Below are 288,358 nucleotides of genomic sequence, written 5' to 3' on the forward strand. Positions count from 1 at the left end.
CATATTCAGCCACCTCCAGGAAAGCAGGGCTCCATCACCTGTAATGGTTAAGTGGCAAAACAAATGCCATCACTCTGAACATCTTCCCCTCCTTTTTTCTTCCCCCAGCTTTATATGCTGAGCATGACATCATATGGTATGGAATATCCCTCTGGTCAACTGGGGTCAGCTGTCCCAGTTGTGTCCCCTCTGAACTCCTTGTGCACTCCCAGCCTACTTGCTGGTGGAGTGAGGAGCAGAAAAGGCCTTGTCTCTGTGTGAGCACTGCTCAGCAAGAACAAAAACATTCCTATGTTATGAATACTGTTTTCAGCACAAATTCGACACAGGCTCATAGTAGCTATTGTGGGGAAAACTAGATCTATCCCAGCCAAAACCAGCACAAAACCTTATCCAAAACATTTTTTCTTTTAAGAATGACAGACATTTGTTCTCCCAGAGAAATACAGTAGTTCTTCTCACTAATGGACTTAAACTTGCTTTGAATTTCATCCACACTGCAATTCAAGGCTGTGTGGTACAGGGAGGAGGAAAGTTACTGGCCTTGGGTGAAAGATTCATGTTCAGGGGAGAAGGAAACAACCTTGATTTTCAGATTTCAGATGTCATGGATAGCTATCATGGTTTTTCAATCAAAGTTGAGACATCAGAATAGCTTTATCCTTCACAGGATATTCAGTTAATATACAGCTCTCTAGGAGCCACACTTTCATGATCGTGAAAGCAGCAGATATTAATGCAATGTAATGTAAGGAAACATTATCCTGAACATGGCAGTAGAATATCTTCAAGTTTTTTTCATCTGTACAAGAAGCAAAGTGTGCTACAGAGCCCATCTGGCTACTAAAATCAAGACAGTTATTTATCTGACCAGTCTTACACAAATGAAGGGCATGGTAACTCTATAAATAAAGTTACAAAACATTCAAGAAAACAAAGTTGTAAGCACAGTGTAGATTTCCTATTCAGAGATTTAGTTTAGCACTCTTCATTTGTTCTTATTCCATTAGAAGGGAACCGTATTTCTCCTTCAGCATCTTGACAAATATGTTTTTCCTCAGATTATAGAAGAATACAATCAGACTGATTTGGAATGGAAAGGACCTTACAGATTACTTACTTTCAAACCTCCTGCCATGGGCAGGGACGTGTTCCACTAGACGAGGTTGCTCAAAGCCCTGTCTAACCTGACCTTGAATATTTCTAGGGATAGGACATCCACAACTTCTCTGGGCAACACATTCCAGTGCCTCACCTCCCTCATAATAAAGAATTTATTCCTTATATCTAATCTAAATCTACCCTTTTTCACTTTAAAGCCATTCCCCCTTCATGGAATTATTCATTAAAATATATTAAATAATACTGACCAACAAAGAAAAGCTAAGCAAGCCTTCAGAAATTCTTCCTCCCAGTGTACATGTTCACCAGTAAAGATGAAACATTTACAGTAGTCAGGTTTATCATGTTCAGTATGCCCAGATTTTATCCGTTTCTTATCCCTGTGGCTTTATAGACATAGGCCACTAGAGCAGATTCCATTAATCCTTTGAAACTAAGTATCTTTTACATTGTTGCTTGTAGTTGTGACACTTTTCTACAGTACCTGCATAGATCTATTCAAATTCATATCCATTTCCATTCAATCACCAATTCAGACAATGAAAGAAATGAAACTATCGGAAGTATGAAAGTCAGCAAAACTATGAAGAGAAATAAATGGAAAATTCTTCAGGATTTGAATTTTTCAGAAATTAGAATCATAGAATCACAGAATAGTTAGAGTTGGAAAGGACCTTAAGATCATTTAGTTCCAACCCCGCTGCCACGGGCAGGGACACCTTACACTAAACCATGTCACTCAAGGCTCTGTCCAACCTGGCCCTGAACACCTCCAGGGATTGAGCACTCACAGCTTCCCTGGGCAACCCATTCCAGTGCCTCACCACCCTTACAGTAAAGAACTTCTTCCTTATATCAAATCTAAACTTCCCCTGTTTAAGTTTTAACCCATTACCCCTTGTCCTATCACTGCAGTCCCTAATGAAGAGTCCCTCCCCAGCATTCCTGTAAGCCCCCTTCAGATCATGGAAGGCTGCTATGAGGTCTCCACACAGCCTTCTCCTCTTCTCTTTGTTACTTAGTTGACAACTCTCACACACTGTTGCCATGAATCTGATTTACAGATATAAAGGTCAAATGATTCAAATTCCAGCTTTCTTATTTTAGAGATTCTTACTAAGTTGCAGAAAAAGTCTGAGTGTGTGATTTCTAAAATAATCAAAAGCAGATAGTAAAAGATCTTCAAATGTATTTAAAATATTTCATAACTTACTAATATTCTTTTTATTTTGCTAGTATATTTTAAGTATTTAAATTTACAAATAATGAAATTTAAGCTTTTCAAACCATGCCACATATCTTGTTCTATCTGAGTAGTCCTCTTCACAGTGATGTTCTAACTTTAGTCAAGACTTCAAGACATTTAATTTAGTAATTGAAAAAGGTGCTGCCTAAAATCAGGGCTACTCTTTCTTAAGGAAACAATATATGAATGTCCTTTTCAATCTAGCACACCCTCAAGTTGTGTTTATCTGTAGCTAAGTCAAAGCTAGATATATTAAAAAAAAGCATATTTTATTGTCATTGATCTATTTTAAAGTAAAAAGATTTTTTTTAGTATCCTTGCAATTTATACATATCCATTGAAATATTCCTAAGCAATCACTCAGTTCATGTTCACCAAGCTTTCTACATTTTCTTTTATTATTATTTTAAAATTATTCATTAATATTAAAAATAAAAAATAATTCCAATTATGCCATGGATATGATTGGCTGCTATTCAAAGCTATTTAGCAATAATTAGGGCACCAAGACAGGTGTTAACATTGGAAAAGGACAGTTGCAGTTAGTGTTAATTCAATAAAACTTGATTGATAGAAATGAGCTCTTGGCCTCAAATCTGTTAGGGAAAAAGAGCTTCACACTAACATAGAAGCTAATACTATAGTAACTATAAGCATGTAACTATAACTCCAGTATCATTTTTTCCTCTGATTCTTAATACTTCAGATGTTTCCACTCTTACACTGTAGTAGATGAGAAGTAATGTCACAAGCATCAGAACTAGAACACATGTGCTCCTGAGATAGTAATTTTCTGTGTTAATACAAAGAGTTACATAGTGTATGGATATTCACACAAAATAAAATGGCCTTGAACATGCTGGAAGTTATCTGCACTTACCGTCATGTAATTGTCATGATTATAGTCAAAGTATAAGAACTGTCAAGGAAAACAGTCAAAACAATACTAAAAAGACAAAGATTGATAATGTTGAAGGTTATCATTGTATTGATTATTGTATTTTGAGCAGCTATTTAACATCCAGAGAGCTTTGCAACCTTGGACACTTGATGAAGTACAGGATATAAACATTGAAATGGTGCTTGTACAAAGTAACTGGTAACAGAGATTTTATGTAGTTAATGTCTCACTTTTATACCATTAGTGTTGAACTGTTGGCAGATAGGGAGTATCAGGGAAGTTTATTCTGGAGAGGCAGGAGTCTTTCCTATCTCTTTTTATTCTAAGCAAGAGATTGCTAACCCATCTTTAAACAGCTTCCTCCTTTTATTCATTTTGAAGAGAATCAAATACACTGCTTTCCAGTGACACTGAAAAATAGGCAAGGAGAAGGACTGTAAGTCTATTTTACCTTCATTAAAAAGGAGCACTTTAGTTATAACACTACTTAGAAACTTTGTTAAAGTCCCTTTACAGTCTCAGGGAACTCCCAGATCGAAATAATGTCACAAAGGGAGCAAAGACTGAACATAGCAGTAGTTTAGTATCTGCTATGTCCTCTGCTGGGCAAATGTATGCTGCCCTGGCAAGAGAATGGAATTTTATGATCTACTAACAGGCGTTTTCCATCTCTAATTACAACCTCACAGGGGCACTGTGAAGACTATGTAGTTAACGTTTGCGCAGCTCTCTGACCATGTAAAGTACTGTTAAAGTGCTAAGCATTATCATCCAATTATAAAATCAATCCAAATTTGACTAGCACTAAAGTAAGTTCCAGTTCCAATTATGCTAATGAAACTGCAGAGATTGTACATCTGAAAGTTCCTACAATATCCAGTCCTGCTTCAGTACCTTTGAGAATCCTCATTACAGTGACCTTCCCCAACATTCATTAAACACACATTTACTTGGGGGCTAACTGTGAACTTCAGGTATTCCCCTGTTGAGGGACAACCTGTATAGCCCTGAAAGACAGCTAATATATGTGAGCAGCTCCACAGAGGACACCTTCAACAGCAGAGCAAACGCACACCCCGTCCAAAAGCCTCAGTCCAGAGCTGCAAGAGCCACCGAGGCAGACCCAAGGGCCCACCAAGCCACGCCCAGGAGCCGGCAGCTCCGCTGAAGCGAGCAGGGACTCACAGCGGGCGGTGCCAGGAGGGACAGCACCGCCTGAACGGGGAAACCCGCCCCAGGGCGCACGGGAACAGGGCGTGTCACATCCGTCAGGACGTGGCGCGGCAGGTGGAGCCAGCAGGGTGTGCGGTGTGAGCGCCCTCCTCAGGGTCGGGGCCCGGTCTGCGAGCTCTGCGCTGGCTGCCCCGTCTGTGGCAGCTTCGGCACCAGGCAGAACCGATGAGATGGGGGCTGCAGCGCAGACCTCGCAGTGTAGATAGAAAGTGCCTCGACTGGTCTCTTAAGGCAAGCGCGCACAATGGGCAGGGCTGCACTCATGATGTTCGACCAAGCCAAGTGCAAGGTCCTGGGTCGAGGCAATCCCGGGCACGGCTACATGTTGGGCAGAGAAGCGATTCAGAGCAGCCCTGTGGAGAAGGACTTGGGGGTGTTGGCTGATGATGTGGAAAATGTAGGAATGATTCGTGTCAACAATTGGAAACTCCTTGTGACCATTGTACTTTGTGTGAGATACATAGAAATCATCCTGATGTTTGTTTATGTCAGTACAATGATGAAAGGGAAGAAGAAACAAAGGAATAATCCATTTACTCAACTGCTTAAGTGCTAGCATGGTTGGGTGACCAAGAGACACATCCTGTTACAGGATGTTGTGAAACTTAAGTACTGAGCAAATAGACATACAAGGTGTGGAACAAATAAAGCTAAGACTGTGGTTAAGCTTGTAACAAAGGTCTCCCTGTTAATACATTACGAAGAAGGCTGGCAACCTCCTCTAATAAGTTTCTTCACCAAAAGGAAGACCTCAGCATCAAGAGAAGAACAATGAAAAGAAGCCACGTCGATATCCGGGTGAAGAAGACAAGGAGATTGGTTGAGACCCAGGACCGAGAAGTATAAAAGGCTAAACCCCAAAGATCCCAGTGTGCATTGTTGGCGGAGCGGAGGCTCCCTGGCGCACCCAGTGCTGCTTGCTTATTGCCTCTTGATATTAATCAATTGTAATAAAAAGATTAAAACCAATTATGGCTAAATTGGGATATATATAACAATGAGAAACTGAACATGAGCCGGCAGTGTGCGCTCACAGCCCAGAAAGCCAACGGTACCCTGGGCTGCATCAAAAGGAGCGTGACCAGCAGGTTGAAGGTGATCCTGCCCCTCTGCTCTCATGAGACCTCACTTGGAGTACTGCGTACAGTTCTGGTGTCCTCAACATAAGCAAGCAGTCCAGCTCCCCTGTCATCTTTTAGCCTACTGACAGCGTCCTGCAACGCAGCCCACTGCTGCAAGAGAACCTCCAGGAGGGCGCCCCAGGTGCAGCTCTGTGCACCCTTGCCTCAAGAGACCAGTCGAGGCACTTTCTATGCCCTGAGCTCTTGTCTGCAGCCTCCTCTCTCATCGGCTCTGTCTGGTGCTGGCGCTGCCACTGTTGAGGCAGCCAGAGCAGAGCTCCCAGACCCTGGCCCTAAGGCAGGCCCTCACCACCCAGCTCCCCGCATGCCCTGCCGGCACCAACTGCTGCGCCACGCCCTAACTGACATGACGCACCCTGTGCCCGCAGTCCCTGGGGTGGGTTTTCCCTTTTCAGGGCGGTGCCGTCCCTCCTGGCGCAGTCTCCTGTGAGTCCCTGCTCACCTCAGCGGTGCTGTGGTTTCTGGGTAAGGCCTGGCGGGGGCTTGGGACTCCCTCGGTGGCTCTTGCTGCTTCCAGCTGGGGTTCCTGACGCATTGTTTCTCCTTGCTCCCATGTTGAAGGTTCTTCTCTGGAGATACCTCGGCAAGCGAGTAAGGTAAAGTTGCTTGCTTATTTCTGTGCACAAACTTCACAATAAGTAAACCGAATTTGTTTTGGATGTTATTGGAGAGAAAAAATCATTCATAGAAAAAATCAACACACAACATTTTAACAATTCCAAGCACAATTCCAATTAGGAAAATAATTTAAGGAAGTGTTTTCCTGTCCATAATTTCCATTGAGACGAGCTATCATTTTCCAGTATTTGTCAGAAAATGTCTGGCAGTGTGATTGTCATTATTATCGCTGCCTGCTAGAATAATGTCTACATCCCTAACTAGAAAGTTTGCTGAAGGCATACCATTTGCTTTAAAAAAAAAACAAAACATATTTTCCCCTTAAATTTGACATTTTTGTATCTTTAATATTCTGTAAACTTAAAAAAGTTAATCTTTGAGATAATTAAATTTAGGAAGTGCAACTACTCTTCAAGTTTCACTTTTATTGAACCAAAATCACATGCATTAATTTAAATATGTATTAATATAATGAGACGATCAAATGTCATTACTTTTGCGATGGCACTAGGTTGTCCCAAGAGCATATTACCTTCGTGGATGTTCCCTGAAGAAAAGCTACAGGATACATTGAGTCTGTACTTCATTGCTTATATTTCTGCAATATTCCAGTGTTGTTTAAAATAGTTTCTTCTTATTTTAGTCTATATGTGTATACCCTTATGTATATTTATCTATTCTGTTTGGTTTGGGGAAGAGAAGAACTTTGTTCTGGTTTACTTTTTTTTTCAATTTCAAAAGAAAACCACATAGATGTGCTGTTTTGTACAGCCTGATATAGTGCAAATTTCTATGTGAAAAAGTGCAACACAAATGTCTCAATTATTTCAATTACAGAATTTACTACTACCAACTACTACTACAAAATCTGCATCTATGTCTTGACTAGAAAGGTTATATGTGCTGTTGAAGGACATAATAACTAGATTCATTCCAGATCAAATCAGAATGATATGTTTTATCTTGTGATGGGTTGACCTTGGTTGGCTGCCAGAAGCCCACACAACTGCTCTCTCACTCATCCACTTCAACAGGACAGGAGAGAGAAATAGCATGAAAAGCACTTCCATACACTTCACCCCAAGCACCTCTCCTACCCACCTTAATATCACCACAGGTTGCTTTCAGTCCCTCCAGTGCAGGAAGAGGGTTGCAGTCAGTACAAAGTCATCTCTCGCTGATGCTCCTTTCATCTCACTTGTTTCTTCCACTCCACCATGGTCCCCAAGGCTGCCAGGGATTTTTGCTTGGGTGCCTGGATCGCCTCCTCCCCTTCTCCCCTTTGTGCTTGCAGGGCTGTTTCTCACACTTTACTCTCTCCCCTCACAGTCAAGCAACATTTTGCCCTTCCTTACTTAGGCTTTCCCCAGGTGCTGCCATCTTGCCTGAGGGGCTCAGCTGTGCCCTACAGTGAGTCTGTCTTGGTTTCCAGCACAAGAAAAGTCTACAGCATAAGATTGCTTCTTATTACAAATCGGGGACCTCCCCTTTAGGACATGTTGAGTTCTTAGGGTGTTCCTAGGACAGGAAGTCCCAGGACACCCCTGTTCTACCACAGACATCTTAGATAATCCATGACCTCTGACAGGAGAAACCAGACAGTTGTTTAGAATAGCTGTTATAAAGGATCATTGCATTTGCACTGTCTCTGGCCACTGAAGATGAATTTGTAGAGGTGAAGCCTTCATGTTGAGCTAGGTCAGTGGTGGTTAGCTGAATGAGAGACACCACGGAGAAGATTACACGAGTTGGGGCTATGCTATTGCATCTATGTATATTTGATTAGAAGGGAGTCTTGTGTTTTCTCACCCATAACAAATTCTGTCTCCAGCTGAGATGGCTGCAACTTCAATTCGCTCTTGCAGACCTAAAACTTCAGGATAAACATTGAGAAAAGTAGAGAATTATACCAAACAGGTTCCTGCATCTCTTATGGTGTCATGAAACTAATGCATAAGAGAGTCTCTCCATACACAGTTTGCGTGTGTTTGTGAGGAGAAAAACACAGATCAGGACAAAGTTTCTGATCAGTCTGTCCTTTCTTTGTCTAACTTGTCAGTTTTTCTTTTCCTGCCTCCTAATGTATCCTCACATTAGAGCTACAGCTCATGGCAGGAAGTGTCAGTCAACAGTACTGGCAAGCAGAGTGCTCTGAGGCAATGTAAATCAACAGGAACGCAGCTTTGTCCCACGGCAGATGTTAGGAATAAACTGAAAGGTCTGGGGATGTAACAGAAATGAGTAAAAACCATTCAATATGTAAGGTCCAGTGCCATGTTTTCAGCTGTCATTTATTGCCCCTAGGTCTGCCAACATCTGATAAAAAATACTGATTTAAGGAGTTACATTTTCTCAGCTGCTTATTTTCTTTCTGTTTTTAACAAGATTATGCCTTCTGTTTCAGGTAACTGATGTATTTAAAAAAATCCACTAGAGAAAAGATTTCTGACAATCTTTCATACACTCTCCAGCTAAAAAATCAGATTGATTCTAGATTTCACATTTTTATTTCTTTCAAATGAATTTGAAAAGAATTCTGTTTCTCTTACTAACTAAAAAGTTTTTGCCACACTCAAATCTCAATTAATTAATACAATTTTGTCAAGATGTCGTGTTATCTTGTTTTAATATTCACAAACCAATCTTATTCTTAGACAGTTTGTCATCTAACAAACTGAGATGGCAGTCATCCCCAATCAGGCATTGTCAGAACTTACTGATTACTGCAAAGTCATAAACAATGGATTGATGGATCAATAAAAAATTTTTGTAAACAAAATGACAGTTTTCTACTTCTGTGCATTTTATGTTTTACTAAGCGATTATACTCAATGAAAGAAAGAATTCTAAAAGTATTATTGTAACAACATATTATTTAAAGATTTCCAAGCCCTTTGCAAATTTATGGAGGATTTTTTATTTCATATATGTTTGTACATTATGGTTACTACATGGAGTAGTAAAACAACATGTATTTAAGCTGACTGGTATAGTGATTTAAACATATGTGTCATGGTTTAAGCGCAAGCCATAAGTCAGCCACGCAGCCCCCTCACTCACTGCCCCCCTCTTTCTACCCCTCTCCCCACTCCTGAAGGGCCGGGGGGGGGAATCGAAAGAATGTAACTCCCACAGGTTGAGATAACAACAGCCCAGTAACTAAGGTATAACACAAACCCACTACTGCTACCACCAATAATAATAATGATAAGGGAAATAACAAGGGAAGAGAATACAATACCACCTATCAACACGCAGCCCCACTGAGCAGTGAGCCAGCCCTTCCAGGTAATTCCCAGTTACATCCTGGGCATGATGTGCTGTGGTATGGAATACCTGTTTGGCTAGTTTGGGTCAGGTGTCCTGTCTCTGCTTCTTCCCAGCTTCCCCTTCGCCCTGGCAGAGCATGAGACTTGGAAAGTCCTTGGTCAGACTAAACATTTGAGCAGTAACTAAAAACATTGGTGTTATCAGTACTGTTCCCAGGCTGAAAGTGAAAAACACAGTGCTGCACCAGCTACTAAGAAGGAGAAAAAATGACTGCTACTGCTGAACCCTGGACAATATGCAAAATATACGTCAAGCTCTGTATGTATACTAAGGTTTAGGGGATCATTTGAGGCAGGACAGCGAGACCTCTTTTCAAAAAAGGGGAAATGAATCCTTGTGTATATATATTAGAGGAATGCTAATCAAACTGACATTTGTCAAGTATTGTTTTTAAACCATCTAAGACTACCTCTCTCTGTGTGTATATATATATATTTACAGTTTATAGAAAAATTTTCAATGTGAATTAAGGACATTCATGACTTACCCACCTTTATGGACAGCAACAGCTACATATACAAATATATGACTTCATGAAGTACTAATAAGCCCTCTCTCCTCCAAAATAAACCAAAGAGTGCTTCGCAGAAACAGAACAAAATTAAGTTGCATTTTGTCTGTGCCAAAGTTTACCTGCAGTACTAATAAATTTACATTATTTTTTACCTTTTTGGCAAAATTGCTTTGAATCTTGTATCTCACAAATCAAGGGCTTGTCTTTCAATTTCCAGGCTACTATCGACTGAAGCTAAAGCCTCCTTTGAAACTTAATTTCATTTCCAGGCATACTTGAGAAAAACACACAGTCAGAAGCATTTCTTGGACTTTGCATTAAGTCAATGGCTAGAACAAAGTCAAGGGGCCACAGTCGTACTGTGTATCACAGTATCACAGTATGTTAGAGATTGGAAGGGACCTCAAAAGATCATCTAGTCCAATCCCCCTGCCAGAGCAGGAATACCTAGATAAGGTTACACAGGAATGTGTCCAGGCGGGTTTTGAATGTCTCCAGAGAAGGAGACTCCACAACCTCCCTGGGCAGCCTGTTCCAGTTTGTTTTGAAAAAATGCTTGTGAGGTGGTTTAGCAATATCAGCATTCTGAAAGAACAACAAGATTTGTGACTGAGAGCTAGAAATTTTGAAAGTAATGAATGCAGAGTTCGCCCCATTCAAGATTCCAAAATCCACAGCAGAGGGAAATGAGTGGTAATACGGTGAAAGTGGGCAACTCTTCAGCTGGCATTCACAAAACCTGTTCTTTTTTAACAACTCCAGCCTAACAAAAGGCAGGTCTGAGTAACCACAAACAAATTTCATAGTTTCTCATTAATGTCAACAACTAAAAAGATACAGAAATAGAACTTCACAACTTAACAGTAAAATAAAAGAAATTAAAAAAATATTAAGTCTAAGTAGTTATACTGAAGTTAATAAATCCTGACTATTCATTGGAAAAAAAAATCACCAAAAGAAAACAAAAAGATAGTAGTATGTTCTGCTAGATTTAGAAAAGTAATGGTTGCCATTCTTGCTAGAGGAATCTCCTAAGGCTTCTTTCTTCAGATAGGCTTAAGAAAAAAATATATTAATGCAGCAGGCTTCATTAAACTCGCAAAAATATCAATATATCGTCGTCTTTAGATGAGTGAGTTTCCATTCAGTACTAATGATTGATTAAATGGAATATGTATTTATTTAAAGAAAGTAGCTTAAAAAGAAATCAGAAAATACTATCACTGTGTTCTGAAAATTTTCCCTGCAACAAAACTAAAATTCATTTAGGGGATTCCAGTGTTAAATGCTATGTGTTTTCTTTTGCTAGTTCCATAGTCCCAGTTTTCAGGTGCAGATGGTGAAATTGACTGTAACAGTGGTTTACTACTGATGCTCTCTCTAGAGTTTTAGGTTCAAATTGCACCTATAAAAAAGGGTAATTAGTCCTTTCTAGTTTATTGCTGTTAGGGGAAAGGAAGCAGTTTCAGTTAACTACCAGCTAGACACCACTCCAGATAAAATATCCTAGATTCAGTACCTTATACTGGTTTTCAAATACCAATCTGAGAGTTCAAAGAAAGTAGGAAATGTCACCTTCCCAAACATTATGGACTATTTATTATGTCTTTTTAGTGAACTTTCTTAGTGCAATTAGTCTACAGACATGAAGATCATTCTTTTGAAAGACTATGGGCTGGAACAAGGTGAATTCCAATTTAAATTGTGTTAGTAACAAGAGTTACTGCATTCAGACAGCTGAACAATTATCAGATAAGCAAAATATGTGTAATGAAGCAGATAAAATAGAGTAATTTTAAAACAAGAATGGATATGCAACAATGCATATATTTTTCTTTGCTAGTATACACACTGGTATTTTCCTACACTACCCTTAAACTAGTTATCTATGTAGAAGGAATTCATAAAAAGTCAGCCACATTCAGATACACATAAGTACAAGTAAACATGTAGCTGCATTTGATACAAATTTGACAGCAGCTTTGGAATGTGTGTGTGTCCCTTGGGGTCACTTAATAAGAAACTGCACAGAAGATTCCTGTCTGTTTGCTTTGACACCACTCTCTCTACTCATTGATAAAGCTGAGTGCCAGTTGCCCTCATGGTGAATGGCAACTGCGGGTGAGCAGAAGATCCTAGGGTGGAATTTCATGTTACAGTTTCCCTGGTGACCAATTGTATTTATAAGATTTCTGACCACTTTTTTTCCAGACCCAGTTAAACTTCATAAGGTTGGCATCAGCCCACCTCACAAGCGTGTCAAGGTCCCTCTGGATGGCATTCCTTCCCTCCAGCGTGTCAACTGAATCACACAGCTTGGTGTCATTGGCAAACTTGCTGAGGGCACACTCAATCCCACTGTCCATGTCACCGACAAAGATGTTGAACAAGATCTGTCCCAACACTGATCCCTGAGGGACACCACACCATTACTGGTTTCCAACTGGGCATTGGCCTGTTGACCACAACTCTTAGCATGTGGACATCCAGCCAGTTCTTTATCCAGCAGGTGGTCCATCCATCAAATTGATGTCTCTCCAATTTAGAGACAAGGATGCCATGTGAGACAGTGTTGAACACTTTGCACAAGTGCAGGTAGATGACGTCAACTGCTCTACCCCTGTCCATCAGTTCCGTAGCCCCATCATAGAAGGCCACCAAATTGGTCAGGCAGGATTTCCTCTTAATGAAGCCATGTTGGTTGTTACCAACCACCTTGTTGTTTTCATGTGCCTTAGCATGCTTTCCAGGAGAATCTGCTCCCAAGATTTTGCCAGGCACAGAGGTGAGACTGACTGGTCTGTAGTTCCCTACAGTGACTCATCCATTTTCCCCTTCTTGAAAATGGGGGTTATATTTCCCTTTTTCCAGTCGTCGGGAACTTCACCTGCCTGCCATTATTTTTCAAATATGATGGACAGTGGCTTAGCAACTTCATTTGCCAGCTCCTTCAGGACCTGCGGATGGATTTCATCAGGTCCCATGAACTTGTGTATGTTCAAGTTCTTAAGATGATCTCGAACCAGATCCTCTCCTACAGCGGGCCTAAGGTCTTCATTCTCACAGTCCCTCTATCTGCTTTCCAAGACTTGGGCAGTGTGGTCAGAGCATTTGCCAGTGAAGACTGAAGCAAAGAAGACATTAAGAACCTCAGCCTTCTCCGAATCCAGGGTAGCTAGTTCTCCTGACAGCTTCTGGAGGGGGCCTACGTTGTCCCTAGTCTGTCTTTTATGTGCTATGTACCTACAGAATCCCTTCCTGTTATGTTTCACATCCCTAGCCAGATTTAGTTCTAACTGGCCCTTAGCTTTCCTAACCTGGTCCCTAGCTTCCCGGACAACATCCCTGTTCTTCCCAGGCCACCTGTCCTTGCTTCCACCTTTCATAAGTTTCTTTTTACCCTCTAAATTTCCTCAGCAGCAACTTACCTATCCAAGGAGGTCTCCTGGCCCTCCTGCTGCACTTCTTTCTAGTTGGGATGCAACACTCCTGAGCTTGTAGCAGGTGATTCTTGAAAATCAACCAACAGTCTTGGGCCCCCCTGCCCTCTAGGGCTGTATTGAGGCATATCACAACAGAGACTCAGGTTGATGAGGAGACTCAAATCCAACTTTATTACAGTCAAGTCCTTTTTATCCTTCTGTTCGGTACTTTCCCAACCTGCACAAGCATGCCACGTTCAATCTCATTGGCCCCTGTAAAAATCTCTACTTAATAGTCCAATCACAATTCTGAGCACACATTGTCCACAGGGCAACAGTTTCACCCCACCATCTTGCATCCCCCACATTGTCTGGCCTCCAACTGACACTCCCCGCCACAACAACATCCCAGCCTATCACCTGAAGGCTTGCTTGCTTACCTTTCCTGTCTTTTAACATTCCCACTTATCGCCCCAGGGCTTGTTAAGCATCAAGGCCTCAGAGCTCATTCCCAGACTGTTTCTCATGCAAATCTTATCACCTTCACTACCCACTTCTCCCCCTTCTTTGTTTTGTATATCCACTATCAACACCTGCTTAAGGGCTCGGTTAATAAGAAACTGTATAATCTAATAAAAACTAACAAAACAAAAACTCCTAATACAATCAATTTTTTCACTTGTGCTCCTAGCCTAGCAAATAAACAGCTAAAGAAGAGTTAACATTCTACACTAACGATTGGTTTTGAGCTATATAATGAAAACACATATATATATATATCCATTTTTGCAGATCTTAACAAATCAATATCTTGTGGCTGTAAAAAAGCTACTGGTTGTTATACCACCCAGCCATCCCACCTGTCCACAGGATTCGAGGCTACCATTGCTTGGGCTGCTGAGGGGATGACATCCACCATCCAGTTGTCCAACAGCAGTCTGAAAGGACTCGTAGGTGTGGCAACCAATAGGCACAGGGTGTCTTGTCCTGTCGCATTGGCTAATGTTACCCAGATGTTCTCTTTTGGCTGGGCGGGAAGCCACGGTAGGGTCAGTCTTCCTGTGATGAAGAGACAGAAGACAAGGCCGGATGAACCCATAGTGCAGGGACCCAACAAGGTCTTTTATTGTGGAAACACAAGCATACCCTTGTCCCCAGGTTATGAAAGGGAACAGCCTTCACATTCATGAATTGCAAGATTAGGTACTTTAACATGAGCTTTCCCCTGTTCAAAGTTCTTAGAACCCTTAGAACTCTTATAGGAGGTCCATCCTCTATCCAGTGATTTAAAAAATTCAAAACATAACAAGCTTTCACTATCCATTCTTGTGGGGTTAACCCTGAACTCCCGCTTTTTTGGTTCTGCAACATGGTTTCAAGAGTGCTGTGTGTGCGTTCAATAATGGCTTGGCCTGTGAGAGAATGTGGAATAACTGTGACATGTGGAATTCCCCACTGTTGAAAAAATGCTTGTGTTTTGTGTGCTATATATAACAGGCCATTGTCTGTTTTTATGGTTTTTGGAACTCCCTGGGTAGAAAAAGCTGTAATAAAACGTCAACAAAACATCTTTGGCCTTTTCACCTGAGTGTAGCAATGCATAAATACATGATGAAAAAGTGTCAACAGAAACGTGGGCATATTTGTGTTTGCCAAATTCTGGTACGTGAGTAACATCTGTCTGCCAAATTTCAAGTGACAAAAGACCGCGAGGATTAGTTCCAGTCACTGGTGTGGGCAAAACTTGTTGACAATCAGGACACGATGGTATGATTTGCCTTGCCTGGTCCTGAGTCACCTGAAAAGCACATTGAAGAGCTTTTGCACTTTGATGATAAAATTCATGGAATAAACGAGCTTGTGCAAAACAGTCAGGTAAGACCGTAATACTTGCAAGCCTATCAGTGTGTGTATTTCCCTCTCTTATAGGTCCAGGTAGGGAAGTATGTGAGCATATATGTTGTATAAAGTATGGGTGTACCCATCGATCCAGGAGCCACTTGAGCTCTCAGAGAAGGGCAAATAATGTTCCGTTGGAAACTTCCTTCAGAAAAGCATGTTCTAGCCTAGAAACAAGGCCTGCCACATAGGCAGAATCTGTGATAATATTTATTGAAGTAATCCATAATTTGAAAACATGGACTACAGCAGAGTGTTCTGCTACCTGAGGTGATCCTCTGACAATGTGTATAGCATTTTTCCAGTGTCCTTCAGTATCTTTCCAAACTATTACTGCTCGGCCTGTCTTGCCAGACCCATCAGTGAATACTGTGAGGGCCTCAGTTATTGATGTAATAGCTAATTGTGAAGCAGGTAAAAGGGGAAGAAAGTGTATGGATTGTATAATTTTGTGTCCTGGGAAATGAATACTAATTTGCCCTGTAAAATCTGCTAGAGCACACTGAAAAGCTAAAGATTGGTGAGTTAAAAAGGTTAGTTGTTTTGTATCAAGAGACAGATAATATTAGGTTCAACACCATCTAAAGTCAATAACCACTCTCTTCCTTTCTGAGTGACCATAGCTATCTTTTCAATGGCTATTGTAACTGTTTTTCCAAAATTATGTGATAAAAATATGCATTCCAAAATAATCAATGGATCTACATCTTGTGGAACCCACTGTGCTAAGAGTCCACAGGGTTGAAAAGATGAATAAAAAATTAAAAGGCTAATAGGGTGGTCCATTTTTTGCCTATGAGCAAATTGACTGGTTAATTTTACAACCACTTTATCAAGGGCGGTTCGCACAGAGGGGGTGAATGTTTGAGGAGAAGTCAAACACGGATCCCCCTCCACTAATTTGAAAAGGGGATGGAGTTTTTCTGTAGATATTCCCAAGAGAAGATGGGTTCACTCTATAGTTCCTAAGAGCTTTTGTAAATCATTCAGAGTCTTTATTCCTGTCTGAAGGGTGATTTTCTGATGTTGAAGTTGAATGTTTTGTTTGGATATTTTCCATCCTAACTATTTCCAAGGTGGAGTTTCTTGAACTTTTTCTTCTGCAATTTGGAGTCCTGCTGTTGAGACTGCTTGGATCACTTGCCATTTCACTTTTTTGAGCTGTTTGTTCCAATTCTGCAGCAATTAAAATGTCATCCATATAATAGTAGATTAAAACATTCTCAAAGCACTCTCGTATAGGGCTCAAAACTGCTGCTACGAATTGCTGGTATAATGTAGGACTGACTGTTTTTCATGCCTTGTGGAAGCACTTTCCAATGATATCTTTTATGCGGCTCCACAGCATTGATCAAAGGCACAGAAAAGGGAAATTGCAGTGCATTTTGTGGAGCAAGAGGCATGAAAAAACAGCTTTCTAAGTCAATGACTATGAGAGTCCACGTTTGTGGTAACATTGTTGGTGAGGGGAGCCCAGGTTGCAAAGCTCCCATATCCTCCATGACCTCATTTATCTTTCTTAGGTCATGTAAAAGCCTCCAAGAACTATTTTTCTTCTGAATCACAAAGACAGGTGTGTTCCATAGGCTGGTCGTGGGGACTATGTGACCAGCTGTTTATCCACCAATTTGTGTAATTGCAGCAGTTTTTCTTTTGGGAGGGGCCACTGGTCTACCCACATGGGCTCATCTGATTTCCAGGTTAAAGGTGAGACCTGCTGCAAAATAGTGGCCCCTAGAAAAAATCCACACTTAAATGTACTCCCCATTGGCTTAAACAGTCTCTGCCCCATAGGGTAGGAGATCCAGGTAACACATAAGGCCTAATCGAGGCAAATCTCCCTTCTGGTCCAAAAATAACAACAAGCTCTTTACTCTGATCTGGAGAGGTTTGACTACCAATTCCCGATAAGGAAGCATGAGAGTCCATATAAAGGCCAGTGATCGGGCCACTGTGATGTAGAAATGACTGTAACATCTGCTCTACTATCAACAATTCCTTGAAAGTAATGTTTGTCCCCCCTGATTTTAAAATACAGGACAGTTGGCGTTGGTCCATAGTTAATTGTTGAATCCAATAAATTTCAGATATCCCTGTAGATCCAAAACATCCTGAGCCCTGCACGGTGTGGACAGCACCTGGTGCCTGGGGTGAAAAATATATTAATCGCGTGATTCGGCTTCCTGCTGATATAGTACATGGTGGCATTGGAGTCCACTCCATTATTTCATTTTCTCCTTCAAAGTCAGCATCTATGACCCCTGGCAGCACAAAAAGGCCCCTTATCATTGTAGAGGATCATCCAATTAACAGTGCTGCCTTTCCATGCCTGAGTGGGCCATATGTGCCTGTTGGAATAAGCACAACTGATGTGTCTTGAATTACTGTCTCTCCCAAGGTGGCCAGGTCTACTCCACTGCTGCTGCTTGTGCTGGCGCGCAAAATGCGGCAGCTACACAAGGGGGCCGTTTGGAGGGGTAATTTGCTGTCAGAGCGCAGCCCCTCACCATGCTCCGCTTGGGGTTTCTTGGTAAAATTAAAGGCTGGCCATCCCGGTCAAATTTCGATCGGCATTAATTTGCATAATGACGCCCTTTATGACGGCATGAGCAGATTCCAGGTGTTCCCCTTCTATTATTTGCTTTTACTTTTGGACAGTCCCTTCTCAAATGGCAGTACTGACCACACAAAAAGCACTGCTGTGACTTAACCGACAATGCCGCAAATGCCTCTGCAATCAGAGACAGATCGTGTTGTCTAGACCCGACATTCTTACAAGCATTTAAGATACCATCTTTGCTCGGATCTCGTAAAGGCCGCAATACTTTCTGACAGTCAGGGTTAGCATTCTCAATAGCAAGTTGTCTGGAAATATATCCACGTGCTTGCTCATTATCGATCTGTTTTTCCAGAGCCTCATTAATTCGGTCTAAAAATTTCATAAATGGCTCGTTTGCCTCTTGTTTGATTCGGACAAAAGGCTGTCTCTGTTTACCAGATGCAGGGACAGTTTTCAAAGCCTGAAGTGCCAATTGTTTAACTTTCTGCAAGCCCGCCTGGCAAATCCTAGCTTTCGCAGCATTGGTGTTAAAATCAGCTTGACCCAGTAATGCGTCAGCAGTAACCGCTCGCAGCGGATCACGCACCCCCAACCTTAAGTTTTCAGCAGCCTGGATGCCTGCGAGCTGCCTCATTTTCGACTCCCACGTAGTATAGTGTATGTACATCATTATCAAATGAAACAATGTTTTGAAATCATTTGGGATAAATATATGAGTATCACAGAGGGACTGTATCAAATGAGTTGTATAAGAGGCCCCAAGTCTATGGTCCGTCACCATTCGCCTGATATCTTTGATAAGAGCATACGAGAGACCTTCCCACCACAGGTCTTGATCTGGCAGATACACCACAGGGAAAGCACACAACACATCTGCGTCCCCTGCCCATCTGGCTTCTCCCTTTACGGCTGCCTGTTTGTCATAAGGATCTGGGGGATATAAATCAGGCTCCCTTTTCAGATAAATAAGCCCCAGTCAGAAAGACTATCCAGGTCAGCATCAGAATTATCAGGTGGCAGAATCACAGGAGCAACAACAGCAGACTGATTTTTTGATCTCACAGCAGAGTCTGGCAAAGAGTGTGGTGGTAAGGGAGCCAAAGGTGCCGCTTCTTCCCCCTGTGCTTGTGAGCCAACATGAACTTCTAAAGTTTCAGAAATAGTTTGCCAAGAGCTCAATAAAGTAGCGGCAACTTTATCATTTTTTGTAGCACAGTCCCACAAATTAATACTAATTTTGTCCCCAATCTCCGAGGTATAAATATTAGTAGTATTAATAGATGGATCGACTTCTGATGCCCAGAGAAGGATATATTTCAATTCTTCCTCATCAACTTTTTTCCCATACTGCTTAAGAATTATAGCAAAAACTTCTAGATCATTTCTTTGCTCTTTTGTTAAGGTAGTGCTCGTAGTTCTCAGCCTCTTACCCCTATCCTGCGAGAGGTAACCCATGCAGTTTGAATTCACTTCCTTTCAGTGCACACCCTTGGTTACTTTCAGCATGTAGTTCGGCTGAGCCACGCCACCGGATCAATGACTAGCTGCTTTTTGAGCCCCATGTTGGGTGCCATTTGTGGTGCATCATGACATAGACTCAAGTTGATGAGGAGACTCAAATCCAACTTTATTACACTCAAGCCCTTTTTATCCTTCTGTTTGGTACTTTCCCAACCTGCGCAAGCATGCCACGTTCAATCTCATTGGCCCCTGTAAAAATCCCAACATAAATAGTCCAATCACAATGCTGAGCACATGTTATCCACACAGCGACAGTTTCACCCCGCCATCTCAGACCCTCTTGCACCCATTGTCCAGCCTCCAACTGAGACTCCCTGCCACAACAACATCCTAGCCTATCCCCCGAAGGCTTGCTTGCTTACCTTTCATGTCTTTCAACATTCCCACTTCCTGCCCCAGGGCTTGTTAAGCATCAAGGCCTCAGAGCTCATTGCCAGACTGTTTTTCATGCAAATCTTATCACCTTCACTCCCCACACTATACCCCATGGAACCTTAGTAAGCAGGCTGCTGAAGAAGCCAAAGTCTGCTCTCTTGAAGTGCAGGGCAGTGAGCTTGCTCTGTGCTCTTCCCACTGTCCTGAGGATCTCAAACTCGACCACCTCATGATTGCTACAGCCAAGGCTGCCCTGGAGCATCAGTTTTCCAACCAGCCTCTCCCTGTTGGTGAGCAAAAGGTCAAGCATGGCACCTCTTCTTGTTTGCTCCTCTGTTACTTGCAAGAGGAAGTTGTCTTCACACGGTCGAGGAACCTCCTGGATTGCTTGTACTGGGCTGTACCATCACTCCAACAGATACCAGGATGGTTGAAGTCCCCTATGAGGACAAGGGCCTGCAAGCATGAGACTGCTCCTATCTGTCTATAAAGTGCTTCATGCAGAGTCCTCCTGATCAGGAGGACTAGTAACAGATCCCCACAGTAATGTTCCCCATAGCTGTTCTCCCTTTGACCCTGACCCAGAAACTCTCTATTGAGTGCTCACCTGTCCCCAGAGTTCTATACTTTCCAGCCTATCCCTAACATAAACAGCAACTCCTTTTCCCCATCTGCCAGGCCTGTCTTTTCTAAAGAGCCTGTAACCTTCCATTCCAACACTCCCATCATAGGAGCCATCCCACCATGTTTCTGTGATACCAGTGATATCATAACCCTGTAGTCATGCATACATCTCTAATTCCTCTTGTTTGTTCCCCATACTACATGCATTTGTATAGAGGCATCTGAGCTGAGCTCCAAATGAAGCCGGCTCATTGGCTGGAGTGGGTGAAATATTTCTACATCGCTCCAAGCATTTTATTATAGGTGCTGGCAACTGACTGAGTGTGTTGGGATGGAATGATGCCCCCTCCCCCAACACATCTAGTTTAAACTTTTCTTGACCTGCCTGGCAAGACTCCTACCAAAACTGCTCTTCCCCTTGTCAGACCAGCTCCACCAGCCCCTAGTAGACCTGGCCTCCCAAATTGAGTCCCATGTTTTAAATACCCAAACTCCTGACCATGGCACCTCTGTTCTTACCATTTATTAACCTGGCAAATCCACCTAGCCTTTTTAATGTCCTCCTCTTTATCCTGGAGAATTGATGAAAAAGCTGTCTGAGCTCCAGAGCCCCTAACCACCTCTCTCAGGGCTCTCTAGTCCTTCTTAATGTTCTTCAGGCTACTGCTATCTATATTGCTAGCACTCACATGGACCACTAGAAGTGGGTAATAGTCAGTGGGCTTACTAGACCAGGCAGCCTCTCTGCAACATCCCTGATCCGAGCCCCTGGTAGGCAATACCCCTCCCTTGAGACTGGGTCAGGCCAACAGATGAGTGCTTCTGTTCCTTTCAAAGTAGAGTCCCCTACCACTATGACCCACTGCTTTTTCCTGGCAGCACCAGTAGTGATCTTCTCTATTGGTGCATCAGCTGGCTGTTCATTTGGTGTGGTGTGTGTTTCTTCATTAGCCCCCTGCAGAACTGCAAAGTGGTTCTGGGTGGGGACATCAGACTTAGAAGGAAGCCCCTTGCTTTTAATTGTCCTCTTCCTCCTTTTGTTGTTTTTTTTTTTTTCTGTTACTAGTTCCCAGCTTCCTGGGTTAATGCCCTCCTTCTTTGCTGTATGAGCTATGATGGACGCTTGTGGCCCCTGAATTGTTTAGGCCTGGGGAAAGCCGTTCAGCTCCCTCTCAGCTTCCCTGTCATCTTTTAGCCTACTGACAGTGTCCCGCAGCTCAGCCACCTGATGCGAGAGAACCTCCACGAGGGCGCTCGTAGTGCAGCCCTGCCCATTGCGCACCCCCGCCTCAAGAAATGAGTGCAAGCACTTTTACACCCCGAGCTGCAGCCTCCCTTCTCATCGGCTCTGTCTGATGCCGACGCTGTCACCGCCGGGGCAGCCGGAGCAGAGCTCCCAGGCCACCCCCTGGCCCTGGGGCGAGCGCTCACCATCCTGCTCGCTGCTCCCCCGCGCCGCGCTCCTGCTCCGCTCAGGGCGGTACCGTCCCTCCTGGCACCGCCCTCTGTGAGTCCCTGCTCTCTTTTCAGCGGAGCTGCCGGCTCCTGGACAAGGCTTGATGGGGGCTTGGGGCTCCCTCGGAGGCTCGCGCTGCTCAAAACTGAGGCTCCTGGACTCTGAGCTTCCCCTTGCTCCGGGGCTGCAGGCTTCGTCTCTGGAGATACCTCGCAATTGCAAACGTGCTTCTTCATGGTCTCCTTTCCACAGGCCACAGTTCCTGCCAGGAGCCTGTGCCAGTGTGGACTCTTCACAAGCTGCTGCTGCCTTCAGATGATATCTACGTGATCTGGCATGGGATCCTCCACAGGATGCAGCTGCTGTATGATGAGCTGCAGGTGGGCAGTCTGTGTCACTATGGTCTTCACCATGGACTGCAGGTGAATCTCTGCTCTGGTGCCTGGGGCACCTTCTCCCCTCCATCTGCACTGACTTTGATGTCTGCAGGGTTGTTTCTCTCACATTTTTTCACTTGTCTCTCAGCTGATGTCAATGCAGCATTTCTTACCCTTTCTTAAATATCTCATCACACAGGCACTACCAACACTACTGGTGGGCTCAGCTTTGACCAGTGGCAGGTCTGTCTTGGAGCTGACTGAAACTGGCTCTGTTGGGCATGGGGATAGCTTCTGGTGCCTTCTTACAGAAGCCACTCCAGCAGCCCTCTGGCTACCACAGTCTTGCCACATAAATCTAATAAAGCCTTCATAAATTTTGTGGAAAGGACAAAAAAATCTGAAAAGCAAATATAGATATATTATTGTTAATAAAGATAGTTTATCTCACATGGAGACAGCTGCATTTGTGCTCCTTGCAAACATAAATGGACTTGGCAGTGGAGTTGGAAGTGGATGATCTTAAGGTCTTTTCCAACCATAACTATCCTTTATGGACATGAAGTTGTATTTCTATTGCATTGCAAATTTTTTTATTGCATTTCTATTGCAAAATCTAGATAGAGTTTTTTGTTGACAAAGTGTGTTGGACAATAACCATTTAAGATTTAGGACATAATGGTGACAACTGTGTCTCTACTAACAGTCCTTTCCATGAACACAGGTAAGAGGCAGGACAACAAAGATAGCAAAATTCGCTGAATTATCATCTTCAAAGAAAATGTAAGAGTATGATTTAAAGGTTACTATTCCTCTTAACCTTTTTGCTCCCTTTTCACCAAACTTTTAATCTTTCCCTTTTGATTTTCAAACTTGCCTGGCTTCCCTTTGAAATCTTCTTGTACATTCTAATCTTTTGTTTATAAATTTCAGTTTGTTATCAAGTTCTCTATTCTACATGATAAATCAGAATGTTCCTTATCTGATCATCACTATTAGGTTTGCATATATACAGCTGGGACCAGCTTCCTGGGGAGAGGAGTTCGTGCTGTCTCACTGAGCTTCCCTATGCCCATGCAGGTGGATGTTCTTCCATGGGCTACAGGGGCACAGCCTGCCTCACCATGGTCTCCACCAGGAACTGAAGGATATTCTCCGCTCCAGCACCTGGAACACCTCCTTCCTCCTTCTGTACTGGCACTGGTGTCTGCAGAGTTGTTCCTCTCACATGTTCTCACTCTTTCCTCTGGCTGCAGTTGCTCATATGCAGTAATTTTTTTACCACTTCTTAAATATGTTGTCCCAGAGGCACTACCACCATTGCTGATGGGCTTGGCCTTGGCCAGCGGCAGGTCCATCTTGGAGCTGGCTAGCATTGGTTGTACTGGATGTGGGGGAAGCTGCTAGCAGTTTCTCACAGGAGCTAGCCCTGTAGTTCACCTGCTACCAAAACCTTGCTATGCAAACCCAGTGTACTTATGAATCCACCTATGATAGGTTTGATTTATTTAGTATTTTATTTACTCTATTTGTTCTTCTGTCTTCAGACATTTCATGCCTATAAACAGCATGACATTTATGAGCATGTTTCTAGTAAATCTGTGAATAATTTCTGTGCAATGGGATCATGATCCATTTGTATTATGCAAATGAACTGAAAAATGAGCTGAACTTTAAACTGACTGAATGGCCCATGACACAGAAATTAGGAGAAAAAAAAAGCAATTGCACAGCCATGCTTCACAAAAAATATTGCGCTTTGTCTTTTTCATTCCATTTCACACATCTCAGTAAGCAGGACCCTTGTTGATTAGTTTTTCTATATATTTTGTGAGTCATGACTTCTAGTGAAGCCCAGGCAGACGCAGGCACCAGTCACTACTTGCCCGTTGAGACAAGGAGGCACAAAAGCACAAAATGGAATATAAACCTTAGTAAATAAGTGGAATCAGTTTTAAGTAACATTAAGTTTGATGGGTTTGTAACAGTAGCAGTGGAAAATAACTGAGGTGCATGAAGATAAACCGTTGTCATAAGGACCTAAAACTATGTCAACTACCTTGGTACAAAAAGTGTAAGAAAAACAGAGTAGAAAAACAGGACCTGGGGATGGGGAGTATCTGGGACTAGCAGATGTCCAGGATGGGTGCAGTTAAACTAACTGATAAGTAGAAGGACAGGATGATTCCTCTGTCTGTAATGTTAATTAAGCTGGTATAAACATCTACTGCGCGTGCTTCAAAGGCTGCCAGAAGTTATGAAGATTGTTGGGAGAAGTAAACGACCCTCAGAGACCACCACCACATTTTTTTGCGCATGCAGGAAACTTTCTGGAAAATGATGTAATTCATACGTAGCCTCATGAATATATATGTATGCCCAGTGACTATATAAGGACAGCTTGTGTAGCAATACGGTGACCCACGTTAGGAGGAGCTATCCCCTGTGTCTCCTGGCACCACAATAAAGAATACCTGCTTGTCAACTTTAACTTTGTTGGTGAGTTTGTTCCTGGAGTTGTACTGCTGCCCGAGTTGGCCCAAATATTTCCCTAGTTATTGTGGATGGGATTGTTTTTCCTCCTGTGTGATAGTTCTGTTGCAGATGTTTACTCCTCTGCAGTTTAGAACCCTCACACGTACATTGTTCTTGCTTTATAACTAAGCCTCAAAAAAGAATTGCCTCACTGCCATGGAACTACAGAATGAAAATACTGGTAAGGACAGGATTTGTGAATCTTAGTAATACATCTGCACATTTCTAATTCCTATTTAAACAATGTGTTCCTAATCCTTAATTTCAATCCACTATTTTGTAGTGCAGAGGAATGCTAATATGTATTGGTGAAATTTATGAGACAGTCTTGGTTGGAGTCTTTTCTCATCTGAGTGAAGGGAAATTCAAAGGAGTATCACACTGGATTCCTTCCCTGGTCTAACTGTTTCAGCCGGTAAGCAATAGTTTTCCTATCTGTCAGCTAGTTATCTACTAATGCAGTGTCCAATTTTCATTGTGACTGATCTCCTCATTCTTCAGTACTGAGGTTAGAGGTCAGTGTCATTTTTATCTGCAGTAGAAATAAAGAAATGCAACCAAGAGAAATTATGCAAACAAAGCCCTGTATTAAAGGATTATTAAAGTTGAACAGCAAAAGGCTATGCAACAAGAAAAAGTCACATTACTGTATTCTTATGAACCTTAACACCCACATGCAGAGGCAATGATGTGTTTTGGTTAACTACACAGTCCCTGCACTATCCTGCCTTTGCTTCATATACTGAAGATCATCCACTTCGGGCCTGTAGCTGAGATTTTTTTTTTCCTGTCACTTCATCTGAAGTCCCAGGATGCATGTGTAGTGCCCTGGTTAGATCTTGTTTTGATTGCTTCCCTCACAACAGAAAAGCCTGTGCCTATATAGCCAGTGGCTGCTTTCTGTACCCCCAGGAATGCTGCAGCAGAGCGATTAATCATGCTTGTGGGCAGCTACATCTGTACTTTTGCCACCACAGCTCCCACAGGGAGCTCCCTGCAGAAGGTATATTTGGTATTTCTTATAGCAATTGCGGCCCTGCTAGTGCAAGTGACGAATTTTGTTTCCTGATTGCCCTGTGTGGACATCACGACAACAGGTAAGCCCTGCTTTTGGGGGGCTGGTCTCTATGGTCAGACCGTGTGCAGAGTACTTACTTCATTAGCCACCTAAAATGAATTTCACTCTTTTCCTCCCTGAAGTGTTTCTACTCCAGCTGAGCAAGCCAAATTGTATTGCATGGTCTCATTTCTATCGTCTGCACTTACAGTTGGCTTGTTTCCTCTACCATCACTTCAGTGCTTAGCCACATTGTGTTAGATGTAAGTTTTGAATCCTTTTGATACAAATGGACCCTCATTATCACTCAATGATATCACTCAATCACTAAAGACTTCTAGAAGTTTCTGTGTTGTAAATACATGTTTATTGCAGCCCTGACTGCTGTATCCCTGGCAGTCAGCAATGTGTCTGCAGTTTTTTTGTTGTGGTGTTTATAGCGTGATATGAATTCTGCCCTGACCTTGTTAAAATTTATTTTTCTCCTGCATGTCTCTAAGCAGTTATTTAGTTTTCCTTGTTTCCTGTCAGTTTCTAGGAAGGTTTCATTCTTTGTGCCATAATGAAAACATTTTGTCCCTGTAAAGACAGATTTACTTGTTATTCACAACATTGAGAGGTGATATTTCTGTCATTTTCAAAAAGCTTGTTAATAAATTTGGTATCACAGTGCTCCTGTAAATGCTGACTCCAGATGATACTCTGCTGCTTTTTGAAGTTAGCTTTCCCTTTCGTATTTCCCCTCTTTGATACATGACACTTGCCCTATGTCTTGGATATTAACTTAGTACTCGTATCACAGCTGATGCTCTAGAAGTGTGTTATCTATAGTTAGTATCTGAGATTTAAACTACTCTCTTTCTAACATTTTTATTTTATAAATACATCTCATTAAAATAATCCTAAATCACAAAAATGCTGATTTTTCATCTTGCACAAAATGTTGTGCTAAAACTCAGTAAAATAGGATGCAAATTACACAAGCAAAATGCATCACACTATAGCTGTCTTTATAATATTTACAAAACACATACTCTACACATGCTTATTAAAACTGAACTGAAAATGGAACATATTTTTCTCCACAAAAAGCACAAACTTTCTGCTAAGTCTATTACAGAAACAACCCTGTGTATCACTTCTACATTGCTGCTGCTGCATCAGTGACATATTCAGAAAGCAGATGGCTACCCTTCTGAATGACATTATTCATGTTTCCATAATAACATTCTAAAGACCATAACGCTGCACCTGTTCTAAATTCTTCCTTCTTAAGGACAGAGTACTGTCAACTTTCAAATGTGCAGCTCTAAATGCAGGATGAACTGAAAATCATAGTTAGTGGAAGAACAGTGTTGGATCATGTATTAACAATTTTTATATTCTTTTAATGCAATTTTCAGGTCTGGAATAGTCATTTATTACAGTTAAATTTTCTATTTCTTCTTCTCCCAGTCACCTCTGTGGTTGCAGAACAGCCTCTGACCAGCCTAATGACTGGAGTTACTTTTCCCTAGAGCAGGTCTCTCGACTATTCTGTCATGGTTCTGCAATCTGAACATGAAAAAAAGATGCTTGTTACATTGCAGTAATCTCATTAATTTTATAGGATGCTTTTAGACCAGGATATAATCTACCAGTGAGTCTGACTCACTATAAGGGTCACAGTAAGCCACCTTGATTCCTTAGGGAAGAGTTAGAAATATGTAATTGCTGTACTGCATCAAAGTCAGGGTTCACTGAACCTTGTATCCTGTGTCTGATGCTGAGAGTAGCTCAAGTGCTTCAGAAGTCTGTATACGACCCCAATGGGAAAAATGGATTAGGCTTCTAGCTTAAATTTTCAAGTGAAATGACAGCCTGAATACCCATATAAATTTCCAGTTTCTTTTAGAACCTTGTTAAAGTCTTGGCTTCAAAAATTAAGCCTGTGACATGAGGACTGGTATGTCCTACCCCTTGAGGTGATGGGTGTCATAACAGCCCAAACCAGAGGTCAAACTGCAGCTGGCAGGGAAAGAAAGATGAATGGGTCCCAGTGCAATTGATCTGCTCCCAGCTGTCTGTACAAACTGCAGCCATAGGATGCCTAGCAGGGCTGTCCCCTCTACAGTACAAAGTCTGTGATTCTCTCAGCTTCAGGGTCATTCAAATGTTCTGCTGTAAGAAAAGGCCTGACCACTTTATTTTTTTCTTTTTTTAAATGCCATTTTACTTTGCAAAGTATAATTTCACTTGAAAATATTTTATTTAGTATTTTTCCCAGCCGTACAGCTGCCATCCCTGTAGCCAAAGTGGTGGATCCAAACCACATGGAGGACTACGGAAGGTTTCACCACCTGCAATCTGCTTTTGGTATTCCTTGGAATGTTTTTTCTCTCATTCTTTGGCTATGTGGGTTCAGTGGCTTGGTTCTGTCTTGAGTCCACCCTGAGACAGCAGCAAAATAGTGGGTCCAAAGGTGAACTTAAATCTTACACTAGGTTGTCAGATAAGAGCTGAAAGTTTTAATGGACTTACCTAGATGGCCTTAAAGTTACTGGGGAATTTAATAATTTGCTTGTGTAGCTAAAAAAAAAATAATCAAGGAGGATTGCAGCGAAAATAGATAAAATCAACTGTTCATTATCTAATCTTCTATTTACTATATTATTTAATTTTTATAGGTTGCTTGAAATTTCATGTTAACCTCTATAGGTAAGATACAGTTGTGTATCATAAACATAAAAAGCATGACTGTATGGAAAACATCACTTAAAGAACGTAGTATCTTGTAAGGATAAAAATAAATAGGGCAGAACACATCCTTGAGTCTTCCTAAACTGTCTCATGAGATGTTTTCTAATTACGTTATATGCTGTTAATAATTACTCTGGTAAGTGCTAGACTTAAAAGTCAATCTCCTAACTAGGCCGTGTTTAGTAAAGTCAGCCTAAATCAGAACTGTATGTTATCTAAATTTTATGCAATTATGAGCTAATACGTTGTAGGTACAGGGAGTGAATCTGCCTAACAAACATATGGGTTTGAGTGTAATCAGTCAGACAAGACTGAGCTCATACCTTATTTCTGTAACACGAAGGGAGATAGTTTTCTTCAATTTAAAACTTTCTGCTCCCTTGGATGCTTATATGTGCACTGGAAAATAAGTATCACATCAGAGTCAGCATGAATTATCGTATCTTGGCCCTCCAAAGAGGAACGGAAGAAAGGCTATCAGTTATTTTCACTAGCCCAGCATCATTTGGAGGTTCAACTATGGTCTGCATCCTGAGAAAACTTAGCAATTTTGCTAGTGAGAGCTAGGTAGAAAAGAGGTAGAAAAGATTTTGATGTATGTTTTTTAATAAAGCTGGGAAGCCTAATGCAAGTCAAAGTAGAACTGCATCATTATTTCAGAAAAATAATGGTTTTAAAATTAAATACATATATATAAACCACATTGTTCAACAATCTTACTGTAGTGGTTTAAGCCCAGCCGGCAACCCAGAACCACGCAGCCGCTCGCTTACTCCTCCCCCTTCCTCCCCCCTGCTCCTGAAGGGATGGGGAGGAGAATCAAAAGAATGTAACTCCCATAGGTTGAGATAAGAGCAGTCCAGTAACTAAGGTATAACACAAAACCACTACTGCTACCACCAATAATAATAATGATAAGGGAAATAACAAGGGAAGAGAATACAACCGCTCACCACCCACCGACTGATACCCAGCCTGACCCGAGCAGTGATCTATCCCTTCTGGGTAACTGCCCCCAGATTATATATTGGGCATGACATGTTGTGGCATTGAATACCTCTTTGGCTAGTTTGGGTCAGGTGTCCTGTCTCTGCTTCCTCCTGGCTTCTACTCCTCCAAGACACCCTGGCAGAGCATGAGACTCAGAAAGTCCTTGGTCAGACTAAACATTACTGAGCAACAACTAAAAACATCAGTGTTATCAGCATTGTTCCCAGGCTGAAAGTCAAAAACACGGCACTGCACCAGGTACTAAGAAGGAGAAAAAACGACTGCTACTGCTGAACCCAGGACACTTGCACATGCAAACAACCACTTAATGAACACTTTTTTATGTAAAGGTAAATGGAAAACTGTTGTTAGTCAATAATAGAGAGCCATAAGAAAAGAAGTTTACATGAAGAGGTGACTGTGTAACCAGAAGTACCGTCTCCTGGTTATTCTGTGGGTGACATGACAGCATCTGACCTCCAAAGTCATTCAGTATGTGTGACATTAGAGTGAAAAAAAATCAGCTTTGCAAAGTATGAAAAATTAGCATTCTGCGATATGTTATCCTTTTCATATTTTTTCTTTTACAATTTTGCTCTGTTGTTCATATAGATATAATAATAGGTGCCTTTACTACCATGAGACCTTCACACAAGTGTTGGATTTTTTTGTTTGCTTTACCTTTTAAAGTTATTAAATGAAAATGCTATGATAGGCTCAAAAGTGTGTTTGTGATTAGGGAATATGAATCAAGATTCACAAAATATTGGTTACTTTGAAAACTGTGTGGTGTGCATGCTCCTGCTTTGTAGAGGTTTTATCTTCAAATGATAAACAGAATGACTAGGAGTCCATTCCTGAGATTAAACCAGGTTATATTTTTGGTTTTTACTTTGTTCATACATCTAGTCTATTTTTCTTTCATTCTTCTCTAAAAAATCAGCTTTTCCTTGCATGCTTTCAGTAATAATGAGAACATGTCTTTACATACAAGTGTATTTTGCTCAGAAATGTTGCTGTCTTATTAATAATTTAGTAGTAAATACTGCCAGTGTTCAGACTCTTTTAGAGGAAATCCAAATTGATGGAAATCCTGAGCACTCCCAAGGGGAATGGGAGAAATCTGACTTCTTTCATAATCAAAATTTTCTATTTCCCACAACACTAGTTCATCAATTTATGAACATGTCTAATTTTCCAAATCAGCAAAAGGAATACAATTAGGTATCTAACTGCTTGACCGCATGTATTTGCAAACAGAATATGTTATTTGGAGTTCTTATCTGGCAAGTACTGCATTGTGAGGTTAATTTAGGTTCACTGATAGGAAACTCATCTGCACACAAAGAAAGCACAGAGCAACAACAGCAAGAGGAGCAACTTCGTTAATAACTTGCCTCAGCTGCTCCGAGGCCCATCACAGAAGCAACACGAGCTCATCAAATGCCCATCACTCCAAACCCAGAAAAGCACAGAGGCACAATGGCAAGTGGGTACTCAAAACTGCAGATTCTGGAGGAACCAACACCTCATCTGGGCCCCTCTGAGGCCTGTCCTAGCAGAAACCCATCACCCTGATGGAATGCAGGGGAAGAGCATTTTGAGATTGCACATGACTTATGGAATGTTTCAGGGAGGAACCAAAGTGAGGAAAGGGATGAACTTAGATGATGTGAGGAGGTACAAGTGTGGGAAAACAAGAGGGGTAAGAGGATAAAAAGAGTGGTCATGTATAAATATTTTGCTGGTTAGTATGCATGTCTCATTGCATACTATTGATCATTGCAATCTGTCCTATTTCCTTACTAAACTCCACCTTCAGTTATTTTCCAGTGAGGGGATCTCTGTTTCATGTGCATCTGTGTGTATGGGAGTCTGTGGTACCAATAAATGGGATGAGTATGGCTGTACAAGTGAGAGTGTGATGACTAGCAAAGGTCAAGTCAGATGAGCTGGCAAGCAGGTGTAGTGGTCTGGGAGCTAAGAGGATGTATGGGCCAGCTCCAAGTCATGAAAGCCCTGTGAATCTCTACAGACAAGAGCACAGGCAGTCAGATACTGGGACTTAGGGGAGTCCTGGGAGGTGGGGTGAAGGGTGTGTGTTGTCAGGATGTCTGTACCAGCAACTGCAGTGGGGCTGTGGCTGCAAGGGTTTGTATGTCCAGGTGCTGGTAAATGGAGACACAGGGATCCAGAGGCCAGTGGTAGGGCAGACTGAGTGTCTAAGCCTTACTGCTGGAAAGATCCCCCTTCTACATATATGCACATAGATATTTACTTTTATTAGTGCAAATCTATCCTGACCAGTCAGTGTAGCATGAGGAGAAAATTGGTGCTGTCACTGTTTCTGGGAGTGCTTTGTGTGTCCTAATTTGTGTAGCCATCCATATATGTATGTTGCACATAGCATAAACTCTCTATCAGGAGTATGTGCTTAGCCTTGTTTTTGGGGAAACCAGGGACTGAGCTGGACCAGGAAGAACCTGGGCCCCAGAGACCACCATAGGAGGTCCAGGAGCTGAGGGAGAAGGGATCTGCTAGGTTCCCAAGCTTACCTGATAGGGTGATATCCACAATTACAATGAAAGGGATGATGAGCATGACCAAAAAAACTACAAAGGCCATTCACTACATCACAACCATATGAGATGAAAGAGAGGATGTGACTGAGTCACAGTGCCTATAAACAAAAAGTTTTCATCAGTAATCTTTAGAGATTCCAGAGGCTGCTCTACATTGTGTCATAAATCAAAACTGGATGCCCACTGATATCCCTGAGGATAAACTGATAAAGGAAATGTTTCTCTTGAGATGAGAAGACGATGGAAATAGGTCAGGTTAAAGTAGCAACCTAGTCAATCATTATCTCTAGTCTAGATTTATCCCAGTTAAGTTGAAAGCTAGTTGTTCTGGTTTTACTCTCTATGGAGAAAAAAAAGCATCTCCAGAGAATGATTTAGCTGATCAGAATTATTTATTTTCCTTTTTTTACTTTGAGGGTGCAATGGTACAAGTTATACAAGTTAAGTCTGGATAAGAGCTTTAACTTCTAGGCCCAGACTCTTCAAATGGTTAAAACACTAAATTAATTTCAAAATAGTTGGAGGGGAAATGTGATTTTTAACTTTAGCATGATCTGAAATAGAAGTGCAAGGCTCTTGCTTTTTTCCTGTTTGTGTCAACACTAGGAATGTACAATGGACAGTCAGATGTGCATCTCCATCACCAAGACATACAGAGTTGTAGTCATACTTTACATTTCAAGGTTGAATTTGGCATAAGACAACTTTGTCTGTCTCTAAAATCTGATCTGTTCAGGTGGTAGTATGAAGCATGCATCTCAAGGGTTAGGGCATGACTTAGGAATCCCTGCCAGCATTCTTCTTAATGAAAGAAATTCTAAAGTGCATAGCTAAGCATAAGCCACAGCTGACTGCACAACTGCTGATACATTTACTTACACATTTAGTGCACTATCAGTATTTAATTTACAGCTTTATGAAGTGCTCTGTAATACTTTAAAGATAAAAGGTGAGGTATCAAGGTAAAATATTCCATATTCAATTCAAGCAGTCAGCCACATCTAAAGTAGAAAGGTCAGGAAAAATTAATTTCAAAAGCATAACATGAATTTTCAAAGGCTTTTGCTATCTCCTTAGGAGTTGAGAAGATTTTTACCCTGTATGGAGATCTCAAAAAATATACTGTTTGTTGAGCTTTCCCTGAAGACACCTCTTCAGTTTATCACCATGGTTCCATACCTCTTAAGGGTCACTGAAAAAGAGCGTAAGGTGCTGCCTTGATTTTTGTGGCTCTAAATCACAACAAAGTCAGATTCCCTTGTAAAAAACCCAAACTAAGCAAAACAAAACCTCTAATTTTTCTGTTTCTGAACCACTTCTGCCCATAAAAGGGCAGAATCTTTAAGATTCTCTAAAGATTTAAGAGGAATGGACCAATATCTTCAATATCGGAAAAGCACGATAAACAGAGATGACAAAATAGAATAAAGAAAATCACATTCTAGATAGTTGTGTTAGGGGAAAAGCCACTGACTGAGCATTCACACACCACCCAAGACTTTAATAGGACTAGAGTCCCTTCACAGCAGCTGGCTCCAGTGAGCAGACTGGTGCCCTTTTCAACTCCTCATTCACACACACACTCATTCTAGTGCACACTTCCTCTGCCTTCAAGCTTGACCCTAGGTTTCCTGCAGCAGAGTCTCAGACATCTGATTCCAGAAGAAACGAATTTAATAATTGAGTGGTATAGCAAATGGGACAGCTCAAGATGGGTGCTCCAGAGAGGGACCCTGAACCCTGAGCAAAGAAATCTCTGGGAAATTATACCCTTACAATGTATGCACTCGCCCCTCATGTCCGTTTTTTGTCCAATGGTGATTTTTGGTTTGGGGTCTTCTAACACCTTATCAGATTTTTACTTTGTCTCCATACAGACAGACTGTTAGAACTGTTACCTTGTTGAGCTGCAGCTTCTGCTCACAGTTGTAACCTCCTTAGCTTCCAGTTTGTGTTTTTGGTGCACCTGCTCGTCATGGGACACTAAAAAAGTCCTAGATCTAGGATAAACATTATTTAACAACAACTAAAACATCAGTGTGTTATCAACATTCTTTTCATACTAAAGACAGCACTGTACCAGCTACTAGGAAAAATACTAAGAAAATTAGCTCTATTCCAGCTGAAGGCATATCTAGGTGAAAGTCCGCAGCTTACGGCACAAGGCTTCAACAAATCTAGCTATCCATGCTAAGCAAGCAAAGCTAAGCAAACAGCATACTAAACCGCACAACATTATGACTCTGGCTCGTTATATTTAAAACTTATTTAAGCTAAACAACTAATATCTCTCGACAGTTGAGTGTTTTTAGAAAGTCAGTCAATAAGGAACCAACAACACCCTGGTACTGTGTTTACCTGACTGAGTGAGAACTAAGGCAGAAGGAAAAATCTGCTAATGCAACCATCCGCTTGCTAAAGGTAACTATCATAGGAGTTTGTACACAGCTGCTGTTTTCAAATAACATACATACAGAACAATTTAGGTTGGAAGGGTTCTTTGCTAGGCCTCTATTCCATCTTTCTGTTTAAGTCAGGGACACCTTTGAATTAAGACCAGGTTGCTCAGTGCTTTCTCAGGCTCAGTCTTGAAAGTTTCCGTTCTGCACCTCTCTGGTGCAGCGTCCTCCAGCATTTTTCCTCATGGGGAAAAGTTTTCCTCTTGTATCTATTCTGATTCTTCCCTGTTTTATTTTATACCATGCTTCCTCCCACCATGCACTGCTGTATGGAGCTTGGCTCCGTCTTCTCCATGAGCATAATATGGGCAGGCAGCTATTATGTTGTACTCACATGTGCACACACATGCATATACACTTGCATATCCAACCAAGCCTCTCAATCAAGCCCTGACCCTGCTCCAGCTTACTGATGCATGTCTTGTATTGGGGGATGGGGGAGGAAAACTGGACTTAGTAATACTGATACAGTTTAAGAAAAACTAAATAAGGGAAATATCTTCCTTCAATCTAGCATCTATGCCCTGTTGATACAGCCCAGGATACTGTTAAGAGTACACTACCAGTTCCTGCTCAGCTGACGATCCACCAGGACCTCCAGGCTTCAGCTTTTAGCTAGAGCAGTTGCCCAGCCAGTCCTGTTCCCAGCTTATCTCACTGGAGCGATTAGGCCACTCTGGGATGCAGAAATCAGCCTTTGCCACATATAGAACATACTATGCAGGAAAAATCCTAAGCACATTTGTTTGATAGATTTCAAAGTTGAAAAAGGATAGCTTTAAACGTTAAATGGAAGAGTTGAGAAGTTGCTAACCTGGTATACCTTGCACTTGCACAGCCTTCTTGGGCAACAGACCACACAACATGTCACTAGGTTCTATCCCAGATTTCCAAATGTTGAGTTAAATTGAAAGCTGCTTTTTTTGTTTGTTGCTTCATCAGTTCCAGACTTCTATAGTTCTGATATTACGTAGCCATGAAAGGAAAAGATATTTTTCTGATACATGCACTGTCACTGCAGGTTGCAAGTGACTTTTGGTCTACAACAACAAAACAGAAATCTTAAGAAAATAATGTTTTGAAAGATTCAGTATAATTGAGTGGTGTAGCATAAACAATAATGGATTGGTGAGGTACTTTATGTATGTAAAACCAAGCATTTAACAAGTTATATCATTAATAATGTACTAAAACTCAAGCTAGATGGATTTAAAACATGGTTCTATGTTCATTAAAGACCTTTTCCAAGAGATTTAAATAGATATGCTCACTTAGAGACTTAAGAGTGAAATACAAAAGCCTAAAAGTTAGTTTATGTAGTTCACATCATTCAGGTAGAGTTAACTGGCTTTTTGTTGCATCTGACTTACTCGGTCTTACATTTTGAGAGAAAATGCAAATTCTAGATTTCAGATATGTTATGTTCTTATACAAAAAGAAGAGGAAATACAATACACTGCATGCAACACAAAGATTCCTGACCACAATGTCAAGATGCACTGATATTAAAGCATTGGTTTTAGCTGATCTTAGCTGACACATCTCATTCAAAGCCTGCTGTTAAGACATCTGGTACTTATTATTCTCTTGCTAAACAGCCACTTGTGAGAAAAAGATGAAGAAATCTAGAAGAACCTGATTAGTCATTCAAGCACAGAATAAGCATATTTTATACTAGTAGCATTGCAATAATTTATGCTTTAGAACCAATATAATTTGATTTGAATACACGGTTTTGGAGGATAAAACCAAATAAAACAACAGTAATAGTAACAGTACCTAAAATTAACTTGGTACATTATAAGTTCAGATAATTACTGTTCTGTTAGCTCTACACAAATTACATGCAGTCAAGTTTAATCAATTTTTCCTTAGATTTACACTGTCTTGAGATCTGAACCAGGTCTATCACAACCGAATACATGTCTGCTTTGGCAAGTTGCTAAACATCGTGTAGACAATATTCAGTGCAGAAACATGCAGTAAAAATATTTATGAAGCAACTCAGGCTTTCAGTAGTAATTGTGGTGTATTTTTAATTCACATTCATTTTGTTGGAGAAAGTAAAGAAAATTATAATAGGTGCCTTAGAAAGGTGTGCATAAACATTTTATGCACAAAGCAGCTCAGACTGGCTTGCTTGTTTCTGGGAAGAAGTCAAACTGATAAAACAAGTTCACAATTAGTACAGAGAAAGCAAAAAATTGTCTGTGAAGACTGATGTGTCTGATCAGTTTTCAGTTGCTGTAGACACTCTTGGGGCAAACTATTGTCCATCATGAGTGAGGTTTGAGTCAATTGAAATTGATAGAGTGATATACAGAAATAAAAGATAAGTAGATGCCTTAAGTTTACCCAGAGCTCAATGTAACATTGTGAAATATGAAAATCAAACAGCAAAGTTGCCATGAGGCTCTATGCAGTTCTTTTTAAATAATAGATACAATGAAAGTATTTAAGCTTTTCTGGATCCCATCTCTGTCTGCCATACTTCAAACAGGTGGATTATTCATTCTGCTCAGTCTTTGACATGACTGATTGTAATATAGATGTGAGTAGTGTTCACTACTTTTGAGTTAATATCCTAATAAGCCTATATAAATGCTAGGTATACTTACCTCAGCTTTGTGCCATGCCTTTTCATCAGCTTGGATTGTGAAAAGAGTAGTCTTGTGTACAGCTAGTGGAAGTTTATGCAAATATTTTCTAAAAGAAGTTCTTAGTCAATGGTAGTCTTAGCCCAGAAAGGGAATTTAAAATCACACTAGATACACTGTGGGTTTTTTTTAGTGGGAATTGTATGTGTAACTAGATCTGTCATCAAAATGTATCACACACCTGACTAAAGTAGATTTCCTATTTGTTAAAATTAGAGAGTAAACTCAGTTTCATTGTTGTAAATCTAGAAGAAATCAACATTTAAATTTCTGTTAATCTCAGGCAATTCCCTCATCTCAGTAGGATTGTTTCAGATTTGTGTAACTACGTAAAATATCACAATCTGTCCTAAATTTTATTATTGCTATGATAGGGTGATGTACTCCCTGGAAAAGCAAAACCAAACCCAGCCTATTTTAATGTCTGAAAAAGAAAAAAAGATTAAGGCATTATGCATTACAATAGGCTGGAGTCAGTAGTTTTATAAAATTATAATAAATCCCTGTAATGTACATACCATGGCAAATCGATTTTGTATACTCCATCAAATTCCACTGTTTGTTAAAAGTGACACTTTAAGAGGGAAACTTTTCTGAAGAAAAAAGAAATTTCAGTACTCAACCCGTAATTGCAATACTTATACATTACTTACAAGACTGTTTCCAATTTAAGTTAACTTATGTAAATCAATTCCACCGAACTCAAAGATGTTACACTAGTTTTACAGAAGTCTGAAGAAACAACCATGATTACACTGTCTAGAGAATATGGAATAATTTACCAAGGTTTTAGCTGTGTGGGAACACAGTAGTTTTGGAGAAGTTAGTTAAAAAAAAAAAAAAGCTGTATTTATTTGACCCAGGTTATATATGATATTTTTCCAAATCTGTAGTCACTGATACAAAAGGTTCATCACTTTCAAATTTATTTGGTTTTTGTTTGGTTTTCTTTTTTTAATCTAGTATTGATACTCTTCCATTACTGATCATCTCCATTGAGTAAATAAATGTGTTTGGACAGAATACTCTTCCCTTTAATACTGCTGCTTGCAAAAAGCAGTGTCACAGGCATCATAATGCCTTACAGGGGAAAAAACCTTTTCCTTAAACTTTTTCATATGACCACAGAAAAGTACTGTGTATTCCAGTATAAATTCCAGATACATTATTTTAGACTTTGAAGACTTACTTTTTGTCAGAGAAATGAGACTCCTATGGGATACAGGACAATGAGCCCCTCATCTGAAGGGAATACAGTCACATGAATATTTCCAATTCTTTGTTGATTCCACAAATGCAAAAAAGAGGCAGGAGTCAGAACACACACATAAGCAACTTGTCAAGGAAACTACATGCTTAGAAAAGGCTTGTTAGCAAACTGAAACACTATTCAAGAAAATGCATGCACAAACTCTGCCAATGTGAGAACCAGTAGCCCCACAATACACACAAAACAGCTCAGCTATGAGCTCATTATTTGGAAAATTTAAATGTTTCAGGTTCAGTCACCTGTCTTGGCAGAAAACTCTGCAGCTTTGTCAGTCATTCCTCAGCTGTTTTGATTGTGACCCAGCCCCACATTCTCCTTTCCAGCAGCAGCTTAGTGCTGGAGCTCTATGGTGATTCCCCAGCCTGGCACCACGCTGCCAGCTATGGGGTGGATGGGAACACACCTATGAGAAAGCCATCTCTCAATAAGTATAGGTCAGCTTCTGGGCTGCCAGGCAGGGCAGTACTTCCGCAGCAGGAGGTGGTGCCTGGGCCAGAATGGGAGTTTCCTTTTTTGGAGTAGCAAAAGTAGTACTTTTTTGGAGTAGCAAAAAGGTTCCAGCTTTCAGATCTTGAAATGGAAGCTGCAGGTGGATGGGCAGGCAAGGAGAGGCCTTGGGGCTGGCCCCACAGGAGCCCTGCCCCTGCCCAGTTCACGGCCCCACTGAGGTGGGCACCACCCAAACCCTGACTCCATCTAATGCCACACTGTTCTGGTGGTTCCAGGACTTGTTCCAACAGACCCCAGTAGATACCAGGGGATATTTTGAATCAGATCCACCTTACTTTACAGGTTTCACTCTGCAAGACATACCCCATGCCCTAACCCCTGTCTGCTAGGGAGCTGCTAGGCTTTTCGCCTGAATGTGGGTCAGTAATTTTGAAGGGGGAGAATTAATTTAGCCTGAGCCCTAACACCCGAGATTAGATACACACTGCTAGAATGCTGTCATGCCTACAGCGTTAAAGATTCCCAGGCTTCAAACTGAGCATGATACATTTCTAATAAGTATTTGAATCCTTTCACTTCTTTACACTTATTTTCATAGCAGAAGTTGCCGGTCCCCAAGGTAAATAGAAAGATCTTATTCTGTGTATTTTTTGGTGTCAAAAATATATATCTAACCAGTATGGGATGTAATTTGTAAGCAGGTCATGTTTCCTACATGGCCGTGCTACCTGCTGATAGCTTATATAGGAAGACTTTGAATAAAAGTGAGATGATAGCAAGCAGAAGGGAAAATAAGTAAAGAAATCTGCAAACCAGGGCAAACTGCAGCTGTTGCCAAGAGTACAGAGCTTCAGGCTCCTTTTCCTTAAGAAAAATGTAAGCCTAAATCATCTTGAATACATACCAAACAACATCTGAACATTATTTCTTAAGATAAATTCCTTTACAGACTTAAATGAAATATCCCTTTACGGAAAGATATTAAGTGACCCAGCATCCAACAGTCCCTCTTCACATTGCTGTATTATTATTCGGCATTTGGAAAGGACACACATGGACAAATATATCTATCTGATGGGCAAGAACTTGGAATAACACTCAGCTGCTTCCAGCAGACAATTAAGCCTGGTGAAGTGACCAAGCTTTAGCAGCGCAAAGAACCATTAGTACCCATTTAGTAACAGATCTTGAAAAATTAATCTTGCTGTGACTGAGAACTGAAATACTTGGCTGGCTTTAACTCCTCAAATTATTGTAATTAGATCTCCAAATATATGATTTCCAAGGGTACTTATTGTACCAGTAACTCCTAGTCTAGAATACTAAGAGGGAAGAGGTGCATTCTGAGAACAAACCAATTAAGTCACACAGACTTGAAAAAGGAAAAAATTGAAAGAAACATAAAACTGTGAATTGATAAAAGGAATGCTCCTAAGCTATACCTGAGTTTTATATTTGGATTTAAAAGTGGTATCTCAGCCCTTTCTAACAATATAATGCAGTATCAATGTTGACTCTATCATCATTTTACTGAAGGCTAAAATCTTTAAAGCATAATACACTAAACATGTACACTGCTAGTTTCTCATCTGGTGTTACGGTATCCGTCAACTCAAAGATGCTGATACATGCACAATACAACAGTGCCAGACAACCTAAAGAGTCATGATCATAAACTTAGTCTCTTATGTCGCACTGAAACTGAACTTTCAGTCAGTAACTTTAGCAGTAGAGGAAATCATCCCTGAATTATGTGCAAGTAAATATTTTTAGAAAATTTGCCTGTGAGTTTTGAGGGAGAACATATGCACATGTACATAGACATACACCATTAGCTGCTGTACAGCTGAATAAAAAAGAAAATATACTCCAGTTAGCTTTCATTTGTCATATGAAAAGTTAGGAAGTTTTCTTTTTTTTTCTAGGCAGTTTCACTCCACTGAGAATGCCTTAGTTATGGCTAGCTTGCTATTAGTTCAGATGGGAGAAATAAGATTCAAGAACTGGCTCTAATATCAACTCTATGCTATGGGGAATAATCTGAGGAAGTAGACTAAAATTACTTCTAAATAAAATAAGAAGAGATATTCCAGCAAACAGATTTATTTTATCACCCAGTACATAAAACTTTTCTGCTGCTGTATAAATGTTCCAGCACTGCGACTTACACCACAGATGTTTTTTATAGTCTATTTAACATGAGTAATCCCTGGCCAACTGGAATTCATCCGGTAAGGTACACAGTACAACAGGCCATGAAACAGGCAGAAAGGCTACTATGTGCTGAATGTGAACTTAGAGATGCTTATAAGCATATATTCAAAATATCTACTTTCAAGACATGATTCAGAATCAGAAAATATTAGATGTGTCTGAGCACCTCTGCCTTCAGCCTAATCAGATCCTTCATTTGCACATAAATAAATTAGATTTGAGAGAACATATAAAGCAGCTAAGTTTGCATGGTTTTGCATAGGGTTGTTATTCTCATTTTATGATGCTGAAGCTATGAAAGATCTGTGAAATATAAAACAGAGTGTTATCCTTGCTTGACAGTATGTTTCTATTGTGAAAAATTTTAGATCTGCAAAGCATGCATGCTTTTCACTATTATAATGGGGTTTGTATACAACCTCTGAACAATACATGATTAGCCAGAATCCCTTATCCTTGAACCAAAGAAAACCTTTGAATGTCTGGAAAAAGTCCCCAAAAGAAGGCTCCACATTCCCAGATGACTAGGACTTGGACAGCAAGATGGGGCTACCTTGGTCTTAAGACAACCGAGCAAGATCATCTTTGGTAGTACATATGTGTCGTGGTTTAAGCCCAGGCCATAAATTAGAACCATGCAGTCTACTTACCCCTCCACCCTTTCTTCCCCCCGCTCCTGGAGGGACAGGGAGGAGAATCAAAAAAATGCAACTCCCACTGGTTGCGATAAGACCAGTTTAGTACACTAAGGTATAACACAAACCACTACTGCTACCACCAATAATAATAATGATAAGGGAAATAACAAGGGAAGAGAACACAACACCTCACCACCTGCCGACCGATAACTTGCCCCCACCCCGCAGTGATCCAACCCTTCTGGGTAACTCTCAATTACATCCCCGGGCATGACGTGCTGTGGTATGGAATACCTCTTTGGCTAGTTTGGGTCAGATGTCCTGTCCTGGCTTCCTCCTGGCTTCCCCTCCTCCATGGCAGAGCAAGAGACTCACAAAGTCCTTGGTCAGAGTAAACACTCTGACCAGCAACTGAAAACATCGGTTTTATCAGTACTATCCCCAGGCTGAGAGTCAAAAACACAGCTCTGCACCAGCTACTAAGAAGGAGAAAAAGTGACTGCTGCTGCTGCTGCTGAACCCAGGACAGTATCCACCCCTTATTCCATACCATTCATGTCATGCTCAGATGCCACATTTTCAATATACCCTCACTCTCATCTCAGTGCACTGTTATCTTAGTGCATGGACCAATCCCTATAAAGCTGTTGAGTCCATCTGGTCGATGATGTTGGGCTCCATTTCTTGTACCAGTCTTTCAGGGCAGGAGAGGCTGTGTGCAGTGTTGGATTGTTGCCTGCTGATGCTGATCGTTCCTTTACTGTAGAACTAGTCTGGTTCTATCAAAGTTCATTCTCTGTTGGGATGATGGTCGGAGGGAAGTCAGGGCCAGTCGCTGGTGCCCTGCAGACTTTTAGTTGATGGGCTATAAAAGTATTACATAGCAGGCAACAGCATACAATTGAGTTCATTGTCTGTTTTCCCCTAAAATCAAATCCCCTTGAGGTATACATCGGACTTCCCCATCTTCCCGCATTACCCACCAAGTATATCCAGGTCCCTGAGCAAAAGCAATCCCACGAGTGGGTTTGCCTTTACCTGAAGCAGGAATAACCCAGACTGTCTTCCCCAGCAAATTCTTCATGTGCACCACAGGAACTTTGTCCCCCTCTACAATATGTAAAAGTTCTGACTGTGCTGGGCCAGCCCTGTTGGCAGATCCTCTGGTGTTGACCAACCAGGTAGCCTTTGGTAAGTGTGTATCCCAGTGCTTGAAAGTTCCCCCAACCCATTGCTCTCAATGTAGTTTTTAACAGCCCATTGTACCGTTTGATTTTCCCAGAGGCTTGTGCATGGTAGGGGATGTGATATACCCACTCAATGCCATGCTCTTTGGCCCAAGTGTCTATAAGGTTATTCCGGAAATGGGTTTAAGCCCAGCATGGCTACGTAGAGGGGTCAGGGCAGCACTTTGCTCCTCTACGAGGAGCATCAGGGTCCTTCCACCCTCTAAGCAGCAACACCAGCCTCTGCGCTCACCCTTCACCCAGGATTCCCATCCATACTGGGGGAAGAAAGGGGTGGGGGGGGAGGTAGCCTGAGTGATTCTAATTTATGGCCTGGGCTTAAACTACGACAGTTCTTTTTGGCGCCCAACATGGGGCATGAAGGGTTGAGATAACGACAGATCTGACCGGAGTGTGTCTAATCGTATTTGTGATAAGCATTCAGTGTTTCAGATTAATAGTCACTCGTCACAATGCTAATTTATTGGCTCTCAAAGTTGTTGGTTTTGATCTCACAGTTTCAATATGCCGTAGCTTACTTAGAGCCGGTATTTGCTGTGTTAGTGTTTTTCAAGCGTGGGGCTCGGGCTAAGGTTCTTGTCTCATTGTACTTTATGGTAATGACTTGTAATACAAAAGAATCATTTATCATGAAACTGATCTGGCTTATGTTCCCAGTGTGGTCACCACCTTTATACTTTGGGAGTTACATTCTTTCGATTCTCCTCCCATCCCTTCGGGAGTGGGGGTGGTAGTAGAAACTGCGTGGCTGACTTGCCGACCGGCTTAAACCATGACAATATGTAATTCTTTGGCCAATAACTGATAACTGAGATGACAGCCCAGAAAACCTTCCACTGCAGTCCCATTGCGGGTGATGAGTTGGCACCCCAATGTAAGACTGCATTTGAATATCCTTGGAACCACAGTCTGGTGGCGGCAGAATCCAACATTAGACTAAGTTAATTAGTTTATCAGTAGTTCAAATGTGAGAAACTGCTGGTTTAATATAACTTGTACTGATATTGACTTGTGTTCTGATCATTATTCTGGTAAGATTGCAATGGAAACTGAGGCCTTAATTATAAATATATTTTTTCAGAAAAATCAAAAAAAAAGGGGCTATCCATTACTGAGACCATTAACAGCAACTGATAACATACACACTAATACAGCCATATGTTAGTGACCTTCTGTAAATTAATGGCTTCAAAGGCAATAAATAATGAATAGATCCATGCAGTGAAACTTGCTACAAGATTTTATGAGCAGGATGCATCTTTTGCAACGTTTGTTAGTATTCTGAAGTATCTCCCACGAACGTGACTGTTGGTATAACTCAAGCAGCTTCATAACATACTGCACAGATTCAAATGTCTGGAAAATGCATGAGAATGACAAACTACTACATCCAGGAATCACAAAAATAGAAATGTGGTACATTCTGTATTCCTCTTTAAACAGCAGAAACAGCCTTGGAGGAACTAAAATATTGCAAAAAAGCTATGATACATATTTTGATTCAGTTTACCCAGACTTAGAAGTTCAGAATGATTCTGAAGAAGAAATTTGCATATACAAATATCTTTCTTCTCTCTCTTATGTTTCTTTCCCCAGGATGTTTTTTAGTCCACTTAACATTTTGGTACTTTTTTTTTTTTAATAGATCTGAGAAGCAGTTATTCTCCATTTGCTTGTGCTTCTCTAAAATTAACACGTTTGTCCTAGAAATATCTGAATCAAAACTTTAATATGAAGCTTGTATTTCTTAGTTTTATAATGCCCCAGGATTGATTGAATTATTATAAACTTTTTGGGTTTTGTTTTTTTGGTTTTTTTAATTGTCTCATTGGCTGACCAATGCGTTTGTACTTTATCAGCTAAACAAAGTAAAAGAAATATTAGAAGAAACTATGGAACGTACTGACTCCGCAAATATCAAAAAAGCATACATAAAAGAAGTTTAACATGTGACCAAGGGGAAAAAAAAGTTTAACTGTGTATATCACATGCTTACATATTTACAGACACAACGCTAGATTATGTTTGCAATTTTCTCAATAATTAAAAATAATTTACTGTCCTGGTCCATCTTTAATGAAAATAATTTGACCAACTTTTTAAAGCCTAGCTATCGCAGAAGACATGACCCAGAGATTGTCCTTAGCATTTTGGATGACTACATATCTCCTAATTGAAAAGAATGATACAAAAAGCAGGTGCAATGCATCTTTGAAAATTTCATTGATTAGTAAAACAAGAAATAACTGTTTATGATAGAGAAGCTATGCAATTCATTGTAGATGTCTTGGAGCAGTGTTCTCCTGAATAATTAATAATTTCTGAATATTTTTATTTCAAGCATAATTCTTTTCTGCTATAGAGATTTTTCTTGTTCCTTTCTTCTAGCACATCACTCGTATCTATTTTCTGTAGTTCTATTCACAGAATTCTCAATCTAAATTGGAGTGTTCTATTAATAATGTAAAGATTTTAAGGTTTGCAATCTGAATATTTAAAAGTAACTAAAGTATTTCTGGGAAAATATAGGAAAAAATTAAGTTGTGTTTTCTTCCCCTAATGTTCTCATTTACATCAACAACATTCTCCAAGTTGCAAAATTTCCACACTTTCCTGTAAAAATATTTTTATTTTGAATACTTGATGTTTTCAAACTGGACGGTGTTCTACCTGAAATTTCCAGCCATCTCTCCTTCTACTGAAAAATATCAAGCCATGTGACTCAAGACTATGATTTCTTGAAATAAAAGCACAATTACACAAGCATAAATGAGTGGACAGTAAAGCATACCTTTCAAGATAAATGTTCAAAAAGATATAGCTGCATGTTTCCTCTGCTTTCATAAAGATAGCAGTAACTATTTTTACATCTTAGAAGCGGGTCTCACAGCTTAATTTTGAATAGCACACTCTTCACTGTGGACAAGGTAGAGACTAGTCAAGTTACCTATTCACTGAGTTACTGCTCCAGAAATGGAAAACAGGTGTTTCACAGAGGAACCAGAACTGTAGAGCAGATGGCAATGCAACATCAGCTTTAAATAGTCCTGACCTTTTAACAAAAGTAGTCTTCTCCTGCCTTTAATATTCGTATTTTCATCACAGTTCTGTAAGTTAACAGAGGTCATAATCTCTGTCCCTCCCAGAAGTGTTGCAAAACACTTGGATAATGTCATGACCAAAACAAAGGAGGGTTTCTGTTTCACAGCCATTAGAAAGGTTCTGCACACTAGATTTACATCAGTATGCTGATCACCTCTTCTCTTATGCTCTTGAAAGTGTAGATCTTCCTGACACATACTTTCACCGAGCAGAAAAGTCCCTACCTGACCTCAAATCAAAGACAGGTAATGGCCAGTGGGTACCATGGGAAAAACTTATTTCTCTGTCTTCATTCCACCCCCAGTGCCAGCTACCTTCAAAATCACTTTTGCATCTGCAGCTGCACAATAAAGGAGCCTCTGACTATCAAAAGAGGTGGTTAAGTCCCTAGCTACGGTAAAATAAGTAGCCAGGGCTTTTAAATGATTTGAAATCAGATTTTTTTTTTTTTTTAGACGTGTATTTTGAGAACATAGATGAAAATTTTATTATAAAAACAAATAGCTTCACAATTACAGACGATTTAAGACATGAAGATCTTAATAATTATTCTGTGTTCGTGACAACAGTAAAAATTAGTGAACACTCATAAAACATTCCTATTTCATTACTATTTTTACTTTATTAGTATGATGTATGTCTTATGTCTCCAGTAGTCACAAAGCAGCTTCCTTTGTTGTCACTAGAGTCAGAATGCCCACCAGGACAGCATTTCTCTCAGAGCTCATGCTCCCCATTTCGGTCTGCATTTAGTTAACCTGCATGTATTTTTTATTCCACCTTACACTTTATCAATATTTAATTAAACACCTAATCTCACCAGAGATCTAGAAGCGAAGCTGCTAACCAGGAGGTTTGCTGCTTTGCATTGCTTCTCTGGTCAGCTCACCAGAAGCCTTGATGGTACTGCCTCTTCTGATGGATAGAGTAAGAAAGGTTTAAACTAAAGTTAAACCCAGACTCCAGGTGTCAGGGGCTGCAGGAGTCTCCGTGAGAAGTGGCCAGGGCTGTCCCATGCTGGACACAGGTGGTTCCAGCCGGATCCAGCAGACCCACCATGGGGCTCAGCTCAGCCCCACAGACACAGTGGTGGCACCCAGGGAAAGCCTGGGGGAGGAAGGGAAAAAGCCTGCCCAAATGTGAAGGCAAAAGTGTGAGAAACACATTGTGAACATGGGGGGGACAGGGGGAAGAGGTGATCCAAGTGCCTGAGCAGGAGTCCCCTGCAGCCCCCGGAGAGAGCGCACTGGAAGAGGTTTATCCTGAAGGATTAAAGCCTGTGGAGAGGACCACTTACAGGAAAAGGGGAAAAGCATGAGGAGGAAGGAATAGCAGAGAGGAGCTGTGAGAGGTCTGACCACAGTCCTCAATGCCCCATTTAGTCTTGGGAGGGCAGAGGTAGAGGAGTCAGGCAGGAAAGACTGAAGTTCTAAGCCTGGAAAAAAAACTGGAGAAAATGGTGGGGTTTTGTTTGTTTGTTTTCAGTTTGTTTTCTGTTTTCTTTGTTTCTCACTACCCAAATCTCTCAAATTGGTAATAAATTTAATGTTTTCCATGGTGAGTCTGCTTTGCCTAGACTGGTAACTGGTTTTCCTGCCTTTATCTCAGTTCATGAGATAAATGAATGAGCTTTCCCATCCTATTTTCTCCCCTGTCCTGTTTGAGGAGGGGAAATGGGTGGCCAAGGCTAACCCACCACACCTCTATGTGTTACTAGTCTCCTCTCCACTTCCATCTCCTAATGTATTTGGTTTTGTCAGATTCAGAAGCAGTGTGACTTATGAGCATCTCTCAATATGTCAATCCATCACGTGCTTTTATTGGGGATGTTGACAGGAAGTCATTTGAACCTTTACAAAACTCTGTTTCCAATGAGCACACAGAATTTCTGTGCAAGGCACCTTAACTAGTGCATGTTCCCACACAGCTACGCATCCTACTCACACCAGGAATAATTACTCAGACATGTAAGTCAAATACATTCTTGATAAGACAGTTCTTTTCTTGCACTGTTTCTTAGGATTTATAAATTAAGATGTTTCATCAAAAAAGGGACACCAAAATACAGATTTAACAGTTTGAACCTCTCTGTTCACATCTACCCAGATTTCATTTGGTGTGCATTTCTAAATGTGTAATTTACCTGCCATCTGTTTGCCAAGTTTTCTGATATATTTTGCCTCCATTTCCTGATCTCACTTTCTTATTTTCTTCCCATTAAATTGACCTGTATATTCTGTTCTCCAATCCACCTTTATATATATCATGACACAAAAAGAAGCATGTGCTCAATTTTCTCTCCTCCTTTTGCTGATCTTTACAGTTACGTAGCTGTCCTGGGTTCAGCAGTAGCAGTCATTTTTCTCCTTCTAAGTAGCTGGTGCAGTGCTGTGTTTTTGACTTTCAGGTGGGAACAGTGCTGATAACACAGATGTTTTTAGTTGTTGCTCAGTAATGTTTAGTCTGACCAAGGACTTTCTGAGTCTCATGCTCTGCCAGGGAGGAGAGGAAGCCGGGAGGAAGCAGAGACAGGACACCTGACCCAAACTAGCCAAAGAGGTATTCCATACCACAGCACGTCATGCCCAGTATATAAACTGGGGGCAGTTACCCGGAAGGGCTGGATCACTGCTCAGTTGGGCTGGGTGTCGGTATATATAGGAGGACGAGGAGATTTTCCCCAAGGCTGGACAGTCATGAGTGGCAGGGTGTGTGGGACAGTATGGGCAAGTATCTAGTCCACTGGACCTCTCCAGTGCTTTGGAAGCATTGGAGATGGAAGGCAGCTGTATGGAGTCCCCAACAACAAGCTGCAGAAACTGCTGAAGGGGAGGGTGAATTATTTAGAGCCTTGTGGGCCCATGACACCTCAAGCCATCAAGGCAGAGACGCAACATACAGATGGACTCATGATCGAGGGGTGGACTTAGCAATGGACACTATTGCCCAGGCTATTCACAAGTGTGAAACGTGCTGCAATTAAGCAAGCCAAATGGTTAAAGCCTCTTTGGTATGGAGGACGATGGCTGAAGCACAAGTATGGGGAGGCCTGGCAGATTGACTACATCACACTGTCTCTCCTGCTCTGAAAGACTGTTACAAGAGATGGAGCCCAACATCATGGACTGGATGAATTCAGCAGCTTTATCGGGATTGGCCCATGCACTAAGGAATGATCTCTCTCTCTTTCTGTCTCTGTGTGGATGTATATGTATGTATATATATGAGATAAGAGTGATGGTATATTGAAAATGTGCAATCTGAGCATGATGTGAATGGTATGGAATAAGGAGTGGATACTGTCCTGGGTTCAGCAGTAGCAGTCATTTTTCTCCTTCTAAGTAGCTGGTGCAGTGCTGTGGTTTTGACTTTCAGCCTGGGTACAGTGCTGATAACACCGATGTTTTTGTTGTTGCTCAGTAATGTTTAGTCTGACCAAGGACTTTCTGAGTCTCATGCTCTGCCAGGGAGGAGAGGAAGCCGGGAGGAAGCAGAGACAGGACACCTGACCCAAACTAGCCAAATAGGTATTCCATACCACAGCACGTCATGCCTGGTATATAAACTGGGGGCAGTTACCCAGAAGAGTTAGATCGCTGCTTGGTTGGGCTGGGTATCGGTCGTCGGGTAGTGAGTGGTTGTATTCTCTTCTCTTGTTATTTCCCTTATCATTATTATTATTGGTGGTAGCAGTAGTGGTTCTGTGTTACACCTTAGTTACTGGACTGTTCTTATCTCAGCCCGTGGGAGTTATATTCTTTTGATTCTCCTCCCCATCCCTCCGGGAGCGGGGGGAAGAAGGTGCGGGAGTGAGCGAACAGCTATGTGGTTTCTGAGTGACAGGCTGGGCTTAAACCACAACAGTAGCACTTTCCTCTGCTGCTTTGGATGTCAGAAAGGAGTCAAGAAGAACAAAAAAAAAAAAGAGCATCTGAAAAAAACAGATTCAATTTAGCAGAATGAAACAGCCAATAAACTTTCAAGACAGACAGTCTAATAATTAGATTCTAGCAGAAAATCACAGAATTGCCACTGTTAAAAATATTCAGAGGCTACGCAGACTGGATGCGAACATCCATCACAGATGATTTAGAAATAATAAAATGAAACATCTATGGACAGAAGACAGCCCAAGTAACAGAACAGAGGATTCTCTAGTTCAATAGTAATTTTTGTGACATTCCCTGGAAAATAAGTAATCCATTGTAGTTGGCAAAAAAAATGACCTATGAAGTTTTCCTGCAAACACTAAATTTAATTCTATGTCACAGATAGCTTGAATATTATCCCTATTAGTTTTGTCAGCAACTGCCTTTTAGACTGAATCTATTAATGCAAATTTGCTCTTCTCTCTTCTGTTAGACTGGGAACAGATGAGCCTGTGTCAACTACTACCATTGTGATACTAATCTCAGAACAATGACTAAATTTCATATGCAATTTTATAGTCACATGAAAACTACACTTACAGTAGATGCGATTTTTTTAGATTAACCTTATTTCTCAATTCTTATTCCACAATGTACTGTTTTCAGTTGGGGAGAATTCAAAGATAATGTAAAACTTAATAGCAGTGATACTCAACCATCACTGATTAATGATAGGATTTTAACAAGGAAGAAATAATCCTTTGCAAAACAGGATACCAAACTACTTCTGCAAACAGTTTAAAGTTGAACATCATTTACTTTTGATTTCAACCAGAGTTTAACTTATTAAATGCCATCTGTTTTCTGAACATCAAGGAGTAGTCTGAAAATATCTCTGTAAAGGAAAAAAAAAAAGAAACAAAAACCCCAACAAAACTCTGCCAGCTTGTTTATTGTTGCTTTGTATATGGGATTTTTAACCTTGTAACAAAGAAAAAAAAAAAGTTGACCAATAAGACACTCAATGAATATGCTAAAAGGACGAGAATGCAAAAATGCAGTTTTAAATATTTTTTTAAATCTCATTCCTTTTTTTTTTCTTTTCAATGAATCTATTAATGGTATTATAAAATTCTTCTTACAAAAATACAATTTGTGGGCAAAAAGCTCAAAGCCATCAAGTTCCAGAATATTGAGTGGAACTACAGCAGTCACAGGTGTTACTCAAGCTGAACTGATTGCATTACAGGAGCCTGGGAGAGTACAGCAGTTCTTTGAAGAATGAGCTGGAGAAGTTCCCACTATAGAAACACATAAATTCATAGAATTTAAGGTCAGGTGTGACAAGTAGGTCATACAGCCTGATGTCCTGTTATTATTGCTACATTTTATGGAATCACCTGTCTAGTAAACCAAATAATGTTTGTTTAATTAGTTTATACATTGCATTTGATGAAACTGTTTCTTCAGGAAAGGCACACTGTTGTGATCTGAAAACACTGAAGAGGTGGAAAACCTGCTATTTGTCTTGGGAATTTGTTTCCGAAGTAACTATTTCCATTAATTTGTATCTAGGAAAATGATAACATTCCATCTCTTAGCAAAAATAAGACATCTTAACATTTTTTTGTTAGCTAGTGTAATCGCTGTCTTTACAATCTAATCACAGAATTAGATTTTCTGTGTAATTATTATTACACAGAAAAAGAGGTAAGAAATAAAATATCAAAATAATATTGTTAAAATTACAATACAAAAACTTCCTGCCATCTGCCCTTCCTCAGATTTTACACTTAATTTCTCCAGTGCCCCCTTGGATCCCAAAGTCAATGACTTCAGTCTATGGATGGGTGTGGTGAGATGTCAGCATCCGGGGTGAACCTTGGGAGAAATATGATGTTGAAATTGATGCTTTTATATTCCAGAGTGAGAAAGAAGCTTTTTCGGTTTTACGTTTGGTAACATGCTTTAGAGTGGTTTTACTTATGTGAAAGACTTTATTTTTGCTTTCTTTGTTCCTAAAAACTAGTTTTTCCCAGATACAACTCTGTGCTGCTGTAACTGGTCATTGGAGGGCTCTTTATAGCCATATGTTCTCCAGCCTTCCTGCCAGTCTCTGCCCCATCTCTTACTATCCCATGCCTATACTCCTTTACACTGCATCCTGTGCCTCCACTTTCGAGGCCTGTCATACCAAGCCTGTACTCCTCTACACTGTATCATTAAGTTAGAGATATGCATGGCTTTGTTAAATGTTTAATCTTCAAAGAATAGTTATATTCAGTTGGCTTCTTGGACCAGAGTTTTTGTTTGTGCTAGAGATGCATCACTTCATTAATTCTACTGCCGTTGTGAAGATCCACACAGCCTGTGAGTCTGCCTTGGGAGAAAGAAAAGAAATCATTTTGTACAATGCTTTTCCTATTTTTTTTCCTCTTCCTTTCCCTATATGTAATTTTCTTTATATGCACAGCAAAATTTAGTATCAATTTCATATCTAAAGAAGTAAGCTATCCTTTCTCCTTTATTTTGTGACCCCAGTCTACCTGATAATATTTTTAGTTTGCTGTGGGAACAGTTAGAGTAGTCTGAAGCAACACCCTTCTATGCTCTTCTGCAGCTAACTGGAAAAAAGCGATTTGTATGATTCATCTCCAATATCTATCCAATCAGAAGCTGGATAAGTGACTTCTTACAAGTGTTTCAGTTATGGAAGAGATTTGACCAAGGGAAAAAAAAAAAAAAAAAGGGGGCAATCATTTGTATGTGTGAAACTAGGAAAATCCAAGTTTCAGAAATGGTTGCAGTTACTAGGCAGTAAACTCAATTCCCTAATATTTCTTGCCATTGCATTCTAATTGTCCTGCCCTTACCTGTAGTTTTCCCCGAAAAGCAGTGTTACATTATGTCATACATAACCAGGTTGTGTTCACTGCCACATCAGTGGGGCAAATGATGTGATATCTCTGCTGATGCACAAAGAATATGCATGCATTTTATATTATTTGCTGTAGTTTAGTGAAATAACCTATTCTCTGCAATTCAGAGAAGTTAACATTTTGCTATTGACAATGCTGATTTCTACATCAGTCTGATGCTAGCTTAGTGAAATATATTTATCAAAACTTGGTGGGTAGGTACATATGGTAAAATAATACTGGAAAAGAAGTAGTCACTTGAGTATTTTAATTCACTTGCTATTTCAACTATGTGTTTTTAAGTATTTCAACTATCTGGTGTATTCATTGCTTCAAAAATCAACTGGAACTTTCTGAAACCAAGGGGAAAGCCACAGGGACAAAATGGGGGAAGCATGAGGACAGCATCTACAGAAAAAGGATGATCAGGATCCTACTGATTAGGAGGCTAAGGTAGGGTCTGGAAAACAGAAAATCAGTCAGGTGAAAGTAAAGAGTTATGTAAAACCCTAGTCACTCCATGAAGCATGAAAAAATCATTGGTAGGTGATGTCTGCAGATTGAAGAAAGCCATTTATTGAGTTACCTTAAGAGACAAACCCAATTTTTTTTCTTTGTTTGTACATTGTACAGTACCTGACACAATGTTGTCCTGTGATAGGACTCAGTGACGCCGGGGTAAGAAATCAAAAATATGGGACATGAAACCAGGGACCACCTTGCTTGTCTGTCTTCTTTAATAGACTGCAATTTGACAACAGATATGGCTCCAAGGCTTCTTCTTGGAAAACCTGGCAGAGCACTTCCTTCATATACAATCACCTTGCAGCTCAGAGATGTCAATGTGAGTTTAATGCCATTCTGTTACCAACAAGCACTATAAAAAAAACCTCAAAAAAACCCCAACAGTCACCTGGTTTTCTGCAAAAGGTGTGAAACTAGAAAAAAAATTCCCTAGAAATCCAACACAAACTCTGAAGTGCACTCTGAATTATTTGGGTTAACTGGTAAAAATGGACTTTCATGTGTATGTCTGATTCCAACCAGATATTTGGAGTGGAACATCCTATGGCACACAGACGTGGTATTAATGACATTGGGGAGCATAGCCTGATTATGGGATAGAAGCTGGATTCTGGTTTGAATTAAGTCTCTGCATTTATACCTCAAAGAATGACTCAAACACCAGAAATTAAAAAAAAATAATAAATCAAAAGCAACTACATTATTAAAACACATCTTCTCAAAATCTGAAGTCAGAAAATAAAGAGCATTAAGGGGTTTATGAGTAATTTTCAGTCAGTTCAAAATGCAAACTGTTTGACTATTCCAACTGTATTTCTGTTAAAGAACATTTTCAAAGAACATTTGTTCTTTGATTGTAGAGCAGTACAGTGTATATGTGAGTGTGCATGTGTGTGTGAACTGGTAAGTGTGAGAGCAAAAGAGAAACAGGTAGAGATTCTGAAACTTGATTTCTAATGCAAAGTCACAGAATATTAGGCTACGCTGTGATTTTTTTCAGAATCCGTGGCTTGACACAGGATATTTGCAAGTTCATTATGTAGGATAATTTTATCTGAAGTTAGAAGAGCTTTTCTCACAATAAAACATTATTTTTGAAGTTTATTTCTAATAAGATCTTATTGTGACATTTTTTCCCAGCATTAGGACTAACACACCTTGCTTGAACCCCAATAATTAGGGATTGAGAAGTGACTGGAAGAAAAGGAACTACAAAAAAATGCTCCAGTAAAAGGATATTCTATCATTTTGATACCAAATGAAAATGCTAGAAAGAAAATCAGCTAAGATACCTCTGTGAAATCAATATCTAAGTCCAAGCTGTGCTCTCAGTTTCACTGATGAGTCCTCTCTCACAATGAAAGGGAAAAAACATTGAAAATATGTGATTGATATGTATTTTTAAAGTGAAAGTGAAAAGAGATAACAGGAGGTTTCTATGCTTGCATTTTATTTTTACAGTGCAGCCCGCTTATTAAATTGGTATAGTAATGTTAAATCAGGGAACTTAGATCAGGAACATGTGAGCACTTATTTTTATATGAATTAAAAATATTAATAATTTAGAATAATCTAGGTCACTTTTCTTAATAGTCACCTGTTTTTCTTCCAAGGTGAAGTTTTAGTGAAGCATAACCTCATGTTCTGAAATATGCAGCAACTTTTCAGTCTTCAGAATTCACAACCAGCAGTGGCCTTTTGATCAGTATCCAAGGCACCAGAAACGGCTTCTCCTTTTGACTGGTCACTTGTGAGTGAGGGTGAGGAACAAGGTTTAGAATTTTCTTTAAGAGGTGTCAAAAACATTCCCACTGGACAGACTCTGAGATATAAAAAATCCTATTGAGTGATGAGTGTTCCCAGTAGAATAAAAATCAGATGGCTTCTTCAACCTGGCCAAAAGAAAGAAAATTGGTTTAGATATTGTGGGCCTTATTATGAACTAGTTCTTAATAATTTAGTTAACGCAACTCTAAATTTGAGCAAAGATCAAGCACTTGTTCTTACAAAATGCACTGAAGTCCTTCTTACATTCAACTTTGTAAAATTCATTTTTAGCAAATTTTTGTACCATACTGAAACAGACATCTGTGAACTAGTTAATGAATTAAAATGCTTGGAGAACTTCATGGAAAAAAAGTACTCTGGGCTTTGTGTATAGCCTGTCTCTTCAACCTGACTAAGCTTCATTCTTAAGGTATCATGACTGAAGTTACAGCCTGGCTTGATAGGAGTAATGAAGTGTTGCGCTGAGTGTGTATGCTGACACTAGGTGAAGCTTCTAAATTGAAACACTGATACATTTTCAAAGCTAATTTAACTAAGAGTCACATTTTCTTCACCGACTTAAAAGTCCTAGAAGTTGTAACTCAACATCTGTTTTCTCCGCTGACCTCCTTTTGTGTACAACAGCAAGGCACTCTGGGTACAGTCTGGCTTACACCTGGATTCACTACTTTGTTGTCATGTTAGAGTTTTCCACCTGTTTTCACAGTGCATCAGATGGAGACCATGTTCTTTTTCTTCTTAGTGGTTTAACATAGAAGAAAAAAAATTCTTAAGGCCATGTGATATCAAGTAAATAAATAAAGAAAAAAGCCCCACAGGAACTAGAAACACTTGGTTTAATTCATATCAAAAGTAGCTTTTACAATGACACTGACAAAATAATAGGTATAAGAAAAACTTATAAAAGCCATCAGTAATTCAATACTAATAAAAAAAATCAGTACAAGGTATAAGAAAACCTTATAAAAGGCATCAGTAATTATATTAATATTAATAAAAAATCAAATAGGTAAATAATTGTAATTTCATAAAATATTTAGTTCAATTACATAATATTGAATTTATAAGCTGATTAATATTTAAAATATTTAAAATATTAAAATATTTGGTTCAATTACATAATATTAAATTTATAAGCAATGCTGACTTTCAAGCTTTGAGTCCGAATCATTAAATATACAGGCTTTTAATCAAACAGCAGCCATATCATTTATTTAGCTTGTCCTATTCTCTCTTCCCTTCATTAGCTGTTTTTTGGCTTGGAGTTCAGCTATTCTACTGAAAAGTTTTGTAAATATTTTCCATTGATGTGCTAGTGCACACAAGCCAAAATCCAAAGCTGTTAACCTGTTCTGTGCCTCCAGAATTAAAACTAACTTTAAAATACTTGTGATAAGAGGCAAATTTCCTAATTTTATAAATATTTTAGAATAGTATTGATCTTATTAACAGAAAAATAATTGTTGTTACTTAAAATGAAATTGAATTGTCCTGTATTTACTTTCATTTTCATTTCAAGTATTCGGGCATTTGTCCAATACACCCAATAAAATAAAGCTGCTATATGTCTTTTATTCACACAAGCAATGTACATATTTTATATGCAAATTTAGCATCCACAATATTTTTATTTTCTACAGTGCTCTCTAAATTATATTTTACTGTTCCATTTTATAATTTCATTTGAACAGCAGTTAATAATAACTATGCCTCACAGATACTGATTAGGTATCGGAGTCTTACCATCAACAGTGGAAAAGTGAAAAAACTCAAGAGAGTTACATTTTTTTTCTACAAAAATTATATGGATTCTACAGGGAACTTTTTTTTTTCTCTTCTTCAATTTTTGAGGCTGTTTTTCCCCCCAGTTGCTTCTAACAGTGTATAAAGAGTGAAATAGCTTTTACCATTACTTTTAGTACCAGCAGCTAGCCCTCAGGACTTGCGGCACCCATCCCATATACAGTTCTTCACACTAGAATCGAACAAGTAGAGGAATATTTGCTTAACAATAAGCAACATAGAACTAAAAGTGCTTTCATCTCTAGGTTCTTCGGGATCTTGCCTTTCTTAAGTGTATAGGAAAATGTTTTTTAAAATTCATATTACCACTTTTTGTTTCTCATTGGAGAAGTAACAACAATTAAAATATACATTTAAATTAATCTTTAAAAAGTACAAGACTGAAACCTTTAGGTAATGCAAAGATAAAACTTCTTATCCTTTTTTTTGGCTGCAGCAGTAAAATCTTTCCAACCAAAAGTCTATAATGATTTATAATTCTGGCAAGTGTTATACTTCTTGCAAGTGTTGCAAAGTTGACCAAAAAACAAACCATAGGTGAAAAATATAAAAGACATGAAAAAAGTAATTTTCAGACTGTCTACATTATTGCATAGCTTATAAGCATTCAAGTATTCTGCTAGATATGCATTTTTGTTGATATTTATTAAATCAATAGCACAAATATGACCTACCTTCTGAGATGAAGGAAAAAGATAACGGATTTCAATGTCTTATGCAATTTGGGGATGAATTCTATTCAAATTTTCCTTCATGGCTTCCAGTTATACCTAACTTGCAATGTAATAGTAGTAAGCATATTTTGTTGTTTGTAAGAAATTATTCAATGACTAACATAACTAACTGCAACTTTCTTTGCAGTGATGTAAATAAAGTTAATATAGGCGTTGTGTCAGATAAATCCTGAATAGATGGATTTCATTACCTTTATTGTAGTGAGGCTATTACTGAAATATAGCATCTTTTTCTGGTGGATACAATACAAAACACATCACGAGGGTGCTCAGACTTTAAAAGCAATTGTATGAGTGACTTGAATTTTTAAAACTTGCCTATAGTTATGAAACTTAGCTCAATCTATGTTTAAAATATGCAAGAAAAGGTAATATAAGTTGATCTTAGCCTACAAGTATTTATACAAAGAAAAAAAATAGGTGGATTTTTACTCTAGCAGGTAAAGACAAATTAATGCTAGAAACTAGATACACTAATAATGAGGACAATTCAACTATTCCACAAGCTACAAGGGAATAGACTTTTACCCTGTGAAGTGTCGAAAGCAAGATTAGATGACTTCGAGAATGCTCCATAGCACAGGTTCCTGAAGGAGAGCAGAAGTTCAGCATCAGCAGGTCACATTTGTGCTATGCGAGACAGCCCAGCTCGATCCTTGAGCTCCATGTAATTTAAAAATAAAAGGTGAATGCTACAAAGAGCAAGAGAAAATGATTTGACACCAATCATTTTCCCCCAAATGTGGTGACTGTCACTGCCTTCCTCACAGGCTGGTGGGGGTGAAGCCCACCCATGAAGACCAGCAGTGCCTTTCTCTCTCTATGCCTATTCTTCCCCACTCCTCCTCACACACTCTGCCACTGCTGGTGCTGGACTGTGTCAGCCGTTTGCTCTGGAGACTGGCATCCTTGAAGCACTGCAAGCTGCTACTCCATGCCACTGGCAAGAGTCATGGGAAAGCATCTGAGAGACATCAGGGGTCCATTAGCTGGGACAGCAACTAGAAGAACCATGAGGGATGCAGGAAAGGCAGGCTGCTGCCTTCAGCCAGAGCTGCAAATCAGGATAGGTAAGGGGGGACAAGTCAGGTATTCAGCCCGTTTTCCATGCACCTGCAGGGGAGGCAGCTACCTGGGAGCTGGATGCCAGATAGCATCCTGAGGACTTGGTGTGGCAGGAAGCCACAAAAGAAGTAAGAAAAAATGTCTCTTGAGGAGCACACAGAGTCAAGGAACAGCTCCTTCAATAAGTTTGCTATGCTATCTTTTTCCACTTGTTTGCAAAAGCAGTGACAAAACCTTTATGCAAGTAAGGCAACCCTAGTTCCACAGTCACAATATAAATTTAACCCTATTTAATCTTTACTTCTTTTCCTTGGTTTGTTAATCTTTTTCATTTTACCCAGTTCCAAAAAGCTGCCTATTTCCCTTGCTCTCCCATAAGATGAAGAATAAAGTGGACAAAAGATAAAAAACAAAAGAGAATAAATTGTGCAATGCTGGCAAAATGTTCTTGGGAAAAATTCCCACTGGTTGCCAGAGACGAGAGTTTTCAATAGGAGCTTTGCCTGAAGAAATAACAGAGAATTAAACCCAATAAAATAATCACATAATAAAACTTCTCACTCACAAGTGGAGAAATTAAATTCTATTTCAATTCTCACATAGACATTAAAGTCTTTGTCTCACTGATGTGCTGTAGGAGTTTTGCCATTGATTTTCAATGAAGCTAAGATTTTACCTCAGGGCATTTTCTCTCATATCCTATTTATTATCTCATTACTGTAACACATCACATAAGTGTCAGCTAATACTTGCAGCCGAATGAATAAACACATATTCTAAGAGCAGATATTGCTGTCCATTTCAGGCTTGTCTATACAATGTAGTTTTTAATTCTGGAGGAATTATGGCATTTTGAATGAAAAAAAATAAAAAAAGCCAGAACACCAAAACCCAGCTGAATTCTGGCATTGAAATTAAAGGGAACATATACTGACTGTCAAATCCTTCCCAGGAAAAGAAATCACTGTATATGGTCAGCTACTGTCTGTCATTTCCTAAACTGTCCATTTTATTACATTTTGAGAGAGAATAAGTATGCAGCCAGCTGACAAATTAAAAGCGAAATTAATCCAAATAGTTTAATGCAGTATCTTATCCATATGATGCAAGTGAAAATTATACAGCTTTAGAAATATAATTGATGAATTGTAGTTTTAAAAGAAAGTGGTTTACTTCAGGGTTTATTATGGTAGTAACAAGTCAGTACTTCCTTGCTGCCTTTAAGAATACTTGTCAAAAAGCTATGCTTCTATTCAGCAACAATGTCCTCAAGAAGGCAGTAAAACTGAACATTTTTGGGAAAATATTGCTGGACTCTCAGAGGAAAGCAATTTCTGAGTAGTTTATAGTGTATTTCGCTGTACTACAGATGGCAGTTGTTAGTAAATTCTTATACTGTAAGTAGAGAGCAGCTGCAAACTTCTAGCTACAAGCTAAGATGAAATATTTTAAGATCTGCAGATGTGTTCTGAGAAACTAAGTTTCCATAACAACGATTTTTGGTGCCATCATTATGAGGCTGTCTGCACCTCTTGATTTCTGTAGCCAATAACTTGTGGTTGCCAGTATAATACTGTTATTTTAGCTGGCACTAAATATTTTACTTGTACATTTGCACAGCCAGAGTATTATTGGTGATTTTAGAAGACAAAAAGTATAGTTATTAATATAGCTTAAAACTTTGGTATAGTTATAGGAGAAGGAGGATGCTGCTTTAATATTTCACTGGTTAATAAAGTTGGAACACTCCTATGCTACTGAGATAGTATAGCAGAATAAATATTTATGTGCTTCAAATATCAAGCAACCAGGAACTAAGTATTAAATGCAGGGTTTTCTTCTACGATTATTGCTCAAACCAAGCCTAAGAATTCAGCTATTAAAGAAACAGACTTGAAATACAGAAGTGAGATATATAAGGTAATATAAAATTCTAAATTGTTCTGAGCACAAATGAAAAATCAACTTAGACTCAAAAGTTTCTCTTAGCAAGACAGACCCCAGACAGTGCCTATGACTATTTTCCTATTGAATACCAACTCCAGCAGGCAAAGGACCTTGTAGTATTTTAGGTAGAAAAATTAAGGTCTTTATAGCTGATTTTTTAGCAATACATGACCCATATGAGAATACAATACCAGTATCTTTACTACAACAAAGTGATTCATTCACATTTTTTCTCAGAGCAAAGCATACCCCACCCAAAGTGCAACTGTTAACAGATGATGTTATTTCAATTTAGAAGATATAATCTAGTCTGGCCACTTTTTTTGCCATGCTTGCTGTTAAATGTGTTCATGGCAGCTACCTGCAGCTGGTTTCTCCAACGCTTGGCTTTCATTTTACATGGCCTTTATGTATTACTTTTTTTTTTCTTTCATATTTTCTCCTGATTGGTCTGTCTTCTGCTTTTATCTTCTTCTTTAGGGAAGAAGATATTTCTACAGGGACTGTGAGAATGAAGACCCTAGGACCACTGTAGGAGAGGATCTGGTTCAAGACCATCTTAAGAACCTGAATGTATAGAAGTCCATGGGACCTGACAAAATCCATCTGTGGGTCCTGAAGGAGCTGGCAAATGAAGTTGCTAAGCCACTGGCTATCATATTTGAAAAATCTTGGCAGTCAGGTGAAGTTCCCAATGACTGGAAAAAGGGAAATATAACCCCCATTTTCAAGAAGGGGGAAATGGATGACCCAGGGAACTACAGACCAGTCAGTCTAACCTCTGTGCCTGCAAAATCTTGGAGCAGATTCTCCTGGAAGGCATGCTAAGGCACATGAAAACAACAAGGAGGTGATTGGTGACAGCCAGCATGGCTTCACTAAGGGGAAATCCTGCCTGACCAATTTGGTGGCCTTCTATGATGGGGCTACGGAACTGATGGACAGGGGCAGAGCAGTTGACGTCATCTACCTGGACTTGTGCAAAGCGTTTGACACTGTCCCACCCGACATCCTTGTCTCTAAATTGAAGAGGCATCAATTTGATGGGTGGACCACTCGGTGGATAAAGAACTGGCTGGATGACCACGCAAAGAGTTGTGGTCAATGGCACAATGTCTGGCTGGAGACCTGTAACGAGTGGTGTCCCTCAGAGATTGGTGTTGGGACCGGTCTTGTTCAACATCTTTGTCGGTGACATGGACAGTGGGACAGCAAGTTTGCCGATGACACCAAGCTGTGTGGTTCAGTTGATACGCTGGAGGGAAGGGATGCCATCCAGAGGGACCTTGACACGCTTGTGAGGTGGGCTGATGCCAACCTGATGAAGTTTAACCATGACAAGTGCAAGGTCCTACACCTGGGTCGGAGCAATCCCAGGCACAGCTACAGATTGGGCAGAGAAGAGATTCAGAGCAGCCCTGCAGAGAAGGACTTGGGGGTGTTGGTCAATGAGAAAATCAACATGAGCCGGCAGTGTGCGCTCACAGCCCAGAAAGCCAACCGTATCCTGGGCTGCATCATGAGGAGCGTGACCAGCAGGTTGAGGAGGTGATCCTGCCCCTCTACTCTGCTCTTGTGAGACCTCACTTGGACTATTGTGTACAGTTATGGTGTCCTCAACATAAAAAGGACATGGAACTGTTGGAAGAAGTCCAGAGGAGGGCCACGAGGATGATCAGGGGACTGGAGCAGCTTCCATATGAAGATAGGCTGACAGAGTTTGGGCCGTTCAGCCTGGAGAAGAGAAGTCTGCGTGGAGACCTCATAGCAGCCTTCCAGTATCTGAAGGGGGGCTACAGGGATGCTGGCGAGGGACTATTCATTAGGGACTGCAGTGACAGAACAAGGGGTAACTGGTTAAAACTTAAACAGGGGAGGTTCAGACTGGATATAAGGAAGAAGTTCTTTACTGAGGCACTGGAATGGGTTGCCCAGGGAAGTTGTGAGTGCTCCATCCTTGGTGGTGTTCAAGGCCAGGTTGGATGAGGCCTTGGGTGACATGGTTTAGTGTGAGGTGTCCCTGCTGATGGCAGGGGGTTGGAACTAGATGATCTTAAGATCCTTTCCAACCCTAACTATTCTGTGATTCTATGATTCTTCTCCTAGTATCAGGTCATTCTGTGAGTGGCTTTTTCTCCACTATTACTTCTCTTCCACTTTCATTTTTAGTTGTTAATGAATTTGCCACCTTTTCTTCTCATATATCACCTTCTTTTTCTAATACTCATGCTGTTTAATGCCTCTTTTCCTTACCGGGATAAACAGATTAATAAAAATCAAAATTTTTTACAAGACAGGTACTTCAGACTACATCAGTAGAATATTGTTTGGGACTTCCTTCCTGCAGTAGGTCTGTGTGTCTCTGATTGAGCTAAATGAGGGAACTGACCCTTGACAGCAAAAACTGGAGAACTACTTAGCTTACATTTAAAGAAAGTTGGCTTAGAGGAGAAGGAAATACAGTCAGTTTCCAGGGTAATTTAATTTCTTGACAAACTTACATTTGAGTCTTAAAGACTTAATTTTTTTTAAAAAAAGAAGGAGCTCTCTGTGGTTTCCCCCACGTGTGCAGTATTAGATGAGCTTCAGACTAGAAAAACATACATTTAGCCAAGTGTAACATTTGTATACTCTATAAAATTGCTAGCAAGCTAAATGTATTGTTGGAAAACACCTATTAAAATCAACCAATCAGAATTATGAAAAAAACAAGCACTGGATTTTAATAGAAAATGGCCTTCAGTAATGTTAGTCACATCATTTAATTCACTCTTGGGGGCCCATAGACTCTAATATAGTGTATTTGATTCAAGACTTAAAGAATAACAAAACTGAACAGAGAAAATGTAATTTTGCCAGCCTCAAACTGAGGGTAATGGAAAGGAAACAGGTGCAATGGAATAGTGAGTAGTGATGGGTGTGAGATAAAGGCTAACGATTTCTGCCATTTTTGACATCCTGCTACTCAAGTGCAAATACTTAGCTTCTGCTTTGACCCCAAATTGAAGAGAAAATGTGAACATCAGTAAACGGTTGGGAAATTCAACAGTAAAAGTAAAAACAGGTATATGTGTAGTATTTTGCATGGGAGACCATCATGTACCAAGATCATCCCCCTTTCTGAATCTGCATGCACATCCTGGGAAATACAATCTGATGTATTACTAATGTCAAAGTTATGTTTCTGAAAAGAATGAGACACTTACGGGTTTTGTGTGTATTTCCTTCACTGTCGAAGGCCTGTACAAAACTGAGGTCTGACAACTGAATTAAGAACAGCACAGAATGAACAATGTTGGTGTCTTCAAGAACACTCTTTTCATACTAGTGTATATGTGGTAGCTGAGCACACTTTGCATTCTTTGTGATAAAAAAAAGCTAATTGGTATCTCCATAGATACTGAATACAACAGAAACAATGACAAGTGCATTTTTTATTATGTGACACACTACATAAAAGGTAGATTTAGGTGAAAAGAATGAGATTCAGGCAGAGTTATTATTGCCTGTTTTCAGCTAATCGTTCAGAGGTGAAAGCACTCTGCATGCCCTTGTCAATACTTTGAGCCAATCAGTTCCCATTCAGATTCAATTTTAACAGTTAAGAAAAAAAATTAAACATATAATTAGTTTCTTAATTATTAGAGGTTTGTTTTTTTTTTTTTAGGAACTATTACTATATTAGATGCCTTCTTATTTCTGTCCCATATCATTCATTATAGTATAGTAGGATATTATTTAGAAATTTAAAAAAAAGAATTCAGAAATAAACCATAGAAAATGCAAACTGTCTTCAACAGTGCTAGAATAGAAGAAGAGCTGTTTTCAGAAGTCCTAGATAGCAGTTTGCAAATGTGCAATTAAAATTCTGACTCTTCTCTAATTATGGAACACTTAAGTTAAATGGTCTTAATAGATATATAATGATAGCTTTATAAACCTACAGTTACTTATAATCTAACGTAATTTCTACTTCACTTTAAAAAGCATTCATTAAATGCTTATTATGATCTTTATGTAATTTAGCAAGACATTTAATGAATGCTTTATAAAACTAAACCACAATTATTACCAAAGACAAGTGTTAACCATATAGATTAACATGCTATTAATGTGAATTAGTTTTTACAGACTAAATAGTAGAACATGTGCTTAAAGCCTATTGAGATGAATATAGGTTAAAATCTTATACATGTTTGTCATGGAAACTTTAGGGATGGCTAAAAGGAGAACATGAGCCAACACTGTGCCCTTGTGGCCAAGAAGGCCAATGGCATCCTGGGGTGTATTAGAAGGGGGGTGGTCAGTAGGTCGAGAGAGGTCCTCCTTCCTCTCTACTCTGCCCTGGTGAGACCGCATCTGGAATATTGTGTCCAGTTCTGGGCCCCTCAGTTCAAGAAGGACAGGGACCTGCTGGAGAGAGTCCAGCACAGGGCAACTAAGATGAATAAGGGAGTAGAGCATCTCCCTTATGAGAAAAGGCTGAGGGAGCTGGGTCTCTATGGTTTGGAGAAGAGGAGACTGAGGGGGGACCTTATTAGTGTATATAAATATATAAAGGGGGAGTGTCACGAGGATGGAGCCAGGCTCTTCTCAGTGGCAAACAATGATAGGACAAGGGGTAATGGGTACAAACTGGAACACAAGAGGTTCCACTTAAACTTGAGAAGAAACTTCTTCTCAGTGAGGGTGACGGAACACTGGAACAGGCCGCCCAGGGGCGTTGTGGAGTCTCCTTCTCTGGAGACATTCAAAACCTGCCTGGACACATTCCTGTGTAACCTCATCTAGGTGTTCCTGCTCTGGCAGGGGGATTGGACTAGATGATCTTTTGAGGTCCCTTCCAATCTCTAACATACTGTGATACTGTGAAGGTGCTTAATTCAATTTTTCATTAGGGTATCTAATCAAATTCCAGACAACTTATAAATCTAACTCTATAATAAAAATCTTTATTTTTCTGAAAATAAATCTGTCTTATTTATGAACTGCAGTCCTCAAGTCTATGAATCTTCTGGATATTTCCAGACAATTACATAATTCTGGGTTACTGAGATTTCATCAGTGCATCGTGTTTTAATTTTAGGACTATGTAACTATTTTAAAGTTAGTGTAAATATCCAGGTAAAGGGCACTTACACCACTTAATGTGAATCTATATTAACTATATCAATGACTAAAGATTAGAGAAATGAAAAAGTAGAATGCTGTATCCACATATTGTGTTGACAATTTCAGTCCAGTGTTGTGAGTGTCATCGTTTCTCCTGATTTTTGATCTGAATTATAACAAAGAAAGGAAGAGCTGATACTTCATAATTTTTAAGAATTTTTGATATATATATATTAAAAATATTATGGACACAAGCAAGGGATGGGAAATACTGGCTTACCTATTTTCAGATAAATATCATGGATTAAATTTTATGTTTGGTTTATGTCATAACCAAAGTTTTGACAGGACTGGATCTGATGCCCTGACTTTGAACATTTTGCTGCCATATATTCTGGAGAAACAGCAAAAACCAAGATGAAAAATAAATTATATGGAAAAGAGAGTACCTGCGTGTTTGAGGGGAGAAAAAAAGAGATGGAGAAACTGGGAGTGACAGATAAAAGGTAATGAATATTTAATATGAAGAATACCTTCTATAGGATGCAGTTTCTACCTATTGAGCTTCTACCAGCATATATAGCCCATCATTAACTAAAAAAAAAGAAGCTACGGAAAAGTAGATTTCTGTTCAGAGAACACTTTATAGGAAAGAAGGAAAGAAGAGCAGATCATATCCCTAAAACACAATCAGGTTCTTCTGTGGTTACAAGTTTTTTGTTTGTTTGGGGATTTTTGCCTTTTTTTTTTTTTTTTTTGTTTGAACATTAATAGAGGAGTTTTTCCTTTAACAGGGAAATTCATTAGTGACCTCAAACCAATTGAAAAAGGATATTTTGTGACCCTTCTAATTAGCTTATACATAGCTTCTAATTAGCTTATACATATGTGGACATGCATTCCATGCTCTATTCCATCTGGTAATTTGATTGTTGTAATTTTTTTTTTTAGCTAACAAAACCTAAATTGTTAAGGGAAACTATACTAATAAGATGCCATTTAAGGATAGCATAAACAATGAAGCACTTAATTATGAGGATGCCCACAATTCCTAATAAACTTAAGCCAAGGCAGAATAATTAAGATATTTTGGTAAATAAGAAATATAGATGACAAGGCTTCCAAGGCAGTCTATCAATATGCCCTTAATATAGTTGACAGTTCTGGTGTCCTGAAGGAAGAAGTCTTCAGGGCAATATTTTATCACTTACTTTAATGTTGAGCATTAGGTTTTCCTTTCCTCCACATATTCTCGGTGTTGGTAGAGAAAGGAAGGCAAAGACTAACCCAGTTCTGAACTATCTTCTAGGTTCCACAGCATCCTTTGCACCCCTTGACTAAAATGTCACTCTAATATTGACTCTTGTGTGAAGATGATTTTTTTTTTTTCTGCTTGATTTGGAGTATTTTTTTATCTTGGAAGAGGTATACGATGGCTCCTGGCTAACAGCTTCTCTGAAAAGGAGATTACATTTGGACATTCAAAGAATCTCTCCAGTTTCATTTACTTGGCACTAATGAAAAAGTTGTTTGCAGCATCTTAGTTTAATGAGGTAATTAAACAGGCATAACTAGTGCAGTTCAATTGTTCCTGCTTACTAGATAAATGTGCATAGAAGGGTGTCTTGTTAGATAAGTATTTTTTCTCATTTGTGCTATACATATATATGTATATATAATGGAATGTTGAAATGTGTCAGCTGCAGTGTCTAAACAAAGTATCAGTGCACATCCTATTTTCTGATGATGTATGTCCAACAAACCCCAATAAGAAGATATATTATATTTGGAGGAACAGGAAAGAATTGACACTCTCACTTAGCAGATTGGGAGAAACTTACAATCACCAGTTAGGTCTTCAAAATTGTTGACTAATGAAAAATAAACCCATACATTACCTTTAAGCAAAATTAAATAGTCCCCCCCAAAAAACCATGAATGATCATTTGCAAACCAACATTTCTGAAGATGCTGGCCACACCCATTAAATGTTTTGATTATCAAAATCTCCTGATTGAGTTTAATTTCATTATATATAGCATTTTGATTTTAACAGTGCCTTTTCAGTACTAATGGCTGTATTTTACCATACTTCCCTGTAAAAATTAGATTTTATTTTAGTCTGATGTATGCTAAGAATGGCTACTGAATTGAAATAAACTCTAACTGTAGTTAAAGCAATTATTTTGTGAAGACTGAAAATTAGGGATTCCTTATTCATTTATTAAAAGAAACTCAGTTCTGCATAATACATTTTGAAGGTAATGGTTTTTAAGACTTCTTTATAAGCCAATTTTATTATGTAAGGAAATATAATTTAATGAAAAAGCAGAACCAATATTATTGAGTTATATGCTAAGTACAATCTGATTCATGAAATTTACATAGCTGGGCTTCCTAGGTTTTTATCTGCAGTGAAAACCTGGTTTGGCTAAAATGTTTTTGAATACAATACTGGAATTTGTTTCACTGAAATTTATAAAATATTATGCAGTTTTAACACAAGCATCAAGCAGTTAGTAAAATATTTAGATTATTGGGTTTTTTCTTTTTTTTTTTTTTTCCCCAGCAAGATCCTTTTTCCTTAATCCTGTGAAAGAACTAATATCCCACTTATCAACACATAAAATTCTGAAACAAACAACTGATCTAAAGATGGGAAAGTGGAGAGGCAAACAAAAATGGAGATTATGAGCATGCTACTTATGCAAAAGTCGTAATAGACTCTAAATATATGCTTTGTTTGCAGTATTTTAAAAGGGTATATATTAGCAATACATATGCGATGTTGACCTTTTATTTATTAATTTTTTTAACTATTATTATTTAACTATTTAATTTTTCTTTCACTTTATTTGACCAAAAATATTTGACTAGTTTGGGTGCCTAACTATTGATGCTTCAAGTAAGAAGGTAAATTTTTTAATGTCAGGAATTAAGAATCTATTTTACATAAATAATAAATAAACATGTTCATATTAGTTGCACAGTCCTTAGAGCTCCAGGATGTGGTATAAAGCTTGCGGAAAAGCCTTATTGTCCAAGATAATATAGGTTCTGCCAAGCTTAGCACTAATTCCTTCCTTTTCTGCTCTGAAGTTAAACTTTAAAAATGGAATAGCAAAAAAAAAAAAAAACAAAACAAGCAAAAAAAAAAACCCAACAAAAAAAACAACCCCAAGAAAAAAAGCAACCAACAGTTCAAAATACGAGTGTTTACTGCTCTTTTGCAGTCATTGATCATAAAATTGTAATACATGGAAGTAGGTCTAATAGGCAGGAAAAAGGAAGAACAAAGATTCCTTCTTTTCAGCACTTAATTTGAGATTGATAAAAGTAGATAATCTGAAATTTAGACTTTCTTATCATATCTGCATCAGAATTAGTAGAGCTTTGGGAACCACTGTAAGACTTGTGACTTGCATCTTCATCCTGACCTTGAGAGATACCCTAACAGAGGTGAAAGGCGGTGAGAAATGCCCCTAGGTGCTAAGAGTGCTACAGGTTTTCAAACAAAAACTCCGGATATTCCTCAAAATAGTTGTAACTTCCATTTAAGGCTCTTCTCCTCATATACCTGTTTTTCAATCTTCTCTGCAATCTTTTTCTTCTGGTTTAATATGAACTTAGCATAGGTATCAATACTGAATTCTTTTAGAAATCTACTGATAACTTAGGGAGGAAAAAAGCATAAAGGCAATGCCTCATGTAACTGATAGCACAACTTTACCAGACATTTCCCGACTTTACTTAATTGATTGTTTTTGCTGTCTTTGGCAAAGAAAGTAATGGAAAGTATCAGAACTCACACTAGAATCCAGATTTTCCATATCAATTGTTCGTACTTTTTTCAAATCAAGGTATAGATTTTTAACACATTTGGAAGGCAAGATTAAACTCCAGCAGGAATAGTTACAACTGATATAATGCAAATTGTCTTCCCTTTTCTCTCTTCTATTGCTTGTTACTGTTCTTTCCATAAATGTGCTTCTGTGCTCTGTATGAGCTAGGCACAAGCATCTCACAGCTGGGAGAGCACCTTGTAAATGTATAAAGGGACTTAGAAGAATCAAGTATTACTGGCCCTAAGATTAAAGCAATTAAAACCTTCGTATCAAAAACTCTGGATCCTGTTTTGAGCTTTTAGTGTTCTGATACACTAATCTTTCAGATCTTGTAATTTATTTGATCTATTAATTCCAACTGAACAAAACTGGTCTCCAAGCAGCGCAGACTGCAATTATACTGCTGAAAATTCCTTCCAAGTTGTCAAGGAGACCACCCAGTCCTAGGTTTTCTACATCCCTGTGTTTAGCAGGCTTCTTTCCATCTGTCACATTCCTGAAGGAGTTTCTCAGAAAAAAAGACCATACTGATATATAAATAATAAGAGAAGAAGACTAGTTGACCTAGTCTACTAATGACCAAGTAGATGCCGCCACAACAGCTGTCTCATGGACACCTGGAACAATTTTGCTGTCCTTGCATTTAAAATGTTTCTCACTCAAACACTTGAAGGGGTCAGTACTTCTGGTAAAACCAGAAACAGCAAAAGTAGTAAGGTTAATCCATAATGCACCAAGTTGTTAACTAGGTTTCCTAACCAGGTGAAAAGGGGTTGAGTATAATTCCATACAAACTACTGATTCTTTTACTTTTCGACTGCAAGTTCTTAGACTACTATAAAAAGGTTTTAACATTTCCACAGACAAATTAATATCCCTCTTCCACATATTTTGGAAGCAAGCTATTTTTTTTTTAGTCTCTGCACCATGTGCAAAATGAAAACAAAACAACAGTTTTTAACTTTGACTTTAGAGAACAACAAAGATATTCACAAGAAAGTTCATCAATATATTGTGCTGTCATATACTAAATGTTTTTGGGCCTACCTGCATTGCTGTGGAGCACTCACAGCACTGTATGGAGACAACCATCAAAATGGCCTGAATCAGTATCTTCCCTAGAACTTGTCTGAGGACTCTTAAACACCCGTATTCTGGCAAGGAAGCCGTTTCTAACAATGTGTTTACATTTAAAAGTTCATTTATATATATTGCAAAAATGCATAAATGAATTGTTATGACACTGTAATAGATACTGACCTTAGTAAAAAAAAAAAAAACACAACAAATTCTCTGCATTAAGGAGAGAAAAGCAACAAGGGTCTGCTTCATATCCAGATGTTCTGGGAGAATAATTCACAGCTAAGGGAGCCCTGAATACATTAGTACCAGTCTTAATACATTAGTACAGATCTTTTTGTTTTATTCAACGCAGGTGTTAAAAATTGTTAGATCTACTGACAGTATAATGAGTAGTTAAAGATGCTTTCCCATTTACTTTCTCTATTCAGCTTGAGGAAAGATACAGCTTTTGGGTTATGTCTCATATGCATAAGTTTTAGCTTCTTGATTTGAAGAAGTACTAACTCTTTAAGGAGATACTACCCGAACTACAATTTTTAAAAAATATAATATAAGAAGAGTTGCTATAGAGATGCTCATCTGTAAGAAGAGATGGGAGATATGGCATGAACAAATACTTGCAGCACACAAATCAGCCTGATCATCTTAGACACTGGTAAGAGAAAAAGAATGGCCAGTCAGCGCAATAGGAAGTGCAGGCAACAGTAAAATAAGTAACCTTATATACAAAGTAAAGAAATTATACACCCCTATCATTTGCACAGTGGTGTAGAAACAATCATCTTTCAAACTTGCCTTGACACATGATGGATTTACAGTACTTTTAATAGCAATATTAATTAAATTATATATTTAATATTTCTAACTACAGCAATTTAAAACAACCCACATACAGTATGTTTCTGGGACAAGAGTGACAGGATTAACTATCAAAGCATTCAGATAGCTTCTTTTGTATCAAAAGACACACTTAAGGTGGCACAGAACAGTATCATTTATCACTTGAGGTATACCAAATTATTCTGATCTGCATAATTTAAATATAACATTAAGCAATATCTTGTGATGCTAATAACAGGAGATTGTAGCTAGTATTACCTATTCATGTATTTTCATTAAAGGTTTATTCATAATTTATAGCTTTGTTGGCTTGGGAATATGTTTAGTAAATGAAAACCATATAATGGCCCCATAGTTAACAGTTAGGTTGATAGCATTAGGATCCTTCAACAGTAGCCAAAAAAGTGTCTTAAACTTACTGAAATAAAACACAGCTTATTTTTTTACAATTTTGTTATCCTTGAACACTATTAATTCTTTGTTCTCAGCAAAGTTAGGAGCAGTAACAAAGCTCCTGTTCTAGTTAACATTAATCAGAAAACCTTTTCTCATTAATTTCTAGGAATTTGAAAGCAGTCTGGTAAACACACAGCTTCTCAGAGGAAGGGAATGAAACACCCAAATAGATCCAGTTTCTTTCTTCCAAATTCTGCTATTCCTACCTTATAAAACACAAGAAATGTACTGATGAGAGAACCACATCTCATATAGCAACTCCAGAGCCACATGAAATTTCCACAATACAAATTCTCCAAGAGGAAGTGTAAGCATCTTTAAAGAACATTTTCCCACATGGAAATTTAATTAAGGCCAGGGTCTGAATGTGCTTTCCAGAGGTAGCACAAGTGCCAGGATGAGAGGAGTCAGTCTTCCTGGAATCAGTGAAAGTGAAAACTGATGCTCACTTCTTTTCCACCAGTGATTAGGCTTTATGCAGAAAATATACCTCTTACAATTCATTTTCTCAACACTTTCTTAAATTTATCCACTATTGTAGGAGTAATGACCATGTTTAAGAACTGTGGAGTTAGCAAGCCTATCTTTCTCAGGATCACTAAACTTCTAATGTATCCTGTAGAGTGGATTTAGAAGTACATTTTCTCCCTTTGAAATTGTAGATTTTTGTCACTGTTTGACCATAGCAAGACTGCTGTGGAATCTATTCTTTAAAAAATGCATTAAGCTACTAAAGAAGAAACACTTATTAATCATATTAACTATAATTGTACATGAGGAATACAGAAAAAATATTTTCTTTAAGACAATTAAATGTAGCAAACAAATTATTTCATCTAACTTATTTTGAACAATAATGCCTAACTAACATAGGGTTATGGTTAAGTTATCAGCAAGTCATAAGTCTTATCATTAAACGTCATTATATTGCAAACGTCACTCCCTCAAGTATTTCTTCAAATCAATATCTCTCACTCACTGCTAGAGTGTCTGATAAGATACAGTCTGCATATTCAGTATTGACTCCAATTCTATTAGACGACAATAGTTCATGACATTGGAATCCTTTAGGTATCTCTTGTATAATGAAAACTCTCAATGTGAATGAACAGCAAGGTTATTTTGACAAGTCAAAGAATCATACAGAAAAAGCGTACACAATGTTTTGTGTAATTTTTTATTACCATAATCAAACGAGATTTCTTCCTAAGTACATTTCATATATGTAAAATATAAAAAAGGTTCTTTTCTCAAGATCTCAGCTGAGATTTTCAAAACACTTTTTTACTAGAGGCTATGTAGAGGAAATGAAGACACACAGTGCTTCTTGTTAAGCTTAGCAAAATACTACTTTAAGGAAGCCATTAAAAATAAACTAGATGCTTTGTTTTCTTTTTTAAGCTTTCTAATAACTATCTAATTACTTTCAGGAAAAGGTTTCCAGCATGAATTACATATTATACTGAGGAAATATTAAATATTCAATATTTCTTTGAAGCATATCATAATACATAACTGATCTGTATGAATAAAACATTTTTCCTTTAAGCATAGTTTAGTACATAAATAAAAAGAGCCAACTGTTTAAAAACCTAGAGAGATTTAGCCTCATATATAGGTTTTACTTCTATTTAGAAGTTTTAATGGCTTTAAAAGTGAATGCACTGAAGTGAGAACGTAGAGTTCAGTTTGGAATGAGAATTTCATTGAAAACAAGAAGTTTGAGATGAGAGAAATGGGCTTTAGGTAATGTATATGACAAATACGGATGTGAGGTTTAGTCACATTTTTGCTTACATTACTTCTCTTGGGCCTCCAGCAAAAGCCCCCTTTAAATCAACATGTGTTACAGCTGCACAGTGGGCAGATGCAGGCAAGTGATTAAAGATCAAATCTCCAAACACATAGCCTCAGTGCTGGCTACTACAAGTAATCTCACAGAAGAAGCTTGGTGGGAATGCACAGTAAAGCAGGTATTTATTGTTTTCATTCCAATAGCACTGAGAGCCCCCAGCTAAGAAAAAGATGAGCAGGTACTGAGCAGAGAGATAATAAAGATCTTCAGGACAGTGGCCATCACAAGAAAAGCATGAAAACAGAAGATACCTTCACTTCAGTATGGCATGAGCAATATTACTGGCCCTATTCCCCTATCCCAGTTTAATTTCCTATCTAAGGGAACAGCTTGGAAGCATTATTAGATTTCCTTTGGTAAATAAATAGTCTTAGATCTGTGTTTTCTTGGGAATTGGTCAGGATCAGGGGGAACAGCTCAAACAGAGAATGCTAGGAATTTTGAAGTTGATGTTAAGCTAAAAACTGTTTTGCACCCTTGCAAAACATCGGTCTAGTTCTGGAGAGGTATCAAGATAAAAATGGAGGAACTTGGCTAGTACAAATCTTTGAAAGTCTCCTGCCTGAATCATGCCTTGTTTCTGATTATGAAGAAGAGCATAAAAGGGACTAAGATCTGGCTCCTGAGCTGCCACTATCAATTCTGTGCCAATAGTATAGACATTCACTATCATTCTGACATGTCCTTCCTCCATTTTTAAAATCTAGCATTTTCCTGCAACTTCCTCCCACCATTAGTTTTTAAGCATTCAATGGCTGGCCCTTCCCAGATTGTCACCAATTTCCTTGCAACACTGGCAGCACAAAAAAGGAAGGATAAGAAATGTTACCAAGTTTACAGATGCTGAGAGCAAACAAAATGCCTCAGGTCAAGAGAAGCACTTTATCTAGCTGTTCAGCTATAGGAACATATGACGTTTTCTTGAACTTTGTTTATCAGTACAAACAGAAAAAAAGTGCAAAGGGAAAAGTCAAAAAGGGTCAAAACATGCACATATTCAGCAGTTAATGCACATGGTCAGCAGTTATTAGCAAAAAGTAAATAGTTGTAAATATGCTACATAGTACAGCCCAGGCATACTCAAAGACTGTGCCTCATGGGAACTACGAGAAGAAGAAGTCAAGTGACAGCACAGCAGCAGGACTGATCCAAGAGGGTAAGAAGGTCTGCAGTGTCAAAGTATGCACTAAAAATCAAGGAGAAGCAAGGCAGGGGAGTGTTTTCATGTCAGCAGTGTGTCTGTATTCTCTAGCCATGATAGAAAGAGTACCTTTTCTAGGAGAAAAAAAATGAGCCACTGGTATGCATATGCTTATCATGCTTATCAAGCAGTGATTGCAGAAGTGGTGGGGAAAAAAACACCAGGAAACCCTCAAAAATATAACATTTTTTCTGAGCATATTAAGAAACAGAAGACTGAGGTATGGTTATTAAAGGTAGTAAATAGACAACTCTACTACCCCCCAAAAAAAACCAAAGATATATATCCTTTTTCACCTTTATATGTTTTTCAATCTCAAGGCTTTTATGCAGACAATTATTTCTATTAGCTTGCTCTTCTTATACAGATACTGATGTTGGGTCAGATTGGTTCCTTGCTTTTTGTTCTTATGCAGATAAAGTGAGTTATAGAACAGCATGGGATGTTTTGTGTATAATTTTGGCACCTCTTTAATTTGTTCTGCATGTTCCCTGTTAGCACCACTAAGTACTGATCCTTATAAGTCCTGTGAGATACCATGATGTGACTTTCTGTCACTCAGGTGGAAATTTTTACTGAATTTACCCAATGCTTTTCACAAGTCACACACAGACAAATCTCATGTTGGACTGGTATTTCTGCTGTTACTGACACATCCTCCTTCCTTCCTGTAGTTAAACATTCTGCAGAGATCCTACCTAAAACTGATTTTCCTCAAGGTTTACAGGTGATTAGCTTTGGATCTGGTGCTCCTGTGGTCTTCAGAGTGCATTACATGTTGACAAGAATGGAAGTAAACTGCCTGTAAAGTAAAAGCAAGCTTTACTGCCCTGAGACCCAATTAGGTATTAGCAAGTACAAAACAGATCCAGTCAATAGGACACGGAAAAGGGCTGGTTTGCATCACTAGTTAATCAATATACCTGGCTCTACAACATGTACTGACAGGAAAAGCAACATAACAACATTTATGTGAGGTTAGTCAAGTACATTATCTTGCCATTTACAGGTAAAGACTTCACATCTCCCCTTTCCTCTAGCATTCAAAGCATGAATAGTTTTTTAAAAGTAGAGAGAAAAATGCATGATAAGATTAATGGGCAATCACTACAAATCATGTTCAAGAGAACAACAAATTTCCAAAGGACTACACAGTGTTCCTTTCTGAATAAATATCTCTGATCATTATTTGCTGTGGTAGAGCAGCTATAAAAAAACATGATTAGGTCTGATGCTCTGTTGATGTATTGCAGGCTGAAGGAAAGTTAATGGTATAGTTAGCCTGAGCCTGGCTGCCTTTCTTTTCTCATTTTCTAAGCTGCAGCGTGGCATAGCCTTTAGCCAGTATAGCAACTCCCCACTGAGAATGCATTAAACTGAACAGATGAATGGCAGCATTTTAAAGTAAATCTGATAACCTAGACATGCTTGTGGGTTTTAAAGAGTCCACATCAGAGAAAAAGAACTACTGGACACTTGAGAGCTGACATATTCTCCTAAAGAGAGAGGATACTAAAAATTCAATTGGGCCACAGAGAATATTCTAAAAAAAAAAAAAAAAAAAAAAGATCAAAAAGGGCAAATGCAGTTTTTAGATCACCAAGGAAAAAAAAAAAAAAAAAATGTACAAAATCAAGCCACTCAAGAAATAACACTTTTCAAAGCTGAAAAGACTCTTACAAACATCTGTATGGTGCTACTTAATACAGAAATAATTCATTGCAGTTTTTCCATAATTAATGACTTTTGCATAGATCTTAGAGATGTATAAGGAAATTAAGCTTCTGTCTTCTATGAGTAAAATCAGTGCATTGCAGATTTTCACTTAATTGAGGAAAATTAACTCAAATTTCATTTTTATATTGAAAGCACACACTTTTACCCCAGATTCAGAGTAAGAAGAAGGCTTTTTATGAATTTATTGCAATGTAGCAAATATTGTTACTGCTGTATCTTCATGTTACGATTTCGAAGCTAAAAAGTAGTGTTGTGCTTTAACCAGGCATTTTATCAAACCTCCCTGTTAATTGGATTCAGTGTGTCTGACCATTCGTCTTTTATACAATTAACTTAAACCCAATGTGTATTGAAAAATTTGTGGAATGCACAACAATTTGTTTTTCTAAGGTTAAACACACTGATGCCATTTAACTATTTCCACATTACAGAACAAAAAAAAAAAAAAAATCAAGGCATTCAGGAAAATTATATGGTTTGAATTTAAAGTTTGAGCCAGCTGCTACAAGCACGTGCACACACACATTTTTGTTGAAAGATATTCAACTGACATGAATGGTGTTATTCTATATTTGGTTCAGGGGCATGAGCCTTAGGCTGGATAATCCAGTTGTAAAATTAGAATCTAACAAAGGGTTGTTGTAGTATAAAAGGTACTTGAGTCAACAACATCTTCCTATTGAAAGATGCACCATCAAGGGTGACCAAAGTCTGGTAGAAAAAAATACAAATTGAAGTGCTTTCTGTATCCATAGGAATACTATACCACCACATGCCTCAGGTCAAAACCACAGACCTCATGACTAAAATCAACACAGAATTACTAGCAGCTCCAAGTACTATAAATTACAGATAGATTTGTATTCTTTTTTTCACATTTCTTACTTAACAATTAAATTTCTCTGTATACAGAGGACAAAAAAGGCTGAGAATATGCTGTGCCAAGGATGCTAAGAAGGATGTGGACCTGTTGAAGTGAGTCTAAAGGAGGGCCACAGAGATAATCAGAGGGCTGGAGCACCTCTCCTATGAAGAGAGGCTGAGAGAGTTGGGCTTGTTCAGCCTAGAGAAGAAAAGGCTCCAGGGAGACCTTATAACAGTCTCCCAGTACCTAAAGGGGACCTAACAAGAAATCTGGAGAGGGACTTTTTCCAAGGGTATGTAGTGATAGGGCAAGGAGGAATGGTTTTAAACTAAAAGATGGTAAAATTAGATTAGAAATTAGGAAAACATTCCTCACTGTGAGGGTGGTGAGTCACTGGAACAGGTTGCCCAGAGTTGTGGATGCCCTATCTCTGGAAGTGTTTAAGGCCAGGCTAGATGAGGCTTTAAGCAACCTGGTCTAGTGGAAGGTGTCCCTGCCTGTGTCAGGGGTGTTGGAACAAAGGTCCCTTCCAACCCAAACCATTCTGTGATTTTATTATGCTGCCTTCCAATTGCAGCCTTAAGGAGGTTGATAACTTCCTGTGAGACATGGAGGAACCCTGAATAAAAGCCCATTAACGCCGCTTTAAAGAAGGAAATCTCTTATGCAGGAGAAGTTTCTCATGGTTATCTTGTACAGACTGTTTCAAAGTTCATACATACCCTTTTGTTTTCCATATTCTACAGAACAGATGGAGTGTCTGTCTCTAGGGCTGGTTATCTAACTACACCAATAGTAAGAGATTTTAAACATGACTGCTTCATAGTGTATGTACTTTCATAAATGTTAATATCACTATGAAATAATGATGGGAAAGAGATAAAAAATACAGAGAAGCTCCTTTCAAAAATATTAGGTTTTAACAATTTTTATTTTATCTCATCACTTTAAAAAAAAAAAGAATTATCCAGTTGTTGATGTTAGAAAACACCAGCATAACAGACCAAGACAATGCAAGTCTCAAGAAATAGAATGGAATCTTTTCCTATTTACTTTGATTATTTTCAGTAATTTTCTTATCTGTTCCATAGTTATATATTCACAGACCTTTGTATCTATAAAGTTTGATGGCCATGATAAGTCATATTCAGAAGTTGTACATTGAGATGATAAGGTGAAGAAGAGGATGTTTGATCCATAACTGGTTTCTGTACCAGCAGCAGCCCAGCCTTTGGACTGGTAGGGCAATGAGAAAACATGAAACTCTTCTCATCTTTTCTCAGTTTAAAAAAAAATGCTATTTAGAATTTTAGCAATTTAGGTGATCTCTCTCCTAAAACATCTATTTCGACGTTCTTAAATATATTCTCAGCAAGTATGAACAAAATTTTAGAAACTGGTTTTTTAAGGAGCTGCATATTGCCACCTGATCTTAAGCAACCAGCTGGTTCAGAGGCTTGTAAGAGTGATGTTACTATGAAAGAAAGCTGGGCATTACCAACTTGAAAGTGCTGGAATAGCTTTGAAGTGTTATTACCTGGGTAATACTTACAAGTACTGACAACAGTCCCCAAATACCCATGAATAAATGCTTTCAAGGACTTTTGCCGCTGTAGTGAAATACATAATTTTTAATACTATTTGCAGAAATCCATTCCACAGTTCTTAAAATTGTTATGAAATATGACATACGAGCCTGGTAATGGAGGAATTATTTTCAGTGAAATCTCAACTTTTTTGTTCTTCTTCCCTGTTTCTCTTTAACTCTCTATTTGCATTTGTTTTTCAATTTCATTAACACAATAGTCTATTCAAAATGCTTTTAATAGATTTACTTGATTGCTGAATTTTTTGTCTTTAAGTCTTTGAGCTTTCCATTAAAACAAAAGAAAAATAAAGCCTTCCATGCTGTGATAACAATACATTCTAGTCTGTCTGTTTATTGTACCAAAGTCTTAAAGGGATACACTGTTTCAGCAGATGGGAAAGAAGACACATGTCTCAAAGAAGTTTAATGGTTGTAGAATCAGAGTTTGGTTATTCAAGATATATAATCACTACATGTTTACATACATTTCTTTTTAGTACAAAAAGTATACAGTCAATATCAAGGTACCTGGATACTGGATGTTTAATCATCTCACAAAATGAAAGGAAACAAAAATTCTTTGGGGTTAAAGAACACTGATCTCTTGGAATAGAAGGGAAAAAAAAAAAAAGTTATTTGCAGCACAAGAAGTGTATTTCAACAGTTCTGGAAAACTGCTGTCTTATACCTTTGTCATGGTATGTCATGGTACCCAACTGGTAACTAAGTACCACTCAGCTGCTTGTTCACTTGTTCACTCCCTGCTCCCCACAGTGGGATGGGGGAGGAGAATCAGAAAAACAAAAGTAAAACACGTGGGTTGAGATATAAACAGTTTAATAACTGAAGCACTAATATTCTACTGCTACTACCAATAGTAATAAAAAGGGAAATAACAAGGAGAAAGGTATAAAACTAAAAGGAAAACAACCCAAACCACCAACAAACACATGATGCATGACATCATCCAGATGTTCACCATCTGCTGACTGATAATCTTCCCTTCCAGGTAACTCCCCCCAGTTTATATACCAAGCATGACATGCTGTAGGATGGAATATACCACATACTCATATCAATTTTTCAATCCTGAAATATAAGAAACTACTTTTGCCCTCTTTTCAGAGTCCTGTGTTTGTCCAAAATATTAAGAAATTGTGCCATCATTCACCTAAGTTCTCAAAGAGAATTTTGCAATGTAATTCAGCCATGGAAAAATGTAGTCATATTAAGTTGAATAACAGTTTCTATTGCAGCCAGAAGTTTCCTCAAGCAAATTTCCAGGGTAAATTAAAGTAGGTGCGAACCCTGCTTTAAGTATAACTGCAAACAAGAAGAAGGTGAAAATTCACTTGTGCAGTTATTTGCAATGCAGTTTTTTGCAATGCAGATTTTCTGGTAAGATAACATAAGTGGAGAGAAAAGCAGAAATTCATCTTTGCATACGAAATTTCTTAATTTATATATATAAAAAACCCCTCGTGATAAGCATCAGTTTTATCCAAATACATATATTCAAACTAGGATTTTATTTAACTGGAAAAAAACCCCAAACTTAAAGTCATCTTCATGAGAGCTGTATATCGTAACTTCTGAATGGAATTTCAACTTCAGGATTCATTTCAGATCTTCATGTTCACAAAGGGACTACACTAACCAGTCTTTTCCCATAGTACAATTCTTTGTATACAAAATACTAGAAAGCTTTGAAAATAAACACGCAGAAAATACCCAAAACAAACCAAACTGCATACACCTCCAAACCCCCACCCAAAAAACCTCCAAATAAACAAAACAAACAAAAAAAAAAAACACACAAGAAAGGACCCCAAAACAAAACACAAAAAGGTTGTTTCATTACTTTAATATTCTCCTAATGGAAATTATGAGGACACTGTGAAATTTTTGTATTTGTTAGTAACACCTAAATGATCATGAAATTATCAGCTTGGTCTGCAAACATAATATATAGAAACTAAACAGCCCAAATTATACTTCTAACATACATATACATTCAAAATGGTGAAAGCACTTTTAGTCATGGCACTGAATAGCAAAGGGAGACATACTTCAATTACTTACAGAATTAGAAAAAGGTAGTTATCATGGTTTTATTAGTTGAAAAAGATGATAATAATTTTCATTTTCATGCAGATTAGTTCTACCAACAAGAATTAACCTTGCAATTTAATCAATCAACTCACTACATTCCCACATATCAAATATAATGTTTCCTGCTGACTAAAAGTTTTATTCTACCTATCCACACTTTCCAAAAGCAAATATTCTTTCAGATACATTAATCTGTATTAATGTATCTGAAATATTATGTATTAACATTCTTTTGCATGGTAATTTTGCCTTTGAAATCAAATCCTCGCAGAAATCCAAGCAAGAGCAAACCCTTGTGACTCATGCAGCTATAAGCTTTTCCAGCTCCAAAACAGCTCAACAAACCCTGTTCTTCACCTAAGCACTCATGCAATGTAATATTCCTCAAAATTGTTTTTCTCTACAAGCAGACAAACTCACTCATGTCATTAAAGCCTGTATGCTGCCCAGGTTTACTAGCCATATGCTCACCCAGATCCCAGACTAGATCTGGATTTTACATCACCAGTTTTACATATATCCTAGGACATACATTTTACTGCAGGAACTGACTGCTTATGTACCCTGCTGACTGTACTTAGTATGCTGCAGCTAGAGCAAATATGAAGCTGTCTCATCCCAATTGTTCAGATAAGTAGTTCTGTGTAACAACAGCTCCTGGAGCTATCACCTATTACTATATATGAGCTCATGCAACTAATAAATTAAGAACTCTCTTTCCTATATCCTTTAGCACAATCCTCGCTCCTTTAAATGAAAAACTTAGGAAGAAAAAAAAAAAAAAGGCCATTATTTTGGAGACTGCATAAAGTCAAGTCATATGAAGACTTAAAGCAAAGAGTTTATCAGTCATCCAAACTTCTTAGTGAAATGTGGAGTTCCTGAATGCAACAAAGGGAAGTTCTGCATTATGGATTGTTGAGGTCAAGGTGAATACAATTCTTATAGACGTTTTCTTTTAGATGTATTCATCGGAACATTTAGTGCAAACCTTGGGCTATGTTTAAATAGAAAAGACATTTTAAGATCTTCAGCAGCTGTTATGGTTAGATAGTTTTTCTGATCTATTGCTGCATTTAAACCAGGATAGTTTATTACTCTCCATTTTTCACTGACAGCTGGCATACTGCAATTTTTTTCATCTTCCTTTTTACAAGCATCAGCTTAAATGATGCAAGTGTTGAAGAGCTGAGTTTTTTCAGATAATATCACTTCTTGAGACTGCACAATGTAGATACTAGTAACAGTACAATGAAAGGGTACAATGCTGTGGTTTTCATTGTATAGTGACAGAAGTTGTGGCTTTCTTGTCAAATATTTTTACTTGGAAAGGTACAGAAGCTACAAGCTCTTCACTTAGCTGTTCTACACTGAGGTAGAATCTGGTCTAGCAGAATATGACCCAAGATAATAATGTTACAGTTTATTTTGAAAGGGCATAATCAATATGAAACTAAAAATATGTCATATATATTACATATTTAAGGTCCCTCAGCAACCTAGATCTATCAAAATTTAAACGTATAAAAAGCTGCCACTTAAAAAATATGATGTATGCGTACACTCCATGCAGTTTTGACATTTTCATATGATTCCTAACAGTTTTATTTTCAGGTCCTCTTCATTCCATAGCATAAATTCTCAAAGCATGATAATTTTAATGTGGCTTTTTTCCAGTGGAAGTTATAGGGACCTTTTGATCTGTTTTGCCTTATAACTTTACTAAAACCACCCAAAACCTCACCTCATTTCAATCACAAGTGTGAGCTGCTGAATCCTGTCTTTCTGGATTTAGTTTTTAAATACAGATGAATTAAGGAAGAAAGTACTTGTTAGAAGAAAGTGCAATGTGAGAGCAGAGGCTACTTGCAATCAATTAGATTGCAAGATCTCATCTAGTGCTATATCTGCATTGCCATTACAAGAATACAATCACTTGACAGTGAAACAAGTACACACACATTTACAACCATGTATACACAGTAGAAATAGACTCGCATTGTAAAGTTAATCACAAACCCATACTTTTTTTACTTCAATTTTTTTGTTAGTTTGCAATAGCACTTTTAGTATGATTTTATCTGAATAATTCATTCCACCGATTCAACAATAGCTTCTTTTATTATTTTGTCTCCTTCTTAAGAAGCTTTTAATTAACAACACTGACCAACTATCTCAAATTCACTCAAAAAACCCATGATAGGGAAATTAAATTTAAACATAAAAATCAGGACTCTGGGACCATTTCCTGTTTTCTTTATTTACACTAATCCTTCCATAAAGGAGAAAAATTGCTGGTAATACTTGGAAATGGTTAATAGAATACATCATTTGTGATTGAGAAATACAGGAACTGTTGACCCTAAGACTATGAGAAACATTGTAATGGTGAATAGGGGGACAAATAACTGAAAGGGGATTAGTTATATCTACAAAAAAATATTTTCTACAATAGGTTTGTAAAATACAGGAGGCTTTCCTATATTAATTCCAACTACAGATTACTAAAGCATTCATGAAACTAACAATGACTTTTTACCTCCAAGTATATGCAGAATGTTTTTACTTTTGCCCAGAACAAGATTATGATTGTGGATCATCTTTTCTGGGAATCTCAAGTAAATCCTAGCCTGAAGGGTTTAGAACTGACAAGAAATTGTAACCTCAGGTACTTGAGAACAAAACAGTGCTTTCCGTACAGATGCTGTGAAAAGAGGCCAAATTTTTTCCATTTGAATTTTGTGCTCCTTCATTACCTTTTAAATTGTCAATCTACAGTTATAAAAGTAATCGCAGAAAGAAATGGGGTTACCTGACTTTACGTGAGCAAAATAATATTTCAGCAATGATGAATGAAGTAAGTCACACAAAGTCATCTCCATACAACTTGGGGGAGCTAAACTGATTCTTTGAAGTCTTTTACAAGAAGTTGGAAGCTCTTTCAACAGCACAGAAAAATATCAACAGCCAAGGCCTTTTTTTAAAAAAGATGAAACTAATACCACAAGTTAATGCATACACCGACGTCGACATAAAGCACAGACCCATTGGGCCAGCTCTATATACACACGTGATGCTGGGGGCCTAGGAGTGACAATTCAGGCTAATTAGAGTCTGGCCCCATAGCCTTAATACCCCTTGGCAGCTGAATTGCATTAAGTGCATCTTTCTGTCCAGTTTAATCTGAAAGCTGTCCTGATCATGCATCTTGTGCATTCTACACGAGGCAAACCAAAGCACTTGCCAGAAGGGTTAGCTGGGATTTATAGGCTCACACAGGAGAACAGCATCTACAGGGTGTGCAGGACAGATACATAGGCTTCAGATTTGAAAAGAAGGTTAAAGAAATTTAAATTGGAAGTAACAAAGATCTAAATGAGAGAAGATGGGGGAGAAGAAGAGGTAGATTAAAAAACCAAACCAAACCAAAACAAAAAACCAAAACCAAACCCTCCCCCCAAAAGAAAAACCAAACAAGTAAAGCAAGCAGGAATAGAAAAGAATTCAGTCGTTTGGAACAAGGAAGAAAGTATTAAACTAGTTGCACTGATTCATGCAACTTGTGTTCAGATTATTAGACAGCATTGACATGGTGACTGCTAATAAATGTAAGAAAATTTAAAGCATTAATTCACACCACAGCTGCAAACCTAACTAAATCGTATGCCTGTGTGAGCAGGTACAGCCATACAAAAGCATTACTTCGTTCTTCCTCTTTTAAGTTTGCTAACCAATACCAGTACTTCTACGCTGAAACAGAACTGAATGTTTCAATTCTTTCTAAAACCAAAGTAATCTGTATTTTGTTGGATTACTAAGAGCAAACCACTGCAGAGAACATAGAGGATCTTAAAATGAAACACTGGGTTTCTATCGCAGAATCTCCAGTCATATCCAAGAGATGCCTGTTACACTGCCCATAAGCAATTCTTTCGGTTCCTTTTGTTTTCAGTTGGGGAGCAGTTAGGAAATGTGGGTATTACCTATTGCTTCTCAATTGCCTCAGCATTAACAGGTCATTGAGTTGCCAAAAAATAAAAATAAAAATAATAATAATAAAAAAAGCTTGCTCTTGCTTGCAGGCAGAAGAATTACTGGTTGTAGCCCAAAATAGAATGAAGATACAGACAGATCACTTGAGTTGCTCCTGTTTCTGAAGTTATCACCACCATACCTGAACTGCGTGCTGAAAGACAGTCTAACAGCCTTTCTTTTGGATTAAAGAATACCATAGAAAGGAAGATGATTACCTGAAGACACTGCTGCTGTGGAATCCAAAGTATTTTATCACGAATAATCTTTGCCCAGGTGGCACTGCCTGAGAAACCCAAAGCTTCTAAGAAAACAGTGTCAAGAGTCTCTTGTAAGGAAAAAAATAAGATGGGCATCTTTGACAGATGTGTGAGACCCTGCTGTGGCTCAGATGATCAAACCTGGTCCCTGCAGCTGCTTAGAAATTCTCCAGTGGGTCCATAAACCAGTTTTGCTTTAAGAAAGTGCAACCCTTCAAAGAAGCACCTAATACTGCACAACAAAGAAAAGAGTCAGAACGAATATACAAGCTGCTGCAAAGAAATCATCTTCTTGAAAGTAAGGAGAGGATTGTTTTGCATCAGAGAGGTTGGAAACATCTGTCAAGTTCCTTCAACCTTCAGAAACCATGTGCTGCAATTAAGCAAGCCAAGCGGTTAAAGCCTCTTTGGTATGGAGGACGATGGCTGAAGTACATATATGGGGAGGCTTGGCAGATTGATTATATCACACTCCCACCAACTCATCAAGGCAAGTGCCATGTGCTTACCATGGTGGAAGCAACCACCGGATGGCTGGAAACATACGCTGTGCCCCATGCCACTGCCCGGAACACTATCCTGGGCCTTGAGAAACAGATTTTGTGGCGACATGGCACCCCAGAGAGAATTGAGTCAGACAATGGGACTCGTTTCTGGAACAGCCCTATAGACACTTGGGCCAAAGAGCATGGCATTGAGTGGGTATATCACATCCCCTACCATGCACCAGCCTCTGGGAAAATCGAACGGTACAATGGGCTGTTAAAGACTACACTGAGAGCAATGAGTGGTGGGACTTTCAAACATTGGGATACACATTTACCAAAAGCTACCTGGTTGCTCAACACCAGAGGATCTGCCAACAGGGCTGGCCCGGCCCAGTCAGAACTTTTACACACTGTAGAAGGTGATAAAGTTCCTGTGGTGCACATGAAGAATTTGCTGGGGAAGACAGTCTGGGTTATTCCTGCTTCAGGTAAAGGCAAACCCACTCATGGGATTGCTTTTGCTCAGAGACCCAGATATACTTAGTGGGTAATGAGGGAAAATGGGGAAGTCTGATGTGTACCTCAAGGAGACTTGACTTTAGGGGAAAACAGCCAATGAGCTCAATTGTATGCTGTTGTCTGCTATGTAGCACTTTTATAGTCCACCAACTAGATGTTTTCAGGTCACCAGCAGCTGGCCCTGACTTCCCTCCAACCATCATTCCAAGAATGAACTTTGATGAAACCATACAAGCTCAGCGGTGACCAAGTGAGTTCCACGGTGTCATCAGCAGGCAACAATTTAACACTGTACACCGTCTCTCCTGCCCTGAAAGACTTACAAGAGATGGAGCCCGACATCATGGACCTGATGAACTCAGCAGCTTTATGGGGATTGGTTCATGCACTAAGGAATGATCTTTCTCTCTCTCTCTCTCTCTGTGGATGTATATATATATATATATATATATATATATGAGACAAGAGTGATGGTATATTGAAAAAATGTGGGATCTGAGCATGACGTGAATGGTATGGAATAAGGGGTGGATACTGTCCTGGGTCTAGTTGTAGCAGTCATCATTCTCCTTCTTAGTAGCTGGTGCAGTGCCATGTTTTTGACTCTCAGCCTGAGAACAACATTGATAACACCGATGTTTTTAGTTGTTGTTCAGTAATGTTTACACTGACCAAGAACTTTCTGAGTCTCATGCTCTGCCAGGGAGTAGTAGAAGCCAGGAGGAAGCAGAGACAGGACACCTGACCCAAACTAACCAAAGAGGTATTCCATACCACAGCAGGTCATGCCTGGTATATAAATCGGGGGCAGTTACCCAGAAGAGCTAGATCGCTGCTTGGGTCGGGCTGGGTATCGTTCAGCGGGTGGTAAGTGGTTGTATTCTCTTCCCTTGTTATTTCCCTTATCATTATTATTACTGGTGGTAGCAGTAGTGGTTTGTGTTATACCTTAGTTACTGGACTGTTCTTATCTCAGCCCGTTTGAGTTATATTCTTTTGATTCTCCTCCCCATCCCTCTGGGAGTGGGGGGAGGAAAAGGCTGGGGGGGGACTGAGCTAGCGGCTGCGTGGTTCTGAGTTATCGGCTGGGTTTAAACCACAACAAAGACAGTCTAACATAACCTTTCTTTTGGATTTAAGGATAACATAGAAAGGAAGATGATAACCTGAAGACACTGCTAATGTGTAATCCAAAGTATTTTGACGAGCTACTCAGAAAACTCTATCTGTGTTCATCTTTGTATGTAGCTATATGCCTGTGGATTCACTCTCTGAATCTTACCTGAAAGGAGAATGGAACAGGGAAGCGACTGCTCTCTTCTCCCAAGTAACAAGTGATAAGGCAAGAGGTAACGGCCTCAGGCTATACCAGGGAAGGTTTAGACTGAATATTAGGAAACGTTTCTTCACTGAGAGGGTGATAAGGCATTAGAACAGGCTGCCCAGAGCAGTGGTGGAATCACCATCCTTGAAAGTGTTCAAAAAACATGTAGATAAGGCCCTTAGTGATATGGTTTAGTGGTGGGCTTGGCAGTCCTGGAGTATGGTTGGACTTAATGATCTTAAAGGTCTTTTCCAATCTAGTTGATTCTATGATTCAATGGTTCTGCATGCCTGAAGTACTTTCCTTATACAGATATATGCACCTTATTTTCTAACTATTATCTGAAATGAGAGAGACATGACAGCTGAACTAATTAGGTTTCAAGAAGAATTTAATTATACTCTTGGGCTTAGCTTTGCCACAGTTTAAGCAGAATTGGTACAGCAATAGGAAAAAAAAAAAAAGGGGAGAAAAATAATTAAGGCAACTTACTAATTATATACAATATATGAATGCACTTTTTACTGTGGGCATAACTCCTTATGAGAATAATCCTACATTAGCAGATCCATGAATAAAGTCTGATGGAATGACACTGATATAAATTTAAAAGAGAAAATTAAGATCTGCTTATAAATATCTATTAATTTTGCTTTCCAGACTGTTTAATCCTTATTCATCCAATAACTGAGTTCAAATGAAGTTATAATAAAGAAAACCTATTAGAAAACCTAAAGAAACCTATTAGAGAGCAGTGAAGGGGAAAGGGACCTGGGGGTCCGAGTGGATAGGAGGATGACCATGAGCCAACACTGTGCCCTTGTGGCCAGGAAGGCCAATGGCATCCTGGGGTGTATTAGAAGGGGGGTGGTCAGTAGGTCGAGAGAGGTCCTCCTTCCTCTCTACTCTACCCTGGTGAGACCGCATCTGGAATATTGTGTCCAGTTCTGGGCCCCTCAGTTCAAGAAGGACAGGGACCAGCTGGACAGAGTCCAGTGCAGGGCAACAAAGATGATTAAGGGAGTGGAGCATCTCCCTTATGAGGAAAGGCTGAGGGAGCTGGGTCTCTACAGTTTGGAGAAGAGGAGACTGAGGGGGGACCTTGTTAGTGTATATAAATATATAAAGGGGGAGTGTCACGAGGATGGAGCCAGGCTCTTCTCAGTGGCAAACAATGATAGGACAAGGGGTAATGGGTACAAACTGGAACACAAGAGGTTCCACTTAAACTTGAGAAGAAACTTCTTCTCAGTGAGGGTGACAGAACACTGGAACAGGCTGCCCAGGGGTGTTGTGGAGTCCCCTTCTCTGGAGACATTCAAAACCCGCCTGGACACATTCCTGTATAACCTCATCTAGGTGTTCCTGCTCCGGCAGGGGGATTGGACTAGATGATCTTTTGAGGTCCCTTCCAATTCCTAATATTCTGTGATTCTGTGTGAAAAAATACAAGATTTCATCTAAATCCTTAAAAATACTGTTATTTTGTAGGAAGATATTATTTATTTTTAAAGGAAAGCTTTGCATGCATCTTTCCAGTTTCTGAATTGCTCTTAATTGAGAGATTTCTGATTTAAAGCACAAGAGAGAAATTAGAGCAAGAAGAATACAACTCAGAAGCACTGAACAGTACTGGCTAAACTCTAGCAGGACGAATACAAGGAGGACTGAATAAGCAAAATGTTTGCTTTCCTTAAGGGCAGGAGAGTAGCTCTGAAACCAAACAGTTGCCTGGCAGTTCATCCTCAGCACCTACCTCTAATACTAGACAGAATATGCATTCATTATTCAAACTCACTGTTTCCATCTTGCTGTTTACATACTACCCAAAATACATGTGCACACATATATACACACAAACCAATTTAATATATCAATGTAGTAGTATCAAGACCTCCTTAACATTTAGCCACTTTTCCAAAACAAAGTGTATAATCCAGTAAATATGATTTCACTGTTGTTAGTAAGAGGTTACAGGCTTTTAATTACTTTTATCTGGGCTGCTTTTAGCCTGAGCAGGGCTGAGCTAGGTTTACCAGGCACCTCGTGGCCAGGTGCTGAACCCCAGCTCTGAGAGTGTTGCCAGGGGAGGGTCTGATAGACCCAGACAGTGCCTGGGGGACAAACAAACCCTGGGAGTATTTGAGGGGTTGTAAAGCAGCTTTCCTTGCCTCTTAGGAGCAGGGAAAAGGGAGCAGACAGGGGTTAGAAGAAGCAATAATAAGTCTAGGGAGACTCAAAATTCAGGAGGAAGAAAGCATCACCTTCATGTTTATACTCTGAGCACAAGCATCCTCCCTGTCCTAGTGAAAACCTCAGAACACCAAAGAGCTCATTTTAACTTCCCTGTCCCTGATTTTGTCCAGGGAAGACTGCTAAAAGAGTGATAAGAACATCAGAATAAAGGGATAGGTACTTGGTATATTTTTATTTTTACAGTGATTTTAAGCATATAGTTCATGGGGCTTTTTTCATGCATATTACTCAGTTTGGATTATTAAAGTTGTAAAACTCACAGGACTAACAGTAAATGCTTTGATTCTACCCTTGCCAGTTCAGTGCAACTGGAATTCTAAAAAAATAAAAATAGTAGTTTTATAAGCTTTTCTTTCTTACACAGTGCAAACTGCAACTGTGTTATCAAGTTTAATGATGCCAAGGTGCTTACATGAAATGAGGCTTTATGAGCAGAGCTCCAGTGCAAGCTTTGAGGACTGCCTACAGCATTGGAACTACTGTAAGAATAGATGCTGTTTCTCTGTGCACAGGTTCTCTTTGGTCCATTAAAATAGGTGTGAAAATTATAGCCAGGAAAAATTACAATCAAAGCAGTATTCCAGCTACAATTATGAACCTAGAGCTTTGATGCTAAAGAAACAAGGTTAGTATTACCACAAATCAAACATATGCCATTAGTTGCTGCTTTTTATGAGGTTGCTGAGGCAAATTTTACAATACAGTTTTAAACATCATTAACTTCTTGACCTTACCGTTAATGTGTTGATATACAATTCAGATTGCATTAGTGAGTCGAGTAGCTCCTACTGTGGAAGTGTATCTTCTCTCCCCCTTCCTCCCAAGTCATTATAATGTGAACACACCAAGGCAAATAGAGTTTATGAAAACTAAGTTTACCTCTGATTTATACCACATTTTTAATGTTTCCCTTATGCCATAAAAAAGCATTTGGTACAAATTGCTTAACTCTAGTGTTTCCAAAACATAACAGTACATCTAAAGAGGAGATAATGCAGCCATGGTGAATTCCCTTTCACTTATGAGTGTAAACTCTTAAGCAAACAGGTTCTATATTCAAGTGATTCAAAGGAAAGCATTTGGTAGCAGTGTGCACTTTGATTGCAATATTCTGGCAGAAGTACTAGTTTTACAACCTAAGTGACTTGCCAAGAGCACTACAAGGAAAAATAATTATGAGAAAGAATTATTGCAATAATGATAGACATGCACCTGTTATTTTATGTTGCCAGCCAACTAGTTTCATTAAAACAAAAGTAGCACCAGCGGAGAAAGAGATGTAAATAAAGATGGTATGTTTATGGCTTGATTCTTGGTGATTCCATTTATAGGGTTACAGATTTTTAGTTTATCATGGATGGAATGAGTAATTTGGCTAATGTGTGGGGTTATTTCATCACATCACTTACAACTGTTAATGTGCTTCAAATAACTATGAGTCAAACAAATGTTGTTTCTTATTCATTTTGATCAAGTCTTGTAGTTTAGATGATTTTTTTTCCAATATTTTGAAAATGTTTTCTAGCTTCTATACAGGACTTTTCTGTTAAGAAATTAATAGCACACAGTTGGCAAATGGAAACCTCTTGCTTACCTTGGCATGTGATTTAGAGAGGTTATAAAACCCCATCAATAATCAAAAGAAGATAAATATATAAACACAATTTGAAGTCTACCCTTGTTACTTCAGTATGTAAATTGGGAAGGATGATATAGTTCATGCAAATTAGTTTTAGTCTGTTACGTTTGTTTTGGCAAGGCAGAGGACATTAAAAACTGTATTAAAGAGAGGGGGGAACAACCTCATACAAGTAGAGGATGTTTCCATTTCGTAAGAATAAAAATGAACACATTTTTATTTGTCTTCACCTCACCAATATACTAGTTTTCTCCTAAACCATTTGAGTGTATCATTAATTTTTAAAATAATTTCTAAGTTTCTTCTAGTATAAAAGAGTTTTGTAACTAAACCAGAAATATTTTAAATAATACTGTGGTAAAATTACCACAACCAGCACTGATGCAAACTGTAAACAAGTCAAAGCAAACCCCAAGTAACATGACGGAATGCACTACAGAAATGAGACTTCCAGCTACTTGGTAGCAGTTGTGGTGTGCTTTGGTGGATTATGATATTTCCTCTCCCATGTGACTACTCTTTCATTAGTAAATATTTCCTGAATTAATAATTTTACTAGCTAAAAGGAAAGGGTTGTCATGTTTATCACCAGAGATTAAATACAATCAGTGTTCAGACCCAAGGGTACTAAGAATGCCTAATACTTTTTAAAAACTTCTTTCAGTACACACTAGCTAAAACTTAATGATATGATCCTTAATATGATGGAAGCATCTAAAAGTTATGATAGTATGATTTTCGTGTTGTATAATGAGAAGAAAAAATTATGAAGACCATTAACACTTCTCCATGATCCACTGTTAAATGTTCACAAGCATACTAGTTCCCCACAGACTACTCATAGGAAACTTGTTTAAGAAAAAAGAGACTAACTGAGAAATGGTTACATTAAAAGGTGTGACTTGCTTCTGTCCTGGGTTCAGCAGTAGCAGTCAGTTTTTCTCCTTCTTAGTAGCTGTTGCAGCATTGTGTTTTTGACTTTTGGCCTGGGAACAGCGCTGATAACACCGATGTTTACTCTGACCAAGGACTTTGTGAGTCTCATGCTCTGCCAGGGAGGAGGAGAAGCCGGGAGGAAGCAGGGACAGGACACCTGACCCAAACTAGCCAAAGAGGTATTCCATACTACAGCATGTCATGCCCAGGGATGTAACTGGGAGCTACCCGGAAGGGCACGTGCTCTTTTCTGTCGGGCTCTTTTCCAACGGGCAGTGTCGTATTCTCTTCCCTTGTTATTTCTCTTATCATTATTATTATTGGTGGTAGCAGTAGTGATTTGTGTTATACCTGAGTTACTGGACTGTTTTTATCTCAACCCGTGGGAGTTACATTCTTTCGATTCTCCTCCCCATCCCTCTGGGGGGTGGGGGGGGAAGTAGACTGCGTGGTTCTAATTTACAGCCGGGGCTTAAACCATGACAGTTCCCCACTGATGAAACACTGTTATACATTACCCACTTAGCAACCTGAAATAGTTCTTAAACACAAAGTGACAACTCCACAGCCAGAGTCTCAGGATGGTTAGATTTCATGCCCTCAGTTATAGTACCTACTGCTTGATTTCCTAATCTGAAACGAACCACTTAAGCTTATAACCAAGCACTTGGCTTTTCTGAGCACTCACCACCTGAGTCTGGGATTTTGCTTCTAGCTGAGTCAAGCTATTTTATCCACTCTGCTTCACTGCCATCTGACATCCTATCATTGGAAAGTTTTCATGGCAGCCAGCATAAGGTACAATTGAGCCTTGCCATTATACTTGATGAGTTTTTTCTTTAGAACTTTGATCCAGACTGCAGTGTCATTTGTCAGGAAACTAACCAAGAGATCAAAAACAGTTTTGGACATTTGGAATAGATTTTGTGCTTTAGCTGCCCTCCTCAAGCAAAAGGAGGAACCTTATCCCCAGACAGAAAGCAAAAACCAAGCAAAACCCCAAACATACACAAAACTGTGTGCTTGTTATATGTGGTTATAAAATTTTTATTTAAAAACTAAACACCTGTATATTATAATTTTCTCAGTTTTGCCAAAAAAGTTCATCATTCAATCCTAAGGCTTGGAAGTGATAAACGTAATATGCTTAGCAATCTTTACAAGTTCAATGATGACTAAGCACAGAAGAAAAAAAGAAAGAAGAAAAAAAGGAAAAAAAGAAAAAGAAAAGAAAAACATCTGAAATATCGGAAAATATATCTGGCAAATATTGAGAGGAGGTAACTGTGCTGTGTTAAACTTCTTCTCCCCCCAGAAAGCAAAAAAACCACTCCCCTCTCCCCACCTCCCCCAATACCCAAGCTCAATTAGTCAACATCTCCTTATGCCTGGAGATATATATTTGCTTAGAATAATGAGGTACCTACCAAATAAGTAATTCATTCTACAAAAGTTTTGATACCCAAATGCTTTTGTTGTCACATTAATCTGCAGAATGCCATGCATATCATTGCACATATAAAAGAACAGACATGAGCTTATTCCCCCTCTCCCACAGAGCAGCAAAACAACAGACTTTATTTAAACCACACAATAACAGCTACAATAACAGCTAAAAAAAAAAAAACCCAACAGCCCAAAGCTTAATCTGAAAAATTGGCAAGGCAGGGAGGGACATTAAAAACTGGACTCCCTGAAAATAGCACTCACATAAAGATGAGAATTCCATCCTCATCTGTATGGATTTTTAACTCCTAGACTCATGAGAGCAGTTTGTCTGTCCGCAGACAACCCTCTATATTATTACCCGTATGAAGAGTTTTCTTATTGATCATCTTGGCAATTCACCTGTTGGGATGAATGTACCAAATTAAAATATAAGTAGTGATGAGCCGTACGCTACAGGAATTGAATTTATTCAAGAAATATATTTCCCCAAAGCAATATATGAAACTCCTATGGAATTAACCTGTGCACATTCTCCGTGAGCTACAAAGCCTACGTCAGTATTCAAGGTTTAGACTAGAGAAGAAAATTAAGCTGACACCATTGCCTTCAGCATTTTCCCTTGTTTGAATACAAATGAGTACACTCCTAGAGTCTCATTATTCCCTTGGCAGGGCTTCCACTACCATTTACACATGAGTAATTTCTTTTTATGGACCAAATATTGTTTTGTTCAAAACACATTTATCATTACAGAATGTGATACAGTAGGAGCAAACAGCAAGTGCTTCTCATCAGCACTGTCTTTGTGAAATAATTGTGCATGAAAAACAGCTAGTGTGTGAACCTGAAAATGCTTGCTTTACAACATCTTGCAGTTGCTGCAGCTTGTCCCTAATGAACTTACTTGCTCATGCAGGTGAGTATTGCATGCAGAGTCTGAAGGTTTAGGGTGAACTAAAATCTGTAACTGAGATAATTTTATCGCTAATATCAGTTTACTATGAGTAATACAACACTCAAGGTTCTATAACACTTACCTCAGAGACAAAGTATTCTCTTTCATAAATCAGTACTTTTAGGTGATTTGTAAACTATTCCCTTTATTGCATACACACACTTTTGTGGACACACACATTTATATTTTGGCAGGACTTTTTGACAAGACAAATCTGAACATGAATGAAACTCTTCAACTGCAACTAACTCTGCCTTCAGCTTTATATACGCTGGTGTAATTCCCCCAAGTAGGTAAAAGGAATATAAATAAAAACAGTAGGAATGCCACAAAGTAACAGACACCAATATTGAACACACATCTCTTCATGCAACACTGCATTCACTGTTTTCTGATGAAAAAGCCTATAAAAACCCTGTAGATGAATAGGGTAGTAATAGCCCCACTGCAGACTGTCTTATAAGCACCCTTAGAAATACTTTATCTGACAGAATAAAATAACAGAATAAATCTGCTATTTCTCAGCTGGCTTATGGCATGCAAAAGCTCAATGATTTTTTTGGCTTGGCCCCATTGTGAGTTCAGGAGATGGGTCAGTGCTGTCTCACTTGCTGAGAGCAGAAGGCAGCATTCTGCAGAAATCCTCCTCTGCTGTGTGGACTAGGAGCACAAGCTGCACCTGGCATTGCCAACAGGATTGCTACAGGCTTTTTATCCCACCCTGCCCAGTGTAAGTCTGGCTGTTGTTCAAATGCTGAACTAGAAACGCCAATTAGTTTATTCTTATATCAAAGTCCTTACATGCCAGCAAAACTTGTTTCACACCCTGCTTTTACTTCTTTAATTAGCAACCAAGATGGAGTAATCAAAGATAGTAGGAAACACAGAAACAGCAGAAGGGAGGAAAATATAAGGAAATAAATTGACAGGCCTACATGCACGAAATCAAAGGATTCAAAGAAACTCTTCTTCTCAGGGCACGATTGTCCCAGAACTCTGATTTCCTAGAAGGTAGCTACTTGTTGCTTGAGTTTACTTGGTTATCAAGAATTGTTAGTGGATAAAGGGTTTCAAACTTTTCTAGCTCTTGGCATGATGTATCAGCTCTCATACCCAGAGCTGCCATTATGCTTCCTATATTGAGCTATCCTTTCTCCACAAGTGACAAAACTTCCAATAGTGAGGCACTAATCATTGTAGAGTAACAATAGCACAAAGAAATCCCATCCAAATCCTACTAAGCCTAAACAATGTTCTAGCAATATCCAGAATGCGCAGTCCACGTCTCAGAGGAAAATAACTTGAGTGACTGCAATCCAGTCCAATACCTAAAGAAATCTGAGTCTGCAGGTTAGGCCCCTAACATAATCCAAAGAAATCCAAAAAGTATCCAAGACCAATATGGATTATAAATTGTGACATTTATATACTCTTTAGGAAATGGTGCCTATACGAAGAAAACTGGTAGTTTGGAGGGGAGAGAATAGGAAAACTTTGCCAGTTTATGTTAAGAGCATTTCCTAAAAACATATTTCTCCTTATTTCGTGTTTGTATTTCCCCTAGATGTGCACTTCATTTAGGTCATGCAGTCAAAAGCTTGTCTTTTTAAACAGCCATTTCTGCACAGCTGCTGTATACAGCATTCATACATACCAATGAGTCTTTGCAAACAGCCTTTTGGGCAGTTCAAGTCTTTACTGAAATGACGCAGACTCTCTGTGTCAGGAGTCGTACAGAAATGAACACCTAGGTTGCGAATCTTGTAAGAGTTCAGATTTACTTAAACTGGAGTGGGGTAGGGGGAGCAGCAGATCACTGCGGTTGTTCTCATACAGCTATTCAAGTTCTGGATAATAAAAGTATCTAATTTCAAAAGTTCAATAATGTATTCTCAGTACCAGTGTAATTTAACACACTATTTAAAAATCAAATCCAATTGCAATGTAGCAAAACAAGATAGCTCATAGAAATTCCATCCAAAAATTAGTTTTGAATTTCTGTCACAGTGACTCCTCCCTTCTCAGTAAGGCTGAAGCTGGTGACACTCTATGCCTTCATTGTTGAGAAAAACTAGTCCCTCACCAGTAGGTGTTTACACCTAGGATTTGAACATTTAGAGAGATTATTTCAGCACATGCTCAAATATCCAGTTTCAATTTAAGCAAACAGGTTCATAAACTATTGATAAGCCTATAATAGATATATACTTGTATCAAGTTTAGTTTTACAGACTACTATAAAAACCAAAACAGATTTCATTCCTAGTTCAGCCTACATTAACTAAAATACACACACATATGTGTTTCCATAACTACTGTGCCAGACTGAGAATGAGTCACTTCATATGATTTAGGCTGAACATTTTTTCTTGCTGGCCAGGTAATAGATTTTTAAATGTAGGATTTTAGGAAAACAAGTATGAGAATTCAGTCACAATAGTTATATTTACAGATGAAAATTTGTGTTCATTGTGTTAATTACCCATTCATCACGTTTGAAGTGCTGTTCCATACGTATTTGTCTACCCTTTATCAGCTGTTATTTGACAAAAGCTGTAAGATTCCAAATCCATTCATTATCTCAGCTATCTTGCAAAGTAGTGAACTGGTAGCTTACAATGTAATATTAGGCTAGTCCTTTAAGAATGTATAAGAATATTTGCATAGAAACATGGTTTTGAAGCCCAGACCAATTAGGGGAACCACAGCTTGATGACTTCTGCGATTAGGTAGGATGCAAGATCTGCACACAAGCTCAACTCATCATCTCTGTATCACTAAAGACTTATCTGGACTGTCCATACTGCAGATTTTCACCTGAACTTCATGATGTTATCCAATTTTCCCCCAGACTTTTCTTTCTAGCTACAGCTTTTAAACACTTGCCAAACCACTGATTTCCAGAACTGGAAAGACTGACAGACTGCAGTCTGCATCTTGCACCTACAGCTTTTCAGTGTTACCAAGTAAAACAGAGTACTCTTGATTCAATAAGTATAATTTCCTATTAGCTATGCATATTCACTTAAGAGTCACATGTAGTGCAAACAGGAGACAAGATGATTAATAAATCTTTTCTGTTAAATTGATGGCATGATGACAGCTAAAACAGGAACTGGAACCTCTCAAATATCCATAAAACATTCCCTAATGTGCCAATGAACAACAGCACACAGCACACTGAAGGAAAAAAAAAAAAAAAAAAAAAGATTATTTGACGCATTTAGCTGTTCCAAGACAATTTAATGAAAAAAAGGCCTAGATTCCATAGAATTTCCTTACGCTGAAGAAAGACCTTAATGCAAGTAATTTAAAAGATCAACAAAAATAGCACATAATTGAAGCAAAAAAAAAAAATGTAATTTCTCTTAGAAGGGTAGTAGGTGAGTGATACTAATTTTTCTTTAGAGTCATGAAATATCCTTTTTTATTATTTTTGAAAGTTTCTATTGATTATAGATATCTGTAAGAGACTCCTTTTTATGTTGAAAACAGTTACTGTAAGTCATCTTTCCTTTTACACCTAGAAGTACAAGGTTACTTCTCAAAGACTAAAGTGTTTGAAAATATTTCAGCTATGCGATGGAATGAACAAGTGCTATGTGTTACTTTAATTACCTAGAAATCACAATTCTGATCTGCAATGTTATTATGTGGTCAGCTATATTAAGTTACTTAGGAATATAAACAAACACACTGAGATGTTTATTAGATTAGCTTTAAATTGTTTCCCCTAATGAGCTAGCATTTAAGATGACATTTTTATTAGCTAATAATATGGACATTCATTACTTTCTGCAAAGAGTATGTTTTAACTGAATTGTTTTAACTGAATTTACCACATTTTGTCATTCTGATAAGTAATCATTCTTATCTTAATTTTAAATACCAACGTGATTACCTATGGTGACATCTGGCAAACTTTTTGTTGTTGTTGGTAACTTCAACCAAGAAGGAATAAACTTGAGGAACAAATAAGATTAAAACTAGATAGGCAATATATCACTAAGATTTACTTCCAAACTTTAATATTATTATTATTAAAAAAAGCTTCAACAAAACAAACACTGAATTAAGCAGTTCTTCCTTACTCCTTCTGTAGTTGTCTGTTCACAGAAAGGTGCACTTTCAGAATAATGCCATATAATTAAAACCAAAACAAGATCATAAAGGATCAGTTACAATGCATATTTTATTTCTGGAGTAAAAAACTCCAAACAAACAGCTGTAGAATAAGCCATGCCTTTAGTCTTCCAGAAATCAAGTATTTTATATTATAACAGAGTTATAATAACAGAATATTAAACCCATTCCTGTGCTGAATTGGTATTCAATTCTTCAGTGCTCAAAAATAGCCACATAACACACACAATAATGTTTTTATAGTTCTAGAAATCACTGAGTGGAAATCAGAAGAAAAATAAATAACAGTATTTCTTCTGTGATCTTTTCTGTGATCTTTTCAGTACGACATTAAGAAACAAAATGAATTTATGCAAGATAAATCCAAATCAGGGATGCCATGTGAATGGTGCCAAGTCATTTTTTTGTTCAACTATGCTCCAGGAAGCCCTGGTTTCATTAAGAATATTCTGTCTTTGCTGAATAGTTATCACAACCAGATGTTGTTAATATCAGATTAGCAATAACATTAACAGTAAAAATAATATATCACTTTCTAACAAGGAAACATACTCTGATCATATAGAAACACTGATCACCTATGGCTGATATCACTAGTTTGAGTCGCAGAAACACTGTTCCTGAGTACCAGCTTGCAATCAGGATTCCAATCTAGATCTTTCACAAATACCTACAGCAGTATCCATATTGGGCTACTTGACAAAATTAGAGCAAGTTTGCCATGACTGCTGAGGTAACACATTTAATTATGAACCTTAATAAAAAAATTAGGTCAGAATCTGTATGTCTAGTTTACATCTGAATAAGAATATTGCATTTTATCATGCTGCCATCTGTGCCAGCATTTTTGTGTCCTTACTTGCTTCATCTGATTATTTTAGTGCAGTTAAACCTGTGGTCTTTTTTAGATATCTCTCTCCCCTTTTCATGAGAAATGGCAGTGCTTCCCTGCCTCGGTGTAAAGTACATACCTCAAAAACAGAGTAGGTACCACCATAGTCAGATAAGTGAATTCTGTAGAAAATATGGTCTCTGTGTCTGAAATAAACGTAGCTTTTGTACTTTGAAGTCACATGTTTTATGAAAATTTAAAAAGACACCCAGATAACTTTGAAGGCTGCTTACTTAATATTACTGGTTATTAAGTTGGAAGTTATTATGTTTAAACTGTGCAAACTGTGAAATCACTTCAAGATGTCTTAGAAATCTTATGTTCCGTGATTAGGCAAATCATACTGCAAATATGTAAGAGTTCAGACATATAAATTTAAAAAGCATAAATCAACAGAAAGTTCAAAGTCAGTTAGTTTCTTCTATTTTGAAAGGGGACAGGGAAAGAAGGTGGAAAGGGGGACAAAAGGAAAGTAGCCACAGACCTATTAAATGTCAGAAATACCAGACTGTAGAAGGTCTGCCCATGGAACCCTGCAGGCTCCTTTTAAGTGAGGTGATAGAGCTTATTTTGTTCATATGCAAGTGGTTAACAGGCAGATTCTAAAACTTTACTGAGTCACTGAAAGGAGGAAGAATGAACTCACAAGAAAGAGATTTGGCTAGGGACAGAGAAAGAGTCTATACAGACCTCTTTTATTAAAAATTATTATTGCAGTAGCACTTGACGGCCAGAGACCAGCATGAACTCCCTTGTGTCACATACTATAAAAAACAAAATTTCTGGGGGAAAACAAACAAACAAAAAATAAAGCCCCAACAGCAAAACCTAACAGAAAAGACACAAGAAAATACCTGTGCATTTCCTTTGGTTTGCAAAGTCTTAGGGGAGAAAGAAAAAAAAAAAAAAAGAAAAAAGAAAAGAACAAACCCAGAAAACAAAAAAAAAAAAAAAAGGAAAAAAACCCCGCTGTGACTCAAGACCATCTTTAAAGATTCCTCTTACTACTTGCAATGGTGTTCTGTAACAGTTCTCTGAAAGAGCATTATCTTATTTTAAAATGCATTATTTTGCTTATTTGGTTCTCCTTTTTTCTTATGACAGTAGCTGAAAAAGCTCAGACTAATTCAGAAGGAAGATGTACAGATTCAATGCAACTAATTACTAGTCACTCCAGGCACACTGCTGCCTAGTTTCTCTATTATTTTTCATGTTTTATTACTGGGATTTTATTCTTTCAAAGACTGCTATCAATGAGCCTAGTACATACTTCAGAAGTCGTGAATAAAGCTCACCAAGAACTAATTCCATTGACACTGTAGCTATAAACACTGATGAAATCAGCTATAATATTTCCAAAGTCTTGCCACAGGGCTATTTAGGCAAACATGGGCTTGCACCTTCATATGAGCTCATGCATAGACTTCACCAGGCATTGTGTTGCTGACAGCTGTGGAGAATCTTTTGCTTATATATAATTTCTATAATATAGAAACCCTCCATAAGTATGCTATTTGGTTTTTGAAATAAAACAATTATTTATATGGAAAACACAGAACTAGGATGAGTCAGGAATTATACAGGTAGCAGAGCACTACAGAAGTCAGTAACCCACAGAAACAGCTGAACTACCCATCGAGATCCCCTACCCATGTTAGTATTCTGTAGTGCTTCACCTTGTTAATGAGGAACGAGAGCACTTGCAAAGGAGCAGAGTAGAAGGAGAACAATCAGGGCTTCCAGCTGAACTTGCACTTCACACTGAGTGAACATGCTCTGGACCAAAAAAACCACACAGTCAATTAGAGATGGCATGCTGACTAGAAACAGCTGCTTCTTACTGCTTACCAACTCTCAGCACATTGTAGCACATATCAGAAGGCCAGACACAGACACGAGTTTGGTATGTCTGCAGAAAGCCAGAATGAGTCCTAGATCAAAGGAAAAAACCAAACCAAACCACCTCATAACCACACACATGAACCTCAGCCACTTGGGAAGAAACAGATGTGGGGAGGGGTGCAGAAAGTCTTTCATCAATAAAGGAATAGCAATTGTTGTGGTCAAGTGCAGTTATATCCTCAAAGTGTGAGGGCCTTGGGGCGGATGGTTAAAGAGTCTGGGGCTCAAGTGATCTTCTCCTCACTTCTTCCATCTTCCAGTGATGATGTGGGACTGAATGGGAAAATTCAGTCCATTAACAATTGGCTACAAGACTGGTGCTGCAGGCAGGGCTTTGGGTTCTTTGATAACAGCTGGTTTTATAAGGCTCCAGTCCGGATGATGGCACGTGGGAAAGGTTTAACTCACAGAGGCAAAAGGATGCTGGGGCATGAATTAGCAGGGCTCATTTGGAGAGCTTTAAACTAGATTCAAAGGGGGATGGGGTTGTAACTGGGCTTGCCCCAGTGGGGCAGCACTCTAGAATTGATGAAGACTGGGAGGCCTCCTATAATCCTAGGGTGAAATTGGTGAGCTCAGCTCCCTCCTTGAAATGCCTGTACACCAATGCGTGCAGCATGGGAAATAAGCAGGAGGAGTTGGAGACCTGTGTTAAGTCAGGAGATTATGATCTGGTGGCAATTACAGAGACGTGGTGGGACAGCTCGCATGACTGCAATATACTCATGGAGGGCTATGTCCTTTTCAGGAAAGACAGGCCAGCCAGGCGGGGTGGTGGGGTTGCTCCTTATGTGCGAGAGCAGCTGCAATGTACTGAGTTCTGTCCAGGGGCAGGGGACGAGCGAGTTGAGAGTCTGTGGGTGAGAATTAAGGGGCAGGCTGGCAGGGGTGATACTGTTGTGGGTGTCTGTCACAGGCCACCAGATCAGGGTGAGGAAGTTGACGAGGCCTTCTACAGGCAGCTGAGAGCGGCCTCACAGTCACAGGACGTGGTCGTCGTGGGGGATTTTAACTTCCCTGATGTTTGCTGGAAGGACTACTCAGCAACCCAGCCACAGTCCAGGAGGTTCCTCCAGTGTATGGGTGATAACTTCCTCATGCAAATGGTGGATGAGCCAACCAGGAGAGGAGCGCTGCTGGACCTCATCCTCACTAACAAGGAGAGGCTGGTAGAAGCAGTAAAGGTTGAGGGCTGCCTTGGTTGCAGCGACCACGAGATGGTGGAATTCAGGATCTTGTGTGGTAGGACCAGTACAATAGCAAGTAGAATTGCAACCCTGGACTTTAGCAGGGCAAACTTTGGCCTTTTCAAGCAATTGCTAGGGGAAATCCCATGGGCAAGGCTGCTTGAAGGTAAAGGGGCCCAAGATAGTTGGTTTGCATTCAAGAATTGCTTATTCCGAGCTCAAGAGCAGAGCATCCCGACACGTAGGAAGTCAAGGAAGAGGGCCAGGAGACCTGCGTGGCTAAATAAGGAACTGCTGGGTATGCTCAAGTGGAAGAGGAGAGTTTACAGGTCATGGAAGGAGGGGCTGACCACTCGGGAGGAATATAAGGCTGCTGCTAGAGGATGTAGGAAGGCAGCTAGGATGGCTAAGGCCTCCTTAGAATTAAATCTGGCAAGAAGGGTCAAGGACTGCAGAAAGAGCTTTTTCAAATACATAGCTGATAAAACTAACACCAGAGGCAAGGTTGGCCCACTGGTGAACGGGATGGGTGCCCTGGTGACAGAATATACAGAGATGGCAGAGTTATTGAATGCCTTCTTTGTCTCTGTCTACTCTGCCGGAGGCAGTCCTGAAGAGCCCTGTACCCCTGAGACCTCAGATGAAGTCAGGTCACTGGAACAGTTTGCCTTAGTCAATGAGGAAGGGGTTAGAGACCAGTTGAGCAATCTGGACATCCATAAATCCATGGGTCCAGATGGGATGCACCCGCGGGTGTTGAGGGAACTGGTGGAAGTCATTGCTAGACCACTCTCCATCATCTTTACCAAGTCTTGGGAAACGAGAGAGGTGCCTGAGGACTGGAGGAAAGCAAATGTCACTCCAGTCTTCAAAAAGGGCAAGAAGGAGGACCCAGGTAACTATAGACCGGTCAGCCTCACCTCCATCCCTGGGAAAGTGATGGAACACCTTATCCTTGGTGCCATCTTAAGGCATATCAAGGATAAGAGGGTTATGAGGGGCAGTCAACATGGCTTTACCAAGGGGAAGTCATGCTTGACCAACCTCATAGCCTTTTATGAGGAAATAACATTGTGGATGGATGATGGCAGAGCGGTGGATGTGGTCTACCTTGACTTCAGCAAAGCATTTGATACAGTCTCCCACAGCATCCTCATAGCTAAACTGAGGAAGTGTGGCCTGGATGATCAGGTAGTGAGGTGGACTGCAAACTGGCTGAAGGAGAGAACCCAGAGAGTTGTAGTCTATGGGACGGAGTCTAGTTGGAGGCCTGTATCTAGTGGAGTGCCTCAAGGGTCAGTACTGGGAATAGTATTATTTAATATATTCATCAATGATTTAGATGAGGGAATTGAGTGTCCTATCAGCAAGTTTGCTGATGACACTAAGCTGGGAGGAGTGGCTGACACGCCAGAAGGCTGTGCTGCCATCCAGCGGGACCTGGACAGGCTGGAGAGTTGGGCAGGGAGAAACTTGATGAAATATAACAAGGGAAAGTGTAGAGTCCTGCATCTGGGCAGGAACAACCCCAGGTTCCAGTATAGGTTGGGGAACGACCTGTTAGAGAGTAGTGTAGGGGAGAGGGACCTGGGGGTCCTAGTGGACAGCAGGATGACCATGAGCCAGCACTGTGCCCTTGTGGCCAAGAAGGCCAATGGCGTCCTGGGGTGTATTAGAAGGGGGGTGGTCAGTAGGTCGAGAGAGGTCCTCCTTCCCCTCTACTCTGCCCTGGTGAGACCGCATCTGGAATATTGTGTCCAGTTCTGGGCCCCTCAGTTCAAGAAGGACAGGGACCTGCTGGACAGAGTCCAGCGCAGGGCAACTAAGATGATTAAGGGAGTGGAGCATCTCCCTTATGAGGAAAGGCTGAGGGAGCTGGGTCTCTATAGTTTGGAGAAGAGGAGACTGAGGGGTGACCTTGTTAGTGTATATAAATATATAAAGGGGGAGTGTCACAAGGATGGAGCCAGGCTCTTCTCAGTGGCAAACAATGATAGGACAAGGGGTAATGGGTACAAACTGGAACACAAGAGGTTCCACTTAAACTTGAGAAGAAACTTCTTCTCAGTGGGGGTGACGGAACACTGGAACAGGCTGCCCAGGGGCGTTGTGGAGTCCCCTTCTCTGGAGACATTCAAAACCCGCCTGGACACATTCCTGTATAACCTCATCTAGGTATCACAGTATGTTAGAGATTGGAAGGGACCTCAAGAGATCATCTAGTCCAATCCCCCTGCCAGAGCAGGAACACCTAGATAAGGTTACACAGGAATGTGTCCAGGCGGGTTTTGAATGTCTCCAAAGAAGGAGACTCCACAACCTCCCTGGGCAGCCTGTTCCAGTGTTCTGTCACCCTCACTGAGAAGAAGTTTCTTCTCAAGTTTAAGTGGAACCTCTTGTGTTCCAGTTTATACCCATTACCCCTTGTCTTATCACAGTTTGCCATTGAGAAGAGCCTGGCTCCATCCTCATGACACTCCCCCTTTATATATTTATATACACTAATAAGGTCCCCCCGCAGTCTCCTCTTCTCCAAACTATAGAGACCCAGCTCCCTCAGCCTTTCCTCATAAGGGAGATGCTCCACTCCCTTAATCATCTTTGTCGCCCTGCGCTGGACTCTCTCCAGCAGGTCCCTGTCCTTCTTGAACTGAGGGGCCCAGAACTGGACACAATACTCCAGATGCGGTCTCACCAGGGCCGAGTAGAGGGGAAGGAGGACCTCTCTCGACCTACTGACCACCCCCCTTCTAATACACCCCAGGATGCCATTGGCCTTCTTGGCCACAAGGGCACAGTGTTGGCTCATGGTCATCCTGCTGTTCACTAGGACCCCCAGGTCCCTCTCCCCTACACTACTCTCTAACAGGTCGTTCCCCAACCTATACTGGAACCTGGGGTTGTTCCTGCCCAGATGCAGGACTCTACACTTTCCCTTGTTATATTTCATCAAGTTTCTCCCTGCCCAACTCTCCAGCCTGTCCAGGTCCCGCTGGATGGCAGCACAGCCTTCTGGCGTGTCAGCCACTCCTCCCAGCTTAGTGTCATCAGCAAACTTGCTGATAGGACACTCAATTCCCTCCTCTAAATCATTGATGAATATATTAAATAATACTGGTCCCAATACTGACCCTTGAGGCACTCCACTAGATACAGGCCTCCAACTGGACTCCGCCCCATAGACTACAACTCTCTGGGTTCTCTCCTTCAGCCAGTTTGCAGTCCACCTCACTACCTGATCATCCAGGCCACACTTCCTCAATTTAGCTATGAGGATGCTGTGGGAGACTGTGTCAAATGCTTTGCTGAAGTCAAGGTAGACCACATCCACCGCTCTGCCATCATCCATCCACAATGTTATTTCCTCATAAAAGGCTATGAGGTTGGTCAAGCATGACTTCCCCTTGGTAAAGCCATGTTGACTGCCCTTCATAACCCTCTTATCCTTGACATGCCTTAAGATGGCATCAAGGATAAGGTGTTCCATCACTTTCCCAGGGATGGAGGTGAGGCTGACCGGTCTATAGTTACTCGGGTCCTCCTTCTTGCCTTTTTTGAAGACTGGAGTGACATTTGCTTTCCTCCAGTCCTCAGGCACCTCTCTCGTTTCCCAAGACTTGGTAAAGATGATGGAGAGTGGTCTAGCAATGACTTCCACCAGTTCCCTCAACACCCGCGGGTGCATCCCATCTGGACCCATGGATTTATGGATGTCCAGATTGCTCAACTGGTCCCTAACCCATTCCTCATGGACTAAGGCAAACCGCTCCAGTGACCTGACTTCATCTGAGGTCTCAGGAGTACAGGGTTCTTCAGGACTGCCTCCGGCAGAGTAGACAGAGACAAAGAAGGCATTCAATAACTCTGCCATCTCAGTATCTTCTGTCACCAGGGCACCCATCCCATTCACCAGTGGGCCAACCTTGCCTCTGGTATTAGTTTTATCAGCTATGTATTTGAAAAAGCTCTTTCTGTTGTCCTTGACCCCTCTGGCCAGATTTAATTCTAAGGAGGCCTTAGCCATCCTAGCTGCCTTCCTACATCCTCTAGCAGCAGCCTTATATTCCTCCCGAGTGGCCAGCCCCTCCTTCCATGACCTATAAACTCTGCTCTTCCACTTGAGCATACCCAGCAGTTCCTTATTCAGCCACGCAGGTCTCCTGGCCCTCTTCCTTGACTTCCTACGTGTCAGGATGCTCAGCTCTTGAGCTTGGAATAAGCAATTCTTGAATGCCAACCAACTATCTTGGGCCCCTTTACCTTCAAGCAGCCTTGCCCATGGGATTTCCCCTAGCAATTGCTTGAAAAGGCCAAAGTTTGCCCTGCTGAAGTCCAGGGTTGCAATTCTACTTGCTATTGTACTGGTCCTACCACACAAGATCCTGAATTCCACCATCTCGTGGTCGCTGCAACCAAGGCAGCCCTCAACCCTTACTGCTTCTACCAGACCCTCCTTGTTAGTGAGGATGAGATCCAGCAGCGCTCCTCTCCTGGTTGGCTCATCCACCATTTGCATGAGGAAGTTATCACCCATACACTGGAGGAACCTCCTGGACTGTGGCTGGGTTGCTGAGTAGTCCTTCCAGCAAACATCAGGGAAGTTAAAATCCCCCACGACGACCACGTCCTGTGACTGTGAGGCCGCTCTCAGCTGCTTGTAGAAGGCCTCATCAACTTCCTCACCCTGATCTGGTGGCCTGTAACAGACACCCACAACAGTATCGCCCCTGCCAGCCTGCCCCTTAATTCTCACCCACAGACTCTCAACTCGCTCATCCCCTGTTCCTGGACAGAGCTCAGTACATTGTAGCTGCTCTCGCACATAAAGAGCAACCCCACCACCCCGCCTAGCTGGCCTGTCTTTCCTGAAAAGGACATAGCCCTCCATGAGTATATTCCAGTCATGTGAGCTGTCCCACCACGTCTCTGTAATTGCCACCAGATCATAATCTCCTGACTTAACACAGGTCTCCAACTCCTCCTGCTTATTTCCCATGCTGCACGCATTGGTGTATAGGTATTTCAAGGAGGGAGCTGAGCTCACCAATTTCACCCTAGCATTATAGGAGGCCTCCCAGTCTTCATCAATCCTAGAACGCTGCCCCACTGGGGCAAGCCCAGTTACAACCCCATCCCCCTTCGAATCTAGTTTAAAGCTCTCCAAATGAGCCCTGCTAATTCATGCCCCAGCATCCTTTTGCCTCTGTGAGTTAAACCTTTCCCACATGCCATCATCCAGTCTGGAGCCTTATAAAACCAGCTGTTATCAAAGAACCCAAAGCCCTGCCTAAAGCACCAGTCTCGTAGCCAATTGTTTACGGACTGAATTTTCCCATACAATCCCACATCATCACCGGAAGATGGAAGAAGCGAGGAGAAGATCACTTGAGCCCCAGACTCTTTCACCATCCGCCCCAAGGCCCTGTAGTCTTTCTTCATCCTCCTCAGACTGCGGGAAGCAGCTTCCCCCCCGTCTGGAAAACCAGCAGCGGGTAGTAGTCTGTCGGGTGCACCAGGCTGGGGAGCACCTTGGTGATATCCCTGATCCGGGCTCCAGGCAGACTACACACTTCCCTATGATGAGGGTCAACTCTGCATATCGGGCCCTCTGTTCCTCTCAGAAGGGAATCGCCTACGACAATGACTTTTCTTTCTTTCTTGTCAGAGGCAGTCTTGAGGTGCGAAGTCGACCGCCTTTTCCTATGTGACCTTGTAGTTTGGCCTTGCACCACATCCTCACTTACCTCTCCATCAAGATCCAGGGCCTCAAACCTATTACTGAGGGGCACCTGGGGAAGCAGGGCAGGAAGGGAGGAAGGTTGCCCATGGTTCCGAACTGGAACTCACTTCCAGCCCTCATCGTCTTTTTGGTCCCTTACCTCTGCGCGACAGCTACAGAGCAGGGGCTGTCTCGGGTCATCCCCCTCTGTCTGAGAGGACAGGGGGTCCATCCCCTTGTGGGGGTATCTCCCTGGAACCGTTCCTGCTGACATGCTAGGGAGTTACTCCACCAATCGATCTCCCTTTCACAGTCCCTGATGGTCCTCAGCGTCTCGACCTCCTCCTTAAGTTCTGCCACCAATCTAAGCACATCTTCTACCTGCTCACACCTCACACAGGTGGAATGCTGGCCTCCCTCCCTCGGCAGCAGCAGGCTCTGGCACTCCCTGCAGCCAGAGACCTGAACAGCCACGGTTTGGGACGGGATCTCTGTCTGAGTTGCTACAGTCTCCTTACTGCAAGCTCTCCTTCTGGAGGCGACCATATTGGTCAGCAGTCTGGGACACCAGCAACAGGATCCACAACACGACCTGCTTGTTCCTCCCTGCGCCTGGTGGGTGTCGCCGCCCTCCCAAAGGCTCTTTCAAGGCAAGGGGCAGGGGTGCGGTCGCCGTTACCGCGGGAACGCCCCCTGCCACGTCAGCCGCTCTCTCGCAAGGGCTGCTGGGGCTTCGGGGATCGGGAGATGTCGGGAATCGCGATGTCTCTGCGCTGTCCCCTCTGATTTTCCTAATCTCTGCTGAACCTCGTGGTCTCTGCAGCGTGCCGGCTCCGGCTCTAGCTGTGCTAGCTCCGATCAGCTGACTGACTGCTAGGATCGAGTTGCAGCCGCTTTTAAATCTCCCGCCGTCACCGCGGGAACGCCCCCTGCCACGTCAGCCGCTCTCTCGCAAGGTGTTCCTGCTCCGGCAGGGGGATTGGACTAGATGATCTTTTGAGGTCCCTTCCAATCTCTAACATACTGTGATACTGTGGTTTTCTCCTAAGCATAAGCCCAAAGAGTTCAGATAATATTTCTCCTTAGCTAGGTGCATCTTCTTTCTCTACTACTCTGTGACATCAAAAAACATTTTATATGAATGATATATCTTCACTATATTAATTAGAAGTGAAGAAGCAGCTGGCAGACACCAGCAAATCCAAGGCACTGGAATAAACCCTCGAGAAAAATAACAGTTTTGCTTTGAAATGCCTGAGAAAGAAGAAATTCCATGCAGTGGGAAATCCTAACATCATATAGCTGATTAATGCCATCATCCTCAGAAAGAGCTGCTGAAGAATCAATGGAAACACATTGATATCTTTAAAGGAAGGTATAATTTCAGTCCATCAGAGCAACAATCCTTTTGTACTCCTGATTAAAAGATACAGGACAGATCCTGTCTTTTCACTTACTGGCATTTCAACTGAGCATTTCTTAACAGATTAATTAGAGTCCCGCTGGGCATGGGAAAAGAGACACATCTGTGGGAGAAGAGAAATCAGAGTGTGAATTAAATATCTTGATGATGGTAGGGCAAAGGACTCCAGAGAAAGTTAAATACCTTTTCCAAGAATGTCTATAGCTGGAACAGTTGGAGTAAGTCCTGAGAAAGGTCATGAGAATGATATGGGGGCTGGAGCACCTCCCATACAAAAACACACTAAGAAAATTGGGTCTGTTCAGTCTGGAGAAGAGAAGGCTGCATGGAGACCTAGCAGCCTTCCAAGATCTGAAGGGGGCCAGAGGGACTCTTCATCAGAGACTGTCGTGATAGGACAAGGGGTAATGGGTTTAAACTTAAAATGTGGAAGTTCAGGTTAGATATAAGGAAGAAGTTCTTTACTGTCATGGTGGTGAGGCACTGGATCAGGTTGCCCAAGGAAGCTGTGGATGCCCCGTCCCTGAAAGTGTTCAAGGCCAGGCTGGATAGGGCTTTGAGCAACCTGGTCTAGACGGAGGTGTCCCTGCCCATGGCAGGGGGGTTGAAACTAGATGATCTTAAAAGTCCTTTCCAACTCAAACCATTCTATGACACCAAGAAATATGGGTAGGGAGCAGAAAGAGGGTAAAGAGTAAAAAAAAAAAACAAACAAAACACCACAACAAAAACCACAGCACACTGCATGGTATACCACAAAGAAACATCATTTTCTTCTATTTGAAGAATTATTCCAACCATCACAAGGTGACCTGAGTGGCCAACCTCCATCAGTACTCTCAGAACAAGAAAGCTATAGCATCATTGTTCTGCTGAGTTACTAAAGCCATCCTTACTTAAAAAAAAAAAAAAAGAAAAGAAAAGTGATAAGCAGGTTGAGGAAAAATAAAAGTGCTTGAGTCTGTGCATTAAAGCACATTTTAGTGAATGACACAGTGCTGCTGCTGGCAATGGGCATTCAGTCATTCACTGATCAATATCAAATAGCTGTTAGAGTCTTTCAATCAAACATTTAAAGAGCTTGAGGAAAAAAAAAAGTGTCAGCTTTTAGAGACAAATGATGTCGATATCACTATGGCAACCAAAGTCATCTTTCATGCTTGATGCTGAGTGAGGATCCTTACCGACTGTCACATGAAGGCTATTGTGACTGTATTAGATCACAGTTTTGATCTTTATTTGTCAAAGAATAGTCAGATGCACACGAAGGGTGCACCTAAATAGTACAATACGGCTTAGAATGACAACAGTGAGCAGTAACTACTTACATCAGCACAGTGGCAACCGCTCCTTAGTTGGAAGTGTTAACAAGAAGTCACTAATTCTACATTAAGTAATGGTGTCCACAATGCTATTAACTATATCAGCACCAATGCAGCATACCTGTCAACAGCAAACCTTTAGATGCAAGGGGTGGGTGTGGGGAAGTTGTTTCCAGGCTCGCTGTTTGCTGTGGCAATATTTATCACGGGTCTTATGAAGATCATTTAAACTTTCTGCAAGTTTTTCCAATAAAATTATGACAAGAGGCAAATACTTCTTCAAGTACACTGTCTGCCACTGCACCTCCTTAAACAGCAAGGACAATTCCTCCTCCAAAACTACTTTTTTACCTGTAGTGTAATAAAATGGCATATAAACAAAGAACAGTAGCTGCGCAGGTCACAAATAGAAGCTGTAAGGACTACCTACTTGCAACAGAGTGTTTGGCTGCTGGCTTTCAGCAGCCTGCAGTTTTAAGAAGTAGAAGTTATAATTACCTTAAGAGAAATTACACTGGAAGTATAATTTAAGGGAGAGAAATATGTCCAACTGTGACAACGTATTCCCTCATATATTGAAACTTCTAACTAAATTTATTGCCCAGTGTAAATTAAACATGTCAGTCGTACCACAGATAGACATTATATTTATTTATTTTTGAGTTGTCTGGCTGAACACACTTGGTGCATCTAAGATACATACCTACTAAGACACTGGAAGCTATCTGTTTTGAAGTAGGTGCCTGCCTAGACGCCTCAAAAAGAGCTGAACAGCTGATTTTCAAGCAGATTTTTACATTTTTTTATTTTTTGTCCAAGCTGTGACATTACTAATATTACATAAACTGCCAGTAGATTTGCACCATAAAACTACGTATTTAAATTTATCATATCACAACATGTTGGGTGAAATAAGCTAACACTTATAACTCCAACCTTGGAGAACGTAAATCTGCTTAAGCATTCAGTTCTTCCCCAAGATATTTCTTCCACGCCCCCTAAACAGCAAAAGCAAATCCTCTTGGTTCCTTTGTTAAGTTAAAAAACAAACAAACAAAACACTAAAAAATATTAAGAAACCCCACAAAACACACAACAAACAAAACAAAAAAAGTAATTTTAAACCCAGGCTTCTCAGAGGCTGATTTGTCACATGCTGGTGCAACAATTAAGAGACACACTTCAAGTGTGTCTTCAGTTCTGGGTGACGTCGAAGCACAAAAAGCCCTTCAGGCAGCTTTTCCAGTAGTTATCTCACTTTCTTATCATACCAGTATCTCTTCTATCACACAAATGCTCCTTTTCCTCTCTATAGTGGATTAAAAACTTATCTCTGTTGAGCAATGGTATAAGATCACTTAAACAACTGAACATCTCTTCCCACTCTCCATCCCTGGGAATCCCTTCTCGCTCCCGACCAAAAAGACAGAAAAAAAACCATTTGTTGCTATGGATTTAGAGGGAACAAGTAGAGATTTAAGTGATCATTTCCTAACCCAGAAAATGAGCATAAAGTTTGAGCTCTAAGGTAAACAGGAAAAAATAAAAGCAAGTGTATCATGTGGCTGACACTATGGACATTTTAGAGACAGAGAGAAAAGGCAGCTGAAGATCAGTATGCAGTGCCAACAAGTAGATGAAAAAGAGAATACTTTGCTTTAGTCTTCCATTGTTACTAAGTTTCCGGTCAGCCTCTGAAATATGTCCTTGAGGTCCTTATTTTCTTTAACATTTGTATAACATGAAAAAAAATCAGTTTTCCACTATGATTACCTTCAAACGCAATCAATCAACCTGCTTTCTCACTATTTTGAGATTTTAAACTTAGAAATTACACAATACACCTTCAAAGAACAAAAAGAATATCCTTTCAGCTTCATGAGGGGACAGGTTTTTAAAACAAAATACAGAGCTGAAAGAACTGAACTTTTTTTTTCCTCAGGCATTTTAATAAAAAAAGTTTCAAATCACATTTGGTCTAAGAAAAATCAAACCTTTGCATACCACAGACGTTTTAGGACTAACATGAAAAAAAAGCTTGCTGCCATTTGCACTTTCCTATAAAGATACACAAAAGATCTATCTACCTTTTCTGTTTTCACATTAGGAAAAATAAATACAGTATCTTTTCCTAATTTAGATCCCATCACAAAGAGAATCCTAGTCTTTTATGTGACAGCTGAGATGCTTGGCATCTCATAGGATGAGCTTCTTTACTTTTTTTTTTCACTATTTACTTTATCATGATACTGCCTGTGGAAAAACAGTAGCCAGAAACATAATTCCATCAAACTGGAAATAAACACCTATTCTGAAACTCCCTTCACCACAACTTCTAAAAGGACAAGTTCAGCATTAAACAATGTACCTAGCAGTAAACCATAGATCTAATTCAAACACTTTCACTATAAAAGATAGAGCAAAACCAGGATTAGCAAAGCAAAGCTAAAAATCCAGTTGCTTATACATGAAAGGATAACCTGAAAGTCACTGAGATCTTAACATCCTTCATACCTGCATACCCCTCATACTTTGGTCATTCTCCAGTTACACTGCAAACCAAAGATGAAAACAGTTAACAAGCACAAGCTTATCTGCCTCCTAAGGCAGAGTCTTATTAGCACACCAGGATGACTTAACCCCCAATTCCTCTGCACAGGGAGATACACTCAACTGCAGTCACATTCAGGGTAGGCTAACGAGTCAAACCGGCCAAAGCCCTCAGTGTGAATCAATTAACATCTGCCTCTAGATTTGCAGCACCTGCTAACAGGCTGGATTACTGAAGGAAGCCAGGTCTGCTTTCCCAGGGAACTCAAAAGTGTCAGAATACATTAGAGTTTTAAAGCTAGTTTCAGCAGCAGGTGCAGGTGGAGAAGTGGTTTGTGAAGCCCCCTCCTGGCAAGCATGTGAGAATGTACATTATTTTCTGTAATAAGATATCATGACAGAAGAAAAAGGAGCCAATTAATGTGCTTCTCTTTTCATCCAACAGTAGGATAACTGGCACTATTGCTCTCACCTATCTGTCTATAACCTTTTGGATGCTCTGTGGAAGCTGAACTATTTTTTGAGGCTTTACAAAAACAGTCAGAGGCAGTGGACTTCCTCTAGTTTTGTAAATGTATACATTTTAGCAGAGGTGCTAAAAATATGGGAGTTTCTGTTCAGCTATTGATCAGCCTACTGGTCAGTATCATAAAGCACTGTTTCGCCAGACTTGTTATCATTTGGAGCAGGATGAAATGGGCATGTATACAATGGAATAAGCATATCAGACATGAAGTAGATTATCATGAAGATCAAGTGATCTACAAGCTGACCCGGTGCAAGTGGAGGACACAGCATTATTTCTTTCTAAGCTTGTTGCATCTCCTCTCTGCTAAATACAGCCTATATAATTCTACAGATATATATAAAATACTATCCTGTGTAATTTCTTTCCTTACTAATTCATTCTTAAAAATGATTGTGCTTGTACACTTCAAAGTTTCCCCTTATTTTGAAGTTTCTTTTTATTTTTAACTCTCTTTTATATCAAAGTTTCATGTGGCTGGTGCACCAATGTGAGACTACTGATCAGTCTAGAGTAGTTCTGTCAAGCTTTTCTTCTAGCTATCACTGAAATCTGATCACCTGCTGCTCTTGGGAAGTTTTGTAGTTCCCCATACCCCAAAACTCAGACACACTGAAATCACATATGATATATTAGTTGTAAATTCTGGGGCTTAACTCCAAGCAATACTTTTGCTAAGATTGCTACTGACACAGTGAAAGTGAAAACGGCTTAAAATTAATGGGTATATTATGCAAGGTCAAATGTACATGTTGAAATAAATTGGCAATGTAAAAGTTTTTTATCAGATTTCCTCTGATGTTTCTTTGTCAATATCATCAGGAGTCACAAATCTTTCTGAACTGATGCCCTTGGACAAGTATATTCCCTCAGACAAAAAGTAAACTTCCTCTTGGCATTTTTCTTTATATATATGTATTTGTGTATTTGTGCGCAATGTGAGAACTATGAGAACAAATAAAATTCATTTTATTTGTTTAAGAGATTAATTCCTAGTCTCACGCTTGAGGACTGTGGCTTCTGAATTATACAGTCATTCCTACGATTTTCCTATCTCTAAACTATATCTCTTTAAAGGGGGTACATAGAATTTAGAGGAAGAATAATGGCTTGAAGTCATTAAATCAGTCATGTAGTATTCCTGTAACATTAAATTTATGAATTTATTAGGAAGGAGAAAAATAAAAATCTAAGTAAGTTCTTTTTTTTATCTGTATATTGCTTTTTAAAAAGTTTATATGGGATATCACATCCACAAAGGCAAGTCTTGAGGCAATGGCAGTAAGTTACAAGGTTTTTAAGTTGTTTAAGGTGAAAATACCAGCTCTCACCTTTACTGAGTCTCCATATCAATAAGAAAGCCTTGATGCAGTTTCTTCAGCTATGGAAGGTATAATTTTGCTGCCATCTGTACAGATGACAGATTGCCTTTTACCACAAATCATGAAGTGTTCTCCCAACTACACAGAAAATAAATGGGGTACTTGTGCTCGACATCGCAGTATAGGACCAGCTGCTGCTTAGAAACTGAGCAGGAGAAGAAATGGAAGTCTTTGCCTCTGTCTGTGAGAGTGAAAAGAATACTCTGCCTCTACACACATTTGATTTTCTCCTGTAGTTGTTTGTAGGGTTTGTTTGTCATCTACTGGAGACAGCAACCTGCGCTGCATGAAGGGATATGCCACAGGATGCATATTTACTCTGCCTTCTGAGACACAGTTTTAAATTATTTTGTTAATGGTTGTGACTTTCTGTAATCCTAACAGAACTGAATGATGTGAATACATAATATGGTTGCAGTTTGTCTAACAAATCTAGGTGTTTCATTCAGAAGAAATGAACCATTTTAATTATTCTGGGTGTCAAACCTATCAGCAATGAATTATTTATATAAGTCCCAAACAAACTGAGGTACTTACACTGAAATTAACTTTAAAAAATCCATACATTAAACACATTGCTTAAAGAAGATAAGAAAAAACGTATTTTAAAAAATAGATTCCATAGAATCATAGAATGGTTGGAGTCGGAAGGGACCTTAAAGGTCATCTGGTTCCAGCCCCCCACTGCTATGGGCAGGGACACCTTCCACTTGACCAGGTTGCTCAAAGCCCCAGCCAGCCTGGCGTTAAACACTTCCAGGGATGGGTCATCCACAACTTCTCTGGGCAACCTGTGCCAGCATCTCACCAACCTCATAGTGAAGAATTTCTTCCTAATGCCTAATCTGAATCTCCTCTCTTTCAGTTTAAAGCCATTTGTACTTGTTCTGTCACTACATGTTCCAGTAAAAGGTCCCTCTCCAGATTTCTTGTAGGCCCCTTAAAGTATTGGAAGGTATAAGGTCTCCCCTGAGCCTTCTCTTCTCCAGCCTGAACAAGCCCAACTCTCTCTGCCTGTCTTCACAGGAGTAGTGCTCCAGTCCTCTGGTCATCTTCAGAGCCCTAAACCTTCAGATTTGGCATTTAATCTCTGAATTATTTCCAACAATTTATAAACATACAGCTGTTTCTCCATTCTTTGCCATTTTTGATGTCTCAGTGACACATGAAAATTGTAAGTTTTAATTTAATTTCTGAAGACATGTTTATGTTCAAGAGTTTTGTTTTTATGTCAAATGTTTGGTGGCAGAACTTAAGGAGGAGGTCGAGACGCTGAGGACCATCAGGGAGTGTGAAAGGGAGATCGACTGGTGGAGTAACTCCCTGGCATGCCAGCAGGAACGGTTCCAGGGAGATACCTCCCAAAAGGGGATGGACCCCCTGCCCTCTCAGACAGAGGGGGGTGGCCTGAGACAGCCCCTGCTCTGTAGCTGTCGCGCAGAGGTAAGGGATCAAAAAGACGATGAGGGCTGGAAGCGAGTTCCAGTTCGGAACCGTGGGCAACCTTCCTCCCTTCCTGCCCTGATTCCCCAGGTGCCCCTCAGTAATAGGTTTCAGGCCCTGGATCTTGATGGAGAGGTAAGTGAGGATGTGGTGCAAGGCCAGACTACAAGATCACATAGGAAAAGGCCGTCGACTTCACGCCTCAAGACTGCCTCTGACAAGAAAGAAAGAAAGGTCATTGTTGTAGGCGATTCCCTTCTGAGAGGAACAGAGGGCCCGATATGCAGAGTTGACCCTCATCATAGGGAAGTGTGTAGTCTGCCTGGAGCCCGGATCAGGGATATCACCAGGGCTCTCCCAAGCCTGGTGCACCCGACAGACTACTACCCGCTGCTGGTCTTCCAGACAGGTGGGGGGGAAGCTGCTTCCCGCAGTCTGAGGAGGATGAAGAAAGACTACAGGGCCTTGGGGTGGATGGTGAAAGAGTCTGGGGCTCAAGTGATCTTCTCCTCACTTCTTCCATCTTCCAGTGATGATGTGGGACTGAATGGGAAAATTCAGTCCGTAAACAATTGGCTACGAGACTGGTGCTTTAGGCAGGGCTTTGGGTTCTTTGATAACAGCTGGTTTTATAAGGCTCCAGTCCGGATGATGGCACATGGGGAAGGTTTAACTCACAGAGGCAAAAGGATGCTGGGGCATGAATTAGCAGGGCTCATTTGGAGAGCTTTAAACTAGATTCGAAGGGGGATGGGGTTGTAACTGGGCTTGCCCCAGTGGGGCAGCGTTCTAGGATTGATGAAGACTGGGAGGCCTCCTATAATGCTAGGGTGAATTTGGTGAGCTCAGCTCCCTCCTTGAAATGCCTGTACACCAATGCGTGCAGCATGGGAAATAAGCAGGAGGAGTTGGAGACCTGTGTTAAGTCAGGAGATTATGATCTGGTGGCAATTACAGAGACGTGGTGGGACAGCTCGCATGACTGCAATATACTCATGGAGGGCTATGTCCTTTTCAGGAAAGACAGGCCAGCCAGGCGGGGTGGTGGGGTTGCTCTTTATGTGCGAGAGCAGCTGCAATGTACTGAGTTCTGTCCAGGGGCAGGGGACGAGCGAGTTGAGAGTCTGTGGGTGAGAATTAAGGGGCAGGCTGGCAGGGGTGATACTGTTGTGGGTGTCTGTCACAGGCCACCAGATCAGGGTGAGGAAGTTGACGAGGCGTTCTACAGGCAGCTGAGAGCGGCCTCACAGTCACAGGCCATGGTCGTCGTGGGGGATTTTAACTTCCCTGATGTTTGCTGGAAGGACTACTCAGCAACCCAGCCACAGTCCAGGAGGTTCCTCCAGTGTATGGGTGATAACTTCCTCATGCAAATGGTGGATGAGCCAACCAGGAGAGGAGCGCTGCTGGATCTCATCCTCACTAACAAGGAGGGTCTGGTCGAAGCAGTAAAGGTTGAGGGCTGCCTTGGTTGCAGCGACCACGAGATGGTGGAATTCAGGATCTTGTGTGGTAGGATCAGTACAATAGCAAGTAGAATTGCAACCCTGGACTTTAGCAGGGCAAACTTTGGCCTTTTCAAGCAATTGCTAGGGGAAATCCCATGGGCAAGGCTGCTTGAAGGTAAAGGGGCCCAAGATAGTTGGTTTGCATTCAAGAATTGCTTATTCCGAGCTCAAGAGCAGAGCATCCCGACACGTAGGAAGTCGAGGAAGAGGGCCAGGAGACCTGCGTGGCTAAATAAGGAACTGCTGGGTATGCTCAAGTGGAAGAGGAGAGTTTACAGGTCATGGAGGGAGGGGCTGACCACTCGGGAGGAATATAAGGCTGCTGCTAGAGGATGTAGGAAGGCAGCTAGGATGGCTAAGGCCTCCTTAGAATTAAATCTGGCCAGAGGGGTCAAGGACAACAGAAAGAGCTTTTTCAAATACATAGCTGATAAAACTAACACCAGAGGCAAGGTTGGCCCACTGGTGAACGGGATGGGTGCCCTGGTGACAGAAGATACAGAGATGGCAGAGTTATTGAATGCCTTCTTTGTCTCTGTCTACTCTGCCGGAGGCAGTCCTGAAGAGCCCTGTACCCCTGAGACCTCAGATGAAGTCAGGTCACTGGAGCAGTTTGCCTTAGTCGATGAGGAATGGATTAGGGACCAGTTGAGCAATCTGGACATCCATAAATCCATGGGTCCAGATGGGATGCACCCGCGGGTGTTGAGGGAACTGGTGGAAGTCATTGCTAGACCACTCTCCATCATCTTTACCAAGTCTTGGGAAACGGGAGAGGTGCCTGAGGACTGGAGGAAAGCAAATGTCACTCCAGTCTTCAAAAAGGGCAAGAAGGAGGACCCGGGTAACTATAGACCGGTCAGCCTCACCTCCATCCCTGGGAAAGTGATGGAACACCTTATCCTTGATGCCATCTTAAGGCATGTCAAGGATAAGAGGGTTATGAGGGGCAGTCAACATGGCTTTACCAAGGGGAAGTCATGCTTGACCAACCTGTCCTGGGTTCAGCAGTAGCAGTCAGTTTTTCTCCTTCTTAGTAGCTGTTGCAGCACTGTGTTTTTGACTTTTGGCCTGGGAACAGAGCTGATAACATTGATGTTTAGACTGACCAAGGACTTTGTGAGTCTCATGCTCTGCCAGGGAGGAGGAGGGGCCGGGAGGAAGCAGGGACAGGACGCCTGACCCAAACTAGCCAAAGAGGTATTCCATACCACAGCACGTCATGCCCGGGGATGTAACTGGGAGCTACCCGGAAGGGCACGTCCTCTTTTCGGTCGGGCTCTTTTCCGGCGAGCGGTATCATATTTTCTTCCCTTGTTATTTCTCTTATCATTATTATTATTGGTGGCAGCAGTAGTGATTTGTGTTATACCTGAGTTACTGGACTGTTTTTATCTCAACCCGTGGGAGTTACATTCTTTCGATTCTCCTCCCCATCCCTCTGTGGAGTGGGGGGGGAAGTAGACTGCGTGGTTCTAATTTACAGCCGGGGCTTAAACCACGACACAACCTCATAGCCTTTTATGAGGAAATAACATTGTGGATGGATGATGGCAGAGCGGTGGATGTGGTCTACCTTGACTTCAGCAAAGCATTTGACACAGTCTCCCACAGCATCCTCATAGCTAAATTGAGGAAGTGTGGCCTGGATGATCAGGTAGTGAGGTGGACTGCAAACTGGCTGAAGGAGAGAACCCAGAGAGTTGTAGTCTATGGGACGGAGTCTAGTTGGAGGCCTGTATCTAGTGGAGTGCCTCAAGGGTCAGTACTGGGAATAGTATTATTTAATATATTCATCAATGATTTAGATGAGGGAATTGAGTGTCCTATCAGCAAGTTTGCTGATGACACTAAGCTGGGAGGAGTGGCTGACACGCCAGAAGGCTGTGCTGCCATCCAGCGGGACCTGGACAGGCTGGAGAGTTGGGCAGGGAGAAACTTGATGAAATATAACAAGGGAAAGTGTAGAGTCCTGCATCTGGGCAGGAACAACCCCAGGTTCCAATATAGGTTGGGGAACGACCTGTTAGAGAGTAGTGTAGGGGAGAGGGACCTGGGGGTCCTAGTGGATGGCAGGATGACCATGAGCCAACACTGTGCCCTTGTGGCCAAGAAGGCCAATGGCATCCTGGGGTGTATTAGAAGGGGGGTGGTCAGTAGGTCGAGAGAGGTCCTCCTTCCCCTCTACTCTGCCCTGGTGAGACCGCATCTGGAATATTGTGTCCAGTTCTGGGCCCCTCAGTTCAAGAAGGACAGGGACCTGCTGGACAGAGTCCAGCACAGGGCAACTAAGATGATTAAGGGAGTGGAGCATCTCCCTTATGAGGAAAGGCTGAGGGAGCTGGGTCTCTATAGTTTGGAGAAGAGGAGACTGCGGGGGGACCTTATTAGTGTATATAAATATATAAAGGGGGAGTGTCACAAGGATGGAGCCAGGCTCTTCTCAGTGGCAAACAATGATAGGACAAGGGGTAATGGGTATAAACTGGAACACAAGAGGTTCCACTTAAACTTGAGAAGAAACTTCTTCTCAGTGAGGGTGACAGAACACTGGAACAGGCTGCCCAGGGAGGTTGTGGAGTCTCCTTCTCTGGAGGCATTCAAAACCCGCCTGGACACATTCCTGTGTAACCTTATCTAGGTGTTCCTGCTCTGGCAGGGGGATTGGACTAGATGATCTTTTGAGGTCCCTTCCAATCTCTAGCATACTGTGATACTGTGTGTGTGATGTTTATCACATGCTCTCGGCTGTGCATTCCTTCCAGGCTTTCTCTCCCATGACTTAAAATGCATTAATAAAAACGGGACTTAGATAAATAATGTTTGCCTGTATCTTACATTAACCTTCCAAGGAGTGCCTTAGCACAAAAAACGATCCTTGATCTCTCATCAGCCAGGTTTGGGACACATTAGAGCTACTGTCCTTCCTATTCAGCCTACATGCCTATTTTCCTCCTCTGAAAACTAGATTTTGGAAACAAATGTCAGAACTGAGCATTACCCGGGTTTTGTCCCTTATGAGGACTTGGAAGCATATTTTGGATCCAGAATTTGGCATAATTAACTGATCTGGTAGCACAAACTTGATTTTTATTACTCTTTAAAATTCATGCTTCAGTGCTGATCATAAGTGCTAGCGATTCCAGAGTTTGGTGTATCGGTATTAAGGGCCAAGTTCTACAACCACTATTGCACTTTACCCACACAACAGAAAAGTTTTACTGCAGTGGAACAAGCAGCACCTCCTCCCTCCCTGTGCACAGGAAGGCTGTATTAGGGTAGTCTCCCCTTATTTCAAAATCAGATGAGGTCAAGAGGAGAGAAAAACAAGTATTAACAAGGTCATTGCAGCTTTCTGGTTTTGTGCCGTGTAGAAGCAATTTTTTTGTGTCTAGGTTTTGCTTGTTACTAGTGGGTTTTCTACCCTCCCTCCTTGTAGGCACTGCATTCCCCTATATACAGCCCTTGATTGCTCCACTCTTTGGCTGCAAACACTTGAAGTCTTTGATGTCAAGGCAGCCAAGAAAACTAATGCCTAACTGAATCAATTGCTCAGCTGCAAAATGAAAAGCATACTAGATTAGAATGGAAAATAAGAGTAGAGATAACTTTAGAACCATTTTTTTTTTTTTGTCTGATTTTGTCAGTGAGAAAACTATAATTTCCCTTTATGTTCTCCAATGACGAAACATGATTTATGGCTATTTTTTTTTAAGTGTATTTATAGTTGTGTTCACGGAAGGTGCCACACTGACAGCTTGCTAGGCTCCACTATTCTATTAAAATACAGTTAGAGCAGAGGCAATGGTGAGAGACTTTTTATTTTCTTTTTTATTGTTTTTCTTTCTGTTTGCTTCCTCACTCTGCTCCAATACCTGTTCAGCGCTGCACAATGGCCCGTCATTCCAGGCTAGATAGATACTTAATAGAGGAAAAGGATTTTCAGGAAGAGACTATCATTGTAATCCTGCTGTCATTGCAAGGTTTCTCTACATGAATGTTCATGTTTTATTGTTAACCATATCTACAGAATAGAGGCAATGGTCCCTTATGGGAGAAAACTGCTAAATTTTCTAAGTGCAGGGAGAAATAGTTAAGTTATGCAGCATTTACCCTAAACCAAAAAACCCACATACAAAGAAGTCCATTTCATAATTTTGAAGATATGGGAACAAAAAAGTTTCTGCTGTTCCAACCATGGGAAAGTCTAGTATTTTCCTTCAATTTAGCTAAATTTTGAAATGGTAAGAATAAACCAGACAGCCTGATTTGGTATTGCTATACCACTGGCAAAAGTATAAAAACTTTTGAAAATATGCAACACTAAAATCAGATGCGTTTAGAGAAAAAAAAGGAAGAAATCTCACAGTTTTAGAGCTTATTTGAATGGATTTCAAGATAAAATCCTACAAGTTTCATATGATGTACCTACCTCTCAAAGTAGACAACAGGATGCTATTTGTGGTCCTGGACTTCAGCCATGTGAAACACATCATAAGTGGCACAGTCTTCAGAAGAATGAATTCATGTTGTGAATTATATAAATAATGAATACTGATATTGCTCATGAATTCCAATTTCTATGTGAGAAGTCTAAAGGTGTGAAAAACATAAATATCCCATATTGTCAGTTAGAAAGTGTCCTGCTCGTCTTATTTTCTCCAACCAGCCCCTTTATTTTTCTCAAAAAAATTGAACGACAAAAGAAGGTGATGCAATTTATACAATATAGGAAATAAATGATTTGCGAATTGATATTTAGAATTAAAAAAAAAAAAAAAAACAACAAACCTATAGAGACTATAATAACTAAGATGACATTTTTTTTCAGTGCTGTATAAAAGTACACTTTTAACAGTCCTGGATAGTAGTCTGTGAATAACAGACTGTACCCCAAAACCTGTATTCATAATCATGCAGAGACATGATTTCTGATACTTACAGGGTGAGTTGCAAAGGTCTGAGTATCTCTACCTCTGCAGAGCACACTGAAATACACAGATTCTTTTACCTTCTGCTCTTGTAAGAGCAGAAGGGACAGCTAAGCTGTGCCCCAAGGAACCTGGCTCAGGTTAAACATGTGTGTATAATAGCTGTTAAATGCAACTATTTTGAAGTTTTTATGCAATATAATACGCTGAAAACATTCGTGAAATATTCTATATCAGAAGTGGTATACTTAATGAAAGTACTGGAGTGGCTTAAAGTCACAGGCCATCAATGGAGAAAGACATAGAGAGCAATTTTATAAAATTTTAATTACCGTAGATGGATTAAAGTGTAAGATATTCATGTACCTAGCTGACTTTTAATATTAATGATGATGGTTAACAAGAAAGATATCTCTGCAATATTTTCAAGGAATATGGAAAAGTGGTTTCAGTTACAACTGTTTCATCACTAAAGATGAATGCCATTTTACTTATAAGGAATAAAGTGTCAGGAACACATTAAGGTAATAGTGTAGCAGTCATTTGGCCAATAATTACTATCAACATATTTGTTACTTGATTGAAAAGAAGCTTAAAAAGCACAACAGAGAAGAGATAAATGTAACAATATAAAGACCATATATGTATTGCTGAAGTTTCTACACAGAGAAGTAACAACTTCAATGAAACACATTCTTCTGTTAAATACCAATTCTGCTCTTATATTGCTAAATATTAACTGAGCAGAATTCAGCTCAGTGACAAATAATAAAGGTGAAAAAGTCAGAACTATTTCCCTGTTTGATGCTAGCATATGATCTGAACTTGAAGAGAACAAGGTCTAATTAACTACAAAGTGATAATAAAGGGCAACTAAGATGATTAAGGGAGTGGAGCATCTCCCTTATGAGGAAAGGCTGAGGGAGCTGGGTCTCTACAGTTTGGAGAAGAGGAGACTGAGGGGGGACCTTATTAGTGTATATAAATATATAAAGGGGGAGTGTCACGAGGATGGAGCCAGGCTCTTCTCAGTGGCAAACAATGATAGGACAAGGGGTAATGGGTACAAACTGGAACACAAGAGGTTCCACTTAAACTTGAGAAGAAACTTCTTCTCAGTGAGGGTGACAGAACACTGGAACAGGCTGCCCAGGGGTGTTGTGGAGTCCCCTTCTCTGGAGACATTCAAAACCCGCCTGGACACATTCCTGTATAACCTCATCTAGGTGTTCCTGCTCCGGCAGGGGGATTGGACTAGATGATCTTTTGAGGTCCCTTCCAATCTCTAGCATACTGTGATACTGTGATTAGTGGCAGGAATACCAATATATCGGAAATGCATAGGTTGGCATATAAAGGCTGATATTGTTTGCATGGTACTGGCCACTCAGCCATGTGCATGCTCTCCAGGGGATAGCACTGTAGATGTAGGTTTGATGGAAAGCTGTAGAAAGTCTTGGGTCTGTCTGACTTTTGATTGTCACCCAAAAGACCATGAAAAATCAGGAAAGTTAACATACATGCAGCTTTCCAGACCAATTATTCTTAAAACTATAAGTTACAGCTGACTCCCAGTTACAGTACCCTGTTATTTTTGTCCTACAAAGGATAAAAGGCTTATGGTGCATTAGAGACAGGGAAAGAATCACATGAAAAATTCTGTGTTTCTCTGGGTTTAGCAGAAAAATTCAGCGTCAGATGTAACATGCTGCAGCTTACAGAAGGAATAGTATGCTACCCACATTTTAGTGGTTTTGGACATTATAGTTAATCCTTTGGCCCAACTGCAATATGTCATAAAAATATGGAGAACAAAGTCACCCAACCAAATGAGCCTATTATTGTGCAATCATTTTTCCCTACAATACCACCTGAAATTAAATCTCACATGAAGCCATAAGGGCAAAGATAATATTAGCAAAAATGCTGTAAGAAGCATACAGGCTGACAGATATCAGGCCTTCCCTGAAGCTACTTTTTCTGATTATGGATTCAGGTAGTGATACTATTGGCCAATTCACAAATCATTCCTCCTTTTGGTAGGATTTATTCATAGTCAACATAAAAAATAAGTATATCTTCCTTATATAGCACCTCATAATACTAAAATATTCAAAAATATTTAGCCTATGTTTTGTCAGAGCTTAATTATTAAGAATTCAGCAGGATTTATTCTTTTCTAAAAACCATAGCAAATATAAGAACATTTCAGTATCTGAAAAAAAAACCAAACAACCCACAAGCAAAAAATGTCCGAAACAAAATAATTCATTAAATTCAGTCTGTGTGGCAATAACATTGTTAGGATCTTTCAAAAAATGTCTTTTATTTGTCACTCAAGAGGGAAGACGACTGCTGCAAACTGAGGGCCTGATTCACATCATGTAATTAATAATTGAGATTTTCAGCAATCAGTATGTGCTATACTGCCACATGGTCAAAAGACCATTCAAACACTGCAGTTATCTAATCAGTGACACTGTTGACGAATACCGCAGTCAAATTCTGACTCTTATTTAAGCTTTGCAAAAGATTTTATATAATTAAACTATCTGAATAACTAAAAATATTTCTCTGGACTCTCATGATTACCTTTTATCCATCTTCATTATGTCTTCTAGCATGATACACCTGTGTTCAAAGTTACAATTAAAAGCAAAATTAAAAGGATCCCGAATGCAGGCAAAGAAAAGGGATGGTAAAAAAATAATGTGGAAAAATATGATGTGGGCAGACCATGGTCAATAAAAGTAAAGATAGTGCCAGTAACTGTGTTGCTGTTTTATTTAAAAAGGGAACATAACTGATTTACAATCAAGTAGCTCAACCATCTGTATGAAACTGAATTGATGCTACATCAGTTCTCATTTCAAAGCCCTAATGCCACTGTCACTAGTACAATCAAGCTTCATATTTGCTTAAAATAAAATCTAGTAGAAAGAGGCCCAAAAGGCAATCAGCCATGAGTGGACAATAAGTTGTCCACAGTATGAAAGAATTTGAGAGTTACTTCCATGAACAATTTTTTAGAATGGTTTAGCTATGACGAAATGTTACTTTGTTAAGGCTTTTTCTGTGGTTGTTCCTTGTGTTAGGAGGATATGCTAATCTCTGGGATACTTCCCAAGCAACTGATCAGATTTCGCAGAGTTTCAAAGATGAAAAAAAAACCCCAGTAAGTGATACAAGGATCATCCTAGTCCAGTCTTCTGTGTGACAGAGAAGGTAGAACTGCTCTGAACTTGTACATTCCAAATCACATTTCTTTAACGTAAATTATACCCCTAAATGTAAAAAGAATATGCCTGGAGTACATGGGTGCTAGTGAAATAAGAGACATTCAAGAAGATGGTGCCAGAACAGCAAAAGTTTCCTTATTCCTTCCCATAGTGGAAGATGAAAGCATCGTATTGTCATGAAGTCATAAAGACCAATTTCTTTCTTAGAAGTAAGATATCATCGTTATACAACTTTGGTAACTGAATTTTTATTCTGAGGTTGTTTGGGAATTTCTGTTGGTCATTGTAGAAAACAGATCAGCTATCAAAAAAACGGAAGGGATTTTACTCCTAATTTTACTTACCTAATACCTCACTCGGTAACTCCAAGGGAAAGACTTGAGGATCTCATGGAAGAATTATTGCAGTCCTTGATGAAAACGTCACAGACATTGCAGTTTTGTAAACTGATTGAGTCTGCTAAGGGAATAGTTCTCTCTTTGTTCCATACTAACAAGTACTTAGTCTTGGGTTTGTTTTGCTTTCCACACTTATCTATTAATTTTGTATTGTTTGAACATTTACATATTACTGATAAACAATTTTGCTTTAACTTGTATATTTAAAATATAAAGATAATAGTCTTTTTTCTCTTTTCAAGTCAAGATTACTTGATGAGCCTCATTTGATTTGAATGGTTTTATAAGTTAGAGTAATCAGTATGGGTAGTCTCTTATTTATTACACCACGTTATTTTTTATGTTATGGAGTACAATTTCTCTGTTAGGACTGGAGGCTTGGGAAGGCAGTGCTTTTGTCAGTCAAATATGCTCATTGATTTCTTTATGTTTTTGTCTACAGTACAGGAAAGATTATGTTATTTTAAATTTCACAGAAAGGTCTTATCTACATGAAGACTTGGATCAGTCTAAAGGCAGCACTTTCAGAAATGCTTTGGCATTGGCAACTGATTTAGCAAATAAGTGTTTTACTTTCTTTTTGTGCTTGCTGGAAACTTGGGCTAATTTTGTCAGAAAAGTAAGCTTATTGGTAGTTCCTGCCACCACATATGCTAATTTTGGTTTATTTATTCTTAAAAAATAGATTAATCAATCCATATAGTTATTAATGCATAGCAGCTTTCCTGAATAACAACTTTTATTGATACTTGTTCTGAAATAAATACTACGCACAGATGTAATATAATCCGCCCGTATTAAACTGAGCTGTGGGATGATATCCACATTCTGACCAAAATAGTTCATTAAGAATCACTAATCTTGTCTTACCTACTGATAGAAAACAATTACCTCAAATGATCATAAATTCCCTAAGGAAACCTGGTAAAATGGATTAGGTAGAATCTTTTGGTTCACTGACTGGAAAAGCTCATGCATTTTAATGAGGTCACCCGTATGAATATGCATGACAATAACTGAATTTACAGTTACCAATAATTTCACATTGTACTTTTTTATGACATACCTGTCAAAAAAACTAATTCATAACAATTTTCATAAAAATGCATACAACATGAGTGTTGCTCTCCATAAATGCAAAACTTATAAGCAAATTTGTAAATTATTTTGTTAAATGCACAGGTAAGAGTACAGATATATGCTCCAATCACCCTTAAGGTAAGAAGCAACATGAACACTTAACATGAAAAACCTACAATTAAGGTTTTAAAGTTAATATCTTATTATATTTTTTTGTTACCCTGTAAATATATGATTATGGAGTTTACAATTCTGTTTAACAATGTGATGCATCATATATTTACAGTTCATATATATAAGTATATTCATATATTTACATTTAAATTTCTAGGGAATTATGTGACTTTAAAGAGGCAATTTTTTAAAACAAAAACAAAAATAATGATAATCCAGTTATCTATTGTGGACCAAGTGGGAAATTTATGCTTAGAGATAGGTTAGCAAAGCTATTAAATCAAAAGATAATTTTTGACATTCAAATAAAAGATAATGATCAAAGCTTCTTTTCTTTAGGCTAATATGAAAATACACGTGAAGGACAAGGTGATGTTTTATGTTATGTATGGATAAGAGCATAGAAAGTGCTCTTGTTTAGAGTGATATCTCACAGCTATTGAGTACTATACAGTTTCTACATTTTTTTCTAATAAGAAGAATTGTCAACACTACATTTACAATCTCTAATATCTGCAGCACCTCTTTCATTTGGAAAAAAAAATTTCAATTATTCACAACAGAATCACTATATTATCCTCCTCAGTAAGAATAAAAGACATCTTGCAGTCCTCAGTGGTAAAATGTCCTCTATTACTGATACTCCTGATGGTTTTTTAGCTTCTCTAAAGTGAAAAAAACCTTATATAGTGGAGCTGTTGACAAATTAGTTATCATCACAGCAAAGTCCCTGTTGTATAACAGCAACAATTTACTTTGAAAAAGAATAAAGAACTAAAGTAAGAGATTCAGATTTTGATATTTGAAAATCAACATATAAATGACATAAATCTTTCCAAAACATGGAAAAGAGAAAAGGGCTTGTATATAAGACACATGATACATACACTTAAGCCAACAGAGGCTAATAAACAGGCTTTTGTATTTGCTTTTGAAGTTCTGCAGCTCCACAGTGATAAAAGAAATAAGGACATCAGCAATGCCCCAGGGCAGACCAATTTCCCAACGTCATGCACATGCTCTCTCTGATGGTGGCAGAAGAAGTTAAATCTGGAGATTACAGGAGCCTTGCCAATATGGTATTAGAATGTTTGCTAGTTTCCACATGTGTTAGTGTGAAGCTGCTGCTTATGAACATCTCTAAACCCTTTCTGACTCTGCTGCTACAGCTCCCTTCACAATATCCTGTATCAGCAAGTCCCAAGAATTTGCAACCTGCTGTGTAATGTACTTTCTTGTATGAAAGGCGACTGCTTTAATATAGGTGAAGTCTCCCTACAACACAGGAAGTGGTATTAGTAAAGTCATTTTCTTTAGAGACATCAGCCAAACACAGCATTAAAAAGGAGAAGATCTTAATGTTCCCTGGAGGTAAAAAAAATAAGATGGAAAATTTCCAAGAAGTATCAGACAAACACTTGCTTAAACATATGCCACTGGACTACAGCTCCTGCTTTCATGGGACACATTTTTCTCAGAATTTGCTCTTTGTTGTCTGCAACAGGGAGACATCCAATAAGGATAAAGCCTTAGCAAACATCAGTAAATCTAAGGTTATGGACAGTCAAGGAAATGCCTGTGCTAATTCTCACCTTGGCTGGTACGTCTATTTCTGAAAAGCCATACAGAAATGTTACCTTGTGTCCTAGGGCAGAATAGCCACATTAGCATAGTGATATGCATGTACTAAATAGGCTCACCTGTCAACAGGACTTATTTCAAGCATAGAACTACTACACTTAACACAGTAATCCTGCTTTTTGTTCCAGCTAGCTCTAGCCTGGCTGCTGCTGCTAGAACTCAGCCAACCACTTGCCAATTCTCACACAGCCCTACCAATTTCAGAGGGGCCAAGATTTCACACCCTGCCTGACAATGAAGCACAGATAATTGCACTGAGTGTTCACATTGCTACTCTATCAGCAAGTCAGTACATACAGAGGATTTTGAATGGAGAATCAAATACTGAAGTATTCATTACAAGAAATGACTATGCCAAGTAATCTGAGAAATAAAAATACAACTGCTTACATGTATCAAGTGCTTACATAAAATAATCTAATTGTTATTGATCTGATAATATATAAGTATGAATACTGCTCTGAAATAATTTATGATAATATAGGATTTTAAAATTTCTTGACATGCAAATAACAACATTTATTTCATAAAATCATAGAATAGTTAGGGTTGGAAAGGATCTTGAGATCATCTAGTTCCAACCCCCCTGCCATGGGCAGGGACACCTCACACTAAACCATGCCACCCAAGGCCTCATCCAACCTGGCCTTGAACACTGCCAAGGATGAAGCATTCACAACCTCCCTGGGCAACCCATTCCAGTGCCTCACCACTCTCTCAGTAAAGATTTTTTTCCTTATATCCAATCTAAACATCCCCTGTTTAAGTTTGAACCCGGTACCCCTTGTCCTGTCACTACAGTCCCTGATGAATAGTCCCTCCCCAGCATCCTTGTAGGCCCCCTTCAGATACAGGAAGGCTGCTATGAGGTCTCCACACAGCCTTCCCTTCTCCAGGCTGAACAGCCCCAACTTTCTCAGCCTTTCTCCATACGGGAGGTATTTATTTATTTGTATTTCTTTATTCCAGTTTTCATAGAGCTCTTTTATTCTGCCTCTCTTTCTGCCTTTTTTTCTCAGAAATTTTTCCTCTTTTTCCATTCCTTTTTCTTTCTGTGTTATCTTTTTTTCTTTTTTCGGGGATGGGGCTGTGTTTTGGCTTGTTCTTTTGTTTGGTTTGGGTTTTTTTTCCAGCATATGTTTTATCCAAATCCATTTAACTTTTCTTTTCTTGCTATCATTCCCAGCCCATTCACTATCTAATGACAACAGATAATAAAAAATCACAAAGGTTGTTCGGAAGTGTAAAGAAACAGCAGAGAACAGAGCATGTAGTGAATATGACAGAAAGAGGGACACCAAAGGGAAATACCTTCTTGTTTCTGGGAGCGCTCAGAGGAACTGTGACCCAGGCTTTATACAGGAAAGTTCTGCCTCCTTCCTTTTTCATGTGCTGTTCTGAAATCTGTGTTTCTCATTTAAATCAGAAATCCTCACATTTAGGGTAACAGTGCTGATCGAAATTCCATTGAAGTTTTCAGTGAAAGTATCAAGTTTTGTTGAACTTTCTGCAATAAAAGCTGCTAGTTAAAAATTCCTTAGCAGCTTGACTGCAAATGTACAAGTTGTTACACTTCATGTTTGATAAAGAACGTAGCAAATTATTTAGGAGAAAGAATGGAGGACAAAAAGGTTAATGACAGAATTGCTTTTGAAGATGAACTATGAATTAATGGATTCAGTTCAGATAATGTTGGTCATGGTCCAATGATAATTCATTTATAAAGACAGTTATCCCATCAGCAGCTTTAAACATGAGAAGATCAGGAGATAGCTTCTTTAAATTAAAACTTGGGAGCATTGCATTAAGATTAAATTATTGTTTAAAAGGCATCATAAACTTAATAGAAGTATGACAGAAGACATCGTAATTTATGCAAATGCAGACTACCACAAGCAAAGACTATAGCATGCTTTCTGATGCTTTCATTTTTTATATTTTACATTAGTCAAAGAAGCCACTTTTATATCGTGTTGGTCACGAAGCCTAATCACAGAGGAGAAGAAGGACAGTTTATCAGCAGTAGATAAAATTACCCAAACAAACCCCAAATAGCAGATTTGTGCTATACTTAGCACTTGGTTAACATGTTGAGTGCAGATATTCATATCCAGACTACTACTCACAGTAAGTTTCCCATTTATGTCTCTATTTTATTGTATCACAGTGAAACAAAAGGAGATAAATTGGGAGAGGGGGACAGGGAGGAGAGGGGGAGGAGACGAGGGAATAATGTGTGAGACTGTGTGTGAAAGGCAAACATGAGTTTTCTGAAACCAGCTTACAGGTTCTGTAACATATTCATCTCTTTTTCTAATTGCCCTGATGACAGCAAGAAGTAGAATCATAGAATCATAGAATCATAGAATAGTTAGGGTTGGAAAGGACCTTAAGATCATCTAGTTCCCACCCCCCTGTCATGGGCAGGGACACCTCACACTAAACCATGTCACCCAAGGCTCTGTCCAACCTGGCCTTGAACACCGCCAAGGATGGAGCATTCACAACTTCCCTGGGCAACCCATTCCAGTGCCTCACCACCCTCACAGTAAAGAATTTCTTCCTTAGATCCAATCTAAACTTCCCCTGTTGAAGTTTGAACCCGTTACCCCTTGTTCTATCACTAGACCTTAATGAATAGTCCATCCCCAGCATTCCTATAGCCCCCCTTCAGATACTGGAAGGCTGCTATGAGGTCTCCACGCAGCCTTCCCTTCTCAAGGCTGAACGGCCCAAACTCTGTCAGCCTATCTTCATACGGGAGGTGCTCCAGTCCCCTGATCATCCTCGTGGCCCTCCTCTGGACTTCTTCCAACAGTTCCATGTCCTTTCTATGTTGAGGGCACCAGAACTGCACACAATACTCCAAGTGAGGTCTCAAGAGAGCAGAGGGCCAGGATCACCTCCTTTGACCTGCTGGTCACGCTCCTCTTGATGCAGCCCAGGATACGGTTGGCTTTCTGGGCTGCGAGCATACACTGCTGGCTCATGTTCATTTTCTCATCAACCAGCACTCCCAAGTCCTTCTCTGCAGGGCTGCTCTGAACCTCTTCTCTGCCCAACCTGTAGCTGTGCCTGGGATTGCTCCGACCCAGGTGTGGTACCTTGCACTTGGCATGGTTAAACTTCATAAGGTTGGCATCAGCCCACCTCACAAGCGTGTCAAGGTCCCTCTGGATGGCATCCCTTCCCTCCAGCGTATCAACTGAACCACACAGCTTGGTGTCATCGGCAAACTTGTTGAGGGCGCACTCAATCCCACTGTCCATGTCACCAACAAAGATGTTGAACAAGACCGGTCCCAACACCAATCCCTGAGGGACACCACTTGTTACTGGTCTCCAGCTGGACATTGTGCCATTGACCACAACTCTTTGTGTGTGGCCATCCAGTACTTCCCATTCCCAATAACTCACTTCTGGTGGATGGTTTCTCAGGATGAGGTATCACCCAGTACCACATGTCACAGCCTGCCACACTCCTGGCAATACGTTTTTTTTGTGGCCGGGTAGTCCTTGGGAAGACGGACATGTGCTGTGTCGAGCATGGTTCCTGATGAGAGGTTATTTCCACCACCAGTTCCTCCTCCTCCTGGTGAGTGGAAACTATTTGTGGACAAGAGAAATACGTGCGAGGAGCCAGGCTTCTCGTCCTCAGCTGCTGTTTTTGAGCTTCTACACAAACTCCAGCTGAGCCTGTTGCACAGCTGACATGTTCACTGAGTAAGATATAAATTTGGGAGAAATACTAGTATTTCTCTGATTTTGTAATTAAAGTACATGTGTTAATGATTACACAGGAAATTCAGCTTTTTAAAAATTCTCCATACAAGGCTTTGCAAATGAAAGAATGGTCTTTCACTTGGAGTTATGTAATTTGATTTACGGGTCTAATTGCAAGAATGTATCAGGTTTGTTGTCTCGGGGAACACATGGGCAAAGGCAGGCAGGGCTGACAGTGTCCTCAGGGCCCTGATAAAGGAGGAAAGAAGGTGCCAAAATGTGATTGGAGGTAGAAAGGGATAACCTGGTAAAAGCACCTTCCTCTTGCACTCGTCAAGTCTTGTCCTATGCCTTTAGGCATAATTATAATAAGGCAAAAGTCTGCTTCCCCTGGCACTCTGCAGACACACATTTTTCCTGGTGGTGGCAGTCTGGTCCTCTCGTCTTAGCTGTTCTTTAGGCAGGATGTCACAGCTTCCTTGGAGAAGAAAAGTGTGTAAAAGAAGCAGCAGCATTTAGGGGAGCATGTGCCAGCAGCCCCTGCATGCAGTGGGGCAGGAGGCAACACAGCATTTCTGCAGCAAGAGACCAAGCAGCCTGTGAATGTCAACTGAGGCTGCAAATAATGAAGATGTCACTGAAAGAATTATTCTGCCCAAGAAAAGGTTACAGGAATCTTTCATAATACAAACTGATAGGTAATTTGCTAATGATATCTTTCAAGTTTTACTTCATACTTTTCCTGATGACGGTGTCAGTGACAGAACTTCTGTAACTGCAGCACCATATACCAGTTATGGTTGCATAATTTCTTTTCTTAAATGCCAGTGAACTGAGCTGCCCTAGTCTGACAACAGGTTTACAGCATGGGATCCATGTAAAATTAGCAGCAACAGAAAACATATTTGGATTGGTAAAAATCCTGAAAAACTAATGACTTTTTTTTTTAATGCAGTTTTGCTAAGCAATTTTCAACAACTCATGCCTGAGGTATTTCCTCAAAATATCAGCATAGCTAATCTGCTACATATTAATCTTGAAACAAGTGCATTACCTAATGCTTAAACACTGTAAATTAAGATTCAATTCAGTTGATATAAAACTATCACTCTACCCCAAAAATGTAAGTAGTTATTTGCTTTTGGAAATTTAAACTTTCTTAATTATCTGGAATGATGTATACTGACTACTATAATTAACAGAATTGAATTAAATAAGAAATCCGTCTATTGACAGAGAGCTACAAAACCTGCCTGGAGCCTGTGATAAACATTTAGAGTCAATCTCTGATTTGCCTCTTGGGGAAAATGCACAAGCAATAAAACTAGATTCAAATGCAAGTTGTTATAGCAACCTAATACTGTGGCCAAATTCTGTATATGCTAAAAGAAATGCCTGAGTTTGGTGGCACACTTACAGTTACTAAAGTTGCAACAACTTATACTGTCCTTGGTAACTAGAAACTTCAGTCAAAACTTTAATTAATAAACCCAACATTGTTTAAACGTTCCTAGAACTGTAAACACATGTAAGTGTAGGTCTTTTACAGCTTTCCAATCAGGTTGCTAAGCAGAAAGAGATACAGCAGTATAGATCAGGACTGTATATGAAGGGGTGATAAACTTGTGAGTAAAAGACCCCAGGGATTCTTCACACATGGCAATAATCTACTTCAGGACAGAAAACATTGACAATGCTCTACCCACGTAGGTGTAGTATTAGTTGTGTCTCACTAGATTTCAAAGGGCCAAGGAAAACCCAAGGATGCACCAATCATGATTTTTCACTTTAGTGTAAGAAATGGGACTAACCACTGTAAACAATTATATTAGTCATCTACAAACAAATTAGGAAATGTGTTTCATATGCTGAAACATAGGTGTTTAAGAACATTTTGGGCACTGTGGGGAATCTGCTTTGGAATTCATCCCACATCCTGTTTTATAAGGACATATTCCTTTTTATAAGGAAATGCACCTTGTAAAACCAATCCAATGTTGTATTTTTCTGCTTCTTACAGAAGCAGAAAGACACACTAAGTACTTATATTTACATAACTGAATGCTGCCCTAGTTGTCATTTCCTGACTAAATCAATCAAAACCAACAAACATTTATATGTCATTATTTCTTACCCAAGAGCAAATACCAGAATAACCCTATAGTTTAGAAATGCCAGATTTTCTGTGTGGACTATGAAGATATGAAAACAAATTTCTTGCAGAGTTAAAGGCTAAATCCTATCCTAGGCAATGATATAAATTTTACCCCAAAGAGCCAGCAGTGTTTTCCTGATTACTTTGAATCCCTCTATCATCTATTCAACAGTGCCCTTCTCCAGGACTAAAATTTTACAGGAAAAACTGCAAGATGTTTACCCATACTTCATTCAGCAAACAACTGATCAAACAGATCCAAACACTCCAGCTCTCTTCCCCTTTTACCATCCACTTTCAATAAATCAAGAACACTTGCTTAAACAGAGATCCCCTTGAAAGATGTTGCAGAGTGTAAATATGATTGCAACACGCTGAGAGACCTATCTGTGTCTGGTTGTTCTCACCAAGCTGTGGTTTGGAGTCACATCCCATAGCAGAAGAGCAGGTTTTCCCAATGTGTGATCTCTGACAGGGAGGAAGCCACAAATGTAACATCTGTGACATTCAGCTTTTATACCCACTGTCAGCTCCTGCAAAGTGCCAGAGCCACTACACAGTGCTCCAGTGTCATCAGACCCTAGACATCAGGCTGTTTGAGGTATGTTACTGTCCTGGGTTCAGCAGCAACAGTTATTTTTCTCCTTCCTAGTAGCTGGTGCAGTGCTGTGTTTCGGTTTTAGTCTGAGAACACTGCTGATAACACACTGATGTCTTAGTTGTTGCTCAGTAGCGCTTACTCCAATGAAGAATTTTTCAGTCTCTCATGCTCAGCCAGTGAGGATGGGCACAAGAAGCTGGAAGGGAGCAGAGACAGGACAACTGACCCAAACTAGCCAAAGGGGTATTCCATACCACAGCACCTAGCGTATAAACTGAGGAGAGTTATCCAGAAGGCCCGGATAGCTGCTCGGGTCAGGCTGGGTATTGGTTGGTGGCTAGTGAGCAATTGTATTGTGCATCGCTGGTGTTTATTGGATTGTGGGTTTTTTTTTCCTTCCCTTTCATGTTCTCTCCCCTTGTTACTTCCCTTACCATTATCACTGTCAGCAGTAGTAGATTTGCATTATACATTAGTTATTGGATGTCATCGCGCACGGAGGGAACACATGCACAATCAATATGATTGATAAAAGTGATCCGTTTATTGTGCTCAAATAATGGGTATATATAGTGTCAAACTGCCACGTACACACAGCTTCCCGTAGTGATTGGTTGATATACACAGCATTGGGTACATTCCAGGTGCATTTTGGTGATTTCCCCTGCTCATATACACATCCTCCCCTCAAGGTCTCTGCTCCTAGTTCACAGACAATTTTTAGCTACAAGGTAGGCCGGCTGGTCTTCTATCTCTATTGGTTAACTTCCAGGGTTTTTCCACTGCTGTCAACTGTACACAACTGGTGTTTTTTCTCACTTTCACAGAATCTGTGCTTAATTAAGCTCAGACATGGGAACATGACCTTTGCTTACTAACCATGCCTCCACAATTGGACTGTTCTTATCTCAATCTGTGCGATTTACATGCATTTGGTTCTCCTCCCCAACCCCACTCTGGGGGGGGCAGGGAAGGGTGGAGTGAGCAAGTGGTTGTGTGGCTCTGAGTTACCATGACAGTTACCTGCACCCAGGTTGAGGGCCCTGTGGTGCAAGTCAAACAGGGATGAGATTTAGCATTGGGCATGTATCTTACAGCTAAGGCAGTAATGAAGTCATAGAAAACTCCAGCACTGAACAGAGATTTTTGGCATCAGACACAACTTCAGAATAGTAATAATAAGAAAATGGCTTTTTAGCATCTTAGCATGCTTTCAGACTTCAGTCTTTTAAAATGTATTTCATATTGCAAAGAATAATTGAGATATTAAACCAAGGAAGCGAAAACCCATGCACATATCCAGATTATAAGTTGTTTGGGTTTTTTTTCAGTGTAAATGGCAGATCAAATTTTTAGGATGAATGGTAACAAATCAATCTTCTGACAACAGCTCTCTAGTTCAAATTTCATTTTTTACATTTGCTGAGACACTTACTTCCCTCCCCACCACATCTTCACAGACCAACATCATGGCAGGATAGCATGTCATGCAATGATTTTAATAAAACATTTATTCATAAGGTGGTTACTCCTCCCAGCTTCTGCCTCAGGGTCTGGAAGAACACCATGTAGTTCATTAGCAGACACACTGAGAAGTCAATGAGGCAGATACCGTGTGTAAATTAAAGAAAAACAACATTAACTCTTCTGAAACCTTTTAAAACCCATTTATAAGCTTATTTAATACTAAACTTCAATAAATAGTGCATATTGTTTCAAATTATATGTAAACCAAATTCTGTATCATATGAGGTCATTTTGGGACTGGGACATTGAGCAAAGAAGAAAAGCTAACAACAACCAAAAATGAAGAAGGAAAAAAAGGAAAAATATTAGGTGAATTTCCATGGAAGATTCCTAAAATGTTTCCTAAGATTCTGTGTAAATATTAATGTAAAAATGTAAAAATATATATTTACCCAAAGTAATCATATTTTGTAAGAAGTTTTGTTAGATATTTTAAGCTATCTTTATATATTGATATATTAATGCATATATTTTCTTAAAAGGTAACATGGGTAGAAGAAATTCAATGAAAAGAAAAGAAAAAAAAAAGTCTTGTATTCTCTACTTTAGCCATAGAGAGATATGTATTTATCTGTAAAAATTACCTTCTTTTCTCTAAGGAAGTTAAAATTACTATTTATAAGCATAAACAGCCTTTCCCATACATACCTAAATGTGGCATGCATATACACACTTTACGCATATATTACCATAAACATTATTTTACTGATTAGTATATTTTCCAAACTACAGAGCAAGGAAAAATCTCTAAGAGAAGGACTAAAATTAGATGAACATTTGACTACATCTTCATGACAAAACTCTCAGAGGGTAAAGCTATGGCTCAATATCAGTATGTTTGATCTGGTCAAAGGATTTTTTTATTAGGAGATATGCAAGGGAACCTATCACACATTTCCAAATATACTTTTCAGTATTTATGTCTTGGGAAAATGGAACTTTCTGTCTAATCAGTTTTTGGGGAAGTAAATCAGAAACAAAACCAAACAAAACTCCCCACTTTGCTGTCAGCATAGCTCGTTCATCCAGCAAGAGACAAATAAATTGCCCAGGTTTTAAATGATCATTAACTATGTTTTCTGTCTCACAAGGTTATGAACATCTTTGTGTAGCAAGTTAGATAACTGTTTATAGAACTCCAATTTTTTCCAGCTTTGATCAAAAGAATTTTTTGCATGCATGTTTTTTCCTTTTTCCTTGACTTGGATTAGGTTACGCTTGTCAGAGCTGAAAACAAAAGATTCCTATGTTTCCGTGCATGTGAATAGCAAAGGTATCTGCTTCTAGCATTTCCTAATGAAAAAAGATCTGATCAGCCACCTCAGGGAATGGTCCACGGAATGTTTTTTCTGAGCAGGCTAGATGCTTAAGGAACATTCAGATTCTCCTACCCTGAAGGCTGAAAATTCTGTTTGTTAGGCAATGCCTGGATGTGGGAGAAGCAAGCTGATGTCACCTGGTTGTTATCTAGTATTATGGCAACCTAATCTATCTGAATGAAGAGCATTGTGTTGCTCTATAAGCCATTTCGTGAACAAGGCTGGTGTAAAATACAAACCAAGTATAATAATTGCTACCCTCACCCATATTAAAATTATTTTAGTCAAGACAACAAAATCTACAAAGAGATTAAACCAAGCAACCACAAAAGGGCTCCAACATTGGATGAAGTTTTAGTTTCAGAGCTTTAATGTGCCAGAAGCTGAATTAATCAAATCTACAAACAAGATAAATGAAATCACCTAACATTTGGCAAATACAAGTTAGGCTTTGATTTGGCCTAGAAAGCAAAGTCAAAGTACAAACACAGAGAACAAAGAGTGAAGCAAAATCAGTGTGGCATCTGGCAAAGTATCACATTAACTTTTATGGTTAACATGCATCATTACTGTGCTTTAGTGGAAACTAGCTGAAAACTGCAGCACAAAAGACTTCCAATAGCAAAAAAGACTTCCAGACACTCCAGCCAATAAGCCAGCTTTATTCAAGGCCCAATTTAAATGCTTCTATGCATGTAGCATTGGGAACAAGCAGGAGGAGACAGTAACATGCACATGCCTGAAGGGGAACAACCTTATTTGCAACAGAGACCTGATGGAACAACTCCTGACTGATGACTAGAGTGTCAGAATGAAATGATACAGGCTCTTCAGGTAAGACAGGCTGGGGAGAAGAGGAAGGGGTATCATTCTTTATGTCAGTAACCAGGTGGCGTGCACAGACGGTAGTGAGACACTGGACCAGGTTGTCCAGGGAAGTTGTGGATGCCCTATACTTGAAAGTGTTTAAGGCCAGGTTGGATGGAGCTTTGAGCAACCTGGTTTATAGTGGAGGGTATCCCTGCCTGTGGCAGGAGGTTTGGAACCAAATGATCTTTAAAGTCCCTTCCAACTCAAACAAATATGATTCTACTTTTTCCTGCAATGTAGCAGCAGAGATGGGTATTGTCAAAATATTTGCAAGAAACATTACTATGAGCTATACATAATATAATATATATCCACTAAGGGAAAGGCTGCTAAAAAAAATCCCATCAATCTTACTGATGGTATTTCACAAATTTTCTTCAGGAAAAATATAGAATTAGAAATCTAGGAAATAACGCAACCTGAAGTAATAATTTAGAGAAACATTTTATATGTCCTAAACTCTTCCTGGTGGTATAAGCTAATTGGAAGATTGCAAATTGTAAAATAAAATCTATTTCTCTGATTATGACTACAGTGTGAAATTTTCCTGTAGGTTACTGGCAGATAAGAAAAAAAAGGGGGGGAGGGTGGAATGGACAGGGAGAAGCAGGCCTTTCTCTGAATATTTTCCAGTTAATACAATACCAAATTATTTCAATGCCACTGGCTCACATAAGCACTCGTGTGTCAGTACCATGCTTGTTGCTTCATTTGTGTTTTCATTTGTACTGAACAAATACAAATACAAACCTCCTGTATTTCTTCATATAATTTCATAGTCTAGAATGCACAAGTAAAAAGTGTTACTATCATGTGTTAGCCTAAGAAGGTTAGATGCAGTCATCTATAACATCAAGAGCTGTTCTTCTCAACCACAGCAATACATAAATAAATAAAAGTTGTCACCGTTTTCTTTTATCACATAGAATTCAACAAAAGCAATGAAGGGCCAAAGTAGCCAGGATCCATCTAAAACTTGACGGTTTTCATCCCAGTAAACTTCAGAAGTAGTGTCAACTGTTTTTCTGAGAAATCACAAACTTTCCTTTCCACTTTCTACAAAACCAGATGATGACTCTAAAACTGCCTCTTTCCCATCTGTTCATTCAGCTGGTATTTCGCATCCTACTCACTCTTTTTTTTTTTTTTAATTCTTTCATCTAAAGTGCAAATTTTCAGGTCAGGAACCTGCAATATTTAAAATAAAAACAACCTTAGGCTTGAAAAATATACTGACTCTCAGCAAACTGTTCTTCATTTAGGTGCCCAAAGATACAAGCAGAGTAAGTTAATATGCCATCCATGATGAATTACTGAAAACATCAGCAAAGAGCAATTACTGCATGTCTGAACTTAATTTGGGTTCAAGTTAGAAATACGATACTTTATGTAAGCTACCTCAGGGAATATATGCCATCAAAGAGCAATGAAAAATGTTAAATATTCTGTGGGTAGAATTCACTGCTAGAACAGCTTCCCAAGAGAGTGTATGCAAGCTTTCAGGAATTTTCTGAACATTAAGGACTTGGCAGTATTTTCAAATCCCACCATGAGAATGCTTATCTTACGCATCATTATCTTAATGCCATGTTTGATTGTAGTGCCCATCTCCACAGAATGGAGAAGTCTGGCTGCTTCCTTGGACTGAAATAACCATTGGTTTATTGTTGATTTTATGTATTGTATGGAAGAGATTTTCCTTCAGCTAAGCCACAAAAAATTTATTCGAAAGATTCATAACTGCAGCAAAATAAGGCACCAAAGTATATGATAAAAATATGCAGGTTTTTTTGAGTCGTGAAGGTGCTTGTTTCGGAAAACATTTGGCTATGTTAGTACTAATGCACAAAATGAAAACATTTCTTCAGGTCAGTAGACTTTTCCTGCCTAAGTTACATTTTTAACGCTGATGAGCACCTTTCACTTGTGTGATTTGGACAGATAATAGGAAAGAAGGTGGAAGGACTCTCAAAGTTGGTCTTGTCAGTCTGGGTAATCAAGTCTTTTTTAAATTATTTAGTTTTTTCAGAAAAAAAAAACCAACCCAAACCAAAAAAACTCTAGATTTATCTGACAGTAACAGATATTTGGCCAAAGGCTGTAATTATTTTATAAGTGTCTGCAATTAGTGCCTTCCAATGTATTGTAAACTGTACTTACAAATTAAAAGGAAATTAATCCTCTATTTTCTATCGCATTGCTAATTCCTTTTCTTCTTTCAAGCACATCATTGAAAAAACATCCCACCTTTGTTTCCATGAAAAAATTAATCATTTCAGATCTTCCCTACACTAAAACTGAGATCAAACAAAATCTGGACAAAATGTTCAGTGTTGTGAGGGCTGGCAGTGTACTCTGATGTTGGCAAATTACAGTTGATACATCTGGTGCTCCACTGCAAATGTATGTTTGGTCATGGTCTGTGTGTTGGGTAATTGCATGCTTTGTTGTACATAACGATGTTTTTTAATTGGGCTTGCTCTACACAACACTGATTTGATTAGGTAATTCCTAATCAGTGGTAGGTAATTCCTACCTCTGTGAGTTAGTGTATTTCTATTTTCTGGTTGATATGGGAGCAAAACTTCACACAAAGAAAGAAATTTGCACAGGAAATCTGGGATAGCTTAAGTATCAATTCCACTTGTAATGGAAAGGTTGTTTGTCTGTTGCCTAAAAAAATCCCATTCCAGTGGTGACCAGTCCAATCACTACTTCCAGTTCTTACTACAAGGAATTGTGTGGGAGAAGTTCTATAAGAACTTCAGTAACACAACCTCTTTGCTCTTCATCTGTAGGTTGTAGGGAAAGCCTCTAGTAATACACAAGAGAGGAACTGATAAACTATCTCAAATATCATGTGCAAATTTCCTTCCTTGTATGAAGTTCTGCAAATTCTTGTTGTTTGTTTTCCTCCCCACTCACCATCTCATTGAAGCTGGATAGAAACTGGACAAATTTAATTAGGTCAGTAGTATTGTTATAAGTTTTGTAAGTTAGAGTCATTCAGTAAAGCTTTCTACTGCATAGCTTAAAGTCTACCTTCCTCCAATATACACATGAAGTCAACTACAAAACTCCTGTACATTTATCATACCATTAAGGAACCATTCTGTACTAGTTGCCAGTCTCTTTTACTTTAATGCCCTATTTCCAGTAAAATACAGTTCAGCTGAAGTACACTGAGATTTCTCTGCACTGAGATCTCACTCTGCAAATTCCAAATACAGTTTCCTCTTATTTTCAAAGTCTCAGACAAACAAGCACTTTTTATTTCTCAAAAGATATAATCTAAAGCTAGTATTTCCTCAGAAATGTCGATTAAGTGGTGTGATAAGACTATATTAACTCTGTGCATCAAAGTGAGAATGTTTTGATCAAGCATCCATTGACTACAGCATTCAGGAGTTATTTGATTTCCTTGGAAAAGAGGATATTCATGTAACAAATTATGGAGAAAAAAAGAGTTCAAACCAATTAATAAAGGATCATTGAATAAAATATCTATAGCTATATATCTTCTGTCATTAGGTTTTCTAGATTAACACAATGCATTTTTCCTACAAAGTATTTATTAATCTCTTGAGTCTTTATTTTACAAAAAGCAGAGAAACATTTTTGCACTGCCTAGAAAATGGGAGAACAAACCTATTGTTCATAAAACCTGAAATGAATGAGAAAGGCAAGAAAGAAACGTTTTTCATTATATTGTAAAGGTATAATTTCAGAAAAAATGCTTTGACCCTTTTAATGGCATTGGAGATAAATACGGTTGATATAGTACAGACCTTGGCCACCAAGATGAATATTTTACTTAGCACAATCCTGTTCCAGTAGACAAATGAATCAGGATGAAATTAAATAGATCCACTTGTCCACTTAAACTACGTCACTAAAAATCATCATGACTAAATGTATTAGATAAGAAACATCTGAAATACTAAAATTTACATGATTGCATTAATTTATTGAAATAAGCAGAACATATATCACATACAAGTCTTGTTTCTGCCATTTATACTTGAAAGTTCAGCATTTAAAGCTATGCATGTGGGAAATAACAGAAAGGTTAAAAGAACAGTCCTGGAAGGGAAGAAAAATCAAACAAATCATTTAACAACAAATGCTATGCTGAAAGAAACTGTCAAGAAATAAAATGCCACGCCAGACTGTCCAATTGATATATTAAGTACTCAGGGCATGTGTTAAGAGTCCAAATTCAATATCAAATACCTCAGAAGGAAAATCTTACTTTCAGCATGAAAATAAAACATAATTGATTTGGATATTATGTGTGTTTTTAACTTTAAAAAAATGTTAACTTAATTTGGCAAATGGAACTTATTTTAACAAGGCCGAGTTCTCTATGATTAGGTCGTGCCGGTTAATTAGACTACACTGAACTGGGAAATCTACTTGTACATGAAATGTTCCTCATAGATCTGATTATACCCAGCAATTTTTTAGATCAGTGGCTGGTACATAGTGAGGTTGGCAGTTGGCAGAACTAAAATCTGCTAGAAGATCAAACAGATCCCTGAAGATACAAAGATATATTAGGAACAAAACATAACAATCATTGGAAGACTCCACCATAAAGGTCATAAAGTGGAGTTTTAGTTTCAAGAAATTCTTCTAGTATCTCTACGTCCTTCTAAGCATATGACGATGTACAGTACTTTCATTGTTTCCTGCTGATTTGCTTTCTAGGCCAGTTTCATGTACCACATACTATGATGGTACGCTGCAGCCTGCCATTGGGAAGTAACTGGTAGAAGACAGTATCTCCTCTGAACCAGGCTGGGCATGTCAAGCACATTTTCAGAAAGAAGACATTAATTTAGTTAACAGCATAATTAACATCAAAAAGGTATTCTGAACAGGAATTTTTGTAATTAAACTGAACAGACATATTAGTAAACAAAGCAAGCTCTACTGTGTTTAAAAGAAAATAAGCCATTCTGAGAAAACATAAAGCCTAGGAAAGAAGTACAAATATACGATATCAGCTGATCTTTTCAGTACTTCTGCTGAAAGCTTGTGATGCTGCTGTCCAAAACTCAGACTCACTTAAAAGATTCAAACAAGACTAATGCCTTTAAGTTGTGACATTTTAAGCTACAGTGTAGGCAGGAGAGGGAACATGGTTCTTAATTTTATCATTTGATTATTGGAATGTTACCATTCTATTCATGCCAGAGACTTGCATACGGCATGAATTTGGTGTGATGAATTTGATGAAATTAGTGAGGTAGATTTTTCTCTCTGATTTCTGGCAGGTAGAGCTTTGACGGAAACAGATGATGGGTTAGACATTACATAAAGATATACACTGCATTATATTAAAATCCGGGAAGGACTCCCTTGCTGAAACTAAGCAGATGTATGATACATGTTAGAAGTCATTCATATATAAACAAATAAAATTTACAGGATGGGAAAAAAAGTAAAATATGAAATAAATTATCAGATATTCATTTTATGCTTATAAACTTATGATACCATCTACGGTGGCTTTCTGGCAGTGGAAATGCCAATAATGAAGCTTGGATTTTTCCCACTCATAAACCTTTCTTTCTTTATGATCCCAACTGAGTGGATATGAATAAATTACATAATATTGGCATAGACAGAGTAAAAGTGACATCTCTTCTTTCCCTCCCATGTTATGGATTTCCAGCCAGGGCTTGCAAGATGATCTATTATTTGCATGAAGGCAGAAAGAATTCAAATGCAGCAATTATTAGACAAGAATACTTGATAAATGGCAGCAATATGTTCAGTAAAATGTACCTCAGACAGAGTTATTTCTAGACAACCACCTCAACAGTCTTGAAAATTTATTGCTATGAGAGTTTAAGAGACAACAATGCCTTCATTTTAAGCAAAGAAGAATAAAGTGCCACAAATATTTTCTTAAATCCTCAACAGTAGATATTTCATCAAAGACATGACATAGGTACTCAGCTGAGTATCCCCATTCCTCTTGAAATCACTAACATCACCTGAAGATACAGCTCAGCATTTGCATTCATACCCTTGCAAATCTAATAGCTAAAAAACGTGTATAGACCTTGAAATATCATGTTACCATTTAATTAAAAAAATAATATGAATGTTGCAGTACCTGTGACTGGCTTTCCTAGAGTTTGTTAGTCAAGCCAGCTCTTAAAAGGCTGGGTAATTCTGCTGTCCTCAGAGCAGTATTGACAGTGAAAGAAAAATACTAAAAATTAAAAAAAAAAAAAAAAAAAAAAAATGAAAAAAAAAAAAAATTAAGTCAGCCATTCAAACACCAGCCAGGGAAATCCAACTAATTAGTTTTCATTGATTTCCCAGTGGCAAATCTGTGGCTTGTGTGGTGTATACACGTATCTCCTGCTGTTTTGGGAAGCCCACCTTTGCTTCCACCTCAGCCAAAAGAGACTCTTGCATTACCACTAGTGATGAAGACCATCTGCACTAGACAATTTGCTGTAAATTCTTCTCAACTCCTTGGGGATAAAAATCAGAGAAGTTTCTCGATTCTCTAGAATTTTCCTTAATCTCACCAGCTGCAAAAACTGCAACTACTTAAAACTCCATTAACCTTGTTGGTGGTTACTTATGGATGCTAAGGAGATATTGTGTCATGAGTCTAAGTAAAAAGGGGAAGAAAAGTGGGAGAAGAGACAAAAATCGCAAAGCAACAGGAGATATTAATAAAATCTTGCAAGATATTTTTCCCCCAGTGAAGACCATGCCTAACAAGAAGTAACACACTTCTGGCAGATAAATCCCATCAAAAATAAGTGAGATTAACATGCTTCCTTTGGGTAACTACATCAGGAAGAAGAGAGGCTATGCTAGCTTTCAGAAGTCAGTGTCAGATAACACACCAGGAGAACTGAGCAAGCATTATGATTTGTACAGCCAGTATAAGCCTTGACTATGGTCCCATTCAGTGTTTCTGTTAGCCTTGGCATCACTGCTGTTTTCCTTGTCCTTGGCACTAAAACTAGATATATTTATTCTGTTGTGTTACAAATAGTAAGTTTGATAGAAAATGAAGTTTGGATCATTCCAAATCCATTAGGAATTTCAGAAAAAAGGTCAAATACTTTAGTTGATAAAGAAAAGGAATTGGAAGCTAATATAGAGGGGGAAAGCTACAATATACATCTTGTATCAATCAGCTAAATATGATAACATATGGTCTTCTTTGGGTCCTCACTTTAGGAAATCAGCCTACATTTTCCACTTCCTAACAAAGGCATGCACAAAGACACGTTTATAACACAAAAAAGAGGGAATTGCTTAGTTCCTCTACTGAAACCATTCCAATTTTTAATTGGTTTGATCCAAAACATTTTGACCAGTTAAGCAGTCAAACAAATGGAAAAATTAATAAAGACCTAATTATCACAGCACTTTCTAGGAGAGGGTGCAGAATATTTAACTTCTTTATTAAAAAGACCATCTATTACTCTCATAGACAGCAGAATATTTTCCAACCCTTTCTTTTTTTTTTAATTTTTTTTTTTAATTAAGGTCTGTGGTATCATGATAATGATTCTTGCTTCCATCCAAACAAGTAACTGATTCTTTAACTTTGAGATCCAGTTGGCACAGTGCCTCAACCACCAGTCATGCAGATTTCTTTTCATCCTCAAGTATGGGAATGTGGCAAGCCACCTCTTCCAGAGGCAGAATTAATAAATCTATCAAGCCAGTGAGTGTTGTGCCATTTGCCCCTTATACAGGGACAGCATTCATCACAACAGAGTTCCCAGATGGGTTTATCTCCTATCCGTAACCAGATCCATGAATCAACAGGGGCAAAACCCCCTGTTAATTAGGCTGTACCAATGGTACAAGTTTGATGTATTTTACTGGGAAGGGTTCACGGATGTGAACTCCCCCGACATTAGAGAAGAAAGTCTACACTTTCTGCTTGTCTCATTTGTGCAGTTTATATACATATATACACACATATACACACACTATATATATAATTACACCCCATTTTGAAGATACACGCAGTAGAGGAAATGTTATTCAGCAACACAAATTGACCCTGGTAAAGCCTGGACAAACTGCAATTTCTTATAATAATTTTCACTATATCATCCAGTTTCCAGACAAGAACTCATGAGTAAATCCCTCTAAAAATGAAGATAAAATGGATATGAGTGACTTAATAAAATGTTCCATAACACTAAGATGTTGTATTTTTTTTTTTTGTTACACTAAGAAACAACCCTAGCTTTACTGTTTTGTCACTTCGTCATCCTCCTAGTTCTTACCTCAAGGTAGTCACTCATATGATGCTTTCTACCTCCCCCTCTACTCTTAAAAATCTGAGTTAAAGAAGCCTAATGAAAGACACTAAGTCCTGTAAAGCAAAGAAGAGATATATTCCCAACTGAAATATCAGTAACTAAATCCATCTTCTGTGGAGTGGCTTAGGGACGGCGGACATTTCGTGACCAACCCAGACATCTTAGCCTTAGGAGATGGTGGTTATGAAGAGTACAGCTGAACAATCGACATGTGAGCAATCCCATCAGTTTGGTCTTAGCCAAACTCTGAGTTAAGTTGCAAGGTCTGAATTCAAGTTACCCAGGCTGCAAGGCCTAGCCTTAGGTTACTAAAGGACAGTTACGTGCAGTAGAATAAGGAACTTGGCATTTGCTCAAAGTTAACAAGATGTGGGAGCGGGATGGTGAAAGTGCAAGTTATGTGAGAAAGGTTGCGAATGGATAATTTTAGCTAGCTTGTTATCTGCTTCAAAAATGTGTGGACTGCACTTTTAAGCCAATCAGAATCTATACTGGTTGCATCAGCTAGTTCTGTAAACTATAAATGCTCTTGGTGTGTGTGAATAAATCTGTCAATCGCTTGATCGCTTGATCGTCTTGATCGCTTGATCGCTTGATCGTCTCTGCGTTGTCCGTGACTCCCGCGTCAACAATCTTCAGTTACTGTTCTGTTACTCTATCACTTGGTAGTTTAAGATCCACAGAGTTAGAAATGAAAAAAATCATGGCATAAGAAGATAATTAGTATGCAAAAAGCAGGAATTCCATAAAGAATATTGTTGACAAAATCAATGCAATTTAATGTTTCACTCTGACAAAGTTTGCTTTGAGAAATACAAATGCTTCATTTTAACTTTTCTTTTTTTAGATTACATCAAAATGATTTATAGAATGGACTTCAAACAGTAAAATCGTTTTGAAAGGCTTCTATGGATCATATGGCTTGATAGCTTTTTTGGTTTCATTTTTTCTTTTTAAACATCTGGTAATCTGGTATGAACATCACAATACATACATATTCCTACTCGTCTCTGGTTTCTGAGTCATTCCTGTCCAAATGACCACACTTACTCTACTGTCTAGGGAAATATTTTAATATGAATGTCTAGAGATTTCAGAGTAACATTTTTACATTACAGATTTTCAAATTAGGGTTTTAAATTTTGCTGAGTTACAACATGAGAATTTCAAAGGTATTATAAATCAAAACTTATTAGCTAAAAGTATGCATCAAGGCAGAGAAAATAGATGATTAATGGCACTTTAATTCTGCCTGATGTCTACTGACAAAGTTAAATAGGAGATACAGAGAAGTTCATTTCACTTTCTTCTTGACCACTGCTAATGGTCATTGCAGTATCTCATGTGTTATGGCAGCAATAACACCTAATATTTTTCTGCATATTCTTTTTTTATTGCCTATGCGGTTCTCATTCCTATGCAGTCTATAAAACTTTATATTCTTGCTCAGCTATTTGCATCAATAATATCATATAACAGTAAATTTCAGTCTAATTATTAATTCCATTAAAAACCACTCCCTTTTATTAATTTTAAACTGTGTGCCTGATAATTTTAACAAACGCCCTCATGCTCATTTTATGAGCCAGCCTGGTTTGCATTCTCTACAACAATAATTTTAATTATTTTCCCTTTTTCCCTCAAGACAAAACAGAACAATGTGAAGTTCCTGATCTACTGTCCCATTAGCCTGGGATAAGCAGATGCCAGACTTCAGCTGCTACAACTGCAAGATTAAAGTCTTAGTGAATGACAGCTGTCATTTCTACAATGAAGGTTTTGTACCTGTAATTGCAAAATCTCAGCACAATTAGCTGATGGAAGCAGGCTTCTACTTTAGAAACATTTGCCCGTAGGTTTCAGATGATAAAGGTCACCAATATTTTGTTCACATTGCTATACATCATTTATTTTCACATGGTCCAGTCTGGCCCTGCCAGCTGGTCTTCTGAAAGTGGGATTTGTAACCTCACATACCCTAGGCTACCAGCATTCAGACTCTCCCAGTCTTTATTTTGAGAGGGTTATTTTGATATAAAGAAAAGTGAGATAACTTAAGATCCCTCTACTTTCTTTCATGCAATTTCAGGCTTGATTGCAAAAATACACAAGCTATAACTCTTTAGAGAATAAGACAAGTACATCTTGTACAATGATAGGGCAGCAACCTGCTTCATAAAACCCTCTCAATTTCTCTTACTCCCTTCTCTCTTTTTTTTTTTTTTTTGATATACATTTGTGTTTTGCTGTCTGTAAGCAGTGACAAGAGCTGACAATTGATCCAAGTAAGTTCAGATCAATTGGTTGATTCAGGCCCCTAATTTAATGGCTAGATCAATTATACTTGTTAAGTAAATATCATTCTTCAGTATGATAAGGAGGAGAAAGGCTCTTTAACAGTAGACAAGTAAGAAGAACCTTCAAATAGTTCACAAGAATGTTGGTACATCAATCCCAGAGAGCTTTCAAGCATAGATCAAATATAACAAAATACCTGCATGCTAACAGAAGAAGCATGAAGGACAAACAAGGAGAAACTAGAAGCTGTGACTAACATAGAAAAATTATATAGGAATCTTGACAGAAACATGGTGAAAGTACAACCTCAGTAAATCATAAACATGGTGAGTTAAATCTCAGCAATAATAAGCAAGCTGAGGAAAAAATACAAATGCATACATTTGCACAATCAAGAAAATTAAACTTGTGACATACTAAACAAAATAGAATTTCACAGGATTTGTAGGAATCCAATCCAAAAAACCTTACATTTATTATGAGTGGATCTAGCTGTGACAGATCCCAGTGCTGCTGTTGAAAAGTAGCATTCAAATTTCAGACGAATTTGTAAAGAAGTAAATGATAAGGGATGAAATTATAATAAGTAAACAGAATAGACGTGCGAGCAAAGGTGATCAGCAACCTGCAACAATCACAGTGGCTCGAAAAGGAGGAAAAAATCTGAAGATAAAGTTATATATTGACATAAAATTTCTGCTAGAATACCTTCTCTGTAAATACTACATAGGCGTAAATCATTGGCACGGCTTGCCTATGGAAAACTACCACACAACAGTTCTACTGAGTATTGTTTGTCACTTGTATTCTTACATAGCATTATGTGAGAAGAGACTTCATAGTAAAACCACATTAAAAAACATGCCAACCTCCACCCCCCAACTAACTTTGAGCAGTGTATGTAACAGATAATACTAGATATACTCATTGCTATAAAATATTTTTAAACCAGTTTCTCCCAATATTTCTTTAGTAAAACTAACAAAGATGAGTCAAAAAGTCAGTTTTCCAAAGACAGTAGTGAATAATGTAGGTAACACATATAATGATGTACCAATTTTAACAGAACAAACTAATCTTTTAATGGAAAATCATTATCATGAATTCAAATTTTTGGCAAATCTGTGGCAAAATTTATAATCAGATGCCTACAGAAGGAAAAAATAATTAAAAAATTCTATTAACAAAAGCAGTGAAACACTTAAAAGCATAACCTACATAACTTCAACTCTATAACTACATGATTAGAAATATTTTTTCCAGTTGTAATATTTCCTGCTTCAATTTGTTTAAAATATTTTAGCAGATTTTTATCAATATTTTTCCTTCAGTTTTGTCTAGCTGCCACATACTGTAGTATGAACAACTTTTGAAATGGAAGAACAGAAGGCAAAAAATTAAAAGAAAAAAACAATTGAGAAAACGAGAGGTCCCAACTTAAAATATTTAGTTTTTACTCAAATAACTGAAATTAAGAGAGAAGAATGAAAACTCAAAACTTGAAAATTAAAAACACAACAAAACAAAATGAATGTCCATAAAAAAAATAAAAAAAATATACTTGGAACTGTTTCTCATGAAGATACATATTTTTACAAGATCTCAATTTCATAACCTTTTTCTAAAGGAAAAAATTTAAAATAGGATAATCTTTAAATCAACTTATTCCTTACGCATCCTTCAGAGACTGAGAAACTCCATATTATGGTAATACTAGAACACAAGAACATTTTAAATACATTATTGACCTACGTCTTACACTGTAGCTAGACTAGATCTAGGTAATAATCAGTTAACACAAATGATGAAGATTTACATATCTGTTACAAACCTAGAACCAATAATAATCTAGATCCATATACTCCTTTTAGATGTGTCATGTACATTTGTTAACATGCAGACTCAAATTAAATACGTGGTCCAATGGGGAAAACAGAGTTTTGAGACAATGAATTGTGAACTAACCAGGCAAATACAACTTCTGGTGTCCTGTAAAGAAACGTTTACATATCTAGGAAGTAAAAAAACAAAAGGTTGCTTTAATTAAGAAAAAATATCCACACACTGTCTTCTGGATAAGAACATAATACAGTAAACTTCCAGGGGAAATATTAAATTTGTCTGGGTTGCCTGAAAGTCTTGAAAAGAAAACTGTCTATAAAAGTTCATGTACTCCACCAAAGGGAAAAGAAAATACAGCCTCAAATGCAGGCTCAGTGCGTGATCTCTCCCTGCTGTGGAAGAAAGCAGCAATGAATGGTTGAGAGCAAATCATCGAGACAATAGACATTTTCATAATTCAGCTACTGAAGTTATACATAAAGCTAACCTGTCCTAGCTCACCAGAGATATCCTGCTCTCTTCATCCATGCTTCTAATGCCACAGTCCTTCCCTCACACCAGCTGCAGAGCTTACATGGGAAGGGGTGCAGGCACTTGAGTCACTTCACCTGATTCCAACATGAAAATAATCTCAGAAGAACAAGGCAAGTAAAAACAGCAAGAACCTTTCTTAGATGTACTGCAGCCGTAGACTATGGGCAATCCAATGAAGCATGTCTCAGCCCTTTGCCAAGGGCAGCACCTGTGACTCAAAATGGTTATGGAGTGGTAACTGCAGTTTATTCCATCCTTTTGGCTGATAAACTGACCTACTGTCATACTGTTTAAACTCTGCTATCATTACGAGAATGACACATCATCCAATCAGATTGCAAATTCCAGTACATCTTCATTAGTGGCAGTAAGTTTTGTTCTGACTGAATAGGCTCACAAAAAAGTGAAAAATAAAACAAAACCACCATTAGGGACCCTTCAGGAAAACTGCTAGGCACAGACCTGTTGCGTTTAAATTATCATGTGAATTAATCCTAGCTAATTCACAACAATAAGAAAGAACGTTAAACAATTATTGAAGCAGTACTGTAAGTAGTAGCAAGCTATTACTAAGATTACAAACCAAATGAGCAAGGGGATAACATCCACAGAAAAGACAGACAATATAAGATAATAAAGAGCTTAATAGCACCTGCTTAATAGTGCCTTTCAACCCATCATACACAAGCAAACCCACTCACAATCTGGCCCCTGTGGAGTATGAGGCATGGAATGAAATGAAAATGTTCTAGGAAACCCTAAATTTTTAATCCATTATTTTGACACATTACCTACAGCATTTTCATGAGTGTTTTTCGGAATGGAACAGAGCTCATTTTCTCAAGATTCTGCATGTGTAAACAGGTCTAAAATTGTAAGCATCATACTATGCAATTCCAAAAAAGGCTTTCATGGATGACTGCAACAGTATAAAACTTTCTTTTATTTGGTTCATTAGGAAAACTAATCATGACAAGATTTCAAAGTAAGTGAATGGAGATCTAAATCCAAGGCAGACTGCCTTTTGACTACTCTTTATCACATATCTTCAGTTCTCATGCAGACATCATTTTTATCTGGAAAATCTATCAATATTAGCCCAACTGGTAGTAGAATAGAGCAATGATTTAACAGGAAATCAGAAAATCAAGAACACTTTGTGTGCATAGGAGTTGGGCGGTGGGGGGGTGGGGAGAATCATGCTACCCTCATAAAAATGTTTTTCTTAGCCAAATTCTCTTGCTGAAAGTAGATTTTTTTTTTCAGTTAAACAACATCATACTTGAATTATCAAGAAAGAATGTATATTGCTTGTAACTAAACCTTTCTTATGCTTTTGAAAAATAACCTCTCTCTCACCTTTCACACCTACAGTCTGCTTTTAATGCATACAATTACATACCTTAGTTATTTATGAAATGCCACATTAAAAAACAGACTCTGATTTCCATACTGAGACAAAATAACTTCCTACACAGTATCACAGTATCACAGTATGTTAGAGATTGGAAGGGACCTCAAGAGATCATCTAGTCCAATCCCCCTGCCAGAGCAGGAACACCTAGATAAGGTTACACAGGAATGTGTCCAGGCGGGTTTTGAATGTCTCCAAAGAAGGAGACTCCACAACCTCCCTGGGCAGCCTGTTCCAGTGTTCTGTCACCCTCACTGAGAAGAAGTTTCTTCTCAAGTTTAAGTGGAACCTCTTGTGTTCCAGTTTATACCCATTACCCCTTGCCTTATCATAGTTTGCCATTGAGAAGAGCCTGGCTCCATCCTCATGACACTCCCCCTTTATATATTTAGATACACTAATAAGGTCCCCCCGCAGTCTCCTCTTCTCCAAACTATAGAGACCCAGCTCCCTCAGCCTTTCCTCATAAGGGAGATGCTCCACTCCCTTAATCATCTTTGTTGCCCTGCGCTGGACTCTCTCCAGCAGGTCCCTGTCCTTCTTGAACTGAGGGGCCCAGAACTGGACACAATATTCCAGATGCAATACAGTTAATTGCTCTTTAAAAAAAATAAAAAAAAAAAAGTTTTATAAAATCTTTTGGTTTTTTTTTTAAGTATATGCAATGAAAATACTAGAAAAGAAAATCAAGAGTTGTAAATGTGATGCTAGAAGATATATCTGTTTGGAGATTAAGCTGTGACATTCAGTGTACATGAGGTCTTGAAACAAGAAGATTCCTGAAACCAAGAGAAGGTGTGGAATTAGACCAAAATAAAGGATACATTGAACTCAGTTGTCAATGTGAAAGGAATTATGGAATCAGTTCCCCTAAAATATCCTGTAAACATTTTCAATACTCTTCTCAATCACCTGTTTCTGCCCAAACGCTGCAGGAAGATAGTAGACTATGGGAATTAATAGTTTGATAAAATAGATTTTTCTGTTCATTGAAATAAAACTAAATGGACTTTCTGTTTAAATATATTACAATGCATACTTAGAGAAAGGATTGAATGTGGATATTTATTTCATGATATTTGTTTGCTTGTTTTCTTTTTTGCCAGTAAAAGTACTGTTCCTTAAACGAAATCTGCTTTTTATTCTTCCTTGAGAAAATTGCACTGCCTATATTAAAATTATTCTCTGCTATTTTTCCCCGGTGAACAAAAAGCAATACAAATACACAAAGCTACCATACACAGCTGAGAGAACTGTAATTGGAAGAAGGGAAATATAACCCCCATTTTCAAGAAGGGGAAAATGGATGACCTGGAGAATTACAGACCAGTCAGTCTCACCTCTGTGCCTGGCAAAATCTTGGAGCAGATTCTCCTGGAAGGCATGCTAAGGCACATGAAAAACAAGGAGGTGGTTGGTGACAGCCAGCATGGCTTCACTAAGGGGAAATCCTGCCTGAACAATTTGGTGGCCTTCTATGATGGGGCTACAAAACTGATGGACAGGGGCAGAGCAGTTGATGTCATCTACCTGGACTTGTGCAAAGCGTTCAACACTGTCCCACACGACATCCTTGTCTCTAAATTGGAGAGACATCAATTTGACGGGTGGACTACTCGGTGGATAAAGAACTGGCTGGATGGCCGCATGCAAAGAGTTGTGGTCAATGGCACAATGTCTGGCTGGAGACCAGTAACGAGTGGTGTCCCTCAGGGATCGGTGTTGGGCCCTGTCTTGTTCAACATCTTTGTCGGTGACATGGACAGTGGGATTGAGTGCGCCCTCAACAAGTTTGCCGATGGCACCAAGCTGTGTGGTTCAGTTGATACGCCGGAAGGAAGGGATGCCATCCAGAGGGACCTTGACACGCTTGTGAGGTGGGCTGATGCCAACCTTATGAAGTTTAACCATGCCAAGTGCAAGGTCCTGCACCTGGGTCAGAGCAATCCCAGGCACAGCTACAGGTTGGGCAGAGAAGAGATTCAGAGCAGCCCTGTGGAGAAGGACTTGGAGGTGTTGGTCGATGAGAAAATGAACATGAGCCAGCAGTGTGTGCTCGCAGCCCAGAAAGCCAACCGTATCCTGGGCTGCATCAAGAGGAGCGTGACTAGCAGGTCAAAGGAGGTGATCCTGTCCCTCTACTCTGCTCTCTTGAGACCTCACTTAGAGTATTGTGTGCAGTTCTCGTGTCCTCAACATAAAAAGGACATGGAACTGCTGGAACAAGTCCAGAGGAGGGCCACGAGGATGATCAGGGGACTGGAGCACCTCCTGTATGAAGAGAGGCTGAGAAAGTTTGGGCCATTCAGCCTTGAGAAGGGAAGGTGCATGGAGACCTCATAGCAGCCTTCCAGTATCTGAAGGGGGCCTACAAGGATGCTGGGGATGGGCTCTTCATCAGGGACGGTAGTGACAGGACAAAGGGTAACGGGTTAAAACTTAAACAGGGGAAGTTTAGCTTGGATATAAGGAAGAAATTCTTTACTGAGAGGGTGGTGAGGCACTGGAATGGGTTGCCCAGGGAGGTTCTGAATGCTCCATCCTTGGCGCTGTTCCAGGCCAGGTTGCACAGAGCCTTGGGTGACATGGTTTAGGGTGAGGTGTCCCTGCCCATGGCAGGGGGGGTTGGAACTAGATGATCTTAAGGTCCTTTCCAACCCTAACTATTCTATGATATTGTCTATGATATTTAATGTTATTTTTTTCTCATCTAAATAAACTTTGTTTTTACAGCAGTTACAATGGCATATATCATAAACCCACTGACTGATACCAAAACATGCCATGTAATCTCTGTTCCTGTCTAACCATGTATTACATGCTGAATTACAGATGCAGTAGTCCAGCTGGAGAATATAATTGGAAGGGGGGGGAGGCGGGAGATGAAGGCTATCAGCAGATTAAAGTACAGCATTGACCAATATACCAAATATACCAGTATGTCACCAGATGGAAATGTCATTTATGAGTGATTTGAGCTATGGCAGATCAAACAAAATACAGTGTAATGCCTTGTATTCATGATTTCACAATAATGTTATCTTGGTTAAAAATTTAATTTAACCAGTTCTGAAACAAGTTGTTATGAATCTCACAATGTAAAGTACTAGATTCTTACGTTTTCTTTTCCAGTTTAAACAAAAGCAAACCTAAGAAGTGTGACAAATTCAGATTTCAATTTAGTCTGAGTACAACCTAACTTCTGTAGGTTAAAAAAAAGGTATATCTTCATCTTTAGTTTTTAGTTGAAAATCATCTTGGACTATTTCTCTAAGGAGGTGTAGTGCATGTCACAGATTTTATGTATATACATATAAATGCGTTTGTATTTAATTCCTTTTAATTTCTGAAGTTACCAATAATCTATGTTATAGATATTTGACAGAGAATACTATTCCTGTAAGTTTCATGGAAATAGGCTACTGAAGAGAGCAGACAAGCCCTTCATTTCATGACTGAACAACAGACTGCACTGTGAGATTGCTCCTTTTTTAGCAGAACTTTCTGCAATACATTAATTTCTCAGCTGAGTAGAAGTTTACACAGATCAGTCATAACATCTCTTTCCTACGTAAATATTCACGTGGCTTGGTATAATTCTCTCAAAAAGATACTTAAACACAAGATACAGAACAAAATATTAAGTGGCAGTAATACACATACTACAAAGTTGTGTGATTTTAAATAGTCTCTATCCATTAAAAATATATGCACCCAACCTTTTGTGCAGTATAGGCAAAATCCATATTGGTCCTCTAAGTTCCTCCAGCACTTAACATGATCTCTACCTGCAAGTAATGCTAAACACAAAATACATAACTATTTTGAAATAACAATTTCAAATTTATTTTCAAAACAATTATGCATTTTGAAATCATTACTTCAAAATAATTATGCATTTTCAAAATAATTATGTATTTTCAAAATCATTATGTATTTTAAAATAATGATTGTTATGTTCATTCATAACAATGCCTATCTAATGATCTTCTGTTCATAAACTTTATCATTGTCAATCACCTCTTCTTCCCGGTAAGCAGCTGTTTTCTCCATTCTACTTTATAAAATTCTTTCATCCCTCTTCCCCTCTGTGCTTCCCTTGGTTTCTGAGCACGTAGTACAACTAACTATGCAACTAACATTCACACATAGTACAATTTTTCTAAATTAGGCTGAAACTAAGTCAGAAGAAGACTCTGAGCACTTATTTTCTTTTCAGCAGCCCAATTAATTTCACCCATGCTAGTGAAATATTCACCACTTTCACATTCACACAGTTTGAAGCTCTAAAAGAAATTTCGTAACTAAAAAAAAAAAAAAAAGATAAAAGTTAGTCTTCTGCTCAAAAGTCTTTAAACCAAGATTTCTTCAGAGCATTCATATCCACCTGCTGACAGCACCTTTTTGTTTTGTGAAATCTCAGTGGGGATGCAGCTGCAGGCAATTACTTCTTAACGTTAGTATTTGACTCTGCTTCTTCTATGGCTGTTAACCTTCTGCCTAAGCTGACTTCTAATGAGCTCCCAAAATCTAACAGCATAAACAAAGGAAGCTAAGGCTGTACAAAGGCAAAAGGACATTACTATTTATGATATATTACAGGTAAGATGTTTCTGTGTGATGGGCCTTTTCTGACAGTTAATAAGATGTTTAGTCAGGGTCTACATAGCCTGCCCGCCCTCCTACCTAGCAATAACTACACCTATATTCTCTATGTGTCACTTGTCAGAGTACATTTTCAAACATTAAATCACAGCTGAAGTTTAGTGGTGAACTTTAATCTTACAGTACTTTATTCCAGAAAAAACTTCATCAATGTTTACAAATATGTAAAGGGTGAGTGTCAGGATGATGGAGCTGGGCTTTTCTCAGTGATGTCCAGTGATAGGACAAGGGGTAATGGGTGTAAACTGGAGCATAAGAGGTTCCATGTGAACATCAGGAAAAACTTCTTTACTGTGCGAATGACAGAGCACTGGAACAGGTTGCCCAGGGGGGTTGTGGAGTCTCCTATGTTGGAGATATTCAATGCCTGGCTGGACGAGTTCCTGTGTGATGTACTCTAGGTTACCCTGCTCTTGCAGGGGGGTTGGACTAGATGATCTTTTGAGGTCCCTTCCAACCCTTGAGATTCTGTGATTCTGTGATTGTTTTGCTTAAATGTTCCCCTAGAAAAGAAGTATTTTTTCATATTTCACCAGACCATGTAATCAGCTTTAGTAAGTCGGTCAATATTATCTCAAAGGTCACCAATCACAGGATTTTAATACAGTTATTTATGGCTTTTATTTCAACATATCCAAACAAAATTTTATCATGCTTAATACTGATGTTATTATAAGCACATGAAACAGTGACCTGGCTATGTTCTTTTTTTGGCACCAGTAGACAGTACAATTCGCTAACAGTTGTACAGGGTGCAAAAACCACATAGAAATAGCATTTCTGCTTGCTGTCAGGGAGCTTGACAAGCGGCTTTTTTTTTTTTTTTTTTCTGGGAAAATGGTAGTTGAAGTTTTACAGGAAAATGAAACTCTAGCACATCATTTTTCAAGGCGTCTCTGATGGGTCAGTAACAGCCTTAAAAGATACTGAAGTCATTTATTACCTATTACCTTGTAATGAAACGCATGCATAAAATAGAGCTGTAAAAATAGATATAAGTGAAGAGAAATTGTATCTAGCTGTAATCAATATTAAACTCAAATGAAGTCAGATGACAACATAAAGTACACGGAAAATGCAAACATGAACTATTTATATAAATAATCCATAGTATATATTATGCATAATATAAACAATCTCAGAAATTTGTGATACCCACTTAAGAATCCCACTTAAAAATGTTTTCAAGTATATATAAAACTCTATTCAAATAGTTTCCTAAATGACTGAAGTAGTTTAGAAATATTGATGCTAGACCTGAGGTGGTGGTCAGTTTATGATTTTAATGACTGCCTGACTGGGGTGACATCATATATTTGCAGTCAGTCAGTACTTCCTAATACAATAGGATTTCTGTTCAATTTTTCTGTGTATCTTTGTTGAATCACCACCATCTTATGTTTCTGCTAATTATCATGACCTTTATACTTTCTGCAGGTATATGTATTTTTAATACTTCCTTTCTCAAAGGAACTTCTACTTGGACCGTAAGTTTTGATCTTCTGCTCTATTTTTCAATACCTTTTCAGTTTGGCAAGACTTTGTGAAAAAAAAGAAGTTAGCCTTTTTGAATGTTCCATGGTAGAATAAAGCTATGCAATATATTACAGATAACATTCATAAGCTTACTCATATAAAAGGAAAAAAAAAACTTTTATGAGAGAAGAATGAAGAACCCTTGAAATCCTAGGATAAGAGTCCAAAAGGAAAGCAAACGAAAGTAAGGATCATAGAAATAAGTAGCCTGATGAGAAGAATGAACATATATAAACTGTGGTAGTTTCATGCTCACATACAATCCACTTGTTGAGACAGTGGTTGATTTGCATTTTACATTCTACTGTTGTGTAAGAGACCTGTATTCTCTCTTGCTATATTTTTCACATTAGTTTTTTTCTCATTCTTTTCTGCAGGCATGTTGTTATAGATGTGTTTTATGTAGTTATTTTAAACTCCCCGTAAATATTCTAAATTATTTGCATTAATACATAACATATATGATGCAAATGTAACAACTAATAGGTTTTGTACTTTTCAGATACATAATAGCCATGAATAATACCTAGGGTAACGAAAACTTTAAGAGAGGTTTAAGAGGAACATTTCAAATGAAAGAATAGCTTTGCTTAATGCAGAAAATGAGGAGAAATTAGATGTATATAAAACAAAATCTGAAGTATACAGAAAAACTCATTAGTCATTTTTTCTGCTTAGATTTTGATCTTTACGTGGAAAGTTCTTGCAGTTTTGTATATACAAGAAGTCTTTAATTTTTATTTGTTCTCAGATGCAATATTGAATAAGATATCCTGCTGAAAAATGGCATTCAGTGAAAGAAAAATGTCAAACCTTGATTTTCCTTCCCAGAGAACTGTGAGAAGTTAACTGTAAACTCAGTGGTAACTCATCTGTACATGGCTGTCAATTTATTTGCTGGCAAGTGAAGGTAAGAAATTGCCAGTCTAAATCATCATATATTATTCATTGGTTTGCTTTTCTCTCTTTTCAAAAGAGTTATTTGACTCATCAGAAAAATAAATATTTTTCCCTAAAATTATTCATCCTAAGGTGGGGAAATAACTGCATTTTAAACATGTGGGTTTTGCGATAGATTGTATAGATTCCTTCCATCTCCCCTCTTCCCCACAATGGCGCAAACCCAAACCAAAATAAAAGCTGGGACACCCCCCCGCCCCCAGCAAGAATTAAAAAAAAAAAAAAAACAACCCAGAGGATTACAAAAATGTACTAAGTTTAAACATCAAAGAATCTCAAAGATGTTAATCAGCAGAAGCAGAATGATTGCTTTTGAGAACTAAAAATGCTCTTTGTTTTTCATCAAGCTTCTTTGGGCCTCACTTAAAAAAAATCCAAAACAACAAAACCCCCAAAAAACCCCCAGCCTTTAAAATACCTGTTTGAGAGGAGTTTCTCTTCCTTCAGACAGCAACTATAAATTAAAAATTCTGAAAACATGTAGGCAGTACAGTGCTCCTAGATCCAATTCAACTCGATGAGTGTATGAGTAATACTGAACAGTATCAAATACTTTGATAAAGCAAAAATCCCTTTGATAAGAAAAAATCCTGCTTAGTCAATAATGTTGTGTAGTAATGCCAACAGCCACAGAACAAAACCAGTAAAAAATGTGATCCAATAAATCTAAAGCTAGACCCGAAATATTTGTCATTAAAGGATAACTTATTTACACAATAACTTATGTAAATAGGTTACAGGTGTTCATGCTACTTCTACTACACAGGTAGTGAAGAAACAGGAATGGTTTTGAAAGTACATGTGAAATGTTTTAATAACACCCAGCATAAATACCCAGTTATATATTCCTCTGTACCAACCATAGAATCTGCTTTGCTTTTGATATTCCAATGACATGGGAGGATACTTTGCCATGGAAAGGTCAAGGATGTAATTTATCAAGCAGTATCTGTCTGGAAGACACAGAATTGTAAAAGCCAGACAGGAAAAACTGACTGTGCCTTTCAGATGATGATTGTTCTACAAAGTGTGGGTGGAGGTCCAGTGTACTTTTTCTTATATGAACTTGTAAGAGAAGACTTCTATGCTGCATCTAACATCCATTTTCCAAGACAGCTATAGCAGGTATAGGCCTTAGAAGCCTGGACTGAAATCTCCTTTTTAATTCAAGACCACAGTCACTTGGATATTAGAGCTGTGTTTTGTCACACTATTATTTGTGACAAGAAAAAGAATAAACTCCTGGTTTCTTTCTCCTCAAGTGCAGTTCTTATGTAAAAAAATAATCGGAACTCTACCTTCAGTTAGCTTTTCCAATAAACAACCGAAAATTATTTCAATAACAACTATAATAATTACTACAATAATCACAAAATAACATGTGCAACCAAGTCTCCTAATAGATCCATTTGACCAGACAGTGGTGAGTACGTCTGTTGTGTACCAATTAGCCTTCTAAGATGAATATTAAATGCCATATGATTGCCTGATTTTGTATTTCATCATATTTACCTCATGTATTTCTTCACCTCATAAGGTGACAAAACAAACTTTCGTTTTATTGTAAGAATCTTGCTACTATTATAGCTCCTTTCCTGTGTGCTTTACCACAGTATCACAGTATGTTAGAGATTGGAAGGGACCTCAAAAGATCATCTAGTCCAATCCCCCTGCCGGAGCAGGAATACCTAGATAAGGTTACACAGGAATGTGTCCAGGCGGGTTTTGAATGTCCAGAGAAGGAGACTCCACAACCCCCCTGGGCAGCCTGTTCCAGTGTTCCGTCACCCTCACTGAGAAGAAGTTTCTTCTCAAGTTTAAGTGGAACCTCTTGTGTTCCAGTTTGTACCGTCACTGTCATCACCATCTCAGTAACCCTGGCACTGATTTTTCCTTTTTTGCCTTAGTTTTCAACCACAAATCATATTTTAAATTCTTTATGTATTTAAACAATTCCTTGCCCATTCATCGTTGTCTGCCACTTCCCAATTTAAAGTTTAAATTTAAATTTAAAACATCTGACTCTCCTGGTTTCTGTTGTGTTTTGATTTGTTTTTTCATTTTCCTATACTGAAATTTGATCCTTTTTAAGAAAAGTAGACTTTCCCATGGTATTCTGTTTTTCTTTCACAACAACAAAGTGTGAGAAGCCTAATTATGGCAGTGTTAGAAAATGGTTCACTTTATCTGCAAGAAGAATTACATACTTAAATACTGTCCTCAAATACTATGTCAATGACAAAACTGGTGTGGCTATCAAACCTTACGCAACTCTGCATCTCCCAGGATCAGTAATTGTTCTTGTCACTCTGCAGAACACGCGCAAAGAATTGGTTGAGCCATGAGAAACAGCAAAATTGACAGTAGAAAGCACTTCTGACAATTTCTTTCCTAACAGTTACTTTGTAGTAACTGTTCAGGGAGCTTCTCAGTAGTAGCTTCTCAGGGAGCAGGGTTTTTTTCAAAACACTTTTTCACATGGTCCAACCTTGATACAGATCTGGTTTTGTTGCTTACAGTACAAAGCAATGCCTGGAGTACTGCCTGTAGAGATCCCCTCATCTTAAACTCAAAATTTGACACAACTTTAGAGTATGTAGGGGAGAGGATTTGTTTGCCATTGCTCTAAAGCTATTAAAATTCATTACCCCTCTCCATTAAATTAATGAACACTTCTTTCAAAGTTCCTCAGGAGACACTGTTACACAAGAAATAGTAATATGATGGTACTGCCTTGCTGTTTATCATTGCCTTTTTAACTTATTTATTTTACCTTCTTGAGGGTGGTGTCCTGACTGCTATGCTGAGTGAGGAGGAGGAAATTGTTCTAGGTGAGAATCCCAGGAAGGGTTCATCATGTTCACTGAAAGAGACCATCAAGAGAAATCCAGCATCTATGCTGTAACAGAGCTGTAGCAAATACCTTCCTATTAAAGGAATACTCACACATTCCTACAATAATAATATTTAAAAAATATTTGGAAAGGCACAGTCTATGTGTCACTACAAGTACAAACATTTCAGTTGGTTCGCTTTTTTTTTGGTTTTATTTACATAGTTTCTAAAAATGATGAAATAAGGAGAATTTAAACTAGTAATTGATTCACTAATGTGAAGATTATTCAGAAGATAATACAGCCATTTTACTGACGGCAGATCTGTGGCTGTATGTTTATTTATGAGTCACTGGCAAGAGCTGAAAACAAGCAGCTGTTTCGTTTTTTTTTGTCTTGGGTACTAGTCAGTTTTATTGATGTGTCTGAACTTGATATAATGTCTCAGAGAGACCACAGAAAATGAAGCTCTTTTAAATATGAAATTTATTACAAAAAAAAAAAAAAAAGACAAACCAACCTGTTTACACAAGTATCGGCTATGTATTAGAAAAGTCATTATTCATCATGGTTACAACTTCAAAAATATAAAAAAAAATACCTATAAATTTGTATTACCTCTGTGCTATTTCAGTACCTTCTTCAATAATTAACCTGGAATAGCTTGTGATTGGCTACAGGTTGGGCAGAGAAGAGATTCAGAGCAGCCCTGTGGAGAAGGACTTGGGGGTGTTGGTTGATGAGAAAATGAACATATGCCAGCAGTGTGCGCTCGCAGCCCAGAAAGCCAACCGTATCCTGGGCTGCATCAAGAGGAGCATGACCAGCAGGTCAAAGGAGGTGATCCTGCCCCTCTACTCACAGTATCACAGTATCACAGTATGTTAGAGATTGGAAGGGACCTCAAAAGATCATCTAGTCCAATCCCCCTGCCAGAGCAGGAACACCTAGATAAGGTTACACAGGAATGTGTCCAGGCGGGTTTTGAATGTCTCCAGAGAAGGAGACTCCACAACCTCCCTGGGCAGCCTGTTCCAGTGTTCTGTCACCCTCACTGAGAAGAAGTTTCTTCTCAAGTTTAAGTGGAACCTCTTGTGTTCCAGTTTATACCCATTACCCCTTGTCCTATCATTGTTTGCCACTGAGAAGAGCCTGGCTCCATCCTCATGACACTCCCCCTTTATATATTTATATACACTAATAAGGTCCCCCCGCAGTCTCCTCTTCTCCAAACTATAGAGACCCAGCTCCCTCAGCCTTTCCTCATAAGGGAGATGCTCCACTCCCTTAATCATCTTTGTCGCCCTGCGCTGGACTCTCTCCAGCAGGTCCCTGTCCTTCTTGAACTGAGGGGCCCAGAACTGGACACAATATTCCAGATGCGGTCTCACCAGGGCAGAGTAGAGGGGAAGGAGGACCTCTCTCGACCTACTGACCACCCCCCTTCTAATACACCCCAGGATGCCATTGGCCTTCTTGGCCACAAGGGCACAGTGTTGGCTCATTGTCATCCTGCCATCTACTAGGACCCCCAGGTCCCTCTCCCCTACACTGCTCTCTAACAGGTCGTTCCCCAACCTATACTGGAACCTGGGGTTGTTCCTGCCCAGATGCAGGACTCTGCACTTTCCCTTGTTATATTTCATCAAGTTTCTCCCTGCCCAACTCTCCAGCCTGTCCAGGTCTCGCTGGATGGCAGCACAGCCTTCTGGCGTGTCAGCCACTCCTCCCAGCTTAGTGTCATCAGCAAACTTGCTGACAGTACACTCAATTCCCTCATCTAAATCATTGATGAATATATTAAATAATACTGGTCCCAGTACTGACCCTTGAGGCACTCCACTAGATACAGGCCTCCAACTAGACTCCGCCCCATAGACTACAACTCTCTGGCTTCTCTCCTTCAGCCAGTTTGCAGTCCACCTCACTACCTGATCATCCAGGCCACACTTCCTCAATTTAGCTATGAGGATGCTGTGGGAGACTGTGTCAAATGCTTTGCAGAAGTCAAGGTAGACCACATCCACCGCTCTGCCATCATCCATCCACAATGTTATTTCCTCATAAAAGGCTAGGAGGTTGGTCAAGCATGACTTCCCCTTGGTAAAGCCATGTTGACTGCCCCTCATAACCCTCTTATCCTTGACATGCCTTAAGATGGCATCAAGGATAAGGTGTTCCATCACTTTCCCAGGGATGGAGGTGAGGCTGACCGGTCTATAGTTACCCGGGTCCTCCTTCTTGCCCTTTTTGAAGACTGGAGTGACATTTGCTTTCCTCCAGTCCTCAGGTACCTCTCCCGTTTCCCAAGACTTGGTAAAGATGATGGAGAGTGGCCTAGCAATGACTTCCGCCAGTTCCCTCAGCACCCGCGGGTGCATCCCATCTGGACCCATGGATTTATGGATGTCCAGATTGCTCAACTGGTCCCTAACCCATTCCTCATGGACTAAGGCAAACTGCTCCAGTGACCTGACTTCATCTGAGGTCTCAGGAGTACAGTGCTCTTCAGGACTGCCTCCGGCAGAGTAGACTGAGACAAAGGCGGCATTCAATAACTCTGCCATCTCAGTATCTTCTGTCACCAGGGCACCCATCCCATTCACCAGTGGGCCAACCTTGCCTCTGGTGTTAGTTTTATCAGCTATGTATTTGAAAAAGCTCTTTCTGTTGTCCTTGACCCCTCTGGCCAGATTTAATTCTAAGGAGGCCTTAGCCATCCTAGCTGCCTTCCTACATCCTCTAGCAGCAGCCTTATATTCCTCCTGAGTGGCCAGCCCCTCCTTCCATGACCTATAAACTCTGCTCTTCCACTTGAGCATACCCAGCAGTTCCTTATTCAGCCACGCAGGTCTCCTGGCCCTCTTCCTTGACTTCCTACGTGTCGGGATGCTCAGCTCTTGAGCTTGGAATAAGCAATTCTTGAATGTCAACCAACTATCTTGGGCCCCTTAACCTTCAAGCAGCCTTGCCCATGGGATTTCCCCTAGCAATTGCTTGAAAAGGCCAAAGTTTGCCCTGCTAAAGTCCAAGGTTGCAATTCTACTTGCTATTGTACTGGTCCTACCACACAAGATCCTGAATTCCACCATCTCGTGGTCGCTGCAACCAAGGCAGCCCTCAACCTTTACTGCTTCGACCAGCCCCTCCTTGTTAGTGAGGATGAGATCCAGCAGCGCTCCTCTCCTGGTTGGCTCATCCACCATTTGGATGAGGAAGTTATCATCCATACACTGGAGGAACCTCCTGGACTGTGGCTGGGTTGCTGAGTAGTCCTTCCAGCAAACATCAGGGAAGTTAAAATCCCCCACGACGACCACGGCCTGCTCTCTTGAGACCTCATTTGGACTATTGTGTGCAGTTCTGGTGTCCTCAGCATAAAAAGGACATGGAACTGTTGGAACAAGTCCAGAGGAGGGCCATGAGGATGATCAGGGGACTGGAGCACCTCCCATATGAAGACAGGCTGAGAAAGTTGGGGCTGTTCAGCCTGGAGAAGAGAAGGCAGCGTGGAGACCTCATAGCAGCCTTCCAGTATCTGAAGGGGGCCTACAAGGATGCTGGGGATGGGCTCTTCATCAGGGACGGTAGTGACAGGACAAAGGGTAACGGGTTAAAACTTAAACAGGGGAAGTTTAGCTTGGATATAAGGAAGAAATTCTTTACTGTTAGGGTGGTGAGGCACTGGAATGGGTTGCCCAGGGAGGTTGTGAATGCTCCATCCTTGGCGGTGTTCAAGGCCAGGTTGGATGAGGCCTTGGGTAGCATGGTTTAGTGTGGGGTGTCCCTGCCCATGGCAGGGGGGTTGGAACTAGATGATCTTAAGGTCCTTTCCAACCCTAACTATTCTATGATTCTATCTGTCTGGGATCTAGTCTTACTAATGCATGGAAACTGAAATTTGCTTTGCTCAAAAACCATTGATGTACTACAGTTTTATGTAATGGTTCTCTAATTGTGACACATTTTACAACTATGTTGGAAGGGGTTTTCTTTTCACTAGCAGATGTCTGCAAAGATCTGAACACATTGAGACCACAGGTATTCCCTAGTATTGAACACTTTGGTTTCATGAATAATTTTCAAGGGTATCCACTGCTAATTGTGTATTTGACAGAGGCGTTTCTGTGGCCTCGAGCAAATCATGCCTCTTAATTTCATTTTTCCATTCTGTGAAGTGTTGAGAACTTCACTTTTATCTATGAATTAAATCTACTAGAATATTTTCTATGTGGAGAGAAGTTTATATATAAAAAAAAAAATCATTCACTGTTTATCTTTCGTAGATGTAATATTCTCCTTTTTTTTTAAATTTCAAACAATAAAATACTGGATAAGTAAGCATAAGGAATTAATTTTTCAAATATAAAAGCCTCAACTCATCAAGAAGCTGAATCACTCTCTTTCCCTCAAGGAAACAACAAAAGTTAAACTTACACTCCTCAGTTTTTCATCATTCCTGAGAACAGGTATCTGGCAGAGTTTGGTCAAAGCACAGGACAGAAAAAACCTTTGCCTATGCCAGAACAGGTGCAGATAATCTGATCCGACTCCTACTGCTTTTCTACGCATCCTTCTGTTCCTGTTAAAGAGGCTGCTGGATTTTACCTTCAGTAGCTGCTCCCTCCCTGCAGCGAGGGTCTTCTCTCTCCACCTTCCAAGTCCTCTCCTTGCTGCATAAGAACCAGGACCTAGCCTGTTCCACATTATCCTTCTCTTTCCCAGTACACATAAATCTGGATAAAGTAGGATTAATAGGGATTATGTGAGTAGAGGCCTATTTACTCCAGTATGAAGTAATAGGACTGAGCATCAGAAAAGGGTGGTTTTCTGGGCCTCAAAACAAGAGGCCAAGCTTCACTGCTACTTACTTTTTTCAGGCAGAGTGCCTAAAAGAATCATATTCTCACAGTCTCACTCACATATGCAGCATTTCCCCAAACCTCCAGGACTTTCCTGTGACTCCTGGAAGCCATAAGGTTGCTCCTCCCATCATCATGCAGAAAGGAGTTCTATTCCGCCTAGGAACAGAATTCCCAGGCTTGCATAGCATCTGCTTTTAGGCCTTCACAGATTTAATTCTTGCACAATAAAGCTGTCTGTAGTACTACTTGATTCAGAAAATAAATGGATTGATCATTTTGGAAAAAAATAATTTGGATCTGTATATAATTTTGCTTTTGTTTCTTGCAATAATATTTTCAAAAACAAAATTCCATAATGTCAGCATGAAAAACCAGGACAGCTGTTAACTGCTTTTAACTTTGCCATATATAATTATTCTGTACATTTGCTAAAGAGCTCTTGATAAGAAATTCTAAGCCAACATATGCTGATTACTATGATCTTTATCTCTCTAAAGGTGAAAAAAGCCCCACCCAAAAAAACCCCACACTTCTGGAACTCCCTGAAAAAAGAAGATAACCAACATATATGTTTGCATTCCCCATCACCTACCCTTGACCTGATCACGCCTTTGAAGATTATTCCTGTTCCTGAAAAAGATACGTGCTCAAGTCCATGGGTAGAGTATTCACAATCCTATTGAAGCCATAAGGGCTGCACCTATTGCCTTGAGCAAGGAGTTTAGCCCAATATAAGCACATAAATAGCTACTGTAAAGAATCCATCAAATTTTATACACGCACATGTTTATAACTCATTGAAGCATTTTCTGTCCTTGAATAGAAGCAGCTAGCTTTCTTTGAAAGCAACAGCAATATAAATGATGTTATTGCTGATATTACTAGAGATACTTAAGACTTTTTTTTAATCTTTAAAATGGAGTATATTTATAAATGGGACTTTACTTTCTTTTTTAATAATAGTGATCTAAAACCATTCATCAACTAGGGTTTCGATACAAAGAACTGAGGCAAGATGTAACAGGTACTTAAGTTCCGTTTTTCATCCTTGTCATTGTAGTTTTGTATTTATCTTTATCTCTGATATTACTTGTATGTGCTTAGACAAGGGGTGTACAGTTTAATCTCAGAACAAAGGAATGAATATCTTTCAGTTTTCTAACCCATTGTGGTGCTACAAAGCTGAACCATTTAATATTTTCTGTTAAATGAAAAGGTATTAAAAACATCTAGGCTCAAAAGTCAAGTGTAAATAAGTTTATAAATTCTGAATATATTCTGCTTTACCGTAAACATATTATTAGGAATTGATTTTTACATTGTGCGAATTTAGTCCTCCATAACTGACACAAGTACATTTTAATTGGATAAATATATCTATATAAACTTAAATATATACGTACATCAGCTTAAAAAAAAAAAAAAAGTAACTGCTAGGTGTAGAATTTTAGCTCTTATCAATAACCAAAATATACTTTTATAAATGCACATAAAAGTAACATTGAATCTCTCACAGTGCCCCCAAAAAATATTGGAAAGGTCACTGTTTCTCTGTTAAAATTAAATTCATCCTTCATGTTAACACATTCTAGAGGCTCTTCAAAGCACTCAGACTGCTAATTGTATTACAGTACATGCAGTAAATGATTATGGTATACTATTTCGTTTTCATTGAAGACTAAGTGGAGTTTAAATTACTCCTCAGACAGATAGTTTCAGGTCCTATGTTATGGTTTATTACCTTTTTACATAAATCTTAGTTATTTTGTTCCTAAGGTGAAGATAAAGCAATTTTTATCTGTTTGGAAAGGAACAAAGAAACTGATTCGTATATATTTTTAAATTACAGTAGATGAGGCGTTGCAGAATCTCAGCAAAACCCCAAGATGTTAGAGATCTTGGGTACAAGTGAGCTGGAAATTGTGTTCCTGCCTTCTAGTTTTTGGAAGATGAAGATGGACAAGAAAGATGGACACTTCCAAAACTCTGTCTTGGACAGTCACCTGAAAAGCAGAACACCTGTGTAAAAGCCCATTTCTCTTCCTCTTTCAGCTCAGCACTTGAACCCCCACTAATGCTCAGCCTATAGTTCTTTTGAGATGGGTCTTTTCCTGTCTCTTGCCTTGACGTTACTTTTCTGTATTTACGGGCACCAAAGAGTTGCAATCCAGACTTCTGTTGCTCAGGAGAGTCCCTGAAATACTGAGCTGAAGACCAAAGAAACTGTCTATCCTCTGTCTTTGCTGAGCTGCTCAGACAGGAACAGCTTTAAAAATGATATAGAAAGGAAGGTGCCTATGCTGTAGCCAAACAGGCACCTGAAGTAGAGCACTGTAATCAGCCTCCTACAATCTGTTGACCTCTGCAGGGCTGGTCTGTGTTCACATGATTGTATCCCAGGGCTCACATACTGTGCCAAAAACTATTGATAACAAAAATTAATTGATAACATGTTTCCTTCTGCATGACAAGAGATAGCTCAGGGACCTTGTCCTGGTACTATCCTGACGTCCTCCAGCTGTGGTCTCAGGATGCCACCTCACTGCCTCTGGCAGCATGGTGGTACAGCTAGACCCAGCTGGTACAGCAGCTTGTTGCCGTTAAAGGTCTTGTGGTTTATAAAATTTCCTTTGTGCTGTCTCTAGCACTCAAATAATCAGATGACAAACTCCTTTCAACTATTAAATTGCAAGAAAGAAGGGAAGAAATGAAAAAAGTATTAGCTGCCATGTTATCAAACTGTGTTAGAGAAACAAATAATCACCAAACCTGGAACATGGGAAGGAAAACATGACTGGAGAAAAAGAGAAAGAAAGTGAGCCTTTCCCCTTTTCCTCAGTATTAGGTTATTAGTTGGCTTTGAGTTGTCATTTGATTTAGCCATAAAATAAAATATCACATTTCACTGTTTCGTTCTTCCTTTTCCTTTTTCCTTCTTTTCTTTTTCTTACTTCACTGTTAGGCTGCCTTCCAAAAAGGAAATTTAGAAGGACCTAAGCTTCCAATATTCACTTATATTTTAGGGAAAGACTGATCCACTATAGATTCCTTTTGCAGAGGTTTTGCAAAACTATTGAAGAACCTAAAGTTACAGACAAAAGCTGCATCCTAATAAAGCAATAAGCTGCTTGATATTTAAAGAGGTTTAAAATAAATTTATTACCAAATCTAGCATCATTTAGTCAATGGTGTCCAAAATCAGAAATCTTTAACACAAGCTAAACCATCAGTTTATTTCAGATAGTTTTATATCTAAACACAAAATAAATTTGCCTTTTTTTTTTTTTCTTTCATTCTCTTTTCTTTTGCTTCTGAAACTTTCCAAGGTCTGCTGTGCTGAGATTTCAAAATGCTATGGCTAGGGAAAAAAAAAAACCCAAAACAGTAGAGACTGCAATTGTTATATTACCCATAACTGCAATCAAACACCATCACTTAATATCTGCAGGAACAGATTACTAAAAGAATTTCATCTTTCATTCTTTAAAGAAGAGATTAAAAACTGTTTTTCATTTTACTTATTGTCAGCACCCAGAGAGGAGGTAAATCAACCATAAATGAAACAATAAAAAATTTTGATAGGTAACATATAGTGAATTTCTGGTTAATTTCTTTTACTGTGTTTTCTGAATTAATTTTATGGAAAAGGTAACTGATCTCAGACATGCCTATCCCATTTTGTTTTGTTTTCTAATAATAACAATTTTTCAAATTTTATTAACATGGAGAAAAGTACATTAGGTTATGAAGCTGTCTACCATGTCAGTTGCTACCATAGCTATTACCCAATGAATAGATATGAAGCAACTTAAACATCTCAAACTACTTTTCATAGAGAAAGGTGACATCACAAGAAAATGTCCTTACTGTATAATCCTGAAAAGTCATAATCATATATCTATACAAATTTAGTATGAATGATGCACATTTATCAAGCATGCAAGTCAAAATGAACGGCTTAGCAGATTCAAAATTATTGTATTTTTAGAAATACTCAACCTTTACTTAATTAAAAACAAACAAATGAAAAAAAATCCCATGAAACATCCACCTCAAACCCTAAAATTAATATGTTAAAATAAAAATTGCTTGTTCCAAAGACAACTGGGTATTTTGCATCCCTTCAAATATTAGCTGAAAAATCATCCTTACATTAAATAGATATTTTCAGGGACTGAGAAAGCATCTACTTGACTCTCCTCTGCTACTGTCATTTGCTGTAAACATAGAAAAAAGTATCATGAGATAATTAAGCTCCTGTCTAAGCAGTAAACGTGTGTGTGTAATTAACATAGTTACCTTATCTGAAAGGTAAATTAGGGGTAGGAATCAGGAAAACACAACATGTAGCTGGATTGTGTAAATGGTCAATGAATACTTTCTCTTGGCTTTTAGTCATCTAAAGCAGGCTGGGAGCTGACAGTTTCCATCACAGAAAAGAGTGTCTGTGTGTGCATACAGGCACATGCACGAGTGTGTTTGTGTGTCTCTGGAGAGAGTAAGCTGAGAAGGTAAGGCATGAGTCTCAAGAAGAATCACCCCAAAAATTTTCTTTTGGAGGGGACTATGTGGTTAATTACACAGGGATTGTCTTTCTCCCCTCTCTGGTCATAGTCTGGGAGAAATGTTTGGAAAAGCATATTGATCCTGAAAGCATTTGTACTGGCCTGCAAATGAAAGTGCCTTACAAGCTTTTCCCACATGTGCTTTAACAGCCAATATCTCACAAACACTGGCATGAAAGCTTTTTATTTTGTTATTGAAAATTCCAAGATTACTTGTGGCATTAAAATGGGGTTTTCTAGCTCCAGCACTTCACAAGATAATGCATCTTCAGGCTATGCTGGTTTTCTAAGTCTCACTGGTTTCTGCTGTTGGTGTTTGAACCAGCTTATTCCCAAACCATGTCAGAAAAAGAAGTGAAATGGTAACAAAGCCAGACAGCAATCATCATACAATTATCTTAAGGCCTAATCTCAAGTCCTTCGACATAAAAAAAATAGATGTTTAAAACTAAGAATTTCATCCTCACAGTGTAGAAAAAAACCCTATAAAAATCCCATTTCTTGTAGTTTGAAGGATATTAGATCAGAACAAGTAATAGCTTTGTGGTTTATCAGTACCTTTTTGCCCTTGTAACAGAAGTAAATACAGCATGAACTGGTTTTTGAGCCCTGTATATTTTTCTGATTCAAGCAACAATGAAACAATACAGAAATGGAAACACATTCTGTTGTAAATAATCTCTGGGCTTCTGTCTGAACCAGTGCCTTCTGCAGGCTGGCTGACAGTGGCTAAGGGCAGGCGTGCAGGTCAGCACCTCTCAGACAGCATGCAGAGGAGTGGGCGCACAAGCAGCCTCCAGCACACCTCTCACAGGGGCACCTGGGGACATTGGGGGCCAGGTGGGCACATTGGCTTGTTTGCTAGAAAGCAATGAGCTCCCATTCCAGCTCAGTACAAAAGGATAATAAGGCAATCTATAAATTGTCATTTTTCATTGCTTTTGGTAGTATCTTCCAAAAAAAAGTGACGTTTCTTGTTTATCTGTATATTAGATATGTAAACGCAGCAATATTGGATTCTTCTGGCAAGAGTGGATGTGCTACTTTACAAACACTAACAGTACAACAAATGCCTCTAAATGAGGACTGACAAATGGTATCTAGACATGGAATTCTTAATTCTCTATTTTTTCCTCGCCTCTGCAGTAACAAGACTGGTCCAAGTAAGTTCAAAATTTTTGTCAAATTCACTGACTAATTTCATTGAAGGGTGAGGAGAACATTAAAGTTTCAGATCTTTCAAGTTGAAATATTCTACTTCAGATTTTACTGACATTTGACATAAAAGAAATCATAATAGTAGAAAAATAAAATGTCACAGAGGATGAAACATCATTTTCTTTGGCATGAAATATTTTTATGTAGGCTCTTAAATGATCATTTTGACAAGAAAAAGGAATCACTCAATATTAATACCAAGCTTCCTGCCCCTTCCAAAATATACCGTTGTTGCTTTAAATAGAGAAGGAAGAGAGTAAAGATTGAGACCAGTGTAAGTCATTCGCATAGCCCTCATCCTGGTGCACTCCTACATCAGGGGGCCATGAGCTGTGTAGTCTGAGATGTGTAGGCACTTCAGGTTTCCTGTCTACTGCTCTTTCCCCAACACAACTGTGAAATGTAATGGCATTGAGACATTTCCCATCAGGGCTTTTATATAAAGCTAAATTTCACCTGTAATGAATGCTTTCAGGTGAGAAAGGAAAAGGATATGCCTCGAAGAAACCAGCCCACATAGATAATCTCCCTAGGGTGCCTGAGGGAAGACAGGCACCTGGAGAGCACTTCGCCACAGGAACATGATTTTACACTCTCCCTAGAGGGTTCATCTCTTTTTGTAAACTATAAGAGAAAGCCAGAGAGGCTATTCTGCTTAGGTTTCAGGTACCACTTAGAACTTCCCTAAGTTTTCATTTTTCCACCTGAAAGGTATATTTATGCATCATAAATGTGTAAATTATTTTTATATTTGCCAATTCAAGATTTTTTCTAAAAGAGCAAAACTCAAAAAATAAAAATTTCATTCACTGTGGAGACTTAACACTAAGTAAACAGCAGAAGTGTCCTTTAGCATGTAAGTTATATTCATGAGAAGAGATAGACTGTGCATGTGAAACAACATCATAAATAATTCTTTTCTTTACCTTCTAGCTTGAGTCCTGTCCCCCTTTTTATTGTCAGTCGTGAGGCTGGTTCCTGCTGGAAGTGTGGCTATGTGTCAGTATAAAAGGAGTCCATTTGAGTCCTTTGCTGACCCATAGTCCTTCATAACCTTGGAAGAAATGGAAAGAGAAACACTTAAATTTCGGGGCAGAGCTATGGTGCTGATGATCCAGGTATCCAGTGAGTTGCATTAGTCACTGAAAGTCCAAATTCTCTTATATTCCAGCTGTCCCACTGTACTTTGTTCAAACCAGGATGAAGGAGTGGCACTGGAGGATTAACTTCCAAGTTCCTGCTAGGCTGTCTGCACACTGCTCTGGCATAAGCGGTCTTCACATGGCAGAGACCCTTTGGAAGTAATTTCCTCCTTTATTGCATGGGAGACCTGGCAGCAGCACTTGCTGGTATCTGCTGTCCTTTCAGGGCCAGGCAGATGGCTTGTGAATCCCTTTAGCTTCACAAATGGATATGATTAAAATGCCAACTTCAAGGAAAGCTCTACTGATCATTGTATTGCCCTTCCACTTCCAGAGATTTTAGGATTCTCAGTTTCCCAGGGCAGCAAAATCAGTAACAACAATGCACTTGAGAAAGGCACAAGCAGGACAGTTCTCCGCATGCATTAGCCCAGAGAGCACTTGATTAATGTTAATGAATCTTACTTGAGTCTGTTCCAACTCCAGTTGGAACAGCTGGGCAATTGCTTAATCCAAGGCTAAACTTAAGGACACCTGTGCCTTCAGCAATGATTATGGCTGATTTGTATCTATCATTTAATGCACACAAAAAAGTGCACCTGTGTCTGCCTCTACCTTAGATGACTTGCAAGGGTCAGTTTCTTCTCAGTGGTTATTAGCAGCCAACTTGAAACAAAAAGGACAAATTTTGCCAGGTAGTTTGTCTCTCAAACCTGTGTTTTCTTATTCTTTAACTACTAGCTCAGCAAAGCTTTTGTTATAGACAAGGCTATGCAAATTGCTCACATTTATTTTCTTGTCTGACCTACAGCTGTGTTCTTGAAATGAATGTGTTGGATTGACTGCTGCAGCTCTCAGCACTTCTTACTGATATCTCCTGGTGACAATGTGGCATTCAATCAGTTCCATGACCCTCTGACACTCTAACAACATGAGCATCCCTTATGGGCTGCAGATGTTCCCTTGACTCCATTAATTCACTGGACCATTTCTATCTGCCTCACAAGGCAACCTACAAAGATATCAAAACAAGACCCACAATGGCCCCACATTTTTTCACAGCCCCAAACATTTTTGTGCTTCTGAAGCTTTCAAATAGTATAGGATCATCACAAAGCCATGACCATGCTTGCATGTCTAAATTTGATAAGGTCATGTATGTAGTGCTGTAGGCATTAAAACGCAATTTTCCTAAATTTCTTTTTAACACACATTAATAACACCAAACTTCATGAAGGGGTCTATATAGTAAAGAATAAAAGAATCCTAATTTTTTTTTTTCTTAAATTTTTTCAGTTATAGCCTTTCACAGTGACTAATCAATTAGGGTGATGGGAAACAGGCTGTCACTGTTTGGGCAGAAAGATGGGAATAAAATCATATACTGTAATGAAAATATCTTCCTGGAATACATAAAACATTTATTATCCTTAATGACTGTGTTTAGGAAGATGTAAATAGAAAAATAAGGAAAATGTGATGACATATGCTGCTTCAGATATCTTTCTGACGAATCACCCAGCAGTCTGAAGATTCAGAGGTCAGAGCCTCAGCTGAGGAAAACAAGAATAACTAGAAGTAGATGAATATATTAATCTCATCAGACAATGTTTCCTGCTATTTGTAGGTTTTCTTTATTAATATTATACTTCTGTATTTTTCTTCAGTAGTGTGCAATAGACAGCTTTTGAAAAAAAGACCAAAGATTGCCACGTTTGTTGTTTTACATCATGTCTTATGTAATTTTTCTCTCCGTTAATAGTTTTAATGAACTCTAAATGTGAATCTCTGCATTTTACTATGAAACTAGTAAAGTAACAGTGCATAGAATATGATCATTATGTTCTTATAAAATGTCAGAAGAAATGAATAGTAAACTTCCTGGGTTTGTAATCTAATACTTTCCATTAAAATTAATTATATATGTATTAAATAATTACCTTTTCTGATCTGAGTTTTGCTCAGTATAGTTACTGCTAGTTTGCTGCCTACAGTGCAGAAGTTTTTATTTGCACTGAAGACAAGCTGTCATGGCATCTTACTTCAGCATACTATTTAAAAATTGCTTACTAAAAAGACAAAGATAAAATATGTCCTGCTGCTTTCCCCATTACCTATCAAAATATGCTTTTTATATAGTGACAAGTGCTCTTGGGTGAAAATGTCTTACATGAGACCAAGGCTCATTTTTTTCACTCACTATTACTAGTAACTAGATTTTTTTGCAATTCTTGTTTAAACAAAGTGCCTAAAATTAAGTAGACAGTCAATGAGATTGGCAATCATAAAACACAAAAGGTTCATCTTCTGCTTGATCTACTCCATCATCTGTGATCTGAACTCTTTCACCTGTGGTTGCTCTGCATTTCACAAGGGTCAACGAAGACCATGGGTTTGCCTGTTTTACCTGTAACTGCAGGACACACACCTTTTCTATGTCCTCCAGTAAAACTGATGGCTTCTTATTTGAAATCTACTATTGCTCTTTGTCAAGCAGATTGGCCCCTTCTCCCCATGCAGCCTCCATATAACAATATCAAACAGATAAAAATAACACCTATTGTAGTTCTAGTAGCAAAAGAATCTGTACATTCATGCTATAGATTCAGGATCAGACCCTGATGGTAAGTATTGGAAGAGTCTCTTTTAATCTCAATTCTGTTTGTATGGGGTTGTTGGGGCCTTTTTGTTGATTTGTTTATCTGTTTTACTGAGCAAGTATAGTGTGAAAGTTTATTTTGAAAAGTGATACTATAGTTACAAAGCACTAAACCCCATCAGCGGTAGCAAAAACTGACCTCAGCAGCAGCTTTTCCGTATTATGGTCATCCATCACTCATCCCAATTCTTTGTCACATTCTGGCAGGTGAAAACACTGAGTCCACAATGTACTCAGTCCACTGAGTCCATTAATGCCCAGAAAAGAGACAACATTCAGGAATATGAACACTTCAGATGCTATTCTGGGTATGGAATAAGGAAGACCACACGTTTTCTTGCAAAACTTGTAGAAAAATTACACTGCTGCACAGACGATGAGAAAATAAATTCTCCACTAAATTAGTTGGGAAAAAAAAAAAAAGTGGAACTGTTGCTGTCAGAGTTTCTCAGGAAACAGTGTTTGAATTCAAACATTATAAAAATGGGGGAAAGTTTATTTATATTATTTAATTGAAAGGGCTGTGGCCTGTTTTTTGGTTTGTTGTGTGGTTTTTCTGTTAGGTTTGGGGTTTTTTTGGTAAAATATTAGCATCCTTGAATCTGTTTATGATTTTAAAAAGCCAATATTTAAAATTAATGAAAAATACCTTACAATTACTAATTTGCATGTAAATTTAATTAATATGTAAACTGTGACCAGGGAATGCATGGAAAAGTTTTCAGCAAGCATTTGTAAAGGATGAGAGGTAACTACTAAAAAAAAAAAGGTTTGTAATACACCCATGTAATACTACCAATAGGTAGGCTTTGCTTGTCAATGAAAGAGGACAGATGCATGGAGGCAAGAGGGATGGAGCCCTTTCAGCTCACAATATTGTAAGAGTTTACTCAGGGAGTATTTTTGCCACCTGTGTTTTGCAAGTAGCTGTCCTATGTTACAGTAAAGACCAAAGTGACAAAGATTCATGCTACATAGGTTTTAACACCCAGGAATTACACGCTCACATCTAAAATGGGTCCTTTACTAGCAAGTAAAGGCTAGTAAACTAACTCCTCCATTTACATCCCTCTGTTACTAGCCATAATCTACCCTTCCTGGGAGCTCTGACAAATACTCACTATGAGGACAAACTTACATGAACACACCAATGTGTTCCATTCAGAAATTTAGTTGTTCTGCAGCAGTTGTACTGTAGCCTTCCTTCTCTTCCTGTTAGACAATACCTGAAAGCTGGAGGCAGATGTAAGGGCTCATGTCTGCTCTCAAGTCTGCTGGCTCAATACAAGGAGTAGGAAATCCCTAAGTCTTATAAAAGAGGTTGAAATGGCTCAGTACCTGATCCAGAAAGCATGTACAATTATGAAGATGTGAAACATGCTTTTAAAGTAGTGCACTGAACATGATTTGCAGCAGCAAGTTAAACATGTTTTAGCCTGTGTTGGGAAACCAATTTAAAACGGCTTTCAAGCATGGTTCTTGCTCCTTTTACCAACAGACTGTGGCTGTTGTGGTTAGTATATTACACACACAGTGACTAGGGATTCTGAGCAGAGTCACTGCTCCACGCTTTTAAGGTTCTGATTTATGAGCTTCTGGTACCTTTTTTTTAAAATTCTTCTCTAAGACTAACCCCTGGTTTTGAAGACAGAGTAATTATACTATTATACTGTAGTATAGTATCTACAAAAAGTCAAAATAATTACTCAACTGATAAATTGAAGATAATCATATAGTTGTAACTCTTTAATAGTTTAAAGAAATGCTAGAAACCCATATAATGGTAAGAAGGAAAAAAGTGATGTTTCTGTTCTCAGAAGAGTCTGATTTTCTTTCTGTTCTTGCTAGCAGCTTAGTTTAAGCAATTTCAGAATATTTCACATATACTATATGAAAAACAAACAAGCAAACAAACAAAAAAAAAAAAACCCCACAAAAAAAACCCCCAACCAACCAATCAACCAAAACAAATCCCAAACAATAACAACAACAAACCAACCAAAAAAACAAAAAAACAACTACCCAAAACTCTAGAGGTTCATATACCTGAAAAGTGAGGTGTAATCTTAAGGGGAAAAAGCCCCCAAACAGATACTTCTGTATATTTCAAATTGGGGGTCAAAAGAATGGAATAGAAGAAAAAGGAAAAGTGAAGGGCTTTTTCATGGTTCTAAAAAACACTGAAAAGCATTATCTATAGAGTGAAAGACACTATAAGATCCTGGCAAAAAATCACCTCAAAAGATAATTAAAATTCTCCTATGCCATAAAGAAACTGTTATTTAAAGTTTGACAGTGAATTGTCCAGCTGCTATCTACTATAGAATTCAAATAAATATAATTTTCTTCAGTTTTTATTATTGGTGGTCAGAGGCTTTTAATTACAATGGAAAGAATTGTCCTACAATAAATATTTTTTTCTCATTTTGATAAAATAAGAAAATACGTTAGGGGATACCACTGAGAAAATTCAAGAGAGAAACGGCTATTCCCAAAATTGGAACACACACGGTTTCTAATGGTATTTAGTGTTGTCTGCTGGTAGATATCAGGTCTTAAACTATGTTATCTATTGAAAAATGACAATTAATATGCATTTCCTTGTCAGCATATTTAGTAGAACTGATTGTTTAATCTTTTTTATTGTTATGTTATTAACTAACATCTATCTTCACATTTATTTCTCTTTTCTGAAGATATAGGACATGACACATTCAACTTGATAAAATGTAATGGTCACTGTTCACACTGTGGAATTATTTACAGTGTTAGACTGTTGATAGGGTCCTAGCAAAAAGTGTATCACACATGCCATCTGCTATCATTTGCTGTCTGAAATAAAAACACTTTGACTGCTTATGCTGTTTTTCCTCAGTCTGGTTACAGTAGCCTTTTCCTAGTCTAGTTACAGTATTCCAGTTAAAATGTGCAGCATACCATTTAGATGTTTCACCAAAAAATTAGGTTAAGTGTCTATCAGCCATCACAGAATCACCAGGCATAAAGGCTCGATCACATCCTAGTCTGAGGGACGGTCAACAAACAATTCAAACACCAAAAGGATATTTAGACCTCTTCAGGGAGTATATTTTCCTGAGAACAAATAAAGGCAACTACCATTTAAAGAGGAATTTCATTTCTGTAATTAAGGTAAAGGCTCAGACAGTGCTATGATGTTAATTTGTCTTTTGGAAGTGCTGTGTGCAAGATTGACAAGAGACACTTTCAGATAGTATTTTACTGCATTTCCAGCCTGCAAGAATGTATGCGCACTTGGTGGCTGTGGTTCAGCTGTCATAGACCACACATCTGTGAGTTAACCAGCATGTAATGGGTAGAGGAGCCAAAGGGAGGATGAATAGTGAGCCTGGTGAGAAGCTGGAAGGGTAGCATTTGCTGACAATAAAGCAGAGACAGATACTCTAAGACCTACTGGCTGAAAAATCATTCTGATGTTTGAGAGAAGTTTCTTAGTGTGGTAGAAGGGAGAGGTTTTACCAGATGGACGAGTTTGTTATCCACTTGGGAAAATATTTACTGCAAATTATAATAGCAGATATTGTAGATCACCAAAGTAGCAAAGAGCTATGCAAAAGAATTGAAATTGCACTGTTACACAACGGCAGATATGATTTATGAAAACAGATGCCTATTGAATGGTCACTAATAACAAAGCACTTTTTCTTCTCTAACTTGTACTTCAGCTTCAGCAATACCTAACATTGCTGCTGACTTCAGCTAGATCACTTGAGAAATGAAAAGCAGTTTACGTAATTTATGTTTTATTGACATAGGCTGTATAATCAACAGATGTATATTGAGCAATTGTTTTCAACAGTGCATTTATATATGCAAATATAATTAGACCAACTAAAACAAAGATGAGCAAATAAAAACTTAATTCTGTGACTGGAATGCCTAAATAGACAAACCTTCTCAGTAAAATTGCAGCCAGAGTTGGAAAGAGGGGGTTGTTCCAAATCAAAGATGTATATATTATTATGAATTTTATGTCTAAAGCCACAAACATTACATTTTTTTTCTCAAAATAAAAGTGATACAATGAAAGTTATGTTTATTATAATAAATATCAGAATGTTAAAAATCCTGGCCAATTTTTTTTCTCCTAGATAGAAAAATAAGTTTTTCAGAAATGTGCTTTCTGTCTCTGAAATATAAGCTTGTGGAAATAAGGAAAGTACTGAAACAAAAAAAAACCCAACCCAACAACAAAAAACCCAGCACTGTCTGAACAATTGTTATCTGCAGGTACAAAAGTACGCAACATCTTATACTGTGTTTGAGTGTTTGTAAAACATTTCCTTATGATTACATTTAATCTAAGTAAAAAGTAAACATTTAAGAAGCATCTGCTTTATACATTAATGGGTATATAACCATACCATTTCCTAATGTACATTCTAGTTTTGGACACATTTATTTATTCAATATAGCTAAACACATCTTCATATTAGTTTCAATTGCTGAATACAAATATTATGGCTAAATAGCTGTGTTTCTGGAAACAGGGCTGTGAGATCTGTTCCTGTATCTGGCATATTTCAGCTCTCATATGTCAACTCTGTAAATCTCAGAACAGTTTCCTTTTCTTTCTTTTTCCTCTACAAAGCAAGAATATAATTGCTATTTTTATTCCCTGCTCTATAATAGCTGTCATTGGGTAATGGAAGAATCAATCAAACATCTTTTCTTCATGTCCCTGCACCAACAGAACTTTATTATTTTTACTCCACTGACACTGAGAAGCCTGAATCAATATTGACAAAACATCAAATCTTTTTGAAAAGTTTAGCTATGACATTTTTCAAAAATTAACTATTTCACATCTGTCATAAATGCAAAGGGCAGGGTAGCAATCTTGCTTTCAAGTATACAAGTCATTCAGGTAGTTCACATCCTGGAAAGGTATCTACAGTGACAACAAGGTAATAAGATGGTACCGAGATTTCAATGTATTGCACTCATTAATAATTGAGCTATTAAGTGTTCTCACAGTCTCTCTTCCCCTCTCCTTTTCTACCCCCTCCTCCTGTTGTGTAACTACTGTAGCAATGCACATACCTACACATATCATATCAGGAGGACTGAAGGAAGGAAGGAACGATTGCTTACATTCATCAGTTCCAAGATGAAGTGTTTTTTGAATCTCTTCTTGTAGAATTCCTCTAGTAACAACCTACTGTAAAGTTGCTTTCAACAAAATATTTCACATTCTATAGGAAGTGACAGTGACGAAAACATCAACCCAAGTCTGCCAGCATTTCAGATATGAATAGCTCTTAAAAAGGGTGTTATGACTCTACAGTAGTCTTGCAAATTTGTTAAAGGTCATTATACAGGTCAGAAGCCCTTGTAACATCATATCTTTGTAACAACAAGGTGTCTATGCTAAACCTCTTCTGTGTGAGCTGCTGGTGACCTTCAGTACAACTCATCATGCCTGTGTTGTGTTACCTGGTGCTCTTCATAAAAGGCAACCATACCTCTTAGAGAAGCAGTGGTAAGTCAGATTACTTTTTCTGGTGATTGACTTAGCTAATGTCTACCTGAAAAGTCCCACACAAGCACTGCCTGTTTGACTAGATAAGGTCTAAAATAACCAGGAAAGCAAGTGCAGTCTCCTATGCACATGTGTGCACAAACATGTACATCCAAATATTTAACAAGTTATGTGTTCATCACACAATAAAAGGAGTACCTGTGTTTGGCATGTGGTAGATGCAGGTGCATACATTATAATCTAACGTATATATGACCACCAGGCCTAGTGAAAACATGCGCTTCTACTGTATTACAAAGCTCTAATCTGTCTTGCAGTAGCAGTGTGTACATTTGGTCAAATAACGTATACATACTGTTACTGACATTTCCCTCCCTCAATTTTCTTTTTTTCCCCTGAATGGAAGGAGTAGCAGGAACTGAAGTATTCTTGCATGACTCTTGGAATGATGGACCGTTTGTTAATTTATTTATCTAGGACTGGTACAAAATATTAAATGTCAAAATTCCCAGGCATGTCTGGTTTGTACAAAGCAAGCGACAAAGCCAGAGGAGCATTACACAAAGACAGCAGAGCATTACACATTCAGCATGCTGGTAAACTGCAATGCCTTAGCTTACACATGTGCATTTGCAAAGGTTACCCTATCTATTTTCAGTCAACATACAAAGATAGAATACTGCAGGTATTTTTTTATATCACTGATTATCTGCACTGGTGTACATTTTTGTGCAAGTGTACAGCGCTTTTATATCTCTTTCTGTGTCCTTAAAGTTTTTCCATAGCCTCTTGAAGTTGATAACATCAGTCAGTAAAAACGTAGTCATTCCCTAGATTAGGACTATCTAAGCAACAGATGTCCTCCAAACTGAATGGCTTGTTATTTCAGATATGTGTAAATGTACATATTGTAAATTAACATTCAAGGGAAAACACTGATGTTTCCATGGAAAAACATCCTCTCTCATTTTACTAGGCACAGTGTGCCTAGAGTTTCCTCTTTTACTTGCAATACAGATCAAAAAGGCTGGCCTTACATTACTGATGCCAACAAAGTTTCATCTAGTTTCCAGTTCTTTAGAACAACTCCCAGTTGTTTTGAAGGACTTGTCTTGAACCTGTTACATCCTTGCACTTCTGGCAAACATATTCTGAGACTATCCTTTTTCGGTCTCAAAGGGGAAATAATGTGGTTTCTGTAAGGCCAGAATTCACTTATTAAAGTGAGTAATACAAAGGCAGCTTAGTAACCTGTGAATGTTTACTTTTCTAGATGGGGTAGGCAGCATACGAATGTGCTTTTAACCATTAATTAAAAAATGCTCTCTCAGGCAATACTGACTGCTGTGTAGCATACTTGTTCTTGGTTGAGGCAATTTTATCCATTGCTGGTCAATTTTCTCTGGTGGTTATTATCAATTTTTATTGTATTAAGGTACTGACATAATTTCACTTGCTTAAAAGGCAGCATAATACACTACTAATTAGTAGTAGCTACCTTCTCCTTTTCCCTTTTCCTCTAGGTATGCTCAAACCCAGTACGAAAATCACAAACTTATGCTGCCCCAACACCACCAATCTGAGAAATTATTTTAAATCTACAAAAACCATTTCTGTTCTTAGACATGTTGGTGTTTTAAGGTAAATATATAAAACTTTCCCTGTGAAAGTTCTAAAATAACATTAAAAGTAACCAAAATGGTTGCAGTAATGCTTATTATATATTTACAAATTATGAACAAGTACTGACATGTATGACGTCATTCAGAAGTAGAAAAAATTACCTTGAACTCTGTAAACCACAACAAAATTTATGACCCTCCTTTAACTGAAATATGATTACATTATATAAAATTAGTAAGTAATACATTACAACCCCTAAGATCATCTGATATAGGTGCCTCGCAGAGAATATTTTTGCTTTTTCATAGAATCATAGAATTGTTTGAGTTGGAAGAGACCTTAAAGGTCATTCAGTTCCACATACCACCACCCCCACCCCCCACCCACCATGAGCAGGGACACCTTCCACTAGACCAGGTTGCTCAAGTCCATGTCCAACCTTGAACACTGCCCAGAATGGGGCATCCACAGCTTCTCTGGGCAACCTCTGCCAGCACCTCAGCACCCTCATAGTGAAAAATTTCTTCCTGGTATCTAATATAAATCTATCTGATTCCAGTTTAAAGCCATTCCCTTGTCCTGTCACTACATGCTCTTGTAAAAAGCCCTCTCCAGCATGCTTGTAGGGCCTCTTTATGCACTTGAAGGCTGTATTAAGGTCTCAGCCTGGAGAAGAGAAGGCTCCTTACCGCTGAGATAATGGAGTTCATGCAGTTGTTTGTGCTGTCTACCTATATATAGTATATAGTATATATGTATGTATAGAGTAAGCTTGTGAATGTTATTAATTAATGTTTTTCTAAACATTGTTCGATATGTAACATAGATTAAGACATATGATTAAAACATATGCTTTGACAAGACTGCTTGCCTCCTGCAGATAGACCCTGATATGCTGAGAGTCATATTCTAGAGCCGCACATTTCTTGTGTTTGATGAGGCCACAAGTTTTTCTATGGTAATATCAACAAGTCACATATTACAGGCATTCAAAACCAAAGGGTGATCTGGCTAAATCAGCAAAGTGGGACTCAGGAGAGCCAATACTGTCATAATGTTTAATAGATGACCTTGATGAAGTCACTCAGTAGGTTTCTGCTCTAGTTTTCCAACTTCAGAATGAAAGAACAGAAATGAACAGTATTTCTTTCATCCTTGTCTGCATTCTGGGGTGGAAACTGTATTTAATTAATATTTGCAGAAGAACAAACGCAAGAAGATCATGTCCTTGGCTGTATCTCACCAATGTTACAAAAAATTAATTACAATTGAAGGAAAGAGGTATAAAGCCACCCATTTTTTAAAGTATCAAGTTAAAGCTTCTGTTACAAACACTAGTTAAAAATATGCTACAATTTGCATTAATGCTTCTGCCTGAAAGGTTAGTTATTAGAAAGGCAACTGTTAAAAGGCATAGCAAATGACTGCAATTCAAAAGTAATTAACAATAATGGTGATGTAGATAAGACTCCCTGCAATAAATACAACTATAATGTGAAAAAGAGCTTTGAAAGACAATAAAAGAAAATTAAACCAAACTGGGATACAAATAAAAAGCATGTAAAAAGAGATACCACAATTAAGAGATTTTGATGCCATTATGCTTGTGTGTCTGAAAACATAAATTGTTTCACAAATGGAGAAAGTAGCATGATTTAAGCACTTTTGAAGCAGCAAACTCGTTTAGCTATTTTATGAGGTAGAGACACTTACTGTAAATCATTTCTATGCTTGTAGGAGGGCAATATAAATTGCCTTGATAAGATATGACTGATTTAAAATACACTTCTTTAATAGCACTGGCTGAATATAAAGCACCTTATAACTGGATGTGATCTGAATTTCAAAACTGAGGGTTCACCACCATGTACAAGTGTTCGAAAACTTTATTGGTGAAAGCAAGAGCAAGAAGGTGAAGCATAACTTCTAGAATATTTACCTCTTTTGCATTACCGCAATCATTGGACAAAGCTACAGAAGGTCATTTTGAATAAGTCTAAAAGCATCAAAAATAATTCTTTAGTAGGGTGTTTGAATGTAGTATACCTCTTTACAGCATATGTACGTATCCAAAACAGAGGCCTATGGCACTTGTAAGTTCTAAGAAACTGTAAATATACCCATCAGGAGAGTTTGCTCTGAACCCAAATATAAATGTACTGAGGAAATATAACAAAACACAGTTTGCATTTTCCACTGTGATGGCATCACCAAACATAGCATGGCAACCCTTAGGGGCGTGCTACATAAGCATGTGAGCAATGTGACCACCAAAGGGGCAAAGAAAGATAAGTGTAGTGGTGCATCTGAGACATCCAGGTAACTGAAAGTTGCAAGATATTGAAGAATAAGCACAGGTGAATGCAAGTAGGGCATGCTGCTGAAAGCAAAGGATGACTAGCAACACAAAAGAAGATAAGCAGTGCAGGGAGAAGATGACATCGCCTCTCTTGGTAACATAACACTGTCATGGTTTAAGGCCAGCCGGTAACTCAGAACCACACAGCCACTCGCTCACTCACCCATTTTTTCTCCTCCCATTCCTCCAGGAACAGGGGAGAAAAAAGAGGTGAAGTGAGGAGCAGCTGCGTGGTTCTGAGTTACCGGCTGGGCTTAAATCATGACACCTCCTCAGATATATAAATATTTGATTGTTCTCATCTTGCAGAATCGGAGGCATTCAAAGGGAAAAAAAAAACTTAAAGAGAAACTTAATGTGAATTAAGTTATAAAGAACACAGCCCAATTGTTTTTCTCACCTTTTAAAAGCTGTTTATCTATCTGCCCATCCATAACTACACTTTTAACAGAGGAATTGCTCTTTAGAATTAGGTAAGATTTTCAGGTCTGTTTCTGTTTCTGCAGGTTTTTCAGAAGGCCAGAGTCTAACACACACAGAATCATCAGCTATTTCTCCATCACAAGATCTGTACAGAATGAAAACATACTATGTGTGTCATATTTTCCTTCTGATCAAATATGATGTGACAATACAAAAAATTTCCATATTTGCCTGTCAGTTCTAGTTTGGAATATTGCTGGAAATGAGAAAATCTAACCTGAATAAAAATGAGGTAATAGCAAAGAAATATTCAAACAACCTGTTGAAAAAATTTAATGTGGTTGAAAAAATTTAATTGAACTTCTGTAATGAGAAACAGACATCTTCTCACTCCAACAATTCACAACATTTATTCTGTTGCATCTGTAATTGGTGCTCAGCATTGAGAAACAGACTGTTGAGAGCCTTGTACTGTTTATAACATAAAACAGGTATATTCTGATCACAGGTATACATAGTAGTCTGCTATGTGGTCTCCATCACATGTCTACAGCTTTGTTGTGTCATTTTCATCTATGCAAGCAGAGACCTGTACTGTGCTCAAAAATGTATTCCCTGGTCTGGAACAATGAGGTGTCATATCTGCTGTGAGCACTGAGGTTAATTTGCTGGTGCAGTGTTATCATAGCTTAAAAGTTGATGAATAGGCTAGGCTGAAATACAATGCTTAACAATTTCTGAGGTTTCATATGGCATAGTACATAAATAACAGTAAGAAGACTTCTGAAGAACGTAGAATACTCCAAACCAGTGAGATTATTACTATATTTGTAAACATTAAAAAAAAAAAAAAAGGGTATAAATTCTATTTTGGTGTAAACTCAAGAAGAAAAATTGCTTGTAGCTGGCACTCTTGTAAACTAATCAAAGCATTCCAGAAAGACAGTTTATGGAAAAGTATGTGCTGTTGAAAACATGGGATATTCCCCCCACCTAATAAATCAAAATCAGAGTATTTTCATTAGAAACAACTATAAACAATAATAATTGGAAAAAGATCAAAGGTGACTACTTTGGTCAAAGACCAGCTATCAAAACCCAGACAAACACCTCTTTTCTAGGGAGTTCTGAACCACTTTATTTTGTTTCTATTATATAACAGAGAGTGTCAGAGATTTGGGACATTTATTTACAGTAACAGAGTCAGTATCAACTTTAAAAGCGGTATTTATCAGCTTTAGAAACATAACATTCGTATGTACAAAACACATACAAAACCCCAAAGGTATTACATGCTTCATGTTCACAACTTCATTTCTCAATGTTGTTAGTGAAAACCCCCACTGGATTATCTGATTTTGATCATTTTGCTCAATCTCCCATGAGAAAGCCTATTGCATAAAGTTTCTACTCTACTTCTTGAATCTACCTACTTCTGTCATATTGACTTAGTTTGAATTGTGAAACTCCAATTGTATTTGATGTCCTATGCAAAATAAATTGATTTACTCAACTGCATATTCTACAAAAACCTCCTAGAAAACTCATTGAAAAGAGAGTCATCCATCCATTAAATCAAAATGAGAATGACTAAAAGGATATGGCTCTTTATAGAGGTCTACAGGTTATCTGGTGCAGTTTGTATCTGATTTGTGCCATTTATTTTGACTGCTTATGACAAGATCACATTTTTCTTTCCATTTTATTACGTTGTATAGCACTGAGTACTTTACAAACAATGACAATAAAAAAACCAATCCACAAGGATTGTTTTGTCAAAGTTTTGGAAGAAGCTAGGGAATGCTTCCATAAATATGGGAATGCTTCCATAAATATGAAGTGAATCCTTGGGTACTCATATGATTAGGTATTCTTTGAGACAGAAGATAAAGTAGAAAAATAATTTGAACAGGATTCTCATCATGATTTGCCTAAATTAATTTTTACTTGTGATCTAAAAGACTAGCACTTCTGGATGTGGTAACAGGGACTTGAGAACCCCTTTCAATTTCTTCACATATGAACATGAAATAATGAAAACATTGCTAAAGGTAATGCTAAGATGTTTGTGTATGTATATATATACACATCCATACACTGCAAAAAAGGTAGAACCTTTATACATACCCTAAACCATGCAAAACCATGAGACTAAACCATGTGTTTGGAGTGCTTTATATTAGTCATATAAGTGATCACCCTGAAAATCCCCTGATAGAGGACAAAACAATATTTTTTTCTTTGTCTAAGTGGACGAAGTATCAAATTTGGAGCAGTAGATGTTCCATCAACAGAACATTTGGAGCAGTAGATGTTCTGTCAACTATTTAACAGGCAGGGTACAAAATTCTGCTTCCTGTCTTTGCCTAATAGGATCATTTTGGATACACTATTCCATGCTCTATCCACAGGATTATTAAATCAGGCAAAATCTGAATCCCAGCTTTGTTTCCCAGTCAGCTCCATGACAGAAAATTCATGGTCTTCTGTAGCTATTTTCTGGTGTTATTGTAACATATACAGTGCTGCAAGGATAAGAAAGTATAGCTTTATTTATTTGCGGAATGTGATACTCCATCAGTATAATAGAAGTATTATCCTGATATACTTGTGAAAACAAGGCCTTGCTATATTGTAATTCTAATTTAGAGAAGATCATACACCTTATAAAGAAATAACTTACTTTACTAGATTAGTTTTATTTTGTTCCCTTTTGGTCTTTTCCCAAATTTGATGAAAAATATCAGCAAATCAAAGATTTTTTCTTTTTTGAGCTTTTATAAATAAACTAGCTTTATAATGTAATAAATTTCAGGATGTTTTCCTTGAAACTGATTTTCTGATGAGACCCAAAATTGTAAACAAAAAGATCTGCAATAGATTGCTGGGTCTGACTATATACATGCTATGAGGTATCTGAAATCTAAAATTCTGTAAAATTGAAGTAGTGCAGCAGGGAGTATTTAGTTATAAAATTATCCTTTAAAAATCAAAGGGAGGATTAAACTAAGTCCACAAACTGTCATCACTCAGTTCCTTTATGGAACTGGCAATTAAATGAATCAGCAGATCTGCATCGTCTTGAGTGTAACCTGGGTTTAGTCCAGAGACTGACATAAATTATTCTATTGTCTATTAGGTCTGTGAAAAAGCCTGTGGAGACCCCTCTTGAAAAAGAATTAAAAGATGTGGTGAAAATAGATGAAAGTAAGAGAAATGAGTCCTTGCTTGCTGGTCTTGGAAACCTGAAGACAGAATTCAGAGACTATTGCAAAGATTTTTGTATCATAAGTATGCATTCATCAGCATATAATAAAAGCTCTCAAAGATGAATTTTTTCCTATTTATTTGAATGCAGATAAGGTTATTTTATTTGCAAAGTCTATTTACTGTTTGTTAGACGGGGGTAAAGATTTTCAAGCTTACATATTTTCATAAAATTTTTTTCTACTTTAGGTCATATCATATTTTAGTTTGTCTTTTAAATTATGTTTTTGATCATGCAATGTGTACTGAGTGGAATTTAAATGAGTTCTCTTTATTTGAGCCTGTTCTAGTTCAATTACTATTTTTCAATACCTGCCATCTAGTTTTCAATCTTGATTCATTCAATGAATGCTCAAAGAGTTTGTAAACAGAAACACCGTGACTGTTTATTTTTTTTTTTAGAACCTATAGTTAATGAATTCCTAGTAGAACTATCTAAGTCATTTTAGTATGTGATAAGAAGTAAACCTCTGCTACTTCAAAGCATCTCTGCAATATTAAAATAAAGCAAGCAAATGAGAAAATGTGCCTGCCTTTTTTCTAATGCCATATTTTATAATGCAGTGCATGCTGGGGCACATCTGGGGAAGTGCCAGAGCATGAATTTACTAGAACAGTTTGCAAGAGGCACTTCTAATATGTAACTGGGGAGAGAAGGCCATTGGGAATGAGGAAGAGCAGACCCTCGTTCATGAGACAAAAGGACAACAGGGCAGAACCTGATAAGAGGAATAATGCCTAACTAAATAACAAAACAGCAGATCACAAACTTCTTGGATAAGAATCTTAAGCTTCAAGCCTTTGACTGAATTTAATTTCACTACTGAAGACATTAAAAACAGGTAAATATAATACTCTAAAGAAATACCATACTGTTGAGATTTTTTAAAACCTGTCTTGATACAGAATTTGATGCTTTATGTATTATTGATGGCGTATTCTATTTTCAGTTTTCACATGAGAAAACACTGAAGGGCCTTTAAAATAAGTGGTAAGTAAACATCATGCAACATTTGTCATCATTTCAGAAGAAAAGCATGAAAGACCAGGATAAGATGAAAAGTTCTTTTATTTTATAATGTGGGATGTTTAATTTTGTTGAAATTTTCAGTTCTTTTTATGTTTTATGTACATCACAAAGGGCAACATGTGTGATTCTATTGTGGGGTTTTTCTGGTTAAATGGATTTCACTCACGAGATACTAAAAGCAGTCTATAAAACCATTGACTTTACAAAAACAAGCACAAAATAGCAGAAGTGTATCAAGAAATCAAATAAGGAAAACTTTAAATAATACTCCTGCTTTTTTTTTTTTTTTTTTTTTCAATTAAATAAGCATAGCATAGCATGGAATAGCACAGGACAGTATGGAAGGGTTTTCATTCCCTTTTTAGCATCTCCTCTTATAAGAAAAATTAAAAATTGCTATTTGCCAGCTAAATAATTTCAAACTTAAAAAAAAGTATCTGTCAGTGTGACTTGCTCACAAATTTTCACTTTTTACACATACACACAAAATTTTAATTCACCCTCAAAGCTTTTACCCATGAAACTCTCTTACTTCAAAGATTCCCTGAATTTATACTAAGCCTTGCCAGCACAGAAACCTTCACCTTTCTGTCTGATCCCTTCTGCCCAGCAACTTCCGTTTCCCTTAAGAGTGTGAAAAAGTTGAAACAGAAGCACAGAAGAGGGCTGCAGCAATTTTGGACACAGCAGGACATGTCAGCATAACTACAGCTGTGATTTTCATCTTTGCTGACATGCTAACTACCTCATAAGTCAGGTTTCCCCTGTTTCTGTCAGATCTGGAGGGGCTCTCCTGCCAGTGATGTTGAAAGAAGAGGCAGATTTGGAGGCCAGGCCTATGTTTTATGGTACGCACTGTTTGTAGCTTATATTCCTCCCACACAAATAGCAAATATCTCTTGATCTTCCTCTGCTTTCTCTACCATCTGTTATTAATATAAGACATGGAATCCTAGTGGCTCTCAGGAACAGCAGGAAGGACAGACCTTGCAAAACAAACAGAATACCATCCCTTCCGTCAATTTATGCCAGACACAAATTCAAAATTTCTTGAACACTTTTTCAATACAGTGGTGGTAATGTATGTATAAATGTACGTCTGCTTCCCACTTGATTTTTCACTATATAGCCTGAATTAGCAGACTAGACTTTCTCTGTAACTGACCAGAAGACAGATCTAGGGAACAGATAAAGTTCAAGTTCTGGAATCTAAGATGAGTTGATCTTTTAATGCAGTTTTTTAATGTAGACATATCTTATGATGCATCTACACAAATTAATCCAACAAGGTAATGGGGAACATAGAAAGCAGTGTGAGAAAAGTGAAAGTGTCTGGCAGTGAAGATACAATTGCAGAAATCGCTGACATATTTGTAGCCATCCATCCATAGTTCTGTTTTTGTGGAAAATGAAACTTCTCTCTACATTGGAGTCTTTATCTTTATAATGATATATATTATTGCCAGGTAAATTAAAGGTTTTATTTTGGATCTCTTGATTTTTGTGGGAAAACAAATTAATTTTGGTAGGAAGCAATAGAAGCTGATTTTTTTTAAAAAAAATCTGAGCTATCATCTTTAAAAAAAAGATTCAATAGCTGGTGTGAGATCCATTATTAGAAAATGAATGCTGAAAGCTTTTAATTTAAAATGCAATTTCACTCCAAAAGCATACAGGTATATTTTAAAGAAAGGCCGCTTTCGCTATCAATGAGATAGACTATAAAATTCAGGTTATGTATGGTATATGTTAATATATATATATATATGAGATATATATATAATATAATATATTAGGATTATTTAATTTTTGTACTCAAGTTTATGATTCTTCTTCAGCTTTCATAATGAATATAAGCATTTGTGTAAAGTAATAGGAAATGGTGACAAGGGTGAGCTCTAGGAGCTGAACTGAATTTGCAAAGCTAATAGCAGCTGAAACTATAAAAAGTCTAATGGTTTCTTTCCTGCAGATCACCATATGCCTGAACTTGTCTACAGGTCAGAAGATGAGGGTAGTAAGAAACAAACAAAGTCTTTTCTGACTTTGTCCTGAAATGGATAAAGGGGATGGTGGCCCTAGGAAGTTGGTTCTACCAAGTGTTTAAATAAATTGCCACTGAACTGTTAATTCAGCCAGTTTCTATGTAACATCTATGTGCTGTCTTTCTGATGATCATCCTAGTTAATTTTCCTCTTGACTCAGACTCCTCAAGCATCCCTCAATAGCATTTTTTTCTAAGACCCACCTGTTCTTTCTAGCCCATCTTACTCAGTTAGAGTTGACTTCAGAAATGGATGCTCATTTTTCTCAGAAATTAGCAAGAGCCCCATAGGCAAGCATCAAAGATTCATCCATTTAATCAAAGGCTCATTTCACCCCTTTAAAGCTCTTCTCAGGAAAGTCTTTACAATCAAAACAGGTCCCAAGTTCTTTGCAATCACCAGAGTTATCAAACAACGTCTTTTTCTTAAAAAAAAAAAAAAAAAGAAAAAAAAAGAAAAAAAACAACATTAAAAGTCTATCAGTCAGCAAATGTCAGTGCAGTTTTTTAGTGTATGAAATGATTTTGTCCGAAAAGGTAGCTTAATCTTCCCAAACATTCTCAGCAGAAAACTACTCTAAAATATGTGAAAGAGTTCATTTCAAAGAGTTGGAATTAAATTAGTATATAAAAAATAATTACTGACCTTCATCTAGAGAGCAGAAAATTCTATTTTGCAGGAATATGCTTAAAAATGCAGCTCTAAAATTGCATAATAACATTGACACAGAGTATATTGCTGAATACTAAAACAGATTAAATAAAGTCGTCTTTTTCCTGAGAGGCAGGTTTTGTAGGCAGGTTTCCTCCTGTGATCTGTAAGCATTAGATTTTTGAAGAAAGCTCTTACTGTATTTTAATATATTGTTATTTTAAAGATGATCTTATGTTTGTGGTAGTTTGGAAAACCTTCCCTTGAGGTTTATATTACTGTGAAAGAAGTTTTTGCTCTGATTCTGGACTTTAGAAAGGAAAGAGCATGAGCATTTTACCCTCTCATTTAATTTCCATTGCATTTCAATGTAAAAACATCCTGTTACTTTCTATTAGTTTCTTATGCAAAATGAATTCAGAATAACCACTGGTTTACCAATATTTTGTTTTATTTTATATAAATAATTAGTGCTTTTTTTCTTTAAGAGCTAGGACATGGTGCACAGTGTCACCTACAGACTTCCAAAACTCTTTTGCATGGTTCTCAGATTTTAAAAAATGTTCCTGAAGTCTAGGGCAAATGAACATTACATCATATTATGTTGTTTTCTATCTTCTGTGTTATTTTTTTAGATTACCTCTCACTTTGGTACAAATAACACGAAATGTGGAGTGAAAAATTAAAATATCCTAATTTTTGTGTCCTTTGAAGTATAATGCATCATTAAGAAACTGAAAATGTATTAATTAGAAATGAGGACTACAACAGTACTTTTAATATCACTAAGAAGAAATTCAAACCACTAGCAGCTAACTGGAATGAATTTTTGACATTGATTATTCTCCAGTGATTTTTAAAATACTTAGGTTAATTCCTATATAACTGAATATGAATAACTTATTGCACTAAGATAAAATTGCAACTATTTTCAAATCAGCTGGAACAGCTTAGCTATATTTCTTGAGGCTGCTGTAGATTTTGTGCTGGAAACCTTGTATCTTGATAAATGGTTTGTTTATCTACTTGCATATTTAGCATAATATATAGTCATTGCTTACATAGATGGTGATGCTAACCTCTGTTTCTTGACTTCAAACATTACACTTTACCAAAACAGACTGAATCACCTTTTGCTAACTTGCTGTCATATATATGGGAAATCTAACGAGATTTGATTAAAAAAAAAGAAACCTTTTTCATCTCAGTAGTTTTTGCTCTGACAGCTATAGAGCGTGGACGTACATGCACCTTTATGGTGGAACTAGATACTAAGAGCAACCAGATGGCTAATGGTGACCAACCTCAGTTTCTTCCAAAGAAAAATCCACTCAGTGAAAACATTTCACAAAAAAATGAGATTTGTCAAGATGTAATGAGCTCCCCAACATTTGAGGAATTTACCACATTGCATGTGATATTATTATAGTAGTTCCAGTGGGTGGTAATAGAGTTATTACATTATAAAAACCGCATCTTTCATAAGTCAGTGTTGAAAACACAGACCTTTATTACACCAGAAGCCAAAATTCCTTAGGTAGGGTACAGAAGGTTACCTTAGTTTTCCTATTAATTCAGTGTCTGAAATAATAAAGCTCTTCTATTTGGCTCTTACTGCAAGTGTTTAAACACTGTCAAGGTCTGTTGTCATAGTATTCATGGCTGGTTTATTACCTTTCTATAAATCAGACAAAAGAAAAACTGTGTGCAAACTGAATACAGCTTCCTCCCTCCCCCCGCATAATAATCTTCTCCTCTCCCCCCCCTTCAAGAGTACATTCAGTATTTGAGAAACATAAATTAAAAAGTAAATTTGGAAGGAAAACAATAAAAAAGATGAGTGGATAATGTGAGAAAGTTCTACAATTATATACAGACCGTGAGTCCTTGGGATAGAAGACATTTTTTGCTCTGGATTTATATTACACCTACTAGAATAGTTCATGATTAGAGCACTGAAACACTACTATCATCAAAGAGTAAATCAGTAAATTCATAAGTCTTCAGGAAGAGCAACAAATAAGGATACACGTTATAAAACACATAACACAATAACACAATATTACACACATGCACAGCATAAAGCAAGTTTTCAAAATTTTCGCTTAGTAGAGAAAGGACTATTCAAACAAGACATGTAAAAATAAGCAAGTATTTACTTCGTTTAGTCACAAAAATAAACCCCAAAAAATTCCCACAGTCATAACAGTTACTCAAATACCAACAGAAGTTCCAGTAGTAAATCCAACACTTTCAAACCTAACCTATGTGTTGTGGGAAAATATATTTTAACTAGTTTTCAATATAAATTATTTCAGGTTTAATAAAGAAAAGGCTGCTCTTTTCAATCCTATAAATGACTGTTTCATTTAGATAAAAATGGTATTATTTCTAGACTAAAAAGAATTTTTAATTCTGATTTGACAGTTTCTTATATGTTTATTACCTCATGCATCTTTTATACTGATACTAATGATCCCTAATTCTTCTCATATTTAGACTGAACTACACCATTCTCCAAAACCTTTATTTTATGGCTATCTCAGTCAACTAAGACTGATAGTGGAGTGTTTTCTTAGTTTAGTTTGGGGTGGGGTTTTTTAGCGTTTTGTTTTGTTTTAATTTGGTCATTGTTATTGTTTATTTGTTGAGGTTTTTGGTTGTTTTTTGTTTTTACCTGTATGACAAAATTATCTGTCCCAGAAAGACTGTGGTTTATCTGGGTGTCCTGGGTTCAGCAGTAGCACTCATTTTTTCTCCTTCTTAGTAGCTGGTGCAGCACTGTGTTTTGACTTTCGGCCTGGGAACAGCACTGATAAAACCAATGTTTTTTTTCAGTTGCTGGTCAGAATGTTTACTCTGACCAAGGACTTTCTGAGCCTCATGCTCTGCCAGGGAGGAGGGGAAGCCAGGAGGAAGCAGAGACAGGGCACTTGATTCAAACTAGCCAAAGAGGTATTCCATACCACAGCACGTCATGCCCAGGATGTAACTGGGAGTTACCCAGAAGGGCTAAATCACTGCGGGGTGGGGGTGAGTTATCGGTCGGAGGGTGATGAGGTGTTGTATTCTCTTCCCTTGTTATTTCCTTTATCATTATTATTACTGGTGGTAGCAGTAGTGATTTGTGTTATACCTTAGTTATTAAACTGTTCTTATCTCAACCTCTGGGAGTTACATTCTTTTCAATTCTCCTTCCCGTCCCTCTGGGAGTAGGGGGAGGGAAAGAAGGGGAGGAGAGAGAGAGAGACTGCGTGGCTAACTTGATGACAGGGTTTAAACCACGACACTGCGGAGAGCATGGAATAACTGATGTGTTTTCACTAGAATGTCCTTATTTTTATTAGTCTGTAATTCCTGTTATTTATTGTTTCTACCAAGATGAAGAAATATGAATTTACTTTATACCCCATTTTCCTCCAGGAAGACTTCCTATTTGCTGGGATAATTTTCAGTTTGAATTCTGTCATCTGATGGGTTTACATCTTATCCTATCTTGCCATTATCTGAAAATACAAATATTCAGATTGAAAATGGATACATTAAATTGTAATCATATCCAGGCTAGAATGTAGAATAAAATCACACAATAGTTCCTCCAGTTTCATTGCAACAAAGTGAGAATAAACTATACTCCAAAACCACACTTCTAATCAGTAGAACATCTGTTTACTAGTCCATACAAAAACAAAAATCCCATTTGCTTCTTTTCATTTTATTTAATTTGAAATTGTTTTCTAAATTCAATCCAAACTCATATATTGTTACCCTTTTCATAATGAATCCTTCATGAATAAATAAATATTTCAAAGACAGATAACTATGTTTACAGTGGCAATTCAGCCTACTGAATGAAACATTAGTTGTCACTTATTCGTCCATCATCAACATCAAAATTCAGGATTTCTTCCTTGCCTCCTTTGGTAATGTAGAAAATGATTTTTAGTCATCTGGCTGCTTTAATATAAAATGTCTATGAAATCTGCCTTTTATCAACAAATATGCATCTCATTTATTTATATAACATAGCTATTAAAATACGGAGATTTACAGAGTTCCTTGTGATCACAATAGAGACTAAAAGTATACCTTCTGCTTTATGTTTATAGTTAATATTTTAAGTAGAAGATTTTAATCACACTAAAATGACCAAATTAGTCTTTCACCTTTTTCCAAAAATGATACTTCAAAATATTACTTCAGATTTGATAACCAATAAATATTTCATTATCTCAAATTAGATTTCAGTGAACCATGATTACTACACATTAGGAAATAAATCCAGAAACATTTGTCACAAGGACAAACATTCTGTAACAAATAAATTAAAGCTGTTGTGTTAATAAGAATATGTAAATACTAATGATAAGGATATTAGACTGTCTTTTGAGGTAAAGTGACTTTTCCATAATAGTCAGAAACACAGTAACAACTCAGATTACAGAGCAACTGAAATTACAGAACTCTAGTTCTGGGTACAAAGGAAAACATCTAAAGAAGTTTTAGGGTGGAAATAGACTAGTTTAGGTGTCAAAACTGTGAAAATCTCTTTCCTAATGACAGACAAAAGCTCATAATGAAATGAAATATAATTCCAGTAGGAGGAAACAACACATTTAATACTCTTGGAAGATGAAGTAATTTACAACATTTATTGTAGTGATAGAAATGCTAAAAATAATTGAAAACATAATTTGAGCTAAGCCAGTTATTCACCTTTTTTGAGCTCCTAACTAGAGAATATTTCTTGGAAAATATCTTGCTTAGGATTTCATTTATTGCTGCTATTTAGACCACAAGTAGAGGCTTCCAAATGATTTATATGCTCTTAACAATTTGCTCTTCGGAGTTTGTTTTCTTAGGACAGTAAATTCAATCTCTGAACAAAATCATGCAAGCCTGCTTCAATTTTAGTTCCAGAATAATGTACTATTTGTACTATGTACACTTTTTAATAAAATCTAATGATTACTCTTTGTCTTCAGTGACTGAGTACTTTTCCTGAGAAAGCATTTTACAACAGTAAATAGACTTGAATCCCAAAGAAAGTTTAAAATTCTCTACATGACCTAACAAAGACTGGTTGTAAAAATATGAGGTAGGCACTTCATTGGCTCTTATTTTGTATGACCTGTACAATTCACTCATCATTTAATCACGACAAGGGAGATTAAAATATGCTGTTAAAATGTAACCTATCTCAGTGCCAGCACATTATTTTGATGCATTTCATCGTCCTCAATTTCCACAATTTTGACTACAGGAGGCTGTGATGAATTCCGTCTGAGCCTTTTGATTAGATTTTGGGTTTTGGGCAATAGTTATAGTATCTGTGCCTGAGCGTTCAACATAAGAAGCAGATTCCAAACCCCTCTTCCTTTTCATTCTTTCTTGTATGATTTCCTCCCAGAGCAATGAAAGATTTGTACAATAGATTTCACATTGTTTTAGCATGATGCAAATGCTCCGATCCAGTCCTACTCTAATCCTGCTTATCTTCTACCATCAGAGCCTCAAATTGTACTGCCAAAACTTGGTGGAAGGCATGTGGGGGAGCCCTGTAAATTGTAAAGATTTGATAGACTTTGGTAAGAGCTCTGATCCTTCAGGGCAAGCTGTGGGGGAAAGCTGTAGGTGCAGGAACTAAACTTGGTTGTACATGAAATCAATACATTGCTCTTGCAGAAGACAGCGCAGGAAATAAGTGTGTTTTAAAATATTGCTGTGAAATCAAAATATCTGCATTGTGCACTAGAAATGCATTTTTCTTCAGCTTTTTTTTTTTCTTCATTTGTTAGTACTTTTGTCTGTAATAGTAGGTCTAGTTTTGGGAAAAGAAAATATCCTCGGTACTATGCACTTGATGCACCTTTTTTTTTTTTTTTTTTTACACTTTTTGCTTGCATCCCCAGGGCTTTCTGGTCTTCCTTTATTCTGCTCAGGTTCTGGTTGTGGTGTCATTCATGCACACATGAAATTTCAAGTGCAATGGATAGTAGTCTGTGCTCTTGACCAATCATGGCACCTTCTCAGCAACATCTCAGACCTTAGCTCCTGGAAGGCAGCATAACTCTCATGACTCCCTATCAGGCTGGCAGATGGGTGCCACCTTAGCAAGACAGCCACTCACTCGAGCACTGGTCATTTCTTTTTGCAGTATCGACTGTGTGCTGCTAGTGTGGTTTCTCCTTACAGACCTTGTCCATGGATGCCTACAGATGTTAAAGTTTCATATTTGGTTTTGGTTGTAACACTGGAGAGTGGGGACTGAAATGGAGTCCTGCTTTTGTGGGTCACCAGGGTCCATGATGCTCCATTCTCCCTAATGTCCTCTACAGGAACAGTGTTCTGAAACCACTTACCTATTTCCATCTCAGGCCCTCTAACACTGCACAGACTTTTAACTGTTTCCTGCAGCCACCTGATGCAATAGGTCATCACATCTTTTGCGCATCTTTTGCAGGTACTTACCTTTTCTCCAAGAGAAGGGTCTGGGTACTTGTTGCAACCTACCACCTGCATTGAAGTCTCCTTCCTTCTCCTTCTCCATCCGAGTGGAAGCATCAGATGTCTCAGGGGCTTTCTCTATAGAAACACTGGTTTTATATCTGAGGAGAGTGTCCACCATCCTGGCAGAGAATTCAAGCACTTCCCTGGCCTGTGGGCCTACAGGGAGGGTGCAAAGCCCTTCGCATGTGCTGCAAAAACTGCAGTGTCCTCTCTGTGTGTCCTCTTGATCCCTGTTTGCAGCACTCCATCCTTGAGGTCTCCTCCAACCTGGTATTCTTCAACTCTGTGATTATTTTTATACTGCTTAATTGCTTTAGCCCTTTCTAGAGAGTAGAGTGGTAGAACAATAATTTCCTATACTAACTGAACTGCACGTTACTTTGAACCATCTCTTGTATGTTATGTTTCTTCTTTTAATATTAATGCAACCCTCTCGCTGCTAAATAAGTTTGCAAAACCAAAATAGTAATTTAGCATGTTCTTAATTTACTTATACTTTCTCACATGAACAACAGCTTCTGGTGGAAAATAGTACCAATCAATAGAAAAACACAATTTGTTTTGCTAAAGGAACTGAGAGTAATTTGTGCGTATGTGCTTCGGTAAATATCATGAAGAAGCATAATTACATTTGGTCTTGAATACTTTCATAATGGCAATACAAATCTTGTCAGATTAACTAAATCCTAAATTCTGATGACTCCCTAAAGTGAAGATTAAAATTGTCATATTCTTAATATATTATGAAGCATTGTGCAGCTTTGCATTGCTACAGGGCTTTGAAATAGCCTGAGAAAAATTAAGCTGAAAATTGGCTCATCACTCCTATCAGTGCAGGATTATAAAACACAAAATGCTTTGTCACATTCTTAAACACACTTATTGCATGTATTTAGAATAAGTTCCCTCAATTCCTAACATATGCAGCCACAGTACTGAAGCTTTGCAGTTTAACGCTAGCCAAAGAATACTACGCTGACCTTCTAATACCTCTTATCTGCAGATAAGAGATATTCCCCTCAGCAACTTCGCCGATGACACCAAGCTGTGTGGTTCAGTTGCTACGCTGGAGGGAAGGGATGTCATCCAGAGGGACCTTGACACACTTGTGAGGTGGGCTGATACCAACCTTATGATGTTTAACCATGACAAGTGCAAGGTCCTGCACCTGGGTTGGAGCAATCCCAGGCACAGCTACAGGTTGGGCAGAGAAGAGATTCAGAGCAGCCCTGTGGAGAACGACTTGGGGGTGTTGGTCGATGAGAAAATGAACATGAGCCGGCAGTGTGTGCTCGTAGCCCATAAACACAACTGTATCCTGTGCTGCATCAAAAGGAGCGTGACCAGCAGGTCGAAGGAGGTGATCCTGCCCCTTTACTCCGCTCTCGTTAGACCTCACTTGGAGTATTGTGTGCAGTTCTGGTGTCCTCAACATAAAAAGGACATGGAACTGCTGAAACAAGTCCAGAGGAGGGCCACGAGGATGATCAGGGGACTGGAGCACCTCCTGTATGAAGAGAGGCTGAGAAAGTTGGGACTGTTAAGCCTGGAGAAGAGAAGGCTGCGTGGAGACCTCATAGCAGCCTTCCAGTATCTGAAGGGGGGCTATAGGGTTGCTGGGGAGGGACTATTTGTTAGGGACTGTAGTGACAGGACAAGGGGCAACGGGTTAAAACTTAAACAGGGGAAGTTTAGATATAAGGAAGTTCTTTACTGTGAGGGTGGTGAGGCACTGGAATGGGTTGCCCAAGGAAGCTGTGAATGCTCCATCCCTGGCAGTGTTCAAGGCCAGGCTGGACAGAGCCTCGGGTGACATGGTTTAGTGTGAGGTGTCCCTGCCCATGGCAGGGGGGTTGGAACTAAATAATCTTAAGGTCCTTTCCAACACTAACTATTCTATGATTCTATATCCACAACATATTTTTAAAATCATGGATAAATTAACTAATTTTACAAGTCAAGATACCAATAGAGAATAATTCTTTGTAAAATATTTGGTCATAAACTGTATGTTAATACTTGGCATACTGAGCTCCAAGGCATTACAGAGTAACCGATCTGTACAATATTTAAATAATCTCTGTGGAAAGCACCTATATGAATATCAGACAAAAAAATTCTGTAATAATGTCCAGCATTAAGACAATTAAGTCATAGTTTCAGGAAAGAAAATGGAACTAGAAAGGTTGCCAAGAGTAAATTAAGAGCTTTGATGACCGAATGTTTAGTAAATTTATGTAATTTGGAAGAAAAATCCTAGGTTTGATTCAGATATTTCAGTTACCTCTATCGTATTAGATGACTTTTAGGTTCCAAATCACTCTGAAAAATCTGTGAATGTTTTTCGTAACAGTTAAGTTGGTCAGATAACAGTCAGATTGAGAACTGACAATTGTATTTTCTGCCAGTCATCTGTCCGACTTACAAAGCAGCTACTCTTTATTAAATTATTTATTAATTCTGCAAATCTTTGCAGTCATACCAAACTAATGACTGAATAATTTAAATAATGATGAGTATCCACATGAATATGTGCCTATTTAACTATGATGTGACTTTCAAGACTCTGATTTAGACCACAGTATTGTAAGAACTATTTTTCTTACAGGGATCTTGTATCTCCTTCCTCAGGATGAGTGTTGGTGCAATATTTTAAAGTAAATCACATGACTAACATTGAGCTGATTGATTTTGTATTCAATAGCCATACTATGCCTGAATGACCCCTTCTCACATCATTGATCTGACTTCAGTCAAACTTTCAACACTATTAATTTCTCTCTTTTTTTCAGCAATATTTAAAAACTAATTTCATAGCCAGAAAGAGGTGAGACAGCATCATGACTGGAGTGGATTTAAAGTCACAGGTAAATTTGAATAGTCAAAACAGCCTGTTTCAGATGTTTTGAAGAACAGCATATATTTTCTTGAGACTGTCCAAAGAGAAAATTATTCTTTTAATTATTGTAAAGCTCCTAGACCATACATGAACACACACAAATTTTGATAAACAGATGCAAAATTATGCATACGGTGTGAAAGATACGTTTATCCTTATACATATGTTTCAAAATACCAGTGAAGTACAGCAATTGCATCTAAAACTTGTTTGTGGTTGCTTCAGAGCAGACAATAACATTTTGCTGGAGGATATTATTCCTATGCCTGCTTCTGTATGTGTAGTCTGTAAAATGAAATGCAGTAAACTTAAAAAAAAAAAAAAAAAAAAATCTTTTACTTGGTATCCTTTTTATTCCTTCCTGCTCCTTTATGGCCTTTATAAGTTCCTGTGCCTAAAAGTGGATCTTCTGCAAGTTACACTCTCAGTATCTAAGTCACAAGGCATAACCCAGGAAGATGTAGCTTTGGTTCCTGAAAATGAAGGACAAAAAGAAAGATACAACTAACTCAGATGGAATGACAGGCACAGATCCAGCAGAGGATAACTATCTGAAAGCTGATTTATGAACCAGCCCTAATCAGAGCATGGCTTAAATGGATTCTTTAAGTATATGCTTTGGAATTATTGCCATCAGAGTCACATGGCTTTGAAAAGAAGCTTGATATTGTCATGTAATTGGAGGTCAAGAAAGGAGGTGGTAAAAACAAACAATGTTAGCAGCAAATGAAAATTTAGCAAAATGGAATCAACTAGTAGCACAAGAACAAAAGCAAAATAAATTTAGAAAAAGCGAGTTCAAAATTACTTTCAAAGGTTTGAATTTGACTGATGGTAGGATTCTACTTCAAATTCTTTTCTAGAAGATGACAGGAAGTTACTCAGAGGTCTGGTAACATGAGTATGTCCAGTGCTGTGTCAGAAATGCTACCTGTAATAGTAGTTCCCTAAATGACCAATTTTTTGTGGCTATTTTTGTTTGCTTATTCTTGATTCATTGTAGGTGTGACAGGTGCAGAAGTTAGTCCAGACAACTCAGATCTGGGATATGCTCATTCTATTCTGTTTTCAGTATTATAAAAACTATAATGTCTCTTTTAGAGTTTCCAGTACTGAATATATAGGTATATAAAACTGCATTGCAGAACGTCTTTTAGCCCCACATTCTATTTTTTTTTTATCTATGAAATAGAAAGGTTACTTTTTTCAGACAAAAAAATGACACAACTGAGGAAATCCATCATCTTATGCTCATTTTAGAAATATAGTTTTTAAATTGAACCCAAATGTGCTAGCATTATAGTCTCACAAACACTATTATCATCATCACCATCAATCACTTCTATTCTTAGAGTTTTATTTTTGTTATTCAGTTTTAATGCATTTATCATTTCCAAATGAAAGATACAATTAAATAATCATTATTAGAAACAAGTAAAAACACAGCAACATTCATTATGAGAAACAATTAATTTTTCAAGTTTTTCAATTAAGTTTTCAAGTTCCATGTTTCAGCTAAAACATTCTCCACAAAATATTCTGTTTTGCTTCAGTTTACCAGGGGGCTTTCTTTCCTAAATTAGACACCCAATACTCACCTCCCACAACAGAGGACAGAAGTCCACATCATTGATATCAACTGAATCATCTCTTTCATAAGTGAGTTCTATTTCCCCACAGGAAATGGGATCTGCCTCATTCCTCTCTTTAGTGTAATATAGGAGGAATTGGTGTTAAACAAGTTGTTTTATACTGCAGTTGGAAAAAAGCAAGAGATGTTTTCACAAAATGTCATCCTTTGCAGAGGAAAGTCAATTATGGTAGATAGGCTTTCATTGGCATGAGGCCCTTTGAGAAATTGCTCCTCTGTTCAGGAGGTTCAAAGTCCAATAAGTAAGTCTAAACTACATATAGTAAGAGCTGAAGCATTGGCTTTTACACCAGAATGAACTAGAATAGACAGTGGGAAGCAGTAGCTGACAATAATACGTCTTATATTGTTGTCTTATTTTACAAAGAAATCAGTTATATTCAACATGGTGACAACTTTTCAGACTACAAATGGTTTTTAAAATCATTTGCTTGGTGTAACTTTGCCCTGGCACAGAAAGCTTAGTCCATGAAAGAACAATGAATTATGATGCAAACCCAGATACGATTAGTTAGAGGACTTTCAAACTATGAAAAGAGATTACATCTGGGACTTATCTAGACCAATACAAACCCAGATATTTTTACAGATATTTTTACGAATTTCCTATTCCATGAACGATGCAAGCCTATTTGTAATGTAGCTGCCAATTATATTTTAATACAACAAATATTTACATGGGTCATGCTGTACTGTATTAATGTAAAAAATCCCAATACCCCACCCCCAAATCTTCACTTTGAAGGACTTTGATTAAAGTGAGGTTGAACAAAATCAATCTTTTACTTAATGGAACACAGTACACTAATGATCATTCTAATCAACAGCAGAAGGGCCATTTCTTTTACAGAAAGGAGAAAGGTTCATTATATTAGAAAGCAGAAAAATATTTTTGTACTAATTAATGGTATTTCTATGTGCTTCCATATAGGGTAATCATCTTGTTAGACTGAATGAAAAAAAAAAAAAAAAAAAAGAATTTGATTACATCCTGAGTATATAAAGGTGATCTAATAACTGTAGAATATGTGTTTTCTGTAGACTTACTAGTCCAAAACAATTAACATACACATATACCTGTTTACATGCAGCACAGAGATTAAATATATCTTAAAAGAAGCTGTTGTGAATGATTTTTTTATACAGAATGAGAGAAGAATGTTTCCTGTACAGCTAAAATATGAAAACAGCACAACAGTAGCATAGACAACAGAGGAGAGAGATTTTAACAGCAGATGAGAAGCTGCTAGAGAAGGGAGTCTTTGCAGGTGAAATGTTAAAGGATGTAAGTTTTGCAGAAAGAACTAGTGCATATTTTGCAAAGACAAAGCATTCCATATTTCCAGAAATGTTAACACAGGGGCTAAGAAAGGCAAATTGGAAGTTAGCATGAGGTATAAACAAGTCAATTGTGAAAGCAGTAAGTGAAGAAGAGTGTGTGGATGTAAGCTGGTCTGGCATCATGTCCAACATGTCTATAGGCAAAATGGTACCCCCATGACTACGAAAGTAATATACATCTGGTAATGTATTGTGAGAGGATAATAGTAAATGACATAAAGAGATCCTAGCTTACCTAGTACACAAAAAGGGAAGAGAGTAGAGGATAGGGAGCAGGTAAATAATAAAGGCACTAAGTGTCCAAAACGGGTATGGGTCTTAATGAGAAGGGAGCATGAGGAGAGCTAATGCCAGCAGCACAGTGTTGACAGGGAAATTAACTGCAAAATGCACTGTAAATTAAATGAGTCAGCAAGGTAAATAGCAACTTCAGCATTGGCTCAAATGGTGAGAGAATGAGCCAAGGAGGTGTACAAAGCAGAGAACTGCTGAGTAGGAAAAAAAACCTGTGGGTTAGATACCACTGGGGCTGCAGATACTGGCTGTACAATGCCAAAAAACAAAAGGGTTGGTGGGGTTTTCTGTTTGGTTTGTGGGTTTGTTTAGGAGTTTTTTAGTGGAAAAAATAGATTAAAAAAAAAAAAAAGAAAATTCAAACTTTCTTGAAAATGTACTAGTTTAGCTGGAAAAGGTTTTCAAACCTAGCATAGCTTTATCGGTAGAGGAGGGAGCTTCAGAGCAGCCAGTAACCTTGAGGTGAGGACAGTGAGAAAATGTTAGGATCTGGGTCTGTCTGTACCTGTGGAGCCCAAAGCACCAGTCTATTCCGCTGATCTGAAAAGGCAGACAGAGGTGGAGAAAAGGAGCAAGTTTCCTCCTGAAGAGAACTTTTACCTTCACTTCTTTCACCCTGTGATTAGTAGGAGCCAACGGTGAGGAATTCAGCTAAGTTTACTTGTTAAAAATGAGTAAAGACTGAGAAAATACTACTAATAGCCCTGTTGTAGTAGAATTTCACACCACCTATGTGATTCTAGTTTTCTTCTCCTAACTACATACACACATAAAGAAATGAGTTCTACTGCAAAAATATTTGCACAATTTGAATATTCGGTTTGCCACTAAGATTTAAATAACCACAAGGCAACAGCAGCTTTTATCAAGTTACCAAGTGCATTTTGGATAATTAAGGAGAAAAATATATTATCTAGGCAGTAGCCAAGAATAAACTCATATATCCCACTGAGACCTTCAAATCAAAAACCTATCCTCTTTCTAAAAGACATCTCCCTATTTATTCACAAGTCATAGGCCACAATAAAATAATTAATGAATTATATTGTCTATGGAATACAGATGATCGGACTAGAACACTCTGGCTTTTCTCACATTGGTGGAATACTGTCTTGCTTTGTGTTGAGTTGTAAGAGAGTTTAAATCCATGAATAAGTAAAAAAAGACTTTAGCATTTTTTCCCATTAAATATTGAAATCATTTTTCGTTGAGAATAAACTAGACAGTATAGTACATTTCTCAGTGTTTATTTGAACACTGAAGGGCTAAGCAATAAATATCTACCATTTATTGTTTTTCTTGCATTACATTCCCTAATCATTGGCTTTATTCAACACAGAAAACTTAGTACATAACGATGGTGAAATTTTAATCCAAAATGTCCTCTGCATATTACAGGCAAGACTTAGCAGGGAAGGCATTACAGCTGCATATGCTACAAGTGGATAAGTAGAATTACAGGAAAACAGTGAGATTCTATTTATATAGAGTATATCAGACGTAATTCTATTCATTCAACAGAACTGGTTATGGTAGAACAGATGTGTAAATAGAAATCAACTTGTTTGAAATTTAAAATGTGTTTTGTCACTTGTTAGCCAGTAAGTAGACAACAATAATAAAAATAATTTGGAATTGTTCATTTAAAGTCAGAATTATGCTGTGATTTTTACACCACTTTGGTAATTCACGGCTGGCATAACCTATGTTGGTTTACACTGCTGAAACACCTCAAAATAAATAGAATATACCAATGAATTAAATTCATCATACCCAGTCAAGTAAGTTACAACCGTTATTATTTACTTGCACCGCAGTGCCATTCTGCTGATGTTGAGTTCTATAAATATTCTCCTGTAGCATTCTGCGCTACTTTTTTATTCAGTATATTTTTGTTTTCCTGCCCTAAAGGTCTGATGAAATATCAAGTCTTTTAAATGGCTGACAACATTTTAAATGTGATTTCTAAAAGCTAGACTGGTACATTCAGTTACTGCTGCCAAAACGAAGAGTTTATATTTAAAAACTATATATTCAACAACAAAAGACAGACTAGCAGGGCTAGTCTTCGAAAATAAAACCTAAGAAAAAAATCAAGTGCCTTTTCCTCTCCTTTTCCCTGGAAAAAAAATCCACCTTTTGCATCCCTGGGAAGATGAAAAAAAAGAAAAAGAAATGTTAAAAGAAAAAAAATAAAATGGATGGATCAGTTGGTATTATTTTCAACAAATGGACACTGTTTGGGTGGAATTAACCATTTCACAACAACTTAGGGCAATGTGCACTCAGAAAGAGACCTCTTCACCACACTAAATGAATGACAGAGGCAGTCAATCGCGACAGCCAGAGTGAAAAAGTAGCAAAGAATAGCTTACTAGAGATAAATTGAGGTGAAAACTCAGTTTAGTGGGTCAGAAGGTAGTAAGCAGCAACTCTTAGTCCTACTGAGCTTTCAAATAAAACTGAATAAGGATCAGTAGAAAAGTTTTTAAACAGAAAGCAGTTATCCAAAACAGAGAGAAAACATAAAAGGCCAGAAAACACCCAGAGTATGAGAAGGAAAGTTCAAAGTAGCAGAAGACCAAAGCCAATTTGATACTCAATCCTGATAAACACTGAGTACCTGGAACCCTCAGTGGGCCCAGACTCTGCGTTTGTCTACAGGTAACACCTCTATTGCAAGTCTCAAGCTGGCATCTAAATTTTAACAAGATTTAAGTTTTTTCTATTGCAAAAACCTCGCAAACTCTCCAGTCACCATTAATTTTTACTACATGGCATGTCAATTGGACACAGCCTTTATATTCAATTCTTTACTATCTTATCCAGATGAAATAATGACAACAAGAAACAACCCCCACACAACACCAATCCGCCCTCCCAGATAAAATACTATCACTGGGAACTCACTGCAGGAACAGGATTGTTATTATAGGACAAAATGTGCAAGATCATTTAGCACTGGATCTGCCATTAAGCATTCATCGATGGCAAGTGATAATATCTATCTATATATTTTTATCTTACATGAAACTATGACAGCTCACTACATTGAAAGAGTCCAGCGCAGAGTCACAAAGATGATTAAGGGAGTGGAACATCTCCCTTATGAGGAGAGGCTGAGGGAGCTGGGTCTCTTTAGCTTAGAGAAGAGGAGACTGAGGGGTGACCTCATCAATGTTTACAAATATGTAAAGGGTGAGTGTCAGGATGATGGAGCTGGGCTTTTCTCAGTGATGTCCAGTGATAGGACAAGGGGTAATGGGTGTAAACTGGAGCATAAGAGGTTCCATGTGAACATCAGGAAAAACTTCTTTACTGTGAGAGTGACAGAGCAGTGGAACAGGTTGCCCAGGGGGGTTGTGGAGTCTCCTACGTTGGAGATATTCAAGACCCGGCTGGACAAGTTCCTGTGTGATGTACTCTAGGTTACCCTGCTCTTGCAGGGGGGTTGGACTAGATGATCTTTTGAGGTCACTTCCAACTCTCGGGATTCTGTGATTCTGTGATTGTTTTTGTAGTTGTAGCATGTACTATTTATCCTTCATCTTTACTTTTTCTTCCAGTTATATTAGGCACGCATTCTGAATCAGTCCACAGAACAAGTTGCACTCTACTACTATGCTACAAAATACACCTTAAGCAAATTTCTGAACTTAGACATATTCTTTGCCTGGCTGATAAGACACAATCTTTTATTCAAGAAATAACATGAAAGGTGAAGTCAAACACTTAACTGTATTGCTGTGTATGGCTAGTGTATCTGTCAATGCTACCTGAAATACTATATTCCAAATAAAAATATTCTTTGGATATTTGGTTTAGTAAACAGGAAAGGTCCAAATCCGTTTTAGTTATGATTACTTTTAGTCTGGCAGATTGTCGTACCTACCTGCAGAAACCAAGGTCCTTCTCTTCATAAAAACTTTAAAGGTTTTTTTTCATTATTTATTAAATCTGAATTGACTTTGAAAGCCTGTGTAATATTTTGAACCTAAGAAAGGGAGAAAGAAACCAGAGCAGAGAAACTAAGTGATTCTCAACCAAAATTAAGGTCATTTTTTCCATGAGGAAATACTAAGTGGCATTCTTTATTATCTCACACAAAAAGCAGCCAATCTGAGTCACCACTGGGAACAAGTCTAACTAAAAGTCTACATAGCTGCTTTTAGTTTTATTACTATTTGGTATTTTATTACAGTGCTTTGCACAAGATAATATTAAGCAATTCTGTTTGATAGAATTACCTTGACTCCTTCACAATAGTATTAACCTGAATCTACTGGGAACTTTGAAAAGATGATCTTAGTAGGTCAGCAGAACTCAGGCTCACATCAATAATACTGTTGCATGGCAATACATAATTAATTCCTAAACCTTACTATATCCACTTACAAAGTAGATGACTTAACAGAAACAAGGTGAATACTTTTCATTTTCTTAGTCATGCTTTTTATAAAGAAAACACTGTTAATCATGGATTATTATATGCTATTTTGCTTATCTCCGCTGAGCAATCAATCATAGAATGGTCAGGTTAGGAAAGGACCTTAAGATCATCTAGTTCCAACCCCCCTGCCATGGCCATGGGTAGGGATACCTTTTACTAGACTAGATTGCTCAAAGCCCTGTCCAACCTGGCCTTGAAAAAACTGCCAGGGAGGGGGCAGCCACAATTTCCTTGGGCAACCAGGTCCACCACCCTCGCAGTGAGGAACTTCTTCCAATGATAAGACTTCTTCACATTTTCTGATATTAAAAAGGCCAGTTATGCACTTGTTTGACCTCTAGTGACAATAGGTATATGTAAGCACAAAAGGAGAATAAACTATTTTTTTCTGACATAAAATGACAATGTTATTGTCTTTGTGTTTTTTCAGACACAAATTTGCCTGAATTGCTAAAAAGACAAGTTAGGCAAGTACTGCATCAGACCACAAGGAAATCAAACTTTAAACATTTTGTGTTTTTGAAAGAACATCATTAAACAATATTCTGAGATAGAATAAAACATCAATTTGATGGATGGACCTTCAGTGGATAAAGAACTGGTTGGACGGCTGCATCTGATGGATGGGATCAGAGTTGGGACTGGTCTCGTTCAACATCTTTGTCGGTGAAATGGACATTGGCATTGAATGTGCCCGCAGCAAGTTTGCCGATGACACCAAGCTGTGTGGTTCAGTTGATACACCGGAGGGAAGGGATGCCATCCAGAGGGACCTTGACACGCTTGGAAGGTGGGCTGATGTCAGCCTCCTGAAGTTCAATCAAGCCAAGGGCAAGGTCCTACACCTGGGTCAGAGCAATCCCAAGCACAGCTACAAGCTGGGCAGGGAAGAGATTCAGAGCAGCCCTGTGGAGAAGGACTTGGGGGTGTTGGTCTATGAGAAAATGAACATGAGCCGGCTTCAGTGTGCGCTCGCAGCCCAGAAAGCCAACCTCATCCTGGGCTGCATCAAAAGGAGCGTGACCAGCAGGTCGAAGGAGGTGATCCTGCCCCTCTACTCTGCTCTCGTGAGACCTCACTTGGAGTATTGTGTGCAGTTCTGGTGTCCTCAACATAAAAAGGACATGGAACTGCTGAAACAAGTCCAGAGGAGGGCCACGAGGATGATCAGGGGACTGGAGCACCTCCTGTATGAAGATAGGCTGAGAAAGTTGGGACTGTTAAGCCTGGAGAAGAGAAGGCTGCGTGGAGACCTCATAGCAGCCTTCCAGTATCTGAAGGGGGCCTACAAGGATGCTGGGGAGGGACTCTTACCTATGGCAAGATTCATTTAATCTGTACTTGAATTGCACCCACCATGTAAGTATTTATCTCTAAGCTGGTCACTTCATTCTGTAGTGGGAAGAAATCAACATTTTAAAGGCATGAGCCTTCAGAACTTTTTTGAGAGGAAATCTTGATTATCATGTTATACTCCAAACATGCTTAATTTCCTCCAAATAAAATAAAGGATATCCCAACTACCACTGCAAATGCAAAGGTACTTTATAGATGAGCACAATGATCAGGTGAATTGCACTCTCAATGTCTGTATCGCTTGCTGAAAATCAATTGATTTCAGGAGGTTCTAAGTAGTAAGGTCTGATATACCACTATGTTGATTTTAAAAAGTGCCCTAAATTCACTGCCATCCAGTAAAAAGGAAATAGTGTATGTAGTCGGTTTTGTAATATATACAGGTATTACTTCAGGGATAATATTAATATTATAGCTATTTAAGGTAAGACAAGTGAAAAAGAATTACTATGACTTGATACCCACCTCCATACCAGTGTAAAACTGTCATGGAGGGTACATATTCTGATACATTATAGTTTTAGTATTCCCCAGAGAATGCATTTGCAGTATTTCCTTCGAGAGAAAAATCCAGCTGAGAAAACCAGGAGGCAACACTGATGGACAGATAGGTACTTATAGGTAGCATGAGGGTAAAAACTCATGTATAGACAAAACTTCTTAGATTAGGAGTTAAGGCACTAATTTCACAAAAAATTATTAGGAGTTAGTCAAGATTTAAGGTAGAAGCAGAGTTAAACCAGAATAAACTACTGAATTTTCTGAAGTCAACAAAACAGATAGTGATTGAAACCAGAAGTATGACAAACTGAGGTGAAAGGAGATTTCTTTATATATGAACTTGAAAGCAACACGGTATGTTGACATTCAGGTTTGTCATCCACACCTTTCGTTTTCCATTAACACAATATGAATAGGAGACACTTTCCCAGAGAAACACGTTTGAAGGGAAAGCTTTATGAGATCACTCATAACAGGGCTTGAGGCACTCTTTATAGTGACATCTTCGCAGACTGTCATTCATAACTGCTTCTGAAATAGAAAACTGCTGCCACTGGGAGGTTTTTCATACTGTTTGTGTTAATCAATATCTCCTTTATGATGAAGCAACAACACAACTGAGATATGAGACTTGTGTTCATGTACTCCTTTCCCTTTTAATCCCCATTATGTGGGCTTTTTCCTGCCTTAGCCAATGGAACTTCTGGTAGCAGTCAGAAATTTTTGAGAGCTTTTGTCAGCCAGAAAGATCTATGGACAGCAGAATAATAATTAGATTTCATTTCTAATTTCTTTTTAGATATGTAAATAGAAGTTTATTATCAGAAGGTCATAGTATCAGAGAATGATTGAGGTTGGAAGTGAGCTCTGTAGGTCACCTGTTTTATCCCCTCTGCTCAAGCAGGGTCACCATAAACCAGCTGGCTAGGACAACGTCCAGACAGCTTTTCAATATCTACAAGGAGTGAGACTGCACAAACTGTCTGGGCAACCTATGCCAGTACTCAGTCACCTGCACGGCTGATCTGCTGTTTAGCCCATACTGGACTACATATAGTGCTATTGAAAAACTGAGAACAGCAAAAAGTCCTTCAAGAAACTCTTCAACCTTCTCCTTTGGTTCTAGGTAGTGTTTTGACTCTACTGCATTTAGCAAAACAATAAAAGCCTCTATTAGCCTCTACTAGATTTAGTTAAGATATGAGTCTATATTTCAAAACAATTTCCAGCTGTTTAGAGAATTCCATTTTACTGACTTAGACTAGAAGGTAACTTCTAAATCTTCTTTGCACAGTACTTGCTCATGTGAACACAGGAATAGTTTGTTATAAGGAAATGATTCCACACAATATGCAAGGTGAACATGCCCACATGTATCAGAGCTCAATTTTCAGTAACAGCTTTCTTCTTAAACATAGCATCATAGAACCATAGAATCACAGAATGGTTTGGTGGGAAGGTACCTTAAAGATCATATAGTTCCAAACCCACTGCCATGGGCAGGGACACCTTCCACTAAACCAGGTTGCTCAAAGTCCTATCCAGCTTGGCCTTGAACACTGCCAGAGGTGGAGCATCCACACCTTCTCTGGCCAACATGTTACAGTGTCTCATCACCCCCACATTAAAGAACTTCTTCCTAGTATCTAATCTAAATCTACCCTTTTTCAGTTTGAACCCATTGCTTCTTGTCCTATTCCTACCTGCCTTTGTAAAAAGTCCCTCTCCAGCTTTCTTGTAGGCTCCTTTTTATAAGTATAGCCCTTTAGGCTATAAGGTCTCCACAGAGCCTTCTCTTTTCCAGGCTGAACATCCTTAATTCTCTCAGCCTGTACATCCTTAATTCTCTCAGCCTGTTTTCATAGAGGTGCTAAAGCCCTCTGATCATCTTCATGGCCTTCCACAGGACTTGCTCTTACTGTCCATTTTCTTCTTATGTTGGGGACCCCAGAGACCCCTAACCATAGTCCTTAAAGACTGCAAACTGTCCCTAGAGTATTATCCTTCTTAGGACCCTGCAAAGTAACAGTGTTGTCCACTAACTTTTCCAATCATTTATAGCTTTAATTGGTGAAAAAATTGGGCAGTCGTCTTCAGAGTTTTAGATGGTGTCCACCGAATGAGGAAACACACAGAAAACAACCAGGATCATGATACCTGTAAGTTTTTGCAGTAAGTAAAGTAAATAACAGACCCAAATGAAAACCAAAAAGGGTATGCAGGACGGCTGGATGTGGCTGACAGCTGCATGAAACAAAAAGAAAGAATTAAGCTGTAAAAAGGAAGAAGAGAAGAACCATGTTTGATGAGGCTGTAAGGTTTGATAAATCTGTAAGGTTGTCTATGTCTATAATACATGCTGCTCTAGAGAGAAATATGAAACAACTTAGTATGTCAAAACAGCTATGCCATACACACAATTGAATGTCAGATCCCAGGAGCAGTAATGCTGGGTCACTCCATGCAGACAAATTGGCAATACAGCGCAGAATACAGGGATGTTGTCTGGGGAGCTAGGGACCAGGTTAGGAAAGCTAAGACCCAGTTAGAATTGAACTTGGCTAGGGATGCGAAACATAACAGGAAGGGATTCTATAGTTACATTGCAAATAAAAGACAGACTAGGAACAATGTGGGCCCTCTCCAGATGCTGTTGGGAGAACTGCCTACCCTGGATTTGGAGAAGGCTGAGGTTCTTAATGACTTCTTTAACTCGGTCTTCACTGGCAAATGCTCTGACCACACCACCCAAGTCTTGGAAGACAGACACAAGGACTTGTGAGAATGAAGATCTTAGGCCCACTGTAGGAGAGGATCTGGTTCGAGGCCATCTTAAGAACCTGAACATGCACAAGTCCATGGGACCTGATGAAATCCATCCGCAGGTCCTGAAGGAGCTGGCAAATGAAGTTGCTAAGCCACTGGCCATCATATTTGAAAAATCATGGCAGTCAGGTGAAGTTCCCGATGACTGGAAAAAGGGAAATATAACCCCCATTTTCAAGAAGGGGAAAATGGATGACCCGGGGAATTACAGACCAGTCAGTCTCACCTCTGTGCCTGGCAAAATCTTGGAGCAGATTCTCCTGGAAGGCATGCACATGAAAAACAAGGAGGTGGTTGGTGACAGCCAGCATGGCTTCACTAAGGGGAAATCCTGCCTGACCAATTTGGTGGCCTTCTATGATGGGGCTACAAAACTGATGGACAGGGGCAGAGCAGTTGATGTCATCTACCTGGACTTGTGCAAAGCGTTCGACACTGTCCCACATGACATCCTTGTCTCTAAATTGGAGAGACATCAATTTGATGGGTAGACCACTCGGTGGATAATGAACTGGCTGGATGGCCGCACGCAAAGAGTTGTGGTCAATGGCTCAATGTCCAGCTGGAGACCAGTAACGAGTGGTGTCCCTCAGGGATTGGTGTTGGGCCCTGTCTTGTTCAACATCTTTGTCGGAGACATGGACAGTGGGATTGAGTGCACCTTCAGCAAGTTTGCTGATGACACCAAGCTGTGTGGTTCGGTTGATACGCTGGAGGGAAGGGATGCCATCCAGAGGGACCTTGACACGCTTGTGAGGTGGGCTGATGCCAACCTGATGAAGTTTAACCATGCCAAGTGCAAGGTCCTACACCTGGGTCAGAGCAATCCCAGGCACAGCTAGAGGTTTGGCAGAGAAGAGATTCAGAGCAGCCCTGTGGAGAAGGACTTGGGGGTGTTGGTCTATGAGAAAATGAACATGAGCCGGCTTCAGTGTGCGCTCGCAGCCCAGAAAGCCAACCGTATCCTGGGCTGCATCAAAAGGAGCGTGACCAGCAGGTCGAAGGAGGTGATCCTGCCCCTCTACTCTGCTCTCGTGAGACCTCACTTGGAGTATTGTGTGCAGTTCTGGTGTCCTCAACATAGAAAGGACATGGAACTGTTGGAACAAGTCCAGAGGAAGGCCACGAGGATGATCAAGGAACTGGAGCACCTCCCGTATGGAGACAGGCTGAGAGAGTTGTGTCTGTTCAGCCTGGAGAAGAGGAGGCTGCATGGAGACCTCATAGCAGCCTTCCAGTATCTGAAGGAGGGCTATAGGGATGCTGGGGAGAGACTATTTGTTAGGGACTGTAGTGACAGGACAAGGGGCAACAGCTTAAAACTTAAACAGGGAAAGTTTAGATTGGATATAAGGAGGAAGTTCTTTACTGTGAGGGTTGGAACTGGAACAGGTTGCACAGGGAAGTTGTGAATGCTCCATCCCTGGCACTGTTCAAGACCAGGTTGGACAGAGCCTTGGGGGACATGGTTTAGGGTGAGGTGTCCCCGCCCGTGGCAGGCGGGTTGAAACTGGATGATCTTAAGTTCCTTTCCAACCCTAACTATTCTATGATTCTATGATTCTATGATATATGAGCTCAGGAGTTCATGTATTGCTAGGGTATCATCAATGCCTGTATAGTTACTTTGTTTCCAAACTGACAGCTAATCTGTTCAGCATCAGCTCAAGTTATCACTGAAGAGTCCTGTAACTCTTTCCAAAGAATTTTTTTATCTGGTTACATCGCAAAAAAGAGATTGCTGAATAAGTCTGTGGTTTCAAAAGTCACATTAAAGGAGTAAGGGCTAAGCTGTGCAAAGATGAGCAGATGGAAAGAGCAGAAGCTGGTGATGCCTCTAGAGAGCTACATTTGAATTTTCTACATAGCAAATTATCATCTTACGTTTCTTGGTCTTGGAATGCAATTTAACAGCCTTTGATGTCTTCAACAGGTTTGTCTTCTAACCCTTCAGGCAACTTTGCTTATAAGTATTTATAATTTTTTCACAGTTTTCAAGCAAGAAAAATGGTGTGAGAGGATATGTTGTTTATCAAAGATGTTTTAGAATTTGATAATTATGAACCATGAATCACAAATAAATGCATTTATTTCTAATCACAAGATATTTTAAAGTCTTTCCCAGTGAGAAATATTTCCCTTCAAAACAAGAACGTGGCAAAATCTGCAAAATTTGTAAAAATATTTTATCCACAAAGTAAAAACCTGAAGGAATGCTATTAGCATCTCAGTATGACACATATTATACTAATATGTGCATCATTCAGAAAGCCTAAATAAAGGAAAAAATTACTTTTCACAGATCTGACAAGCCTAAGTACAATAGAGTATCTAACTGATTCAAAGATGAAAGGTTATGTTTATTAAGTTTGGGGTTTTTTTCACTTCAATAATCAAGATTATCCTTAATGAAAGCTATTGGATGAAAAATTAATTTTTACATATTTTGTGTTATACATTTAGAGCCACTAACACTCAGAAGCTGTATTAAATATATTACATTAAGTAAACAAGTTAGTCCTAGATCAAATCCTTCAATTAATATAAAGAAAAAACATTTTTTAAATGTCAAAATGTAGTGAAGTATGCTTGAAACAGGAGTCTTTTAATACAATTTATCTCTTGGGTTTCAACATTTTTTCTACAAATAAAAAGTTTTTTTCCAACATCACTTGAGCCAAAAGAAACTAAATAGTTTTGTCTATTTTGATGAAAGAAAATTAAATCCTATCTAAAATGTCCGATGACGTGCATGCAGTTCAATAACCTATATAGCTCTTAAATGAAAATCTAGTTGAATGTCTATCAATCCCAAGCATGTATAGACATGATCATCTGCAGATTTAGCACTAATGCGTGGTGTCAGAACTTGGTGATAAAAGTGTGACCCCAACCCTCTGCATTTCCCAGAGATACAAGTTTTAAGTAGACAAAAGTAGAAATTTACTATTGAAATGTGTAATGGTTCCTAGATAAGAAAATTTGGACAGCTATAAGCATAAAATGGTTCAAACAAGTTAACTGTGTAGACAAAACACACAGTCTAAAGTCTGAAAAATCAAACTTACACTGAGATAACAAGAAGTGAAAAGAAACAATCACTGATGCACTCCTGTCTTCCAGAATCACTACCCACCAATACAAAGAATGCTGTCTCTCATAGAAACCTAAGACAAGGCCACAAAATGAGCACTGGAGAGAGGCTTAATACAGAATTCCTCTTAAGTCCAATAAGTCCATTCAGTTTCAAACAGCAAATTCCTAAGCACACCCTTCATAAATATAGGCAGATATCTTAATACACGTTACTAGAATCTCACTGCAGAGGTTATGCTAATACACAAAGGCAAGGACTGGATCACCAGGGGGGGTTTTACCCTGTACCTGATCCACTAGATGAATGTTATGCCTTAAAGAGTTTAAAGCACAAAATGAAAAACTTGCTAAGCAGCAAGAGAAGTACATAGGTAGTCATGACGGAAAAACAATTACTGTGATCATGTTATTCACAGTCCCAATTCTCTTTACCTCAGTCTTAACCCCCATATGTAATTGGCATCCTTAAGGAACATCTGTTCTTTCCCTCTTCCACAGCACTGATTAAATACAGGCTGAAATCAATACACAGTAAATAACATTCCTAATCGGAAGGTATTATTCATCAGGTAAATGTCATCATACCATCATAAGGCTTTGTCCAGAGACTACGTCCCTGTTAGAGATTCATGTAGTGATAATGCAGAGTTAATCTTGTGTATATTATTAGTTTTACTCCTTAAAATATTTTGTGATAGTCTCTTCAGTTGCAATATTTTCCTGCTTTGCTTCAACACCGACAATGACAGTATTGTTATTGCTCTAACAATTAGGAACAAAGCTTTGGGGTTTTGGGGTATTGGGTATTTTTTCCTGCCCAAAGCTCTATATATTAGGAGTACAGTGTATAAAACTTACAAAACAAACAAACAAACAAAAAACCAAAACAAAAAACCAAACACAATAAAACCCCACCCCCAAGACAAACAACAGGCAAGATAAAACCCAAGCATTTTGATAAAGCTGTGTATTTCTGATTAAGACTGCAAGAGAGATACCAAAAAGGCTCGCTCTTACCAGTTATACAACTTCCTATTTTCTTTATCAGACACTATAAATGGCACACTAGATACTTCCTGCAGTGGATTAAGTTGCCAAACATAAATCAAAGCTGTAATCATATCCAGAATCTCAAGGGGCTGAGGCATACTTGTATTCATATGTTTCCTGTAAAGTACTACTAAAATATTAAGTTCCTCTACCTTCAACTTATTGGCTCCTGCTTCACTAAAAATGATGCATTAAAGTTGATTGAATGTCCCAATAACTGAGGCTATCTCAGGCATATACAAATTGAAGGAGCTGGCTGATGTCAGCAAGAGAAGTTCTGATGAGATGTAAGGAAGAAAAATGTCACCATGTGAATGTTATAAACCAGGAACAGGTTTCCCCAGTGAAGCTGTGGAATCTCCATCCTTGGAGACACACATCACCTGACTGGACACAATCGTGAGGAACTTAAATGTCAAAGCTGACCTTGCTTTGAGAAGGTAGTTGTACTAGGCAACCTACCAAAAATCCTTGAAACCCAAATGTTTCTGCGATTCTAAAATGTTTCCCCCACATCTATATTAGCCTTGTCACCTCCATGTGCACAAAACTTTAGAGGTTTGCAAAGAAAATTATATGGTTCAAAAGACCAGATCTGTGGACAAGACCATATGGCAGGGGTGCTTGGTTCCATCTACTTGGATTCCACCCACAGAGACTTGCAGTCCTCCATCTTTATCCTCCTCCTTTCTCTTTGTTCAGACCCTGTACAGATTAATAAAACCAAATCAGAAAGTCATCACAGTTCCTATAAACTCACTCTCGATTTCCTCTCTCTCTGTATTGTCTGCATCGAGGTTTCTCACTTGTGCTGCAAAGCATAAATGAGCAGAACAAAACTTTTATTAAATTTTTGTTTAATGTAAATACTTTGAAAATTTAGTCTTCCAAATAATTTATGTATGATTTCTGTAAGCTATTTTTTAAATTTAGCTTTTATATGGCAATTAAAACAAACAAGCAATTTCTATGAAAAACTTCAGCATGCATTTTACTAGCAGCCTGTAAATATCATCACTTGGAATTTTTACATCCCTACCAGCTATCTCTTAACTATGAAATTTTGAATCACTATAGAAAACAACACTCAAACTATATAATAATTTGCTGAATTATAAGTAAATGTTACTCTCTTCCACAATAAACTGATCTTAAGAGAATGGAAACCCATTTCCTAAGGTAACAATGTGTCATTTAGGCAAGTGATTCTCTAATATCATATAGCTTTCATGAACTTGTAAATCAGTCTGAAATTATGACATATAATTATGAAAACTTTATATGCAAATAAATTTACTGTGTTCACTTTTTTAACCTGTCTCTGCACAACAAAAGCTGCCATTTTTAACACAGCCAGGAAATCACATTAGCTCTGGAAGTTCATATTTAGATATGCTCTTCACATCTACTGAGGGAAAAATTCTCAGATTTCAAATATTTTTGATGGAATACTAGATAAGCTAAGCACTCATTCCCTGATTATGCCACTATTTCTTTCTGTTTAATTAAATTGATTAAATTAATGTAAATGGTGGTCTAACCTTAAAAGGAAAATATATTTCATGTATGAAAAATGTTGTCATTCATTCTACTATATCACATGCGTAGCACATCATGTCTTAACTATGAGATTCCAGCTTTTCTGAGAAGTTGCGTGTTATACAAGATTTAAGGTAATCTTGAACATTTGAAAAAATTAACTATGTTTTAATGTATTCCCTTAAAATACCAGAGTCTTATGCTGCTATCATCTGGTTATACCTACAGATAACAGGAATAGCGGACATGTAAAAATGTCTTTCAAGAATGCTACAATTCTGTATAGTTGCTGTGTATGTGTTTAGTCAAGGGGAAGTATATTATATCCCCTCAAGAGCTATAATATAAACAAACTAGTTAGAATATATCTAGGTCACACATTAGGATAAAAGAAAAATATTTGAAGATAACTAGTCAAAATCCTATAGTCTGTGTATTCTTTGTTCTGGGAAACCTTGGTTTCCCTGTATTTCATGCAAGAATCACTTTGAAACAGCTACAAGACCAGGACCTTTTTGTCAGATGACAAAGTCCTGGATAGGTTTAAATTTTAAATTTTATAACTTTACATGCTTTTTTTGCAGCATTCTCCTACTAACAGCAGAATCAGCAAAACTGCAGTAGGTGGTTTTGATATTTCCTTAATTTTTTTTTTATTTTTTTTTTTAAAGCAGAAGTATGTGTCACATGGATTTTAGTTTTCAAGACACAACATCTTTCACTCCAGAGTGCTATACTTAGCAATCAGGGAGTTGAAAAGATTCCCTTTCTGAAATTTTTATTCCCTGCTTCTTTTTCTCCATCACAGAAAATGCTCCTTAGGTTTTGGGTTTTTTTCTTGCCTAGAGGACTGTAAGCAAAAAAAAAGACATATGCAAGAAATTTTGAAAAATTAGTAAAGGATTTCTGTGCTGTCTCTGTGTGTAGCACTGTAAGCCCCTTCAGCATCCTACTGAAACATCCACTGTAAAGGTAGTTACCAGACTCCATGGTGAGGAAGAATATAATCCTAATTCTTCAGCTGCAGACTTCAGCCATACATGTGAAAAATAATTCTATGTGACATTTTATTAGTTTGCCTTTGCAACATCAGCAATTAGGCATGAATAATAATAAAAAGCATGTTTTGCTTTCAAAACTAATGTGTACATTTTTAAAGAAAAAAAAGAAAAAAGTTACCTTTAAATTTGTCTTAAAAAAAGCTTTAAAATAAGCTGTTAATGTTAGAGCATATTTTAAAGAGCATCTCAAAATCAGTATAGACATTTTATCTTGAAAAATAAATCTTAGTTGATAAAGCACTCTTCATGCATTCTTTCAAGCAATACATTAGAAAAATATTGATTTATAATATTTTTAAATTGGTAGTAAATCAAATAATATAACTGCTTGTTCAAAATCAGTTTTCATAGATTTGCTTAGCCTGGTACTTTGTTGTTTTTTTCCCGTCCTAAAATTTTATGGCAAAATAAAATGCTGTATTTAGCACTGATGTGGCCTCATCTTGAGTATTGTGTGCAGTTCTGGGCCCCACAATTTTAAAATGATGTTAAGGTACTTGAATGGGTACACAGGAAAGCAACAAAGCTGGTGAAAGTGATGGAAGCCATGTCCTATGAGTGGCAGTTAAGGACTCTGAGTTTGTCTAGTTTGGAGAGAAAGAGGCTGAACGGTGACCTCATTGCTTTCTACAGCTTCCTGAAGAAGGGAAGTGGAAAGGGAGGTGCTGATCTCTTCTGGGTATCCAGTGATAGGATACCTGGGAATGGTTCAAGGCTGCATCAGGGGAGTTTCAGATTAGATATTAGGAAACATCTCTTTACCAAGAAGGTGTTCAAAACTGGATCAGGCTTCCTAGTAGGGTGGTTGATGCCCCATTACTGTCAGTGTTTAAGAAGCATTTGAACAATGCCCTTAAGAACATGCTTACACTTTTGGTTATCCCAGAACTGGTCAGGCAGCTGGACTAGGTTATTCTTGTAGGTCCCTTCCAATTGAAACTATTTTATTCTATTCTAAATATTGAATTCTACTTTCAGACATCAACAGTGAACTTTCCACTGATTTCATCAGAAGTTTGGTCAAAGTATAATGAATTTATTTCACAAACCATATAGAAAGGTTGAAGAAAGTGATTAAAAGCAAACTCTCCACATGAAACAAACTTTTATGTAGTTGAACATGTGACTTACTTAAAACTTCATGAAAAAAACATGTCACAAAGAAATCTATGAAAATTCAGACACAAAAGATAAGGCATTAAACAGTGGAATGATCAGTAACTAGAGCCAGGAGTTTGACTCCATAACACTTCTCTTCCTGAATACACAAATTTTAAGGCAGGGGCAAAGAAAATCTGCTCCAATTACTGAATTATGACATATGTAAGAATGAAAGAATCATAGAATAGTTAGGGTTGGAAAAGACCTTACATCATCTAGTTCCAAACTCCCTGCCATGGGCACGGACACCACACAATAAACCATGTTACCCAAGACTCCATCCAACCTGGCCTTGAACGCTGTGAGGGATGGAAAAATATTAGAAAAGAAAGAAGGAAAAGAAGTGTATTCCACCTGTGTTACAGAAGATATAACCTTCAGCAGCCCCATATATGTTAAGCTATTTCTGTTCAGCTGAAATGAATTTTGGCTGCCATGCTTTCTTGCTCCTCCTGAAAGACAAACAATTCCCTTTATTTTAATGTAACTCTGGGAATAAGGCCGATTCATAAGATAACCAATTTTGAACTATTTGAAAGGAAAAAAGACCATGAAAAAATAGTTACTGAACAATAAAGGTAAAAATGACATAGAGTTGCAATTTAACCATTTTTTCTCAGATTAATGCATAACCAATCAAGTGATGAGCTTGATTTGTCACATATTTCAAGATAGAACATCTGGATATCTGGAGTCCAGCAGTTATTTGACTGTATTTTTGAATTGCAATCTATATTTTTAATCCAAATTAACAATTTCAAGCTTATATGAAATAGGTCCAGAGATGTAGATTTGTTGTATCAACTGATGATTCTACATTTACATCTAGAAGAATAAACCTTGCTGAACTAGAGATACATCAGGTATATTTTCTCCACCCAGTGATTTCTCTAGGACCCCAGTATTCAATAAACAGAGCTGAAGAAATGTCAATGTTTAATTTCTCATTTTGCCCTCTTTAGAACATGTTCATTTTTTTCTCCATTAAATTACTCAGAATAACATAAATTAAATGATCTAAGAGATATGATCTATATGATGTAACAGCACACGGTTGAAGGATCTCCAAGCCTAAAAATCTCCAGGTCTACACTTCAGCAGTATTTTTCGAAAGATTCATTTGACTTGGAACATTCAAGGCTCAGGGAGCTGAACCTCTTCACCCTTGAGAGAAGCAAGCTCAGGAAGACCTTATCACTGCCTACAGCTGCCTGACCACAGGATACAGAGAGGATGGATCCAGATCTTTTTCAGAGCTGCACAGTAATAAGATGAGGGGTAACAAACACAAGCTGGAGTATGGGAAATTATTATTAGATACAAGGAGAAAGCATTTTATATCATGAGAAAAAAACGTTAATAAAGAAGTGTTTCCTGCATGAAAAGATATGGGGGGGGGGGGGTGTGTGAAGGGGGGGGAAGGACGAAGGGGTATAGCACGGGGTGCTTAAAATAAATAATGTTTTTTATTTAAATAGCAAAATTATACATAATTTACATTTTCATAGCAACAACATAATCTTTTTTTTAAATCTACTACTATGCATATGAGTGACAGGCTGAGTTCAAATTCACTTAACATGCCTTTCGCACTCCTGATAACTGGTGCACATTACAATATTAGATAAAAATCTGGAAATGTAGCAGGCATGTACTCACATAATAACTTCTACCAAGCAGGCTGAGATAGGAGATAGCTGGTAATAAAACCTATCGGAATAGCAGATGCAGAGGCTTGGACTGATAAGACCACAGTCAGTAATGTGGTGTAAGATGGAGGAAAGAGGAATGAATGCCAAAGGCAGGCAGATGCTGAGTACAGAAGGAACAGATTTATTGTTCAGATATCCTGAAAGGTTACCCTGCTCAGGACACAATCAGAGTAAACATTATCTCAGCCTCCCTGAAATATCAATAAACTACCCAAAGAGTGCAAATAACTTTAGTAGATTATTACTATTTTCTCTAGTGGATGATCACTGAATAGAGCATGTAAATATATACACATTTTCTGAATTCAAAAGTTAGCTCCCTATCCATTTTCCTTCTCCTCCTCCTGTGAGACTGTTAAGTACTTAAACTCATACATATGTTGGATTTATTTTTATTTTAACTTTTTAGTCTCAAAGATGCCTGAGGCTACACTGGATTTAATTTTATGAAATTTCAGTGACAATTGGAAGGAAAAGTTTCCTCAGTAAACTATTACTATACGCCTTACCATAACAGAGAGATGAAAAATAAAAATAAAATAAAAATTATAGAAGCTAAAAGAATATATGAAAGAATTGAAAGTTGCTCAAGAATTTACAAATATAAGCTCCCTTTTCAACAGGGATAACAACAAATATGCATTTATCAAGACATTTAGCTTTATATGCAATGATAGCACAGGCTAATGTGCATACACAAGGATGTTCAGGTTTAATAATTTGATAGGAGAATACTGTCTACTAAGAAAGAGAAAAAATGAGAGGAAAATGTAGTAATTGGGCAGAATATATGGAATTTATAGGGAGTTGTAGAATAGGCATTTCCAGCGCTGTAGTAGTGCTTCCTAGAGCAGCCAGAGGGTCTCTTGAGAAAAGTGCCTTGTAGATGCTTCTTTTTCTTAGAAAGCTTCAAACTTGAACAAAGAGAAAACATAATCATTTATATGTTTATAGCTGTCTGCATGTTTATTCCCTAATTCATATCCACGAAATTCCTGAATGAACACCAGTTATCCTTATTTTAAAATCATAATTACAGTAATTAAAATCTCAAAGAAGATTTTCACTTTGCTCTTACAGGACAAAAGTTTAATGTGACTTTAATCCCTCTGAAAAAAATAATCTATAAAACTCTGAGCCGACCTTACAATTTTTTAAGAGCATGACTTTGTTAATTTCTTCAATAAATTAGTAATCTATGCACGTAATGTAGACAGAGACATAAAATGCAGATCAATTGTCTGTCAGAGCTGTGAAAGCGACCACTAAACTGCAAAGTTACAGAAAAAGCCAGAAAAAATCCTTCACTGCCGGTACACATCATTTTGTATTGTGTGTTGCTGGTGGCTCACTATGTCTGGACTACATTTTAAACAGAACTATCTGTCTCTCATCAAAGCCAGAATTGTTTCGTAAAATGTATTCTTCCATTTATGATATTTTAAAACCACAAATGAAGACATGTTTTGTTGTTTCACTCCTGATCAGTTCTGACTTTATATGCTTATGAGTCGTTTAAGGATAGGCACAGAAAAGCTATATAAAATTACTACCCTACACACACAGGAGACAGAGAACATATGTATACTTATAAAATACTAAGGAAAAAATTCAAAGCGTGTGCTAGTCTCATGATATGGTAATGAAATCATAGACACCTAAAGCTTTGAAACTTAAACTGGATTAAGCCAGGAAAACAGAGACCCATCTTTGCTCTACAAATAACAGAATAAAGACATATGAAAGGCAAATATCTTTTGAAGTTCAAGCTCAGAGCCTACAGTTACACAGTAAAGGATTGTAGCTTGCATTATTGATTCATTTTCCGTTAGAAAAGTTTTAAAATATCTAGAAGAATATTTGTAGTTCTTTCCTCTCTCTGCAATAAATTTTAGCTCTCTCAGACAAAGAATAGACATGCTGGCTCTTTTGTGTTTTAAGTTTGTGTCAAAAGTGCCAGTGGAATCAGGTTCTTACATTAGAGATAAAATATGTTCTCTGAAGAGCTGAGCCTGTCAAAATAGATGGAAAAAGAATCTTTGCTGTGTGTTCAAATAATAGATGCAGCATACATAACTAATACTCAAGAGCAGCCCTAATAATTCTTACACTTAATTTAAGTTTTCTAGTGGCAGATCAGCTTCTGAAAAGTAATATTTCTTAGATTGGACAGAGGAAGAGCATTAAGATCTATAAATTTTAGAGTTCTTATTGATATGACAAGAAGTTTTTTGTGCTGAATAATAAGCAAGTACTGATGAGAAAAAGGTCAATGAACATACTGAACTGTGGTTGCCATGGGAACCAGTAGTCTTTTACCTATGATTAGATACTGAGATAAATCAGGTGCACGTTCGTATATGTATGCTTGTGGCAGGAAGGTTATTTAGCTTGGAGAAATAAATTCATGAGAAACAGACAAGAAAATATATTATTTCATATTCCATTTACAGACATGCTTTTATTCAGAATGGTCTACCCTTAAAACTACTGTTGCAGTAAAGTAATTTTGGCTTTGGAATATCAACAGCTGTTTTCCTCAAAGGTCAACTGACTCAGCAGAGAAAAATTCTTAGCAAATAAAGTAACCTTAAAAATGCACTGGCTTCATTTAAAAACTGAATCTACAATTGCTTACTGAGAATTATGTATACACACCTGGCCTCAAAGGCCTTCAGGTCCCTAGCTGTGTCAGCAAAGATACTTCTTATCTGTCATAGATCTTGGAATACTTATTTTATTGGTAATGTAAGTTCACAATAAAAAGAAACATGCTTTTATCAGCGTACTCCTTTGGGCACACATTCTCAAAAGCTCTATATAAGCTCCAGTAACTCATTGCCTGATTTATTTTTCTGATAAAGCAAAGGATATTTAGACCAACATAATAAACACCAGCACAAAACATTAATCCTATGACAAATATTTATCTAAAATAATCATTTCACAGTAGCAGCTACCAACATGCACTTCATACTGAAATGGAGAGAAAGTAGAGATGCCTTTTATTTCTTTAGTTCTGTGGCCCTGAATGCCTACATCCTCCAGAGGAAAATTCTACCAAATAGCTAATACCATAACCATGGTAGGCTGCAGAGAGACACCTTCTATGGACTTTGACAGAGTAATGCAAAATCTAAATTTGAAAATACTTCTTCAGTTCTGTTCCTCAAGAGAATCAGACATTGGAAGTGACAACTTTTTTAAAAAAAAAAAAAAAATCTAGGTTTGCATTTAACATTGGACACTGCAACTTGTTTGCATATGTGCTCAGTGTTGCTTAACTTTCACTTCTGCAAGAATTTAAGAACTGCCCAATTAGTGAGCATATCATAGTAAATAATTCTGCTATTGCTAATAATGCTTTTCAGGGGTGAATTTCCCAGGCCACAGAACCCTGCTAGTTCAGACCCCAGCCTACTGGAAATATTAAAAACTCTGCTGATGGCCCACAAGGCAGTTGACAGTGGTATGGATTCTACTGGAAACTAAGACTGAAGTTGTAGAGCACATTAAAAGCATATTATCATATATTCCCTAAAACACCCATATTATTGATTGACTGTTGATCTTATTCTGCTGTTTCACTTTAGCAAGCTGATAAATCTGTTAGTAGTTATAGAAAACCTCAGAATCTTTAAATAGTTTTTAGTGCATGGCTGGTTCTATCAAAGTCAGCATGGGAGCATTTCTTTTTTGGATTATTTGTTATAGATCACCAATTTTATAAATTAAAAAAATAAGCTATACTAAATGAGAGAAAAAGGTACTTTCAAAGAAGCAGCACTTGCTGGGAGATAACTTCTTTATTTCTTTTCATCCAATATAGTTTATTCAAAACCAAGATTGCTGTGCCTTTGTATGCATTAAAACCAATCGATAAATCCTCCTGCTTCTATAGATATACCAGTGGCAGATGATTTGATATTAAATCAATTTTATCATCCCATTTTTGTTTTTTATCTTTCTATTTCAAGGATCATTTCATTACTTGTAACATCACTGTAATGGCCATATTTGCAGGTGACAAAGAATTTCCATCACAGTTGTAATCTATGATATAATTTTCTTTTTCTCAACTTTTGGCACTGGAATACTGCAGTTATTCACTTAAATCTATTATCAAATGGACTTTTATAATAATGAGATAAGAATTTGAAATGAAAAGCAAGTCACAAAGATCTATAGAGCAGTTACAAGACTAAACGTTGCTTTCAGTATACTATTATATCTACATATAAGAAGTAAAATGGAGTTGTGAGGAAGGCAGCATGTGAGGAAACAGAAAATTTTAACAGTATTAAACCCAAAAATTATCAAAAAGTTCAGTTTCTCTGCCACTGAAACTTTCCTTTTCCCCCTCTACCTAGGTAATGTTCCTTTATGAGAGCACACAGGGGGACTCCAGCTACAGACTATCAGAACAACATTTTTATTTTTTGTGCTTGTTCACCTCCTAGATTTCTTCTAGTGTGACAGAGTTTACTGTGAAAAGTGTTAGGTATTGCCTCACCAATTTGAGAAATACCACAACGATAGCAGTCTACGTAAAGCCTAAAATAATTTCTTTGAGGCCTGAGAGATGGACCAATTTTCATTCTGCACACCTAGTCAGCCTACTAGATCATGGCTATTCTAAGAAATAAAATTAATTTTTTTTGTTCACGTAGAATGAAAGCAAATGCACTGAGGGAAGCGAACACGTATAAAAATCTTATCTGATGTGTTAACAATTAGATCTTCATTAAATAAATTCACTTAGTAATTACATGCCATTTTTAGTCTGCATTTTATCAATATAGCAATATTTTCATCAGATACAAGAAACAGGAGAATAGAATTTGGTTCAGATGCAAATGGAAAAATTGAGGGAGCAAATTATAACTTTTTAAAAAAATAACACTTGATATCAAGAAATCCTGCTTAATTTATTTCAAGAGTTATTGCAAGTATTTTAGTTTAATAGAAAAAAATACTCAGATTACATCAATCTGAAAATTAAGTTTGCTTTACATCTTTCCTGTATCCTTCAGTGAACTAGATATTGGTTGGCTTTCTGAGTGCTGCATATCAAAGTTAACAATTATTAAAAAGTTCATATTCAGCAAAATAATTATCCAAAAATAGGTTCATTTTACTCCGTACATGTGCAAATTGCAAATACTGACAGAAATATGACAGAGTGGATAAAACCATACAACAATGCATGCTATAGTACTGGATGCTTAGAAATCCTAACTCCTTTCAGATGATATCTGCTTATCTCTGCAATGAGTGGGACAACTGTCAGTCTTTGAAAGAACAACAGAGGGAGACCTTTACCTCCAGGTAGCTAATACAAGTTCACCTTAAGCTTAAGCAGTTTTCCAGAAGTAAGATATAAATCTTAGTTTCTTGTACAAGGCAAAAGATGTCAGAGTAGAATTCAGTAAACTGGGGTCCTCAACTAAACAAGAAGGTTAATCATCATAAGAACTGTGATATTACTAATCTCAGTAACCATTCAAGATTATTCAGGCTTGCATGAAAGAGACTGTCTAGCCTTCAACAACAGAATGATATTCACCAATTTTATCTTTAAAAGCTCAGCTGTTCTTACAGACACCATACATTTCTGAAAAAAAAAAAGAACAAAAATAAAATATTGAACTAATGTAAAGATAAAAGGAAAAAAATCACACTTGCTTGTTTCAGAGATCATGAAGATCAAAGAGAAAACCAGGTGGCCAAGAACTATGTCTATTTCTGTTCCACCACTCTTCACAAATTGCTGCTTTGTTACTCTCTGGCTATGAAAACTCTCTTCAGTAAAAAAACTCTCTTCAAGTAGACTGTGTAAAATTACATTCTTTCAAAATACCCCAAAAAGTCTTCGCAGATTGTGTAATACAACTCCTTAATAGAGTTTTTAAATAGTTTCTTCAACTGCAAGTGGAGACAAAATCCCTGTAACATATTAGAGACGAAGTGAAGTCATGATGAATGGCAACATGAATATACACACAGTACTCGAAAGCCTGCTTTCAAAAAGGAAATGAAAAAACTTCAGAGATTTTTCTTTGTGGTGGCATATTAAGTAAATAACGGAAATTAGTAAATGCAAATATTTGCCTTATTGTCCTCTAGTTGATGTCCTTGTAACACAGATCAAATAGTGTTGTCTAGATATGGACCTGTAAGGCTTATTTGCTGGCAGTAAATGGCACTAGGAAATTGTTTTATATTACACGGTTTGGGAAAACCACAAATTTATTCTACAATGAACATATTAGGAATCACTCAATAACATGGCATTCCTGTAAGATTAATTAATTTGGCTGAATATAAAAACAAGCCCATAAGATACTCTGATTTACTAATCTTGAAACCCTTTAACTTAAATAACCTTTTTCTTCATCTCCAAAGTTGACCAGAAATCTAACATCAAATGAAAACTCATCTACCATATGTGCACCAGTACAGATCTGTTTGTTCCTTTTATTATGATTTTTTCTATAGTTAGACTAATATATTTACGTTCTAAATGGTCTGACAATGGTAATATGCTACAGCAGCATATTAGAATTGTTAGTATACACATTAAAGTAGAAATACCATACTATAGCCTAATAAAGCAAAAGAAATTTACCAACATGTAAAGACAACAGCCAAAAAATACTTTGACTGATCTCTTAATACACTTAATAAACGCTAAAAGATCCATTTTAAGAACCCTGAATGTTCATAGCTTAATCTTGCTCAACAATTAGGGTAAGAGCTAGAAGCCGTAAGGGTCTCCAGGAAGAAGTTCCTTTAATGTCCATCAGGTGTAGGAACTAGGAGAAGAAAAGCTTCTACTGAGTACCATTATTTTAATTTTTTTAAATAAAATCTTAGTCATTCATTTGACTTCTGGATTAGAGGATGAAATACCAAGGTAAGCTAAGCACCTGTGTGTAATGGAAAACAAGCATTTTTAAGTGCCTACTATAAAAGATTTATAAAATTTTATACCAAAAATGGAATTTTTTAATAGAATTTTATGCTATATTCTAGTCCTCCAATTTGCTAACACTACAGAAAGTGCTTTTCACCCTTTATTTCCTTAATTGTTGAGCCTACAAACTGCTTGAAGTAGAATATTTAAACTGTAGAAATCAAAGCTATACTCATAAAGTGTGAGTTTTCATGGAAGAAAAATAAAACCATTAAAATATAAATAGTTTTTTTCCTCTTCTATATGTTTAAAAAGAACATGACTCAGGTGGCTACTACTACCTACACATATTTCACTAATAATTACTATAAGTTTTAATGACAAACCTACCTTGCAGCATACCTTTTTCCTTTAGCCAACAACATCCTGAAGTTTAGAGGAATTAAATGATTCTGTGTTACATGTTTTTGTTTCCTTATCATTTATACATTTCCTCTTTTCTTTCTTCCTTCCTACACAAGACAGGAATTCTGAAGTCTAAAATGAATTCAGAGCTTTCAAACAATTTTTGTTTGAAAGTCAGCTTTTGAATTCTTTAGATCTTTTTAATGAATCCTCAAGCAAGGCCTCATTTAAGAAGATTTTAATTTAATTTTAAACACTTTTTAAAACTTGTTATAGAGAATTTTACATTTTTTAATTATTTTAATTATTTTTTTGTTTACCAAATCAAAACAATAGAAGAGACTTCATTTTCACTTTCAAAATTGCAGTAGTGCTAATTATTATTTCTTTCTATTGTATTTTACCTCTATTATCCATTAATGTGCTAGCATTTAAATCCTCCATCTCTACTGGTTCTGATGTGATCTATATAATGCTTCTAGGACACAGCTGTGGGTATAAACAATAAATATGTTTTTAATACCTCAAATGGCATTCAAGTGACTTCAGGTTCAAACCACATTTACATGTGTGAAACTCATTACACTTGCTCTGAACAAGTATATATAATAGAAGATTGGACAGAATTCAAAATAGAAATATAACAAAAGAAAAAATGCAAGAAATCAAACCTGATCAAATGAAAATGCTAATTATTTGTCTCGTACAAACTTAGTTTTTATTTTGTCCTTTTCTTAGCTCCTATATAATGCAGATTAGTAATGCAGCTTCCCAGACAGAAAAACTGGCCTGAATGTATTCTAGCAATATCTTCAATTTGCCAAAGAGAACTTTGTAAAGGTGATCCAAATAAAACTATTTGTTACTTGCTCAAAACAATGTTTCTAGTAATGTGAAAATCAAAATAGTAATCAAAGGTGTGACTTCAGTTGTTGTAGGTATCTGAAGGTAGATGCTGTCTAATAAGTGTGTTAGTCAATGGCAGCATACCTTCAGCTCCATGGAAATCAGCTAGGCCACTTGAATATTCACTTTTGAGTGTTGCAGAATGGAATAAATGTGTCTGGTGAGTACCAAATCCAGCTACTCCTACTTCTACAGCTACGTACTCTAAACAGTCATCTTGGTTTATTTTTCTGGTTTCAACATTCAAATTTTAGATGCAGCTTTTTAATCCTTGGATGTGTTTTGAACTTTCAGATCTTCCAAGATAATAAACTGAGCGATAACAGTGTATTACCTTAAAAAAACCACAGTAGGAACTCTATACATTTGCTCTCTTCTCACACCTCCTTTAGAAAGTGAAACCTGACTATCATATCTCATATACCAATATATCATAAGTATCGTTTTCACTAAATTAGTTTGAAGTAGTAAGCATTCCTGACTGGATTCCCCGCTTTCCTCTGAGATCTGTGGGCGGCACTGCAAAAGGTCTAAAGAGGAAAAGGTAAAGAGAGGCCCTAACCTCCCACCTTCAATAACATTATTTCCCTAGGGAAAAACTGATCACTGTAGAATGAAGAGTTATCTGTTCAGCTGCTGCCATCTGTCTCTTCTTCCCTCCAACATCTAAGCCGTTATGCAGAAAATATTTGCCAGTTTTCTTTTTTCTCTGAATTTTTTACTGTGGTTTCCACTCTTAGTAGTAGGAGGAGCCTGGTATAATGTCTGAAGCTGGACAGAAAAGGGATAATTCTGCTTTGTAGAGGAGAGTGGTATTTTTAGAATTGTTTTGGTTTTGCAGAGGGCTTTTTTTATAAAATTATGAAGGATTACACAGATGGCATTTTAGTGACTTCAGGTGCAAGTAATATTGGCATATGAAAAACATTTCATTTTCTCTGAACATATGTGTATAATTGCCAATCTGATGGAATTCAAAAAGGAAAATTTTAGTAAAAAAAATAAAGGCAGAAGCAGGAAAGCAGATAAAATTAAAATACTAATTGTTTATTGGAGTTATTCTTTTAGTTCAAAAATTGAAAAGCAAAACCAAGTCAATCCATTGCAGGTTTTAAGAAATCTACCACTCCCTTGGCTCTTCCTTCCTGTAGAAAGATTTGGAGGTGGGGGAGGGGTGGATTATATATATAGGTTGGCTAGTCCTGGCAGCCTTTATCAAACCTCCACAAGCAAATTTCAGATTTATGAAGTTATGCTAGTTCAGGCAATAAAGGAACTGATATTTTATTTCTGCCTACTTGTAGGAAACTGCATAGAAAATTTATACTTTTGAGTGCATGAACATTCAGGACACATAAAAATGAGTAACTATGCTTTTTTTTGCCTTGTATTTGTGTTTTAGAATCATAGAACCATAAGAATATTTAGAATTGGAAAGGACATTAAGATCATATAGTTCCAAACCCCCTGCCACGGGCAGCGATGCCTCACATAAGACCATGTCGCCAAAGGCTCTGTCCAACCTGGACTTGAACACTGCCAGAGATGGAGCATTTACCACTTCGTTGGACAACCACTTCCAGTGCCACACCACCCTCACAGTAAAGAACTTCTTCCTTAAATTGAGAATCAAAGCCAAGCTGGACAAACATATCACTGTTTACTCCACCACTCATCTTGACAGGGCAAATGTAAAAATGGGTTAAAAATAGAAAGCACTGGAAAATTGTTCTTGCTGGGTGAATTTCAAATACAGAGGCAAATTAGAGGTGTATGCAACCAGCGTAACACACAGAGGGGCACTGGCTAACAAATAAACAGCTTGAACAGGAAAATTTAATGGCAACCTTCAAACAAGTGGAAGTAATAAAAAGGAGTAACAGTCTGCAATGCTTGATTTCTTGCTGAGTAAATCTTCAAGATACCTTAATAAAGATGTAGTCTATATGAATCCTCTTTTAAATACCTCATTTTTTTTTTCCTAAGTGAAAAAATTTAGAAAGGGAGAGGATAAATATTAAAGACTTGGAATACAAGCTACCCATGGTAACTTGTTACTCACGGTATTTCTGTTCCACTCTTATGCTTGGTGAACTAATCCTTCTTTTGTTCAGTTAGTAAGGCATCCTAGAGGTCTCTATAAAGAAGAACTGACCTTGGGCACTGAATATTTTGCTCTGCAACAGAAGAGAGATCCTCTACAGTCTAGACCTTTATCAGGAATTTCACTTTGAAATGTGAATTGAAATAATCAAAGCATAGAGATGACAAACACGTGGCTCAGTTTAGCCTGAAAGCAAGCTGTGAAGGGAAACACTTCACAGGCAGAGAGTGGGTATTTTTCAAATAACACCCACTCTACACCTAAACTCACCACATGCCAAAAATTACTTCCCAATGTCCTTTACATAGTTTCAACTGACCTTAAAATTCACAACAAAAGCCATGTTTCTAGAATTTTCAAGGAAGGTGAAAGTCATCCTAATGCTTTAGATTTATGAAATACCAGGAAATGTCACTATCTACTTACAAAGTACCTCTCACTTTGGCTATAAAACAAAGTGACAATCTGTCAAAAGAGAGAGAGAGTATAGAGAATGGAAACTTGTTATGACATTGATATTACATATGGAGAGACATACGGAGGTAATACACACATGCACACACCCTTAACAAGCTTCTCTTACATCCTTTGAAGTTGCTCACTTTCCAGGTTTTGACTTTGTGTAACCACTTCCAATTCTAAAATTACATTGAAAGAGAGCTATCAAGCTGTCTGAAGGTTTTTTGAGCACATTTAGGTATAGTCCAATGGATATTAAATGAGATGGGGAGAAGTAACCTAAGGAAGGTAATACTTAAAATCTTGAAATAGCTGTTAACTTATAAGAAGAAAAGCCTGCCTGTAGATAGACAAAGCTGTTAGATCCTTCCAGCAGTGGCTGTGTTTTACAGCAGGTGGTATGAAGTCTGAAAAAGAAGGATCAAATCCTCTCAATGTTGACAAACAATAGAAAGGTGTGGGCTTTTCCTAGTTTACTGTCAAAGTTTTGAACGCTTGAAAGGAAATGTCAGTTATCTTGTATCACCAGTAATTTCGTGTGTTTACACGAAATACATAACAATACACAATTTCTTTATTTGCTTGACTTAAATATATCCTTTTGCCTCAGTCAGCTCCACCTTACTTCTCATCTGTCAGGCAATTGCTTAAGAAGGCCACCACCAGTAACATTGTCAAAGTCACGAGCTCCCACCCATCTGTTCATATCAGAGGATAAAAGGAAAAAAATTGAAAGTAGCAGGAGTTCCTTACTACTAAAAGTACTAAACAACCGTATTCAGAAAATTAAAAATAATTAAGTAAATAACATACTGACTACAAAATGTCTTATGTCTTTTTGTGACCTTCCCTAAGAGAAGCTACACAGCAAGTTCTTTCCACCTTGTTATCTACTTTTGCTCTGTTGTCTTTTCAGACAGAAGTGAACATTCAAACATTATAACCAAAGCAGACAGGTATATCACTACTGCCACATCAGGTCACTATGTGAATAGAAACATTTCTTCTGGGTAATTTTGATAATAATAATTATTAAAATCAGTCCAGAAATAAAGTGAATTTTCCAAATTAAGCAGGTACGCAGGCTACAACAATGCTGATGCTTCAAAACTTTAGGTGTGGACTACATTTCTTTTGAATAAATAGGGTAAAAATAATTCTCTTAAAAGTTGTCTATATATGTGAGCAGACTCTTATAAAAGCAGTATTTAACATAAATAGATTTTAAATTGATAGTCAATAAAATTTAAAAAGTTAAGAGGGCACATTAGAAGTTAAAAATACATAATTAATAAAAGGATTACAGACACGTCAGGATAATAACAGAAATAATACATTGGGTGTATTAGGTCTTATTCTTCTGGATAGAAAACATTTGGAAATACCCTGGATTCTGAAAATTTATTTTTTTTTTATTGTGAGCCTGTGATAAATCATGACCATGATTTATGAGAATGTGGCACCTTCACTAAACCATTTCACTCTTGGAATATAAGCACACTTATACAGCAAATTCCCTATTTCTAGTAATATGTCATTACGAAAGAAGAGATCTGTTAAACCAGTAGCAAGAAAGCAAAGTGATTCCTTCATTGAAATGCTATTAGAAAACATGGAGGGAATTTAAGTATATCATGTATCACTGGAATTTAAGATTTTATTCTGTCTCTCAATTCTTAAATTATGTTTACATTCATAGTTTTACACTTGCTGTGTAGATAATAATGCCATGCTAATGGATTTTGAAGACAACACCATATTATACCTTTGTGTCCTGAAAAAGAGTAGTCAGTTCTTAAGAGAGTTTAAAGAATATTAGATGGTTCACTGTGCTTGAACCAGTTACTACTGTTTCTCTGTTTCTTACAATAACTAATTTTACATTTTATAAGCTGTCTATATAGTGTGAAGTTTGCATGAAATGTGTGGAAGAGAGGTGGCATTCAAGGGGTTAAAGAGCATGGGAATGAGGAAGATAATAGTCTATGGAGGTCTGCCAGAGCAGACAGCTCTTCCCAAGAAAGCTTTTATAGAGACAAAAAACAAACCCTAAAATTTCTGCTAAATGAACAGATAAGATTGAAAGAGGTTGTATGTAACTGACAGAGAAAGCAAAGGATGCTTCCATTACAAGGAGCTCTGCATTTCACAAAAAAAGTCCAAAAATCATCAAATAAAGAATGAAGACTGCTACCAACTTGTACGCAGATGTTTTCCATGCTCAATCCACAGCCTGAGCTTTTCAAAATCTGCCAAAACAAAAAAGTATATATTTAAATAACTGTGGGATTTTAAAAAATAGCTTGGCTTGGTTTGTTGGTTTGTTTGAAAATGAAAGATAAATCTTTTTTTTCTTTTCATTTTAAACATGGTTTTGTTCTGTTTTCCTTAAGTAGCTAAAAACACATTTGCAGGAGAAAAAACATGAATATGAAAAATTTTGCATTTCAAAGGCAAAAGAATTTTCACAGTAAACTGCATGTATTTTATCTGGGGTATGTAAACTTTTGCCCTGTTAGCTCAAAAAAAAAAATATTCTCAATAAATCCCTACAAGAATAGTAAGCCTAACCAGAAGTAATAGTGTAGAAGCATTGGCAAACACAGCACAGGAAAAAATATCAGATAATTGTGGCAAAGAATTAATTATAAAGTCCATGCAGATGACCAAAGTATAGCAAAGATGTAACGGAGCATTACATTAAAATGTATATAGATATGTTACCTCTGCCCCCACCCTGTCTTCCTCTAGTGAGTAGAAAAATTACTGAAGTGTCCTTGTAAGAGATTTTGTGTAGTTTTGAGTTTTGAGGTATTTGAAATATCTCACAGAAGATTTTGCTTTATCTGGTGCAGAGTACAAACTGCCAGGAAGACGAGAGGTAGCTGACAATTGAAACAGCTTCATCTGTTAGTAAAGAGTTCTGGAAGTGATGGCTTAGGGTTGCAGAAAGATGGTGATGACAGCCAGAGGTACACAGAAAAACTGCTGGACTTGCAACTACAGAAGGAAAATAATATTGCCAACTTTTGATGCCAGCTCAATCCTTTATCAGCAAAGCATTGCTCAAAATAGCCAGAAAAGATGGGAAAGATGGGGGTTCAGAGGCCATGTTTGTTGCCCTCAACTAAAATCACTGAATAAACACAATAAAACAGGCTTCAGCTTGTTATGGTTTAAATAAGTTTTCCTCATAAGAACATCCACTAAACTTTCTGGTTAAGAACTTCAACAGCTTCTCCTGTACTTTCATCCATCATTTCACAGTGACCATATCATACCTCTGATGTCCAAGGTCTTCACTAGTTTCTGCCATCTTTCTAGGTTCAGTTGAAGATACTGATTTTATGGTCCTCTTTTTCTGTGGACTACTGAAAAACTTTAACTCTACTGTAGTTGCAAAGATATACTGAGTAAGTAACCCAAGACATACTTTATTTCAGACTGACAGAATATTGGTAATTTTTAGTAAGACATCCACAGGTAAAAATAAACTTTCTTCTTTGATCTCAATGTACAGACATTTTGGCCAACGAAGAATCCACAAAAGTGCATAAGTACTTTCTCTCTCAGATTTTTAAAGAGGCAATTTTTGAAGACAACAAAAACCTAAGCTTACTGCATATCTTTGCTTTTAAAGTAAAACCTGTATTTTTGAGTCAAAAAGAGCAAAAAGAGAACAGAAATCAAATTAGACCCTCTTTAGAATACTATACTCAGAAAACAGGGCATAATCTTTTTCCTTTTTCACTACAACACAAAGCACGGGAAATGCCACAAAATATTATATTTGTATATACAGATGGAAGAAAATGTACTGAAAACTAAGTAAAAGTGTATACTAAAGGTTAATTCTAATTACAAAATGATTCATGAATCTGGGTTTAACAGTCTGGATAAGCAACACAGTAGAAAATAGAAGTTAGAACATTTTCTGAAATAAGGACCTCTAAGTGACATTTTCAGTGTGTGTGACATTTCAGTTTACATCATTGGAAACAGCCTCTCTTGCAAATGTTTCTTTTCTCCAGAATTAAAATTTCACCTTCTGCTGCTATTTTTTTCCTCCCCTTTCTCTGCACTGTAAAAGACAGGGGATGAAAAGGATGTAATTTAGATTTAGTGATCTTTTAAAAGACGACATTGAACACCCTAGAAGAAGCAGAAAGAACGGAGGAAACAGGTTCAGGGGAGAGGAGTGAATGGGGGAGAAGTTGAATACAGTGACAAAGATGGAATCATGACATGAGTCTAACAACAAAACAATGTATATGAAAGAGAAGAAGCTGGGAAGGAGAAGGAAGCCGTAACTGAAATGAAGATTACCGAGGTGGGCAGAAAGCAAAATCTCTGAATGAGAAGAAAGGAGCTGTTTTATTTAAACAGCAGAACAGCAGACATGAGGCAGAGACAACTGTGTAGGCTCAAAACTGTCAACAAAGGGAAGAGACAGTGAATGGGGCTGAGAGATGGAGGAGTTAAAAAAAAAAAAAGGCAACTGAAAAATGGGCATGACAGAAACTACAGGCATTCATTTTTATGCCCAAACCTTACTGAACTGAATGTATGCTACTACAAACAGAACTGACTAGCATTATCTCAGAGATCACTGGCACTAATAAAGTGTGAAAGAAAGGTCTGCTCATCTTCCAGACACAGAAGCACTTGCTGCCTGCAAGTAGGCACGCAGCCTACCTGCAGCCTTGAGAGCTGCAATGTGGTCGAGAAGAAGGGGCTCTGGTGCAGTTTATGGTTTATTTGTATGTGACATGTCTTTTCAAGAAAATAATAGCCTGCTACATAGGCCACTTATAAGCAGTTTATTTCTAAAAAAAAATATATATATACATTTACTTTATTGACCACACTATCCCAGCCACTTTAGAAATGATGCAGGAATGTAAAGCTATAAACCTGTGTTAAGCAGTCAGGTTTACAACTACTCTAAGCAGACTGGTAGCTCAGATCAGATGATGTATAACAGGAAATTTCTTCTCTTGCACGTGTTTTTCTACCCTGACACCTTTTCAGCTGAGTGTCAGACAAAACATTAATCATCTCTGTATAAAATTCAAAGTCTGAAACATCATGGTTTTCTACTCAAAATTACTCACTTCACTTTAAGGCTGACCTTGTGAGATGAACAGTGTCACGAAGAAAATGGGGTTCACATCATCTTGTGGTGAAGTAATGTGCAGGTGAGTGAGACTTTAACCATGTCTGCTCAGCTCTGATTTAGTAGAGGATACTGTTATACACTGAGAAAACAAACCAAGCACTGATAATTGTTCTGAGGACAGTTTACACAAAAGCCCTGGCCTTCATCTGCCATTCTCTAAGACATTAGGTATACACAGGAAAGAAAGAAAGAAAGAAAGAAGCACAGCTTAACTGCTACAAGTTTTCTCACCCTTGTGACACATCTAGGGATTAAGGGGGGCTCAAGAAATAATAGTACCCCAGTTAGTAACTACTAAGTAGCTTTAGATATGGAGCAAGTCAAAGAGATTGGCCTAGAGTTATGTGATGTTAGTGGTATTCACCATCTAAGTTAGAAAACAATAGCTAAAATGACAGAACTATGAGGGGAACATTCATTCCCCAGTGCCCGACATGGTACAGGAGCTCGAGTTTTTGGAGGGATGTCAATGCACAGGGAGCTGGGCCACCAGTCAGGGCCTGGCACACCGAAGGGTAACAGTGAGTGTCCACTTTCTTTGGGTCCACAGCGTAAGTCACAGCCAGACTACAAAGGACCACGCTAGTGTGAATGTACACTCAATACAGGACATGCAAACATGTTGCAAAATAGAAATCATTGCCTACCTGGTGTACCCAACCCCCTATATAACTACATGAAAAACATTATGTCTTTCCTGAGTAATCTTATCTAGGTGTTCCTGCTCTGGCAGGGGGATTGGACTAGATGACCTTTTGAGGTCCCTTCCAATCTCTAACATACTGTGATACTGTGATACTGTGTGAGTGGTATGGCTCTTGTCCTTGTATCCAGCTCACTCTAGGTCTCCCATGTCATGTTCATATTTGAAAAAATTATCAAAGAACAGATGATAAATGACAGAGAACCCCTGATGCCTTGCTTTATTATGACAATTTTAAAATTCTATAAAATGCAGCACATTGCTGCAGTTTATATATACATACTTGTAATGAAAATACATTTTACCACAGCAGTGTGCACAAGCCTTTTCCATCACATTAGGGAATATGTTATTTGCTGCACCAAAATTAGTTATTTGATACTAAGCTCAAATAATTTGATCTCAAACCTACTTGGTACCAGCAACTCCTATTTACATAAGTGCCCAGAAGTAAACAAGCTCCAAAACTAATTTTAGAATAATTTTTGAAAGAAAGTGTGGGGAATAAAAAAAACAAAAAAAATAACCCACAAAAAACATATTATAAAAGGCAAGCTTGATCTGAAAGGTAATTATTCACCAAAGTCTTTTAGAGTGAGATAACTTTCTTCTACAATAATAGGCTTCATGCAGCAGTGGGCACAGAGTAGAGGAAGTTATTATTATTTTTTAATACATCAAATATTAAATTTTTTTGAACTAAAATTGCACATTCTTTCCACTGACTGCTATTAAAAAAAAAAAGAAAAATTTGAAAAAATGTCAAAGCATTAATGATAATCCAAGATTTTTATCTTTCAGGAAGATGAATTGTGACCACAACTAGCAAATGTGTCTCAGAGGTGGTTCTCTGTAGCTTCAAATCCAGAAAGAGTGAACAAAATACTTCGCTAATAATATCCCCTGAATACATTTACTGCAGCATCCCAGTGTTCTGCTCTGCATCATCACAACCATCTGGCAATAAAAAAGTTGACCAGGTGTTACAGGAAATAGCTGGCATGCAATTACCTTGAATAATACAATCTTAAACAAGACGAACAACCAGACGAAAATATTAAATTGGGAAGAAAACACTACAGAGATTTAAGACAGCATGAACTTTTTTCTAGAAAGACTTGAGGAATCAAGGAGCAAACAAAATAAAATCTTGCACAAAAGAGATTTTGCTGTAGTAGAAGGAATAGACAGACATCGGAACTAAACAGAAAAGAAGTAAAAACTAATAATATCTGATTTATCAAAATTTAACTGCTTGAACCATGGCAATAGCCTCCTACATATGTCCCAGGCTACAACAAACAGCACTTCTGAAAGATAACCCACTATGTAAATTTAGAAACACAGCTGTGTAAATGTTTTTCTTAAGACTCTCAAACCATGTTTAGATTGAACTGGGTTTAAAAACAAATGTCACCTCTTTCCAGTTTGGGTCTTCATTAATTCCAAATGAAAAAATACATTTGCAGTGTTTTAAGAACATAAAGTTTCTCTTTATGTGAAAAAATAAATAATGCAAAAAAAAAAAAAAATGTCACTACCACCAGTATAATCATTCCATATGAACAGAGACAGTAAAGGTAGTAAAATATGAGCAACATAATCTGTCCAAACATACACAGTAATTACAGACAGGTCAAGATCATTTTCAGTACAGCTAGACCTTGCAATGATTCAGCCAAGAGTTATGTTAGCAGCCAGCATAATTTCCACATTCCAGTGAACAGTCCATTGCCTAATAATCTAATAATTACAAAACCATCAGTGCCTACCTGTTTATTCAACTTCACTAAATAAAGTGAATGGTAAAAGTCTGTATGTATCTTGCAGCTGCAGTATTTATCTTATTATAGAAAGCTTACTTAAATTCTGAATTTTCATATGGGTTATTGCAATAGTTTTCCAAATACTTTAGTGATATACTTTTTGCTGAAGAACTCGAAATGTATAATACTATTTACAGTCCTGTTCATCATGTGTCAGTATATTGAAATCTGCATCAAAGGTCATTCTTGAGACCTTCATTTTAATGCGCAATTGATGCAAAGCCCATGTATTAGCACACAGCTCTTCATAAATGGAATTACTGTAGTACTTGAGAACACAAAGGAGTCTAATGATACCAGACCAGCATTTGACTCAAAATAGGCAAGGATCTCAGGATATTTTATAGCAATCAACGATGAATGATTTACTTATATTATTCTTTCAAAAATTACAAGAAAAAATAAGAAATGGGCAGCTAAAAGTCAACACATACGAATAAAAGAGAGACTCATACAGTTTTTAACATAACCTAGTCAGTTTAGTGTGAAGAGATACAAGTTTGGTTGCAAAGAAAGCCACTGTTAAGAATTATAGAATGGTGTGTGTTGGAAGAGACCTTAAAGATCACCTAGTTCAACCCCTCTGCATCCAACCTGGCCATGAACAGGAATGGGACATCCACAACTCCTAAATCTATACTTTTTCAGTTTAAAACCTCAACCTCTTGTCCTATCACTACATGCCCTTGTAAAAGGTCCCCTTCATAGCAACCATCTTGTCACTGATCACTTGGACATCCAGCCACTGACTGCAACTTTTTGAGTACAGAGTTATCTATCCATGAAATCCATGACTCAGCAATTTAGAGACAAAGATGTCATGTAGCACAGTATTAAATGACTTGCACAAAACCAGGTAGATTATGTCAGTCACTCTTTCCCTATCCATCAATGCTATCATGTAACCCCATCATAGAAGACCACCAAATTTGTCAGGCAGGATTTGCCCTTAGTGAAGCCATGTTGGCTGCCACCAATCATTTCCTTATTTTCCATCGTAGTTAGCATAATTTCCAGGAGGATCTGCTCCATGATCTTGCCAGGCATTAAGGTGAGACTGACCGATCTCTAGTTACCCGGGTCTTCCTTTTCTCCCTTTTTAAAAGGGGTTATATTTCTCCATTTCCAATCAGTGGGAACTTCACTGGACTGCCACAACTTCCCAGATATGATGGAGACTGGCTTGGCAACTTCCTATGCCAGTTCCCTTAAGACCTGTAGTTGCATCCCATCAGGTCCCATAGACCTGTTAACCTCGAGGTTCTTTACATGGTCTCAAAGCTGATCTTCTCTTACCACATGTAGTTCTCCATTCTCCCAGTCCCTGCACTTGCCTTCAGTGACTTTGGCTGTGTGGCTGAAGCACTTGCCAGGGAAGACCAAAGGAAAAAAGGCTTTGAACATCTCAGCCCCCTCCATAGCCCAGGTAACCAGGTCTCCTGTTTGCTTCTGGAGGGGACCCACATTTTTCCCTTGTCTTGCTTTTACCCCCTGTGTACCTATAGAAGCTTCTCTCATTGCCCTTAACATCCCTGGCAAAGTTGAATTCTATCAGGGCTTTAGCTTTCCTAACCTGATGCCTGGCTACCAGGACAATTTCTCTGTATTCCTCTCAGGCTACCTGTCCTCGCTTCCAGTCTTTGCAGGCTTCATTTTTGTGTTTAAATTTGTCCAGAACTTCTTGTTTATCCACACAGGCCTTCTGTCACTTTTGCCTGACTTCCTTTTTGTTGGGATGCATTGCTCCAGAGCTTAGAGGAGGTGATCCCTTGAATATTATCCAGCTTTCTTGGTCCCCTCTTCCCTCCAGGGCTTTATCCCATAGTACTGCACCAAGCAGATCCCTCAAGAGGCCCTCCTGAAATCGAGGGTAGTGAGCTTGCTGTGCACCCTCCTTGCCACCCCAAGAATCTTGAACTCTACCATTTCATGGTCACTGCAGCCAAAGCTGCCCTTGAGCTTCGCATTCCTCACCAGCACCTCATCGCCTATTGTTGAGAACAAGGTTCAGCATAGCCCCTCTCCGCATTGGCTCCTCTATCACTTGGAGAAGTGAACAGCGTATTCCAGTAGCATCCTGGATTGCTTATGCGCTGCTGTGTTGCCACTCCAACAGATATTGGTTGAAGTCCCTGATGAGTACTAGGGCTTGTGAATGTGAGCCCTCTTCACTAGCTTGTCAAGCCTTTGACTGAAGATACTATTCTGCTTCTCTGACGGTTGCACCCCATCAGCCCGCAGTACAGCAGGGCTCCATTAGGCCCAATGTTTCTAAAATGTAGTAACTCCAGGGGAAAAAAAAAAAAAAAAAAAACAACAACAAAAACCCCAAAAAACCAGGTTTTATATCACTACAATTTAAACTGCTTTTATTACTAGACAACCCTTCAACTTACAAAAATTATGTGGTTTCAGGAAACAAGAGTATGACAAAAGTTAAGATGATATATATTAATAATTTATTTGATTAGGATTAGATCAGAAGAATAAAACCACTAATGGAATATGGCAATACTCTGTAACCTCATAATAAATTAATTCAATAAAAAAAACTAGAACATAGAAATTTCACAATCACTTTCCAAATAAACACTGTGTGTTTCCTGTATAAAACACAACAGCTTCAATTGGCTAGACACAGAGATCTACATGGGTCTACCATGCTTCAAATGTTTAGTTGGCATCAGCCATTTACAGATGTTGTGGTTTAATCCCAGACAGCAACTAAGCACCACACAGCCACTTGCTCACTCTTGGTGGGATGGGGAGAAGACCCAGGAAAAAAAATGTTCAACCCAATGGGGTGAGATAAAAACAGTTTACTAGTTGAAGTAAAATGCAACAATAACAACAATAATAATGATAATAACTAAGCGAATAGAGAGAGAATACCACCAGTCGAAATATATTTTTTAAAAAAGGACACAAAGGAAAAAAATAACAAAAAAAACCCAAAACACAAACCACAGCCCACACACACTCCCCAAAAGAGGAAAAAAAAAAAAACCAAAAAAACCCAAACCAAAAAAGCCCAACAAAATAACCTACAACCAACAAACAAAACAAAACCAAAAAACAAGTGATGCACAAGACAATTGTGCACCACCCACTGACTGATGCCCGTCCTATCCCTGAGCAGCCATCGGTCCCTCCCAGCCAACTCCCCCTAGTTAAAAACTGAGTATGGCATTCTATGGTATGCAATTTTGTTTTGGCTAGTTTTGGGTCAGGTGCCCTATCTCTCTGCTCTCTCCAGACTCTGTGTGCCCCTCCTCACTGGCAGAGCATGAGAATGAAAAGTACTTGATTAGGGTAAGCATTACTTAGCAACAACTAAAACATCTATGTGTTACCAGCATTGTTCTCAGACTAAAGTCAAAACACAGCACTGCACCAGTATCTAAGAAGAAAATCAATTCTACCCCATCTAAAACCGGAACAACAGATTATCTGGGGCTATAGTACAAAATAAAAAAGACGGTATGAAGAAGGTGAGTTGCCAGAAGCTGATAGATGGGGAGCTGGTAAACATGAGATCAGAAAAGATGTGCAGAGATGCTCAGCCAAAGGAAGAAGCAATTGGAAAGAAAATGTCTTCTGTCTGTAGATGGAGGGTAGCTGCAGAAATCATGGCTTTTGTTTTGAAGTTACCTTTTTCTAAATTATTGATATTCTTTTTTACAACTCTTCTGCACTGGGAGGGATAGAATTGCTTGTTCTGGCAAAGCTGGGAAAGACTTCTGCAGCAGTTTACTGCCAGAGGTGGAAAACCTGCTTATTATTATTCTCAACTTTTGTAGTAGTAAGGACATGTGTGCCTGTAGTACAGTGTAAGATTTATTTAAAGATAAAAAAAAAAACAAAACTAATTAAGAGATAATACATGCTCATAATGTTGTTTATCAGGAGGTGACAGCTATCCAAAAGGATCTTCATCAAAGCTTTCAGCCAAATTCAGACACATACAGATTAAGTGACAAAACCAAAGTAATATGAAGGGGGGAAGTTTATTAGTTTTATCTAATTCCTTTCCTGGAAAAGCTATCTGAACAGCACAGTATAGAAACTGACAGTGATGAAAAAATCAATTTAAATTGTTGACTGACAATGACCTCAACATTTTAAGTTAGTTCAAGAACCCCAAATATTACTGAATGACTGTTTGCTAATGGTTTTGTACTTTCCATTCACATTTTGTATTAGCATTATATACAAGTGGTGATATGAAATTATAATTAAAACTCTTGTGGATAAACAAAGTCACAAAAGCAATGCATAATCTTCATCTGCTTTCAGAGGTAAACCATTATAAAAGATTTATCCCTTGATAAACAAAATACTTCAGCTTCCAGCACCACTAAAACCAGAACATATGGGTTCATCATTAATTAATGAAGTAGAGCTTACCATCTTCAGCAAGTCATACATGCACAAAAAGTAATGCTGTTTATCCTGAAATTCTAATTAGTTTAGAACCATAATTCAATTAGTGTTATTAGCTCTTCAGCACTATGCTTGACATTAAGACAAGCTTTTAAAGCCATAATAAATTTGAGTTAATAATTTGGTGCAATTGCTGCTAATGTAGTTATTCTCTGGTTTTGACCCTTGGGTTATTATGCTTTAAAATGGTATTTTCATGAAGTTAAAAAGCAAAAAAAAAAATCCATTATGTGCTCTTTATTCAACTGTATGTACTCATCAGATCCTACCAAATGCAAAATGCAACCACATCAAATACATATTTTACAAAGTCACATTAGAATAGCACATATTCCCATGCTGTAAATACTCTGTTACATCAAAACTAGATTTTAACTTTTAACATATCTTTTTTATTATCCATTAATGTTTCAATTATTTTTATTACAGTTACATAGATATAATTTAAATTAATTTCAGGCAATATAAGCACACAAAAACATTCAATGCTCTTGGAACCGAAACCTTCATTTTTAAAAAAGGATTGAAGGCAAGAGCCAGAAGAGTATTTGAGCATGTCAAAACTTATCTTCTAAATGTCCTGGCCTTTAAGTGAAATCTCTTGCTATTAACTTTTGGCACAACATACAGATGAAATTTGGTCCTGTATTTGAAGGAATCTTTTTTTTTTTCTGAAATACCAGAAAAGTAAAAAAACCTTATGAAAAAATGCTCATTTAAGTAAGTGCAAACACCTCTGCACAGTACAAGCTATTAATTAAGAAGAAAACCTGCTGATTATGAAATTCTGATTCTAGTAAACAAACCCCACCAACAAAAATAAATCTAGAATCCTGGCACTCCATGACCTCTTTACAAAGTAAGAAAAACAATATAGGTCTTTGTTCACTTTTACAAGTTCTAGGCCAACTCTGAAATAGCTGGAGATTTTGGTTACGTATTTATTAAATTTATGAAGAGGCTTCAGGATTTGTCTAATCAATGCAATCCAGTTTTTACAGCTTTCAAAAAGGGAAAAGGAAGAACAAAAAGCATTACCTAATTGATTTTACAGTATCTTAGGCATTTTTTTTCTTAGCCTCCAAAATTATTTTATGAGACAATTTACACATTGATAATCAATATGCCTTTTCTTATTTATCCTACAATTTGTTCTCTTTTAAGTAAGAAAATCTATAGGTGCTGTTACTGAATTACAGCCTAAAGTTTATCCAGTTTCGGGCCTCAGGAACCAGCTGAGGATGACAGTAAAAAAGCAGCTTATGTACTGCCTTGGAGGCATGCGGTAACTAATAACTACGTCCTTTGCACTGACATAAAAATCTCACCCAAAATGCATTTCTTTTAATCTTCTACCAGTTTCATCATACAACCTTTCTTCACAAATCCACTGTGGCAGACTACTTTTGTTTACCACACTGTCACCAAGCACTTTCCTGGCAAGAGGCATCTTGTGTCCTATTTCTCAGACATTCTTTAGTTCCCTTCTCTGATTACACTGAGACATATGGAAGTTTGTGCTGACTGGGTGACGGTTAACTCAGTATGCAGAGTTGGAACCGTATGTTCATGCCATGCATTATACCCCACAGCTGTTGTAATCAGCATATAACAGAATCCAGTCTGGTTTACTGCAGTTAGGTTTTATTTCATTACAAAATAATGGATGTAAATTCTCAAAAAAAACTAATTTAGCAGCAGAGTTAAACTGTGTCTTGACATTCTAAAACTGCAGCTCCATAACATTATAAACAATAACACTGAAACTGCAAATCCACAATATCATGACAAATAACACTGAAAATACATGTATTTAAGTCAATTTACTGGTTATCTCTATTGCTTTAAGAAAGCTCCTGGTGTAAAGCCTTGCTTTTCTTCCATTAGTGTAGGGAGTTACAACATATTACTTTCTACGTTACTGTATAAGTTTTCTTTATTACTTTCCTATGCATGCATGAAAAGCTTGATTCAAACCTGTAATTTCTTCTTCTATAGTGAAATCCTGATGATTCTTATAGGGCTTTCTAAAAGTGAGCTTCATCACTTGAAAAGTACTAGAGGTCCTAACCTGGGGTTATAAATCTGCTGCAGAAAGCAGAGAAATTATACCTGGAGTCATATTTTCAATATTCACCTTCTAAATTACTGCTAATAAAAATTAATCTATTTAGAAGCAGAAATAATTTCCCCTATTGTGTAGCAATATCAGAAGTAAAACTATATTATTGTTTTCCTGTAGTTTTTCAAAACTATACTTAAAAATTAAGTTATCAAATATATATTATGAGAAAGTAAACAATTTACTATGATTGTTTACAGTAAATTATGAAAATACAAATATTTCAGGAACTGCAGGCACTATTACTTTGTATCTTTGCATTAATTTCAGTGCCAATCCTAATCTCGGACTTCCAGTGTACTTTTCACTTTTAACAGCATGAAGTATTTTTTAACAGTTAAAAAGCACCCACAGCCAACTTCTCATACAAGTACTGCAGAGAACATATGAGAAAACTTACTTTTAATAGACAAAATTATTTCACTGCTGTTATTTTCTAGGTCTAAAAATAGCAATGATTGGTACTAAACATTCTTGGCTCTGGCACACAGGCTTCAGTTGCCACATAAATGAATTTATAACAATGTACCTATTAAATACATTCTGATCAATCTGAAATACACTGAAACTTCTTAGTTATCTTCTGAGTCACACACAGAGAAATGAAAAAAAAAAAAAAAAAAAAAGAGGTACTTTCAGTACAACAATTCTGTTGGCTCAAAGCATGAACCTGAAGCTTCACTGGCTGATCTTTAATACTGCCACATCCACACCTACTCAGAACTTTTAATTTAAAGAAGAATTCTGTAACACAGATTGTTCCCACCAGTTGCCAGCTCTTTGCTTGGTAAGAGTTCTTCTTATCATTACTATTTGATTTCTATATCCTATGCAGTAGGTGTCATAATTTTTAACACTTAGTTGAGCACTGTTTAATCAGGTGGTATTAGTCACAGTGATTCCTGCTAAAAATAAAAAGGGAGTGAGAGATTTATGACAATAGTGTTCCAATTAAGCTTCAGCTACTGCTATTCACTATCACTCACTGGACTAAGTCAGCAGATAACCCTTGGAGACATCCCAATAAAACAGCTAGTCTAATTAAAGTGGAATATGGTATATATTGTATTATATGATACAGAAGATTAAATATAGGCTTTCTGCATACTAGCTTTTCGGATGAACAGTGATTTACTGAGGTTATGGTAGGAGCAGTTACCCTTTGTATCTATCTCATTGTAACGAGAAGCAAGCAGTACAGATATTTTCTACCATGTGGTTTCTGACTTTTTCCCTAATAAAACAGTCATAACCTGATGATATACGAAGGAGCTCTTAAAAGTTCCACTACTACTACTAGCAGAAGCGCAGTTGTTCTTAGGGATCATTGGGCTTCTTGTTTACGAGATCAGAAATACAATGTTAGGAAGAATTTGAGGTGTACCGAAAGATTCTATGATAACCACAAATTAAAAAAACCCACATCATATTGTATTTGAAATTATTGCTTCTCAAAGTCAATGCTTTCCAGTGGAAGAAAATACATTTTCAATTAAAAGATTACCTGAATGAAAAAAAAAAAAAAAACACTTGATTTTCTACAATAAATTATTTACATAACAATAAATGTATTAAAACTAAGTAAAGATGTGATATATTAAAAGATTGTTGTTGTTTGTCCTTAGTAATGCCTTAAGGGAAAATACCTTAGGAAAAGTGAAACAAACCTCTAGATTATGACAGTAAATTCTAGGTCTCTCTTCACATTTTATTCCTTAAAGAGAAATTGAATTCTGATAGGAAACAGTTCACTCACAGAGCTTCTTCCGTAGATTACGAAAGGAACATAAGATACTTGATCCAGAACTGGCATGTAATGCTCTAGCAAAATTCTACATTAATACTTTTTTCACATGACTTGACATTCTTCTAAAAATAATCTTTTATATCCAATTTCAGTAAAACGGTTTCATTTTTAAAAAGTACTCTTTTGATAGAAAAACACATACATACTAGCACTAAACCTTAGTTTTCTTACATAAGATTGTTTTAAGTGTAGATATATTAAATGCTTGCTGAAGTCAAGTTTAAGTATTGTCACATTCTGAATTGAAGATCAATCCCAAGTTAATATAAAAACATTGAGTGCAAACTACAAAAAAGTATTTTTAAGATAATGTAGAAGTTTATTATATTTTAAAGCATCCATTTTTCATAAAGTGAAAATTAAATGCTGAGGTAAGTTATCATAGAAAATCAGAACTATTTCATTTTTTGTGTCTTGCTTTCATCTAAAGTAAACAATTTTTTAGGATGGCTAAATCACAACTAATCATATATGCACAGTATGAAACAGCCCTAATAATTTACCGTAAATGCTGTACTGTATTATCACAGTATCTCAAGGAAAAGATGTACAGTATGTAAAAGAAAATCACATAGGTATTTAACAGCTGAAATCCATAAACCAAACAGTGAAGAACAACTGGAACAACCTGTTTCAGAGTAGGTCTAATCGATTTCCCATTGATTTCTATAACGATAACATATCCAGGATTAATCTCTCCAAGCTTTGAAAGAATGAGGTATATCACTATGAATACACTTGGTTATTTGACCTTAACTACACTTTGGAATACATGTTTTTATGTATTTAGTTCCAAAACACTATATTGAAGACACCACCTAGAATACAGTTCCAGATATTAATCGGTATATCTTCTTAAGGTATGTTGAAATTGATATGCTACCTAGGAAAAAAGGGTGACACTTCTAAAAAACCTGTAAAATACTAATTTATAATGAAAGAGGGAGTAAAGAAAAGAATATGCATTCTTGAGTCTGAGCCACAATCGCTCATCATTAAATCAGTCAAAAACTTCACTGTATTCATATGAGGATAGTCTTTACAGTACAGCTACTAGATTTAAAACAGGATACATCTAGTCAGCAGGATGCATTAATTGATAACACTGGTTCCTAAATCTAGATATTAAATAAAATATTGTATTTATTTAGAATTCAGCCATTTTCATCTGACAGGATTTAGGACAAAGCTAGGATTTAGGACAAATGCCTCTGAGTAACAAAGTAAATTTGCAGTTTATTTAGTATGAATAAGCATGGAAAGAAGGATGTTTACCATAACAAAGACAGCTGACCTTTCTTATTAAAAGTGAAAATATTTCATTTTTATACAGAACAAGTAGAAATCTACCTTTACAAACATTGTAGGAAGTTTGGTCTTTTACAACAGTTACTCTTCAGGGAACTCCATTTCTGCTGGTGATAGCATTATGGATCAGCCAGAACTTGCAGCTTCAGAAAGATTAATAATTTCAAAGAAAGACAATTTTTTCTAATACATTAACTTTCCCCAAAAAATTCTAATACATTTCCTAACTCTTACTATCTTAAAGAAAAGCAATTGAAGCTTGAATTATTAAATAAACACTGAATTCTCACAAAATATCTAATGGAATTTCATTTATATCTAATTAATAATAGCAATATATCAGCTAGCCTTGCTTGGCCTAAAAAGAGCTTGGCTCTGTAAGACAGAAGCGAGTACTGGTAAGCCTACATATATAATCTCAGTGGAAAAACAATAAAAATAAAGGTTAAAATGTTTTTAAATTGAGGCTGACTCATGCCACAGACTGGAAATCCAAAGTCATTTTTAGAAATGGAGCCTATAGTCTAATTATTAAACACCTGAGTTCTCAAAATGCAATAGCTGATCTCTTGAGTAGTTCAGCATCAGACGACAAGAGCAGTAATGAGTAATACTGATTAGCTAAATCATCTGACAAAATATCAGTTTAGAATAAATTGCCTTCCATTTCTGGAAAATATGCAAACATAACACTTAAGCAAAGGCTTTAGGAAAAAAGAAAAAATATAAAAGAGAAAAACAGTGACAAAGCATGAGGAACTATTGTAGTTGGCTGATGGCATTATTCACTTCTGCTCTATTATTTATAATGTAAACAAATACTAAGAAGCTTAAGCTCAGAAAGTGAAGGAATTGTTATTTTCAAGAGTCTTATACAATGTCCTTGTCTCTTTCTCCTTCAACATATTAACAATTTTTAGCAGTCTAAAACTAAAATATATACATTTATCAAGAGGCCTGACACTATGGTAATTTTGTGCAGTAGAACTGGCATATATGTTATTTAGAGATGAATTTGCAGCAAACTTAAAATCAAGTTGTATTTCCTAGCTGCCTGCATTAGAAGTAGCTCTAATTCAAGCTCCAGCTTCATGTTCAGTCCAAACCAACAGATAAAGTAGCTAAATTCAGCTTTGAATATCAGGCCACCTAAAATTATAGCACTCATTGGCAAATTTCAGAATTTTATACACAGAAATGTGCTGATGTTAATATTTGCCTTTCACATACTGACTTTAAGACTTAAACTGTAACTCTGAAACTACGGTTTTTGACATTACACCAGCTACCTACAAAAGTAATGACATGAATGATTATTCAGCACTATCTACAATTCTGCAGGTCTACCAGCAAAACTCTATAGAACTTTAGAAAAAAGAACATTTAAATCTTGTTAACTCCAACATTAACTCCCAGGTCTTATAATTATCCCCAAAATATTAACAACACAACATGCTTTAAAGGAGTTAAAGTTTCATGAAGGACTCATTATACGTTGTTGATTTGATAACATGGTACTTGAAATTGTAGAAGTGCCATTAAAGTGTGGAAAAACATCTTTGTAGTGGCCACTACATCAAAAGTGAAAAATGCTGTCAAGCGCAGTCTGGATGAGCAGACTGCCTGGTTAAGGAATATGACTTCTCACAATAGCTGATGCAAGGGGTTTCCGCTTGACCAAGATGCTTGCAAGTTTTCTGAAATAGCAAAAGGCTGAGTGAATGTATCTAGCTGAAAATAGGGCAGGCGCATATCATACTGGTTTCCATTCACTGACTTCAATTTTGTTTTCCTTTCAGGTCTTAAGAAAATCAGAGCTGACAATCTCAATTACATATATTCAAGAGTCTGAAGACAACAAAATGAAAACACGTAGCCAAGGAAATAGTGTTTAGATTCAGATGTGAAATGAATTTATGGTATGTTTCAGATTCAGAATAGGGCCACACATTCCTGCGTGGGTACCAAGTTCTGGAGTATTATTTCAGGAGAAAGTATCAGGATTTCTGACAGCAACAATTCCACTATTTTCTGAATAGCTGTTCCCACGCGTTTCTTGGGGGATAAAAGAATGTGTCAAAAAACTTCAAACCTCAAAGAATTAAACTGATCTAAGTAAAATTTTCTCAGATTGAGCTATCTGAAGAATTTACACTTCAGTAGGGAAGAACAGTCACCTTATGTTAAGTAGGCATTTCAAATTAGTGTTTGAAAGAACAGAAAATAAGTCAAGCATCTAGGTTTATGGATGGGAGATAAAAAAACCCCAACAAAACCAGAAACATCAGAAACAGTAGGACTTTGTAACTATATTTGTTACCACCAAAATAATACGCATTTTTCCTATTTCAATACCTAATAAACTTTCAAACTACAAATGATCTATGCAGAATGGCATCTTTAACCCAGTTGTTATATAAAGCAGTTTAACAGCCAAGTAGATATATGTGTACAGCTGTGAATTTTCTGATTCTTTCTGCTTTTAGACATGGAAAGAATAAAGTAAAATTATTGTAGCTGAACTCCATGGGCTTTACTAGTGTTTATAAATCAAAAGCTTTTATTCTGAGAGATGAGAAAAATCCATACTCTAAATAAAACCTTCTACTGGTTTTTTGAAACTCTCCACCTTATTAGAACTGAGCTCTTTATTCATAGGTGTAAGTTTATTTTGGAAATTAAGAATTTAGGGTAATAAACAAGTTTTTTAATAGCAGTATAAAAGCATTGACCTTTTTATTGCTATCTGTGATCTGGAGTTCAATACAGCATACCCAAGAGCACGGTTGTTTTTTTTTTGTTTTGTTTGGGGTTTTTGTTCGGTTTTGGTTGTTTCTCTGTTTTGGTTGCTTTGTTGGTTTTGGGGTTTGTTCTTTTTACACACAGAAATAATTTGCTTTTAGCTAGTGGTTCAGTAATATGGTTTGTGGTAATCATAATAGAAAAATTTTGCACTTTTTGCAAGAACATTAAAAATAAAATCAGAGGCTATATCTGCTTCAGTACTGATCTTTAAATATGGAAATGTATCTGCCTCCTTTAAAATTGTAGATTCAAGCTGTAAATGTACATTAAAAACACTATCAGCAAGTAAAAATGCCAAGCGATTTGAATACCAAGACAGCTGATTTGATATTAAGATGTCTCTTTTGAAAAGGTTTATCCTGCTTCAGTACCACACTACACATAGTTTAAGGTAGAAAATTAAAGTTGCCACAAAAAGTTTGTTATACACACCTGGTAAGAGTTTGTGAGAGCTCTCCTGCATTTTTTGGTTTTGCCATGTGAACCAGAGATGCACTCTTGCCTGTGGGAAGACTTCAGCTAGAAGCAGCCACTGCCACTGTCCAGGAGCGCATGGAATTCATTTGTTGGCACGCAAGGCACAGAAATACTCTTTCAGCGAGAAAGACTGAATCTGCTTGTGACATCTGGATAAAGGGAAGTAGTCTTAATCAATTCTGGCCTTTCATTTCATACTAAAACCAACAAATATCAAGACATAAACAAGTGTAACTACTAAGGTAGCCACTAAGGTACCAGCAATATTAAAAGAACATGCTGATCATGTAGCATTTCTAAAGGACTGTAAGTATGCGCTTGTACTTGACAAGTCCAATTGCACGTTTGCAGTTGTGTAACTTTCAATTCTTCTAATAAGCATGTTCAAACCCTATAAACGATTGTTACACAACCAAACTAAAATAAAACATCTAATGTTTTTTAAAAAGTTTGATCCAATTGTCTTACTACACTGCCAAGGTATTATAAATAAAAATTTAGTGATTATTGTAAAAGCATAGTCAAAAATAGCTTCTCCCCATCTTGTTTCAGGGAAGAACAAGTTGGTATCCACACACTCAGAGACAGCAATAATATATTTTAAATATTTGAATTAGGATGCAATTAGTATTTCATCAAAACATTACCTAGCAACTTTCGAATGGCTGAACTGCCTTTTGAGTAATATTTTTCTGTAATGTGAACACAGCAAAGAAAGCAGCGAGATCCTTGTATGTTAAGATAACTGGAGAATACCATAAAATTAAGACACAGATTTTCTGCAGAATCACATAACTGAGTTTAATAAAATTTATATTCCATATCAAATTATTATTTCTCTTTTTTGTAAGTCCTTACTGCAGTTTTTACTTGAATTTTTTACCTATATTTTGGTATTAAAGAAACTTGACCTGAACTCTCTTTGAGGCTAACTATGAAATTCATTCACCAGCAGCTAAATGAGTTTCCTAAGATCTTTTGCTTCTTTACCAGAAAACAAAGTTACATTAAAAATTAATGTTCTGTCACATTCTTATCTCAGTGACTGTGTTGTGTCTAATATGCATAGAAAGCTTTTGGGGAACTGCTTATTAGAGAGTCCTAGGTTACAAAAAGGAAAATGAACCTGCCAAATGCACACTACTTCATTGCATCAGCATGACAGGCTGTAACTGGGATACTTCCCTCCCCACATCTATAATCTTGGCAGGTTCTTCAGAACTGCCTGAATCGACCCTGTGGTCATTAGAAACATGGTTCTTTAATTTTGATTTTTTTGTTTAATTACAGTATTACATATCCTCACATATCAAAGTAATCAGACAACTCAGTCATGAGATCTCTGCTCCCAGACAGATGTCAATCCTAGGATCATCCAACATCCTTAAGCACATACTGAGGTAAATGGCCAGATGCTCAGCTGCTACTCAGATTTCCTCGGCTGGCATTGCCCACCCGTTCAGCAACTAGTAATTACTTAATCCTAAAGTCCCCCCTACACACACCCTGATTTTTCTCTTGATGAAAGAAACCATGCTGAATATGGATTAACATCATAAGAACAGTAAGTTACACAAAATAAATTTGTAAGATTGAGAACATACAGCAATATTTTTTACATTGCAACTGGTTCAACTTGTTGCAGAGTTCAAAAAAGCACTAAGGAAAACAGAGAGGGTGATCATCCTATCATACATGATATTAAAGGAACTTGGCATGTTTCAGCTAATAAAGCAAAGGTTGAAGATATCTGATTGCATTCTCTAAATACAAAACAAACCCCCAAAGACACCGGTGAAAATAAACAGGTAAAATTATAGGGCTGCTAGTACAAGAGCAAATGAAAGTAAGAAATTAGAATGAGAATGTCCACTGTGTAAACAAGATTGAAACTCAAATTCATCAAGACATATTTTAACATTAATCATTGATTACATGACATAGCTGTTTTAGCAGCAAAGACTTTAAACTGGTTACTCATTCCTTCCAAACCTGTGTTTTTTTATGAAGCAAGGAAAAGCAAAACAATGGCAATGAAAATTAGAAAATCAAGTATTACAGAAAGCATTAGCACCTGGAACAACAAAACTTTAATATAGTATCTTATTGGAAATTAAAGACAGAAATCCACTTAGATTATTTTTTTTTTTGTGGAAACTCAGAGATCTAAACACACACCCTCTCGGCATGCTGTCTAAATCTCATCTAAAAACTTATTTCCCCTTTGACTTTAAAGAGGCCATTGGTGTGAAACTGCAATTTACATGTTAATAGGGGTCTGCTTCAAGCAATGTATGACCTAGAACGGGTCATAAATACAGCAAGTTAATGACTGTATTTCAAAATATTCCAACAAAAATTTATTGAGAAAAGATATTACCAACTTCAGAAGTAAAAAAAGATGCCCCACAAGTGGAAGCACAATTAAAAAAAAAAAATACCCTCTTTATACAGCGCTCTTATGTATTCTTTATTTTGAGTGAGGCAAAACCAGATGGGGAACAGGAGGGAAGAAACATTTGTGAAAGAAAATAGCAACTGAATATCACTCTGTGTAAACAATTTATCAGAGAAAATGCTAATCTCAATTTTCCACTTACTGCGTGTTTAGGTAATACAATTTTAATACATATAGAACCCTTTCAAGTGGCTAGAATAAAGTCATTCACATGAGATTTTTGGGTTTTTTTTTCTTTTTTTTACTTATTTATTTTTGAGGCTGATGATCCAGCTCTGATTATATGCCCATCTCTGGAGAGCTGAGGGACCAAACCGACTGTTACAGCCAAACAGGTTCGTGACCGGAGTTTTTAAAGTTTTCTGAAAAACCTGTCTCTTCTTCACATGTTATTGTTACATCAAAACAAAAACAATGGTTGCTCTAGCAAACTGAAAATTGTTGGCACTTCAAAATTCAGCCTGTATCAATCTAGCTGCTGCCCATATGTAAGCAGTTAAATACCTATTTTGCTTAAGCTGGTTAGAGGTAGACAAATTGGTGGTGAAAACTGTGCAACAGGAATCTTACAGGAAGTGATTTGACAAGAAATTCCATCAGAGAAACCTCAATTCTATAGTTATTTTCTCTCAGATGTGTGACAGTGAGGTCAGGAAACAAACAGCCATGGCTCACAGAGTCTGGGAAACTGGGCAGTGTGCCAACTGCCAAGGCACCCTCAATTTTAGATGGCTGTACCAACTGGCATAGGTATCAAGGTGTTGCATTGGGGGCTGCATGGTGGCCTCTATCAGGAAGGAGAATCGGAAACCAGCTGTTACAGACTGAACACAACACCCCAGCCCCACCTACACCACATGTGGGGGATGTGGGTGGCTAGAAGAGAGAAAAGAAGGTTGAGGAGCTGGTGTTAAAGAGTGAAGGTGACTCTGGGAAAGATGAAGGAGAAGAAGCTGTTGTTTTGATTTTTCTTTATTTCCCACTATCCAAGCCTATTTTTAATTCAATTATTTCTCCCTTTCCTGGTGATGGTAATTGCTAAGTGACCTCTCTGCCTTTATCTCAGCCCACAAGCTCTTCAATCTTATTTTCACCCAGTCTTGGAGGGGTGAGAACAGCTGGGCAGGCATCAGGCAGCCAGCCAGCAACCCAGTACAATCACTAACTGACTTAAACAAGCAGCATACATCATCATGAGCTTGCTCAATTGAGGATCTGTGCTAGATTTGTGGTTCTTTTTACCAATCACCTCTATTTTTCATGTAAGACTTTCTATAGCTCAAGACAAGAATGCAAGACAATTGCATATCATCTCTTAAATGCTGGTCCAGTGAAAAGGAAAGCAGGAATAAAATTTTGTTCACTAGACAAAGCTGGCATAAGCTACATTGACAGAGTTGTGTAACAATAGTTTATTCAGTTTTTATATACATCGGAACTAATGGAAGCTAGCTTTAAATACCTTTCTTTCCTTATTTCTTAATACCATGTCATAGTTTCTTGGAAGATTTCAAACATGTGGTAAGTATCATGCAAAAACAGATAGACAGGAGTGGCAGATATCACACTTGCATCCAAAAGGCTAAAAGTGTCAGGAGAGAACAGTAATGAGAGCTATTTTTCTTTTTCCAGAGTTCCCTTAGCTTGTGGCAGGTTTACCTTAGGCTGCCCACCCAGCTGCTCACTCATTCTCCTCCCCCCTCCCCAGCAGGACTGGGGAAAAAGTAACACAAAACACTCACGGGTGGAAATAAAGCCAGTTTAAACAAAGAAAAGCAAAGGCTGCCTGCAGAAGCAATAGAAAACAAAAAAGCCATTCTCCACCTCTCATCAGCAAGTGCTGCCCAGCCACTGCCTGGAAAGTAGGACTTCAGTACATGTAGTGATCGCTTCAGAAGACAAATGCCTTCATAAAGAACACCTCCTCCTTCTCTTAGCTTTTATTTTAGAGAATGTCATATTGTACAGAATATCCTAATGGGTTATCCCTTTTGGTCAGCTGTCCTGTCTGGGTCCCCTCCCAGCCTCTTGCCCTTGCCCACCCACAACTTACTGTCCTCTGCAGGAGGAAGAAAGCAGGTGAGTGGCGTGAAGACAGACTTGATGTGTAAGCATTGCTCAGCAGTAGCTTAGCAGTAGCTAAGCACTGGTGCTATAGTTATGAATACAAAGCCCAGCACCAAGGGCTGCAGTGGAGAAAGTTAATTCCATCCCAGCCACATGCAGCACATAGATGCATTTGAAAAACAGCTGGAGAGTTAGATCACTTCCAAATCTTGAAATGCATAAAAACAAAGCTACCATGCAGTAAAGTAGATCTATATGTATTCATATTTGTATAAACTTTTAACTGCTAAAAGCCATGAAATCTCTTCCACCAAATGAAGTTTCCCTTTACTTTACACTCAGTGTGGTGTTATGTTAAAACTAGAAGACAAATTCTCCATCAGAGAAAACTTCAAAATCTTCCTTCAGTATTCCTAGGATCAAGAGCCAATTATGTTAATAAAAGTACAATATACCTAGCATCAAGAGCCAATTATGTTAATAGAAGTACAAACGCCTACAAATCAGATAGAAAGATCAGCATTAATAAAACCTAACATGGAAAAAAAAAAAAAAAAGGATCTACAAAGATGTCTAATGTGAAAACTTTGGATGCTATTTCATTAATTCAGGTAGCCCTCTCTTGAGAGGGGATTTTTGCAGAAGAGTTGCATGGAAATCTGTTCCTAATTGTTAAAGCTTTAATACTCTCATCCTCATGCTTTTTAACTTCAGTGTATTTATGAGTTACATTATACCCTTTACAATCAGACACAGATGGGAATACTGATTTACCGACATGAAATGAAATTAATTGTCTTTAGGAATACCAGTCCTCTTAACTTATATTTTCTATGACAGGGAAAGTGGCATTAAAATTGAACAGGTCAAAGAACTGATGAGTAATAAATATAAGGGAAGGTCAATATCCAGATAAACAATATTTAGAAATGTTTTTCACTATATATTGTTCTAAAATACTTGAAGTCCTGCATTTCCAAGAAGATTACTTGTAAGTTTCCATGGTTTCCTTTTACAAATCAAATGTACATCTCTGGTGTTTTCATATACACATTGCATATCTGAAATACAGTATCTCAAGGAAAGAGAGCTGATGCATTCACTTTCCTCTAGAGAAATATTTGAGATATTAAAATTACTCATATGTAAGTTAAATTTAACTGTTTGTTAGGATTAATTACTTAGATAAAAATAACATTCAGAAATTCACCCTCACCACTACTACTTCTGGACAACTTCTGCTAAGCCACTGGCCATCATATTTGAAAAATCATGGCAGTCAGGTGAAGTTCCCGACGACTGGAAAAAGGGAAACATAACCCCCATTTTTAAAAAGGGAAAAATGGATGACCCGGGGAATTACAGACCAGTCAGTCTCACCTCTGTGCCTGGCAAACTCTTGGAGCAGATTCTTCTGGAAGGCATGCTAAGGCACATGAAAAACAAGGAGGTGGTTGGTGACAGCCAGCATGGCTTCACTAAGGGGAAATCCTGCCTGACCAATTTGGTGGCCTTCTATGATGGGGCTATGGAACTGATGGACAGGGGCAGAGCAGTTGACGTCATCTACCTGGACTTGTGCAAAGCGTTCGATACTGTCCCACATGACATCCTTGTCTCTAAATTGGAGAGACATCAATTTGATGGGTGGACCACTCGGTGGATAAAGAACTGGCTGGATGGCTGCACGCAAAGAGTTGTGGTCAATGGCTCAATGTCCAGCTGGAGACCAGTAACGAGTGGTGTCCCTCAGGGATTGGTGTTGGGCCCTGTCTTGTTCAACATCTTTGTCGGTGACATGGACAGTGGGACTGAGTGCGCCCTCAGCAAGTTTGCCGATGACACCAAGCTGTGTGGTTCGGTTGATATGCTGGAGGGAAGGAATGCCATCCAGAGGGACCTCGACATGCTTGTGAGGTGGGCTGATGTCAACCTGATGAAGTTTAACCATGCCACATGCAAGGTCCTACACCTGGGTTGGAGCAATCCCAGGCACAGCTAGAGGTTGGGCAGAGAAGAGATTCAGAGCAGCTCTGCGGAGAAGGACTTGGGGGTGTTGGTCGATGAGAAAATGAACATGAGCCGGCAGTGTGTGCTCGCAGCCCAGAAAGCCAACCTCATCCTGGGCTGCATCAAAAGGAGCGTGACCAGCAGGTCGAAGGAGGTGATCCTGCCCCTCTACTCTGCTCTCGTGAGACCTCACTTGGAGTATTGTGTGCAGTTCTGGTGCCCTCAACATAAAAAGGACATGGAACTGTTGGAACAAGTCCAGAGGAGGGCCACGAGGATGATCAGGGGACTGGAGCACCTCCCATATGAAGATAGGCTGAGAAAGGTGGGGCTGTTCAGCCTGGAGAAGACAAGGCTGCGTGAAGACCTCATAGCAGCCTTCCAGTATCTGAAGGGGGCCTACAAGGATGCTGGGGAGGGACTCTTCATCAGGGACTGTAGTGACGGGACAAGGGGTAACGGGTTAAAACTTAAACAGGGGAAGTTTAGATTGGATATAAGAAGGAAATTGTTTACTGAGAGGGTGGTGAGGCACTGGAACAGGTTGCCCAGGGAGGTTGTGAATGCTCCATCCTTGGCGGTGTTCAACGCCAGGTTGGATGAGGCCTTGGGTGCCATGGTTTAGTGTGGGGTGTCCCTGCCCATGGCAGGGGGGTTGGAACTAGATGATCTCAAGGTCCTTTCCAAACCTAACTATTCTATGATTCTATGACATGGCAATTTACTTTACTTTCTAATAAATTTATGTTTGAACTGAGTGAGAATACCTCTCTCTCTCGCACACACATACATCCTCCTCACCCCCACCCTTACCCCCCCTAATTTTATTGCTGTAACTAGCAATACCAGACTTCATCAAGTCAGGGTCTTTCCTTTGCCTCTTCCTTTCCTATGGTTCTAAAATGAGAGGCCTATTCTATGTCTCTGAACCTCTGGCCTTCACCACAGGTTTTATAATTTTTCATTTACTGAAAAAAATAATCTTTTAAGATTTTACATTAATATAGATACATAATAATTTGAGTATTGAAACCCATGAAAAACTCTTTGATTGGTAAAAATCACATCTCATCAGTGACATCATAGGCCAAGTTTCACATTACTATGTAAGTAGTATTTAACCATTTTGATTTATAGTGACAAAGGAACCAGTTTCGAGTCACAAACAGCATCAGCAGCCATGAAAAATACACAGTAAAACAAGAGAAAGATTTTTTAAGTAGTTATTTTTTGGTTTAGATTATGTAGATTAACTTGAACTTCAGTGCCCCCTTCAGAATTAGTTTTGGTGCTTGAGTTTTGTTTTCTGTATGGGTGGGTTTGCTTTTTGGGGGGTTTGCTTTTTGTCTTTCCAAAGACTAGATAAAGTGTATAAGATCTATCACTGACTTAAGTGAAAGCAGTCTTACCATTATGGACAGTCATGATTTCAAGCATGAAATCCAGAGGTATGAGTACACAACATCTGAACACGTGACTATGTTATGACAAAATAACTTCTTTTTCCTTCTGCAAATTTCCTGGTGATTTGGAAAAGTAGTCCAAAACTGCATCTGTAATACCACATCTGTAAAACCAGAAAGCAATTTCTTTTTCTCCCCCCTACTTATTGCACTCCAATTCTCACTCTGGTGCAATCTGAAAGATAAAGAGGCTGCAAAGCATATGTTCCATAAGATCAGAGAAGAACGGGATTGAACTAAAATGGCCCGTAGGCATTGGGCTCTACCTACCTCACACTCTGCAACGTCATTTTTAGCACAGAATTAGTACTGCTGATAGAAGGAAGCATTTATACTCAAAAGTCAATGCAGGAGATAATGCTGGTGAAAAGCTTGCCCTCATGAAAGTTTTTGTTTACCCAGAGACTCTTACACCATTTGCCATTAGCTGATAGTTGTATTGTTAACAAAACACAGGATTTTGAAATCAATTTTTGCATTGTTTTCATCATTATGGGGAAGACAATGAAAGTGAATTATAGTGTCATGGATCACTACACATTAATACGATAAAAATGAGAATATTTTAGAGCATTCCTATGACACTTTACCACTGATATGAGTGTATTAAAAAAAAAAAAAAAAAACAACCAAAACCAACAACAACAAAAAAAAACCCACCAGATTTTAACAGGAGGCTTCCAGGAGCCTTGGATTATCTTACAGACATTAAAACTTTCAGACAAAGCACCAGCAAGTTTGATATTTAATGATGCATTTTCTAACATTAACACTTGATACATGCCACCTATTTTAAATTGCCAATGATTAAAAAACCCTGTAATATTGTGATCTATTATTACAGCTATACATAAATCGTTGACATGTCAAACTACTATATAAAAAAACCCCTATTTAGATACTAATTCAAAATGTTGATTTTTTTTTTTAATTAACTGACTTCAGAAGTGTAAGCATCAAGTCATACCCTTTTTCATATATATCGGATAAAAAAAAGTACATATGCAAAAATAATCTACAGAATTATGCTAATGTAAAATTAGTGTTGCAGACTATTTTTACCTAGATATTAACATCAATTTACTGCTGTAACTGTGCCAGTTACCCTTGTTTGAAAGGCTGGCATCTAGACTTAATGCATGGACAATTTTACTTTTTTTCCTCAATAAAAGCACAGATATTTAAACATTTCTTACAGCTGTAAACTGACCATTATAATATTAATACCGTAAATGGAAAATTAGTTTTCTGCCTTAGTCTGCATAGTACAGTCTAGCCTCACTATACCACTAGTCAAATGCTGCTTTTCATCTTTAAAACATGTCATCTCTACTCAGACAAAGGAGCAGAACGGTTTTGATTCACATTAGAAAAAAATTCTTGTCTCCAGGGGAAAAACAAACAAGCAAACAAACCACCCAACCGAAAAAAACAAACAAACAAACAAACAAACAAAACCACACAAAAAAAAAAAAAAAAAACCCACAAAAAAACCTACTCAAACCCCCCCCCCCAAAAAAAAAAAGGAAACAAAAAAAACCAAACCCCACCCAAGCAGAGCTGATACATATGAGAATAGAATACTCCAGTTGGAAGTGAGCTACAATGATTACCTACTTCAACTGCCAGACCAAAAGTTCAAACACCTTCTTAAGGTCATTGTCCAAATGCCTCTTAAACACCAATACGCAGGGTGCATGGACGACCTCTTTAGGAAACCTGTTCCGGTGTTTTACCACCCTCTCGGCAAAGAAACGCCTCTTAATGTCTAGTCCAAACCTCCTCTGGCAAAACAATTGTTCCCAGCTCTGTTTTATCATTGCCCATATAGTTTTCACATTTCAATGTAGCTTTTGTCCAGAAAAGGTATTTTTATGCAGTATCTTTGTTTCAAGGACAGCAGTTATGCAGCCCAGGACCAAACACCAAATAAAAAGGAAATGGGGAGGAAGGCTCCAGGTACAGGAGGTAACCTCCTGGTAACAGGAGGCCAATAAATCATGTATCTATAAAACAGAAACACACACTGAATAATGGATCTCAAGGTCTGATAATCTTGAAAGTAAGTCAATGCATGTTGGGTTACTGAGGGGGAAAAAACTAACCAAACAAAAAACAAAACCCCACCACAACCTGCTTACAAACCTCTGCAAGGTTACACACTCCTAGTAGTCTTACACTTCAAGAAAGCTTTCAGAAGAAACAAAGCAATCAAAGGATAAGAAAGAGATGATGATCTAGATACCTTACACAGGAGAAGCCCCACAGGCCCTCCAGAGGTTGGAAAATGAAACACGGTTAATTTCATTGCAAATTTCCCTAAAACTGTGACAGGAGCATCGGGAAAACCTGGCTCTGATAATAGAGTAGTTCATGAGGTAAAGTTTAAAACTTTATTTAAATAAAGGCAAATCCCTACCAGACACACTTGGCTCAGGCTTCTCAGCAGGTTGCATATTTTTGGCAAGGAAAGAGTCTTATTTTGGTACAAAAGAGGAACAAAAGTCTTGGCAAGCTCTTATAAAAGACACGAAGTAAAAGTAGAAAGGAAAGAAAGAAGGAAATGAAACAGAAATAGGATCACCACCCACCCCATACACGCAGCGCTAGCGGCGTCCCCTCGAGCAGCAAGTGGAAGACCTTTCTGCTGTAGCCCTTGTGGCCCTCGTAGTCAGAGACCCCGCCCAGGTCCAGGGTGAAGGAACGAACCACGCAGCTGCAGGACGGTGCCTTTCCATAGGGTCCAGTTCTCTCGGAACCCTCCCACAGGTCAGACTCACTCGCAGGGAGCTGGTGAGCCCCAGACCCAGCTCACGCTGTGCCCTTGCCGGCGCCGCAGTGTCTGTGCCGCTGTCTCCGAGCAGTTTGTTGCCCAAGCAGTTGATCTTCACGGCCTCAGGGCAGGCAACACAGGGCAGCAGCCCCCCACTTAGGTGGAGCAGGATCCCTGCTCTGCCCTGTGGCAGTCTGTTCAAGTGATAACAAGCTGTTAAGTCCTTTGTCTTTTGAGTTGCCTTCAGACACACACAAAAAGAGTTTCTTGACCATCTCAGTATGGTATACATGGGATCTAAAAAAGTCAGGAGCACAGAGATGTCCTGGTCATGTTGCATCTTCCAACAGAAGCACTATGGCCTACTAGTGAAAAGATGAAAGAAGGAGGACAAAGCTGGAAACAGTAAGAAAAGACAGCTTTTCATGTAAAAAGAAGCAGGTAAATCCCTACTGAGGGTAGTAACAGCTCACATAGATTTGATGGAAGACTGGAGAAGCATTCAGTGGTAAGTCATTGGGAGTTTAAGTAGGAAAAGCACATCAGGTTCAGGAAACCTCCAAAGCTGAAAGCAGTTGGAGGCAAGCAGAATTTGCAGGGGCAGACATCATTTAATATTATCACTTAATCTGTATTCTCTCTTCCCTACATACCTGCCTGTACCTACTGCAGGAGGCAGGTTGCACTGCTACATGGGCCCTTGGTTTGAGCCAGTACTGCTGTTCCCAAGAGCTACTGTGGAGGAGATGCATCTCTTTAAACACTTTACTGGGGTATGGATGACCCCCTGACACTTTTTGTTGCAGTCTTTTACCATGAGGTTATATCATTTAAACGGGATTTAATTACAGTAATTAAGTTCCATGAGCTAGAAGAAAGAGGGCAAGAGTGGGGAAGGCACTCTTGTACTCTCACCTCAGTCTCTCAGAAGCACTGTGATTCTTTAACAAGTTCACCACCACTGGTGGTAAGAAGAAGGGAGAGGGTCATTATTCATAATTTGAAATACAGTACTGCTATTGCCTTATGTTATCAACCATTTTTGTGCATGGTCACCTCAGGGAGCAATTATACCAAAAAAAAAAAAAAAATCTATAGAACAAAATCCCGGTGCAGCTTTTCTCTGTGATACGGCATTCCCAGAATTTCAGCATGGGCCAGGCATACTTTGTGAGTTTTTTAGTGTTATAGGAAAGCAAGGAAGAGTATTAAATAATGTATTTTATACAGATCTCCTGAGTCTTCTGTCTGCTAGAAGGCAGGGAAAAGCCAAAAAAAGAAAAGAAAGAAAATCCTACAGTTCTTTGTCCTCACCTTCATGCATTTGCTATAGAAGCTCTTTTTTCCCCTTACAACTATTCTCTCTTCTGCCATATGTCAGCCCAATTATTACAAAAAACTTATTTCTTCCTAAACACATCACTTGATACAACTTAGTCCACTAATTAGAACAGCTTTGAAAGGGGAAAAATTGGACTGAATGATTAGCGTATTTGACAACAATTCCCTATACAGTTTCAGTTTACTTTAGATTTTTTTCTTTGAATACTCTAACTGAAAAAATTAATATTCCAGACATATCCTGACTAGGTTTCACACATACATATGGAATACATATATGCCATTCCTAAATAGAAACACAACATGATGAAATAGTTATTTGGAAATTAAAATGAATTGTTATTTTTAATAACTTTCTTGGTTATCTTGTTAGTGATATGAAGACAAAATTACCCCAAACTAGACATGATCTAAAATTTATTAATAGGCTGTTTGAGATAGGTTTTCTTAAAACAGTCAGACCTCATCAGTCAATAGCTCTTTAAGACAGCAAGACAGATTTTGCTGTATGTTCTCTATGAGCTTCCCATGCCTTTATTATTGATGTAGACAAAGACAAACATAAGCTCTGTGTGAGGCAACAAGCTAGGAACACTATTTAAGAGACACATAATCAAAGACTGAATTACAATACCCTTTTTACTAGCTTACATTTTCAAAATGTAAAGGATGTAAGGATTATATCATATAGTTAGGGATGAAATATACAGAAGTTCAGTCAGCACTTCTTAAGCTATATATTTCCAACTCCACCATCAAGCACAATAAGATGTTTCTTAGTCATATGCAATAGCAAATTTTTATAAGAAAAGACACAAACATTTATCTGTCTTTGGGGAGTGCAAGCATATTGCACAGATTTGGAAAAAAGAAAAAAAGGGGGTAGTGGTCAGTTCACTATACATTGTCTCTGCTGCTCCTTCATCCTGAGAGGACTCCTCACACTTTTCCCCTACTTCAGTGTGAGGCCCCTCCTACAAGAGACAGTCCTCCATGAACTTCTCCAATGTGAATCCTTCCCATGCACTACAGTTCTTCATGAACTGTAGATCTAATTGTAGGTCCTTTTCACAAGGTGCAGTTTTTCAGGACCAGACTGCTCCAACGTGGGTCTCTCCCCATGGGGTCACAGGTCCTGCCAGAAGCCAGTTCCAGGATGGGCTTCCCATGAGGTCACAGCCTCCTTCAAGCATTCCTCTGCTCCAGTGTGGGGTCCTCCATGGGTGGCAGATGGATATCGGCTTCACCATGGACCACCATGGACCTCCATGGGCTGCAGGGGCACAGCCTTGCTCACCATGGGCTCTGGAGCCTGAAGAACCTTCTGCCCTCCTCCTGCACTGACCTTGATGTCTTCAGGGTTGTTCCTTCCACATATTCTCTCTCGTCTTGCTGCCTTACAAGTACTCCTGCCCAACAACTTTTCCCCCTTGTTAAATCTGTTATCCCAGAGATGCTATTAACATTGCTGATGGGTTCAGCCTTGGCTAGTGGTGGGTCCTTCTTGGACCCAGCTGGCATTGGCTCTATTGGACACAGAGGAAGCTTCTAGTGCCTTCTCACTGAAGCCACCTCTGTAGCCTCCCCACTACCAAACCTTGCCCTGCAAACCAAATACACTGAGGCTGAATTTCAAATGCATATTTAAAATTTAAATAAGCAATGTGTTACTGAACAGTTTTACTGAACACATTTTGCAGAATCCAATTTACATCAGCCTTACTGGAGCTGAGAAAATGGGCATTTCCATAGAAACACTAAAGGAATAAAACAACCATACACAAGACCCTCTAGAAGAGAATGTATAGCAAAGATGTGTCTGCTGTGAATCTTGATAGACACAAAGCATTGATCCTTTTTGTTGCCACTTTTCTACAGGTTTCTAAACTGCAGAAGCAATGCCTGCTACTTTAGTATGTTAAAATTACTGTGTCTGATAAGAGATTAAAAAGGGGATTAAAGAGATAACACTGCATAGATTTCTTTATCCGTCTTTCATAGAAAAATATATCATAGGAAACATCCATAACTGAAGCGAAAAGATCAGTACATTCTCAAAGTGTAAATGCAAGAAAGTGCTATTGGCTGCTATTTCAGTTTGGGTATTTTAGATCAGTTGAACACCCAAACTTTTCACTACTTTCTCTTATCTTTCCATTTTTACTGCCACTGTTCCAGCAGCTCCCCTTGGCACTACTCTAGTTTATGTATACAGAGAGTAGTACTATTATACACCACTCTCTCTAGCACTTTAAAACTGGCCCAAGAATATCTTTCTTTAATGTGAAGTGTATCATATGAAGCTTTTTTTCTACTAAATTAAAAAATAATGTAGCTTGAAAAAGAAGCCTAGCTTCAGCTTTGGAACAAATTTGACTACACATTGATTCTCTAAAGACAAATAGTTATGTTGAATTATATCAAGAAAACAAAATTTTATTAAGATATTTTAACAAAATAAAAAAATCCGCTTTTAATAGAAACAAATAGAAACAAACCCCCCAGATATTTAAAGTTACATATTGCATTGCAACAACTTTCAGTTTAGCTGTTCTATCAATATTTTATTGTCAATAAGGCAAACCTAGGGTGACAAAAGTATTTTCCTTTTTTTTTTCCAAAGAAAAATTGTAAAAATTGCTTAGTTTCCTAACTCTTGTTATTGCTTTCTACAGTTTGAGAGTTATATATCCTTTTAGCTATATGAAAGAAAGATTGCTGGCAAAAGGATTTCTGGACCGTTTCTGAATTGACAGGACAAGTATTTATCATGACTTTTTCCAGTACTTCTCTGTGCTTTGTTTTTCACCTTATTCTGAGTTTGAAGCAACTTAGGATATGATTTTTATATTCATGCTATGTAATTTGTAGTCAGGCAGCAGCTTGTGACAGGTCCTAGGAAAACTGCTGCAATATGAAGTCACCTTCTGTGGTAAATGATGTTAATGTTTGGCTTAGATTACATCTGTAACTGTTCTTACTCAAGAAAAATAACTGATCTTGATTGTATAGAAATATACACTCAAAAAGAAGTTTAAAACTTTTGTACATGTTGGGAGAAGTCATTGACTGAATACACAGCTGTCCCACAGCAATAACTGGTGACACAAATCAATACCGTGTCAAATAGCTTAGCTTTTGCCCTATTGATGTATTTAAACTGCATGATGTTGTAGAATTTGGTTACCAACAAAGGCCAATACATTTCCCCGTACAGATACATCAGGAATCTCTGTGATACACAACCTCTCACTAAGTCTTATGTTTCTTATGGTACTTAAGTTCTTATGGTACTTATGTTTCTTCTGTGTTGATATAACATCAATTTCCAATGGATAATTTACCATCAAAAAAAGAAACAGGTGAGTACCCAGAACAGACAGTACGTCTGTGTTTACTACTTCTAATAAACTTGACAATATGTCTTGCACAGCAAGCTTCTTTTTTTTTTTTTTTTTTTTTTTTTTTTAAATGATGACAATATAAAATGATCCATTGAACAAAAAACTGTAGCCATTACCTGTTTGGATTTGAGTATTGAAGCACCTGTATTGTTAATCATTTTTATGTGACTATTATGTGAACAGAGTCCCATGATAAGAACTTGGCTGAGTGAGTAAACACGGGGATCAAAACAAAATGGTCATTAGAAGGTAAATGTTTAATAGCTGCAAATGTAAGTCTTCTAGGTCTTATTTTGTCCTCATTAAATTACACTATGGAAAGAGAAATGCAGCATGACAATAACATTTTCAGGTACATTGGTTTCAAGGGACAAAAGTATGTAGCAAACAACTAAGAAATATGACAGAAAACAAGAAAAATGTGTAGTTTCCAAAACAGAATATAATATTATGTTAAATTTTCAAATAAGTAGGGAGAGAAACTAAGAATTGTTGGTGCACAAACAATTAATCTATAGCCTGTTAAATATATATATATATTTAAAACATTTTTAAAGCTGCTATCACTGGAGTTCTGTTGCATGAAGAAGAGAGGTGAAAACCAGCTCTATAAAGTTAAGCCATGTCCCAAGTCTTTGGGAAATGGATGCACTAGTAAATGACTAGTGACCACATCTGTATTTATTTCAGAAGTTTTAATTATCTAATACTTATAGAGACATACAAAAGAGAGAACAGTACAAATGTTTATTTAGGATGTTAGGGTGGCTGACTTACGAAGAAAGATCAAGCAAGAGAACTAAGCACATGTACCTGGTTAAATGATGTCCATGGAAATATTAGCAAGATGCCTAAGATGAAAATACTGAGAAGGAAGTTACACAGAAGCATACAAGAATTGCAAGGAATAATGGAAAAAAAGAAAAACAAACTCAAGATCTTTAAGAGGAAAATTCAACAAATATCACAGTTGCCCAACAGTAACAGTTTTTCTCAGGGAACTCACAGAAAAGCAATTCTGTTTCTAGTAGACAAAAAAAATGTGATACACAGTATATGGCAGAGAAAAATCTGGCACTGAAAAAGCCGGACTTGCTTCACTAGGGTAATTTCTCATTTTTAGCATCGATATAGAAGTAATTCTATGCATAATTCTGTTGCACTCAAAATGGCCTTTTGACAAGCAGGAAAAATGCAAGTGCTTCAATTGCCGAGGTGAGTAGCTCGAGAGAGGATGCCTTCAACACCAAAGCGGGAAGGAGTTCAGAGTCCGGGAGCCTCAACTCAGAGCGGCCAGAGCCACCAAGGGAGGCTCAGGTCCTCGACAGGACTTGCCCAGGAGCCGGCAGCTCAGCTGACGCGAGCAGCTGACTCACAGGGGGCGGAGCCAGGAGGAGTGGCACCAGCCCGGACTGGGTAAAAACCTGCCCCCGGGAGCGTGAGCGACCAGAGCGGGTTGAGGCAGTTTGCGAGGGCAGGCGAGCGGGATGGTGAGTACTCTCTGTATGACCAGGGCCCGGTCTGGGAGCTCTGCTCTGGCTGCCCCGGAGGTGGCCAGCATAGGCACCCAGAGAGAGCCGATGAGAGGGGAGCCTGCAGTGCAATGCTCAGAGTGTAGAGAGTGTCTGCACTGGTCCCGTGAGGGAACGGTGCACAATGGGCAGGGCTGCACTCAGTGGTCTCTGGTGGAGGTCCTCCTGCAGCAGGTGGCTGAGCTGCGGGATGCTGTTAATAGGCTGCAAGGTGTCAGGGAAGCTGAGAGTAAGCAAGACTGCTTGCTCCAGGCCCAAACTGTGCAGAGGCCTCAAGTGTCCCCTGCAGTTCATGGGGGAGTGGAGGAGGCTGTCCACCCAGGAAGCTGGACAATAGTAACAAAAAACAAAAAAAAAAAAGGAGGAAGAGGACAATTAAAAGCAAGGGGCTTCCTCCTAAAGCTGTTGTCCCCACCCAGAACCGCTTTGCTGTCCTCCAAGGGGCTAAGAAGGAAGGGCACTTGCACCAGAAACAACCATCTGGAGCACTGGTAAAGAAGATCACTACTGGTGCTGCTAGGAAAAAGAGACGGGTCATAGTGGTAGGGGACTCTACTTTGAAAGGGACAGAAGCACTCATCTGTCGGCCTGACCCAATCTCAAGGGAGTTGTGTTGCCTACCTGGGGCACGGATCAGGGATGTTGCAGAGAGGCTGCCTGCTCTAGTAAGTCCCACTGACTATTACCCACTTCTAGTGATCCATATGGGTACTAGTGATGTTGATAGAAGTAGCTTGGAGAACATAAAGAAGGACTACAGAGCCCTGGGAGAGGTGGTTAGGGGCTCTGAAGCTCAGATAAGTCTTTTCATCAATTCTCCAGGATACAGGGGAGGACCTTAAAAAAGCTAGGAGGATTGGCCAGGTTAATAAATGGTTAAAAGGATGGTGCCATAGTCAGGGGTTTGGGTGTTTTGAATAGGGGACCCAAGTTAGTAGGCCAGGTCTACTGGGGGCTGGTAGAGCTAATCTGACAAAGAAGAGGAAGAGTGGTTTTGGTAGGAGGCTTGCCAGGCTGGTCAAGGTTTCTTTAAACTAGATGTGTTGGGAGAGGGGGGCGTTGTTCCATCCCAACACACCCAGTCAGTTGCCAGCACCTACAATAAATGCTCGGAGCGATGCAGAGATGTTCCAGCCGCTCCAGCCAATGAGCCAGCTTCATTTGGAGCTCGGCTCAGATTCCTCTATACAAACGCCCGTAGCATGGGAAACAAACAAGAGGAATTGGAGATGTGCTATTTATGTTAGGGATAGGCTGGAGAGTATGGAACTCTGTCTGGGGACGGGTGAGCAGTCAACAGAGAGTTTGTGGGTCAAGGTTAAAGGGAGAACACCTATGGGGGGCATTACTGTGGGAATCTGTAACAGACTGCCTGATCAAGAGGAATCTGTGGATGAAGTGCTCTATAGGCAGATAGGAACAGCCTCACGCTCACAGGCCCTTGTTTTCATGGGGGACTTCAACCACCCTGAGATCTGTTGGAGTGAAGGTACAGCCCGGCACAAGCAATCCAGGAGGTTCCCCGATTGTGTGGAAGACAACTTCCTTCTGCAAGTAATAGAGGAGCCGACAAGGAGAGGTGCCATGCTTGACCTCGTGCTCACCAACAGGGAAGGGCTGGTTGGAAGTGTGACGCTCCAGGGCAGCCTTGGTTGCAGTGACCACGAGATGGTCAAATTCGAGATCCTCAGGACAGTGAGGAGAGCGTGCAGCAAGCTCACTGCCCTGGACTTCAAGAGAGCAGACTTTGGCCTCTTCAGGAACCTGCTCAGTAAGGTTCCATGGGATACAGCCCTAGAGGGCAGGGGGCCCAAGACTGTTGGTTGTTATTCAACGATCACGTGGTACAAGCTCAGGAGTGTTGAATCCCAACTAGAAGGAAGTGCAGCAGGAGAGCCAGAAGACCTCCTTGGATGGATAAGGAGCTGCTCAGGAAAATTCAAAGGAAAAAAGAGGCTTATAGAAGGTGGAAGCAGGGACAGGCGACCTGGGAAGAATACAGGGATGTTATCCGGGAAGCTAGGGACCAGGTTAGGAAAGCTAAGGCCCAGTTAGAATTGAACGTGGCTAGGGATGTTAAGGATAGCAGGAAGGGATTCTATAGGTACGTAGCAAGTAAAACACAGACTAGGGACAACGCAGTCCCCCTCCAGAAGATATCGGGAGAACTGGCTACCCAGGATTTGGAGAAGGCTGAGGTTCTTAATGACTTCTTTGCCTCGGTCTTCACTGGCAAAGCCTTTGACTGCACCACCCAAGTCTTGGAAGGTGGATGCAAGGACTGTAAGAATGAAGACCCTAGGCCCACTGTAGGAGAGGATCTGGTTCGAGACCACCTTGAAAACCTAAACGTACACAAGTCCATGGGACCTGACGGAATCCATCTGCAGGTCCTGAAGGAGCTGGCAAATGAAGTTGCTAAGCCACTGGCCATCATATTTGAAAAATCATGGCAGTCAGGTGAAGTTCCCGACGACTGGAAAAAGGGAAATATAACCCCCATTTTTAAAAAGGGAAAAATGGATGACCCGGGGAATTACAGACCAGTCAGTCTCACCTCTGTGCCTGGCAAACTCTTGGAGCAGATTCTTCTGGAAGGCATGCTAAGGCACATGAAAAACAAGGAGGTGGTTGGTGACAGCCAGCATGGCTTCACTAAGGGGAAGTCCTGCCTGACCTATTTGGTGGCCTTCTATGATGGGGCTATGGAACTGATGGACAGGGGCAGAGCCATTGATGTCATCTACCTGGACTTGTGCAAAGCATTTGACACTGTCCCACATGACATCCTTGCCTCTAAATTGGAGAGACATCAATTTGATGGGTGGACCACTCAGTGGATAAAGAACTGGCTGCATGGGCGCACGCAAAGTGTTGTGGTCAATGGCTCAATGTCCAGCTGGAGACCAGTAACAAGTGGTGTCCCTCAGGGATGGGTGTTGGGACCGGTCTTGTTCAACATCTTTGTCGGTGACATGGACAGTGGGACTGAGTGCACCCTCAGCAAGTTTGCCGATGACACCAAGCTGTGTGGTTCGGTTGATACGCCGGAGGGAAGGGATGCCATCCAGAGGGACCTTGACACACTTGGAAGGTGGACTGATGCCAGCCTCCTGAAGTTCAATCAAGCCAAGGGCAGGGTCCTACACCTGGGTCAGAGCAATCCCAAGCACAGCTACAAGCTGGGCAGAGAAGAGATTCAGAGCAGCCCTGCGGAGAAGGACTTGGGGGTATTGGTCGATGGGAAAATGAACATGAGCCGGCAGTGTGCGCTCGCAGCCCAGAAAGCCAACCTCATCCTGGGCTGCATCAAAAGGAGCATGACCAGCAGGTCGAAGGAGGTGATCCTGCCCCTCTACTCTGCTCTCGTGAGACCTCACTTGGAGTATTGTGTACAGTTCTGGTGTCCTAAACATAAAAAGGACATGGAACTGTTGGAACAAGTCCAGAGGAGGGCCACGAGGATGATCAGGGGACTGGAGCACCTCCTGTATGAAGATAGGCTGAGAAAGTTGGGGCTGTTCAGCGTGGAGAAGAGAAGGCTGCGTGAAGACCTCATAGCAGCCTTCCAGTATCTGAAGGGGGCCTACAAGGATGCTGGGGAGGGACTCTTCATCAGGGACTGTAGTGACGGGACAAGGGGTAATGGATTCAAACTTAAACAGGGGAAGTTTAGATTGGATATAAGAAGGAAATTGTTTACTGAGAGGGTGGTGAGGCACTGGAACAGGTTGCCCAGGGAGGTTGTGAATGCTCCATCCTTGGCAGTGTTCAGCGCCAAGGTTGGATGTTCAGTGTTCAGCCTGGTTGGATGAGGCCTTGGGTGGCATGGTTTAGTGTGGGGTGTCCCTGCCCATGGCAGAGGGGTTGGAACTAGATGATCTCAAGGTCCTTTCCAACCCTAACTATTCTATGATTCTAATTAAATGAGTCCTGTGTGTGGAGATTCAGCAAACAGATCCAAATAGTTTCACCTTTTGCTATACTTTTGCCTTTCCCTCACTTGTGGTTAAGTTCTCAATGGCAAAATACTGTAGAATTTCACCTCTGAGATCTTGAATTGCTATATTGGATTTTCGTTTACCTTTCCCTGAAGTGTTATATGTTACAGCAGCTAGAAATCAAATGCTTTTGTGCAGTAGTGCCGTTGAAATCTTTCAGGTGTTTTTTTTGTAGGCTTTCCTCAGGTTCTGAAGATAAATGAATTTGCCAGTAGGGCAGGGCCAGGAGAGAATTTTCCTTCCATTGAGGTTGGATGCATTTGTTCTTTTGTTCTGATTCTTTGTTTTGATTCTTTGTCTTATTTGGACCCCATTCTGTAAAGTGTACATTTCCTAGCTAACAGAAAGGAATTTAAGTGTCTTTTTGGATTCTAGCAAAGATTGTCTCTTCCTTGATTCTTCCTCCTCTCAGCTAGTGGCACAATGAAGTGTTATTTTGTTGTGGGGTTTTTTTTTAAATTTTCAACCATAAATCTGAAGTTTGAAGTTTGTTCTTGTATACTGAATGGTTTTCTGTAGTGCACAGAGGACAGCTCAGGGGGCTCTTCTGAGCTCATACTTCAACTTCCAACAGATCTTCTGGGAAGAGAAGAGGACCAAAGCTGTGATTCTCTCCCCTCTTCTTTGCCAGTCTCCTTAAAATAGAGCCAATGAACCACACCAGCAGTGTAGACTGACTGTATTCAGCAAAGTTTCCCAAGCAGATTGTTCTGGATTTCTGTTTCTTCTGACAGCTCATTTCTTCCAGAAGAATGAAAGGCCTGGGAAATGAAAAGTTCTGTACACAAGGGAACTAACAAAAGACAAAAGCAGCACATCTAGTTATTTGGTAGAATGCAGAAATTAATCATATCAAAACAGGGTCTCACGTTAAGGAATAGTCTAAACAAAAGAGTTGTAATGTGTATGCCATCCCCATGTTCACAGCAGCACACTGTCTATATATTACATGTGTCTTCCCCTATGCTATACAATTCATTTCTCAGCAGTAGGCTTAATCTAACAAGAAAAAGATAAAAGGTTATGAATTGTAAAACAATAGTGACACACCAGTATTAAAATTTATGTTACCAAGTTTGATAATGCAAACCTTTCTGCTTTAGGAAGTCTTTATAAAGGCTTTTTAAGAGGACTCCAGTTCTGTTCTATCTTGCATTTCTGAATCACAGTCACTTTGGTTATCAAAGATGGTTAACTAAAAATACTGGGGGTTAGAGATTACTTTCCATGTCTGCTAAACTCCATTTGGCAGAAGATACTTCCTTAACAAATAACAAGCTACTTAACAGCTCTGCAGGCATCTTTCAAATCAGTCACGAAAGACAAAGAAAATACCATTTTTCTTTTAATAGAGTCATGTTTTATTTGAAAGTTAATGGGGATCTTGAAACTCCTATGGATAGATGTAGAAATCTCAGTTACATAGAGCCTGATGTATAGCCCACTGAAGTTGCTGGACACTTTCCACCAGTTGGAATTTGTTTAAAATGCCCATTAAATTAATATTTACAGGTCACCAAGGGAATGAAAAGCACTCTCAGTTTCTCAAAGAACAGCTTGGAACTTGAAAGATTTTTTTATCTTTTCTTTATATTTCAGTTTGTTTTGCCTGTTATTCTACCTGGATGTGACTACATATTTCAATAAGATGCAGCCTTCAGTAGGGGAAAGCAACCTACTGTTAAGGATGCTGCAAATCTGCTCAGAAATATTCCTAAACTGCAATGTTTGGGTCTTATTCATATTAATGGAAATGGAAATAACCTGAAAAAGTAGGTGCTTACTAAAACAGCACAAGCTCTTAAAAAGCTACTGGCATAAAAACTGACAAAAGAAACAAAAGACAAAACATTAAGACCACTGTGATAAGAGTTTAGGACCAAGAATCAGAGCAAGGAGTACTGGTTTTTGATGTTTGATTTGTCCTCCAGGAGTTATTAGATTTAATCCTGATTAATTTACATCACTGACTAACATTTTTTTAATGCTGGAAATATGTAAAATTTAGCATTTAAACTACATGTGGGAGATCGCCAAGTACAATGTTGGAATCTGCTACATTAGTTATAAACATGACATCTTTAATGGAGGAAGGGAGGTCTTACATCCCAGATGGGTTGAAGAATATAGTATCTGGTCATAGTTTTATTATTAATATATCTGTAATAGGCTAGAATCAAGACAAAAGCAACAAACTTTTTTAGGGTCATTGAAACTGCTAGTGCTCATTTGTGAATAGTTTAGTTTTAACACTTCATGAATGTAATACTGGAGAGACAATTTCCCCCCTTCATATTTGATTTATTTTTTCATGTATCACAGCTCCTTCCTCCACTCATACTTTATGTTACATTTTTCATTTAATTATAGGAAAATAACTTGATGTATCATTCTTTGTCATATCTCACAGAGCTGTGCACATAAACAAACCTCTGCAACTTAGTGGTGAACAAAAATGAAAATAACAGAGTAAGTCATGTAACTAAGGTCTTTAACAAAAATGAAAATAACAGAGTAAGTCATGTAACTAAGGTCTTTGCTCATATACTGAAATGAAATGAATTTGAGTTATATGTAATTCTTGAGCATATGTCATTGTTTTATTTGGCTGCAGATCTCCTTTGTGCATTGCTGTTCTTCATAAATAACACTTTGTCCATTTATATATTTATTCTTTGACAAAAGAAGAGTTTTTTGTATTTGAATATTCTCATGAGCATATATTTTCTCCTTCTCCACACATCTGTTATGGAAAGAAACAAAAAACCCTCAGCTTTTTGATTATTTTGCGATATAAAAATAAGTCTGAAGCATCAGTAAAATATAACTAAGACATTATGAAATACTGTCAGTGACATGTCAGATGTTATGTTAAACGACACTTAGGTTACTAGAGCCTCCATTTCAGCAAAAAACTTGGGATAGTGTTAGTGTATTTTGAGAACTGGGATTTGTGGAAGGATACACCTTGTGTACAAAGGTGGGAAAGGCTGAGGTACAAGCTTGGGAAATGAAGTCATGCGTGAGAGGAAGGAGGCTCATCTCTTTTTAGGCATGCAGGTGCAAGTATTTGGAAACAAGGGTTGTCTTGGAGCAAAGCACTGCTGCTGCATTACCTGTGGCCTCACCCAAGCCAGTGTTAGTGCCCAAGTGAATTCAGCAGCTCTTGCCTGTAGCTGAAATGGGTACTTGATATTGAAGGAGAGGTCTTATGAGTGTAGAAAAAGGAGCAGAATGTGCTTTGTTCCATCTTCGGCTCTGCTGCACACCAAGCAAATGTACTGAAACTCCAGTGTGTATGGATTGTCATTTTAAGAAGTGCACTTTAGCCTATGGAGGATTTTTGTGCAACTTTCATAGGGGCAGTGAAATGTGATCCTCTTACTTCTTGTTCATACGATTCCTGTAGGAAAAAATAAACTGACCTGCAGGAAAAGATTAACTGACAGTTTCTTTTTCCCTGCTCATCATTGTCAAGAGGTAGATGTGCATCACATTTGTGATGTATCACTTAAACATGTGATAAATGTCACATTATTTCTTTCTTCTAGCAAAACCTTTGTGTAACTGACCCTTATTGTACTCAGCTTAAATAGAGCAAAATGACTGTCATTTAGCAGAAACATTATTTTATCTTAGATTTTGCTTCTGATTTGATGTGTAGTAACAAACTCAAACCAGTCAATAGAAATTAGTGTTCCCGTGAACAGCTTGATCAAAATATTTGAAGAAAACTTTCACTATCCTGTTGGCTTTTGATATCCTCTTCTATAGATCTTTATCCATCCTTCTTCCTACATTTATATCTTGCCTGGTAATACACTAACTTAGGTAAGTACTTTTGCTTTGATTTTAATTCCATCATTATGGCCTTTTCTTTTAACTTTAGCCCTTTCACATCTGAAAGAAAGATGACCAACTATTTTATGATTCTGTGACGCATCAGTAGTATACGTAAATGTATTAATGACATTTTTACTCTGTAGAGATATGAAAAGAGATTTTTAGCACTGCTTTTATTGTTCACAGTGAGAGAGACTCTCTTGTTGAGACATGAGGTTCAGAGTAGATCCACTTGCTGTCTAAACTCCTGATGGACCTTAGGTGTGGCTAAGTCCAATCTTACTCTCAGACTTGGTCAATGGTTTATGACTAAAGGATTTAATGTGTAAGCAATTAGGATCAGCAAGATATCAACAAAAGGTGATGTTAATTTGATGTTTTAAAAGTACTAATTTACCACAGATGGCTTTTGACATAGCAACAGTCTGCAGGTTACAGGTGGGTCACAAGTTTATTCTCAGTTTAAAGTTGAACTCAGAATTTGCAAAGTGAGTTAATAGGATTTACTGTGGTCACAACAATGACTTAATTACAGATCCAAGATGAAAACATCAATACTATACTTCCTATAGGGTATCTAAATCAATTTACACATACACACATGCACAGACACAAAAACATATATATATACACATATATGCATAAACGTATACCTGTTAATAACTCCCCTTGAGTTCACTGAAATACTCACTTCAAATGTCTCAGAATTTCTCAGTGGGAGAGGATTGAGCCTACAAAAATGGGGAGTCTTTGACCCAGGCACTGGTCCTTCAAACTTTGTAAACTTGAGAATTCAGAAGCTTTTGAGAGACATCCCACTCAGAGGCAGGTGCTGGTTGCAGCCCACTGCATTACGTGAGAGCCCAAAGGATCTCACTCAGGACCGTTGGTTATAGGGGCACAATATGATCTGCTCTAGACATCAGTAAATTTCCATCCTGTGTTGATAATTACTGGAATTCTCAAAATTCCAGTAACAGTGGTACCATTCCACTCAGGCTATGACCAAGGTGAAGGATATTCCAAGGGTGTCAGAGGATGACTCGTTATTCCCAATTTTGTCTTTGGCCCTGGCCAGACAACAGGAATTCCTGGTATGGTCAGTGCCACTCCCTCCTTAGCCATGCAAGGGTTCCTGGTATTGTCAAGGGATGCTTCATTGGCCAACTCATTGCACAAAGTCCAAGGCCTAACAGGAATTCCTGAGATCATGGAATGGCCCAGAGGAGAAGAGTGGATGGTAATGCCCTGTCTCAACACATGTCCACTGCATAGACACAGTAATCTTGTTGTGCAAGTCAATAAAAAAGATCCCCAATGCAGTACAGTTTTATTATAGTTTTGTCTCTTGCACTAATTTTTAATTTTTGAGCCTACCTTAAAAAATACATATCCCCTTTCTAAACACATTCCTTCATATTCCTTTTTTCATTTGTGTGTACTTTTCTGAGTTTATTAATTTTCAAAGATCATCTTGCTCTGCTGACCAAAGAGCAAAGTTTTCAGCAAGTTAGACTGGTGAGTTATTATGATGTTTTTATTTATTGTTTTTTATTATTGTTTTTTGGCAAGCAGTGTGTCAGGTCACAAAAAAATAATGCGACTTTTTCATTTGTACAACACCATGCCAAGAACTCTGTAGGTATTATCAAGATAAATGGAAGTATAACTTGAGATTAAAAGAAGCAACACAAAAACTAATTAATTTTCAAAATAGTTAAGGAATTAAAATACTTGAAAAACAGAAATAATGAAGACAGTTATTTTAATTGCTAGAAAAATTTAATAAGAACCTGGCAATTTGGTCTACTACTGTCATAAAATTACCTATTAAAATTGCTTATTTAAGTGCAAAATAAAAATATTTTTTGTTCATGTCTGTTTGTTAAACCAATAGTTCTGTCCAAATCAATTTCAGGTTGTGTTTCTAAACATTTACATTTACACATGTAGGTGATGATAGTTTCTCTTTTAGTATATGTATTTTTCAGGAAAAATTCCTCTATAATTCCCATTTGCTCTCCTATTTTTCCTCTGTGCTACAACCTCAATTCACATGAGAATTTTTACAGTTCTCCTGAATCATAACTCAAGAACAGATGGGTAGGGACAAACCACTGAATAATGAAAGTAGACTTGTTTAGACTTATTACTTTGTACTATCTATGACTTTAGTCTTTTAAAATGAGGAATTCCCTCGATGTCTTATTCTGAAAAAGAAATTCAGTATAAAAGGTCGTCCTGAACTGATTGTATGATCAAGTCCTGGAAGATGTGGGCTAAGAAAAGTATCTAGCTGATTTCCATCTTCAGTAACTTTAGTCTTAAAAAGAAAATATAAAAAATATTTACTGTTACACTCTTAAGCTTTCAGAGTTACCCTCTTTCAGTCACCAAAGCTTCCATATAAATGAAAAAAAAAAACCCCAAACAACTGATAAATTAGAATATTAACTATAGATTGTCATGAAATATGAAACCAGGAATTTTTCTGACCTACCATTAAAATAATGTAACAAAAAGTAAGTTAAAGAACTGACACCACCATTTCTGTTGTATGGCTCTGGTTATGATATTCTAGTGAAACTCAAGCTGTAATAAATCATGGCATGTCACAATGACAGTTTCAAATGAACATGTTTATTGGAACAGACAAGTACATCACTAAGAGTGTTATTTACTTCAGGTGCTGACATACAGTACCAGCTGTTGGATTTCAACACTGACTCAGTCGTTGCAGCCAAAAAACATGGATGTTTCTCAAATCATACACCAAAATGAGCAAAACATAGGAATCATAACATTAGTAATACAGTAATACAGATATTTTTCCAACAGCACAGAAACCATGAAGTTTGAGAGAAAAAAAAAAGAAAAAATCCCCAGCACTAAAAAGCCAGGGGAAAATTCCACTCTAAATCTAGTAAAAAAACCCCACAAACAACAACAAGAAGCCAACACATTTAGATTAAGTGTTAATACTGTGATTATAGTCTTTAAGGAATTTTAAACAATTCTTTTCCTTGAAAAAAATCCATGAACTTTAGAGTAAACTTTATTGAATTCTGTAGCTTTCTTCAGGTAGTTGTGGTTTAAACCCATCCCGTAACTCAGTACCACACAGCCGCTTGCTCACTTCCCTGCTTCTCTCCTCTCTGAGACTGCAGGTTTTGGAAAGAACAGTTTAATGATAGAAATAAAATAAAATATAGTGACAATAGAGATAATACCAACAATAGCAATAGTGATAAACATAGCAGCAAACAACAACAACAAAAAAAAGACAAAGAAAAATTCAGAAGACAACAGTGATGCCAAATAAAGTTGCTCACCCCCTGCTGACCAATACCCTTCCTGACCCAAGCAGTGATCCATCCCTTCTGGGTAACTGCCCCCTAGTTTATACACTGGGCATGATGTACTGTGGTATGGAATACCCCTTTGGCTAGTTTGGGTCAGGCATCCTGTCTCTGCTTCCTCCTGGCTTCTTGTGCCCCTCCTCACTGGCAGAACATGAGAGACTGCAAAGTCCCTTGATTAGGGTAAGCATTACTTAGCAGCAACTAAAACATCAGTGTGTTATCAGACAGACTTCAGTTAACTCAGTATCAAGCAATACAAATTCTTGAAACACACTGGTTACAGTTTATCT

This window comes from Psittacula echo (genome assembly GCF_963264785.1).
Source record: "Psittacula echo genome assembly, chromosome: 3".
NCBI lineage: Eukaryota > Metazoa > Chordata > Aves > Psittaciformes > Psittacidae > Psittacula > Psittacula echo.